This window comes from Staurois parvus, unplaced genomic scaffold, assembly GCF_062004578.1.
Source record: "Staurois parvus isolate SC_StPar_1 unplaced genomic scaffold, SC_StPar_1.0 ptg002406l, whole genome shotgun sequence".
NCBI lineage: Eukaryota > Metazoa > Chordata > Amphibia > Anura > Ranidae > Staurois > Staurois parvus.
In genome coordinates this window covers 214,620-447,500 of record NW_028320202.1, presented here as the reverse complement: position 1 = coordinate 447,500, position 232,881 = coordinate 214,620, and the positions used below count along the sequence as shown (strand labels likewise).

At 48.2% G+C, this 232,881-nt stretch overlaps 5 protein-coding genes, 1 long non-coding RNA gene and 1 pseudogene across 11 annotated transcripts; 5 read left to right on the top strand and 2 right to left on the bottom strand.

The window, feature by feature from the left end:
- The first annotated feature begins 32,245 nt into the window (after positions 1-32,245).
- Positions 32,246-68,452, top strand: LOC149430930 (protein SSUH2 homolog). Of its 2 annotated transcripts, none has more exons than XM_089665905.1 (13): positions 32,246-32,394; positions 43,805-43,863; positions 43,997-44,167; positions 46,953-47,031; positions 49,824-49,953; positions 50,048-50,111; positions 57,672-57,796; positions 60,929-60,991; positions 62,190-62,269; positions 63,578-63,670; positions 63,879-63,984; positions 65,971-66,078; positions 67,569-68,452. In XM_089665905.1, the coding sequence occupies exons 2-13, from the start codon at positions 43,809-43,811 to the stop codon at positions 67,707-67,709; spliced, it is 1,215 nt and encodes a 404-aa protein (XP_089522031.1). In that variant the 5' UTR covers positions 32,246-32,394; positions 43,805-43,808; the 3' UTR covers positions 67,710-68,452. The 2 variants fall into 2 exon arrangements, with proteins under 2 accessions (XP_089522031.1, XP_089522032.1); XM_089665906.1 differs by lacking the exon at positions 32,246-32,394 and adding an exon at positions 42,716-42,738.
- Positions 68,453-73,175: 4,723 nt separating this feature from the next.
- LOC149430927 (protein SSUH2 homolog) lies at positions 73,176-132,188 on the top strand. The gene is made up of 13 exons (XM_089665914.1): positions 73,176-73,319; positions 83,331-83,395; positions 84,905-85,075; positions 91,575-91,650; positions 95,273-95,399; positions 95,591-95,651; positions 98,815-98,939; positions 102,312-102,374; positions 116,287-116,366; positions 120,735-120,812; positions 126,369-126,474; positions 130,481-130,588; positions 131,340-132,188. The coding sequence occupies exons 1-13, from the start codon at positions 73,297-73,299 to the stop codon at positions 131,484-131,486; spliced, it is 1,230 nt and encodes a 409-aa protein (XP_089522040.1). The 5' UTR covers positions 73,176-73,296; the 3' UTR covers positions 131,487-132,188.
- On the bottom strand, positions 76,931-79,808 carry LOC149430929 (uncharacterized). Its single transcript, XM_089665912.1, has 2 exons — positions 78,305-79,808; positions 76,931-78,218 (listed from the first exon to the last, which is right to left on the bottom strand). The coding sequence occupies exons 1-2, from the start codon at positions 79,806-79,808 to the stop codon at positions 77,242-77,244; spliced, it is 2,481 nt and encodes an 826-aa protein (XP_089522038.1). The 3' UTR covers positions 76,931-77,241.
- On the bottom strand, positions 98,295-120,736 carry LOC149430928 (uncharacterized). 2 transcript variants are annotated; one of them, XR_016309375.1, is made up of 3 exons: positions 120,596-120,736; positions 116,183-116,342; positions 98,295-99,229 (listed from the first exon to the last, which is right to left on the bottom strand). It is a non-coding gene; the product is annotated as an uncharacterized LOC149430928 (long non-coding RNA). The 2 variants fall into 2 exon arrangements; XR_016309374.1 differs by lacking the exon at positions 116,183-116,342.
- An 11,431-nt stretch (positions 132,189-143,619) lies between the features above and the next one.
- Positions 143,620-143,734, top strand: LOC149430926 (U2 spliceosomal RNA; annotated as a pseudogene).
- Positions 143,735-154,238: 10,504 nt separating this feature from the next.
- LOC149430925 (protein SSUH2 homolog) lies at positions 154,239-173,607 on the top strand. The gene is made up of 12 exons (XM_089665913.1): positions 154,239-154,278; positions 155,935-156,468; positions 157,901-157,970; positions 160,268-160,397; positions 163,441-163,501; positions 164,287-164,411; positions 167,080-167,142; positions 169,594-169,676; positions 170,005-170,094; positions 170,380-170,485; positions 171,591-171,698; positions 172,911-173,607. Exons 1-12 carry the CDS (start codon positions 154,239-154,241, stop codon positions 173,049-173,051), a joined length of 1,551 nt encoding a protein of 516 aa, XP_089522039.1. The 3' UTR covers positions 173,052-173,607.
- A 10,175-nt stretch (positions 173,608-183,782) lies between these two features.
- On the top strand, positions 183,783-209,101 carry LOC149430924 (protein SSUH2 homolog). 4 transcript variants are annotated; one of them, XM_089665911.1, is made up of 11 exons: positions 183,783-184,130; positions 186,964-187,015; positions 187,870-187,999; positions 190,459-190,519; positions 191,962-192,086; positions 193,348-193,410; positions 193,480-193,562; positions 193,793-193,885; positions 195,534-195,648; positions 203,799-203,905; positions 208,312-208,465. In XM_089665911.1, the coding sequence occupies exons 1-11, from the start codon at positions 184,121-184,123 to the stop codon at positions 208,328-208,330; spliced, it is 858 nt and encodes a 285-aa protein (XP_089522037.1). In that variant the 5' UTR covers positions 183,783-184,120; the 3' UTR covers positions 208,331-208,465. The 4 variants fall into 4 exon arrangements, with proteins under 4 accessions (XP_089522037.1, XP_089522034.1, XP_089522035.1 ...); XM_089665908.1 differs by having other exon boundaries at positions 183,787-184,130; positions 203,799-203,909; positions 208,312-209,101; XM_089665909.1 differs by lacking the exon at positions 186,964-187,015 and having other exon boundaries at positions 183,787-184,130; positions 203,799-203,909; positions 208,312-209,101.
- Positions 209,102-232,881: the final 23,780 nt, after the last annotated feature.

Genomic DNA, 232,881 nt, shown 5'->3' with positions numbered 1-232,881 from the left:
AACGTCACAGCATGAGGAGTCGGTATAGGGGCCCATGGCAGATTAGGGGCCTGGCAGCAGCATGAGGAGGCGGTATATAGGGGCCTATGGCAGATTAGGGGCCTGGCAGCAGCTATAGGAGGCCCGTAATCTGCCAGCACCCTATGTCAAAAAATTCAACACACCAGCAGTGTGTGAGGAGACCTGAAAGTGGCACATGGCAGAGTGTGGCGATGGAGACAGCAGCAATGGGAGGCCGTACAGGGACCCATGAGAGACTCTGGACCTGGCAGCAGCATGAGGAGGCGGTATATAGGGGCCTATGGCAGATTAGGGGCCTGGCAGCAGCTATAGGAGGCCCGTAATCTGCCAGCACCCTATGTCAAAAAATTCAACACACCAGCAGTGTGAGGAGACCTGAAAGTGGCACATGGCAGAGTGTGGCGATGGAGACAGCAGCAATGGGAGGCCGTACAGGGACCCATGACAGACTCTGGACTTGGCAGCAGCATGAGGAGGCGGTATAGGGGCCCATGGCAGATTAGGGGCCTGGCAGCAGCTATGGGAGGCCCATAATCTGCCAGCACCCTATGACAAAAAATGGAACACACCAGCAGTGTGAGGAGACCTGAAAGTGGCACATGTTTGGGGCATGATTCATGGCGGATTTAGTCAGTTGTGTCAGGAACTGGTGGTTTGAAATCCAGACTAATCCACGCCCGATTCATTTTCACAAACGTGAGTCTCTCCACACTTTGGGTGGACAGTCGTGTCCTCCGCGGAGTTGCAATACCTCCTGCCGCACTAAACACGCGCTCCGATGCCACGCTACTGGCCGGGCATGACAGCCTTTCAAGGGCAAATTCAGCTAGTTGGGGCCAAAGGTCAAGTTTCGTTGCCCAGTAGTCAAGGGGATTGTCTACCTCGGTTGGCAGGGTGCTGTCCAAGTAGGCCTAAGCCTGTTGTTTGAGGTCCTGCTCCAGGTCCATCTGATGCTGCTGCTGCTGCGGCTGGTTAGTAGTTTCCTCACTGCGCTGGTGAAGAAAGCTACTCATCATCGACTGCAGACTGAGGCAGCCGCTGCTGGTGGAGCTGCCACTGCTCCTACCACCCCACCCCTCCCCTGCTGCCATGGCAGCGGAACGCGAGCGCACAGGGCCCACAGTGTCTGAGGATGGACGTTGGCGCAGAAAGGCAGAGACCAACTGACTACATAGGTGGTTTTTATAGTACGTTATTTTGGCCTCCCTCTCAGCAGGTGTGAAAAAGGCCACCATTTTTAAACGGTAGCGAGGGTCCAACAAGGTGGACAGCCAAAAGTCATCCCTCTGTCTGATGGTTATTATTCGGCTGTCGCTACGCAAGCAACCGAGCATGCTATGGGCCATTTGTGCCAAGGAATGCGAGGGACTCCCTGCCTCCATCTCCACAGCATACTGCCACGGTGCGTCTGGGTCCTCTGTCTCCTCCTCCTCCTCCTCTACCAGATGCTCCTGCTCCTCCACTCCTGTCCGCTGAGTGGAAAAACCACCCATTTCACTCAATAATTCCTGAGCACAAATGTCCTCCTCTACCTCCTCCTCTTCTTCCTGTCCTGCCCCCACAGGGGTCATGTGGCGTTGAGATCTGTGCGCCACGTCTACCGCACCCTGACCAGCCATTGTTAACAGCATTTGTTCCAGGACGTGCAACAGAGGAATGACGTCGTTCATCCCATAGTCCTGCCGACTCACGAATAGCGTGGCCTCCTCAAAGGGCCTGAGCAAGCGCAGGTGTCACGCATGAGCTGCCAATGGCTGACATCGAAGTTACACAGGGAGTACCTTTATCCGCTTGTAACATCAGGAAATCTGTGATGGCCTTTCGCTGTTCGTAAAGGCGGTCTAACATGTGTAGGGTTGAATTCCACCTTGTTGCAACGTCGCAGATCAGGCGATGCTGTGCAATTCCGTTCTGCCGCTGCAGCTCAAGGAGGGTGTGCTTTGCGGTGTAGGAATGGCTGAAATGCATGCAAAGTTTACGTGACATTTTAAGGATGTCTTGCAGTGGGATGGTGGATTTTAGGAACCGCTTGACAACCAGATTGAACACGTGAGCCATGCATGGCGCATGGCACAACCTTACTTGACGCAGAGCAGACACCATGTTCTTTCCGTTGTCGGTCAACATGGTTCCGATTTTCAGTTTGCGCGGAGACAGCCATCTGTCGATTTCTCTGTTCATTACACTCAGAAGTTCCTCCCCTGTGTGACTACGTTCGCCTGGACCTGGCAGCAGCATGAGGAGGCGGTATATAGGGGCCTATGGCAGATTAGGGGCCTGGCAGCAGCTATGGGAGGCCCGTAATCTGCCAGCACCCTATGTCAAAAAACTGAACACACCAGCAGTGTGTGAGGAGACCTGAAAGTGGCACATGGCAGAGTGTGGCGATGGAGACAGCAGCAATGGGAGGCCGTACAGGGACCCATGACAGACTCTGGACCTGGCAGCAGCATGAGGAGGCGGTATATAGGGGCCTATGGCAGATTAGGGGCCTGGCAGCAGCTATGGGAGGCCCGTAATCTGCCAGCACCCTATGTCAAAAAATTCAACACACCAGCAGTGTGTGAGGAGACCTGAAAGTGGCACATGGCAGAGTGTGGCGATGGAGACAGCAGCAATGGGAGGCCGTACAGGGACCCATGAGAGACTCTGGACTTGGCAGCAGCATGAGGAGGCGGTATATAGGGGCCCATGGCAGATTAGGGGCCTGGCAGCAGCTACGGGAGGCCCGTAATCTGCCAGCACCCTATGTCAAAAAATTCAACACACCAGCAGTGTGTGAGGAGACCTGAAAGTGGCACATGGCAGAGTGTGGCGATGGAGACAACCCACCGACTGTTTTGCTCGCTGCCAAGCTGCCACCCTCTTCTCCTGATGATGCGGAAGCAATAGCCTGATGACGACGAGGCTGCCAAGTGCGATCAGCCTCATCATCATCAATTAGGGTCTCCGCCTCACTACTAGCCCCCTCGGCTGCGTGTGGGTCAGGAGACAGACCTGTCTCTAGACCGGCTACCGAGCCACTCTCCTCGCCACTACTTCTTCGCCTGGCTGCTGAAGAGGCGGATGTCTCCCCCCGTTCCTGACCGCCCTCTGTTAGCTCTTCCTCACTGTACTGGATGACACCGGGAGCACTAGCCTCTGGCTGCGAATAGTGCTGCCTCGACCCCTTCCTCTGCTGCCACGTCTGCTCGCTCCTAAAACATTGCCTCCTCTGCCACTCCTCTGCATGTTGTCTGACATACTCTTTAATTAAACGATTCTGTGGCCCTGAGTAACAATTCTGTGGCCCTGAGTAACAATTCTGTGGCCCTCAGTAACAATTCTGTGGCCCTCAGTAACAATTCTGTGGCCCTCAGTAACAATTCTGTGGCCCTCATTAACGCTTCTCTGTCCCCGAGTAACGCTTCTCTGTCCCCGAGTAACGCTTCTCTGTCCCCGAGTAACGTTTCTCTGTCCCCGAGTAACGTTTCTCTGTCCCCAAGTAACGTTTCTGTGGCCCTAACTCTGTCCCTAATACAGCCAGGTCTGCCTCTCTTGAATGACTGGAGGCAAATGAAGAATTCTAAAATGGCCGCTATTTATAGCTCGACCATTACACAGTGCTGGCTGGCTGGCTGCTGATTGGCTAATGCGATCACATGTCATTAAGGAATGCATTATGGGTCAGCGCGCCTTGTCTGCACGCCTTCCCAGACATCCCCGCTCCGTCGCCGCACATGTCCGCCGCCATTTTAGGAAAATTTTCGTCCGAAGTAGGCTATTTTTCGGATTCGGCGCGAATCGAAAATTTTCCAATATTCGACTCGAATTCCACTTCGCCTACTTCGATTCGCTCATCTCTAATTCTTACATTAAACCTAACACTACACCCAAACACTAACCCTACCCTACTCCTAAACCCAACCCTAACCTTATAACCCCACCCTCTAACCCTTCCTAACATTCCACTGCCTCCTTGTGGATGATCGTGTTATGACTCCCCTGTGTTACTAAACACATAGTATTACCTAAACTCTGCTGCCTCCTTGTGGATAACCCTGGTATGACTGTCCTGTGTTACTATACACATTACCATCACTGTGACGGAGATGTGCGTGCAACAGAACACACACACAGAGCAGTGGGACACACAAGACTTTTATTGAGTGATTTGGAGGGCACACGATGAGTACAGAAAGGTTCTGACAAAACAAAAGCTTGATCCATACAACAGGGTGGGACACATGACTAGAATCATTGAGTTCTGGCAGGCAACACACGGGGGGGAATAGTCTGTAGCACTGTCTAGGTTCAAATCAGGGTGGCAGACTGGCAGGCAAAGGGTTAAGTCCAAGTGGAACACAACAGGGCAGCAGGACACTGGTGGGCAAGGATTAAACCCAGGTTGGGTCCTCAGCACAGGGGATGAAACCCAGCAAGCAGAGCAAAGATTAAGTCCTTGGCACAGGGCAGCAATTTAGGGACTCACCAGCCAGCAGTGGCCCCAGCAGAAGAAGTCTAGGCAGACAGACACCAACTCCTCACAGATTTTCAGGGGCCTGTGTGTCTTGGCCGCAGTTTCAAGACCACACAGGCAATGTAGAACCACAAGTCCCAGCAGTGCACAAAGCAAGGCCTGCAGCCATTTGCTGCTCTATCCATCCTGACAAAAGCTCTGCCCTCTCCCCCCAAGCTTTTCACAGCCACAGGACACCATGCTGTCTGCACTCCCTGCTGAGATCAATCTCATCTCCCACCCCCTGGGAAGCTGGTATTTAGATGTGTGCATGTGGCTAAGGCCAGGACATTGTCTAATCTGCAGCACAGTCTTGTCGCTTGTTCAGATATAGCAGCAAATACTTTAGTACATCCATCCTCAGACACATGCACACAATGAAATATCGGACTCTTAGTAGCTTCACAATCCTGTTTGTTCAGAGACAGCAGCACAGAGGCTGGTATACATTGTGTGTATGTGGCTGAGGAAGGCCGGGATAAAGTCTTTGCTGCTCTATATGAACAAACAACAGGACTGCGCAGCAACAAAGAAGCAGCCGTTCTGATGTGTGCATGTGGCAGAGTAACACTGAGCCAATGTCTCTGAACACACAACCAGGACTTTGCAGCAGTAAAGAGGCTGGTATTCCATTGTACACATGTGGCTGAGTAAAGCCGGACCAACATCTAAGCTGCTGCACAGTCCTGTTTTTGTTCAGATAAAGCAGCAAAGACTTTATCCCGGCTTTCCTCAGCCACATGCACACAACAGAATACCGGCCTCTTTGATGCTGCGCCTGAATACACAGGATTGTGCAGCAGATCAGACATTGGCGAAGGCTTCAGGTGGTTCTAAAGGCTGAACATTTTATACCTTTATGTATTCTCTGCATTGAGGTCAAATATATTCTAGTAATCGTTCTGCCTCCTCACCGCCCTCCCCCTTTATACCTACCCGAGTCCTGTCATGATCCAGGGCTGTGCACATTTACAGCAGCTTTCTTCTCTCTGCTCACAGAGACAGGAGTGTGAGCCATTGGCTCCTGCTGCAAATCAAATTCTGCAAACAAAGCGGGGTCAAGCTACACTGTATGTGTCAATAGGATCAGGAAGGAGCCGCAGTTGTTCCTCATAGTAAGTGGCTTGCTACTGGGGTCAAACAAAGAAGAGGAAGAGCCTAGAATGCTGACTGGGGACTCCAGAAGAGGAGATTTGGGGTTGCTCTGTGCAATACCATTGCACAGAGCAGGTAACTATAATATATTTGTTACTTTTTTTCAGCCTGATATTAAAGTGTCTTAGCTGCTGCAATCTTTGCCTGTTCAGACTGAGCGATAGTGAAGAGGCTGGTATCTGGTGTGAATGTGTGCGAGTCTAAATCCTAGCAGCTGCACAGTCCCACTTTCTAGTTCAGAAAGATCAGCAGCGAGGAGGTTGGTATCTGATATGTGGTTGTAAAGTCATCCTACCTTAAGTCACAGGGTGTCCTTGCTGCTCCATCACTTCTTCCCATAGACCAACCCAGGAGAAGTGCTCTGTAGATGACGGGACGTCTCTGACATCTGGCAAGAAAATCACAGCTTCTCTCTACTCTGTCCTCAGAAGACTCTTCACTCCACGGACCAGCTGAAAGGTGACAGTATTCTGGGTCAGAGAAATCCATCATAAGACACGGAGTAACCCTGAGATGACAGAGATAGGCTGAACACAATGTCTGGAATTGCTGCCTCCTGGCTATCATCCCCAAGGACCGCCTCCATATCTCCAGACCATCCAACCCAAAGAATGCAGATTGTGAGCTATAACTTTACTTCCTGAAAACACCCATAGTACCAGCGGGCCAGTGTCGGGGCCCACAGCACCAGCGGGCCAGTGTCGGGGCCCACAGCACCAGCGGGCCAGTGTCGGGGCCCACAGCACCAGCGGGCCAGTGTCGGGGCCCACAGCACCAGCGGGCCAGTGTCGGGGCCCCAGTACAACTTCTTATTCAATCTCTGTACATAATCCAATCCTTTGCATCTATCTCACTGTCCCCCATCTCTCCATACATGTCTGGAGACACCATACACCCCCATCCCTCTATCTCACTGTTCCCCGATCTGTCCATCTATGACTGGAGACACCATACACCCCCATCCCATCTAGTTCCCCCAGTAAAATCTATTACCAGGCACATTAGAGAGAGGTGAGGGGGATACAATATAGAGGGGGGGTACAATATAGAGGGGGGCGAGGGGGGGTACAATATAGAGGGGGGCGAGGGGGGATACAATATAGAGGGGGGGCGAGGGGGGATACAATATAGAGGGGGGGCGAGGGGGGTACAATATAGAGGGGGGGCGAGGGGGGTACAATAAAGAGAAGTGAGGGGGGTACAATACAGAGGGGGGCGAGGGGGTGCAACACAGAGGGGGGAACAATATAGAGGGAGGCGAGGGGGGGAACAATATAGAGGGAGGCGAGGGGGGGAACAATATAGAGGGGGGCGAGGGGGGATACAATATAGAGGGGGGCGAGGGGGGATACAATATAGAGGGGGGCGAGGGGGATACAATATAGAGGGGGGCGAGGGGGATACAATATAGAGGGGGGGTGAGGGGGGGTACAATATAGAGGAAGGTACAATATAGAGGGGGTGAGGGGGGTACAATATAGAGGGGGGGTACAATATAGAGGGGGGCTACAATATAGAGGGGGGCGAGGGGGGCACAATATAGAGGGGGGCGAGGGGGGGTACAATATAGAGGGGGTACAATAAAGAGAGCGGCGAGGGGGATGCAACACAGAGGGGGGCGAGGGGGATGCAACACAGAGGGGGGCGAGGGGGATGCAACACAGAGGGGGGCGAGGGGGATGCAACACAGAGGGGGGAACAATATAGAGGGAGGCGAGGGGGGGGGGAACAATATAGAGGGAGGCGAGGGGGGGGGGAACAATATAGAGGGGGGCGAGGGGGGGAACAATATAGAGGGGGGCGAACAATATAGAGGGGGGCGAGGGGGGGAACAATATAGAGGGAGGCGAGGGGGGGAACAATATAGAGGGAGGCGAGGGGGGGAACAATATAGAGGGAGGCGAGGGGGGGAACAATATAGAGGGGGGCGAGGGGGGGGACAATATAGAGGGAGGCGAGGGGGGAACAATATAGAGGGAGGCGAGGGGGGGAACAATATAGAGGGAGGCGAGGGGGGGAACAATATAGAGGGGGGCGAGGGGGGGAACAATATAGAGGGGGGGAACAATATAGAGGGGGGGAACAATATAGAGGGGGGTGAGGGGGGAACAATATAGAGGGGGGTGAGGGGGGAACAATATAGAGGGGGGTACAATATAGAGGGGGTACAATATAGAGGGGGGGTACAATATAGAGGGGGGGTACAATATAGAGGGGGGCGAGGGGGGGTACAATATAGAGGGGGGGTACAATATAGAGGGGGGCGAGGGGGGGTACAATATAGAGGGGGGCGAGGGGGGGTACAATATAGAGGGGGGCGAGGGGGATACAATATAGAGGGGAGGTGAAGGGGGTACAATACAGAGGGGGGGTGAGGGGGGTACAATACAGAGGGGGGGTGAGGGGGATACAATATAGAGGGAGGTGAGGGGGATACACTATAGAGGGGGGTGAGGGGGGTACAATATAGAGGGGGGTGAGGGGGGATACAATACAGAGGGGGGTGAGGAGTGAAAAGAGCGGACATAAAATACATTTTTACCTCAGGCGCCATCCTCCTCAGCCACACCCAGAGAACACGCCAGTCCCGCCATGATCACTTCCCCGCCCACTTCACAGAGCGACTTCCGGGGTGGGGCACAAGGAGATGACGTCAACCTGCATGGTATCTGGTTTCACAGCAAGTCCACGTTGTTTTTGCGGCTCCGCCCCCTACTTTCTGATTTGCTGCTGTCTAATTAGGGCCCTCTATCCCCGCCCCCATCTATAACCATCCATCATTCAATCGTTACCTATATAACTAACGATAAATCATACACTAGTGATGATCCAATCAGAAGATAGGGGGCGGAGCCGTACAACCCCGGCGGACATGAAGGCAATGATGGAATTCTCTGTATTATCTTCAGTACAATGGCGGCCTGATAGACGTGTGTGACCAGAGATACAAATAAAGATATAGTATACAAACGAATACATGTCCCACCATACATACTACTGCGCATGTCCGGGCCGCCATCCTTGACAGGTACATAGCTTCCATGGCCTTCAAGAAGATGGCGGCCACTGAAAACAGATCGAGGTGAACAACCTCCTCCACATATATGTTCTGTTTGCACTGTAGAAAATTAGGAAACTGCAGAGAATTTCTCCTTCCCGGCCGATTGTATCGGGACGAATAATATTCTGTCAGAACTCTGGTAGTCATACCAGGCTCAGCCAGCAGATGGCAGCGCAGTCCTGACATGTAGAGTGCTTAGAAATACAAAGTACTACCACATCCATCCACAAGGCGGCAGAAGAGTACCGGTTATATTCTGTTTATAGAAAAATCAATGTGAGCGCTTCCAGGATCAGCCAGCAGATGGCAGTGTAATAATGTCATATCATGTGCTAACAGATCAATCCACAAGGCGGCGACAAAGTACCTGTAATATTCTGGTATAGAATATCATGCTGAGCGCTTCCAGGAACGGCCAGCAGATGGCAACCTAGTAACTGTATGACGTACGGCGCATGCCCAGTCTGGCGCCATTATATAGTGGAACTCTGTTTAGAACTTCGAGAAAATGGCGATCATGGCAGACGGAAATGTTTTGTGTCTTGTGAGAGCCATTTTGCCATTTTGTACAGTCTTCAAAAATATGGCCGCCTTCACAGACATTCTTCTCTTACAGTTTCTCTTCGGGTTTCGGCATTATTTTGGATAAGACAAACTACAGAGTGATTGGATACAGATGAAGTGCTGAGCAAACTGCTAGAAACTGCATTTAGATTTCAAGCGCGCAAAAATGTTACTAGGCTCTGCCCCCTCACCATAACTGTAAGATAATTAACGTATTTTGCTTTGGGGAAAGAGATGCGATCCTTCACACCACGACCCCGGAGATAGAAATATTGGGATCTGCAGAACAACATGATCGACTTTTGTCGACGATCTCCTTGTTCTATATTTTATATAAGGAAATAAAATCGTGGAGAAACTTTGAAAGCTGAGACATGTCCGCTGTAGCCGCCATCTTATTGAGGACCAGAATGGCGGCTTGGGCATGCGCAGTAGCATTAAGGAAATCAGTGCTGCCGCCCTGTGGCCAGAATTAGTATGACTCCTAAGACGTATTAACATAATAAAACCACGTTGCCGCCTTGTGGATGATCCTGGTATGACACCCATAATATTACTGACACTCTTCTGCCGCCTTGTGGATGATCCTGGTATGACACCCATAATATTACCAACACTGCTGCCTCTTTGTGGATGATCCTGGTATGACACCCATAATATTACCGACACTCTTCTGCCTCCTTGTGGATGATCCTGGTATGACACCCATAATATTACCGACACTCTTCTGCCGCCTTGTGGATGATCCTGGTATGACACCCATAATATTACTGACACTCTTCTGTCTCCTTGTGGATGATCCTGGTATGACACCCATAATATTACCGACACTTCTGCCGCCTTGTGGATGATCCTGGTATGACACCCATAATATTACCAACACTGCTGCCTCTTTGTGGATGATCCTGGTATGACACCCATAATATTACCGACACTCTTCTGCCTCCTTGTGGATGATCCTGGTATGACACCCATAATATTACCAACACTCTTCTGCCGCCTTGTGGATGATTCTGGTATGACACCCATAATATTACCAACACTGCTGCCTCTTTGTGGATGATTCTGGTATGACACCCATAATATTACCAACACTGCTGCCTCTTTGTGGATGATCCTGGTATGACACCCATAATATTACCGACACTCTTCTGCCTCTTTGTGGATGATCCTGGTATGACACCCATAATATTACCGACACTCTTCTGCCTCCTTGTGGATGATCCTGGTATGACACCCATAATATTACCGACACTCTTCTGCCTCCTTGTGGATGATCCTGGTATGACTCCCCTGTGTTACTACACACATAATATTACTGACACTCTTCTGCCTCCTTGTGGATGATCCTGGTATGACACCCATAATATTACTGACACTCTGCTGCCTCCTTGTGGATGATCCCGGTATGACACCCATAATATTACCAACACTCTGCTGCCACCTTGTGCATGATCCTGGTATGACTCCCATAATATTACCGACACTCTGCTGCCACCTTGTGCATGATCCTGGTATGACTCCCCCTGTGTTACTATACACGTAATATTACCAACACTCTGCTGTCTCCTTGTGGATGATCCCGCTATGATCTCCCTGGGTTACTATACACAAAATATTACCGACGCTCTGATGCCTCCTTGTGGATGTTCCTGGTATGACCCCCTGTGTTACTGTACACATAATATTATTAACACTCTTCTGCCTCCTTGTGGATGATCCTGGTATGACCCCCTGTGTTACTGTACACATAATATTACCAACACTCTTCTGCCTCCTTGTGGATGATCCTGGTATGATCTCCCTGTGTTACTATACACAAAATATTACCGACGCTCTGATGCCTCCTTGTGGATGATCCTGGTATGACCCCCTGTGTTACTGTACACATAATATTATTAACACTCTTCTGCCTCCTTGTGGATGATCCTGGTATGACCCCCTGTGTTACTGTACACATAATATTACCAACACTCTTCTGCCTCCTTGTGGATGATCCTGGTATGATCTCCCTGTGTTACTATACACATAATATTACCAACACTCTTCTGCCTCCTTGTAAATGATTCCGCTATGATCCTCCTGTGTTACTGTACACATAATATTACTGACACTCTGCTGTCTCCTTGTGGATGATCCTGGTATGACTCCCCCTGTGTTACTATACACATAATATTACCAACACTCTGCTGTCACCTTATGGACGATCCTGGTATAACTCTTTTTGTGTTACTATACAATGATATACATTATATAATTCTCTGTAGTTACCTCAACACAATGGCAGTCTGAAATACATGTCTGAATGGACATTCAAGTAAAGAGGATACAAATATACTATACATACTAGTGCACATGTCCTGCCATCTTTGTAAGGAGAAACCATGAAGTGGTCTTCAACAAGATGGCAGCCGCTGTACACATATCCTGAAGAATAGCTTTCTTCACATATCCATTTCTGATTCACCTTTAAAAAATTAGGAATCTGTGTAGCCTCTGCCTCTTTCTCGACCCAATTGTATTGGGCGCAATAATATTCTGTGTCAGACATTCGGTGGAAGTCATACCAGGCTCAGCCAACAGATGGCAGCGCAGTTCTCATATTGTGTGCTTAGAAATACAATGTATTACCACATCCATCCACAAGGTGGCGGGAAAGTACCAGTAATAGTCTGTGCATAGAAAAATCAACATGGGCGATTCAAAGGTTCAGCCATTAGATGTCAACACATTTCAGGATATATGGAGCATGCCCAGTCTGCCGCCATTGTTTATGGGAAATAATTACCAAATCTTCGAGAAAACGGTCATTGCGGCGTACATTTCTTTTCTATATACGGCACGTGCCCAGATCAGCTGCCATTATGGGGAAGAGAAAATGGCCTGGTCTTCAATATTATGTCTGCCATCAAAGATATTATTCTCTTACAATTCTGTTAAAAGGAGTGTGGTTCTGAGGATCCACCCCCTACCTTCTGATTGGCTGGCATATAATCATGTATCCCCTCTCCTGATTTGGCAATCTATATCAATCTATTATTTATTAGGTAACTATAACCGAACGATAAATCAAAGACTAGAGACCAGCCAACCAGAAGGGAGCGACGGGACCAAACAACTCAGCAAGGGGATCCTGAGTATATCATTTTCTGTAATATCCTCAGCACAATGGCTGCCTGATATGTGTGACTGAACATACTCCCAAGGGTAATACTATGCATACTGCTGCACATTCCCGAGGCGCCATCCATGAAAGGAAAAAACAGTCAGTGGTCGTAAAAAAGATGGCGGCGGCAATAGACAGATCCTGAGAATCAACCTCCTCCACATATCAGTTCTGTTTCCACTGCAGAGAATAAGGAAACTGTACAGATAACTCCTCCCGGCCTGATTATATCAAGAGGAATAATATTGTCAGAACTCTGGTAGTCATACCAGGCTCAGCCAGCAGATGGCAGCGCAGTCCTGACATGTTCTGGGCTTAGAAATACAAAGTACTACCACATCCATCCACAAGGCGGCAGAAGAGTACCGGTTATATTCTGTTTATAGAAAAATGAATGTGAGTGCTTCCAGGATCAGCCAGCAGATGGCAGTGCAATAATGTCATATCATGTGCTAACAGATCAATCCACAAGGTGGCGACAAAGTACCTGTAATATTCTGGTGTAGAATATCATGCTGAGCGCTTCCAGGAACGGCCAGCAGATGGCAACCTAGTAATGACATACAGCGCATGCTCAGTCTTGCGCCATTATGTAGTGGAAATTGTTCCGAACTTCGAGAAAATGGCGATCACGGCAGACGGAAATGTTCTGTGTCCTGTGAGAGCAGCTGCCATTTTGTAGTCTTCAAAAATATGGCCGCCATTACAGACATTCTTCTCTTACATTCTTTCTCCAGGTTCCGGAGCTGTATTGGATAATATAAACTATAGAGGTTATCGGAGAGACGGAGCGCTAAGAGAAATACATAGAAAACTGTATTTACAATTACAGGGCGGGAAAATGTTACTAGGCTCCGCCCCTCACCATTGTTATTAGATAACGTGCTTTGTACTTGGACTCCATTTTAAACTTTGGAGAAACAGATGCGATCCTTCACACCGCGACCCCGGAGATGGAAATAGTGAGCTCTATGGACGTGTCGTGTCGTCCGCTTATTGTTGAGGAACTCATCGTTCTATATTTTAAATATGGAAATAAAATCATGAAGATTTGTGCGGTGAGACATGTCCGCTTTAGCCGCCATCTTACTGAGGATCAGAATGGCGGCATGGGCATGCGCAGTAGTATTTACAATAAACAATGCTGCCGCCCTGTGGCCAGAATAAGTATGACTCAAGAGGAATTAACATAATAAAACCGCTTTGCCTCCTTGTGGATGATCCTGGTATGACACCCCTAATATTACAGACACTCTGCTGCCTCCTTGTGGATGATCCTGGTATGACACCCATAATATTACAGACACTCTGCTGCCTCCTTGTGGATGATCCTGGTATGACACCCATAATATTACAGACACTCTGCTGCCTCCTTGTGGATGATCCTGGTATGACACCCCTAATATTACAGACACTCTGCTGCCTCCTTGTGGATGATCCTGGTATGACACCCATAATATTACAGACACTCTGCTGCCTCCTTGTGGATGATCCTGGTATGACACCCATAATATTACCGACACTCTTCTGCCTCCTTGTGGATGATCCTGGTATGACCCCCCTGTGTATCTTTACACATACATATTACCGACACTCTCCTGCCTCCTTGTGGATGACCCCTTATGACCCCCCATGTGTTACTACACTCATAATATACTGGTATGAAACCCATAATATTACAGACACTCTTCTGCCTCCTTGTGGATGATCCTGGTATGACCCCCCTGTGTATCTTTACACATAATATTACCGACACTCTCCTGCCTCCTTGTGGATGATACTGGTATGACTCCCATAATATTACCGACACTCTGCTGCCTCCTTGTGGATGATACTGGTATGACACTCATAATATTACCGACACTCTGCTGCCTCCTTGTGGATGATACTGGTATGACTCCCATAATATTACCGACACTCTGCTGCCTCTTTGTGGATGATCCTGGTATGACACTCATAATATTACTGACACTCTGCTGCCTCCTTGTGGATGATACTGGTATGACTCCCATAAAATTACTGACACTCTGCTGCCTCTTTTTGGATGATCCTGGTATGACACTCATAATATTACTGACACTCTGCTGCCTCCTTGTGGATAATCCTGGTATGACTCCCCCTGTGTTACTATACACATATTACAGACACTCTGCTGTCTCCTTGTGGATGATCCCGGTATGACCCCCCCTGTGCTACTATACACATAATATCATACACAAGGAGGCGTGTCGGTAATATTATGTGTATAGTAACACAGAGTGTCATACCAGGAACATTCACAAGGAGGCAGCAGAGTGTCAGTAATAATGTCAGTATTGGCGGACAAATCTCATCATTCAAGTCTATTCCACGGTACATAAAATTTTGAGCGAGCACCTCCTCTGCAAAAAGGCGATCATGTTGTTCTATTGTTAAATAACAATGGTGAGGGGCGGAGCCTAGTAACATTTTCCTGCTCTTTCTGTTCTATCTGCTCTATCTGTTAGGCATCCATTGTGTTGAGGATGATACAGAAAATTTAATAATCATAATCCCCTTGCTGGGTTGTTCGGCCCCGCCCCTCCCTTCTTGTTGACTGGTCTCTAGTCTTTGATTTATCGTTCGGTTTATAGTTACCTAATAAATAATACATAGAAATAGATCACCAAATACATGATCGCAATTATATGCCATCAAATCAGAAGGTAGGGGGCGGAGCCTCAGAACCACACTCCTTTGAATGGAATTGTAGAGAATAATGTCTTTGATGGCAGGCATTTTATTGAAGACCAGGTAGTACCTTGAATTTGTAAGCACAGAGCATGACAGAACTGCGCTGTCACCTGCTGGCTGATCCTGGAAGTGATCACATTGATATCTGAATAAATAGAATATTACCGGTACTCTTCTGCCGCCTTGTGGATGGATGTCGGTAATATTATGTGTACAGTAACACAGGGGAGTCATACAAGGATCATCCACGAGGAGGCAGCAGAGTGTCGGTATTGTTATGTGCATAGTACACAGGGGAGTCATATCAGGATCATCCAGAAGGAGGCAGCAGAGTGTTGGAAATATTAAATGTATAGTAACACAGGGTGTGATACCAGGATCATCCACAGGGTGGTAGCAGAGTGTCGGTAATATTATGTGTATAGTAACACAGGGGAAATCATACCAAGATCATCCACAAGGAGGCAGCAGAGTGTCGGAAATATTATGTGTATAGTAACACACAATGTCATACCAGGATCATCCACAGGGTGGTAGCAGAGTGTCGGTAATATTATGTGTATGGTAACATGGGGGGGTCATACCAGGATCATCCACAAGGAGGCAGCAGACTGTCAGTAATATTATGCATGTAGTAACACAGGGGGAGTCATACCAGGATCATCCAGAAGGAGGCAGCAGAGTGTCGGTAATATGTGTGTAGTAACACAGGGGGAGTCATACCAGGATCATCCACAGGGTGGCAGCAGAGTGTCGGTAATATGTGTGTAGTAACACAGGGGAGTCATACCAGTATCATCCACAAGGAGGCAGCAGAGTGTCAGTAATATGTGTGTAGTAACACAGGGGAGTCATACCAGGATCATCCACAAGGAGGCAGCAGAGTTTTGGTAATATTATGTGTGTAGTAACACAGGGGGAGTCATACCAGGATCATCCACAAGGTGGCAGCAGAGTTTTGGTAATATTATGTGTGTAGTAACACAGGGGAGTCATACCAGGATCATCCACGAGGAGGCAGCAGAGTGTCAGTATTGTTATGTGCATAGTACACAGGGGAGTCATGTCAGGATCAACCAGAAGGAGGCAGCAGAGTGTCGGTAATATTATGTGTATATTAACACAGGGGGGTCATACCAGGATCATCCACAAGGAGGCAGCAGAGTGTCGGTAATATGTGTATAGTAAACAGTCCTGGCTGAAGAACAGTAATCCCATAGAAGGCTATGACTTAGGCAGGCCGGGAGGATCCACATTTTGAAAGTGCAATGGAGTGGAGATGGGAAGACATTCAAGCTAGAGAGTTGGAATTTCCAAGTGAGCTCAGATTGAACCCTGACTTGGACTTTGTAGTTACACAAGAATGGGAGCTAGAGCAAGCATATAAAAGACTGTTCGATAATGCTCAACAGTGTGCCCTAGCACCCATGGATGTTATGGATTATGAGTCACCCACTGAAGCACAGGCACTGGGCCAGGGGCGGATTGACCATTTGGAAACTCGGGCACTGCCCGAGGGCCTGGAGCCATGAAATGCGCCTGGTACCTTTTTCATAGGCTTTTTTGAATTTGGGCAAGGACACAGGGGACCCATGATCCCCTATTGTCAGTCCGCCCCTGCACTGGGCCCAAGTGCTGCCAGCCCGTTCCCTGGATTTTCAGCAATCCCAGAGACTGGGGATTGAACAGACTTTTCTACTGAGGAGGAACAACCCAGTGTGCCTTCAGCAGAGGAGCTGGCATAGAAGCAGAGCACAGCTGACCACTGCCTACAACAATCAGTGGCCCTTAAGGATTTGTGCAAGGCCATCAAATTTAAATTTTACTTCCCAGTGGAAGAGCTGGCAACAGAACAGAGTGTCCAAAATCTGTGCCTATCACCAATAGCTCTTTCAGAGCTCCAGGGTGGGCAACCCTTCTCCCCAGCAGCAGCCCAATACAGTGGAACATCTAACCCCAGATGAAGAGCTGGCAACAGGACAGAAGGTCAAAGACCTCTGCCCCACACCCACAGGAGTTCTGGAGGACCAGAGAGGGGAGGAAGTTATCCTCCCTCCCCAGTGACAGTTCCACAGTCAGAGAGAGGAGGTGGTTGCCCTCCCTCCCCAGCAGCAGATCCACGGTCTGGGAGGGGAGATGGTCGTCCTCCCTCCCCAGCAGCAGATCCACGGTGTGGGAGGGGAGGTGGTTGTCCTCCCTACCCAGTGGCAGTTCAGGGACTCAGGAGCAAAGGAGGTCGTCCTTGCTCCACAGCAGGAGTCCTTGAGTGCAGGGGATGGAGCAACTGACTCATCTCCCCAGCAGCAGTTCTACAGTCCCACCCCAACAGTCAGCCAGAGTGGAGAATGTGGGGTACATAGCTGAAGAGCTGGCAATTGCACCTACCATGTATTCACAGTTCCAGGGAGTTGGAGCAGTCGGCACCTCTCCCCAGCAGCAGGCCAAGCCCCAGAACAGTAAAGACCTCCCAGCTGAAGAGCTGGCACCCAGACCAAAACCTCTGCTCCTCATCTGCCAATGACAACTTTTCCCTGCGACCAAGAATGGTGATTGTGTGGACCGACTATGTGGGATCTGCCCAACTAATGCATGCCCAGACCAAGAGGAGGTCTGGGACCTGGCTAGTTGACTTTTGAGGGGGGAGAAATGTGATAGACCCAACCGGGACAGGGGCTTTTTTAGAGGCCTAGGGACTAGCCTTCAGTCCACTGATTAAGGCGATGGAGAGAGCAGATCATTCTCTAATGATGGACAACAATGTAATGAATGCTGTGAGTGAGGCTTGGAGGAATTCTCTGCATACAAACAATAAATCTTCCCTTCTGGAGTGGATGGAAAGATGTAATATTAATCTTCTACAGGTTAATAGTCAGAGGAGATATTGTGGCCCTTCTGTGGACTGGGAAGGAGAAGCTCCTCTACTTGGGACAGAAATATTTATCCACAATTTCCTTCAAGAAATCTATGAAGATAAATTAATTCCACTTTTCAGACTGTTTATTGTATGAGTTTTGTCTTCTGATGGACAGATTATACAAGTGAAAGCAAACAGCTGAAAGACTGCATGTGTCCTGGACTTTGTGTATTCAGAGTCGGGTTTGTTGCTGGTAATTAGATCACTGTTAGTTGTTGGCTGTATTGTTTAACGTTTGCACTGTTTAGGATAATGTGATCAATCTCCTACCTGATCAGTGCGGGATATTTATCAGTGCGGGATATTTATCAGTGCGGGATATTTATCAGCGTGGGATATTTATCAGCGTGGGATATTTATCAGCGTGGGATATTTATCAGTGCGGGATATTTATCAGTGCGGGATATTTATCAGCGTGGGATATTTATCAGTGCGGGATATTTATCAGCGTGGGATATTTATCAGCGTGGGATATTTATCAGCGTGGGATATTTATCAGTGCGGGATATTTATCAGCGTGGGGTATTTATCAGCGTGGGATATTTATCAGCGTGGGATATTTATCAGCGTGGGATATTTATCAGCGTGGGATATTTATCAGTGCGGGATATTTATCAGCGTGGGATATTTATCAGCGTGGGGTATTTATCAGCGTGGGATATTTATCAGCGTGGGATATTTATCAGCGTGGGATATTTATCAGCGTGGGATATTTATCAGCGTGGGGTATTTATCAGCGTGGGATATTTATCAGCGTGGGATATTTATCAGTGCGGGATATTTATCAGCGCGGGACATTTATCAGCGTGGGATATTTATCAGCGTGGGGTATTTATCAGCGTGGGGTATTTATCAGCGTGGGGTATTTATCAGCGTGGGATATTTATCAGCGTGGGATATTTATCAGCGTGGGGTATTTATCAGCGTGGGGTATTTATCAGCGTGGGGTATTTATCAGTGCGGGATATTTATCAGTGCGGGGTATTTATCAGCGTGGGGTATTTATCAACGTGGGGTATTTATCAGCGTGGGATATTTATCAGCGTGGGATATTTATCTCAATGTGTAATATTTGTATTATTGTCCATGTGGGGGCACTGCCTTATTTCTGGTGTATAAAAACTGTATTTCTGTTCAATAAAGAGTTGCGGTTTGGCATCTAAGCTAGTCTTGGCCAGTCTTGGGTGCAATGCCCAGCTATAATACTTTGGTCCTGTGTCCCAGTGGTGAGGAAACGGTTCTCTGAGGGAATCACACAATCTGGGTGACAGGCGTTCCGTCACTCCTCATTTCTACCTGCTGTTGGACCTGTGACCATTCCTGATTGGGTTACCTTCCCTCCGGGTTTATTATGAACTGTTTTGTTTTAATACAAGTTCTTACATCACACCAGGACTTTGTATTTTTGCCTCCACTCCATGTTGCACCCCCAACAAACTTATAGATTGTATTTAACAATGTTTCAGAGGCATTCCCAGTTGTGTAACTCCTGACCAATAGGAGCACCAGAATCCAATCACAAGCACAAAGCTTGTCTGTGGAGGTGTCCTGGAGGGGCATTACTAAATATAGTTTTTGAATCTATTTATAAGAGATGAGAAGGATATTTTGCAGCCACTTGTCATATCCATCTGTCTGAATAGTCTAAAAATAGCCCTGGATCCTATAACCTCCTCATTTGCACAATATACAATGATGTTTTTTAGGGTTTTTTACTATCATTTAATGAAATGTTTTTGTAGCTTTATTCCATTCTTGTGTATTTATAAGAAAAAAGGATGCAGAGCTGTTTGATCTGTGGAACTAAATGTACATTTGTTCTGTGTGACTGGGGGCAGAAATAAATGTTATTACCACTAGCCTACAGGGCACTTCTACCCCCTTCCTGCCTACAGGGCACTTCTACCCCCTTCCTGCCTACAGGGCACTTCTACCCCCTTCCTGCCTACAGGGCACTTCTACCCCCTTCCTGCCTACAGGGCACTGTCACCCCCTTCCTGCCTACAGGGCACTTCTACCCCCTTCCTGCCTACCGGGCACTTCTACCCCCTTCCTGCCTACCGGGCACTTCTACCCCCTTCCTGCCTACAGGACACTTCTACCCCCTTCCTGCCTACAGGACACTTCTACCCCCTTCCTGCCTACAGGGCACTTCTACCCCCTTCCTGCCTACAGGGCACTGTCACCCCCTTCCTGCCTACAGAACACTTCTACCCCCTTCCTGCCTACAGGGCACTTCTACCCCCTTCCTGCCTACAGGGCACTTCTACCCCCTTCCCGCCTACAGGGCACTTCTACCCCCTTCCCGCCTACAGAACACTTCTACCCCCTTCCCGCCTACAGGACACTTCTACCCCCTTCCTGCCTACAGGACACTTCTACCCCCTTCCTGCCTACCGGACACTTCTACCCCCTTCCTGCCTACAGAACACTTCTACCCCCTTCCCGCCTACAGGACACTTCTACCCCCTTCCTGCCTACAGGGCACTTCTACCCCCTTCCTGCCTACCGGACACTTCTACCCCCTTCCTGCCTACAGGGCGCTTCTACCCCCTTCCCGCCTACAGGGCGCTTCTACCCCCTTCCCGCCTACAGGGCACTTCTACCCCCTTCCTGCCTACAGGGCACTGTCACCCCCTTCCTGCCCACTGGGCACTTCTACCCCCTTCCTGCCTACAGGGCACTTCTACCCCCTTCCCGCCTACAGGACACTTCTACCCCCTTCCCGCCTACAGGACACTTCTACCCCCTTCCTGCCTACAGGGCACTGTCACCCCCTTCCTGCCTACAGGGCACTTCTACCCCCTTCCTGCCTACAGGGCACTGTCACCCCCTTCCTGCCCACTGGGCACTTCTACCCCCTTCCTGCCTACAGGGCACTTCTACCCCCTTCCCGCCTACAGGACACTTCTACCCCCTTCCTGCCTACAGGGCACTGTCACCCCCTTCCTGCCTACAGGGCACTTCTACCCCCTTCCTGCCTACAGGGCACTGTCACCCCCTTCCTGCCCACTGGGCACTTCTACCCCCTTCCTGCCTACAGGGCACTTCTACCCCCTTCCCGCCTACAGGACACTTCTACCCCCTTCCTGCCTACAGGACACTTCTACCCCCTTCCTGCCTACAGGGCACTTCTACCCCCTTCCTGCCTACAGGGCACTGTCACCCCCTTCCTGCCTACAGGACACTTCTACCCCCTTCCCGCCTACAGGGCACTTCTACCCCCTTCCTGCCTACAGGGCACTGTCACCCCCTTCCTGCCTACAGGACACTTCTACCCCCTTCCTGCCTACAGGACACTTCTACCCCCTTCCTGTCTACAGGGCACTGTCACCCCCTTCCTGCCTACAGGACACTTCTACCCCCTTCCTGCCTACAGGACACTTCTACCCCCTTCCTGCCTACAGGGCACTGTCACCCCCTTCCTGCCTACAGGGCACTTCTACCCCCTTCCTGCCTACAGGGCACTTCTACCCCCTTCCTGCCTACTGGGCACTTCTACCCCCTTCCTGCCTACAGGGCACTGTCACCCTCTTCCTGCCTACCGGGAACTTCTACCCCCTTCCTGCCTACAGGACACTTCTACCCCCTTCCTGCCTACAGGACACTTCTACCCCCTTCCTGCCTACAGAACACTTCTACCCCCTTCCCGCCTACAGGACACTTCTACCCCCTTCCTGCCTACAGGGCACTTCTACCCCCTTCCTGCCTACCGGACACTTCTACCCCCTTCCTGCCTACAGGGCGCTTCTACCCCCTTCCCGCCTACAGGGCACTTCTACCCCCTTCCCGCCTACAGGGCACTTCTACCCCCTTCCTGCCTACAGGGCACTGTCACCCCCTTCCTGCCCACTGGGCACTTCTACCCCCTTCCTGCCTACAGGGCACTTCTACCCCCTTCCCGCCTACAGGACACTTCTACCCCCTTCCTGCCTACAGGGCACTTCTACCCCCTTCCTGCCTACAGGGCACTTCTACCCCCTTCCTGCCTACAGGGCACTGTCACCCCCTTCCTGCCTACAGGGCACTTCTACCCCCTTCCTGCCTACAGGGCACTGTCACCCCCTTCCTGCCCACTGGGCACTTCTACCCCCTTCCTGCCTACAGGGCACTTCTACCCCCTTCCCGCCTACAGGACACTTCTACCCCCTTCCTGCCTACAGGACACTTCTACCCCCTTCCTGCCTACAGGGCACTTCTACCCCCTTCCTGCCTACAGGGCACTGTCACCCCCTTCCTGCCTACAGGACACTTCTACCCCCTTCCCGCCTACAGGGCACTTCTACCCCCTTCCTGCCTACAGGGCACTGTCACCCCCTTCCTGCCTACAGGACACTTCTACCCCCTTCCTGCCTACAGGACACTTCTACCCCCCTCCCTGCCTACAGGACACTTCTACCCCCTTCCTGCCTACAGGGCACTGTCACCCCCTTCCTGCCTACCGGACACTTCTACCCCCTTCCTGCCTACAGGACACTTCTACCCCCTTCCTGCCTACAGGGCACTGTCACCCCCTTCCTGCCTACAGGGCACTTCTACCCCCTTCCTGCCTACAGGGCACTTCTACCCCCTTCCTGCCTACAGGGCACTGTCACCCTCTTCCTGCCTACCGGGAACTTCTACCCCCTTCCTGCCTACAGGACACTTCTACCCCCTTCCTGCCTACAGGGCACTTCTACCCCCTTCCTGCCTACAGGGCACTGTCACCCCCTTCCTGCCTACAGGGCACTTCTACCCCCTTCCTGCCTACAGGGCACTGTCACCCCCTTCCTGCCCACTGGGCACTTCTACCCCCTTCCTGCCTACAGGGCACTTCTACCCCCTTCCCGCCTACAGGACACTTCTACCCCCTTCCTGCCTACAGGACACTTCTACCCCCTTCCTGCCTACAGGGCACTTCTACCCCCTTCCTGCCTACAGGGCACTGTCACCCCCTTCCTGCCTACAGGACACTTCTACCCCCTTCCCGCCTACAGGGCACTTCTACCCCCTTCCTGCCTACAGGGCACTGTCACCCCCTTCCTGCCTACAGGACACTTCTACCCCCTTCCTGCCTACAGGACACTTCTACCCCCCTCCCTGCCTACAGGACACTTCTACCCCCTTCCTGCCTACAGGGCACTGTCACCCCCTTCCTGCCTACAGGACACTTCTACCCCCTTCCTGCCTACAGGACACTTCTACCCCCTTCCTGCCTACAGTGCACTGTCACCCCCTTCCTGCCTACAGGGCACTTCTACCCCCTTCCTGCCTACAGGGCACTTCTACCCCCTTCCTGCCTACAGGGCACTTCTACCCCCTTCCTGCCTACAGGGCACTGTCACCCTCTTCCTGCCTACCGGGAACTTCTACCCCCTTCCTGCCTACAGGACACTTCTACCCCCTTCCTGCCTACAGGGCACTTCTACCCCCTTCCTGCCTACAGGGCACTTCTACCCCCTTCCTACCTACAGGGCACTTCTACCCCCTTCCTGCCTACAGGGCACTTCTACCCCCTTCCTGCCTACAGGGCACTTCTACCCCCTTCCTGCCTACCGGACACTTCTACCCCCTTCCTGCCTACAGGGCACTTCTACCCCCTTCCTGCCTAAAGGGCACTTCTACCCCCTTCCTGCCTACAGGGCACTTCTACCCCCTTCCTGCCTACAGGGCACTGTCACCCCCTTCCTGCCTACAGGACACTTCTACCCTCTTCCTGCCTACAGGACACTTCTACCCCCTTCCTGCCTACAGGGCACTGTCACCCCCTTCCTGCCTACCGGGAACTTCTACCCCCTTCCTGCCTACCGGGCACTCCCACTCCCTTCCTGCCTACCGGGCACTTCTACCCCCTTCCTGCCTACCGGGCACTCCCACCCCCTTCCTGCCTACCGGGCACTTCTACCCCCTTCCTGCCTACCGGGAACTTCTACCCCCTTCCTGCCTACAGGGCACTTCTACCCCTTTCCTGCCTACCGGGCACTTCTACCCCCTTCCTGCCTACCGGGCACTCCCACCCCCTTCCTGCCTACCGGGCACTTCTACCCCCTTCCTGCCTACCGGGCACTGTCACCCCCTTCCTGCCCAGGCCAATTTCCAGCTTTCAGCGCTGTCACACTTTGAGTGACAATTGCGCAGTCATGCAACACTGTACCCATATGAAATTTTTATCTTTTTTTTTGTGACAGATAGAGCTTTCTTTTGGTGGTATTTAATCACCTCAGGGTTTTTTATTTTTTCTTAAACAAACCAAAAACCACTGAAAATTTTTTTTTAAAAATGTTTTTTCTTAGTTTTTGTTATAAAATTTTGTAAATAAGTGATTTTTCTCCTTCACTGATGTGCGCTAATGAGACTGCAGTGATGGGCACTGATAGGCTGCACTGATGGACACTGATAGGTGGCACATGATGGGGACTGATGAGGAGACACTAGTAGGTGGCACTGATGGGCATTGACAGGCATCACTGATGGGCACTGATAGGTGGCACATGATGGGGACTGATGAGGAGACACTGGTAGGTGGCACTGATGGGCATTGACAGGCATCACTGATGGGCACTGAAAGGCAGCACTGACACATGACACTGATATATGGCACTGATAGGCTGCACTGATGGACACTGATAGGTGGCACATGATGGGGACTGATGAGGAGACACTGGTAGGTGGCACTGATGGGCATTGACAGGCATCACTGATGGGCACTGAAAGGCAGCACTGATACATGACACTGATATATGGCACTGATATTCAGCACTGATACATGACATTGATATATGGCACTGATAGGCGGCACTGACTGGCACTGATAGGCGGCACTGACTTGCACTGTTAGGCGGCATTGACTGGCACTGTTAGGCGGCACTGACTGGCACTGATAGGTGGCACTGATTCACACTGATAGGCGGCACTGATGCACACTGATAGGCGGCATTGATAGGTGGCACTGACTGGCACTGATGGATGACACTGAAAGGCAGCTCAGATGGGCACTGATATGTGGCATTGATGTGCACTGGTATGCACTGGCACGTGACACTGATCGGCACTGACAGCTGGCACTGATGGACTTTGACAGGTGGCACTGCTGGGGCTACACTGATCATCAGTGCCCTGATGATCAGTGTACATGTCCCCTCCGCGGAATGCCGATTACCGGCTCTCCTCTCCTCTGTCAGCATGACGGCTCGAGAGGAGAGAAATGCCGATAACCGGCATTTCCATGTTTACATGTGATCAGCTGTGATTGGAGACAGCTGATCACATGACCGAGCCAACATCTTTGGCTCTTTCCGAGATCGGTGATCCGCTGTGTCCGAGGGACACAGCGCACCGCTGATCGCGGCGCTGCGAGCTCCTTGAGCCGCGCATGCATAGTGAGAATGGGAGGACGTCATATGACGTCCTCTCAGAACGAGAGAACCACCTTGCGCCCATCATTGGACTATATGGCGGGCGGGAGGTGGTTAAGCCAGCTTATTTCCAGGTTGAATGTTATCTATTCATACTGATTAGAGTGAAACAGGAAAATACCACATTATGGCCACTAGAAGGAGCTGATGATTGTACCAGTGAAGTACTTATTTCCTGCATATGACCATTAGCTCCATCCATGGGCCATCATTTTCCTGATTTATGCTATTCTGTATGAATGAATAATAATCAACGTAGAAAGAAGTAGCCTAATAACATTTGACTTTGCCCAGTTCACACAGAATGCAGCTTCAAGAGACAAATAGATCTACATTTTCATAAATACACCCCAATGTGTTCTCACAGGTATATTGTTGTTTGTGTTTCTATTTGTTGTTTGGATGAATGCAGTGAATGGTGTGTAGCGCACTCCTCCAGTTAGGCGGTCAGGTTAAATTTAGTTCTTGGCTTCACTGGAGCTGTGATTGATTGTGTTGGTCTGTTTGGGGTTTCCTGAGCTGAGAGTTTGATCTCTCCCACCTGCCTCTGAAAGACATTTCCAAGGCTGGGAGATTTCAATTAGCAGCATGAATATTTGTCCTGATGCCCTGGACAATCCCTAGAAGGAGGTGTTCAAAGGGTGGCTGGGGAGGTGATAAATGGGATGCATTTCTTTTCCCTCAGGTAAGGGTTCCGGTTCTCTTGGGGCTGCTGCTCCTGGAGGCAACTCTACTGAGACAAGAAATTGCAGGAGCTGGGCTGAGGGTCTGGAAAAGATTGGCAGTGGATGTTTGCTGGAGGGTACTGCATTGAAGTCCTTTTCTGGAGAAGGGTTCTGTTATCTCCCTTGGTGAGGATCTACCTGTGGATGGTGGGTGGCAGACAGCTCCTGGGACACTGAGAGTAAAGACCTGATCAGGGACTATTAGTTGTGCAAAGTGCCAAAAGGGGACTAACTTTAAGACGGTCACGTGACGAACAAGGTGCCCAACCCCTGCCCTTCTCATCAACTCCTGAAAAAGGACCAGCCAATCTCCCACCACGCTGTCACTTGCATAACAATGCCACTCTCAGTTGAACCCTGCACAGAGATTTTCAGCTCTATGTGCCAGCAGCCTGAGAGTGATTGTCACTGGGTTACTTAATTAAGCAATTAACTCTTTAAACTGCACCACCACCTTGTTACTGAGAAGAAGGAAACTCACAATCTTAGCAATAACACTAAGATTTTAGTATAAACATCTGCAACACACACTGTCACCACAGACAGGGATATTCAGAGGATTATTATCAGTAGCACGCTTCCATAGACAGGGATTCTTTAGTTTTCATTAAAAGTCTTATATATATAGAGATATAGAGAGTTTTAACACTTTTCAAAATTGTGTTTATTAATGAAAAGGTCAAATGGTGCAAAAAATAAAATATTTACAGAAAGGGATGTTACAAAGACATAAAGAGAACAATAATGCAAGAGAGAAATAAAAGAAAGGAGTTAAGAAGGCAGAATACTTGCAAAGTCCTTGGTTTTAGCAGAATCCAGTTGTTCAAGCAAAAACGTTGCCTTGGCTCTCAAGTCCATTAAGATGTTCCTTGGTTGATGTTAAACGAGAGCTCACTTACTAGATCCGGTCAGTCCATTTTCTGTGATATCAAAGAGATGTTGCCAGAGAACAACTAACCAATAATTCGGTTTAAGGGATGGGTGCTGGAAGGCCGCCATGTTTATGACCAATTTCCAAATACAGTTTTACACTAATATTAATAACTTCCAATACGTGCAGGTAGTATTCTAGGAAATGGCAGAATATTATTCAGAATTATATTTTGAACCCAGGGATACCAAACACAGTGTACCTTTGTCACCCAGGAGGGAAGAGACTGCTTTCTTCCCTTTCCTATGTGCTAACATAGTCATGTATGATCTTGATTTGTCTGGTATGATATTGCCTAATATTAATATGTCCTGTTCATGTTGAATTCTATGAATTGTATGTGGAATTGTTACATTGTGGAATAGTTTTATGGCACTCACTGCTTTCCTAGAGCCTTAATGGCCTTACAGGTCATGTGTGCCGGCTTGACTGACTTATTATTTTTTATGATGGGCAGAAGAAAGTGTTTTTCGTGGTTCATGGAATCAGACATTCTACCAAGACTAATTAGCTGTTTACAGCTCTGGCCAGGTCTGGACATTGCTGTCTATTTGTGTTTTAATTAAGATAAGAGGTTCTTTTGAAGTTGGTTAAAAAGATACAGCTACAAATTGCATAGTTTTCACGGAGGGAGGAGTAGGAACACTGCTCACAAGACCTTAACAAGATGGCTGTCGTGTACAGCTTCCATGTCTCTATTGCGCACAATCGTTACAGGTCGTATATTGATCGAACATGAGCTGGTTCAGCAGGGATGATCTGAGATTTGATCCATGCATGCGCAGGCTGATTGTTCAGTCTCACATCCTGTACAATTTCTTGCACTCAATTACTGCTGGTGGCTGATTGGGAATTTGCAAGTTACATATTTCCTTATTAATGTTGGCCTCACAAATGTCTATGAATGCCTCCAAGCTTTGGTTAAAGGGCTATACGAGGACAAGGTCTGATTACCTTAAATAACAAAGGAATGTGACAACTTGGACAAGCCAAGACAGACCACTGCTCTCCTTTTTGTTTGCCTGGGGGGTGGGTTGTCCATTGCTTACACTTAGGTCCAGTATATAACACACAGCTAGACTGCAGATATTTGTCTTGAACTAGATCATGTGATAAGCACCAGATTGTGACTGCACCATTTTTAGTAAGTCTCCCCCTATGTGTCCAATCACACATAGGCATCTACAGATGTTCTGAGGGAGAACAAAATCCAGGACCAGCATATTCAGGAGAGAAGTGTTTCAGTGTAAAAAAAGCCTGATGCACCTGAACATATGTAAACGCATGTCAACACTGAGTGCATTTAGAACTCCAGAGCACTCATTCATTTTAATGGAGAAAATAAATTAATATTTTGGGCAATGAAATGATTGATCACCAAAATGCTTGACGCACCTAAAGGCATTTGAAAAATTGCAGCTTTAGATGTGTTTTTATGCTGCTTTGTCCTGCTAGGAGGAAGCCGTTTAGAAGAGTTACAGCGTACATGAGGCCTAATAGCGAGGTCGATCGTTTCTTCTGGAATGTGAACTTGATGAAAGAAGTTCCCCCAACCCTCATAAGCCATTCAAAGATCCTCACCAAAACCAATTCTGTAAAGTTGCTGGTTTTTCGGGATTAAAGAGTGAACAGAAAATGCAGCAGTAACCCAGACACTATCTCTTTAAGAGTTTGCTGACCCCATATCTTGGTTTTGTCAGCAGACTCGCCCACAGCAAAGGACCAGAAATCAAACTGCAAACATGTAAATTCTTCTAAATCTCTTCTATTGTCCAGTATATTCTACAGTGTGTGTACTCAGGAACTCATTGGGTTGCATTGTACTGAGGTTGTTTGCTTTTCAGCCCTTGGCGTGGGTGAGTAAAGGAGGGTGTAATATACATAGGTGGGTATAGGAGGGTGTAATATACATGGGTGGGTATAGGAGGGTGTATCATACATGGGTGTGTGTAGAAGGGCGTATTATACATGGGTGGGTATAGGATGGCATATTATACATGAGTGGGCATAGAAGGGCATATTATACATGGGTGGGTATAGGAGGGTGTAATATACATAGGTGGGTATAGGAGGGTGTAATATACATAGGTGGGTATAGGAGGGTGTAATATACATGGGTGGGTATAGGAGAACGTATTATGCATGGGTGGGTATAGGAGGACCTATTATACATGAGTGGGTATAGGAGGATGTAATATACATGAGTGGGTATAGGAGGATGTAATATACATGGGTGGGTATAGGAGGGTGTAATATACATGGGTGGGTATAGGAGGGTGTAATATACATGGGTGGGTATAGGAGGGTGTAATATACATGGGTGGGTATAGGAGGGTGTAATATACATGGGTGGGTATAGGAGGGTGTAATATACATGGGTGGGTATAGGAGGGCATATTATACATGGGTAGGTAAAGGAGGGAGTATTATACATGGGTGTGTGTAGAAGGGCGTATTATACATGGGTGGGCATAGAAGGGCATATTATACATGAGTGGGTATAGGAGAACGTATTATGCATGGGTGGGTATAGGAGGTTGTAATATACATGGGTGGGTATAGGAGGGTGTAATTTAATGGGTGAGTATAGGAGGGTGAAAAATACATGGGTGGGTATAGGAGGGTGTAATATACATGGGTTGGTATAGGAGGGTGTAATATACATGGGTGGGTATGGGAGGGTGTATTATACATGGGTGGATATGGGAGGGTGTATTATACATGGATGGGTATAGGAGGGTGTATTATACATGGGTGGGTATAGGAGGGTGTATTATACATGGGTGGGTATAGGGGGGTGTATTATACATGGATGGGTATGGGAGGGTTTATTATACATGGGTGGGTATAGGGGGGTGTATTATACATGGATGGGTATGGGAGGGTAGATTATACATGGGTGGGTATGGGAGGGTGTATTATACATGAGTGGGTATAGGAGGGCGTATTATAAATGGGTGGGTACGGGAGGGTGTATTATACATGGGTGGGTACGGGAGGGTGTAGTATACATGGGTGGGTACGGGAGGGTGTATTATACATGGATGGGTATAGGAGGGTGTATTATACATGGGTGGGTATGGGAGGGTTTATTATACATGGGTGGGTATAGGGGGGTGTATTATACATGGATGGGTATGGGAGGGTAGATTATACATGGGTGGGTATGGGAGGGTGTATTATACATGGGTGGGTATAGGAGGGCGTATTATAAATGGGTGGGTACGGGTGGGTGTAGTATACATGGGTGGGTATGGGAGGGTTTATTATACATGGGTGGGTACGGGAAGGTGTATTATACATGGGTGGGTACGGGAGGGTGTAGTATACATGGGTGGGTATGGGAGGGTTTATTATACATGGGTGGGTACGGGAGGGTGTATTATACATGGGTGGGTACGGGAGGGTGTATTATACATAGGTGGGTATAGGAGGGTGTATTATACTTGGATGGGTATAGGAGGTTGTATTATACATGGGTGGGTATAGGAGGGTGTATTATACATGGATGGGTATGGGAGGGTGTATTATACATGGATGGGTATAGGGGGGTGTATTATACATGGGTGGGTATAGGAGGGTGTATTATACATGGGTGGGTATAGGAGGGTGTATTATGCATGGGTGGGTATAGGAGGGTGTATTATACATGGGTGGGTATAGGAGGGTGTATTATACATGGGTTTATATAGGAGGGTGTAGTATACATGGGTTTATATAGGAGGGTGTATTATACATGGGTGGGTATAGGGGGGGGTATTATACATGGGTGGGTATAGGGGGGTGTATTATACATGGATGGGTATAGGGGGGTGTATTATACATGGGTTTATATAGGAGGGTGTATTATACATGGGTGGGTATAGGGGGGTGTATTATACATGGGTGGGTATAGGGGGGTGTATTATACATGGGTGGGTATAGGAGGATGTATTATACATGGATGGGTATAGGGGGGTGTATTATACATGGGTGGGTATAGGGGGGTGTATTATACATGGATGGGTATAGGGGGGTGTATTATACATGGATGGGTATAGGGGGGTGTATTATACATGGGTTTATATAGGAGGGTGTATTATACATGGGTGGGTATAGGGGGGTGTATTATACATGGGTGGATATAGGGGGGTGTATTATACATGGGTTTATATAGGAGGGTGTATTATACATGGATGGGTATAGGGGGGTGTATTATACATGGATGGGTATAGGGGGGTGTATTATACATGGATGGGTATAGGGGGGTGTATTATACATGGGTGGGTATAGGGGGGTGTATTATACATGGGTGGGTATAGGAGGGTGTATTATACATGGGTTTATATAGGAGGGTGTATTATACATGGGTGGGTATAGGGGGGTGTATTATACATGGGTGGGTATAGGGGGGTGTATTATACATGGGTGGGTATAGGAGGATGTATTATACATGGATGGGTATAGGGGGGTGTATTATACATGGGTGGGTATAGGGGGGGTGTATTATACATGGGTGGGTATAGGGGGGTGTATTATACATGGGTGGGTATAGGAGGATGTATTATACATGGATGGGTATAGGGGGGTGTATTATACATGGGTGGGTATAGGGGGGGTGTATTATACATGGATGGGTATAGGGGGGTGTATTATACATGGATGGGTATAGGGGGGTGTATTATACATGGGTTTATATAGGAGGGTGTATTATACATGGGTGGGTATAGGGGGGTGTATTATACATGGGTGGGTATAGGGGGATGTATTATACATGGGTGGATATGGGGGGGTGTATTGGGGGAGATTTACTGAAACTGGAGCACTCAGAATCTGGCACAGCTGTGTATGGCAGCCAATCAGCTTCTACCTTCAGTTTGTTCCGTGAAGCTTTGACCATAAAACCTGGAAGCTGATTGGCTCCCTTGTACAGCTGCAGCAGATTTTGCGCTCTCCAGTTTCAGTATATTGCCTGCATATTGCGCACCAGGCACCGCTTCGCTCTATAGTTTGTGCTGGAAGTCAGTGCGGATATCCTCATTGGGATGTGAAGTTTGTGGTGAAATATTCGATCCTGCACTGACTTGTATGTATTTATCTCCTTTAAATGCAGCTGACCCCCACCCCCTCAGACAACAGATACCACACCCGGCCCCAGGCTCAGATTGCAGAAGTGAAGTCACATTCCCACCCGGCCCCCGCCTCCTGATAGAGGATTGCAGAGGAAATTCTGAAATCCTGCACACAGCGGACCCCCCACTGAACACTTACAAGGTATGTTACACTTCTCTTATGATATAACTTATGTTTGATCTGTGCAACGCGGGATGGGGTTCCAGTTGTAGATCTGTGGATTTCTGGGGCCCCTGAGACTAGATGTCCCAGTAAGACCATTAACATTTCAAGGGATGTTTTATCACCATAGAGAGATCCAGTCCTGGAGGCTTTTCTATACATTGACTTTCCAGGGACAATGACCTGTCAGCTCAGAGATGGTGGCTTTATGAATCTATACGCCATATAGAAGCTTACAAAGCCAATCGTCCCATTTGTCTGGCTTCAGGCAGTCTGTGTTGCTGCATAGAGGCCCCAAGGAAGGTATAGTGGGCCCCCAAGGAAGGTATAGTGGGGCCTCATTAGGAAGTGTTCTGGAGGAAAGGTGTGCACAAAGGTGGAGATTGCTGTGGACACCAGAAGATGGTCAGATGTGCGGCTCTGACTGCCCTCTGATATCTATGATGGAGTCCCTGACAGCTCAGGGCCCATTCACTTGTGGTCCCAAAAAAAAAGCATCTATGTGCTGGTTGTGTGGAGTAGGGTTTGTCTTGTTTAAAGGACCTCAAGCCATTGTTCTGCACAAGACACCCCCTTGGTCCATGTTCTAAGAAATCTGCTACTTCTACTTTCTGGCAAACCTGGAACTTTTTGGTTTGGGGGGGGGGGGTTGCAGTATCATCCCTTCTGGTTTCACCTGTTCTTTGTAAAGCACCTCAGTGAGTAGAAGGAAATGTTGCTACATCTACTCTACAAAGGCATTCCGCATGGACAACTGCCATTGATATCCAGGAAATAACGGGACTAGTCGATCCTCTGCCATTTCCTGAGTCTAGTCTGTTGCAGTCGTACTCCTCACACCTTCTCTGGGAAGGCAGCCAGTTGTTATTTCATTCATTCCCATTGATGCTCCAGTGAATGTAGGAGGGCTCAGGGCTGTGCTGGAACCCTGGAACACCACTAATCCTGGATCCCTGCAGATTATCCAGAGAGAAGGAGGCTTCCCCAGTGTAATCTCTGTAACTCGGCCCTGCGGTGTGTTTACTAGCAGCACCCAGAGTGCCTGATACAGAGTGGGTGGTTGTAATGACAGTGAGGTGAGTGCTGGGATCTCCCCGTGTAATCTGCAGGGCTGACAGATAGCCAGAGGATGGTGCAGGGCGTGGTAGGATGATGCAGGGACAGGAGGGGATCCAACAGACCAGCGTTCATGGTGGGTGCACCTTTCACCTTGGAAAGTCCTTAATGGGAACCCTTCAGCACAGTTCAATGTCTCTGATGCCTGCAGCAGTCTCTCCGAAGCTGCTCCTCGCCTTCCTTCATCCAATAGCAGCATGAAGACTGTACAGGGCTTGGCCACTAAACTGACATTTCTACACTTCACACACTTATTGTAGTAATGCAAAATGTGTGAAAGTCGGGTGAATCAGGAAACTGAGGAGGAAGTTACATGGCGTTAGGAAATGCTCACTGAGGGCTCAATTGACTGACATTTGCCACAGGAGTCCACAGTGAATTATGTGCAGTAAATATCTCCAAAAAATCCAATGATAAAACCAATTCACTGACAAAAAAAGTAATTGATTACCTTGTGGACTCCTCCAGTCGCTATTTGCTGAATGCATACAATGAGGTGACACATTCGCAGCATTCTTCCTTCCACTCAACATGATGGTTCAGTTTAGGAACACTCGTTGTTAGGGCGCTGCCACCCACCAGCATCCTAACAACCAGAGACTCCTCCCTCCCGCCTCAGTCAAATAGGATTCCCAGCGGATGGGTGAATGTGGACAAAGGAGTCCGGATCGCTTTCAAAAACCAAAACAAGCCTCAGCATGGAGGTTTAATGAATTGCCCACCTCTGAGATAAATACGGCCTGCGAGCTTCATGTGGTATTTAACCCTTAGCTGGCCCCTTGGGATGCTCTGCAGAATCTTCCACAACTTGGATGCAGGTGAATGAAGTCAATGTTCTGAATTGATCAGATTGACATTTTTACCAGATAACGTTCGCGGTTCATGGATAGATGACGTTTTATTAAGTGGTGGAGATTCCATTGACATCTTTATATTGTGATACAGAATTTTTCACCAGACTGGTCACTTCAATAACCGCCGTCCTCCTAGAGGAATCAATTTATTTTATTCTTCTTTATCGGTAGAATCCTCCTTAGTGCAACCATCTGAATGTCCTGAGACTGCTGCTAGGTGCCGCCATCTTGGATGTAATATCTGCAGTCCCAACAAAATCTGGACTGTTTCTCTGGGGCGTTTATAGGATTTCTATTCACTCTGAGAGGTGCAGTGGAGATGGGCCAGAACAGTCTGTAATTAGAAATTCCCCGAAAAGAAGATAGCTATGATATGTAAGAAGGAAGGAGCTGGGCCAGCATAGATTCCCACCCCCCCCAAGAAGAGGAGAGGGCTATGACCTGCAAAGGGGGAGGGGCTGTATTAGGGAGTTGACAATAATTGGTTAGCACATCCAAAGGTACATTGCAAGAGAATAAAAATCCTTTATGGAAAGCAAACGCTGCAAGTGATCCTTTTTAAAATAAAGCATTTTTTCTGTGGTAGGTTTTTTTTTTTTTTTTTTACCTGCAATTTAGGTTGGTGACAGGGACTCTTTAAACAATGAACCTGTGACAGAATTGCCCAGAATGTGGAATCATGTTTTTATGATTAGGATGGCAGAGGGGTGATCCCACCCTTAGTGGGGTTTTTGATCTAGAGTAGTGCCATCCTTGAAGGGTGATGTATACATTCTACACCTGGGAAGAGTCAAGGCGCGCAATGCGTAGACGTGGGAAGAGTCTGCGCACAATTTGTATACATTCATACATAGGCAGAGCCCAGACATGACGAGTACAGATTGTTGTATCTCCATAATCTGATAATATCGTTCTATATTTATATCTCTGACCTCAGATTGCGGTTTTCTTCTGGTGTGGGGATTGAATAGTAAAGAAAACCCCTCTCTGATTCCTAGAAGATCGTCTGATGGACTTATATTGGAATATAGACGCACATAACGATCTGTGGAGGACTCGCCTGCTATGTTGTTGAGATCCTGAGCAGTGTTGAGGAATGTGGTGGGGGAGGGGATGGAGTGGGGAAGTCAATGGAAGGGTCACTAATTGATCTGTGCCTGTGGTGGGATCATTGGCTGTGATTGGGGGGGGGGGGTAGTAAAGTCTCTGGACTGTTTGCTCTGCTCATTCCTCCTCCTCCTTATTCCCTATCATTTATAATTTTAGTACAAATGGGGCTCATTCAGCCCAAAGCAAAGGCAAGGCAAAATCCTGTTCATAAAAACACATACAACACATCACAACAGACTGGGGTGCATACAGATGAATGTGATGTAAGAATATAATGAATCCAGCGATATATTGTAACAATTCACACCGGACTGTTCTCATTATCTGCACCATAAACTGCGCAGATCCTGGTGTGATCGCCCTCCGTCCACAGAGAGGAATAGTGATGACTTATTTCAGATTTATGTGTAAAATGAGAACTAAAACTTCAGGTTGGTGATGATGGAAAACCCCAAATTTCTACTTCTCAAGAAAAGCTAGAAATATTCCCCTGGGACTTTGGCAAAAACCAGAATCAGTGTACAAAAATATAAAACAGTAATGTTTATTACAAAAGATGAACAGAATAAAATGAATCAAAGATTCAATATAGTCGCTTGTGGTACAAGGATTCATGGATCACATACAAAACACACAGTGTGCATAGAACCTGACAGTCTGCAGTACATCAACTGGCAAATGGGTTGGAGGCCCAAGAGAGCTCTTGCAGTGATCAGACAAATCCAATGCATTTCAGAACTCCTTCCTCGGAATAAAGCTTCATGTACACACAGGCTTTTAGCAGAGTTTAGGAGAGGTTAAACCTCCCTCTCCTGAATGCAGAAGAATCACATTCAGGATAGGAACATTTTGACCACCGACCGCGGGAAAACATGGCGAAAATGCGGTACTGCAGTTGCCACGTTTAACACGATTTGCGTTTTCCTATGGCCAGCGGTCACGGTAGGCTTGTGTACATGAAGTTTAAATATGTCGGTTCTAGAACAAAACATCATCAAATGAATGTAAACAATATAGTGCATGATATTTTAAAAAGTATGTAGGAAAAAGCTGGTTACTAAACACTTACAGATTGCACCACATATAATATCGGATAATATAATATATCGGATAATAAGGGACAGGGATTCATGGAAAAGAAGTTACATAGTTAGTTGGGCTGAAAAAAAGGATGGACAAAAGTCCATTCAGTTCAACCAAAAAAAAAAATTATAATCCTATACCCACAGTTGATCCAGAGGAAGGCAAAAAACCCAGCAAAGCACAAGCCAATTTGCTCCTGCAGAGAAAAAAAATTCCTTCCGGATTCCCCCCCCCCAACTCTCCCTATAAATGTTATATTCTGTGTATCCAGGACTTTCCTACAGCAATCCACTGAGCTGGCCACACCCAACTCTTGAGGGAGTCTATTCCACCCCCCCCCTTATGTATTATACATGGAGATCATATCCCCCCTTATGTATTATACATGGAGATCATATCCCCCCTTATGTATTATACATGGAGATCATATCCCCCCTTATGTATTATACATGGTGATCATATCCCCCCTTATGTATTACACATGGAGATCATATCCCCCCTTATGTATTATACATGGAGATCATATCCCCCCTTATGTATTATACATGGTGATCATATCCCCCCTTATGTATTATACATGGTGATCATATCCCCCCTTATGTATTATACATGGAGATCATATCCCCCCCTTATGTATTATACATGGTGATCATATCCCCCCTTATGTATTACACATGGAGATCATATCCCCCCTTATGTATTATACATGGAGATCATATCCCCCCTTATGTATTATACATGGAGATCATATCCCCCCTTATGTATTACACATGGAGATCATATCACCCCCCCTTATGTATTATACATGGAGATCATATCCCCCCTCATGTATTATACATGGAGATCATATCCCCCCTTATGTATTATACATGGAGATCACATCCCCCTTATGTATTATACATGGAGATCATATCCCCCCTTATGTATTACACATGGAGATCATATCCCCCCTTATGTATTACACATGGAGATCATATCCCCCCTTATGTATTATACATGGAGATCATATCCCCCCTTATGTATTATACATGGAGATCATATCCCCCTTATGTATTATACATGGAGATCATATCCCCCTTATGTATTATACACGGAGATCATACCCCCCCTTATGTATTATACATGGAGATCATATCCCCCTTATGTATTATACATGGAGATCATATCCCCCCTTATGTATTATACATGGTGATCATATCCCCCCTTATGTATTATACATGGAGATCATATCCCCCCTTATGTATTATACATGGAGATCATATCCCCCCTTATGTATTATACATGGAGATCATATCCCCCTTATGTATTATACATGGAGATCATATCCCCCTTATGTATTATACATGGAGATCATATCCCCCCTTATGTATTATACATGGAGATCATATCCCCCCTTATGTATTATACATGGAGATCATATCCCCCCTTATGTATTATACATGGAGATCATATCTCCCCTTATGTATTATACATGGAGATCATATCCCCCTTATGTATTATACATGGAGATCATATCCCCCCTTATGTATTATACATGGAGATCATATACCCCCCCTTATGTATTATACATGGAGATCATATCCCCCCTTATGTATTATACATGGAGATCATATCCCCCCTTATGTATTATACATGGAGATCATATCCCCCCTTATGTATTATACATGGAGATCATATCCCCCTTATGTATTATACATGGAGATCATATCCCCCCTTATGTATTATACATGGAGATCATATCCCCCCTTATGTATTATACATGGAGATCATATCCCCCCTTATGTATTATACATGGTGATCATATCCCCCCTTATGTATTATACATGGAGAGCATATCCCCCCCTTATGTATTATACATGGAGAGCATATCCCCCCCTTATGTATTATACATGGAGATCATATCCCCCCTTATGTATTATACATGGTGATCATATCCCCCTTATGTATTATACATGGAGATCATATCCCCCTTATGTATTATACATGGAGATCATATCCCCCCTTATGTATTATACATGGAGATCATATCCCCCCTTATGTATTATACATGGAGATCATATCCCCCCTTATGTTTTATACATGGAGATCATATCCCCCCTTATGTATTATACATGGAGATCATATCCCCCTTATGTATTATACATAGTGATCATATCCCCCCTTATGTATTATACATGGAGATCATATCCCCCCTTATGTATTATACATGGAGATCATATCTCCCCTTATGTATTATACATGGAGATCATATCCCCCTTATGTATTATACATGGAGATCATATCCCCCTTTATGTATTATACATGGAGATCATATCCCCCCCCTTATGTATTATACATGGAGATCATATCCCCCCTTATGTATTATACATGGAGATCATATCCCCCCTTATGTATTATACATGGAGATCATATCCCCCCTTATGTATTATACATGGAGATCATATCCCCCTTATGTATTATACATGGTGATCATATCCCCCCTTATGTATTATACATGGAGATCATATCCCCCCTTATGTATTATACATGGAGATCATATCTCCCCTTATGTATTATACATGGAGATCATATCCCCCCTTATGTATTATACATGGAGATCATATCCCCCCTTATGTATTATACATGGAGATCATATCCCCCTTTATGTATTATACATGGAGATCATATCCCCCCCCTTATGTATTATACATGGAGATCATATCCCCCCTTATGTATTATACATGGAGATCATATCCCCCTTATGTATTATACATGGAGATCATATCCCCCTTATGTATTATACATGGAGATCATATCCCCCCTTATATATTATACATGGAGATCATATCCCCCCTTATGTATTATACATGGAGATCATATCCCCCCCCTTATGTATTATACATGGAGATCATATCCCCCCTTATGTATTATACATGGAGATCATATCCCCCTTATGTATTATACATGGAGATCATATCTCCCCTTATGTATTATACATGGAGATCATATCCCCCCTTATGTATTATACATGGAGATCATATCCCCCCTTATGTATTATACATGGTGATCATATCCCCCCTTATGTATTATACATGGAGAGCATATCCCCCCCTTATGTATTATACATGGAGAGCATATCCCCCCCTTATGTATTATACATGGAGATCATATCCCCCTTATGTATTATACATGGAGATCATATCCCCCCTTATGTATTATACATGGAGATCATATCCCCCCTTATGTATTATACATGGAGATCATATCCCCCCTTATGTATTATACATGGAGATCATATCCCCCTCTTATGTATTATACACGGAGATCATATCCCCCCTTATGTATTATACACGGAGATCATATCCCCCTTATGTATTATACACGGAGATCATATCCCCCCTTATGTATTATACATGGAGATCATATCCCCCCTTATGTATTATACATGGAGATCATATCCCCCCCCCCCTTATGTATTATACATGGAGATCATATCCCCCCTTATGTATTATACATGGAGATCATATCCCCCCTTATGTATTATACATGGAGATCATATCCCCCCTTATGTATTATACATGGAGATCATATCCCCCCTTATGTATTATACATGGAGATCATATCCCCCCTTATGTATTATACATGGAGATCATATCCCCCCTTATGTATTATACATGGAGATCATATCCCCCCTTATGTATTATACATGGAGATCATATCCCCCCTTATGTATTATACATGGAGATCATAGCCCCCTTATGTATTATACATGGAGATCATATCCCCCCCTTATGTATTATACATGGAGATCATATCCCCCCTTATGTATTATACATGGAGATCATATCCCCCCTTAATCTCCTCAGTAGAGAATACATTCAGTTCCTCCAATCTCTCCTCATAGCTGATCTCCTCCATGCCTCGTATCAGTTTGGTTGCCCTTCTCTGTACTTTCTCCAGTTCCCCAATGTTCTTTTTGTGAGTTGGAACCCAAAACTGAATTGCATATTCCAGATGAGGTCTTACTAATGATTTGTACCGGGGGAGGGGGGGGGAGTGTAATATGATCTCCCCCCCTTGAGTCTATACCTCTCCTAATACAAGAGAGAATTTTGCTCGCTTTAGAACCCGCAGCTTGGCATGGCTGCCATTATTAAGCTTGTGATCTACCAGAACCCCCAGATCCTTCTCCACCATTGACCCCCCCCCCCAGATCATTCTCCACCGTTGACCAACCCCCCCTAGTATGTATGATACATTCATATTCTTAGCCCCCAAGTGCAGAGCCTTACATTTATTACCATTAGCCCTCATTGGCCCCATAGTCCCCCAATTACACAGAGCATTGAGGTCGGCTTGGAAGTTGGAGACATCCTGTAAGGACGTTATTCCCCGGCACAGCTTGGTGTCATCTGCAAAGACTGAAATGGGATTTATAATCTCACACCCCATATTTATAAATATATTAAAAAGTAAGGGTCCCAACACTGAACCTTGGGGCTCCCCAACTATAACATTGAACCTTGGGGCTCCCCACCTATAACACTGAACCTTGGGGCTCCCCACCTATAACACTGAACCTTGGGGCACCCCACCTATAACACTGAACCTTGGGGCTCCCCACCTATAACACTGAACCTTGGGGCTCCCCACCTATAACACTGAACCTTGGGGCACCCCACCTATAACACTGAACCTTGGGGCACCCCACCTATAACACTGAACCTTGGGGCACCCCACCTATAACACTGAACCTTGGGGCACCCCACCTATAACACTGAACCTTGGGGCTCCCCACCTATAACACTGAACCTTGGGGCTCCCCACCTATAACACTGAACCTTGGGGCTCCCCACCTATAACACTGAACCTTGGGGCTCCCCACCTATAACACTGAACCTTGGGGCACCCCACCTATAACACTGAACCTTGGGGCACCCCACCTATAACACTGAACCTTGGGGCACCCCACCTATAACACTGAACCTTGGGGCTCCCCACCTATAACACTGAACCTTGGGGCTCCCCACCTATAACACTGAACCTTGGGGCACCCCACCTATAACACTGAACCTTGGGGTACCCCACTAACGCCTCTAGACCATGCAGAGTATGAATCATTAACCACTACTCTCTGAATACAATCCTTTTAGTTTTCTATTCATTTACATACACATTTTTCCAGCCCGCAGACTTTAGTTGCATGTGGGGAACACTTTTGCAAAATCCAAGTATACCACGTCCACCGCCAGCCCTCTGTCCAAGTATACCACGTCCACCGCCAGCCCTCTGTCCAAGTATACCACGTCCACCGCCACCCCTCTGTCCAAGTATACCACGTCCACTGCCAGCCCTCTGTCCAAGTATACCACGTCCACCGCCAGCCCTCTGTCCAAGTATACCACGTCCACCGCCAGCCCTCTGTCCAAGTATACCACGTCCACCGCCAGCCCTCTGTCCAAGTATACCACGTCCACCGCCAGCCCTCTGTCCAAGTATACCACGTCCACCGCCACCCCTCTGTCCAAGTATACCACGTCCACTGCCAGCCCTCTGTCCAAGTATACCACGTCCACCGCCAGCCCTCTGTCCAAGTATACCACGTCCACCGCCAGCCCTCTGTCCAAGTATACCACGTCCACCGCCAGCCCTCTGTCCAAGTATACCACGTCCACCGCCAGTCCTCTGTCCAAGTATACCACGTCCTTAACCCCCCCCCCGTCCAAGTATAACACGTCCACCGCCCCCCCTGTCCAAGTATAACACGTCCACAGCCCCCCCCCCTCTGTCCAAATATACCACGTCCACCCCCCCGTCCAAGTATGACACTTCCACAGCCCCCCCCCCCTCTGTCCAAGTATACCACGTCCACAGCCCCCCCGTTATGTCCACAGCCAGCTCTCTTTTCAAGTATACCTTGTCCACAGCCACCCGTCTGCCCAAGGTTTTGCTGCTTGTGCGTCCGGGGAATGCAAATGGCTGTCATGTTGATGTTTGTGCAGCAAGATGGGGGGAGAATTTATATACTTTAGGTATTTACAACATTTGGCACCAAATAGGGACAGCTGCTCATTGGCGCTTGAGTATTGGATCAGTACTATTTATACTAGATCTCTGGCACTTCTATTTCTCTGGGACAATCCTGAGGTGGCTACATATGAGATACATAGAGGTACTATTGGTGAGCATCTTACAATGTTTTAGCATTTTTATATGCTCCCTTATGGAGGAGTGAGCCTGTTTGTGTATGGGCCCATATATGTATTCTTTGTTACCTCTATTTGGGTCGGATTATTTCTGCCATTTTAACACAATTACATATTTTTATTTAGCCCCTATGCTGACAATCTTTTCGCTTGAATCACACCATTTTTATGTGCCAAATTACAAATATTATATTTTATTATTTATGGCTCGCATTATACTTAGATTCCCTCATTGGCTGCTGCTATGTGGTCCTTGCTGGTGGATGGGCAGCTGGGGCGTCTCTGCCTGCCCTTTCCCTGATGTGTCATTTGGAGAGCATCTTCCATCAATTTTCCATGAATACTTGTCACTTATTATCCGATTGTAGTGCACTCTGTGTTTTTTTTTTTTTGTACATTTTTAAAATATTATGTACTATACAGTATTGTTTACATTCATTTGATGTGTTATGTTCTAGACCTGACATATTTAGTTAATCTTTTGTAATAAACATTACTATTTTTTATATTTTTGTATACTCATTCTGATTTTTGCCATACAAAGTCCCAGGGGAATATTCCTAGCTTTTTGTGTGTGTGTGATGTTGGCAAAAACAGTTTAAATGGTGGGCCATTTGAGCATATTGTCTATTTCTGTATTTAAATTTCTACTTCTCCATCACAAACCAGCCCCCCACCCACACCATTGTACAATACATTAGGGATCAGAGAGGGCCACCAGCCATAATCCAATAATTGGGGATCTAATGAACACTTAGATTGTCAGAAGAAAGCAGATCTCCCCACAAATAACTGTGAAAACTAACCATGCACCATGTTCCCTGGTATGTCCCTCAATATGCCCCCTCGCCTACCATCCACCCCTTCTGACTTTTAAAAAAATTGTCCAATTATAGACCAGAACCCAACTTTCACCTTATGGTAAGAGAATATCTGAAGGCGTCCCCTACATGCTGCTGATTGGCTGGGCAAGGGTTGAGGAAATGACTTATTAGATTCTTGTTTCATTGTATTCATATTTATTTTTATTTTTCGTTCCAGAACCATGGAGGTGCCAAATTACGGAATGATGGTTCAGCCAGGATATCCAATAAATACAGGTATGCCTCGGTTTCAGTCATGGTAATGGCATCTGCAATCTATGACCTCTGTAAACTTGCTCCTCCATGAACAGACTACATCTGATTGTTGCCTTTATTTTATCACCATCTAAGATTTATTCTTCTTCCTCAGTTGGTGCAAATCCCATGATGCCTTCAGGACCAAACTACCCCCCCGCTATGAATCCTGCCATGGCTCCAGGGTTCTATCCATCGGTGAACACAAACCCCCTCGTACCTCAGACTGCCCCCTATCCCCAGTTCTCTGGCATACCTGGCTACGAAGGAATGGAGGGGGAAGGAGGTAAGTTGGCCAGATTTTTGTCTTTGGTGTGCAGTTTAGTCTGTAAAATACTTTTATGTTGGAAACTGTGTGGGTTTGCTAAAGAGTCCACTGAATAATTGTATGTAGACCACATTGATGGGCCCCATCTGTTTCCTGAATGACATGTCTATTGTCATGAATCTAAATTTCCCTATTTTATTATGAAGTATCCTTTCTAGCCGCATTATCTGAGGCACAATATCCTATAGATTGAAAAGCAAGGACTTACCTGATGTATCCAAACCTGAATATTGAGTGCATTGTAGGTGTATTTAGGGGGGTCCTCATTGGGTGGTTCCCTGTGGTCAATTGAGAAATTTGTAGTGGTTGTAAAAATGTGTGTGACCACATGTACCGCTCCACCTAAAAGAGGAAGGTCCACTTTTAATGCCTCGCCCCCGCTCCCCATTGAGGATTGGCACCTTTGGAGGGGTGGATATCCTATTTTTGACAGGTTCCCACTTTTACTGTGATCAGAAGCTGAAGTTCTTCTCTCCACCCCCCCCCCCTTGCAATTTTCTGGGAAACATGACCATATCCAGAAGACAGCGGGACCATTCACAGTGCGCAGTGCAGCGTGCGCATGTGCAGTGGGCAGTTGCCTGTGACAGCTTGCAGGTTTCCACACTTAAGGTGTCGGGAAATTAGGACAGCTGGTGAACCTGGCTGTGGTGAGGACACGTTGGATCGTAGGACTGGTGAGCGGCTATATTTTTTTTTTTTTTTTTGCTTTTTCTTTTTTTAAAAGTCGGCAGCTACAGTCTTTTCCCCAGGGAATGGAGCTCTGCCTTTAAGTTCATTTGGGTATTTTTATTTTTTCTCACCAGTTAATTTGACTGCTGAAAATTATATTCAACATAAGTCTCACTGTTTAAACCAGATCTGTAGATCAAAAGTCTGAAACTTTTTTTTTTTTTAACCATCCCTCACTTTCAGCAATGTTGGATGCCTGTCCCCCCCCACACTGTGCTTTGTGGTTCCTTCCTCTGTCCACCCCCCACAGAGTCCTGTGCTGACATGGGGTAGGATAGATATATGGTGCACACAGTTCTCCAATGCTCCCAGAAGGTCAAAAAACAGTGAGCCTTGTGGAATGGAGGAAAGGTAGTTGACATGGGGGAGAGATATAATATCTCTTCTATTACAACCGATTATATTTTTTGTACTAACTAGTGTATATTTATGAATCTGAGAAACCATGATGGTGACTGGTGAGGAGGGGTGGTGATGCTGACAATGGTCTAATTTTTAAAAAAGAATAGAATAAACCAGAATAGAAAAAAACAATACAAAGGAACAGTGGCTAAATGGTTAGTACTTTCACCTGGCAGTACCAGGGTCATTGGTTCGAATCCCAGCCACAGCACCACCTGCCTGGAGTTTGCATGTTCTCCCTGTGCCTGCGTGGGTTTCCTCCGGGTACTCCGGTTTCCTCGCACACTCCAAAGACATGCTGGGAGGTTAATTGGTTCCTGTCTAATTTGGCCCTAGTATGGGTATACATGAATATAAGTTAGGGACCTTTGTACACCCCTTGAGGGTTAGGGACTGATGTGAATGTACATTATATATGTAAAGTGCTGCGTAAATTGATGGTGCTATAGAAGTACCTGCAATAAAGAATTTCTGAAATTCAAATTTTGAATAGAATAGAACCAGCTATCCTTTACAATGAATTTGGATTGATTCTAATTTGATTTGAATACTTTGAATCTAGTGGAAAAATGTTAATCTGGTTGAAAACGAATAAACAAAATTAAACCTAACAAATTCAACAAAACAAAATTAGTAACTTAACAAGTCGATCCAAAATGAAACAAATGTTTGTGCTCTGCACATGTCTAATACTGAGAGAAGAGGGAGGTGAGCGCCATGTGAGGAGGAACCTTGGGGAAGTGGGGTTGGTTGGGATGATGTTGTAGAACAGGGTATAGATATTGATGTGTGAGAAGAACATTCATGAATAATTGAAGTAATTGTGTTTTTATTGATATTACGTTCCTGTGGCACCTTTCTGGCTCTATAAATCCATTCTGTTACACATGTCACATGTCCTGATGTAAATAAAACACAAATCTTCCTGAATGTTCCCTCTCACGTTGGTCTTCATTTTCGTTGTTATCTTTTATATATTTCATTCAGGAGCTCATGGACACAAATCTCACTTCTACACATGGCGGCCATTGACTGCGTATTTTTTTCACTTCTCTTCTCAGAGGTACAATTGTTAAAAATCGGGATCTTCTGAGAGCTCTATACACAGTGAAGGGCCGCGATGTGTAAAGTGTTGCACTTTAATGTCCACTTCGGTCTCTGGAGTCTTTGAGGATAACACATTTTTCCTTGTTGCCAAGATTAACAAAGTGAAATTAAAGAAAACCTCCTGAGGAGGGAGTATGGCACTGGTCTGTCTCTCTGTCGCGGTTTGCATGGCGCTGGTCATTGTCCCCCCACTTCTGGGAATTGAGAGAGTGTAGAAGAGAACGACATTTAACAACAGAACACAAAATGATGGGCAATAGCACAGCTGGATGAGTTCCTCTTTTGGAGGTTTTTTGGATGTCATTCTGTATTTGATGTTCCGTTCAGTAGGCCTTTCCTCATCTCCTGTAGATCAGCAGTTGCTGGTCTATATACGGACCCCAGGAGAAGACCTCTCAGATATCCAGCTGTAGGCTGGGAGAACATCTTAAAGCTGAATAAGCAGAAATGATGAGAACCGTCTGCCAGGACTACATATCAAACTTTTTACTTTTCTTTACAGGTGGGAAATTTCTTCCTCCCCCACCAGTGGTAGGACCTGGACCCGATTCCCTCCCCACCCCTTCAAACAAAGACTGGACGTAAGAGACTTTCATTGTATTGTAGTCTGTCAGGGTAAAAAATAGAATTTGATCTCTGCAATACATGACCTTTCCTCACGTTATTCTCCCTTTTACAGAAAATACTAATCTGTCAGGAAGGCACTGACAGGAATATTGAGGGCTAAGTGGTGTAAGCCCTGCCGCTTTTCTTTCTGGGCTCCCAAGATGAGCAATTAAAGGAGTAGGCAGGACACTGTGCCGAATTTGACAAATGCTCTGGGGTTTTTTTTTTTTTTTTAATTTATCAAGTAGATATTATAATGTTCTCATTGGTGTATTTGACAGATTTAAAGGGCGCAAAATAAGAGAAGCTGTTGTTCACATACACCGAAATGAAAATGGCAGGCTTTTCGTAGGGAGCAGGGGCCTACCGGCAGCCATACTGTTTGCTTTGGTAACACATCTGTTTCAAGAACAAGTGTCATCTGGGCCAGCAACCATGTGGAAACCTTATTTAAAGTGACATCCAGTCAGGGTGAGCACCAGGGGTGGACTGACAGCTTATGAGGCCCCCGGGCAATAGGGGATCATGGGGCCCCTTTGTCCTCGCCTACACTCAAACCACACCCAAAAAAGCCTATGAAAGGTACCAGGGGCATCTCATGGGGCCCCCTATTGGCCCCGTGCTCGAATGGTCAGTCCGCCCCTGGTGAGCACACATCTGGGAATCCTTTTTGCTGATCTCATTGTAAGTGGCAATGTGGATTAATAGACCCGTCCATTGACTCTGACCCACCCATTGATGACTCCTTGCTGCCTCAGACAGATTGTCTACAGGATTACACTATGATGCCTTTTTTTTTCTTCTTTTTTTTTTTTTGTCAACCAGTGGGTTTAATGGAAAAAAAAAAAGACTTGATTCCTCATCCACACATTTGATGTGGATAGAGGAATCCCTCCCGCTGAGGTACTCTGGCAGTGAAAAGGGTTCCCCACTATCAGAGTACACAGATCACCACTGTTGGCTATAGCCTGTGACACTGATTGTGTGAAAATTTTCCAATAGGTTGGCAGCACATAAATTGATCAGTAGATGGACTTCTGAACATCCTGCTTGCCCATACATGGATCAAAATTTGTCTGGTCCTTGCTGAACTGGATGAATTTTAATCCTATGGCTGGAATTAGTACAAAATGCTTATTACTGTCACATCTATGAATTGGATTTTGGAACAAAATATTGATATCTGGGAGCACTAAAGGTTTAGAAATGGCTGTTTTACAACCTTTGAAGCCCTGAAGAAGGGAGCACAAGTCCCTGAAACATGGTGTTTCAGGGATTCCCAAAGTGGAACAAGATCAAAAATCAAATGACAGCTGCAAATAAACAGTATGTACTTGTTTGTTCCAGCAGTTTAATGTTTACAAAAGCAATATAGATTATTTGAACCCCCCCTGGAACCTGATGGCTCATAGTACAGGCATCAGGAGAGTGATTGGTGGAGTGAATGGTGTCACCCAGAACAATGAACACCAGATTTCGGGATCTCTGCCAGATGCCAGGACCACGCCAGTAGATGTGTATTTGAGAAGTAATTTTAGTCTGCAATGAACGTTCCTCCTATATGGTTCATTGATCACTTTCTAAAGTTCCAGTTCAAGGAACTGCACTTGGACCAACAGCACCTGCTTTATCTTCTGGAGTCCACACATCAATAGATGTCCTCCACCCTGGTATTCCTCCTCCATGCTCTGGACACATTGTTGTCTTATATACAATCACAGTAAAGATAATCCAGCTCCAGGCAACAATCAGACCCAGAGATTGGAGATCCGGGAGGAGAGGGGGATTCCCACTCCCAGCAACTCTGAGGATGTGTGCTAAGCTGCCTACATAAATCTTCATCCTGAAAGCAGTTTAAGGTGCAGAAACGCGTCGATGTCTGTAAGTCTTGTTGGGTTTGTACTTCATAATCAGTGCAGCTCCATCTGTGTTCTTCTTATCTTTTCCCATCTTAAAGGTATTAATGAGTATATTGGAGCGTCCTATATGACAACAGGAGTGACACACCCCAAAGAGTAAAGGCCTCAGCTTCATGTTCCTTATGCCTTTTGTGGGCTTATGACTTTTTCCGCTGTGTCCAATGAAAAGCCAGGATTTGTAGACGCAATCGGTAGTGAAAGGCTTGCATAGACACAGCATCCAAGGGCCTGGAGTTTCTTTGTGAAGGGAAATCAAATTGGGGTGAAAACATTTTTGAGCTACTATTATTTTGGGATAGTCGGTTAGAAAAACAAAAACAAATTAATTCGCTTCAGATGGCATCACATTTTCTAATTCATACAATATATAACACATTCATTGCAACTAGCTGGTTATGGAGTGGGCGCCACCACTGCATGGATTCCCTGCCAACAACGCAATGCAAACAAGTGCCGGCATTTAAAAAAAAAATGTGGTATGGATTTGAGGTGGGTGGGGGATGGGGTATGGCCTACGCTGTGTGTGTGTGTGTGGGGGGGGGTTTATGCCAGCGCTTTTTGGTTTGCCAGCATTGTCAGCGGGAAATCATGGTTGGTAAGGAGGTGGCAGCCACCACTGCTTAACAACCAGCTATTCTTCACAATGAATTCGGATTGGATGCGTAAATATTAAATCCTTCTGATACCATCTAATATGTGAATTGAATTCTGAAGATAAATCTGTTCCATTTACAGAATATGATACAAAATTCTTCAATTAACAAATGCATCCGAAATGAAAATTTTCCAGTGTGTACGTCTTACTTAAACATCATTTGAAATCATCCAATTATTTTCCCCCTCGACAGGATTCCCTCCATTAGCCAGGAGACTGCCAAAAAGGCCCTTCTGGACTATGTCAATGGCCATTGCTGCTATGGTACCTCCCCTGTGGAACAGATGGAAATCCAGCAAATGAAGCCATTTAATACATACCGGGTGAGTATACTGCTGAAGGGCTCTGACAAACGAGGACCCCAAATGAACGTCTCCTTCCTATGGATTGATAACTCTTGTTTTCATTTATCGGTAGTATCGCTTGGAAACCTTCACAGAGTCACGGTCCTGCGAATGGACGACCAAACCGCTAACAACAAGTGAGTGTTGTATTTCAGGGTCTATGGACCCCATTCATAGGTGTAATTTTGGTTTGCAAGCAAATTGTTGACTTTGGCCATCAGCTGACCTTATTTCGATGGCTGTGTGTGGCCACTATGGGGGTAATTCAAGTGCAGTCTTCACTCACATCCCTAATCTCCAACATAATCCTCATATTGGGGGCATTCAGCCTTTCCTTGGCCCTGTGTAGCTCTGAAGGCTGTGCTGGGATTCTGGAAGGTTCTATCAGACCTGTCCTGCCTATTGCTAGGTCCTGCCTAGTGGTCATCTCTAGGCACAGGACTTCTGGTCACAAAACATGCTTTCTGTTGGCCATTCTAGATTTGTATCTAGAGAGGAACTGTAAAGGACAATTGCTAAGCAGGAAGATGAGACTTCACCTGTAAGTAAATATGACTACTGCTAAGTCCATAGTGATGATCTATACATGCAGACTGTGAAATGTTTGCATTATAACGCATGTTGCTGTAAAACCTCTCTATAGGTGTTTTGCAGGGGCACTCCTTATGAATGGAACTCTGAGGCCTCATGCACACAGGACTTATTTTTTACTCTCCTAGAAGCCAGCAGCGTGTTTGCAGAAACAAACGCCCCATGCTTGTTAAAAGCGTCTAATGCTTAGTTTAGGCATGTTTACAAGCGTTTTTGTGCCCAAACTGTGCTGCTCCTGGATGCACTGGCACAGGGCTTTCCTCCTGCCACTTAACGCTGCTAAAAGTCTGTGTGTGCATGGACACCTAGGATAACATGCAGGAGACTTTAGAGGCAAGAAAAAAAAAATGCCTGAGGCCCCTAGGAACTCCGAAAACACCCTGTGTGCATGGAGCGTTATTGTGCTGAAGAGTAGCTACCAACACTCTGCAATGCACCAGAACACGTATACTGTGCGTCATGGCGTGCTGTGTTGTGAAAGTCATGTGCATTTAGAAATATCTCGATTCTGATTGGTGTACAGCAGTTTGTGGGATGAGTATAAGATCAGCGAGCGCTTAAAAGTAGCTGCTATTGCACACTAAGGTAACCAGATAAAACCTCAACATATATAGGAACTAAAAGGTGCAGCGCTAAAATCTATAATCAAATATTGTCCGATATTCAAGATGCTGATATGTGAATCATAAAATAGGAATAAATAATATTCAATTATTAAATGTTCATAAAAGTGACAGTTCATGCAAAGGTGCCAATCAAAACTGATTACTCCAGTATTCAGTGATGTGCACAAAGGTATGGTAAAAATACGCACTCACCAGATGTGTATTTTAAAAACGCATGTAATATGTATAGCCAGAGGTCCCCTTTAAGGATGGAATGGATGAGGTAAGCCGGGTATGGATACTCCTCCCTCTGGATGGTGTGCAGCCCTGCGGATGTTTCCTGGATGTACAAGGATCTATTCCTGCCAGAGGTCCCCTTTTTAAAGGATGGATGGGTGTTTACACCCTGAAGTGGAAACTCCTTACTCTGGATTCTGTGGGATACTGCAGCTAACTTCCAGGGTAGACTCTGCAAATTAATTTAGCTCAACGTGGAGCCAGAGAATTGCCCATAGTGCAGTATTGTAAACATAGGTTTATTGAGAATCCACGTGCTAAAAGTATCATTATACAAGTAATAGCATAGAATGCTGCAGAAAGGGACTGACCGTCCACCAAGCAAGATGGCCCCCGGACCTTCATGAGGCTCTGGCGGCATGACGTCACGGCGTATTGGCTCCTCTTTGCCGTGTTTCGTGTCAAGCACTTCCTCAGAAGGGGTTGCCAATACCGCCATGACGTTTGTTGTTCCCTTATATACAGTAGACGGCACATGCGCATTACGCACGCACCATATTGTTGTAGAGTGAAAACGTGTGCGGGTGCCATTTTGCCATGGATCAATCGCAGATCATGTAAACAAGTCACAAGATGGGGTTATAAAGCCCCGTGGAACAGACTATACTACGGAAAAAGATTTATAAAACTATAGAAATGATTGATTATGTTTGGGCCACTGACATATTGGCACTGATAGCCATAAACATAAGCTACAGGTAAATAGTATTCATGTTGCCATGGAGACATTATACCAACAGAGTGTCTATAAAACGGGAGCATAAAGACACTTAACTGATAGGAAATAGAATAGAATCATTATTAATCTGATTAATAATCATAATAAAAATATTAAAAATGTTAATTCAAAAGCTAAGATGAAATGAGATGAATCCATGGTAAAAAAAACATAATTAAAAGACAATAATAGCTTAAAGTTAACAAATCATAAACTTCTAATAAGATGCTAAGTAAAAATATATACCTAAAATACATAATAGGTAGAATTGCAACTAGTAATAAAATGTGGAATCAACTAGTATAGAATAGAACAACACAAATATGAAAATAAATAAAATTTATATTATAGAAAGTGTGTCCAAAAAAATGGAGAATATAAAATGGTTTAAGTCATATTCAATATATGACTATGTAAAAATTGGGATAAGGATATATGCTCTTAACGGAGTGTATATGAGTATAAAAACTTCCAAGATAAATAAAGCGGGTAAAAATGAGTAAAATGATGAAAAATAGAGTGAGGTAAGAGGGATGTGGATAAAAAGGGGGTATATACTACTGAAAGGAGATATAAACAAATGTCGATAAGGACTACCAATCATTAGCTATTGTTGATAAAGCAATTAATGTCAATATCTATATTGTGTCCTGCAGGATAAAGTGTAACCATCTCAAAAATCCACTTGGTTTCAATTTGTGAAATCACTCTCCTTTTTGTGTGTGCCTCTCCAGTGTGCTAGAATGGTGTCAATTCCCACAAAGTTCAGTGTGGAAGGGTCTTTGTTGTGGTATCTATAATGTATCGAGAGGGAATGTTCTCTGAAACCCCTTTTTAATAATATATACAAGTCTTTTTGTGCGTCCTATGTATTGCTTACGACAAGGACACTCAAGCATATATACTACAAAACACCTACATGATATAAAATTCTAAATGTTACATGATCTACCAGTGATAGAGGATGAAAGTCTCTATTTTCTTTTTTCTGTCATTATTATTATTATTATTGTCATTATTATTATAATACAGTGTTTAGCGCCAAAGGGTTTGCTCAGCGCTGTACATTAGCGAGGGGGACAGAACATGAGACAAAGTACAATACACGAGGGGTTCGAGGGCCCTGCTCTTTCGAGCTTACAATCTAGGAGGGAGGGGATAGTGGTACAGGAGGAAGTGGCTGTGGGGGATGGAGTGGCAGGAGGAGTGGAGGAGATCGGCTGTTAGGTGAGGGTGGGGTAGGCTTCCCTGAAGAGATGGGTTTTCAGGGTGCGCCTGAAGGTGAGGAGGGTAGGTGACAGTCTGATGGATTGGGGTAGGGAGTTCCAGAGGATGGGGGAAGTTCTGGAGAAGTCCTGCAGTCGGGCGTGGGAGGAGGAGACCAGGGAGCTGGAGAGTAGGAGGTCCTGTGAGGAGCGAAGGGCACGGGTAGGGTAGTATTTGGGTATCAGGTCAGTTAGGTAGTTTGGGGCAGCATTGTGAATGGCTTTGTATGTCAGAGTTAGTAATTTTGAATTTAATGCGTTGGGTAATCAGGAGCCAGTGAAGGGATTGGCAGAGGGGGGTGGCAGAAGTGGAGCGGTTGGTGAGGTGGATGAGTCTGGCCACTGAGTTCAGGATAGACTGGAGTGGGGATAGCGTTTGTTTGGGTAGGCCAGTGAGAAGGGAGTTGCAGTAGTCCAGGCGTGAGATGATGAGGGAGTGTACGAGTTCTTTAGTAGTGTCTGGGGTGAGGAATGTACATATCGATGCGGGCGGAGAGTGAGGGGATGAGGTGAGGGGTGGAGAGGTAAATTTGTGTGTCATCGGCGTAGAGAGGTGATAGTTGAAGCCGTGGGAGTGTATCAGTTGGCCAAGGGAGGAGGTGTAGATGGAGAAGAGAAGGGGCCCGAGGACAGAGCCTTGGGGGACTCCGACAGAGAGGGGGAGGTGGCAGCATTATAGGTAACGCTGAAGGAGCGTTGGGATAGGAAGGAGGAGAGCCAGGAGAGCAGCGTCCCTGATGCCAGAGGAGTGCCGTTTATTAAGGAGGAGGGGGTGGTCGACTCTTGTCGAAGGTCGAGGAGTAAGAGGACTGAGTAGTGGCCATTAGCTTTGGCGGTTAGCAGGTCATTAGTGATTTTGAGTAGGGCGGTTTCGGTGGAGTGCAGGGGTGAGAAGCTGGACTGTAGTGGATCGAGGAGGTTATCAGTGAGGTGGGCGCTTAGGCGTATGTAGGCTAAGCGATCAAGGAGCTTGGAAGTGAATGGCAGCAGGGAGATGGGTCTAAGGTTGTTTAGGTCAGTGGGGTCAAGGGAGGGTTTTTTTGAGTATGGGGGTGATGTGTGCGTGCTTTAGGGGGGAGGAGAATGCGCCAGTAGAGAGGGAGAGTTTGAAGATGTGGGTGAGGGAGCGAATGATGGAGGAGGGGGGTGACTGGAGGAGTTGTGAGGGGATAGGGTCCAGGGGGCAAGTGGTGAGGCGGGCTTCAGTGAAGACCTTTTAGTGACCTCAGTGGTAGCAGGGCTGAAGGAGCAGAGTGTTGGGGAGGTTATAGTATGCGGGGCGTTTGGTATGGTGAGGGGAGAGTTGAGGGGATGATGGAGGGCGGGGGGCTGGGTGGAGAGGTAGATTGTGAATTTACAATGTCCTTGCGGATTGTGTTGATCTTGTTATGGAAACGGTTGGCAATCTCGTGGGCGGTGAGTGAGGTACTGGGTGGAGGTGGGGGGAGAGAGCAGGGATTTGAAAGTGCAGAAGAGCCGGCGAGGACAGGTGGAGGCTTTGTAGAGGGAGAACGCATGAGGGGATCTGGTTTTGCGCCATAATTGCTCCAGCGCGCGACTGCGTCATTTGAGACATTTTGTATGGTCGTTCTGCCAGGGTTGAAGCTGTCGGGGTCTGATGTTACGCATGGTTAGGGGTGCCAGGGAGTTTCGGGCAGCTGACAGTGAGTCGTCGTATGCAGTAGTGGCTAGTTCAGGGCATGATAGTGGAAGGATACTGTCCTACAGAGGTCAGCTGCCGAGTGGCGATAGGCCGGGTTCAGGTTGTGGAGGTGACGGCTGGTGATTATTACATCGGCAAATTATACATTTGCTGCAAGGGAGAAACCCTTTAAGTTCAGAGAAAAAGGACGTAGTTGTTGGCGGGTCAACTACATTAGGTGCTATTTTATTCCTGGGCGCCGTTGTCTTGCGGAATATGATCTCAGGTTTTGCTGGTGGTATATGTGAAAGGACTGGATCTGTTTTTAAAATCCCCCAATTCTTATTGATAATCCTGCTGATGGCCTTCTGTTATATAGAGAATGTTGTTCTAAACGGGCAGAATTTAGTGTGTCCTTGTCTTTCAGTAACTTTGAGCATATCATCTCTATTCATATTGGCCACAGTATCCATTATATTGCTCAATGTAGGCTCATCATAACCTTTTTCCATGAACCTATGTTTGAGGATCAAGGCCTAGGAATAATAAGTGCTTGTATTCATGCAGTTCCTCCTGATCCTCATAAACTGCCCCTTAGGAATATTAGACAGCCATGAGGGGTGGTGACAGCTATCCACTGGGATATAACTGTTGTGATCTGTATTTTTGAAAAATGACTTGGTAAGGATCTTACCCTCTTGGTTAGTCAAGGTTGTAACGGAACCGGACCCCGACTACACTTAGGTAGACTCACGCTTTCCTGTCTGAACACCGACCACTGACCCCACCGCTGACCAAACACTAGAGACCACCAGACTTGAAGGAAACCAGGAAATAGACTGCTTTATTTTAACACACACAAGATATAAACATTTAAGGGAACAACCCCCCTCCCTGCATGTGGACACAGGGCGGGGCAAACCAAATCTAGCAACCAGAGACACATAGGCAGACACCCCCCCCCCCACCAAGCCAATACAAACACATACATCCCATAATAGATTGCTCCCAAGCAAGACACAATAGAACAATGGGATGCACCACATGGCAGTAAACAATGAACAACCCCCCCCCCACCTATACATGTCTACACAATATCAGGACATTCCACCCTGTAACCCTAACAGGCACAGGGTGACTTGCACATAGGAGGGATATGGGGAGCTGAGACAGGGGTCTGCAGGTGAGCTGTGTTCCATGGGTCCACCACCCAAAATGACTCCCGTCACAAAGGTTAAATTTAAAAAAAATAATTTCTCGTGTGCTGTATGTGTAGGTAAGGTTATTGTTGAGGTTATTATTTAGAGTCTCGAAAAAAATTGAGTGCTTGCTCATTGCCCTGCCATTGAAGAAAGGTGTCATCAATGTATCTTTTGTAGAGGACTAATTCGGGCCAATCTCTCACATATATCATTTCCTCTTCCCATCTTGCCATGAAGAGATTTGCAAGGCTGGGGGCAAACTTAGCCCCCATGGCTACTCCTGGTTTGATAAGCAATATTATTTACAAAGAAAAGTAGTTCCTGTCCATGTCAAATTGTAGTAATTCCAAGATGTAGTTCTTTTTGGATGATGGTAATTGTATTAGTGTTACTTAGGTAAAAATCAGCTGCTTGCATGGCATCTTCATGGTTCATATTGCTATAGAGTGATGCCACATCAGCAGTGACTAAAAAGGTGGTTGATGCTATTGTTAAATCCTTCACCTCATTAAGTACCTGCTTGGTATCTTTAAGATACGCAGGTGTTTGTACCATCAGTGAATGTAGAAAGTGATCAATATATTCTCCAACCTTCGAACAGAGGGAACCTATCCCACTCACAATCGGCCTTCCTGGAGGTTTAGTGGGGTTCTTGTCTATTTTGGGCAGGTAGTATAGTACCGGAAGTCTGGGTGCTGTAGGGCACGAAAATTATTTTTCTTTTTTATTAATTACCTTTTTTTTCATACCCATATCCCATGTGTGGGATGAGGACCAGAGTCTGGGCCTGGAAGAGATTTGGGAAAATTTTTGAAGGAGTATCCTCTTAAAAAGATAAGTTCAGCTTTGGAACATGTTCCCATAGCCACAGCAGTGCCCACCGCCCTCTCCCTCTGACAGCACAGGGAGAAGTTTCTCCCTACTATATCAGATTTGAAAATGGCGTGGCCATGCGGGAGCGCATAGTGGAGCGCCTTGGTAGTTCATTGAAGCTTCCTGTCAGTAGATCTGCTTTCTCATACATCCCATACGGCAAGCAGATATTCTGACAGGTCTGCAGGAGACCTGCATGGCTTCAGCAATCTACTGATCGCTGGTGCAATGCTTTACAGATTCCTTTGGACAAAAATAAGAAATGTTTTTTTGTTTTTTTTTTACCTGCAAAAAAAATGTGCATTTATTATTTTTGTCCAAAAAGTGAACTTATCCTTTAAGGTGAAACTATATAATTGTGAGACTTTTAGCAGTTGCTGTTCTGCAGATACCAGTAAGCCAATCACAAGAGCAGTAGCTGAAATGTAATGTGGTTTGGTGAAAGATCTTCAAAATTATGAGAGTTGTCTGTAAACTGAAGAACATGTATTCATCTTCCTGCAGATGAGAAACTGGATGGTCCATCCAATGGTCCGGCTCCTCAGCCCTGGGAGATCATCATGGAACCTCCGGCCCTCTTCCACGATGAAATCAAAAAACAGCCGATACCTCACACCTCCTCCAAGAAGGTAAGGAGTCTTCCCTACAGAGGAAAGTACAGACACAAGGTGGTGGCGGAGGATGTGATCGATCTTCTATCTGATTCAAATAAAGAAAAACATAGGTCCAGGTGGTTATTCAGCCACCACATCCCCAATGTATGAAAAATCATGAAGAAAAAGAATTGGGATTTTAACAGTGCTGACCCCTTCTCTCAGAATTTACCAGACACATAAATATAAGATCATATAATTTTATTACAAAAAAACCCTTAAAATATTTTAGGGTAACAAAATTCCCCAGACAAAAAAAAAGTTAAAATGAAGCAAACCATCATTAACTGCACAGTACCTCCAGAAAGGCACTACCCAACCTCACATGTTTCATCATATGGTATGATATACAAGTTAATGCCAATAGCAACAAAGTATATGTATATATCTCAGGAAGGGGGTGCAGTGTGAAGATGGCTGCTGAAAGTAAAATGACAATATACAGAATAAACCATATTAAGAATAACAAACTTCTATTACAAACAAGAAAACAAAAAAAGAAAGCGCCAATCAATAGTATCAATCCTCTCCAGCAGCAAACCTTTAACCCAAAATATTGGTAAAATATAAAAAATCAGCAATTGGAATGCGCTAAAATATATCAAAATTAATATCACAAATATGTGTATAAAAGTCCCAACATTATAAATACAAAAAACTTTTCAGTGAAAATAATCCATAAGTTTCGTGCATATAAGTGTATAGAAGAAATGTCCAACACCCCAAAACAGAAAATTTTCTTCTTTAAACATGTAATTCCACCGTGCTTTATCCACCACCAAATGAATGGAATAAACTCACCAGAGCTCAATGCTGATTAGATTATAAATCAGCACAAGCGCGTTTGCTCTGGGAGCGATGAATAAGTAGATCATGAAGCAGCACTCTATAGTATAGACACTTCCAGATAGCAGGAACAATACTCTGCAGTGATATTGAGGTATAGCCAAGACTCCTTATAAAACGATCATCCTCCAAATGTATAGTAACATCACTCAAAAATAAAGAAAAGGCATGATGGTGCAGCAAGTAAGAACCATTAAAACTTTTATTTCAATCGCATCCTACTCACAAAATAAAGTGTCCACCTGACACTGGTATAGCAAACGATCAGATATACGGGATGGACGAGCCCCGTTCACCGCGGACACCTCGCCGACAGCTCCAGGGAACGTCCTGACGTCATCCAATAAGCTCCGTCAGAAAACAAAAAAAGAAAGCGCCAATCAATAGTATCAATCCTCTCCAGCGGCAAACCTTTAACCCAAAATATTGGTAAAATATAAAAAATCAGCAATTGGAATGCGCTAAAATATATCGGTTGCATTGACGTCTTGATCCATGCCGCTCCGTGAGGACGTCAGAGTGACGAAACGCATAGGGCGGAGCTTATTGGATGACGTCAGGACGTTCCCTGGAGCTGTCGGCGAGGTGTCCGCGGTGAACGGGGCTCGTCCATCCCGTATATCTGATCGTTTGCTATACCAGTGTCAGGTGGACACTTTATTTTGTGAGTAGGATGCGATTGAAATAAAAGTTTTAATGGTTCTTACTTGCTGCACCATCATGCCTTTTCTTTATTTTTGAGTGATGTTACTATACATTTGGAGGATGATCGTTTTATAAGGAGTCTTGGCTATACCTCAATATCACTGCAGAGTATTGTTCCTGCTATCTGGAAGTGTCTATACTATAGAGTGCTGCTTCATGATCTACTTATTCATCGCTCCCAGAGCAAACGCGCTTGTGCTGATTTATAATCTAATCAGCATTGAGCTCTGGTGAGTTTATTCCATTCATTTGGTGGTGGATAAAGCACGGTGGAATTACATGTTTAAAGAAGAAAATTTTCTGTTTTGGGGTGTTGGACATTTCTTCTATACACTTATATGCACGAAACTTATGGATTATTTTCACTGAAAAGTTTTTTGTATTTATAATGTTGGGACTTTTATACACATATTTGTGATATTAATTTTGATATATTTTAGCGCATTCCAATTGCTGATTTTCTATTACAAACAAGTCTTGCACAAAACAAAATCCAACAAAAATACCCAAATAAGGAGAACAAGGCTGATTCCGGTAAAACCACCTCACACAGTGGGGTTTATTTACTAAAGCTGGAGAGTGCAAAATCAGCTGCACCTCTGCATAGAAACCAATCCGCTTCAAGGGTTTGTTGACAAAGTTTCATCAAGCTGAGGTTAGAAGCTGATTGGCTACCATGCACAGCTACACCAGATTCTGAATGAACCGGTTTTAGTAAAATTCACCCCAGTGTGTCAATCAGCGTGGAGGGTCAAAGCTTGAACCAAGATGTAATTGGCACTAGGGATCCAGCCTAGGGTGACCAAGTATAACACACAGAGGGGAGGAGAAAGTAGTGCTCCTTATTTATACACCACCTACATGAAAAGGGGGATACTATAATATAATCATACAGGGAAGCTAAAATACCACATGTGTCTTTGAGCGCACAGACCGATTTATCCTAGTCAGATAAAGTCCATAATACTACCTGTATAAAAAGATAGCAGATAGCGTTGACTCCTAAATTAATCAAGGTCAACGGTTGTTTCACAATGAGCTACGTCTCCCACCTAAACGCCAAAAATGGAAGGAAGTCCCAATAAGATAGGGATGCTCAGCCAGCAAATGTACCTACAAAAGCAAATGGGCAACAGTGAACACCATGTTGGCCTATACCACAGCTTTAACCTTTTTTTTATATTCATTTTTTGCTCTGGAACATGTACAACATTCTCTAAGAGGGGTGACGTTGATAAACATCTTCTCCAATTGGAGACCAAATGGATTTTCCAATTAGAGGCAATTTTTCATAGATCTCATCTATCTATGGACTACTGGGAGACTGTATGTGTGCCTGTCTGCAGGGGGCGCCATTCTCGTCTAGGTGAGAAATAGATGCATGGAGCCGGGTCCCAGAAAAACATTTTGAGAAAAATTTAACAAATCTTTCTTTGTCCAGTTGTCACTTACCATGTCTAACTCTTTAATTCTGATACTTATTGCTGCTCATGAATTCAGATTTCTAAAGAATTGTTTTATTACATTGACCCGTCTATCTTCGTTCTTCTCCTCCAGGAATGTGAAGAGTGCCATGGAAAGGGGAAGATCATCTGTCAGAAGTGTAATGGAAATGGACGGGTAAATCCCATAGTTCTGGTGAAAACATTGTAACCGCAATTGTTGATGTAAATTGTATCGCTATACCATTATTGAGATAAAACAAATGGAATAGATGCAATACGTAAAGTGACACTCCACAAATGTGGAGAGGTTGGGACACCTAGCAAGTCTCTGCTACTATGAGTTTTTTTTTTTTTGTCACCTCTTACTGTCATGAGGACAGGAGTGAAGGAAATTGTCAAAAGCCTCCAAGGTTTTGAAGAACAGTAAAGCTGCACTCACAATGTGAAAAGGGGGCACTCCGATCACAAGCATGGAGCAGATGTCCTTTAACAGGTCTCCATGGACAGCGGCAAAGCTGTGGATGGAGGAACTCCTAGGTGGATCTCCATCGGATGCCATTAAAGAGAGGTGATGTTCTCGCAGCTCAGGGTGACCCTTTACTCCAGGGTTGAAGGTTGCTATGACATGCATTTCTGGGGCTTTTCTCCCTTTGCCAAGCCAACTAACATTTCCACTTAGATTCCATTGTGAGTTTAGTTTTCCTATTCTTCAACAAACTTTCAGATGTTTATAACCCATGGAGGTCCCTGTACCTTGTTCTCTACTTTTTTTGTTCTTGTTTAGCTTTTGAACCATCCCGGTCCTGTTTACAAAGTGCTGCATGATAATGATCAACATTCAAGGACCATTGAGGAATTGTACAATCACCTTTCTAATTCCCTTTTCTTGGATACAAAGTCAGGCTTTCTATGTAAAGAGAAATGCCACCAGCTTGGGCAGAACAGCAATATGGAATTTATTGGTAATCTTCAAGGTTCTTAACTCTCCTCACTTGAGTCCCAAAAAGAGGGTTGGAGTTTTGGCAGGTTGTTGGATTGTTTGAAGAGCATTTTCTGTCCCAGAACTGATAATGTGACAAAGATATGGGAGTCTAACCACATATGGGGGGGGGGGGGGAGAGTCTTGGTTTTGGCGTCCCTTTACGCCTTAGGTCTGGCAGACAACCAAATCTGAATACTCTGAGGAATTTGCATCTCATGGACAGTCTTAATTTTTTCTCCGTATATTCTTTGAACGCATGTGGGTCCATGGAGGAAAAGAAAATACTAGGCTGCTTTCATAAATTAATTACATATTCAATAAATGGAGCTTGTACCTGCAAGAAGTAAACCTCACCAATGATTCATTGTTGTGTATTTCGTCTTTCCTCCAGGTAAAGTGTGGGCACTGTAATGGGTCTGGACGCAGTTCTGGAGAACAATGTTCACACTGCAATGGATCTGGGTCAGAAGGGTAAGTGTTGGGACAGAAAGCATTGGGAGTGCATGTGTTCTGTGCTTCAAGGTGGCAATCCAATGTGACTTCCGTACAGCTGGTGAAGAGGGTCTGCGATGGGTGCTATGCCCCATCTGTATGTCCTAAAATAACTTTGTAATTGTCACTGTTACTGTGAGTTTTTTAATTTTTTTAATCTTTTCATAAAATGCAACATAATTTTGAAGAAATTCTAATGTAAAACATCACTCTGGCGGCCATGACTAACGTCCCTTGTTCAGCAATGTAGCCTCCATCCATGTCCCACACTTTGACACTTCAGGGGTATCCTATTCCCTTGCTGCTTGCTGTGGCTCTCCTATCCCCCACATTACTACAGAATCCTGTATTGATGTAGAAGGGTCGATGGTTGGAACGACAGCATGCGGCAGGGACACAGGCATTCCTCCCAGACAGCTTGTATGCTGAACAGTCTGGAGGCTACAAAGCTGAAGCCAGTAGGAGACGGGCTGCTAGATAGGTAGTTATACTTCGCAGGACATTTGCAATGGGCCACTTTTAGGGTAAACCTATTCTGAAGAAACATTGTTGAATTCCTTTTGAAAATACCTTTTTTGGCGGCTGCAGAAGTTTGCAGAAATCATTGACTCAGCTAGTATACAGACTTTGAGTTCTGACTTTATCCAACTTTCCCTCCTCCTCTCCTGCCCTGAAATGTGGTGAGAGCTCTGTAACCAGTAGCTGGGTGTGAGGGGCAGAAAGTGGCAGACTGACCCAAATCATGTGGTTTGTAGGTTGTAGAATGCCCAAAGAGTCAATGAAAAGGGACCATGGTAGACATCTAATTTAGTAAGGGTCTGTTTACTTTAGGGGGCCGTTCACATTATATAGGTGGGTTCTGCTTTCTGCTCACTGTGGTTGAGTTTTACGGTCATCCTTCCATTGCAAGCACGGTCCAGCAAACTAGAAACCCATGCACCCTCTGTGCAGCTGATATCTGAACCGTTGTGAAGAGAAATGCCAAATGACTTCAGAAAACAGATATTTGACTCTAGGGGCTAATCTGTAAATCTTTTATAATGAAAACAAAATTGAAAGCTTGTAAAAGTTCATTTTTTAAGTTAAACCTACAATAAATAATAAAATTAATACCCAAAACTTCCTTCCAGGCAGGAGCAAAATATAAAACCACATGGTCTCTAACCCTTTCCTACTCAACTCTAAACACATTGCTGTATATAGACTCCTCTACTAAATTGCCTGGTAAAAATTCCAAAAACATCTGTTCAGCCTTAATTCTTTCACCATATTTTGTTCTGGGAACAGATGCAACGGCTGCAACCAGACAAACGTGCAGACCTGCCCTGGCTGTACTGGGAAGGGGCAAGTGATCTCCTACATCGAGCTGACTGTCACATGGTGAGTATACAACACTCTGTGTAGCAATATGTAGACCCATGGGGGTCTGTGGAATCCCAACTGTTAAAATCTCTCTGCTTCTGTTCCTTGGAGGCTAGAAGAGGGGTGTGGGTTGACACGTGTGGGTGTAGTATAGAACTGAAGATTGTACATGGAACTTTCCTTTTACTTTCACAACAGGATAAGGATTTGATATTTTATTTTGCAGGAAGAACAACCTGTATGAGTTCATACCTGACCACCACTCCGAATTCCCCACTGACCTGTTCAAGAAGGTGACTGGCGACAAAATCTTTGTGGATGAGCAGCTATTGGTAAGATATTTTCTTTTTCCAGCTATATCTGATGTTGAATAACTAACTTTTTTCTTTTTTCTAAGATGCCCCCCCCCCCAACCAACTGTCCCCTAGATGCTGTTCCCTCACGAATACTACGGTTACCCTCCTCTTCTGTCCTATGATCTCACTCATATCTCCAGTCTCTCCCTATCTACTGGCACCTTCCCCCTCCCCAGATCACTCCCTATACTTGAAAAGCCCTCACTAGATCCCACCAACATGAGCAACTTAAGACCCATCTCATTGCTCCCATTCACCTATGAAAAAATTGCTTAATCTACAATAGTCCAAGCTCACTGACATCAACCTTCTTGACCCCTTACAATCTGGCTTTTGCCCACAGTACTCCAGAGAAACTGTCCTACTAATCTCACTAATGTTTTACTAACTGATAAAACCAATGGCCCCTACACCAAACTCTTACTACCAGGGGCGGACTGACCATTTGGAAACACAGGCACTGCCCGAGGGCCCAGGATCAGTAGGGGGCCCCATGAGATGCCCCTGGTACCTTTTTTTTTTTTTTTCTCTCTACTCCTCACCTCACTCCTTCAGCCTCCTCTCGCACTACTAACTGACATATCAGCATGGATGTCGCACCACTTCCTCAAACTCAATCTCTCTAAAACCGAGCTGATAATTTTCCACTCATGTTTCCTGCATGACTTTTCCATCAAGATCAATAATGCAGTGATCAGTTCTTCACACCAGTGTACTATGTGTAATCCTGGACTCTGACCCTTCAGCACCAAATCCAATCGCTGTCAAAAGCTTGTAGACCTCGCCTCCGTAACAATTCTAAAATTCGCCTCTTTTTAACTTATGAAACCACCAAGCTACTCATTTACTCCCTTGTTATTTATTTCCTTGACTATTGCAACTCCTTTCTCATGCTGCCAGAAATATCTACCTAACCAACCGATCCATGTCCTCCACCCTTCCCTGCCAATCCCTCCACTGGCCTCCATTCAGCGTCCTCCACCCTTCCCTGCCAATCCCTCCACTGGCCTCCATTCAGCATCCTCCACCCATCTCTGCCAATCCTTCCACTGGCCTCCATTCAGCATCCTCCACCCATCTCTGCCAATCCTTCCACAAGCCTCCATTCAGGGTCCTCCACCCCTCTCTGCCAATCCCTCCACTGGCCTCCATTCAGCATCCTCCACCCATCTCTGCCAATCCTTCCACAAGCCTCCATTCAGAGTCCTCCACCCCTCTCTGCCAATCCCTCCATTGGCTTCCGATTGCCCAGCAAATTAAATTCAAAATACTTGTGTCCAAATATCACATTCCGCTCCTCTCATGGTCTCCTGCTCTCTAGCTCCATTGTCCCCTCCTCCCATGCTTGTCTCCTGGACTTCTCCAGTGCCTCTCCCATCCTCTGGAACGCTCTACCTCAAACTGTCTGGCTATCTCCGACTCTGGCAGCTTCTCTTCAGGGAAGCCTATCCCTCCTCCAACTAACAGAACTTGTATCCATTTAATTAGCTCCTCCCCCACAGTTATAACCTTTTGTGCCACTTGCCCCACCCTATTTGATTGCAAGCTCCTATGAGCACGGCCCTCCTAACACTCTTGTGTTTTGTTGTATTGTAAGGTCTCCCTTCATATTTTGTAAAGCTCTGTGCAGACTGTTGGCACGACATAAATCCCCAATAATAATAATAGATTCTTCCTGTCAGTGCTGATCGCTGGTGCAATGCTTTCTAGGCTCCCAAAACAAAAAATAGTAAATGCACTTTTTGCAGGTAAAAAAAAAAAAAAAAGTGTGATTTTTGTTATTTTTGGTTAAAAGGTGAACTTCTCCTTTTATCCCTCCATTGGGGCCGTTGTACTGCAATGTCTGTATGGCCGGCTTTTAGTAGATGTGTATAGGAGGGCGCCATCGCTCTCATTCCATCCTGTGAAGGTTTTCCTCCATTTGTGTTCTGGGAATGATTTTGGATTTTTCTGTTGATGTAGGTGCCGCCTCTGGTGAATTTCCCTGAAGCGTCCATCAATCAGGCGTCTCAGACGGCCGTCCAGCAGCATTACTCCCAGTTCATCTCCAGCTGCCGGATACTGAAGCAGGTAAGTACAGAGATACCACTTACCTGTTATTTCTGGATCCTGAGGGGTGCAATGATTCATTCACATGTACAGAGCACTTGAAATCAGAACTCCATGATAATAAAATCATCGGTCATGTGACTTCTTCCGGAATCTTCTTCTAGATCTGTGTAGTCATCCAGGATGAGACTTCCTGGAATAAAGACCGCTCACTGCTGCTCTCTCCTTGTGCAGGGGGACTGGTCTTGTCTCCACCCCCTTCTGTAGTGGGTGGAGCCTGCTGGACACCTCCACAGCTCAGGCTATGTACAGCAGAGTGATTGTAAACTATTTTTACAATGTAATATCTGGGGTTGTAAAAGCATTCAGAGCTCACAAAGTGGATTGATGGCCTTTCGTGGCTGTTCATTGTGGCCGGAGTTCAGCTGAGGTGTGAAGGTTTTACCATTACAAGTATTTTTAATGTTGAAATAAAATGGAGAAGTGAATTCGGATGGCAGTGCAGGCGATCGCCATTGTTAAAGTGGTAGTAAATTCCTCATCTACAATAAGACTTAGCTGTAGGTGCAATCTCCTGATCATGAATGGAGACATTGACTTGAGCAGTGCCGGTGGTGTCACCAGTGCATGCGCACTGCACTCTCAATGGACGGTGTGCTGTGTCTGACTCCCTGTACATGTGTGGGTGTGATGTCATCGCGGCTCGGCCATTCAGACAGTTGCAGCCCAGGAACCTGGAAGGAAGACCAGGTGAAGGTGGAAGGCCCTGTCAGCGGCTTCATTTTCAGGCAGGTCTCTCATAAGTGCAGACTATGTGCAGACAGCACATTCTACCCTTTACTTGCTGTTTATTTTGTTTTTATTATTCTATTAGTCTAAAGCTGTTTTTAAACACAAAATCAAATGTCATATATTGCAGCTTACCAGTTCCTAGCTGTGGTGGCTGCATTTGTTTTCTGTATCTTTGCTTAGCTTTTTTTGTTTATCAGGCGATCCTGCCAGTAAGTCGTGTGTCTCGAATCTGGCCAGACGCTGCTCAGCCATTCACAGGAGGCTTTATATGGATGAATACAAGGCTTCCTCTAAATGGCAGAGGTGTTGGCGATTGTGAGGTTATTTGCCCATCTCTCAGTGAAAATAAAGATTTGTTTGGATCATGTTGTACAGACCAAGCTGACCAGCAGAAGTGGCAGTTAGAGGGTTAAGATCACTCCCTGTATTCTGTGTAATAGGTGTATTTGCTATGATCATCGGCTCCATCTAGTGGCCATAATGTAGTATTTTCTTGGCTGAGGTTTTTCAGGAAAGTACTGCAATGTGGCCTCCAAATGGAGGCGACGTCACAGGAAATAGACTCCTCAGGCACATTGGTCAGGATGGCTGGAGGAATACTGAGGCATTCACAGCAATATTTCTATAAGCAGACCCCGCAGTGATGAGCTTTGACAGTGTAAAGCATTGTGGTGACCGATGGGATTGTCACTCCTAACATCTCCTCTCTGTGTCCCCAGAAACAGTCCATAGAGTGGCTGCCCCTCACCAAGGTGGAGTACAACTGGAAGGAGAAGAGCTGCAGCTACTTTGTCTACGGACGGGAGAATCTGGTGGAGACGAAGGATTATCCCTCCACTTGCTGCTGCGTCATCCTCTGAGCGCTGACTGGATCCACCCAGCTGAACGCACCCTGTAGAGGGTGACACCATCCAAAACTTGATATTTCAGTTCATTCATCTCTCTAGGACTCGGATCTCCTCCTAATGTTCAGATTAGCCAATAGAGATCATTGCAGACTTGGAAATGGCTGAAGTGGCGGCAGAGTCTGCAGGTGATCCACTCAGAACTGAAACATCAGCTTTGGCTGGAAGTGGCCATTATGGGAATTTCACATTTTTATAGCCTCCTAGTTCTATGAAGATTTTATACTTTTATGTTCATGTATGACTGAGCACCACCTATAAACGATTCTACCTATTTGAAATTTGTCATGATCTCACTCTGGGGTCACACCCCCACACCGCCCTCACTAATAATCACCAAAATGTATACTTTAATTCCTTTCATTGCTCCTTTCATCTAGTGGGATTTCCGGAAATATCGCCACCAGAAAAATACCACATTTCAGCCACTAGATGGAGCTGACTATCATAGGAAATAAACATTAGTCACATTACAGCAATTATTTCTGATGACTTAATGTTTATGGCATTTGCATAGCAATATTTTTATAATCGCCCCCCCCCCCCCGTCTTCAGTGTCTGGGAATATTGGTGCTACAAATCTGCTACATGCAACAAACTGGAGTTTTCTGTTTTAGGAGGAGAACTCCTCTTTTTATTTTGTGTACAATTTCTTTTTAATGGAAATTACTGATACATTAAACATTTTATTACAAAAAGAGTCCTTTTTTTATTTTCCCAAGAAAAACTGATTTATAATTTGATATGTAGCATACATTGAGCTTAATCCTCCCTCTATCCCCCCTCCAGTCTTGCGCAGGTGTACCGGCTCCTCCCCTCCAGTCTTGCGCAGGTGTACCGGCTCCTCCCCTCCAGTCTTGCGCAGGTGTACCGGCTCCTCCCCTCCAGTCTTGCGCAGGTGTACCGGCTCCTCCCCTCCAGTCTTGCGCAGGTGTACCGGCTCCTCCCCTCCAGTCTTGCGCATGTGTACTGGCTCCTCCCGTCTTGCGCAGGTGTACCGGCTCCTCCGTTGGTTACTCTGATGTCACCGCACACTGGGAGCTTCTCACAATGTGCATTAGAAGCTGCAGCCAGTCAGAGCTGCGCCCCATTTCCATAATAGATGTGGCTTCATTGTGGGGGTGCACCACTTAAAGTAGGGATGCACTATACCAATGTAAGACAAAAAGTACGAGCGCCGATACCTATTTTTCGGGACATGTAACAGAACTGCCAGAAGTGCAGCGAGGCCCGGGACTCCCCAGCAGACATGCACCAGTCAGCGAGGGACATGTAGGCACTCACCGGTGCCATGTGGGGGAATGTAACCCTCTCCACCTCTATGCTGACATCACTTCAGGTATCAGTCCATCCCTAATTTAAAGGGTAAAACAGGTGCTGAGGTCCAGTTGTGGGTGGAGCCTGGTCAGTGTACCTGAGAATGGAGTAAATGCACACAGATACTTAAGCTTTATTTATATTGTAGAAATTGATCAGAAATGAGGCGTTTACAGATATAGCACCACCTATGTTGCAGGTCACACACGTCTTCAAGCAGAAGAGGGCGCTGTTTATCCAATAGTAAGGTGTTCAGCACATACAGACCACAGGATGCCGGAGGAGCCCCTTCCTAGGAGGGACTGTGATACAGCCGGCCACAGTGTGATCCTCAAATGTCCCTGCAGACATCAGTTCCAGGAAGCTGACAGAGGAGACACACTGAAAGGGAACAACTTTCCCTCCTCAACAGAAACGTCTCCCTAAAGCCACTGCAGGGAAGGACTCTGCCTGTGCCATGAAAATGGTGCGATTTATCCAATAAAAGCGCTGAAAGCTCCAGCGCTCACATACTGTATGTGGTCTTGTACTGTTGCAGCGGGATACCCCCACAACACCAGATACTAACCACTATGTCTGCCATGTTGTCAGGGTTGTCGCAGAGCATTGGTGAAGATCTCTGATTTGGGGAAGATGCCATTTCTATATTGTTGGCACTTTTGGGGGGTTCTGCACATTAATCATTAAAGTTGTCTTCTCTGTATTTATATTTCCTGTTGGTTCAGCAGAATACACCGGAGTGACATTGAGGCCATGTCTGAATTCTGAATTCCAGTAAAAAAAATGATAGACCCATAACATAGACATATGGGAGTTGAAAAAGGATTTATGTCCATCCAGTTCCAGAGTCACACAGCACCGCCATGTCTGCCAGGGCAGGAAACCTGATCTTTCTCTTCTGCAGCATCACTTGTGCAGGGAGGTTTCCCACACCGCTCCTCTGTGAATTCGGCTATGACAAGCAGGACACCACGTGTGGTCTGGACAGGAATCGCGGTCCCATTCCACTCTCATGCTATTCTTTGTGGTGCAATTTGCGTCCATTAACGCAAATCGCACCGCAAAGTATCAGTACTCAGTATTGGTGAGAACTCAACCAAATGTACCAGTACTCGGTATCGGTGAATACTCAACCACAAGTATCAGTACTCGGTATCGGTGAGCACTCATCCACAAGTATCAGTACTCGGTATCGGTGAGCACTCAACCAAAGGTATCAGTACTCGGTATCGGTAAGCACTCAACCAAAGGTATCCGTACTCGGTATCGGTGAGCACTCAACCAAAGGTATCCGTACTCGGTATCGGTGAGCACTCAACCAAAGGTATCAGTACTCGGTATCGGTGAGTAGTCAACCACAAGTATCAGTACTCGGTATCGGTGAGTACTCAACCACAAGTATCAGTACTCGGTATCGGTAAGTACTCAACCAAAGGTATCAGTACTCGGTATCGGTGAGTACTCAACCAAAGGTATCAGTACTCGGTATCGGTGAGCACTCAACCAAAGGTATCCGTACTCGGTATCGGTGAGTACTCAACCAAAGGTATCAGTACTCAGTATCGGTGAGTAGTCAACCACAAGTATCAGTACTCGGTATCGGTGAGTACTCAACCACAAGTATCAGTACTCGGTATCGGTAAGTACTCAACCAAAGGTATCAGTACTCGGTATCGGTGAGTACTCAACCAAAGGTATCAGTACACGGTATCGGTGAGTACTCAACCAAAGGTATCAGTACTCGGTATCGGTGAGTACTCAACCAAAGGTATCAGTACTCGGTATCGGTGAGTACTCAACCAAAGGTATCAGTACTTGGTATCGGTGACTACTCAACCAAAGGTATCAGTACTCGGTATCAGTGAGTACTCACCGAGTACTGGTACATTTGGTTATCAGTGAGTACTCAACCAAAGATATCAGTACTCGGTATCGGTGAGTACTCAACCAAATGTACCAGTACTCGGTATCAGTGAGCACTCAACCAAAGATATCAGTACTTGGTATCGGTGAGCACTCAACCACAAGTATCAGTACTCGGTATCAGTGAGTACTCAACCACAAGTATCAGTACTCGGTATCGGTGAGCACTCAACCACAAGTATCAGTACTCGGTATCAGTGAGCACTGAACCAAAGATATCAGTACTTGGTATCGGTGAGCACTCAACCACAAGTATCAGTACTCGGTATCAGTGAGTACTCAACCACAAGTATCAGTACTCGGTATCAGTGAGTACTCAACCACAAGTATCAGTACTCGGTATCGGTGAGTACTCAACCAAAGGTATCAGTACTCGGTATCAGTGAGTACTCAACCACAAGTATCAGTACTCGTTATCGGTGAGCACTCAACCACAAGTATCAGTACTCGGTATCGGTGAGTACTCAACCACAAGTATAGGTACTCGGTATCGGTAAGCACTCAACCAAAGGTATCAGTACTCGGTATCGGTGAGCACTCAACCAAAGATATCAGTACTCGGTATCGGTGAGCACTCAACCAAAGGTATCAGTACTCGGTATCGGTGAGTACTCAACCACAAGTATCAGTACTCGGTATCGGTGAGCACTCAACCACAAGTATCAGTACTCGGTATCGGTGAGCACTCAACCAAAGGTATCAGTACTCGGTATCGGTGAGTACTCAACCACAAGTATCAGTACTCGGTATCGGTAAGCACTCAACCACAAGTATCAGTACTCGGTATCGGTGAGCACTCAACCAAAGGTATCAGTACTCGGTATCGGTGAGCACTCAACCAAAGATATCAGTACTTGGTATCGGTGAGCACTCAACCAAAGGTATCAGTACTCGGTATCGGTGAGTACTCAACCACAAGTATCAGTACTCGGTATCGGTGAGCACTCAACCAAAGATATCAGTACTCGGTATCGGTGAGCACTCAACCAAAGATATCAGTACTCGGTATCGGTGAGCACTCAACCACAAGTATCAGTACTCTGTATCGGTGAGCACTCAACCAAAGGTATCAGTACTCGGTATCGGTGAGTACTCAACCACAAGTATCAGTACTCGGTATCGGTGAGCACTCAACCACAAGTATCAGTACTCGGTATCGGTGAGCACTCAACCACAAGTATCAGTACTCGGTATTGGTGAGTACTCAACCACAAGTATCAGTACTCGGTATCGGTGAGCACCCAACCAAAGGTATCAGTACTCGGTATCGGTGAGCACTCAACCACAAGTATCAGTACTCGGTATCGGTGAGTACTCAACCACAAGTATCAGTACTCGGTATTGGTGAGTACTCAACCACAAGTATCAGTACTCGGTATCGGTGAGTACTCAACCACAAGTATCAGTACTCGGTATCGGTGAGCACTCAACCACAAGTATCAGTACTCGGTATCGGTGAGTACTCAACCACAAGTATCAGTACTCGGTATCGGTGAGCACTCAACCACAAGTATCAGTACTTGGTATCGGTGAGTACTCAAGCACAAGTATCAGTACTCGGCAGAAAGACACGTTCTGGGTGCGTCCCTACGTTGGATACATAGTTTACATTGTATCTGTGAAGATGCTGATGTAGAATCCTTGGTTAGGTTGCTGTTGTTTTCTTGTATTCTCAGCTTGCTCCTTACATTTCACGCTCATGTGATGGCTGATCTACGTATGCTTACATGGACAGCCTTCACACTGGCCTTTGATATCTGTAATTCTTGCAAACTTTCAATAAACGACTTCAAATATTTCAAATATAAAAATTTAGTAATGTTGGTGAGGGGGAGGGGAACCAGGGAAGGGGAAATATAATCAGAATATACTTCAGCATTAAGTTTTGTGGGGGAAGGGGGGTTGATTGTAGGGTGTCGTTCATATTCCCCATAGAGATTTCTTGCCTCTTGCTGTTCTGTCTGACCCCCGTCAGCTGGACAGGAAGATGGAGGAAATCTCCCTCATGGGGACACAAGCAGGAATATTCTGTACATTTCACAGCCTTTTGAGGAAATGTTCATGATAAGCAGGAAGTTATCTCTAGAAAATGTTTGCTGTGAGTCGTCTCTTGTCGGGTTCATTGCTGCCATTCTGAGGACAGAGATTTCCTTCTTACACCAGAGAAAGACAACCTGAGTGCTGGCGGAGTCATGTGACGGGACAGACAGGTTTCCTGAATGATTAACATGTCACCAGACCGCCCGGACCAGGAAAGACAGAAAACGTACCTTTACCTGTTCTCGTTCACTGCAGACCAGCCATGGATGAGCATGCAGGGCTCAGGTAGGTGAAAAGGGGGGTTCAGGTAGGTGGTCTGGAGTTAGGTAGGTGGATTGGGGTGATTGCCATTGTTTTGTATATTATTCAAAATGTGCAGCACATCTATAGATATTATGACAGACAAAACAACATTTTATAAATCAAAGTGCAGTGCATAAAAATCGATTATCTTATATATATATATATACGGCTCCAGAAAATGAAGGCAGACTTTGTAATCCAAGTCCAGCATCAAGTCCATGACACTCCTGGGATATGGATCTGGTCAGGGAAGTCGCAGAGGGGGTTGTTCATCAGTTTCAGCTGCTTTGGTGGTAATAAAATTAACAACAGGTGCACTAGATGGGCAACAATGAGATGACCCCCAAAACAGGAATGGTTTTACAGGTGGAGGACGCTGACATTTTTTCCAATCTTATCTTTGCTGACTGTTTTGCACAAGTTTAGCAGCACAGCTTGCGCAGCACCTCATTGGCTGGATACCTCACAGATTGGCTTCTCAGATTGGCTAACGTTTGCAGGAGACGGCTTCATCTCTAACTAGCATCATCCAGTCCTGTCTGTGGACAGTGACACCAGGACTTAGAAGTCATTAACAGGAAGGGGAGATGAGGTGTATTGGCAGCGAGAGGTTTTACACAACACCCCACCACTACTGGCAACGCCTTTGCAGCATAATGGGGAGTGGTTGGGGGAGCAAAAGTGTGGCTCAGCCGCACATTTTTAATGTCCCTCAAATAGAAGTGTAAATAAAAACTAACAGGAAGCATCTGACTGTTCTTATGTGATTGTCATCGGGATCACCCAGTACAGAAGGGGCTGTATGTCTGTGTGCATGGGTTGTACCCCTGTCTGTGCCTCAGAAAACAGAAATTGTGACCTTGCCTGCCCCGGGTTCCCATTGCTGCCTGTGCCCTCCGCCACCTCTCTGTTGAATCTCCTCCCGCTGCCGGGCTACAGCCTCGCCTTCTGCCCTTCTCAGTGGAAGAAGGATAATTACTCCACCGGTGAAAGAATCATTCCACCATGAAAGGCTGTGAGCAGCCGGCTGCCATTGCTCAGCATCCCTTTAGCCACCTGCACCCGAAATTAAAAGAGTCCCTCTCTGCTCCTTGCCTCCTGGGCCCCTCTGGTGAACTAATGAGGCCCATGGAAAATATCATTAATGGTACAGCTGTACGGCCCTACTGGTGGCCCTGGATGAAGTCAATCTCCCCGACGTGTCGTACTGGACGTGGCTGCACCCAAGTGACTGTGTGCCCTAGGCAGCTGCCTATCTTGACTAATGGTAGCTCCCACCCTGCTCACCTGAAAACATTGACCCTCACATTATAGAAGGTCATTGCAGCTTTATAAGGACTATCCTCGTCTGCAGTTCCATCCAAGCATACCCCAGCAAGCAACAGCTAGGTCTTCAATCCTAATCAGCTTCCCCGATCCTCCTCAGCAATTACTCATCCGAGGTACTCATGCAAACGATAAGCATGCTCTGGGTGTACAGAATGGACGGCGGGTCTGTTTGTTCTTTTCCATCTTTTTGTATAGCGAGTTCATGTGATTTGGTGTTGGGACACATTGGACACCTTCAGCCACCACTGTGCTCTTGCTGGGCATCTAATGTGTCTCTGCACCTTTAGGGAGGATTGGGATCCCTCCAGGCACACTTTCCATTGGTTCAGCCTCAGAGGGGCGCTGCGGCTTCCACATATATTTGCAAATGTGTGCAACTAAACCTTCTTGTCTTTAACATGAATTGTTAAATGGTCAGCTTTCTAATATTAAGGCATTTCCCCAACTTAGAGATGAGCCGTGTCACTGTGTACAGTAATAAGAGTACAGAGTTCCTGTCCCGTGTCACTACACACTGTACCTTCATGTATGTTGTATTAGGAGGGACACGCCAAGCCTGCGCCCCCTCCACCAGTCCAACATACAGTAACAGATTGGGGTCCCACTGTGCACATAGCACGGACCTCATGCGCACACTTGTTAACTCTTTCCTTCCTGTAGCATGTTGCCAGGTTAAGGGCCTGCATATTGCGGGTTCAGTCCTGCTTGCTACAGGAGACCAACTGCTGGGATCACTGACCCCCTCGATGACCAGAGGACCCATCACCTGCACCAGGTACCACGCTTTGTGACCGGCTGCATGTAACTTGCACTCGTTCTTGGTTACCCAAAGTAACTACATTACTCTTCTTGCTTGTAACCCACATGTGCTTTACAGACCCAGGTCCTTTAGATACGCCAGAAACCAAAATGCACCGCTTTGAGGAACTTCAGACCAGGCGTAGAACCAGGGGTGGACTGACAACTCATGGGGCCCCCGGGCAATAGGGGATCATGGGGCCCCTGTGTCCTTGCCCAAACTCAAAAAAGCCTATGAAAAAGGTACCAGGGGCATCTCATGGGGCCCCCTACTGACCCCGGGCCCTCGGGCAGTGCCGAGTTTCCAAATGGTCAGTCTGCCCCTGTGCAGAACAGTTGATACTTTGTAGCACAGTCCAATTTGAACAGTAACATCATAATGTCCATAACTACCTCTAGCTGTCTTCCCAGGTATACCTCTACAAGGTGGTGGTCCATATTTGGCCTTTTCCAGGTCTTGGTAGTTCTCCAGAACCTCGGTGCCTCAGACAGATTGCAAGGTGCAGCAGCTACAGCATGTCCCTTCCAATGTGGCCCATCTGAACCACTGAGAGAGAGGGAACCCACAAACCCAGCCTTCTCCCAAATTGAATATCACTGGTGGGTAGGCAGGATCCATAAGATCCAGGAAACGCAGCTCTCAAGTGAACTCTTGACTAGAGCACCAGAGATAGGTCATCCAAATTCCCCCCTTACTATACTTAAATAAAAACCATGACACCAATTTTGGAGTAAATGGCCAACATGGCCTTTTATTAACAAACATTTTTTAACACCAACCATTCCTTATAACAGAAACATACAGAGTTGTTGTTGTTGGTCTTCGAAGGCACCCCACCAAAATGATATGAAATGCACCTGCGGACAACCATATTACACAAAGGCCTCCAGCCGCAACCAACCAGCTCGGAGACAACCATACCGTCCGCAGTGCAGCACCACCACCTTCCAGTTAAACCTTGGTTAACTGGAATGTCCCCGGGCACACCATACCACCGATGGGTCCCACACCATTATCTGTACCTCCAAGATAAGAACCGCCTCCAAGACCAACAACCGCCACAGCACGCTGGGTAAGCCCTTACCCATGCGTGCCCCACCACAAACGAACAGCTCTCTGAACTCCGTCCTGCAAACCCAGAGCCCATAAATCCGTGCCAACGGCATTGAGATGAACCCCATCACTCCGCAGATACCGCCAAGTATCAACCTCCAACTCAAAGAGCCGGACCACCAACCCCCCATTCCGAACAAAGAAGCGCCCCACCTCCTTGTTGACCTTGATCCGAGCCTTATTGAGCCGCTCCACCGACCGCGCCAAACGCCAAGAGGTGCGGGCTACCATGTCCGACCACACCAACACCATTTCGGGATAATCCCGACGCAATTGAAGAAAAGCCAGCTTAACATCCCGCACCAGCTCCCGCATGGACCGAACCCCCAGATCGTTACCACCCGCATGAAGCACCAAAACATCCGGCGGTCTATCCAGGCATGCAAAACGCCGCACCTCAGGCACCACACGACCCCACAACATCCCCGGCACACCTATCCATCGGACACAAGCCGCTTGCCTAGCCAACCCCAGCTGCCGGCCATTAGGCCGCACATCCGCCCGCCGAGCCCCCCAAAAAACGTAGGAGTGCCCCAGGATCCAGACCAGGCAAACTGCTCCATCTGAAATAAAAGAACAAAAACTACCACAAGAACCAACAACATCACAGAGACAGGACAAACTCCCCCAGCCCCATCAACCAAAAGAACCCGGAAACCACCCTTAGTCCCCCAGCAGATGCGGGCGAACGTACAGGCGAAATCTCTGCGAATCCCACCTACCAATCCGTTTTACCGCCTCATCCGACAAACCCCACCGGGCGGCCTCAGTAGCAGCCCCAATCCGAAACGAGTGCGAAGCATACAAAGACGCATCCAAACCAACATCCCGTAAACATTTCCGAAAAACCGACACAAATTGAAAACGAGTTAACGGGGACCCATCAGCATGCATCAAAAAGGACCCCTGCCCCACCGGACGCCGGGACAAAAATTCTCGAACCGCATGCACCGGGCACACTAGTGATCCTGGAAGGGCAAGAAACCGAACCCGCGCACCACGACCCCAGCGGTCCGTCTTAGACCGACGGATGAACACCTCCACCCAGTCGCCCGAGCACACAACATCATCCACCAACAACCCCCCAAGCACCGACTTGGATGGACTAACAAGCTCCCCAATACGCAACGCCCCAAAGAAGGCCACCGCAAAAGCCGCCCTAAACAAGCCCACTTCAAAGTCCGAAGAACAAACAAACCGCAAATGTGTAAATAAAGATCCTAACAACTCGAAGGACACCGGGCGACGAGAATCCCTACTGCGATGAGCCCTACGGTAACCCCGAATAGCCTGACGCACCCAGAAATCTTTGGTAAAATCCCGACACCCTTGTAACTTAAAAATGAAGGCCAAACCAGCCAACCGCCGATCCACCGCCGCAGCAGACACCCCCCGCTCCAAATTCCTCGCCAAATAGTACAGCAATGCCACACGCACCTCCGGCCCCCAGGGATCAATATCGACCTGTTGTAACAGGTCCAGCCACTCCCGCCAAACCGACGAGTACGCAGACCATGTCGCCTCACTCACCGACCGCCGGATCCAGCCGGATACGACCCCAAGGCAATCTCCCACAGCCAGTCGGGACAAGGAACCCCACGGTGCTCCGCAGCCGGCGCCAACTCCCGGAATTTGTCCCACTGAAAACGAGACAAAGCGTCAGCCAAAGTGTTGTCCACCCCAGGGAGATGCACCGCATGGATAAAAACATTCAGCTGCAGGCAACGCAACACTAAATGGCGAAGCAGGCCAACCACCGGCCGCGAGGCAGCCGACACCCGGTTGATGACCTGAACCACCCCCAAATTGTCGCAATGAAAACGAACCTTCTGATTCCGAAAATCTGCACCCCAAACCTCAACCGCCAAGACCACCGGAAAAAGTTCCAACAGAACCAGGTTACGAAGGAAAGCCGCCGCCACCCAGGAAGGAGGCCACGGAGCCGCACTCCACCGTCCCTGAAAAAATGCCCCATAACCCCCGGAAGCCGCCGCATCCGTGAACAAGTCCAAGTCAAAATTGCTGACCGGGCCAGACATCCACAAAGCCCGTCCGTTAAACGAAGTCAAAAAAGTGTGCCAAATCCGCAATTCCTCCCGATGCTCCCTAGTCAAACGAATAAAATGTAAAGGGGAAGTAATCCCTGCCGTCGCCGCCGCCAACCGGCGGCAAAACACCCGACCCATTGGCAGGATGCGACAAGCGAAGTTCAGTTTACCCAACAACGACTGTAAGGCCCGCAGTTGAATTTTTCGCTTGCCGAGCACCCCACCAATTTCCCCTTGCAGGGCCAAAAGCTTGTCCTCAGGCAGCCGGCACTCCATTGCATCAGAGTCCAAAACGATACCCAGGAAAGTCATGACCGAAGCCGGGCCCTCCGTCTTGTCCAAAGCCAGCGGAATCCCAAAACGTTCAGCAACGTGCTGCAAAGTGGCCAGCAAAACGGCGCACACTCTGGAAGCTGGCGGACCCACGCAAAGAAAATCATCCAAATAGTGGATGACAGAATTGACCCCGGAAACATCCCGCACCACCCACTCCACGAACGAACTGAACTGCTCAAACAAAGCGCAAGATATAGAGCACCCCATGGGAAGGCACCTATCAACGTAAAACGAGCCCTCCCAATGACAACCCAAGAAACGAAAACTGTCCGGATGTACCGGCAACAATCGAAACGCGGACTCAACATCCGATTTCGCCATAAGCGAACCACGCCCATAACGACGAACCCAGAAAACCGCCGCGTCAAACGACGTGTAAGACACTGAACATGACTGCGGATCGATAGCGTCATTCACCGACCCCCCTTTAGGAAAAGACAGGTGATGAATTAACCGAAACGAATTCGGCTCTTTCTTGGGCACCACCCCCAAGGGGGAAACCACCAGATCCGAAAACGGGGCGCAAGAAAATGGGCCGCCCATACGACCTAACCCCACTTCTTTTCGCAACTTAACCGAAACAACCTCCGCATGCCGCAAGGCCGACCGCAAGTTCCGAGCCAAGGGGGGAACGGAAGTCAAAGTGCACGGGATGTGGAAACCCTCCGAAAAACCCGCCGCCAGCAGCACAGCGGCTGCCCGATCAGGATATCTATCTAGGAAAGGCTGCATCCTTTCCACCCTCACCGGTGTCGTCCCTCTTACCCGCATGCTCGCCGGAAGGGCCTCTACCCCGCTTAAAACAGAGCGATAACGGATGGGAGCCGCCGCAACCGGAACACTCATGCTTAAAACGGCAGGACCCTCCGAAACGACAAGCGCTTTCCTGGAACTGCCAACAGAAGCCCCTACGCTTTGAGGCCGATTGTCCGGGGGAGAATGAACCACCGGCCCCCCCCTGAAAAAACGGACCAGGAGGCCTCGCTGGAGTCATGAGGCGCATCCAAAGGCCAATGTCCTTATGGTCCCAACGCAAGGAAGGGCGAACAGCCCGCCGCTGCCGAAACTGCTCATCATACCGAAGCCACGCAGTCCCACCGTAAACCCTGTGAGCCTCGCTAATGGAGTCAAGGTAACAAAAAAGCGCCGAGCAATGCTCAGGAGCCTTCTCCCCAATAACACTGGCCATGATCGCAAACGCCTGCATCCAATTTGCAAAAGTACGCGGGATAAACCGAAAACGCCGCTTCTCCGTTTCTTCCCGCCTGCCCTCGTCAACCCGCAACCCCTCCAAAGGAAAACGCTCCAACGGCAAGAGCGTGAAGATCTCCACATACTCCCCGCTCCAAATCCGCTCCCGAACCTCCAACGGCAAGTGCGCACCTAAAGGGCCCTCGAAGCACACGTATACCTCGCACTTGGCCGAGTCCGCCAAGCCGACCGCTCCGGACACCCCCGCACCCCCATCCAAAGCCGTGGAACCCAAAGCATCAGATTCCGCCGCAACCACCGCAGGCCCAGAACCAGAGGGAGGAGAAACCCCCGATCTCCGCACGGCCCCCCCGTCCTGCACTCGGACTTGTAAACCGTCCCCACCAGCCGGCGGGAGCCACGCCGCAGCAGGCCCAGGGACCCCACTACCGCCCCGCTCAAGGCGCTGCAACAAGGTACGCAAACCGGAAAGCAAATCGCAGAGCCCCCCCCCGCGACCCGAATCGGGAACGCCGACCTCCCGCACCGCCGAGGCCCCGCCCCCCAACAGGTCCCCTAGCGCTGAAGAAAAAGAAAAAGGTAACTCACCAGGCTGCCCAGGAGACGTCCCATCAGCCGCGCGACCCACGTCCAGCGATGCCGAGCGGCCAGCTGTCGCCCCCGCATCGGGTTCCGACAGCTCGCCCTCCGATCTCACGTCCTCCCCTCGACGGCTGGATGGCCTCCCAGTCCCAGGAGCCACGGATCCTCGAGCACTGTGCCTCTGCTGGCTCCGCCTCCCGGCACCAGCCACGCCCATCGACGTCCCTGGGGTCCGACCAGACACGCCCCCGGCAGCACGTCCATCCAGCCTGTGGCTCTTCGGAGCCGCCGCTCCACGCTTCCCATGGGGCCTGCCGGCCGCAGCAGGGGACAGCCCGGCAGCCGCAGCGCTGCGTCTCCCTCGTTGGGCTCCCTCCCTGACAGGTACCTGGTCAGTGGAGGAGCCGGCGACATCCTGCTTCCTCAGCCGTGCGGGCGGGGGGGAGGGGCTTCCTCCCCGCGAGACCCCGCCCGCCGAGCTCCGCCGTTGTCGGGGATTCCTCCCGGCCTCCCCGCGAGCAGAGGCAATGGAGCGCCCTGCCAGCGGGGCCGGAGGGTCCCGAACGGGGCTCCCTGTGTGGCCCTGAACTCTGGGGGAGGGGGAGCCCGGACTAAAGCGCTCCGGAGGCCGAGACCTCCGAGCACGTGGGCGCACCCGCCCCTCTCCCGCTGGTGATGAGGCCGGGTCCTGTGAAAGACCCGGGTCCTGGGACAAGCCCGGGTCCTGCATGAAGGCAGACACCCGGCGCTGAGCTCTGGGGGAGGGGGAGCCCGGACTACAGCGCTCCGGAGGCCGAGACCCCCGAGCACGTGGGCGCACCCGCCCCTCTCCCTCTGGTGATGAGCCCGGGCCCAGCGATAAGCCCGGGTCCAGGGACACGCCCGGGTCCTGCAGGAAAGCAGAGACCCGGCTCTGCAGCCAGTCCATCCCATGAGAGGCTGCCGCCTCACGCAGCTGGGCCACCAAGCCATCCATGACAGCCCCCCAAAGACCGCAACGAGACCCCCAGGGAAAAAGGCCCTAACAATATGCTGGCGTTGGGAGGGAATGAATCTCACTCACCAACGTCCAGGTCCGAAATGATGCCTCCCCCCCCTGGGACACCCCACCCTAAGGTGCGGCAGAGCCCACCCACGCTCTCTCTCCACCAACCAGCACACCCATCTATCCTTTTCCACACCCCCCTGGCACATCATTAACCCTTTCCTATTCTCCTTCCCACTCTAGGCCTAGTCATGCCTGCCCTGCGCTAATTTTCCTTTCCTTTTTTCGCTACGGGCATTACTTTCCCCCAGCCTGGGTCAGCCACTAGCTAAACAAACTATAAGTCCTACATAAACCTGAAAAGATTTTCCTTTAATAACGGAGGCAAGTGAACTAGAGGAAGAGTGGGTGGAGTCTGACAGAAATCAGATTGTTGAAGCTGCGTCTTATACGCCCATCAGATTCTGAATCCTGTGGTCGCAGCCCTCCTATTGGATGAATTAGTCTCACTTACAGAGAAACAGATCATTTCAATGTGTTCATTCTAGCAAAGGGTTGTCCTGTAGGAGGTCAGGGGGAGGAGCTGACCTCCTGTGTGCGGCCGTGAGGCAGTAGATATTAGAAGCGCAGTTTTCGTTTGTTGGGAACAGATGTGGTGATGGAAGGTCTTGCATGTTGAATATTTGTGTTTATAACCCCATTGGCACAATCATTTCCAGCTGGGAGAGATTCCTTTGGGGCCGATTCACACCGTACAGAGGGGGCAGCACTGAGCAGTCTTGTCCAACGCCCAACCAACGCACAGACAAAGCCACTTAGGCGCGGCATATTGTGCTGTAATACGACGCATTGCTACACACAGAACTACACAGAGATGAATGGAAGCCATTTTGTTACATGTAAAATACAGGTAAAGCCGTATTAAACCCAATCAAACATTCCTTATATCGCAGCTTACCAATAATTAGATTTGTTTTCTTTACTTATTTTCACCTGGTGATCTGGTCACCAAGTCTGTTAATTTTCAAAAGAACAAGCTGTCCTGCAGATGTATCAGTTAGAGAGATGAGACAAACCAATTACCACTGACAAGGGGGGCTTACAATGATCAGCTTTTATTTATTGATGGAAATCTTTTATCCCAAAAGGAAGAAAACTGTTCCTGTAACGGATCATAAAGTGTGATCTGGAGTGCACCTAACATTCCCCTCCCCCGAAACTCACAGTGCTGCTGTCCAAAAGATGGCCCCTGTGCTCCTTCCTCCAGAGTGGGGGGGGGTGGGGTGCTCTAATACAGGAGGTGTGTTACTGGCTAGATCACCAGGTGACAACAGAGGGGAAAAGCATAAAAAAAGAAAACAAATGCAGCCGCCACATCTATTAATAGGTAAGATGCAATATGGGACATTTCTAGTTTTGGCTTTAATACCGCTTTAAATAAAAATGTAAACATTGCGATGGGATCTAACAACACTTTGCACCGCTCTCACAACGCACAGCAGCCACTTGTGGGGTGAATGGTCTCCTATACATTCAAATGATAACGGGTTGATGTCTTCTCAGGTTAACACAATTTTCATCTTTTCTAGAACAAATTCTGCGACTTATGGAGCAATGGGACGGTCGTTCGAGCCGAATTATCTCCTAAGCCCAGGTAGAGTGACTGATCCTACAGAGTACTCATCAGGGGGTCGTTCACTAGCGTTTATCACAATATTAGTGTCATGTGACCGATTTCCATTGTGATCATTTAACAGGTAATTGATGAAAAATAGCAAAGGTCAGAGGAATATCGACAAAGATTCATCAAAGTCGATTCACTAAGAAAAAGTGTTATTTATCTTACGGAACGAGCATTTCGGTATTTTAGGAATGCAGCAAAATGACAATCAGGGGAACTCCGCACTCTCCAGGAAGCGTGAAGAAAACAAATCCGTGTGAGAGTTCAATGTTGTCAGCTCAGGAATAGAAATGATTTGTAACATTGACCGGAGAGCGAGGAAAGAGCTTTGTTCAGCCAGACTTGTGATCCAAACAGCCAAACACAGACTGAATGGCCAAAAGTTTGTAGATATCTGACTACCCCACTTATAGGAACTTGTTCGACCCCCTATGCCAAAACCATGGCCAATAGTGTGGAGTTGCCCCTATGTGTCTATAACATCCTCCACTCATCTGCAAAGACTATCCTCAAGATTTTGGATGGAGTCTGTGGGAATGTGTGCCAATTTTTGAGGTCAGGTACTGATGTTGGATAAAACCTGGCTCACCATTGGCATTCCAATTCATCCCAAAGGTGTTCAGTAGGGTTGAGGTTAGGGCTCTGCGCAGGACACTCGAGGTCCTACACACCAAACTGGTCATCCATGTCTTTATGGAGCTGGCTTTGTACACGGGGGACAGTCATGGGGGGACAGAAAAGGGTCTTCACCAAACTGGTCATCCATGTCTTTATGGAGCCGGCTTTGTACACGGGGGACAGTCATGGGGGGACAGAAAAGGGTCTTCACCAAACTGGTCATCCATGTCTTTATGGAGCCGGCTTTGTACACAGGGGACAGTCATGGGGAACAGAAAAGGGTCTTCACCAAACTGTTACCACAAGGCTGGAAGAGGCTTACAGATAGTCCAGCTCCAACAGCCATCCTTCAGGTATAGAATCTATACATTCCTGGCACTATGCAATTCCAACCTTACCTGCATTCCGCCTAATCATTGCCTGCTTTTTAGTTTGTGGTAGATGTGGCCAGTCTGTATATAGTGTAGGGTAGGCATGGCATGTATATAATGTACTGTAAGTGTGTCTGTATATAGTGTAGGGTAGTTGTGGCCTGTCTGTATATAGTGTAGGGTAGGTGTGGCCTGTCTGTATATAATGTAGTGTAAGTTTGTCTGTATATTGTGTAGGGTAGGCATGGCCTCTCTGTATATAATGTAGTGTAAGTGTGTCTGTATATAGTGTAGGGTAGTTGTGACCTGTCTGTATATTGTGTAGGGTAGGTGTGGCCTGTCTGTATATAGTGTAGGGTAGGTGTGGCCTGTCTGTATATCGTGTAGGGTAGGTGTGGCCTGTCTGTATATAGTGTAGGGTAGGTGTGGCCTGTCTGTATATTGTGTAGGGTAGGTGTGGCCTGTCTTGATTTGTGTCTTTCTCCCTCCGCAGACTTGGAGCGGGCTCCTCTGCTTTGTGACTCGGCTTACATGAGCCCAGCTATAGCGCCAACATCAGACAGTGCAATATCCGCTCCTCTCACCACACCAGCCATTGGCCCTGATGGCCCAACAGAGTGGGCGGCCATTCCTGCACACAAGGGTGTGGCCTCCACTGATGACGGTAAGAATGGCTCTCTATGTGATCCAAGTCTACCAGAAGAATTGTCCTCCTGATTTCTGATGTTATATGGAAGGCTGGAAGACTCAAAACACCTCCAATGTATACATTTTCCCTCAACCACAATGATTCTGAATCTCACAAACCAATATCTATGACTGTAGAATGTTTCCTGTGCAGCTTTGCCTTCTATCATCCCCTGTCCTTCCATCAACCCCTGTCCTTCCATCATCCACTATCCTTCCATCAGCCCCTGTCCTTCCATCATCCACTATCCTTCCATCAGCCCCTGTCCTTCCATCATCCACTATCCTTCCATCAGCCCCTGTCCTTCCATCATCCACTATCCTTTCATCATCTTCTGTCCTTCTACCATCTCCTGTAATTCTATCATCTACTATCCTTCCATCATCCACTATCCTTCCATCCACTTTTGTTCTTCCATCATCAACTACCCTTCCATCATCCCTGTCCTTCTATCTTCAACTATCCTTCCACCATCCTCTACAATTCCATCATCCTCTGTCCTGCCATCATCCCCCGTCCTTCCATCATCCACTATCCTTCCATCACCTTCTGTCCTTCCACCATCCTCTGTCCTTCCATCATCCACTATCCTTCCATCATTCACTAATCTTCCATCATCCCCTGTCCTTCCATCATTCACTATCCTTCCACCATCCCCTGTCCTTCCATCATTCACTATCCTTCCACCATCCCCTGTCCTTCCATCATCCACTATCCTTCCATCATCCACTATCCTTCCATCATCCCCTGTCCTTCCACCATCCCCTGTCCTTCCACCATCCACTGTCCTTTCTTCATCCACTATCCTTCCACCATCCCTTGTAATTCTATCATCCACTATCATTCCATCATCCACTATCCTTCCATCAACTTTTGTCTTTCCATCATCCCATGTTTTTTTATCATCCACTACCCTTCCATCGTCCATTTCCTTCCATCATCCCCTGTCCTTCCACCATCCCCTGTCCTTTCATCATCTCCTGTCCTTTCATTATCCACTAATCTTCCATCATCCACTATCCTTCCATCATCCCCTGTCCTTTCATCATCCACTATCCTTCCATCAACCCCTATCATTTCAATCATCTTCTGTCATTCCATCTTCCACTATCCTGCCATCATCCTCTGTCCTGCCATCATCCACTGTCCTTCCACCATCCCCTGTAATTCCATCATCTTCTGTCCTTTCATCATCCCCTATTCTTCCATCATCCCCTATCCTTCCATTATCCACTATCCTTCCATCATCCCCTGTCCTTCCATCATCTCCTGTCCTTCCATCATCCACTATCCTTCCATCATCTTCTGTCCTTCCATCATAACCTGTCCTTCCAAAATCCCCTGTCCTTTCACCATCCACTATCCTTCCACCATCCCCTGTCCTTCCATCATCTACTATCCTTCCATCATCCACTAACCTTCCATCATCTTCTGTCCTTCCATAATAACCTGTCCTTCCAAAATCCCCTGTCCTTCTACCATCCCCTGTGCTTCCATCATATTCTTCCATCATCTTCTGTCCTTCCATTATCCACCGTCTTTCCACCATCCCCTGTAATTCCATCATCCCCTGTCCTTCCATCATCGCCTGTCCTTCCATTATCCACTATCCTTCCATCATCTCCTGTCTTTCCATCATCCACTATACTTCCATCATACTCTTTCCTTCCCTCATCCACTATCCTTCCCTCATCCACTACCCTTCCATCATCCATTATCCTTCCATCATCCCCTGTCCTTGCATCATCCACTATCTTTCCATCACCCTCTGTCCTTCCATCATCCTCCATCCATCCATCATCCCCTGTCCTTCCAACATCCCCTGTCCTTCCACCATCCACTATCCTTTCATCATCCTCTGTCCTTCCATCATCAACTATCCTTCCATCATCCCTTGTCCTTCCATCATCCTCCATCCTTTCATCATCTACAATCCTTCCATCATCCCCTGTCCTACCACAATCCCCTGTCTTTCCATCTTCCCCTGTCTTTCCATCTTCCCCTGTCCTTCCATCATCCACTATCCTTCCATCATCCCTTGTCCTTCCATCATCCCTTGTCCTTCCATCATCCCCTGTCCTTCCATCATCCACTATCCTTCCATCATCCCCTGTCCTTCCAATCATCCACTATCCTTCTATCACCTGCTGTCCTTCCACCATCCTTTTGCCTTCCATCATCCGCTATCCTTCCATCATCCCCTGTCCTTTCATCATCCATAATCCTTCCATCATCCCGTGTCCTTCCATCATCCACTATCTTTTTATCATCTGCTGTCCTTGCATCATCCCCTGTCCTTCCATCATCCACTATCCTTCCATCAATCACTGTCCTTCCATCATCCACTTTTCTTCCATCGTCTTCTGTCCTTCCACCATCCCCTGTCCTTCCATCATCCCTTGTCCTTCCATCATATTCTTCCAATAAATCTTCTGTCCTTCCATCATCCCTTTTCTTTCCATCATCCACTATCCTTACACCATCCCCTATCCTTCCATCATCCTCCATCCTTCCATCACTCCCTGTCCTTCCATAATTCTTTGCCTTTCCATCATTCACTATCCTTCCATCATCCTCGGTCCTTCCATCATCTACTCCCCTTCCATCATCCTCTGTTCTTCCATCATCCACTATCCTTACACCATTCCTTGTCCTTCCATCATCCACTATCCTTCCACCATCCCCTGTCCTTCCATCATCCACTATCCTTCCATCATCCACTATCCTTCCATCATCCACTATCCTTCCATCATCCACTATCCTTCCATCATCCGCTGTCCTTCCATCATCCTCTGTTCTTCCATCATCCACTATCCTTACACCATTCCTTGTCCTTCCATCATTCACTATCCTTCCATCATCCACTATCCTTCCATCATCCGCTGTCCTTCCATCATCCCCTGTCCTTCCACCATCCCCTGTCCTTTCACCTTCCCTTCTCCTTCCATCATCCACTATCCTTCCACCATCCCCTGTTTTTCCACCATCCCCTGCCCTTCCATCATCCCTTGTCCTTCCATCATATTCTTCCAATAAATCTTCTGTCCTTCCATCATCCCTTTTCTTTCCATCATCCACTATCCTTACACCATCCCCTATCCTTCCATCATCCTCCATCCTTCCATCACTCCCTGTCCTTCCATAATTCTTTGCCTTTCCATCATTCACTATCCTTCCATCATCCTCGGTCCTTCCATCATCTACTCCCCTTCCATCATCCTCTGTTCTTCCATCATCCACTATCCTTACACCATTCCTTGTCCTTCCATCATCCACTATCCTTCCACCATCCCCTGTCCTTCCATCATCCACTATCCTTCCATCATCCACTATCCTTCCACCATCCCCTGCCCTTCCATCATCCCTTGTCCTTCCATCATATTCTTCCAATAAATCTTCTGTCCTTCCATCATCCCTTTTCTTTCCATCATCCACTATCCTTACACCATCCCCTATCCTTCCATCATCCTCCATCCTTCCATCACTCCCTGTCCTTCCATAATTCTTTGCCTTTCCATCATTCACTATCCTTCCATCATCCTCGGTCCTTCCATCATCTACTCCCCTTCCATCATCCTCTGTTCTTCCATCATCCACTATCCTTACACCATTCCTTGTCCTTCCATCATCCACTATCCTTCCATCATCCCTTGTCCTTCCATCATATTCTTCCAATAAATCTTCTGTCCTTCCATCATCCCTTTTCTTTCCATCATCCACTATCCTTACACCATCCCCTATCCTTCCATCATCCTCCATCCTTCCATCACTCCCTGTCCTTCCATAATTCTTTGCCTTTCCATCATTCACTATCCTTCCATCATCCTCGGTCCTTCCATCATCTACTCCCCTTCCATCATCCTCTGTTCTTCCATCATCCACTATCCTTACACCATTCCTTGTCCTTCCATCATCCACTATCCTTCCACCATCCCCTGTCCTTCCATCATCCACTATCCTTCCATCATCCACTATCCTTCCATCATCCACTATCCTTCCATCATCCGCTGTCCTTCCATCATCCTCTGTTCTTCCATCATCCACTATCCTTACACCATTCCTTGTCCTTCCATCATTCACTATCCTTCCATCATCCACTATCCTTCCATCATCCGCTGTCCTTCCATCATCCCCTGTCCTTCCATCATCCCCTGTCCTTTCACCTTCCCTTCTCCTTCCATCATCCACTATCCTTCCACCATCCCCTGTTTTTCCACCATCCCCTGCCCTTCCATCATCCACTATCCTTCCACAATCCCCTGTCCTTCCATTATCCACTATCCTTCCATTATCCTCTGTCCTTGCATCATCCACTATGCTTCCATAATCCACTATACTTCCATTATACTCTCTCCTTCTATCATCCACTATCCTTCCATCATCCCCTGTCCTTCCATCATCCTCAATCCTTCCATCATCCCCTGTCCTTCCATCATCCTCAATCCTTCCATCATCCCCTGTCCTTCCATCATCCTCAATCCTTCCATCATCCCCTGTCCTTCCATCATCCTCAATCCTTCCATCATCCCCTGTCCTTCCACAATCCCCTGTCTTTCCATCTTCCCCTGTCTTTCCATCTTCCCCTGTCCTTCCATCATCCACTATCCTTCCATCATCCCTTGTCCTTCCATCATCCCTTGTCCTTCCATCATCCCCTGTCCTTCCATCATCCACTATCCTTCCATCATCCCCTGTCCTTCCATCATCCACTATCCTTCCATCATCTGCTGTCCTTCCACCATCCTTTTGCCTTCCATCATTCGCTATCCTTCCATCATCCCCTGTCCTTTCATCATCCATAATCCTTCCATCATCCCGTGTCCTTCCATCATCCACTATCTTTTTATCATCTGCTGTCCTTGCATCATCCCCTGTCCTTCCATCATCCCCTGTCCTTCCATCATCTTCTGTCCTTCCATCATCCACTTTTCTTCCATTGTCTTCTGTCCTTCCACCATCCCCTGTCCTTCCATCATCCCTTGTCCTTCCATCATATTCTTCCAATAAATCTTCTGTCCTTCCATCATCCCTTTTCTTTCCATCATCCACTATCCTTACACCATCCCCTATTCTTCCATCAGCCTCCATCCTTCCATCATTCCCTGTCCTTCCATAATTCTTTGCCTTTCCATCATTCACTATCCTTCCATCATCCTCGGTCCTTCCATCATCTACTCCCCTTCCATCATCCTCTGTTCTTCCATCATCCACTATCCTTACACCATTCTTTGTCCTTCCATCATCCACTGTCCTTCCATCATCCACTATCCTTCCATCATCCGCTGTCCTTCCATCATCCCCTGTCCTTCCATCATCCCCTGTCCTTCCATCATCCCCTGTCCTTCCATCATCCACTATCCTTCCATCATCCGCTGTCCTTCCATCATCCCCTGTCCTTCCATCATCCCCTGTCCTTCCATCATCCCCTGTCCTTCCATCATCCACTATCCTTCCATCATCCACTATCCTTCCACCATCCCCTGTCTTTTCACCTTCCTTTCTCCTTCCACCATCCACTATTCTTCCACCATACCCTGTCCTTCCATCATCCCTTGTCCTTTCACCTTCCTTTCTCCTTCCACCATCCACTATTCTTCCATCATCCACTATCCTTCCACCATGCCCTGTTTTTCCACCATCCCCTGCCCTTCCATCATCCACTATCCTTCCACAATCCCCTGTCCTTCCATTATCCACTATCATTCCATTATCCTCTGTCCTTGCATCATCCACTATACTTCCATCATACGCTGTCCTTTCATCATCCACTATACTTCCATTATACTCTCTCCTTCCATCATCCACTATCATTCCATCATCCCCCTGTCCTTCCATCATCCTCAATCCTTCCATCATCCACTATCCTTCCATCATCCACTATTCTTCCATCATCACTATCCTTCCACCATCCCCTGTCCTTCCAACATCCACTATCCTTCCATCAATCCTCTGTCCTTCCATCATCATCTGTCCTTCCATCATCCACTATCCTTCCATCATCCCCTGTCCTTCCATCTGCTGCTTTTCTTCCAAGTCTATAGAAGGAACTTTGATCGTATTTAAACCCCAACACTGAAACTCTTTTTTTTGCATCAATTTGTCTGCTATTACAAGATTGTATATTATGGTTAAGGAAGGGGAGGTGTTCTGTAGTCCAAGCATACATTACCTTGGGTGACAACACTCTATACAGTACAGTGAGTGTTGTCACCCTAGAACAGGAATTGTATTATTGGCAGGATCTCCAGGTGAAATCAATGGGAAAAAGTAGAAAATGAATGCAGCTGCCACATCTGAGGACGGGTCTTCTGCATTGTATGATATTCTTTTTGAATTTGGATACATTGTAATTGATCCAGCTGTGTTCTGGGATATCTGAGGATGCAAATTGAATATCCAGGAAAAGATAAATTGTAGATTGCCACAAATGATGATTGTTCTGATCAGCTGACCGATTGATTCCTCCTCTGTGCAGGTAGTAGGTTCCTTCCTCCTCCAGAACCGGCTCCGATTCCTGGAATTCTGCCAATGCCAGTGGATACCAACTGGATGTAAGTTTCTGAGATTTCCCGTATTACAGATAAACAATGAAAAATATGTTGGAAAGGGGAAGTACAGAGTATCTGCTGGTGACGTCCCTCTAAAAATACCACTTAGCTGGCTGTTGCTGGTTTACGGGCCATTTGGTCTTCTGCATAAAACATGTGTTACCTCAATATACTGCGCTGTACAGGAGCAGCCAATCCACACATACTGTATATTGTACATCGCCACGGACTGTGTTTGAATAAAATGTTCGGGTACGTCTATATGGTCCTCTGTGGTGCATTGGCAGCATTAAAGTGGATGTAAACCTCAGACATGAAATATGAAGAAAGCATAGCGCTCTATAGTGTGTACTCATCTCGGTCCGGAGCCATTTCTCTCTCTGCTGCCTCCTTCCACTGCTATCAGCATGAATCACTGCTGACAAGTTTTCCTGACACCAGGAGTTAAAAAGGTGACAGGGGAGGAGCTCCAGCACACATCCTGTGATTGACAGCCTCAGCTTTATTCCTATGTGCTGTGTGAAGGGGGGGGGTCCCTTCCCTCCAATCAGCTCTCAGAGCTCTCCTCACTGAGCTCTGCAGAGTGAGAATTCAGCTCCCTGTCCCCTGTTTTCTGACAGCTCTGACAACCTTTATAAATTCCGAACTTTGGATACAGAGAATGTTGCAGATAAATATGTACAACTTATGTAGGAGGATTTGTTTCATCTCTGTGTATCACCTGAAGCCAGTCACTTCACTGGATATCTGGAGGGGTTATAATCATATGATGACCTACATAGAAAACATAACAGTCTGCTAAAGTGTTCCCGATCCACTGACCTGGCATGAGAATGCAGAAAAAAGTCAGAATTCTTTCTCTCCATCTTTTCTCTGGTCACAGATTTATAGAGTATTGAAGACGAAGCAATAAATCAGGTAACCAGTATATTCAGAGGTGGAGGTAGCAATGGCAGCCTCCATAGTTGTCTTATGAAAGGTTTCATTTCATGCAGCGCTGTGATTGGCAGAGAAATGGCGAACCTTAGCAAGCTGTCACACTCCGGGCCATAGGCCCTAATATTTCGGGATAAAGAACACAAAATGTATTTTCTGCACTTTACTGGAACTTTGTAGGATTTCCATGACATCTGACATCACAATGACATACGAGCAGAATTCTTCAGCATGGAACGCCCCAGACAGGAGCACTCTTCCCTGTATACCAAGTCCACAGCATTCAGCTTCCATCACCGAGTCCATCTGTCAGGGCTCCAGGTATGATCAGAGGTGTGTGGACTGACACAGGGAAACGCAGGCTTCAAGTATAGTATAAAACAATACAATTTATTAAAGGCTAAACAATACATAAACACAGTGCAAACAAACCAAACCTCCAACAGATAAAAATATGTACAACACCAAACGTAGTCAGGCGGGCCGGGTCGGTAGCAAATGGGCAGACAAGGTACAAGGAGCAAGCGGAAGAGTGGTCAGGAATACCCGAGGTCGGTGCAGGCAGAGTTTATGCAGAGTCAGGATCAAAGCAAAGTCAGGATCAGGCAGAAAGCAGACAGGATGCAGGTACAGGGGCTCATGGGAACAATACACCAAGGCCCTGACTGCAGGCCTGGCCACTCCTTAAATACACCTCCTGCAATCATCCTCAGGTGATGGCTTGATTGCAGGAGTGATCTTCTGGCTGCTGAGAGCACCCACTGGCCAGCCCTAGTACTGCAGCCCACAAGGCAGGTGAGTCCCACCACCATTGGCGAGTCCATTCCTGACACCATCCAAGGTGCCATCATTAGTATACCTGTCTCTCTCTTCCAATGTCTCTCTCTATGGCTCTGCCCAGCCGGGGGCGCTCCCACACGACACACCCATTCCCATTCCCAGGGGTACTAATACTTACTGCAGAGGACTCTGGCCTAGCCTAAAAGGTCTTTTCCATCCCACTCGCAGCCCACAGAACACCATCCAACTGAGCGCTGAAATACCTCGCCCCGGGTTCAGCTCTATAGATGGCCTCTGGACGGGAGCTGACTACATCTCAATAGCTCTGGGGTGTTTAGCTCTCATGCCCCAAGGCACTAAGTCCCTCCCATCCTGGCACTTATATGGGCACTAATTCTATGAGCACTTTTGAATCACTAGAGGAAGGCTTTCTCTAAAAGGGACCTAACACTCAATTACCAGTTTGGCTGCTTTCACGCTGCTTCGTTGGTGAAACATGGTAAAAACTCACATGTATTTTTGCCGTGTTATTGCCATGTACTTGGTGTATTTTTAACCTGTGAAAAAAGCACACATGATGGGTGCATTTTAGTGCATTTTTTTCACAATTTTTATGCATTTTTCCATTTATTACAATGCGCCAAACATGCAGCATGCAGGACTTTTAAAAGCACAACTGACCCGCAACTGACTGGTGTGAAGAGGTCTATAGGATTCAATGGGCATGCATTTTTCTTCCACTTTTTGTTAGACAAAACCAGAAGAAAACCTCATCAGTATTAATAAGGCCTTTCCCTTTAGTATATCACAGGGGTGTCCAACCTGTGGCCCACGAACCGCAAGCAGCCCAAACAATCTATGAATGCGACCCAATACAAAATCTTAAACATAAATGTAAAAATGTTGATATTTTGGGAACTTTTTTGTAAAAATGCGAACAAATGCAGCCGAAGAAAAATTTTAAATTGTGAATTTGAATATCTTCCCAAAGAAAGATCTCCCACTCTTCACGATCACGCCTTCTTCATGTCATCAGTTTTTGGCAGAATCTATATTTCTGAGGATGAAGAATACGAAGATCAAAATTAGAACCAAAATTTCTGATGAGCACCTTGAAAATTCATTAAGAATTGTTATCCCATCCAATCCAACCAGATAGTTTAGTGTACTTTGTGTGTGGTGCGGTTGAGGATGACTCTGATCTCCTTCCTCTCCTCGCTCCTCCCTGGGACCTCTATCAACCGGCACGCCGTACAATGGAACTCCTCCAACTACCAGTGAGCCCGGGGGAAAAGGGGGGTTATAGGGAGTTGGAGTGCATACAAATGGGGTAGAGGAACTAAGGGTGCACAATGGAGGGGATGTATGGGATTGGGAGGCTCAATGAGAAGGTGGGGGTATAGAGTTGAGGAGCACAATGAGGGGATAGGGGTATAGAGTAGGGGTGCACAATGGAGGGGGTGGGGGTGCACAATGAGGAGCTGGGGGAATGGAGTTTGGGGTGCACAATGAGGGGGTGGGGGTGTAGAGTAGGGGTGCACAATGGAGGGGGTGGGGGTGCACAATGAGGAGCTGGGGGAATGGAGTTTGGGGTGCACAATGAGAGGGTGGGGGTGTAGAGTAGGGATGCACAATGGAGGGGGTGGGGGTGCACAATGAGGAGCTGGGGGAATAGAGTTTGGGGTGCACAATGAGGGGGTGGGGGTGTAGAGTAGGGATGCACAATGGAGGGGGTACACAATGAGGAACTGGGGGAAAAGAGTTTGGGGTGCACAATGAGGGGGTGGGGGTGTAGAGTAGGGGTGCACAATAATTTTACACCTTCAGTTTTATTGAATTGCAATGATGAAATACTGATAAGACGGTGATGACGTGTCGTAGTGATTGTCTTGTCCTCTTCTCCATATAGAATCCCTATCTCTGAAGACGCAGCGAGGAAAGCTCTCCTGGATTATGCTGAAAGTAAATGCTGTTATGGCACCACCTTCGTGGAGGATATGGAATTCCGGGAACTCCGAACCTACAATACATACAGAGTGAGTAATCAGTCCGACCTGTGGGACCTCTACAGTCTACATGTTCCTTCCCTTACTGAACCACAGAGCTAGCACTCAGACACCACAATCTCAGCGCCAGAGGATGAAGGTGGCAGTTTATGGTGACAGCTGGAAGCAATCTGATTGGCTGGTAACATTGTGTAACAATTTGTCCAATTGTTCATTTGTAGTATCGGCTGGAGACCTTCACCGAATCCCGGACCTGTGAATGGGTGACCAAGCCTCATACCGGTCAGTAAACGTCTGTATAGATATAGGTGACAGAGCCTCATACCGGTCAGTACATTTCTGTATATAAATGGGGGACACGGCCTCATACCGGTCAGTAAACGTCTGTATAGATATAGGTGACAGAGCCTCATACCGGTCAGTACATTTCTGTATATAAATGGGGGACACGGCCTCATACCGGTCAGTACATTTCTGTATATATGGGGGACACGGCCTCATACCGGTCAGTACATTTCTGTATATAAATGGCTAACACAGCCTCATACCGGTCAGTACATTTCTGTATATAAATGGGGGACACGGCCTCATACCGGTCAGTACATTTCTGTATATAAATGGGTGACACGGCCTCATACCGGTCAGTACATTTCTGTATATAAATGGGGGACATGGCCTCATACCGGTCAGTACATTTCTGTATATAAATGGGTGACACGGCCTCATACCGGTCAGTACATTTCTGTATATAAATGGGTGACACGGCCTCATACCGGTCAGTACATTTCTGTATATATGGGGGACACGGCCTCATACCGGTCAGTACATTTCTGTATATAAATGGGGGACATGGCCTCATACCAGTCAGTACATTTCTGTATATAAATGGGGGACACGGCCTCATACCGGTCAGTACATTTCTGTATATAAATGAGTAACACAGCCTCATACCGGTCAGTACATTTCTGTATATAAATGGGTAAGACAGCCTCATACCGGTCAGTACATTTCTGTATATAAATGGGTGACACGGCCTCATACCGGTCAGTACATTTCTGTATATAAATGGGGGACATGGCCTCATACCAGTCAGTACATTTCTGTATATAAATGGGGGACACGGCCTCATACCGGTCAGTACATTTCTGTATATATGGGGGACACGGCCTCATACCGGTCAGTACATTTCTGTATATAAATGGGGGACATGGCCTCATACCAGTCAGTACATTTCTGTATATAAATGGGGGACACGGCCTCATACCGGTCAGTACATTTCTGTATATAAATGGGTAACACAGCCTCATACCAGTCAGTACATTTCTGTATATAAATGGGGGACACGGCCTCATACCGGTCAGTACATTTCTGTATATAAATGGGTGACACGGCCTCATACCGGTCAGTACATTTCTGTATATATGGGGGACACGGCCTCATACCGGTCAGTACATTTCTGTATATAAATGGGGGACACGGCCTCATACCGGTCAGTACATTTCTGTATATAAATGGGGGACACGGCCTCATACCGGTCAGTACATTTCTGTATATATATGGGGGACATGGCCTCATACCGGTCAGTACATTTCTGTATATAAATGGGGGACACGGCCTCATACCGGTCAGTACATTTCTGTATATAAATGGGGGACACGGCCTCATACCGGTCAGTACATTTCTGTATATAAATGGGTAACACAGCCTCATACCGGTCAGTACATTTCGTATATAAATGGGTGACAGAGCCTCATACCGGTCAGTACATTTCTGTATATAAATGGGGGACACGGCCTCATACCGGTCAGTACATTTCTGTATATAAATGGGGGACACGGCCCCATACCGGTCAGTACATTTCTGTATATAAATGGGTGACACAGCCTCATACCGGTCAGTACATTTCTGTATATAAATGGGGGACACGGCCTCATACAGGTCAGTACATTTCTGTATATAAATGGGGGACATGGCCTCATACCGGTCAGTACATTTCTGTATATAAATGGGTGACAGAGCCTCATACCGGTCAGTACATTTCTGTATATAAATGGGGGACACGGCCTCATACCGGTCAGTACATTTCTGTATATAAATGGGGGACACGGCCTCATTCCGGTCAGTACATTTCTGTATATAAATGGGTGACACGGCCTCATACCGGTCAGTACATTTCTGTATATAAATGGGTGACACGGCCTCATACCAGTCAGTACATTTCTGTATATAAATGGGGGACACGGCCTCATTCCGGTCAGTACATTTCTGTATATAAATGGGTGACACGGCCTCATACCGGTCAGTACATTTCTGTATATAAATGGGGGACACGGCCTCATTCCGGTCAGTACATTTCTGTATATAAATGGGTGACACGGCCTCATACCGGTCAGTACATTTCTGTATATAAATGGGGGACACGGCCTCATACCGGTCAGTACATTTCTGTATATAAATGGGTGACACGGCCTCATGGAAAGGAATGCTGGGAGTTTTGGCTTAAGAGAAAAGACAATCAATAGATTCTTCCTCCTACTTTCCTTCCTTTTTTGAACTCCATAAAGATACATCTAAGAGTCGCTGAGACCCCAAAATGTATTTGTTTATCAAAGTACAATCTCTTCAGACCAGCTCCCTGGTTCTGATGGGGCAGCTCCAGGGGAGGACTGACAACTCATAGGGCCCCTGGGCAATAGGGGATCATGGGCCCCCTGTGTCCTTGCTCAAACCCAAAAAAGCCTATGAAAAAGGTACCAGGGACATCTCATGGGACCCCCTACTGACCCCGGGCCCTCGGGCAGTGCCCGAGTTTCCAAATGGTCAGTCCACCCCTGGGCAGCTCACATACAATAAGGTGGGTCAGTAGGTAGGTACCCAGAAGACACTCAGATTATAGAAAACAGAAACGAGTACAAAACCAAATGATGAGAGTCCAAGTTGTTTTTACTTTATTTAATCTGTGCACAGAACATTTTCAATGCATTTCAGGGGCCAATACATGTGTTTTGGGGGCCAATACACTCTCCCTTCATCAGGGATTTGGAAGAAATTGAAGGCTTGAGTGGATTTAAAGACACAGGCAGCCAAACTGGTCCATATTACATCTGCTGAACTCTCCTCTTCGGATACGAACGCACCAATTATTACCAGCAGCAGTTGGAACTGCCGACACGTTTCGGGGCCAATACACTCCTTCTTCATTTAAATCCCCGATGATGGCGATGATGGAGGAGTGTGGTGGCCCCTGAAAACACGATGGATATTTTTCTGTGATCATATTATCACCACTAACACAACCTGGACTCTGATGGTTTGGGTCGGCACTCATTCTGTTCTTTTATTCCTGGTTTGAACATTTTCCGGATCTTCTTTGTGAACACAACAGTCTCCCCGAATGTCTGCCTATGTGGAATGATGCCGAGTGTTACATTGTCATTACTGATAGGTGAGGCTGTGGACTCTCCAGTCTTCGGATCTTCTTCTATGCCATGGGACATACCCATCCCGGTGCCCACCATGTTCAAAGATGACGCAATGATAATGACCGTCCCACACACATCCTCTGTGAAGGTAACAATAATCTGCAATGTCCCTGTGGTCAGACGGGCCCTCTGCCTGGAGGGGCTTTACATGCCAACTGACATTCCGATCAGGTCCTGCAGACATACCGAGCCCCTGGAACTGTCTCCTGCAGTGACACCATTTCCTGCCCTGTGCCCACATGTTCCCACAGCTTTCCCTTCAATATTCCCGCTCAGTAGTATTATTACTCATTATTATAACTCTGACATATTCTGTAGTGCCGTACAGAGATGACCGATGTGTAGGACCTTATCATACAATGATACTCTTGAAGTCACCTAGGAATGAATGGAACATAGCTCAATTATTCATTTATTACATGGGGAGCTTGGGTACATTCATTCATTACACGGTGAGCATGGCTCCATTCATTCATTACAAAGTGAGTATGGCCCCATTCATTCATTATACGGTGAGCATGGCTCCATTCATTCATTACACGGTGAGCATAGCTCCAGTAATTCATTACACAGTGAGCATGGCCCCATTCATTCATTACACAGTGAGCATGGCTCCATTCATTCATTACACGGTGAGTATGGCCCCATTCATTCATTACATGGTGAGCATAGCTCCAGTAATTCATTACACGGTGAGCATGGCCCCATTCATTCATTACACAGTGAGTATCGCCCCATTCATTCATTATACAGTGAGCATAGCTCCATTCATTCATTACACAGTGAGTATGGCCCCATTCATTCATTACATGGTGAGCATAGCTCCATTCATTCATTACACAGTGAGCATGGCTCCATTCATTCATTACACGGGGAGCTTGGCTCCATTCATTCATTATACGGTGAGCATAGCTCCATTCATTCATTACACAGTGAGCATGGCTCCATTCATTCATTACACGGTGAGTATAGCTCCATTCATTCATTACACAGTGAGTATGGCCCCATTCATTCATTACACGGTGAGCATAGCTCCAATAATTCATTACATGGGGAGCTTGGCTCCATTCATTTATTATACAACCATGTCCTTGCACACATAACCTATTATAATAAATTAGTTTTATTAACCCCTTGGCTCCTTCCAGCCCTTTAAGGGTTTTGTGATGCAGGGAGGTGTAAGTTGACCGCCATGATTGGTTGTCAGAGTGGTCACATGATTGTAAAGCACCTCTCCATGAGGTGCTAGTAAATGTGCTTGCAGCACGCAGGGCACGCGCTCTCAGCACGTTTGTTTACATTGGGTACACAAATATGTGGCCCCATCGGCACCAAGGAGTTCATCTTGGAACTATAGGAGGGACCTTCCTGATGGGAGTTTATTCCAGAACCTCGGGCTCCAAGGAAACTACAAATAGGTATCAGAAATTTCCAGGCTTATGTACCAATATAACCGGCGCACACTGTGACGATGAGAGCAGCATTGCCTTCCGGCAGCCCAGGATATAATAGACTTCCATCTATTACAAACAAAACATTTCCCAGCTAACTGACCAGCCAGCCTGCAAAAAACTAATTGGCCTTCTAACAATTCCCATTAAAACAGGTTTTAGTTGCTCACCTTTGCATATCCATGTGGTAGACACAGCGCCCCGCCAAGGCTCCTCTGTATACTGCACTCCTATCACTTATACACGGCTCAAAAAAATTACAGGAAGACTTTGAAAACCCATCAGATCTCAATGGGGACGAATCTCCTGCTGGATCTCTATACTGACATGGACGGGGGGATGGGTGAGGAACGTAAGGACGCCCCATCAATTGATGGAAATGAAAATGATCGACCTACATAGGACTGAATTCAAAGATTCCCCGAAAATCAAAGTGAAAAAATGATGCAGCAGGCGAGTCCATTTGGCTGAAATGTCATTGCAGCAACTCAGAATGGTCCTCAGTAGTCTGTGTGGCCCCCACGTGCTTGTATGCATGCCTGACAACGTCGGGGGAGGCTCCTAATGAGATGATGGATGGTGTCCTGGGGGATTTCCTCCCAGATCTGGACCAGGGCATCACTTAGCTCCTGGACAGTCTGAGGTGCAAACTGGCGGCTTTGGATGGACCCCATGACATCCCAGAGGTGTTCTATTGGATTTAGGTCAGGCAAGCGTGGGGGCCATTCAATGGTATCAATTCCTTCATTCTCCTGGAACTGCCTGCATACTCTCCCCACATGAGACCAGGCATTGTCCTGCACCAGAAGGAACCCAGAACCCTCTGCACCAGAAGGAACCCAGGACCCTCTGCACCAGGAGGAACCCAGGACCCACTGCATCAGCGTAGGGTCTGACAATGAGTCCAAGGATTTCATCCCGATACCTAATGGCAGCCAGGGGGCCATTGTCTAGCCTGTAGAGGTCTGTGTGTCCCTCCATGGAGATGCCTCCCCAGACCATCACTGACCCACCACCAATACAGTCATGATGAACCATGTTACAGGCAGAACGTTCTCCACGGCTTCTCCAGACTCTTTCACGTCTGTCACATGTGCTCAGGGGGAACCTGCTCTCATCTGTGAAAAGCACAGGGTGCCAGTGGTGGACCTGCCAATTCTGGTATTCAATGGCAAATGCCAATCGAGCTCTATGGTGCCGGGCAGTGAGCACAGGGCCCACTAGAGGACGTCGGGCCCTCAGGCCACCCTCATGAAGTCTGTTTCTGATTGTTTGGTCAGAGACATTCACACCAGTGGCCTGCTGGAGGTCATTTTGTAGGGCTCTGGCAGGGCTCATCCTGTTCCTCCTTGTACAAAGGAGCAGATACCGGTCCTGCTGATGGGTTAAGGACCTTCTACGGCCCTGTCCAGCTCTCCTAGAGGAACTGCCTGTCTCCTGGAATCTCCTCCATGCTCTTGAGACTGTGCTGGGAGACACAGCAAACCTTCTGGTAATGGCAGGTATTGATGTGCCATCCTGGAGGAGTTGGACTGCCTGTACAACCTCTGTAGGGTCCAGGTATGGCCTCATGCTACCAGTAGTGACACTGACCCGAGCCAAATGCAGAACTAGTGAAAAACAGTCAGAAAAGATGAGTAGGAAAAAAATGTCAGTGTCCTCCACCTGTAAAACCATTCCTGTTTTTGGGGTCATCTCACTGTTGCCCATCTAGTGCACCTGTTGTTAATTTCATTGACACCAAAGCAGCTGAAACTGATGAACAACCCCCTCTGCGACTTACCTGACCAGATCCATATCCCAGGAGTGTCATTGACTTGATGCTGGACTCTGATTGCAGAGTCTTCCTTTCATTTTTTGGAGCTGTGTATTTGAGAGCCCCCAAGTTGCAGTACATATATTTGTGCTTGTGATGTGTGTTACCCTTCCATTCCTGCAAAGGCCAGGTATACATTGGGGTGGCTGCCATTGTTTTGTAACACTGCCATCTATATTTGTTTATTTTCAAGACTTGCCCACAGTGTTTGGGAATTTGCAGAACGGTGTGCAAGCGATGTCATGGAAGCGGTCGGGTAAGAATTGCTTATAATTTACGATACAATTTTATGTTCATCATGCATTGGTTACATTTATTTGCTAATTCCCTCTAGCGTTCTCTAGAATTGTTACATTGTATCTATTGTTACATTGATTTACTACGTATGCTCCTCAGCTCCTTCTAGTGGCCATAATGCAGTATTCTACCACTGCCCATAATAAAAGAACATTCGTCCAGATGGGAGAATACCCTAAGGAACACACATTCACACAGAACGAATGTACATGCAGATTAGCTGGATGAATGGCTATGCAGATTTTAATAAAGAGACCCCCAAGTGCTGCTTTATTTGTAATATTTCATATTTGATGACTCCTTGTGACTTCACCATTCTTTGGGACTATTACCATTTATATAACATATATGACATCTGCAGGGTTATGTTTTCATGGTATATACTGTATCTCATATTTACATTACATGTCAGGACATCTAACAGAAGTCTTTTACATTATTGTTTTTAATTTTATTTCTTAGCCCTGATGAAGGAGGAGTAATGAGCCCCCAAAATGCGTTGGATTCTCTCTGACTTCTTGTCATGTTACTGGACTCACATAGTTTTGTGGCGCTCTCTTACTATTCTGTATTCTGCAGACTACTCCGGGGGCCCCCAGGCACCCTGGTTGTCAGAGACCTGCCTTCTGAATATGAATCTCATGCCTGACCTTTTCCTACTTTTGGGTTCAACGCTCTTCCAACACATTTACTATCAAACTGATCATACGTGGGACATTCGATCTGAACCCGCCCTTAACATGGAGCTTCACTCTCTCAATCGACATGGACTATTTTTAATCCTTATGCTGCTGGCATCAGTAAATGGATAGGAAAGTATATCATATTTACTTGTAAACTTTGTTTTATACTTTTCTTCAGTTACTTCCTTGTTTCCATGCCTATGCAAATGATGTCATACATCTCAGCAGTCTTCAGGAAGGGAGGAAGGGTTCTCAGTAGAGATGAGCGAAGAAATGAAAAATTCGATTCGACTGATTCGGCGAATTCGTGGACAATATTCGATTCGAGTCGAATAAATTCGCTGTGAATTTAACTTAAAAAAGGGTGTTTCTAGGCTTCAGAGAGACTTAATATTAGTGCAGAACACTGTACCTTTAATTTAAATGCCCTTGGAGTCTGCTGGGGAAGAGAAATAATACTGTCTGTCAGTATGACATGCAGATGAGTGCCGTCGATCTTAGAATCACCGCACACTTCACTCCTTTGGCCAGTCACGGGGCCAAAACCAGTGTTTGGAGCCACAGTGTGGCGGTGGAGGCAGCAGCAATGGGAGGCCATACAGCAACCTATGACAAAATGGAAACCAGCAGGAGCGTGAGGAGACCTGAAAGTGGCACATGGCAGAGTGGGAGCAATGGGAGGCGGTACAGGGACCCAGGTCACACTGTGGGCCCAGCAGCAGCGTGACCAGGCGGTACGGGGGCCCATGGCCGATATGGGGCTTGGTGGCACCTATGGAAGGCCTGTAATCTGCCAGCAACCTATGACAAAATGGACAACCGCAGGAGTGTGAGGAGATTTCAAAGTGGCACATGGCAGAGTGGAAGCAATGGGAGGCCGTACAGGGACCCAGGTCACACTGTGGGACCAGCATCAGCGTGAACAGGCGGTACGGGGGCCCATGGCCGATTTGACCTCATTCATCCCATAGTCCTGCCGACTCACGAATAGCGTGGCCTCCTCAAAGGGCCTGAGCAAGCGCAGGTGTCACACATGAGCTGACAATGGCTGACATCTAAGTTACACAGGGAGTACCTTTATCCGCTTTTAACATCAGGAAATCTGTGATGGCCTTTAGCTGTTCGTAAAGGCGGTCTAACATATGTAGGGTTGAATTACACCTTGTTGCAACGTCACAGCATGAGGAGTCGGTACGGGGGCCCATGGCAGATTACATGTCTGGCAGCAGCAATGGGAGGCCCGTAATCTGCCAGCACCCTATGTCAAAAAATTTAACACACCAGCAGTGTGAAGAGACCTGAAAGTGGCACATGGCAGCAGAGTGTGGCGATGGAGACAGCAGCAATGGGAGGCCGTACAGGGACCCATGAGAGACTCTGGACTTGGCAGCAGCATGAGGAGGCGGTATATAGGGGCCCATGGCAGATTAGGGGCCTGGCAGCAGCTATGTGAGGCCCGTAATCTGCCTGCACCCTATGTCAAAAAATTTAACACACCAGCAGTGTGAAGAGACCTGAAAGTGGCACATGGCAGCAGAGTGTGGCGATGGAGACAGCAGCAATGGGAGGCCGTACAGGGACCCATGAGAGACTCTGGACTTGGCAGCAGCATGAGGAGGCGGTATATAGGGGCCCATGGCAGATTAGGGGCCTGGCAGCAGCTATGTGAGGCCCGTAATCTGCCTGCACCCTATGTCAAAAAATTAAACACACCAGCAGTGTGAAGAGACCTGAAAGTGGCACATGGCAGCAGAGTGTGGCGATGGAGACAGCAGCAATGGGAGGCCGTACAGGGACCCATGACAGACTCTGGACTTGGCAGCAGCATGAGGAGGCGGTATATAGGGGCCCATGGCAGATTAGGGGCCTGGCAGCAGCTATGGGAGGCCCGTAATCTGCCTGCACCCTATGTCAAAAAATTTAACACACCAGCAGTGTGAAGAGACCTGAAAGTGGCACATGGCAGCAGAGTGTGGCGATGGAGACAGCAGCAATGGGAGGCCGTACAGGGACCCATGAGAGACTCTGGACTTGGCAGCAGCATGAGGAGGCGGTATATAGGGGCCCATGGCAGATTAGGGGCCTGGCAGCAGCTATGTGAGGCCCGTAATCTGCCTGCACCCTATGTCAAAAAATTTAACACACCAGCAGTGTGAAGAGACCTGAAAGTGGCACATGGCAGCAGAGTGTGGCGATGGAGACAGCAGCAATGGGAGGCCGTACAGGGACCCATGAGAGACTCTGGACTTGGCAGCAGCATGAGGAGGCGGTATATAGGGGCCCATGGCAGATTAGGGGCCTGGCAGCAGCTATGTGAGGCCCGTAATCTGCCTGCACCCTATGTCAAAAAATTAAACACACCAGCAGTGTGAAGAGACCTGAAAGTGGCACATGGCAGCAGAGTGTGGCGATGGAGACAGCAGCAATGGGAGGCCGTACAGGGACCCATGACAGACTCTGGACTTGGCAGCAGCATGAGGAGGCGGTATATAGGGGCCCATGGCAGATTAGGGGCCTGGCAGCAGCTATGTGAGGCCCGTAATCTGCCTGCACCCTATGTCAAAAAATTAAACACACCAGCAGTGTGAAGAGACCTGAAAGTGGCACATGGCAGCAGAGTGTGGCGATGGAGACAGCAGCAATGGGAGGCCGTACAGGGACCCATGAGAGACTCTGGACTTGGCAGCAGCATGAGGAGGCGGTATATAGGGGCCCATGGCAGATTAGGGGCCTGGCAGCAGCTATGTGAGGCCCGTAATCTGCCTGCACCCTATGTCAAAAAATTTAACACACCAGCAGTGTGAAGAGACTTGAAAGTGGCACATGGCAGAGTGTGGCGATGGAGACAGCAGCAATGGGAGGCCGTACAGGGACCCATGACAGACTCTAGACTTGGCAGCAGCATGAGGAGGCGGTATATAGGGGCCCATGGCAGATTAGGGGCCTGGCAGCAGCTATGTGAGGCCCGTAATCTGCCTGCACCCTATGTCAAAAAATTAAACACACCAGCAGTGTGAAGAGACCTGAAAGTGGCACATGGCAGCAGAGTGTGGCGATGGAGACAGCAGCAATGGGAGGCCGTACAGGGACCCATGAGAGACTCTGGACTTGGCAGCAGCATGAGGAGGCGGTATATAGGGGCCCATGGCAGATTAGGGGCCTGGCAGCAGCTATGTGAGGCCCGTAATCTGCCTGCACCCTATGTCAAAAAATTTAACACACCAGCAGTGTGAAGAGACCTGAAAGTGGCACATGGCAGCAGAGTGTGGCGATGGAGACAGCAGCAATGGGAGGCCGTACAGGGACCCATGAGAGACTCTGGACTTGGCAGCAGCATGAGGAGGCGGTATATAGGGGCCCATGGCAGATTAGGGGCCTGGCAGCAGCTATGTGAGGCCCGTAATCTGCCTGCACCCTATGTCAAAAAATTAAACACACCAGCAGTGTGAAGAGACCTGAAAGTGGCACATGGCAGCAGAGTGTGGCGATGGAGACAGCAGCAATGGGAGGCCGTACAGGGACCCTTGAGAGACTCTGGACTTGGCAGCAGCATGAGGAGGCGGTATATAGGGGCCCATGGCAGATTAGGGGCCTGGCAGCAGCTATGTGAGGCCCGTAATCTGCCTGCACCCTATGTCAAAAAATTTAACACACCAGCAGTGTGAAGAGACCTGAAAGTGGCACATGGCAGCAGAGTGTGGCGATGGAGACAGCAGCAATGGGAGGCCGTACAGGGACCCATGAGAGACTCTAGACTTGGCAGCAGCATGAGGAGGCGGTATATAGGGGCCCATGGCAGATTAGGGGCCTGGCAGCAGCTATGTGAGGCCCGTAATCTGCCTGCACCCTATGTCAAAAAATTAAACACACCAGCAGTGTGAAGAGACCTGAAAGTGGCACATGGCAGAGTGTGGCGATGGAGACAGCAGCAATGGGAGGCCGTACAGGGACCCATGACAGACTCTAGACTTGGCAGCAGCATGAGGAGGCGGTATATAGGGGCCCATGGCAGATTAGGGGCCTGGCAGCAGCTATGTGAGGCCCGTAATCTGCCTGCACCCTATGTCAAAAAATTTAACACACCAGCAGTGTGAAGAGACCTGAAAGTGGCACATGGCAGCAGAGTGTGGCGATGGAGACAGCAGCAATGGGAGGCCGTACAGGGACCCATGAGAGACTCTGGACTTGGCAGCAGCATGAGGAGGCGGTATATAGGGGCCCATGGCAGATTAGGGGCCTGACAGCAGCTATGTGAGGCCCGTAATCTGCCTGCACCCTATGTCAAAAAATTTAACACACCAGCAGTGTGAAGAGACCTGAAAGTGGCACATGGCAGCAGAGTGTGGCGATGGAGACAGCAGCAATGGGAGGCCGTACAGGGACCCATGACAGACTCTAGACTTGGCAGCAGCATGAGGAGGCGGTATATAGGGGCCCATGGCAGATTAGGGGCCTGGCAGCAGCTATGTGAGGCCCGTAATCTGCCTGCACCCTATGTCAAAAAATTAAACACACCAGCAGTGTGAAGAGACCTGAAAGTGGCACATGGCAGAGTGTGGCGATGGAGACAGCAGCAATGGGAGGCCGTACAGGGACCCATGACAGACTCTAGACTTGGCAGCAGCATGAGGAGGCGGTATATAGGGGCCCATGGCAGATTAGGGGCCTGGCAGCAGCTATGTGAGGCCCGTAATCTGCCTGCACCCTATGTCAAAAAATTTAACACACCAGCAGTGTGAAGAGACCTGAAAGTGGCACATGGCAGCAGAGTGTGGCGATGGAGACAGCAGCAATGGGAGGCCGTACAGGGACCCATGAGAGACTCTGGACCTAGCAGCAGCATGAGGAGGCGGTATATAGGGGCCTATGGCAGATTAGGGGCCTGGCAGCAGCTATAGGAGGCCCGTAATCTGCCAGCACCCTATGTCAAAAATTAAACACACCAGCAGTGTGAGGAGACCTGAAAGTGGCACATGTTTGAGGCATGATTCATGGCGGATTTAGTCAGTTGTGTCAGGAACTGGTGGTTTGAAATCCAGACTAATCCACGCCTGATTCATTTTCACAAACGTGAGTCTCTCCACACTTTGGGTGGACAGTCGTGTCCTCCGCGGAGTTACAATACCTCCTGCCGCACTAAACACGCGCTCCGATGCCACGCTACTGGCCGGGCATGACAGCCTTTCAAGGGCAAATTCAGCTAGTTGGGGCCAAAGGTCAAGTTTCGTTGCCCAGTAGTCAAGGGGATTGTCTACCTCGGTTGGCAGGGTGCTGTCCAAGTAGGCCTAAGCCTGTTGTTTGAGGTCCTGCTCCAGGTCCACCTGATGCTGCTGCTGCTGCGGCTGGTTAGTAGTTTCCTCACTGCGCTGGTGAAGAAAGCTACTCATCATCGACTGCAGACTGAGGCAGCCACTGCTGGTGGAGCTGCCACTGCTCCTACCACCCCACCCCTCCCCTGCTGCCATGCCAGCGGAACGCGAGCGCACAGGGCCCACAGTGTCTGAGGATGGACGTTGGCGCACAAAGGCAGAGACCAACTGACTACATAGGTGGTTTTTATAGTACGTAATTTTGGCCTCCCTCTCAGCAGGTGTGAAAAAGGCCACCATTTTGGACCGGTAGCGAGGGTCCAACAAGGTGGACAGCCAAAAGTCATCCCTCTGTCTGATGGTTATTATTCGGCTGTCGCTACGCAAGCAACCGAGCATGCTATGGGCCATTTGTGCCAAGGAATGCGAGGGACTCCCTGCCTCCATCTCCACAGCATACTGCCACGGTGCGTCTGGGTCCTCTGTCTCCTCCTCCTCCTCCTCTACCAGATGCTCCTGCTCCTCCACTCCTGTCCGCTGAGTGGAAAAACCACCCATTTCACTCAATAATTCCTGAGCACAAATGTCCTCCTCTACCTCCTCCTCTTCTTCCTGTCCTGCCCCCACAGGGGTCATGTGGCGTTGAGATCTGTGCGCCACGTCTACCGCACCCTGACCAGCCATTGTTAACAGCATTTGTTCCAGGACGTGCAACAGAGGAATGACGTCGTTCATCCCATAGTCCTGCCGACTCACGAATAGCGTGGCCTCCTCAAAGGGCCTGAGCAAGCGGCAGGTGTCACGCATGAGCTGCCAATGGCTGACATCTAAGTTACACAGGGGAGTACCTTTATCCGCTTGTAACATCAGGAAATCGGTGATGGCCTTTCGCTGCTCGTAAAGGCGGTCTAACATGTGTAGTGTTGAATTCCACCTTGTTGCAACGTCGCAGATCAGGCGATGCTGTGGAATTCCGTTCTGCCGCTGCAGCTCAATGAGGGTGTTCTTTGCGGTGTAGGAATGGCTGAAATGCATGCACAGTTTACGTGACATTTTAAGGATGTCTTGCAGTGGGATGGTGGATTTTAGGAACCGCTTGACAACCAGATTGAACACGTGAGCCATGCATGGCGCATGGCACAACCTTCCTTGACGCAGAGCAGACACCATGTTCTTTCCGTTGTCAGTCAACATGGTTCCGATTTTTAGTTTGCGCGGAGACAGCCATCTGTCGATTTCTCTGTTCATTACACTCAGCAGTTCCTCCCCTGTGTGACTACGTTCGCCAAGGCATACCAGGTGCAGCACAGCGTGACACCGTTGCGCCCTGCACATGTGATATGCCGGTCGGGTAATGGGACTTGGCACGGGGGTGGCGGCTGAGGACACGGCGGAAAAAGAGGTGGTAGAGGCGGACATGCTTGCTGGACCAAGGACGTGCAAACGTGGAGGCAAAAGCGTCGTGACCTGTCCAAGTTGCTGGTGCGGCTGTGCCGGCACCACGTTCACCCAGTGGGCCGTAAATGACATGTACTGTCCCTGACCGTAGTTACAGCTCCACACGTCGGCGCTGCCGTGCACTTTGGCAGAGACCGACATGCTCAAAGACTGGCCCACCATCTCTTCTACATGTGAATGCAGGGCTGGCACTGCCTTTTGGGCAAAGAAATGACGGCTTGGCACTCTCCACCGCGGCGCGGCACAAGCCATCATTTCTCGGAAAGGTGCTGAGTCCACCAGTTGGAAAGGGAGGGACTGCAGCACCAGCAACTTGGACAGGAGGACGTTCAGCTTTTGCACCGTCGGGTGCGTGCTCGCAAACTGTTGTCTCTTGGATACGGATTCCAAGAAAGACTGTTGACGGAATCCGAGAAGAGGAGTAGCAGGAGAAGGAGCATCTGAACGAGCGGAAGATGCCAATGAGCGACAACTCCCCTCAGCAGAGGTGTTGGAGCCTTGACTGGCTGATAGAGGGCGATTGACGACGTCGGGTGACGGAGCAAGTAACGGAGCGGGTGATGGAGCGGGGGCTGGGGCAGGCAGAACCGCCGTATGTTTATCACGGTTTTCCCAGGCCACCGAATGGTGACGCTGCATATGCTGATGCAACGCTGTAGTCCCAACATGGGCCCCCTGGCCACGCTTGCATTTCTGGCCACATAGTCGACATACGGCTACGTTTACTTCCTCGGGCGGCTTGAGGAAAAATTGCCACACCACCGAGTAGGAAACTTTGCCCCCGCTACTCTTCACTGGCTGACTGCTACTTCCTCCGTGCGCACCGGCACCACTACTGGCCGTGGTGGTAGGCTGCAGTGGAGCTGGTGCTCTACTCCGTGGACGTTTGGCTCCACTGACACTGATGCGACCCTGCTGCTGTCTCCTGGGCAACCCACCGACTGTTTTGCTCGCTGCCAAGCTGCCACCCTCTTCTCCTGATGATGCGGAAGAAATTGCCTGATGACGACGAGGCTGCCAAGTGCGATCAACCTCCTCATCATCAAGTAGGGTCTCCGCCTCACTACTAGCCCCCTCGGCTGCGTGTGGGTCAGGAGACAGACCTGTCTCTAGACCGGCTACCGAGCCACTCTCCTCGCCAGTACTTGTTCGCTTGGCTGCTGAAAAGGCCGATGTCTCCCCCCGTTCCTGACCGCCCTCTGTTAGCTCTTCCTCACTGTACAGTGGGGCTGAGCCCACAGCATGCGATACTTCGCTTGGTGAGGGAACAGCAAAGGACAGGGGCAGGTAGAGGACACGTGATTTCAGTGGGCTTGGTCCCGGGCCATGCCAACTAACGGTTGTGTCTGACGTACCCACCGACCGTTGGCTGTAGGTGTCAGAGGTGACCTGGGAAGAGGAAGACGACCGAGCCAACCAATCAATGACGGCAGGGTTGTCGGTGGAGACACGACCGCTGGATGACACCGGGAGCACTGGCCTCTGGCTGCGAATACTGCTGCCTCGACCCCTTCCTCTGCTGCCACGTCTGCTCGCTCCTAAAACATTGCCTCCTCTGCCACTCCTCTGCATGTTGTCTGACATACTATTTAATTCAACGATTAGGTGTCCCTGAGTAACAATTCTCTGGCACTCAGTAACAATTCTGTCTGTCCCTGAGTATGAATTCTGTGGCCCTGAGTAACAATTCTGTGTCTGTGCGAGTAACAATTCTGTGTCTGTGCGAGTAACAATTCTGTGTCTGTGCAAGTAACAATTTTGTGTCTGTGCGAGTAACAATTCTCTGGCACTCAGTAACAATTCTGTCTGTCCCTGAGTAACAATTCTCTGGCACTCAGTAACAATTCTGTCTGTCCCTGAGTAACAATTCTCTGGCACTCAGTAACAATTCTGTCTGTCCCTGAGTATGAATTCTGTGGCCCTGAGTAACAATTCTGTGTCTGTGCGAGTAACAATTCTGTGTCTGTGCAAGTAACAATTTTGTGTCTGTGCGAGTAACAATTCTCTGGCACTCAGTAACAATTCTGTCTGTCCCTGAGTAACAATTCTCTGGCACTCAGTAACAATTCTGTCTGTCCCTGAGTAACAATTCTCTGGCACTCAGTAACAATTCTGTCTGTCCCTGAGTAACAATTCTGTCTGTCCCTGAGAATGAATTCTGTGGCCCTGAGTAAGAATTCTCTGGCACTCAGTAACAATTCTGTCTGTCCCTGAGTAACAATTCTCTGGCACTCAGTAACAATTCTGTCTGTCCCTGAGTAACAATTCTCTGGCACTCAGTAACAATTCTGTCTGTCCCTGAGTAACAATTCTCTGGCACTCAGTAACAATTCTGTCTGTCCCTGAGTATGAATTCTGTGGCCCTGAGTAACAATTCTGTGTCTGTGCGAGTAACAATTCTGTGTCTGTGCAAGTAACAATTTTGTGTCTGTGCGAGTAACAATTCTCTGGCACTCAGTAACAATTCTGTCTGTCCCTGAGTAACAATTCTCTGGCACTCAGTAACTATTCTGTCTGTCCCTGAGTATGAATTCTGTGGCCCTGAGTAACAATTCTGTGTCTGTGCGAGTAACAATTCTGTGTCTGTGCAAGTAACAATTTTGTGTCTGTGCGAGTAACAATTCTCTGGCACTCAGTAACAATTCTGTCTGTCCCTGAGTAACAATTCTCTGGCACTCAGTAACAATTCTGTCTGTCCCTGAGTAACAATTCTCTGGCACTCAGTAACAATTCTGTCTGTCCCTGAGTAACAATTCTCTGGCACTCAGTAACAATTCTGTCTGTCCCTGAGTAACAATTCTGTGTCTGTGCGAGTAACAATTCTGTGTCTGTGCAAGTAACAATTTTGTGTCTGTGCGAGTAACAATTCTCTGGCACTCAGTAACAATTCTGTCTGTCCCTGAGTAACAATTCTCTGGCACTCAGTAACAATTCTGTCTGTCCCTGAGTAACAATTCTCTGGCACTCAGTAACAATTCTGTCTGTCCCTGAGTATGAATTCTGTGGCCCTGAGTAACAATTCTGTGTCTGTGCGAGTAACAATTCTGTGTCTGTGCAAGTAACAATTTTGTGTCTGTGCGAGTAACAATTCTCTGGCACTCAGTAACAATTCTGTCTGTCCCTGAGTAACAATTCTCTGGCACTCAGTAACAATTCTGTCTGTCCCTGAGTAACAATTCTCTGGCACTCAGTAACAATTCTGTCTGTCCCTGAGTATGAATTCTGTGGCCCTGAGTAACAATTCTGTGTCTGTGCGAGTAACAATTCTGTGTCTGTGCAAGTAACAATTTTGTGTCTGTGCGAGTAACAATTCTCTGGCACTCAGTAACAATTCTGTCTGTCCCTGAGTAACAATTCTCTGGCACTCAGTAACAATTCTGTCTGTCCCTGAGTATGAATTCTGTGGCCCTGAGTAACAATTCTGTGTCTGTGCGAGTAACAATTCTGTGTCTGTGCAAGTAACAATTTTGTGTCTGTGCGAGTAACAATTCTCTGGCACTCAGTAACAATTCTGTCTGTCCCCGAGTAACAATTCTCTGGCACTCAGTAACAATTCTGTCTGTCCCTGAGTAACAATTCTCTGGCACTCAGTAACAATTCTGTCTGTCCCTGAGTAACAATTCTCTGGCACTCAGTAACAATTCTGTCTGTCCCTGAGTAACAATTCTGTGTCTGTGCGAGTAACAATTCTGTGTCTGTGCAAGTAACAATTTTGTGTCTGTGCGAGTAACAATTCTCTGGCACTCAGTAACAATTCTGTCTGTCCCTGAGTAACAATTCTCTGGCACTCAGTAACAATTCTGTCTGTCCCTGAGTAACAATTCTCTGGCACTCAGTAACAATTCTGTCTGTCCCTGAGTAACAATTCTCTGGCACTCAGTAACAATTCTGTGTCTGTGCGAGTAACAATTCTGTGTCTGTGCAAGTAACAATTTTGTGTCTGTGCGAGTAACAATTCTCTGGCACTCAGTAACAATTCTGTCTGTCCCTGAGTAACAATTCTCTGGCACTCAGTAACAATTCTGTCTGTCCCTGAGTAACAATTCTCTGGCACTCAGTAACAATTCTGTCTGTCCCTGAGTATGAATTCTGTGGCCCTGAGTAACAATTCTGTGTCTGTGCGAGTAACAATTCTGTGTCTGTGCAAGTAACAATTTTGTGTCTGTGCGAGTAACAATTCTCTGGCACTCAGTAACAATTCTGTCTGTCCCTGAGTAACAATTCTCTGGCACTCAGTAACAATTCTGTCTGTCCCTGAGTAACAATTCTCTGGCACTCAGTAACAATTCTGTCTGTCCCTGAGTATGAATTCTGTGGCCCTGAGTAACAATTCTGTGTCTGTGCGAGTAACAATTCTGTGTCTGTGCAAGTAACAATTTTGTGTCTGTGCGAGTAACAATTCTCTGGCACTCAGTAACAATTCTGTCTGTCCCTGAGTAACAATTCTCTGGCACTCAGTAACAATTCTGTCTGTCCCTGAGTAACAATTCTCTGGCACTCAGTAACAATTCTGTCTGTCCCTGAGTAACAATTCTCTGGCACTCAGTAACAATTCTGTCTGTCCCTGAGTAACAATTCTCTGGCACTCAGTAACAATTCTGTCTGTCCCTGAGTATGAATTCTGTGGCCCTGAGTAACAATTCTGTGTCTGTGCGAGTAACAATTCTGTGTCTGTGCAAGTAACAATTTTGTGTCTGTGCGAGTAACAATTCTCTGGCACTCAGTAACAATTCTGTCTGTCCCTGAGTAACAATTCTCTGGCACTCAGTAACAATTCTGTCTGTCCCTGAGTAACAATTCTCTGGCACTCAGTAACAATTCTGTCTGTCCCTGAGTATGAATTCTGTGGCCCTGAGTAACAATTCTGTGTCTGTGCGAGTAACAATTCTGTGTCTGTGCAAGTAACAATTTTGTGTCTGTGCGAGTAACAATTCTCTGGCACTCAGTAACAATTCTGTCTGTCCCTGAGTAACAATTCTCTGGCACTCAGTAACAATTCTGTCTGTCCCTGAGTAACAATTCTCTGGCACTCAGTAACAATTCTGTCTGTCCCTGAGTAACAATTCTCTGGCACTCAGTAACAATTCTGTCTGTCCCTGAGTAACAATTCTGTCTGTCCCTGAGAATGAATTCTGTGGCCCTGAGTAAGAATTCTCTGGCACTCAGTAACAATTCTGTCTGTCCCTGAGTAACAATTCTCTGGCACTCAGTAACAATTCTGTCTGTCCCTGAGTAACAATTCTCTGGCACTCAGTAACAATTCTGTCTGTCCCTGAGTAACAATTCTGTCTGTCCCTGAGAATGAATTCTGTGGCCCTGAGTAAGAATTCTCTGGCACTCAGTAACAATTCTGTCTGTGCCTGAGTAACAATTCTCTGGCACTCAGTAACAATTCTGTCTGTCCCTGAGTAAAAATTCTGTGGCCCTAATAACGTTTCTGTGGCCCTAAGTAACAATTCTCTGGCACTGAGTGAAAATTCTGTCTGTCCCTGAGTATGAATTCTGTGGCCCTAACTAGCGTTTCTTTGTCCCTAAATAACGATTCTGTGGCCCTCATTAACAAGTCTGTGTCCCTGAGTAATGGTTCTCTGTCCCTAAGTAACTTCTCTCTGTCCCCAATTCTCGTTTCTGTGGCCCTAACTCTGTCCCTGTCCCTAGTACAGAGCGGTCTGCCTCTGTTCAATGACTGCAGGCAAATGAAGATTTCCAAAATGGCCGCTATATATACCTCGACCATTACACAGTGCTGGCTGGCTGGCTGCTGATTGGCTGATGCGATCACATGTCGTTGAGGAATGCATTATGGGGCAGCGCGCCTTGTCTGCGCGCCTTCCCCGACATCCCCGCTCCGTCGCCGCACATGTCAGCCGCCATTTTCGGAAAAATTTCGATTCGCGCGTCCGAATTAGGCTGTTTTTCGGATTCGGCACGAATCGAAATTTTTCCGATATTCGACTCGAATTCCACTTCGGATACTTCGATTCGCTCATCTCTAGTTCTCAGCTCAGTTAATGCCTGAGCTAAAGGCAGATGGATTTCAGGAAGTAAAGACTACATGCATCATCTGCCCTTACTCAAGATGGCCACTGCAAGAAATGCTAGTCAGTGTTTTTCAAAGAGATTTCTGAGCAAAATAAAGCATGGAGTCATGGAGGGACGGGTGGGTTTGATCTCTCTATTTTTGGTTTGTGGTGTTCAGATGCAGTGCAGTTCCACTTTTAATGATTTTTCACTTTTTTCACCAAGCGCTTGACTTTCCGAGGGATCAGATTGATTGCATCCCTTGTCCCAGAAATCCCATTTATTGTAATGATCACCTTGAACGGTGGATCCCTCATGTTTTGTGAGATTCGGATGATGTAGATGGGTCGGCACCAGACACCACTTAGTCATTTGTATCTTTATTTCTGTCTGCTCACAGGCACATTGCTGGGCGTGTAACGGGACTGGATGTCGCTTTCGGGATTCCTGCCACCACTGCAGAGGACATGGAACAGAAAGGTAGGTGCTGAGATTAGTAATAATGGCCCTATGGTCAGTGCAGCCTCAGGTGCAAACCATATCCCCTGCCATTGAAGGCAGCAGATGGTAAAGCTGGTCTCAGGGCAAAGAGTTCTCACATTACCCCTATGACTTCATTCTAGGACCACCCCAACCTGTAGAGCCTCCTCGAACCAATGAAAATAAGAAATAATTGTTTTTGGTCCCTTCATGTCATATGTTAATATTAACCACTTCTAAACTTCTCTAACCTCCTCCTTTGACCTGAATCAATGGATACACAATTAATGGGTACACAATGGATACACAATGGATACACAACGGATACACAATGGATACACAACGGATACACAATGGATACACAATGGATACACAATGGATACACAATGGATACACAACGGATACACAATGGATACAGGCTTCTACTCACTCTGATGGCTACACCCTTCACATTGTCTTCTCCTACCTCTGCACTCCATGCAACGTCTCCATTAATCCTTCTCCTCTCTCTAATCACCACCATATTAGCTTCACTGTCTCCTTCTCTTCCACTTCCTCTCCCTCCAACCACCTAACAATTACCAAAGGAACCTTCCGTCACCTTAACCGTTATCTTCTCTGCAACAGACTGCCTCTATGACAAAATCTCACCCCTGTTCTGCCCCAACGTGGCCACTTCTGTCTACGACTGTTCACTGTCATCCCCCCTGGACACAGTCACCCCCATCACTACACATAGAATCAGGCCCCGACCCCTACAACCTTGGAAAAGATACCAGATACCTCAAAAAACAGCCGTGCTCTTGAGCAGGGGCAGACTGACAACTCATGGGGCCCCTGGGCAATAGGGGATCATGGGGCCCCTGTGGCCTTGCCCAAACTCAAAAAAGCCTATGAAAAAGGTACCAGGGGCATCACGTGGGGACCCCTACTGACCCCGGGCCCTTGGGCAGTGCCAGAGCTTCCAAATGGCCAGTCCGTCCCTGCTCTTGAGCACCTGTGGCATAAGACTAAGTCTACGAAAGTCTTCAACCAATATAAATCTACCCTCCAAAAATACAATTCCTGCCTCCTCTTTGCCAAGCAGACCTATATAATCACTCTCATTAACACCTTCCCATCCAGCCCCTGACAACTCTTTTCTACCTTCATCCTCCACTGCCTCCACCCACTAACTCACTCACTGCCCAGGGGATCGCCAATCACTCCAAAAATAAGATTCATACAATTCATGGTGAAATCTCAACCCTACAGATATCCCTCCCACTTAATACCCCTATCCACAGGTACACTCAACACTTCCCTTATTCAACCTTGTTACTAAATACAACGTTCTAAACATTTTTCTAATGCCTACGGAGACGGACCACCTGGAACCCCACCTGGGTGCTTCCGTCAGAGAACTGCTTCCTCACAGCTGGGACACAGGACCAAGGCATTATAGCTGGGCATCGTGCCCAAGGACTAGGCAGCACTATCTTAGGTACAAAAATGGAACTATTTATTGAACAGAAATACATGTTTTTATACACTCAGAAATAGGGGCAGTCCCCACATGAGCAATAAAAACAAATATTACACATTGGGATAAACATCCCACACTTGATTAGATAAAGAGGTAAAGATGACACAAGACTAATCCCATCATGTAGGAACCTCCAGGAGGACTAGCCAACAGACAGAAACAATAGGTGGCTCAATTAATTCAGTTATCAATGAGACAAATACACAACGGTAATAGAATCACACCTTAATAAACAGATTACAGCAAGAGACCTCACATCAGGTTGTTTTGAGCTGTTTATATTAACATCTACTCTGAGTCTCTGAGTCTAGGGAAGGGGGGTGGGAGTTGAAGCAGTCAATGCTGGTTTGGGCACAGAGACCCTAAATCTGTATCCTGGTCCTCCAGTTCTCAGTTTGTGTGTTTTGGGAAGACATGGACTTGAATTCAAGGTAAAACTACATCACAAAGGTTTCCCCAGGCACATACCTCCCAAAGAATAGTGACCCCTCAAACTCCAGGGCTCATAGTCAGTAGGCAAGATGCTAGCCTACAGTCCCCTCCGGAAGCCTCTGTCCCGGTTGGGTCTGTCACACCCACCTAACCACCTACCCCCTGGACCCTATTCCCTCCCAAAAACTGCGGTCACCCTATGGCTCTAACCTACACTCTCTAACTCACATCTTCAATCTCTCCCTCTCTTCTGGCATCTTCCCCAACTCTCTAAAACAAGCACTAGTCACCCCTATTCTCAAAACGCCCTGACTGGACCCCACAAATCTTAACAACCTACACCCCATCTCCTTGTTCCCTTTACCTTTAAACCCCTTGAACTCCTGGTCTACAACCAACTGAGCGACAATCTCACTGAGAACAACCCCCCCAACATCCCCTTCAGTCTGGATTTCACCCTCAACACTCCACAGAAGCTGCTCTCCTAAAACTCACCAGGAATCTCCTAACGGCTAAAACCAATGGAAAATATTCCAAATCCTGGACCTCTTTGCTGCATTTGACACAGTGGACCACCCCCTCCTCCCCAAAAAACTCCACTCTTTGGGTCTCTGTGCCTCTAGTCTTTGCTGGTTCTCATCCTACCTCTGTCACTGCACCTTTAGCATTACAATTCTACCTCTTCTCTTCCATTCTATTCTAGGAGGACACCCAAATCTATCTCTCTACACCTCAGCTCACCTCCTCTTCACTTATCACTGATTTACTGTCAGTCACACCATTTCATCGAACCCAATCTATCCAAACTGAGCTCATGATATTTATTTCCCTTGACGTCTCAATCAACGGCACAACTATCAACCCGTCTCCGAGGTTCTACGTGTAATCCTGGACTCCAAACTATCTTTTCGGCCCCACATCCAATCATTTTCCAAAGCTTGCTGACTCAACCTCCGCAACGTCTCCAAAATACACCCCTTCCTGACCAATGGCACCACTAAGCTTCCAATCCACTCCCTGGTCATCTCTCACCTCGAATACTGCAACTCCCTCCTCATTGGTTTACCTTTAAATAGGTTATTCCCCCCCATCATGAATGCTGCTGCCAGACTCATCCACCTTACCAACCGTAAGGTGCTACCCCTCTATACAAATCCCTCCACTGGCCTCCATTCCAGGTCTTCCACCCCTCTCTACCAATCCCTCCACTGGCCTCCATTCCAGGTCTTCCACCCCTCTCTACCAATCCCTCCACTGGCCTCCATTCCAGGTCTTCCACCCCTCTCTACCAATTCCTCCACTGGCCTCCACTCAGTGTCCTCCACCCCTCTCTGCCAATCCCTCCACTGGCCTCCATTCAGTGTCCTCCACCCCTCTCTGCCAATCCCTCCACTGGCCTTCACTCAGTGTCCTCCACCCATTTCTGCCAATCCCTCCACTGGCCTCCATTCAGTGTCCTCCACCCCTCTCTACCAATCCCTCCACTGGCCTCCATTCCAGGTCTTCCACCCCTCTCTACCAATTCCTCCACTGGCCTCCATTCAGTGTTCTCCACCCCTCTCTACCAATCCCTCCACTGGCCTCCATTCAGTGTCCTCCACCCCTCTCTGCCAATCCCTTCATTGGCCTCCATTCAGTGTCCTCCACCCCTCTCTGCTAATCCCTCCACTGGCCGCCATTCAGTGTCCTCCACCCCTCTATGCCAATCCCTCCACTGGCCTCCATTCAGTGTCCTCCACCCCTCTATGCCAATCCCTCCACTGGCTGCCACTCACCCAATAAATTAAATTCAAAATACTAATGACAAAGACAAAGCCATCTACAACTCGGCTCCCAGCTACTAACGTAGCCTTAAAATACCAACCCAACCATATTCTTTGTTCCTCTCAAGACCTCCTCCTCCCATGCTTGCCTCCAGGACTTCTCCTAAGTCACTCCCATCCTCTGGAACTCTCTACCACCCTGATCTGTACAACCGGCCCCTACTCTGTCCACTTTTAGGTTAACCCTGAAAACCATCTCTTCAGAGAAGCCTATCCTGGCCCCACCTAACAACTGAATCTTTTATTTTCTCCATCCGCTTGTCTCTCACAGTTATTACCTTTTGTATCACTTGATCCTCCCTTTAGATTGTAAGCTCTGAGGATCAGGGCCCTCTGAATCCTCTTGTTCTGAATTATATTGTATGTGAACTATCTGCCCTCATGTTGTAAAGCTCTGTGGAAACTGTTGGCGCTATATAAATCCAGAATGATATAATAATGACAATGACCTGAGTTGCCTGGACCCGGCCCGGCGCTGACTTCCAGGAGAAGTCCATTGATTTTCATGGAGAGAAATGACTTCTGTTGATCAGTTTACAGTTCCGTCTGTTCTGCTTTCTGGTAAATAAATGTCCTTGTCCCCCACAGCTGCATCAGATACGTGACGTGTGAGGGCTGCATGGGGCGTGGGCAGATTCTGAATTACATACAGATGACAGTCAGCTGGTAAGAGTGGCGTTGTTTACAAGGGTGTCATCAGTTCAGACTGGAGGGCAGATTATCTGCTACACTCCTTCTTCTCCGGGGAATTCCCCCATAGACAATTCATTGTTCCGATACCAGATCCACCGTACAATGCAGATCTCCCGGGGGGAATGGAAGTCCACAAACCAGATTCTCCAACTATTTCCATCAGTAAGAGGGACATGTTGTCTTCTCATGATGTCTGATATTTCAGCTTGTCGGCACCGTGAATTGGTTATGTTGTGCGTTAATGTGCATTGCGGATAGGAGCCTCTTCATGTTACCAATGCACCGCAATAGACCTTCATACCTGTTCATGTCACCAATCCACTGCACCCGTGTTACATACTACTGACCCCTGCACTGTGTGTGTGTTACATTCTACTGACCCCTGCACTGTGTGTTACATACTACTGACCCCTGCACTGTGTGTTACATTCTACTGACCCCTGCACTGTGTGTGTGTTACAGTTGTGTCCAAAATTATTCAACCCCCAATGCTGTAAAGGGGTTTAGGGACTATAGTGTACATTTGGAATTGTATTCAGAATCAAATCCTACAAGGACGTTGTAACTACCCAAATGCAACTAAAATGACATCAATTGTTTATGTAATACAGTAGTAAATGGTTCTTATGTGGTTTCTTCATTGCCACAATTATTCAACCCCTTAAAGACTACCACTCTGAAGAACAGAGGTTCATACAGGTGCTTTCCATCAGGTATTGAAAACACCTGTGGATGTCACCGAGCAGCAATCAAGCATAATAAGCACCAATTAGGCAGCTTTAAAATGACTGTGATACTCAGCTCCTTCTAGACATTTACTGGTGTGGTTACAAACATGGTGAAGGCAAGAGAATGGTCCAGGAAGACAAGAGAAGAGGTGATTTCTCTTCACAGGAAGGGCAATGGCTATAAGAAGATTGCAAAGATGTTAAACATACCAAGAGACACCTTAGGAAGCATCATTCGCAAATTCAAGGCAAAGGGCACTGTTGAAACGCTACCTGGTCGTGGCAGAAAGAAGATGCTGACTTCGACTGCTGTGCGCTACCTGAAGCGTAGAGTGGAGAGAAGTCCCCGTGTGACTGCTGAGGAACTGAGAAAAGATTTGTCAGATGTGGGTACAGAAGTTTCAGCCCAGACAATAAGACGCACACTGCGTAATGAAGGCCTCCGTGCCAGAACTCCCAGGCGTACCCCCTTGCTGTCTCCAAAGAATAAGAAGAGTCGACTGCAGTATGCCAAAAGCCATGTGGACAAACCACAAAAGTTGTGGGATAGTGTTCTGTGGACTGATGAAACAAAATTAGAACTGTTTGGGCCCATGGATCAACGCTATGTTTGGAGGAGGAAGAACAAGGCCTATGATGAAAAGAACACCTTGCCTACTGTGAAGCATGGTGGAGGGTCAATCATGCTTTGGGGCTGTTTTGCTTCTGCAGGTACAGGGAAGCTTCAGCGTGTGCAAGGTACCATGAATTCTCTTCAGTACCAGGAGATATTGGATGGAAACGTGATGCAGTCCGTCACACACCTGAGGCTTGGGAGACGTTGGACCTTTCAACAGGACAATGATCCCAAGCATACCTCCAAGTCCACTAGAGCATGGTTGCAGAGGAAAGGCTGGAACATTTTGGAGTGGCCATCGCAGTCACCAGACTTAAATCCGATTGAGAACCTCTGGTGGGACTTAAAGAAAGCAGTTGCAGTGCGCAAGCCTAAGAATGTGACTGAACTGGAGGCCTTTGCCCATGAAGAATGGGCGAAGATACCCGTAGATCGCTGCAAGACACTTGTGTCAAGCTATGCTTCACGTTTAAAAGCTGTTATAACTGTAAAAGGATGCTGTACTAAGTACTAAGATTGAATGTCACTTGGGGGTTGAATAAAACTGATAATGCTGTGAGCACAGAAAAGACATTTGTGGTTATTTCATTATAACTGTTATGTTATATTTGTCTGACCTACAAGTGCCTCTTTAATGTAAATGTAAGCAAGATGACTGAATGATCAAAAGCAATGTCAAACTGGCCAAAACACTCAATTTCAGTGGGGGTTGAATAATTTTGGACACAACTGTACATTCTACTGACCCCTGCACTGTGTGTGTGTTACATTCTACTGACCCCTGCACTGTGTGTTACATACTACTGACCCCTGCTCTGTGTTACATACTCCTGACTCCTGCACTGTGTGTTACATACTACTGACCCCTGCACTGTGTTACATACTACTGACCCCTGCACTGTGTGTTACATACTACTGATCCCTGCACTGTGTGTGTGTTACATACTACTGACCCCTGCACTGTGTGTGTGTTACATTCTACTGATGCCTGCACTGTGTGTTACATACTACTGACCCCTACTCTGTGTGTTACATACTCCTGACTCCTGCACTGTGTGTTACATACTACTGACCCCTACTCTGTGTGTTACATACTCCTGACTCCTGCACTGTGTGTTACATACTACTGACCCCTGCTCTGTGTTACATACTACTGACCCCTGCTCTGTTTTACATACTCCTGACTCCTGCACTGTGTTACATACTCCTGACCCCTGCACTGTGTGTTACATACTACTGACCCCTGCACTGTGTGTGTGTTACATTCTACTGACCCCTACTCTGTGTGTTACATACTACTGACCCCTACTCTGTGTGTTACATACTCCTGACTCCTGCACTGTGTGTTACATACTACTGACCCCTACTCTGTGTTACATACTCCTGACTCCTGCACTGTGTTACATACTACTGACCCCTGCATTGTGTTATATACTACTGACCCCTGCACTGTGTGTTACATACTACTGACCCCTGCACTGTGTGTTACATACTACTGACCCCTGCTCTGTATGTTACATACTACTGACTCCTGCACTGTGTTACATACTCCTGACCCCTGCACTGTGTGTTAGTAGTATGTAACACAGAGCAGGGGTCAGTAGTATGACCCCTGCTCTGTGTTACATACTCCTGACTCCTGCACTGTGTGTTACATACTACGGACCCCTGCACTGTGTGTTACATACTCCTGACTCCTGCTCTGTGTGTTACATACTACTGACCCCTGCTCTGTGTTACATACTCCTGCCCCTCCACTGTGTGTTACATACTACTGACCCCTGCACTGTGTTACATACTCCTGACTCCTGCACTGTGTGTTACATACTACTGACCCCTGCACTGTGTTACATACTCCTGACCCCTCCACTGTGTGTTACATACTACTGACCCCTGCACTGTGTTACATACTCCTGACCCCTCCACTGTGTGTTACATACTACTGACCCCTGCACTGTGTTACATACTCCTGACTCCTGCACTGTGTGTTACATACTACTGACCCCTGCTCTGTGTGTTACATACTACGGACCCCTGCACTGTGTGTTTCATACTACTGACCCCTGCTCTGTGTTACATATTCCTGACTCCTGCACTGTATGTTACATACTACTGACCCCTGCACTGTGTGTTACATACTACTGACCCCTGCTCTGTGTTACATGCTCCTGACTCCTACACTGTGTGTTACATACTACGGATCCCTGCACTGTGTGCTACATACTACTGACCCCTGCACTGTGTGTTACATACTACTGACCCCTGCTCTGTGTTACATATTCCTGACTCCTGCACTGTATGTTACATACTACTGACCCCTGCACTGTGTGTTACATACTACTGACCCCTGCTCTGTGTTACATGCTCCTGACTCCTACACTGTGTGTTACATACTACGGATCCCTGCACTGTGTGCTACATACTACTGACTCCTGCACTGTGTCTTACATACTACTGACCCCTGCTCTGTGTGCTACATACTACTGACTCCTGCACTGTGTCTTACATACTACTGACCCCTGCACTGTGTTGCATACTCCTGACCCCTGCTCTGTATGTTACATACTCCTGACCCCTGCTCTGTATGTTACATACTACTGACCCCTGCTCTGTGTGTTAAATACTACTGACCCCTGCTCTGTGTGTTAAATACTACTGACCCCTGCTCTGTATATTACATACTACTGACCCCTGCTCTGTATGTTAAATACTACTGACCCCTGCTCTGTATGTTAAATACTACTGACTCCTCCTCTGTGTGTTACATACTACTGACCCCTGCTCTGTGTATTACATACTACTGACTCCTACACTCGAATCCCCTGGTGATCAGACTGTACAAAGTAACACACAGTACAAGGTGAGAGGCTGCAGCAGGGGCTGATATGTGTCAGACATTTGTGAACAAAACCAAGAACTGCACAGGCACCAGGATGTACATGATTGTGTCATCTCTGAGCCGCCATCTCAGTCCAGGAAGTAGATGGTGACCCTGGATGATGCCGGAACAAAGATGGCGCCGCCCTTCTGGAGAGAAAAGCAGGTGAGGACATTTTCACGGGGGAGTCCTGTGATCTCTGTGGAAGGTGAACTGATGGAGGCAGGAGAGGGAGTAGTAAAGCACAATCACCGTGTAGTTTCTCCAAGCGGGAAGCAGAACCTGCATCTGTTACTAAGCATTATGGGGGGGGGGTATTATGACATTATGGGGGGTGTTATGACATTATGGGGGGGTATTATGACATTATGGGGGGGTATTATGACATTATGGGGGGTGTTAGGACACTATGGGGGGTGTTATGACATTATGGGGGGGTATTATGATGTTATGGGGGTATTATGATGTTATGGGGGGTATTATTGCATTATGGGGGGTATTATGAAATTATGGGGGGGTATTATGACATTATGGGGGGGTATTATGAAATTATGGGGGGGTATTATGACATTATGGGGGGTATTATGACATTATGGGGGGTATTATGGAATTATGGGGGGGTATTATGACACTATGGGGGTATTATGACATTATGGGGGGGTATTATGACATTATGGGGGTATTATGACATTATGGGGGGGTATTATGACATTATGGGGGGTATTATGACATTATGGGGGGGTATTATTACATTATGGGGGGTATTATGACATTATGGGGGGGTATTATGACACTATGGGGGGTGTTATGACATTATGGGGGAGTATTATGATGTTATGGGGGTATTATGATGTTATGGGGGGTATTATGCCATTATGGGGGGTTTTATTGCATTATGGGGGGTATTATGACATTATGGGGGGGTATTATGACATTATGGGGGGTATTATGACATTATGGGGGGGTATTATGACATTATGGGGGGGTATTATGACATTATGGGGGGTATTATGACATTATGGGGGGGTATTATGACACTATGGGGGGTATTATTACATTATGGGGGGGTATTATGACACTATGGGGGGTATTATGACATTATGGGGGGGTATTATGACACTATGGGGGGTATTATGACATTATGGGGGGGTATTATGACACTATGGGGGGTATTATTACATTATGGGGGGGTATTATGACACTATGGGGGGTATTATGACACTATGGGGGGTATTATGACATTATGGGGGGGTATTATGACATTAAGCGGGGAGGTTTATTTCTGGTGATTTTCTCTCGGATTCCAGGAAGAACAACATTTATGAGTTTATAATGGAGCACAACTCAGAATTCCCGACAGATCTCTTCCGGAAGGTGAACGGGGAGAAGGTGTTCACAGACGAGCAGATCCTGGTAATAGAAATCTGTTTCATAGTAGAGGAGTCTCCACCCCTTTCTGTGTTCAGTAGTTCAGGGGAGACTGGTCTGAGGAGGGTCTTGTAGATCCATGCAGCCTATCTGGGGACTGGTCTGAGGAGGGTCTTGTAGATCCATGCAGCCTATCTGGGGACTGGTCTGAGGAGGGTCTTGTAGATCCATGCAGCCTATCTAGGGACTGGTCTGAGGAGGGTCTTGTAGATCCATGCAGCCTATCTGGGGACTGGTCTGAGGAGGGTCTTGTAGATCCATGCAGCCTATCTGGGGACTGGTCTGAGGAGGGTCTTGTAGATCCATGCAGCCTATCCGGAGACTGGTCCGAGGAGGGTCTTGTAGATCCATGCAGCCAGAACAGGACTGGAGCTCCTTTTTGCTGAGCAATATACAAACCTATAAGGAAAGAAGAATCCAGTTTTAGGTGGATGCTGATTGGTTGAATGTTTCTACTGGAGTATCTGTCAGGAAAGGAGTGAGATGTTCCCAGCTGCAGCAAGTGAAAGCCCAGAAGGGGAGTCTCACTCCCCCGGCCCCATTCTTTATACTATAGTGAGTGATAACTGGAAGTCTGCATAGTGGGTGCAGGGCCGTGGACGAGGGGGAACCACCAGTCCTCCTGTATGGGACTCAGGCAGCTGGGCGATTTTGATGTGGTCAGGGAGGGTGATTGGCATGGAGGGGGGGGTATTTACCGGAACCGATCCCCTGGATGACTCTCTCTGCAGCAGATGATAGCCGGCTTCCTCTCCTCTCCCTCACGCTGGCTTTCAGCTGCTGCAGAGGGAACCATACAGGGGATCGGTTCCCAATCACCGTCAACAGGCCTGCTTTTCAGAAGGGAACCCAATACCTCCAATCTGAGGGGTTTCCAGTTCCCAGTGAGCAAGGAAAGTACCACAGACTGAACTGGCTCACTTTGGGCCCTCAGGATCTGATGGCAAGGTTTACATCCAAGATAGAAAAGAGCTCTTTGACCAGGGTAGTTAATGTCCCTTTAAGTGCAGTGAGGAATCGTCTGCACGCTTGTTGGGGCCCAGTTGGTGCACAAGTAGGAAGAGATGAAGGTGACAGTCCCTCCAAAAAAGGAAGAAAGGAAGAAAGAAGGACAAGTACTATCCCTCTAGGTGGCACTTGACTTGGGTGGTGCCCCTTAAATGCACTGAGCAGGTTACAAATTTTGGGCAGAAAAGTGCGAGACGTTGGCAGAAGTGCTTGCTAGCAAAGGGCAACTCCACCCTGGGCTGCAGGAGCCAATGGCAATGGTGGTAGAGGTTCCTTTAAGAAGGTAGGCCAATGGTTAAAGGAGCACTGATGTGATTTGGCGTGCAGAAGGCGTGCACTGCGGTCAGCTCGGATGATTGGAGCGTGCTGCAACTGTAGGGGCCGGGGATCTCGGCTGCATTGTATGCAATGTCTGGAGCTGTGTGCAGGAAAGTGGCAGATATGAGGAGAATGTTGCTGCTCACTTGGCTGGTGTATGGGACTCTCTCACCTGATCGGTGGCTTCCAGCAGGTCCTGGCGTTTTCTCTCTCTCTGTCAGCACATGGGGGGCCCCAACAGGTTCTCCACCATCACTTGCAGTGTCCCATCCGGTCATTGTGCTCCGGGTCACCTGCTGGATTCTCTATATATCTGCCCCCACCCACACGCCAGCTCCTCTGGGAAATGTAGTCCTCCGGGACACTTTTCAGGACACTGCCATCTTGTGTCTCTATTAATATCCTGCAACTCGCAATATAGCAGGGTGTTACACCAACAACAATGTTCATTACATACAAAAGCCAAAACAAACTCGTTCCGAGCGATTCAAAAACCACAAGTCCAGCTTTAGGCGGAGCCATATTCGCTGCGGTTGGAAGGGTGATGCGTTTTGGGGAGTTCAAGTTTGAATTGCTTGTTTGCTTCTCATGTTTGTTTTTGGCTTTTATATGTAATAAAGGTTGTTGGTGTAACACCCTGCTATACTGCTTTGTTTTGTCTGGAGTTCCCCTGCATGAGGACAACATGGGGTCTGACACCATTGAATGTGTTAGAACGTTTCTATGTTCTGTTCTGGATCCACAGAGGTCTCTCTGTTTATGAGGGGACTGGGAAGCTGTTTGTCATCATTACCCCCATCTGTACTGTGCAGGCAGAACTTCATTATCAATCGTAACTAGTCTGTCCTAACGAAGGGTTAAAGGTTTAGGGGCATTGCTTTTCCCATTTCATTGCCGGTTAATGAGGACAGACTTGGGACAGGCTCACTCTACCATTGTTCATTAAACTTTCAAGTCAGTCATGACACCTCCTCCTCACAAACACCTAAAGGCGAGAAATATTTCAAAAAACAGTTTTTCTGCCATGCTGTGTGAAGGGGAACACATAGCAGACATATGGGGGGAGGGGGGTTCTCAAATTTGACTGAAAAGTGGAGATACACTAAAGAAATGCAAACATGGGCTTCCTCCTGGTGATCTTAACTTGCAATCATTTATTTTATTTGTTTTCTATGTAATATAAACAAAGACATGAAATCTGTTTTTTGATCAGCGCTAAAAAAAATGATTTACTGTAAATCAAAACCGGAAAAATAGAATGACAGATACTTACCGTAATTTTCCTTTCCTGACGAGCTCCATGTCAGCACAGCTGGGTAAGGGCCCCTGGGTAAGTATCTGTCATTCAATTTTCCATTTTAATAAGAGCTCCATGTCAGCACAGCTGGGAACTAACTAGACACACCGGAGGGATAATGCTTCTCACTCCTCAATTGTGACTAAAAAGCCGAATCCAGGATGCCTCAGCCAAACTCAACTGTCATGAAGACGTCTTCTATCCAGTAATGAGCCATGAATATAGATATTGCCCCCCATGCAGCTGCCTTGCAGATTGTGTCTGGGAACACTCAGCCTGCTGCCGCTCACAAAATCGAGACCCTTTGGGTGGACAGTGAAGTGATCCCCCCTGGTACAGCCAACTCTTTCAACTTGTAGGCCAAGGAGATGAACTTCACCAACCAGGAGGCAATAATCTTGTTGGAAGCCATGAAATCATTACACGCTCCACCTGGAGTGACAATTAAGTGCTCCGTGTGCCTGATACCAGATGTCGCCTTGACGTTACATTTAAAACTTGACCCACATCTGATGGGCTTACTTCTAGGGTTCTCCCCAAGAGGGATGTAGGAAGGACAACTTTACATGTGATGTGGACTCTGAAGGCCACTTAGGCACGGTCTTGAGCATCAGCATAAGTACCACCCAATCCGGGATGAACCTAAGAAAGGGTTCTTTAAAGCCCAGGGCCACCAATACGGACACTCTTCTGGTTGATGTAAATGCCACCAGGAAAGCAGTTTTCAGCGAGAGGTATCACAAGGGTTCAACTTTGATTGAAGGCATCTGATGCAAACAAGTCCAACACCAATGGGAGATCCCACTTCACAAACAATCCCTTAGGTAAGTTGCAACCAAGTCACAGCTTGAAGGACGGTATAATTGAGTGTTGGATGCCCACTGCATGCCCACTGCATGCCGGAGAAGGTAGCTGAAATGTCGGCCCATAAACCTAAATCAAGCCCCACCGACAGAAACTTCAGAATGTGACAGGCTTGTGGAGAGCCCAGTGTAAACCCCGATCAGCAGCAATCCTGTGAAAGGATGTCATATTTTACTATAGGCACTTTGCTGTCATAAGAGTACTCACAACCTTTACAGAGCCCCCCCCGAGATCTATTAGCCTCTCAACACCCAAGCCATCAGCCTGAGCCTGTCAGGTTACGTAGTTCCATAGTTAGTCTGGCTGAAAAAAGACAAAAGTCCATCCAGTTCAACCATAGAAATAAATAAATAATCCTCCACCCACAGATGATCCAGGTGTTGGACAAATGGGACTTTGGAGAATCCAATCTTACTGGCAGAGGGAGTGGATCTTCTCAATCTCTCATTTTATGAATTCTAATATTTGATCAGAAAGTAATTTGCTTCACTCCTTTCATTGTAGCTTCCTCCTTTAGTCAACTTCCCGGCTCCAACCATTAATCAAGCGTCCCAGAATGCCTTGCAGCAGCATCACTCCCAGTTCTCCTCATCCAGTAGGATCATCCGGCAGGTACGTCACATTGGTACAAAGTATTTCCAGAAATCAATAAAATGCCATTGGGTGGCTGGTCACTAATGACCCCGGGGGATGGGGGGGGGGTAGGTGTGTCTCATGGCTGAGCAGAACCTTCTTCGTGTGTCCAGTACCAGAGGATTCTGGGAAATATTGCAAAGAGGGCAGCCATGACAGTCCAGCTTCATCCTCCTGCAGGATAATCAGGCTGTGACTGAGGGGAATCCTTGAATGAACCAATGGTGAGGTGAAATCGATAGACTAGTTGTATACATACGGTGTATATACAATGATGACCTGCTGGGAGGACTGATGTGCAGCTCTGAATCAGGTTCCTCCGTCCTCCCAGGAATCGGGGTGTATGACAGCCAAACGGCCTCTAGGGGGCACTAAAGATGTAAGAGAAAGAGAGCGCTGGGCCAATGACGTCGAGTCCAAGTACAACCATTTCATTAGAAGAATCTGCAGGAACAGCAGCAACGCATTTGGGGGGTTCTGACCCTCTTCATCAGGGCTCTAATCCCCAACTAGGAGATATATACCCTGACTCAGGAATATACCGAATCCTCTCCAGCCCTGGTTTTTGTAGCTCTCACTGTTTCCATCCAATAATTGACATCTGGAAACTGATTGGTTGATATAGTAATGACTTCATTACGTTCTGAATCAACCTTTGATACAATGAGCGCCGCCCTAGTGGGGTAATTAGGGATCACTGCGATAACATAATTATTTTCTTCTCTCTCAGCGTCATACGGTGGAGCGGCTTCCTCTCACCAAAGTGGACTACGTCTGGGATGGAGATCCACACGATTACTTTGTATACGGAAAAGAGAAGAAAGTCTACACAGACAACTATCCACAGAAGTGCTGCTGCTGCTGTGTGGTCATGTGACCTGCCACCGCCACAAATCGAATTTCATTATAATACATACAGACCATGGACTGCTTCCAAATCCCCTGCATACCATATGAAATTTCAAATGAGACTGACAGTGTGGGGAAAAGGGTGCTGTAGTAGTGTCCTATGGAGAGGCAAAGGAAAGACTGATGGTGACCGATGGAGCGGAATGACATTTCATTCTATGAAGGGGGGGGGGGGGGGGATCAGAGCTCAGGGAGCAGATCAGAGACTTCATTGGGAAATAATTGTAGTCTCAGAAGATGGTATGAAAATGGCGCCCGGCCACACACAGGATGAGAAACTGTAACACTACGATAATCAAAGATGATGAGAATTGGACTCGGCTCAGTTCTCCCCCATAGAGGACCCCACCCCCTGCCTGAGCATTCCCCCCATGTGGGGCCCAATCCCAGAGCCTCTATTAATAACCCCACATATGGGAAATGCATGGTGGGTCCTCTGTGGGTGGAGAACTCTGTGCGGCCGGGCGCCATGTTCCTGTAGTCCTCGCTGAGCCGATGAGCCTTACACCCCAACATTGGCACCACGACCAACACTGGGGGGGGGTTATTTACTAAACTTGGAGAGTGCAAAATGTGGGTCAGTTCTGCAAAGAAACCAATCAGCTTTTAATCTCAGCTTGTTTCGTGAAGCTTTGGCATTTATTAAATAAACCCCCATGGTGTCACCAGCCACACGACTCTTCCTCAGAAAATTATAGTCACTCTTCAGAGGAAATATTGGGAGACACGAGAAAAGGTCTGAGCAGAATTTATAAGTGAGCGCAGCTTTTACAACTTCCTACTCGACCCGGAGTGCCTCTTTAATGTCTATTCACAATGGATCTGTTCTGGTGTTGCTGAACCCATATCTGAAATATGGGTACATATGGTCTATGGGTACATATGGGCTAGGGGTACATATGGGCTAGGGGTACATATGGGCTAGGGGTACGTATGGGCTATGGGTACGTATGGTCTATGGGTAGATATGGCCTATGGGTACATATGGGCTATGGGTAGATATGGCCTATGGGTACATATGGGCTAGGGGTACGTATGGGCTATGGGTACGTATGGGCTATGGGTAGATATGGTCTATGGGTAGATATTGCCTATGGGTACATATGGGCTATGGGTACATATGGGCTATGGGTACATATGGGCTAGGGGTACATATGGTCTATGGGTACATATGGGCTAGGGGTACATATGGGCTAGGGGTACGTATGGGCTATGGGTACGTATGGTCTATGGGTAGATATGGCCTATGGGTACATATGGGCTATGGGTACATATGGGCTATGGGTAGATATGGGCTATGGGTACATATGGGCTATGGGTAGATATGGCCTATGGGTACATATGGGCTAGGGGTACGTATGGGCTATGGGTACGTATGGGCTATGGGTAGATATGGTCTATGGGTAGATATTGCCTATGGGTACATATGGGCTATGGGTACATATGGTCTATGGGTACATATGGTCTATGGGTAGATATGGTCTATGGGTAGATATGGCCTATGGGTAGATATGGCTTATGGGTACATATGGGCTATGGGTACATATGGGCTATGGGTAGATATGGGCTATGGGTACATATGGTCTATGGGTAGATATGGGCTATGGGTAGATATGGTCTATGGGTAGATATGGTCTATGGGTACATATGGTCTATGGGTACATATGGGCTATGGGTAGATATGGCCTATGGGTAGATATGGTCTATGGGTACATATGGTCTATGGGTACATATGGGCTATGGGTAGATATGGTCTATGGGTACATATGGGCTAGGGGTACATATGGGCTAGGGGTACATATGGGCTAGGGGTAGATTTCCTTCTAGAATTTGTCTAGAAAGAGTCTGTCGCACATGATTGGTGTAACACGTGATATGAATAAAGAAACGTGAAATCCTTCATTCATGGTGATCCCGTTCCAGAGATTTTCAGCCAATAATACATTTCTACCAATGACACCATACAATCCGGACATATGACACCATACAAGCCGTACATATGACACCATACAAGCCGGACATATGACACCATACAAGCCGGACATATAACACCATACAAGCCGGACATATGACACCATACAAGCCGGACATATGACACCATACAAGCCGGACATATGACACTATACAAGCCGGACATATGGCACCATACAAGCCGGACATATGACACCATACAAGCCGGACATATGGCACCATACAAGCCGGACATATGGCACCATACAAGCCGGACATATGGCACCATACAAGCCGGACATATGGCACCATACAAGCCGGACATGGCACCATACAAGCCGGACATGACACCATACAAGCCGGACATGACACCATACAAGCCGGACATATGGCACCATACAAGCCGGACATATGACACCATACAAGCCGGACATGACACCATACAAGCCGGACATATGGCACCATACACGCTCCACCAGTACATTGTTTTCTCTTTTCAGGATCTCAGTTCAGGATATGAATACTGAGTTCCAGAAAAGTGACAGTTATTTTCAGCTAATTTGAAAAAAAAAATTAGAATGACGATCACATGACTTAAATAAAGATCTTTGTCTTTTTTAGTTTGAAAAATGAGCCTGAGAACCAGCAGTATCTGCAATTCAAAAATGAGTTGCCTGCAGCTGAGGGTGAACGGTCCAATCAAAGCTGCTGATGAAGGATGGGTGGACATGGTCTATGGGTACATATGGGCTATGGGTAGATGTGGTCTATGGGTACATATGGTCTATGGGTACATATGGTCTATGGGTACATATGATCTATGGGTAGATATGGTCTATGGGTAGATATGGTCTATGGGTAGATATGGGCTATGGGTAGATATGGGCTATGGGTAGATATGGTCTATGGGTAGATATGGTCTATGGGTACATATGGGCTATGGGTACATATGATCTATGGGTACATATGATCTATGGGTAGATATGGGCTATGGGTAGATATGGTCTATGGGTAGATATGGGCTATGGGTAGATATGGTCTATGGGTAGATATGGTCTATGGGTAGATATGGGCTATAGGTACATATGATCTATGGGTAGATATGGGCTATGAGTAGATATGGGCTATGGGTACATATGGGCTATGGGTACATATGATCTATGGGTACATATGGGCTATGGGTACATATGATCTATGGGTAGATATGGTCTATGGGTAGATATGGTCTATGGGTACATATGGGCTATGGGTAGATATGGGCTATGGGTAGATATGGGCTATGGGTACATATGGTCTATGGGTACATATGGCCTATGGGTACATATGGTCTATGGGTAGATATGGCCTATGGGTAGATATGGTCTATGGGTAGATATGGGCTATGGGTACATATGGGCTATGGGTACATATGGGCTATGGGTAGATATGGGCTATGGGTACATATGGGCTATGGGTAGATATGGGCTATGGGTACATATGGGCTATGGGTAGATATGGCCTATGGGTACATATGGGCTAGGGGTACGTATGGGCTATGGGTACGTATGGGCTATGGGTAGATATGGTCTATGGGTAGATATTGCCTATGGGTACATATGGGCTATGGGTACATATGGGCTATGGGTACATATGGGCTATGGGTACATATGGTCTATGGGTAGATATGGTCTATGGGTAGATATGGTCTATGGGTAGATATGGCCTATGGGTAGATATGGCTTATGGGTACATATGGGCTATGGGTACATATGGGCTATGGGTAGATATGGGCTATGGGTACATATGGTCTATGGGTAGATATGGGCTATGGGTAGATATGGTCTATGGGTAGATATGGTCTATGGGTACATATGGTCTATGGGTACATATGGGCTAGGGGTACATATGGGCTATGGGTAGATATGGGCTATGGGTAGATATGGTCTATGGGTAGATATGGTCTATGGGTACATATGGTCTATGGGTACATATGGGCTAGGGGTACATATGGGCTAGGGGTAGATTTCCTTCTAGAATTTGTCTAGAAAGAGTCTGTCGCACATGATTGGTGTAACACGTGATATGAATAAAGAAACGTGAAATCCTTCATTCATGGTGATCCCGTTCCAGAGATTTTCAGCCAATAATACATTTCTACCAATGACACCATACAATCCGGACATATGACACCATACAAGCCGGACATATAACACCATACAAGCCGGACATATGACACCATACAAGCCGGACATATGACACTATACAAGCCGGACATATGGCACCATACAAGCCGGACATATGACACCATACAAGCCGGACATATGGCACCATACAAGCCGGACATATGGCACCATACAAGCCAGACATGGCACCATACAAGCCGGACATGGCACCATACAAGCCGGACATGACACCATACAAGCCGGACATGACACCATACAAGCCGGACATATGGCACCATACAAGCCGGACATATGACACCATACAAGCCGGACATGACACCATACAAGCCGGACATGACACCATACAAGCCGGACATATGGCACCATACACGCTCCACCAGTACATTGTTTTCTCTTTTCAGGATCTCAGTTCAGGATATGAATACTGAGTTCCAGAAAAGTGACAGTTATTTTCAGCTAATTTGAAAAAAAAAATTAGAATGACGATCACATGACTTAAATAAAGATCTTTGTCTTTTTTAGTTTGAAAAATGAGCATGAGAACCAGCAGTATCTGCAATTCAAAAATGAGTTGCCTGCAGCTGAGGGTGAACGGTCCAATCAAAGCTGCTGATGAAGGATGGGTGGACATGGTCTATGGGTACATATGGGCTATGGGTAGATATGGTCTATGGGTACATATGATCTATGGGTAGATATGGTCTATGGGTAGATATGGTCTATGGGTAGATATGGGCTATGGGTAGATATGGTCTATGGGTAGATATGGTCTATGGGTATATATGGGCTATGGGTACATATGATCTATGGGTACATATGATCTATGGGTAGATATGGGCTATGAGTAGATATGGGCTATGGGTAGATATGGTCTATGGGTAGATATGGGCTATGGGTAGATATGGTCTATGGGTAGATATGGTCTATGGGTAGATATGGGCTATAGGTACATATGATCTATGGGTAGATATGGGCTATGAGTAGATATGGGCTATGGGTACATATGGGCTATGGGTACATATGATCTATGGGTACATATGGGCTATGGGTACATATGATCTATGGGTAGATATGGTCTATGGGTAGATATGGTCTATGGGTACATATGGGCTATGGGTAGATATGGGCTATGGGTAGATATGGGCTATGGGTACATATGGTCTATGGGTACATATGGGCTATGGGTAGATATGGCCTATGGGTAGATATGGTCTATGGGTAGATATGGGCTATGGGTACATATGGGCTATGGGTACATATGGGCTATGGGTAGATATGGGCTATGGGTACATATGGGCTATGGGTAGATATGGGCTATGGGTACATATGATCTATGGGTAGATATGGTCTATGGGTAGATATGGGCTATGGGTACATATGGGCTATGGGTACATATGGGCTATGGGTAGATATGGGCTATGGGTACATATGATCTATGGGTAGATATGGGCTATGGGTACATATGATCTATGGGTACATATGGGCTATGGGTACATATGGGCTATGGGTACATATGATCTATGGGTACATATGGTCTATGGGTACATATGGGCTATGGGTAGATATGGGCTATGGGTACATATGATCTATGGGTAGATATGGGCTATGGGTAGATGTGGGCTATGGGTACATAAGATCTATGGGTAGATATGGGCTATGGGAACATATGATCTATGGGTAGATATGGGCTATGGGTACATATGGGCTATGGGTACATATGATCTATGGGCACATATGGGCTATGGGTACATATGATCTATGAGTAGATATGGGCTATGGGCACATATGGGCTATGGGTAGATATGGGCTATGGATAAATATGGGCTATGGGTACATATGGGCTATGGGCAGATATTGGCTATGGATAAATATGGGCTATGGGTAGATATGGTCTATGGGTACATATGATCTATGAGTAGATATGGGCTATGGGTACATATGGGCTATGGGCACATATGGGCTATGGGTAGATATGGGCTATGGGCACATATGGGCTATGGGTAGATATGGTCTATGGGTACATATGATCTATGGGTACATATGGTCTATGGGTAGATATGGGCTATGGGCACATATGGGCTATGGGTAGATATGGTCTATGGGTACATATGATCTATGGGTAGATATGGGCTATGGGTAGATATGGGCTATGGGTACATATGGGCTATGGGTACATATGATCTATGGGTACATATGGGCTATGGGTACATATGATCTATGGGTAGATATGGTCTATGGGTAGATATGGTCTATGGGTACATATGGGCTATGGGTAGATATGGGCTATGGGTACATATGGTCTATGGGTACATATGGCCTATGGGTACATATGGTCTATGGGTAGATATGGCCTATGGGTAGATATGGTCTATGGGTAGATATGGGCTATGGGTACATATGGGCTATGGGTAGATATGGGCTATGGGTACATATGGGCTATGGGTAGATATGGGCTATGGGTACATATGATCTATGGGTAGATATGGTCTATGGGTAGATATGGGCTATGGGTACATATGGGCTATGGGTACATATGGGCTATGGGTAGATATGGGCTATGGGTACATATGATCTATGGGTAGATATGGGCTATGGGTACATATGATCTATGGGTACATATGGGCTATGGGTACATATGGGCTATGGGTACATATGGTCTATGGGTACATATGGGCTATGGGTAGATATGGGCTTTGGGTACATATGATCTATGGGTAGATATGGGCTATGGGTACATATGGGCTATGGGTAGATGTGGGCTATGGGTACATATGATCTATGGGTAGATATGGGCTATGGGAACATATGATCTATGGGTAGATATGGGCTATGGGTACATATGGGCTATGGGTACATATGATCTATGGGCACATATGGGCTATGGGTACATATGATCTATGAGTAGATATGGGCTATGGGCACATATGGGCTATGGGTAGATATGGGCTATGGATAAATATGGGCTATGGATAAATATGGGCTATGGGTAGATATGGTCTATGGGTACATATGATCTATGAGTAGATATGGGCTATGGGTACATATGGGCTATGGGCACATATGGGCTATGGGTAGATATGGGCTATGGGCACATATGGGCTATGGGTAGATATGGTCTATGGGTACATATGATCTATGGGTACATATGGTCTATGGGTAGATATGGGCTATGGGCACATATGGGCTATGGGTAGATATGGTCTATGGGTACATATGATCTATGAGTAGATATGGGCTATGGGTAAATATGGGCTATGGGTAGATATGGGCTATGGGTAGATATGGGCTATGGGTAAATATGGGCTATGGGTAGATATGGGCTATGGGTACATATGATTTATGAGTAGATATGGGCTATGGGTAAATATGATCTATGGGTAAATATGGGCTATGGGCAGATATGGGCTATGGGTACATATGATCTATGAGTAGATATGGGCTATGGGTAAATATGATCTATGGGTAAATATGGGCTATGGGCAGATATGCGCTATGGGTACATATGATCTATGGGTAGATATGGGCTATGGGTACATATGATCTATGGGTAGATATGGGCTATGGGTACATATGATCTATGGGTAGATATGGGCTATGGGTACATATGGGCTATGGGTACATATGGGCTATGGGCAGATATGGGCTATGGGTACATATGATCTATGGGTAGATATGGGCTATGGGTACATATGATCTATGGGTAGATATGGGCTATGGGTACATATGGGCTATGGGTAAATATGGGCTATGGGCAGATATGCGCTATGGGTACATATGATCTATGGGTAGATATGGGCTATGGGTACATATGGGCTATGGGTACATATGGGCTATGGGTACATATGGGCTATGGGCAGATATGGGCTATGGGTACATATGGGCTATGGGTACATATGGGCTATGGGTAGATATGGGCTATGGGATGATATCGTGTAGGAATATCCAACGTTAGTATTTATATATTGATTTTATCCCGGGGACTCAAAGCACTGTTTATCTGCTATTAGGGCAGATTTCTTTTTGAGAGCGCAGTGCACAAAAAAACAAAAAATCAAAGTGAATACATAAAGGTGCACTTAGGATGTATGATATGGTCCCCTCTTGAAGAGGAAGGACCCCTCCCTGACCCCCTTCCTGGGGTACAAGGCTCCTGATGGGGGTAAGACACACTCAGGACCTCCCAGCCAAAAGGCCATTTGAACCTCTTAATGATCACCACCCATCAAGTGCTAGGTGAGGAGTTTTCCAGAAGAGAGACCCTCCAAGGTGGGGGAGGAAGGAAGCTGAGGGTCACCCCCCCCCCCCCACATACACATCAGGGAAAAAGACCCCACATCCTCCATCCTGAATGGGAAAACACATATAGAAGTGCAATGAGACATGATCGAGGAGAAATAAATAGAAAATAAAAAAGTGCCAGTGTGTATATATACAATGGATGGGCCTTGCAGTCTGGTAATAAAAACTGCCCCATACTGGCCAAAATGCCCAGCCAATGAGGCGAAGGACCACAAAATCAAGAGGTCTTGTAGTCCAGTGCCTATGATCACAGTGAGGTCCTAAACACATATCAATACCAAGGACACCCCCAGGTCACCACTCCCAGGGGCACTTACCACTGGAGGCACTCTGCCCCCGAATCCTGGCCAGACAATGCAACATCATTCAGACCAGGAGGCCCTGGACCCCTCTGAACCCTCCATACCAGGAAAATTCCCCCAACACCCTGTGAGCGCTCAATTTGGTTTCTTTCCCACAATTCCTTGGAAACCCCATCATATCAGCTGAGACACCATACAGCTGGAAGGCCAGACTGATGGCAGAGCGCCCCTACTGGACACTGACAGGAACAGCTACTACACATGATTATAGCCAAGAGGCCTGAGAAGCGATATTGGGGCAGATGGAGAGGCAGCCACTTTTGGGTGTGCTCAGTAGGATATCACACTTGGGCCAATTGTAAGGAAAGGAATCCAGGAAAGCCACACAAGGACAGGGAGAACATGCAAACTCCATGCAGATAGTGTCCTGATGATGACCTGAACTGAGGACTCCAGTGCTGTAAGGCAGAAATGCTGAACTCTGACTGCTGTGCTGTGTAGTGTTTACAGTGACCCTGACAGATGCCCGAAAAATTCCTAATGCTGGGAATGTGGGTAGTAGTGCTGGAGCCATGAACTTATCATTTGATAGTATGGTGGTATAAATATGGAGAATCGGAATATTGGGATGATGCTTCTACACAGAGCCCCCAATACAACCTGGGCCCCATCAGTCCGGAGGGGCCTGGAAACCTGACAGGAGAGGGGTGATCAGAGCAGCAGGGGCAATCCCTGAAACTGCTCCCCTTGTGGCTGCCCCCCAAGACAGCCGTCTTCTCATCCTCTCCTTCCCCCAAGACAGCCGTCTTCTCATCCTCTCCTTCCCACTGGCTTTCAGCTGCTGCAGGAGGCAAATATGGCCATATCTGGTCAATGACTCTCCACCCCTTTCCATATATATAATGTATATATACATAGACTGGCTCTGAAGGCATGCTGGGTAATTGTATATATTTACAGGGCGCACGGCTCTTTGGGTCTTTTCCTGTCCAGGATTGGTCCAGCCTGGGAGATGGCATACCGCCCTCCCAAGCATCTGTCATACGGCCTCAGGTGGGCGACCTGTGGGCCTGAATTCTGAGACCCGGGTTCTGCTTTGCTGACTGAGGGGCCGTTTACTGGAGATGTGGTCCAGTATCATGGAGGGAGGTGTCCAGCTGTCCAGGATTGGTCCAGCCTGGGAGATGGCATACCGCCCTCCCAAGCATCTGTCATACGGCCTCAGGTGGGCGACCTGTGGGCCTGAATTCTGAGACCCGGGTTCTGCTTTGCTTACTGAGGGGCCGTCTACTGGAGATCTGGTCCAGTATCATGGAGGGAGGTGTCCAGCTGTCCTTGGGCCTTGTGAGTACTGACACTTCTGCAGCATCTTAGAGACATTGTGCTGCTTAACTCCCCCGGGTGCTTGGAGTCAGCTGCTGGTCTGGGCTAGAGGGGCCCAAGAGCTTGGTCCACCAGACCTACCTCTTAAAGGGACATTGCTCTGGGGCTCCAAAGACGTTACTGAAGGGAAATGTATGTCTTTTAGGTCTGTCATTTTGTTTTCCCCCACTCCATTTTATATTTTGTACTAACATGTTGATTAATTGTTTTGTATTATACCCAGAATGAGTTAATGAAAATTTCTTATGTTAGGTTAGCCTTGGTAGAGGAGATAGTATCCAATTATTTCTTTATACTAACAGCTCCTGTTTCTGTTATGATATAATTAAAAGTCAAATACTTCTGTCCCATGGGAAAATAATTGTTGGATACTCGTAACTGATTTCAAGGCCTGAGAAAGTCATGTTCATAGCCTTGACAAGTATCTAGCGAGATTCTATTGTATGTAGTAGATAAGTGTTTTAAAACAATTTAGAAACTTTTTTTATTGTTGGGAAAATGAAACTCCGCTTCTCATCACTTTTCAGAATTGACGTCAATGTTGTCTTTTTGTATTCAGCCAATCAATTACTGACAACTCAGCTTTTTGATACTCTGTGCCCCCCCCCACCTTTCTTTTTTCTGTTATATTAATTTTCTTCCCGCTAATAAACTTGAGAGATTAATTTCACCTATCACTGAGTGTATGTCTTTCTCTTCTGAGGTGAAGTCAATCTTCCCAACGCGTCAGTACCTGAAACAGGACTAAAAAGACTAAATAGCCAGGGGCTATCGACAACCTTTCAATTGGAGGTCCCACCGAGATCGGGAGGTCAACCCGTTTGTGGTCACCCGGTAAGATAAACAAAGTCTGTCTGTCTGTCCGGCTGTCCGTGGGCTCTGACTAAACTCTCGATCTCTGAACTGTGACAGGAGTATTCTGGGAATACTCCATTGAGTCTCCAGGAGACTCAGATAAGGAAAGGTGATTTATGTAGACGGGGTCTACATTTGAAATACCTAGACAGGGTCTAGGTATAATTACAGAGTCTTAACTAGTCTGTTGAGGGTAACCAACTTTCTTTTCTTTGCTTCTATTAACAAATGCATATAGTAGAAGATAATTTGTTTATGAAAATAAGTGAACCCGGTTGGTAAGTGAACGGGTTGAAGTCATTGAAATAGAGTCAATATTTAAGTTCTTATTGTCTATCTTTTGTTGAGAGTGATAAGTGTTTGTGTCACTAGACCCGCTCCGTACTGTCAGCTCCGTACTGTCAGAATATATCTTTCCTTCTCCAAAGAGGACGTGAATTTTTCCTTGCAGCACAGCAGCAAATCCAACCCACAGCCCCATCCCCTGTCCCAGTCCAGGACGCGGTGGAAGACCAACCTGAACCCCCACCCAAGGAATTCCTGATTCCACACAGAATGAGGAAACCTTTTCTGCTGAAGGATTAAAAGAGATATCAGGGTCCCTATTAGTAGACTTGGCAAATAAAGCAGGAATAGATAAAATTTTCAGTCCCGGGCGGCAGGTAGAACCAGATACAAACCAAGCAATATCCATTTCTCACTGTAGGAGACACATTATTAATAATTAAATGTTTAGAAATAGAGGACATTGACTGTGTTACAAAATATTGTTCTGTTGGTGTTTGACATTCCGTTTTTTTTACAGCCATACCGTCTGATGCTGAATGTTTTTCAGTAATTGATTTAGCAAATGCATTTTTTAGCGTCCTTGTTGATGCAGAGACACAGCCCATTTTTGTTTTCTGTTTAATGCCTCGGGGTTTTTTGTAGATTTTTCTGTAGTCTACACAACTGTTCTCCAGGTCACTCTGAGGGGGTGGACACCGGACTATGGGTCAGTCCTGCTGCAGTACGCAGATGTCATCTCTCTCTGCAGTCTCACTAAGGGGGCCGGCCTGAGGGATGGGGAGAGTTTGTGGAAATGTTTTTTTGAAAGTGGATACAAAGTGTCAAAGAAAAAAACTACAATGGTGTAAAACAAGTGTTAAATATCGCTTCTCGGCCTTTTGGCTAAGATCAAGTGTAGTATCTGTTCTTATCAGTGTCCAGTGGGGGTGCTACCGACCATTCTAGTTTACGGGGATGGTTGTTGTACAGTACCCTCACTGGTATGATGGGGGTCCGGAAGGCTAGTACCGGAGGGACAGAAACCAGGGAGCGCCATGATTCGTTCTGGGGCCTTGGGAGTAATCCCTCTGGGGAGACCGGAAAGACCCAGTTCCTCCTGGTTTGAGCAGGCTACCTTGGTCTGGCCTGGGGCTGAGGAGGCAAAAAGTCCGCAAACTCAGTGCCCCCTGAGGAGACGCGCTCAGGGGTGTCACTAGTAACACTTGGGTGTGGGACCCCACGGTGTGAAGATGACACATGGCCACTGTTTTTACACTCTTTTTTGCACAGCGCCCTAAGGACCAGGTCTTTTGGCTAAGTCCAGGGCCTGGTCTGTGCACTATTAGGCACGGTACCACTTTTTTATTTTATTCTATTTATTTATATCACTCCCACGTTTTGTCACTTTTTGCTTTCTTATGTGTGTGTTTTTCACGGATGGAGGGTGTGGGTCCTCGGGCCTTACCTGAAGTCTAGGGGGAGGATGTGTGGCCATACGGTTCCTTCCTCCCCTGATCCCTAGGGGGTTTTCTCTTCGGGAGAACCCCCTTGCCTAGTACTGGATGTCCGGCTTCGGCTGGGCATAAGGAACGGTGGTCCACCAGGCCTTTTGGCCAGGAGGACCAAATGGGAACCTTGTCCCTGTCAGGAGCTTCGTGCCCCGGGGGATCGGGTGAACGGTCCAACCCTTTCGGGGGTAGGACAAACACACCCCTAAGTGCACGTTTTTCGTGTGTGTGTTTCTGCACTTGCACTTTTTTGCGGACACTTACGGGTTTTTTCGTTACAGTTCCACGTTTGCGGACTTAAAAAAAAAAAAAAAAAAAAAAAAAAAAAGTGTTAAATATCTGGGTTTTGTGTTTACAAAAGGAGGAAAGGAAAGTCAGTCCAAAGAGAGCTGTGGCTCTCCTGAAACTTGCCCGCCCACAAACCAAGAAAGACATGCTCTCCTTTCTTGGAGCCATTGGTTACTGCCGCCAGTGGATACCTGACTGTTCCTATTATGACAAGTCACAACCCAGAAAATGTCAGAAATTGTTAAGTGGTCAGATGACATGGTTGATGCATATGTGTATTTGAAAAATGCAATGATAACTGCCCCAGGCCTTAGCCTTCCTGATTATGTAAAAATGTTTCATGTGTATGCAAGGGACAATTGTAAGACCATGGCTGGTGTACTCGCCCAAGAGCATGGAGGCAGATTTCACCCTGTAGCTTTTTTCTCAAAAATGGTGCCAGTTCAGGTCCAAGGCATGCCTGCGTGTCTCAAAGTGTTGGCATTTTACGTTATGGCTGTGGAGATGTCTATGTCATTCACCTTAGGACACCCTATGATATTGCACACTACACATAATGTAGCTATTTTACTAAGAAATATACACACTCAGCACATGTTCTCCCAACGACTCAGCGGATATGAGGTTATTTTGATGAGCAACCCCATGTTGCATATCAAGTATAGCACAAACAACTCAGGTCCAGCAATGATCCTAAACGCACTGTTGGGTCTCAAATCATCAAACGATCTCGGACCCGAGGCTCATGACTGCCTCAAATCCATTAAGGCTAATATTTCACCCAGACTAGATTTATCAAAGATTCCAATCCCAAATGCTGATGTTGTTTTCACAGATGGCTCCTGCACTAGGCCAAAAACAAATCCCTTTTCAATCAGCCCAGGCTGCTGAATTGATTGTTTTCACTAGAGCATGTGAACTGTACAAAGATCAGTCTGTCACTATTTACATGGATTCTAATATGCCTATGGAACAGTGTATGACCATGGTGTATTATGGTCTCTCAGAGGCTACATAGGAGCTGATGGGAAAAGGATTGCCCATTCCCAACTATTAGCCAATTTGTTCAAGGTTCTCACACTTCCCAAGGAACTTGCTGTCATACACTGCAGAGCACATACCAAAGGGGACGATGATATAACAAAAGGTAACGCTCTAGCAGATTATGAAGCAAAGAAGGTAGCTCAACAACAACTTGCTTTACTGCAGATGCCCATTCCATTCCCCATCCTCCCAGATGATTTTCAATTGATCACAACTTTGTAGCAGTCAGCTTCCACAAAGGAGCTCGAAGACTGGTGCTACCCTATTTTACAGAAGAATCAAAGGACTGGATTAATCTGCAAAGAGGGGAAACCATGCATCCCACGGTGTAGCACCCCGATATACATTGCACAATACCATAGGATAGGACATATAGGATGGAAGGCAACTCTAAAACAACTCCAAAAGATTTTTATATCACAGGAATGGAGGAGTTAGTACAAGATTATGTGAAAAGATACATCACATGTATCAGGAGTAACCCAAACAACCCAAATAAAGCCATGTATCAACACCTGCCTTACCCCACAACACCTTTTACATATTTTCAAATTGACTTTACACACATACCCCAACAAAAGGGAAGACAACAACCAGCTTGTGTGGTCACAGATGTGTGTTTTCCCGATGGCTAGAAATGTATCCCACAAAAAGAGAACGATGTTATCCGCAAGTTTCCGTTTTTTTTACAGGAAAATACCTACCCGTTCCAGGCCGGAGATCGTATTGTGGTGAAACAGCTGACAAGAAACAAGAAACAGCAGGATTTCGCCTATGGACCGGAAACTACGGTCGTAGCAGTAACCAGAACAGCAGTTCTCACTGAACATAGTTCCATCTGGATCCATGCTTCCAGAGCGAAGCTGGTCGAGAAAGGCCCAGACCCAAGGAAACAGGAAAGGAGGTACTAACGGGGGCAGAAAGCCCTGACCTCGAACAGGACAATCAAGGAAAGGGGGTATTAACGGGGGTAGAAAACCCTGTCCCTGAAGAAGATGAACTGCTTCCCCAATTTTGGACCATGGTTCTGCCACTTTTTCCTGATCATACTGATTTTGTTGGCATCTAGCCATGGTGAAGTGATAATACAGGACTCAGGCCACACCATATTGTGGTATAATTCATCAAATACTGAGGTTGTCACCTTCATTATTGATTACTGCCAAAGTGTACAATGTCCCCATAACTCCCATTTACTCTGGTTGTGTAATATATATCATGCTGCACATGATGTTAGTATGTATATATAGATACCATAGGGGTACCAAGAGGGGTTCCAGACGAATTCAAGGCCAAAAACCAAGCAGCAGCAGGATTTGAGTCTATATTTCTCATTGTCACCGTATATAAGAACATTGATGGATAAATTATATTTATTATAATCAACAAAGATTTGTTAATAATACTAGGGATGCCCTAAAGGGAACTGCTGAACAATTAGAAGCCACTCCACAGATGACACTCCAGAATAGGATAGCCCTAGATATGATTCTAGCTGAGAAGAGTGGTACATGCAAAATACATAGACATGCTAGACATTTGTTGCATTTACATTCTAGACAACACAGGCCCAAATGGCAAAGTCACATTAGCCATAAAAAAACTTGAAGACTTGTCTATAGAGTTTAAGAAGAACTCCGGTTTAGACAACTTTTGGGAGCAGTATTTTGGGTGGTTCACTAGCTGGACACACAATAGTGCAGCTTGCTATTATTATTCTGATTATATTAGTTACCATAGGTTTTGTGGTTTGATGCATTCTCCCGTGTATAAAGAAGCTTATGAACAAAGGAATAGGTATGACTATGTATGCAGAAGAAATCTAAGAACAAACTGCCCCACTGAACCCAAAACCTAAAGAGTACCACAATTATCTAGCAAATACAAAAAGAAGCAGAAAAAGAACTATGTTGTATAAGGGGGAATAAAAATCATATATGTAAATAATGATTTTAAGAGGGGATTGAAGGGAAATGTATGTCTTTTAGGTCTGTCATTTTGTTTTCCCCCACTCCATTTTACATTTTGTACTAACATGTTGATTAATTGTTTTGTATTATACCCAGAATGAGTTAATGAAAATTTCTTATGTTAGGTTAGCCTTGGTAGAGGAGATAGTATCCAATTATTTCTTTGTACTAACAGCTCCTGTTTCTGTTATGATATAATTAAAAGTCAAATACTTCTGTCCCATGGGAAAATAACTGTTGGATACTTGTAACTGATTTCAAGGCCTGAGAAAGTCATGTTCATAGCCTTGACAAGTATCTAGCGAGATTCTATTGTATGTAGTAGATAAGTGTTTTAAAACAATTTAGAAACTTTTTTTATTGTTGGGAAAATGAAACTCCGCTTCTCATCACTTTTCAGAATTGACGTCAATGTTGTCTTTTTGTATTCAGCCAATCAATTACTGACAACTCAGCTTTTTGATACTCTGTGCCCCCCCCACCTTTCTTTTTTCTGTTATATTAATTTTCTTCCCGCTAATAAACTTGAGAGATTAATTTCACCTATCACTGAGTGTATGTCTTTCTCTTCTGAGGTGAAGTCAATCTTCCCAACGCGTCGGTACCTGAAACAGGACTAAAAAGACTAAATAGCCAGGGGCTATGGACAACCTTTCAGTTACAACGACTACCACTGTTACTACTACTTCTGTGTACTGCTGCCTTAAAGGTGAAGTCACTGTTTGATTCAAGATTTGACTCGGACATAGCTTGCCCTGAAGATCAGATAAAGTCCTCAGTGTACATAATTCCTAGTCTGGAGTATCTCCCACATCCAAGTTCTCCAGAAATAACCCCCCCAGACTGGTCATTGAAGAAACATATGATTGAGCCTGTGGTCCTGGCTGCGGGGGGGGGGGACCAGGACAGTATTCCAGCGGTTCCCACAGGAGTAGCGCTACACAAACAATCATTGCTCCTGGCCAAATGGAATTTTTCAAACATTTTTTTACATTGGTCCCCAGGGCAGTGTGCACCACCCCCTCTCCCCCAATGTATTTTTTTACACCTCCTTGCCTATTAGCCCATAAAATGGGCATTCTTGATTTGAAATATTTGGCTGCATTGATTCCAATGGGCAGTGCCAGGACAAAGATGACAAACTATGCCCCCCCCCCCCCCCCCAGTTCAAATCACTTCCACTACACCTGTCAGCCTTGTAATAGAAGTAAGGCTTCCCCATCCCTACTGCAAACCATTGTGCCCAGGGCAGCCGTCCCTTTCGCCCTCCCCTTGTCTCAGCCATGTCAGTGGGGTTCGGCTTTGGGATCCAAACTTCTTTCAAAAACAAACCAGAAGGTCATTTTTTTCTGCCTATAAACGTCCAAATCTGTAAAACACTGAGTGTACACGGACACCTAGGAGAACATTGGATGTACACGGACACCTAGGAGAACATTGGATGTACACGGACACATAGGGGAACATTGGATGTACATAGACACCTAGGAGAACATTGGATGTACACGGACACCTAGGAGAACATCGGATGTACATAGACACATAGGGGAACATTGGAAGTACACGGACACCTAGGAGAACATCGGATGTACACGGACACCTAGGAGAACATCGGATGTACATAGACACATAGGGGAACATTGGAAGTACACGGACACCTAGGAGAACATCGGATGTACACGGACACCTAGGAGAACATCGGATGTACACGGACACCTAGGAGAACATCGGATGTACACGGACACCTTGGAGAACATCGGATGTACATAGACACCTAGGAGAACATCGGATGTACACAGACACCTAGGAGAACATCGGATGTACATAGACACCTAGGAGAACATTGGATGTACACGGACACCTAGGAGAACATCGGATGTACACAGACACCTAGGAGAACATCGGATGTACACGGACACCTAGGAGAACATCGGATGTACACGGACACCTAGGAGAACATCGGATGTACATAGACACCTAGGAGAACATCGGATGTACACAGACACCTAGGAGAACATCGGATGTACATAGACACCTAGGAGAACATTGGATGTACACGGACACCTAGGAGAACATCGGATGTACACGGACACCTAGGAGAACATCGGATGTACACGGACACCTAGGAGAACATCGGATGTACACGGACACCTAGGAGAACATCGGATGTACACGGACACCTAGGAGAACATCGGATGTACACGGACACCTAGGAGAACATTGGATGTACGCGGACACCTAGGAGAACATTGGATGTACACGGACACATAGGGGAACATTGGATGTACACGGACACCTAGGAGAACATTGGATGTACACGGACACCTAGGAGAACATTGGATGTACACGGACACCGAGGAGAACATTGGATGTACATAGACACCTAGGAGAACATTGGATGTACACGGACACCTAGGAGAACATTGGATGTACACGGACACCTAGGAGAACATTGGATGTACATGGACACCTAGGAGAACATTGGATGTACATGGACACCTAGGAGAACATTGGATGTACACGGACACCTAGGAGAACATTGGATGTACACGGACACATAGGAGAACATTGGATGTACACGGACACCTAGGAGAACATTAGATGTACACGGACACATAGGGGAACATTGGATGTACACGGACACCTAGGAGAACATCGGATGTACACGGACACCTAGGAGAACATTGGATGTACACGGACACCTAGGAGAACACTGGATATACACGGACACGCGGGAGAACACTGGATATACACGGACACGCGGGAGAACACTGGATGTACACGGACACGCAGGAGAACATTGGATGTACACGGACACGCGGGAGAATATTGGAAGTACACGGACACACGGGAGAACATTGGATGTACACGGACACACGGGAGAACATTGGATGTGCACGAACACACGGGAGAACATTGGATGTACATGGATACATAGGAGAACATTGAGTCTACATGGACACACGGGAGAACATTGGATGTACACGGACACACGGGAGAACATTGGATGTGCACGGACACACGGGAGAACATTGGATGTGCACGGACACACGGGAGAACATTGGATGTGCACGGACACACGGGAGAACACTGGATGTGCACGGACACCTAGGAGAACATTGGATGTGCATGGACACATGGGAGAACATTGGATGTGCATGGACACATGGGAGAACATTGGATGTGCACGGACACACGGGAGAACATTGGATGTGCACAGACACACGGAAGAACATTGGATGTACACGGACACATAGGAGAACATTGAGTCTACACGGATACACAGGAGAACATTGGATGTACACGGACTCGCGGGAGAACATTGGATGTACACGGGAGAACATTGGATGTACATGGGAGAACATTGGATGCACACGGACACACGGGAGAACATTGGATGTACACGGACACACGGGAGAACATTGGATGTACATGGACACAAGGGAGAACATTGGATGTACACGGACACAAGGGAGAACATTGGATGTACACGGACACACGGGAGAACATTGGATGTACAAGGACACACGGGAGAACATTGGATGTACACGGACACCTAGGAGAACATTGGATGTACACGGACACACGGGAGAACATTGGATGTACACGGACACACGGGAGAACATTGGATGTACACGGACACACGGGAGAACATTGGATGTACACGGACTCACGGGAGAACATTGGATGTACATGGGAGAACATTGGATGTACACGGACACACGGGAGAACATTGGATGTACACGGACACACGGGAGAACATTGGATGTACACGGGAGAACATTGGATGTACACGGACACACGGGAGAACATTGGATGTACACGGACACACGGGAGAACATTGAGGAAGAAAATGATTTTCTCCAGAGGAGGAAATGATAATCCAAGGTGGGGATTTGGTGTATATTACAGCCCAGTGATTGGTCGCCTTCAGATCATCATCCTGGACTAATCACTCCTTGGCTTCAGGTGTTTCATGAATGATTCTGGCATGTAAGGGGTTACCTGTCCAATGAGAGGCTCCCCCAGAGTCATGTGATGAGGATCACTTGCAGGTCTGAGCAATGGCTGCCATGGTTTCCTGTTACAGATCATTTCTTGTTGTTATCTGCAGCCTTGTGTCTGCCGGGTGTTTGTATTCTGAGGAGGAGAAGCTCCGGCCATCACAGGTCTGGATTCCCCCTGATTGGAGGAGATCTGTCCTCTGTGTATGGTGGGGTGCTGGAGATCTGATTGGTGCAATGGAGTCGGTTTTCCTTCCTTGCTGAAACCCTATTGGTGGAAATCCTGCAGGTTTTTGTGCTATTTTTTTATTTTCTGACTTGAGTGTCCAGCCTGTGGCCCTTCATGTGGGGTCCTCAGGGCCCCTGCAGACCAGTCTGTGTTTTGCTGCCTCTCATACAAATGAAGGAAAAATATTCAGACTTCTTGTAGATAAATGGTTCAGTTTTCTGTTTTATCTCTTATAATGCTGAGAGAAATATTAGATGTGGTTCAAGTCATTGTCTATGGGCTGTGAGATCCGGAGACGGTCTCTGACCGCCTCCTGCGGCGTGTCTGCGGTCCCTGACCGCCTCCTGCGGCGTGTCTGCGGTCTCTGACCGCCTCCTGCGGCGTGTCTGCGGTCTCTGACCCTCTCCTGCGGCGTGTCTGCGGTCTCTGACCCTCTCCTGCGGCGTGTCTGCGGTCTCTGACCGCCTCCTGCGGCGTGTCTGCGGTCTCTGACCGCCTCCTGCGGCGTGTCTGCGGTCTCTGACCGCCTCCTGTACCGTGTCTGCGGTCTCTGACCGCCTCCTGCGGCGTGTCCGCGGTCCCTGACCCTCTCCTGCGGCGTGTCCGCCTGCATTCCCTGACCCTCTCCTGCGGCGTGTCTGCCTGCATTCCCTGACCCTCTCCTGCGGAGTGTCTGCCTGCATTCCCTGACCCTCTCCTGCGGAGTGTCTGCCTGCATTCCCTGACCCTCTCCTGCGGAGTGTCTGCCTGCATTCCCTGACCCTCTCCTGCGGAGTGTCTGCCTGCATTCCCTGACCCTCTCCTGCGGAGTGTCTGCCTGCATTCCCTGACCCTCTCCTGCGGCGTGTCTGCCGTCCCTGACCCTCTCCTGCGGCGTGTCTGCCATCCCTGACCCTCTCCTGCGGAGTGTCTGCCTGCATTCCCTGACCCTCTCCTGCGGCGTGTCTGCCTGCATTCCCTGACCCTCTCCTGCGGCGTGTCTGCCGTCCCTGACCCTCTCCTGCGGCGTGTCTGCCTGCATTCCCTGACCCTCTCCTGCGGCGTGTCCGCCTGCATTCCCTGACCCTCTCCTGCGGCGTGTCTGCCTGCATTCCCTGACCCTCTCCTGCGGCGTGTCTGCCGTCCCTGACCCTCTCCTGCGGCGTGTCTGCCTGCATTCCCTGACCCTCTCCTGCGGCGTGTCTGCCGTCCCTGACCCTCTCCTGCGGCGTGGTTGCAGCCCTTCGGTGGTGTCAGAGGCTCCCTCAGCTGCATGGGGTGTTCCTGGTGTGAAGTTACAATGTAACATTCCTCTGCACACTGTGAGAAGTTGTTGTTTTATCTTCCATGTCATGCCATCAATCTGCCTGGTTCTGTGACCGGTGCTCTGATCCCGTGTTGGGTGGGCTGATGGTGTTCTCATAGAAGATGATAGAACTTTTCTCTGACTCCTCTGACATTCCCGTCTCCATCGTTGGCTCCAGTATCAGCTGCACATCATTGCTCTGGATCTGCTCACTGATGGTGACAATGATGGACCATAACTGCACAATGTGTGTCAGCACAGCTGTCTGGAGTCTCCACTGGGGGGTGACAACACAGGAGCAGAATTAGAAGACCGTTGTCACTCTAACAGGAGGTGCCTGAACAAGGACCTCCGTGGCAGGATCAGCAGAAATTTTAACCACCTGCTGACCGCTCACAGTAAATATACTGAGCAGGTACAGTCCCAATCATGTAAAAGCGGCACACATGACACATAGGCACACCCTTAACCCCTTGATTGCCCTAGGTGTTAACCCCTTCCCAGCCAGTGTCATTACTGTATCAGCGTACAGTATTATCACTGTATTAGTGTCAGTCACTGTTCCTCCCAGTCAATGTCTGTTAGCGTCAGATTGCCCACTACACTATCACAGTCCCACTATAAGTCGCTGCGTCATAGCTGTGTAAATTTCAGTATGTATCCCACACAAACCAATCAATATACACTTATTGGAATTTTTTTTTTACCAAAGACATGGAGCAGAATACATTTTGGCCTAAATTTATGAAGATATTTGATTTTATTGGATATGTTTTATAATAAAGTAGAGGAAAACATTTTTTTTCTCAAAGTTTTCGGTCTTTTTTTCATTTGAATTGCAAAAAAAAACACCACCAAAAGAAAGATCTATTTGTGTGAAAAAAAATGATATAAATGTAATTTTGGGTACAGTGTTGCATGACTGCGCAATTATTAAAGTAGTGCAGTGCTGAATAGCAAAAAAAAAAAAATGGCCATAAAGGGGAGGAAACCTTCTGGAACTGAAATGGTTAAAGAGATGGAGATTTAAAAAAAAAAAAAAAAAAAAAACAACTTCTGAAATGACCTGTAAAACCTTCTCTGATAATTCGGTAACGAATCCTCTACTTGTATATTTCCAGATTCTATGCATAGTCCTCTCCATCTCCCCCCCCATTTTAAGGTCCGAAGCAAGATGGAGCAGACCAGCCGACATGTGCCTGCCGACTCTCCAGGTATGACATTCAGATCTCCTCCATCAACAGAATTCCGCTTAGTATATTAATAACAATAATACACGGCTCCAAAAAATGAAGGTAGACTTTGTAATCCGAGTCGCATGAAATCCATGACACTCCTGGGATATGGATCTGGTCAGGGAAGTCACAGAGGGGGTTGTTCATCAGTTTCAGCTGCTTTGGTGTTCATGAAATTAACAGGTGCACTAGATGGGCAATAATGAGATGACCCCCAAAACAGGAATGGTTTTACAGGTGGAGTCCACTGACATTTTTTTCCCTCATTCTCTTTTCTGACTGTTTTTCACTAGTTCTGCATTTGGCCGGGGTCAGTGTCACTACTGGTAGCATGAGGCCATACCTGGACCCTACAGAGGTTGCACAGGCAGTCCAACTCCTCCCGGATGGTACATCAATGCCTGCCATTACCAGAAGGTTTGCTGTATCTCCCAGCACAGTCTCAAGAGCATGGAGGAGATTCCAGGAGACAGGCAGTTCCTCTAGGAGAGCTGGACAGGGCCGTAGAAGGTCCTTAACCCATCAGCAGGACCGGTATCTGCTCCTTTGTGCAAGGAGGAACAGGATGAGCCCTGCCAGAGCCCTACAAAATGACCTCCAGCAGGCCACTGGTATGAATGTCTCTGACCAAACAATCAGAAACAGACTTCATGAGGGTGGCCTGACATCCTCCAGTGGCCCCTGTGCTCACTGCCCGGCACTATAGAGCTGCATTGGCCATTGAACCCCAGAATTGGCAGGTCCACCACTGGTGCCCTGTACTTTTCACAGATGAGAGCAGGTTCCCCCTGAGCACATGTGACAGACGTGAAAGGATCTGGAGAAGCTGTGGAGAACATTCTGCCTGTAACATGGTTCAGCATGACCGTATTGGTGGTGGGTCAGTGATGGTCTGGGGAGGCATATCCATAGAGGGACACACAGACCCTCCCTAAGGATCTGCCTGTGGTGGGTGGCAGACCATTCCTGGGACCTGATCTGGAACTGTAGTGTGTGCTGCTTCTATAAGTATTTTCTGCTAAGAAGTCTGTCCTCCCATTGATTGCTATTGATGGGTTTGGAGTATCTGGTGACCCTAAACTCCTCCCCTGTTCAAGTCCTCCAGCAATTAAAATTAAATGACACCCCCCCTAGATGGAGCCATTATTGTTGGTGTGTGTGGGACTGGCGGCATGTGTGGCACTGGCAGCCAGGGGGACCCGGACATGTTCTCAATGGCCCCTTGGCGGTGAACGCTACAAATAATAATAATTTCCTTGAATTTCATGGCTGGACCCCTTTAAGGAGAGATGCACTTTACAGCCAAGTACATTTGTCTGTTTTGCATAGTCTATCCCATCCAGTTGCCAGCTCCCTTGCCTAGAACATGCATGTCTAAAGGGTGCCTGGGTCTGTGTTCTTTCATTTTGCAATCTGTGGAAAGCTGATGTATCACTCCTCTGCAGGCTGTCATGAAGAGCCAAAAAACTGCAGCTGCATGGCTGAACCAAAGATGTGCTAACATTTTCAAAGTACGAAAACAACATTTCATCAAACTAAGACAATGTTTTGTGTCATGGATTAATAATGTAGTTAATGTGACTTTAAGATGTTACATGGGAACTGTATGTTTATCTTGTCATTTTCATCCTGCAGCCAAGCCACAGGCAGCCGTGTGTCCATTACCCATTCACTCAGACTTTGTGGAGGTTGACTTGAACTCTCCTCAGCCCCCATCGAAGGTTGTGGATCTGGAGATGGTTCCTCCTGCAGTGGCTGGAGATCTTCTTCTGCCTCCTCAGAACCTTTACCCCTCCAGAAGCCACACTGGTGCTACAGTTGCCAAGCTTTCAGCAGATGCCAAGGTGGCCACAAATCCCAAACTTTTCAAACCAGTGATTGAAAAACCATCAGCACCCAGCAGAAGATCCCCTAAGATGGAAGCCTCCAACCCATTAGTGGTTCCTTCAGTCTTTCCTCTGAGCACCTTCATATCTGCAACACCATCTCAGCCCGGAGTAGATTCACCAAGTGGTCAAGGACAAGATCAGATAAATGTATGTGCATCCAACCCAGCAGTGGTTCCTTCAGTCTTTCCTCTGAGCACCTCCATATCTACAACACCATCTCAGCCACGAGTAGGACCACCAAGTAGTCAAGGACAAGATCAGATGAAAGCATGGACTGACAGTAAGTTGATCCTAAACATTTGTGCTACTGAATTATCAATGAACTCAGAATATTACAGCAAACCTCACAGACACCCCACTGATTTCCTCAATCCTACATTTTTAGAGTTGTCCCCATGCCTAGAGGTGGGGACACCTGTCTGAAGAAGGGAATTTCCCTTACTTTGGGAGATTTCCTCAAATTATGGCTGGTGAAGGGCCCCTAGGTGCTGCTGTTAGTTTGAAGAGTGCCGTTCTGTGACCGGTCAGGATTGGTAACCTCATAATACGAGCTCGGGGGCATCTCAGATTTGTCCTCTATTGATGGACGCACACAGATGTATTTCTATTGTTGGGTAATTTTAAAGTTTCCACAGAACAGAAAAAAAAAATTGCTAGTCCTTAGAACGAAAGCGAACATTTAGTTTCACGATTGTTTTCATCTTCCAAGGATTAAAAGGCTTTTTGTGTGTGAATGTTGTTGATCTCGTCCTTTAGACAGAAGCAGCTCATTAGACAACGACATACGATATACGTCTCGGATTGTTCACCGACCTCCAATGTCTGTAGATGAGGCTGATTGTGTAGCAGAGACTTTGAGAAGATTGGGAAGGAGGTCGGGGTGATTGTCCTATCAATCATTAGATGGTTAATCAATATCTGTACAGACACATTACCAGTCATTAGATGTGTTGGCTGCATTCGTTTGTTTTTGTTTTTTTCCTAGGGTGGCAATGCAAACATTATACTGTATCTACAGAGGGCAGTATTGTTACCCTAGAAGAGGACTACACAACACATCCTCCCTCTTCTCCATAAGATATTGGGGAGGTGTTCTGTGTACTCAGAGATCACTAGACAGAGCACAGGAAGCTACCCTTGAGCTTTATCTTTGCTCCTGAGGTTGTATCCTAGCCTGACAACTCATGGGGCCCCTGTGTCCTTGCCCAAACTCAAAAAAGCCTATGTAAAAGGTACCAGGGGCATCTCATGGTGCCCCCTACTGACCCCGGGCCCTCGGGCAGTACCCTAGTTTCAGTCCGCCCCTGATCCTAGCGTGTTGTACTTTGTGATTGGTGAGCGATCAGTACATGATCGGTGACCAGCAGACTTCCAAAGAGGTCCGATCTTCACACAGACGCCGGCTGTCCCGGTTTTGTTGGGACGGTCACAGTTTTTCGGTCTCCGCTCCAACAATGCCGGGTCCCGGGCTGTGTCCCGGCATCACACTGTCACTCTTACTTGGGATCCTGCTCATGCAGAGTAGTCAGGGCTGTCTGTGGGCACTTCCTGCACAATTAGAGGCGTAGTCTGGATTGGCCACTCTGGTAAGTGGGTGAAGTCTGAGCAGAGTGGGTGCGGCTACCTGTTTCACAAGGGGGGGCTGAAATGTTGGGAAGTGTGGATTTCTGTGGACTTCTCTGTATTTCTGAATGATCCATTCACTTTTTCAGGTGTTCAATCACTCAGCCACCCACCTATGAGGAGCAGCGTTGTGTCCTGTCCTGCTGACCCCGACGTTCGGTGCGTACATTGTGCCTCGTATATTATTTGGGTGTATTGTATTCATTTCATTGACCTGAGAGGAGGAGAGAGATGAGGCCAGCGAGTTATTGTGCTCCGTGGAGGGTAATGAATCTCAATGAGCTCAGATTACATGCAACCTGCTCATTCTGATGCGGGCTCTTATTTGGGACATCTATGAAAATTGTGCGATGAATTGTGAATTGAAGTCCGATAAGAGAAATGTGTGGGCGGCCATCACTGACCACACCAATTCCAATTACCTGGCTGTCCTCCTGATCTGCCTACCTCGAGTCCCTGACCAAAACATTGGTGTAGATATGGAGTTTTAACTCTAGGGGTTCACCAAAGAAGCCAATAACTGGCCTATCGGAAGAGTTGGTGTAACGTAGATGTGGGATTCAAGTGATTGGACTGAGATGTGATCAGTAGCAATATGTAATTTGTAAATTTCGTTTAATTCCTTGTTCAAGAAATATTTAGTCATAGGTATTCAGAGACATGTGCTCACCCCAGGGGCGGACTGACCATTCGAGCACTCGGGCACTGCCCGAGGGCCCGGGTTAGTAGGGGGCCCCATGAAATGCCCGTTACCCTTCTTTTTTTCTTCTTTTTTTTTTTTTTTTTTTTCTTTTATAAATAGGCTTTTTTGGGTGTGCTTTGAGTGTGGGCAAGGACACGGGCCCCATGATCCCTATTGCCCGGGGGCCCCATAAGTTGTCAGTCTGCCCCTGGCTCACCCATTAGCATCTGAAAAGACAGAGCAGCTTCCAGGCTGGAAGTGACACCTGGGTGCCAATAAGATTTGTCTATATATATAATCCGACTCTGCCACCTTCCTGAAGTTTAAAAGAGGAACGCAGACATTTCAGCTGCAGGAGACCAGGGGGGCTCTGATCTGTCTGGGGAACTTTAAAGTACATACACAGATCAAAGGAATAGATGTAATCTCTCATAAAAGCTAAAATATTAGTTGCAGAGAGATGAAAATACTTCCTTCTGATTGGACACTCTGTGGGCTACATCTGCATGTAAAACTGTATTTGTGGACCATGTAGAATGCAGGAAATGGTTATGGGGTGCCGGATTTGTGACAGCTGAACAGTGATTGGTACTGTTGCGATTGAATTGATGCGCTGGTGTAGGAAATTCAATCCCTGACCTGGTGATTCAAACCGTTCCTGGTCCAATCGACTTTGGGCATTTCAGCACCCAGAACGACCTGTGGGCGGGTACAGGAACACCCCCCAGGGTTGATTGGCCAAGGACTAATGTCCAGCGCATGTCCATATTCCCATAAATTGAGGACTTGAGGTATGGACGTGGTGATTCGTATGGAGCCGGTTCTATTTGACGGATCGCGGACTTTCTCTGACTTGCTCCAGTCGCAGGGTAAATCCTGGTAAGTTTTATTTCTGTCTTTTATTCCCTTTTATAGTCAATAGCCAATTGTGTCTTCTTGTATTTTTTTGTATTTCTGTAACCTTTTATACTTTGTACATATTTTATGCTCCGCTCACGTTCGGGACATTAAATCTTAAAATTAATTAGTGACTTCTGTGTACTTAGGCTTGGACTCATCTCTCCGGAGAGATTAGATTGTATCGAATTTTAGTGTCTTAATACGCTCGGTCAGCTCATTGCCAATCTGTACGCAATTGCACTGTGTGTTGGCAGATTGTGTGCAGATTGTAAGGGTGACAGGTCTGCCAGACGGAGATCTGTGTGTGTGGTATCCCAGCAGACTGTTCTGTGGATAAACTGTTGGGTGGTGGCAGGCTACCATTTGTGGTGTGTCTGGTGTGGGGGTGTGTGGACAGTGGAAGAGTGATTAACACCGGGGTGCTAGCTGTAGGATAGCTGGAGGGATCCTAGAAGGGTGTGTGATTGCTAAGGTGGTCCTCAACCCTAATTAGTGCACCAGATTGTATATAAGATTTGTGTCTGCCAGTGTGTGGTCGACCAGCTGGATTGGAGTGGAGTCTCCCTCTAGTGGTGGCCAAGAGGTAGTGCAGGCTGTGAAAGTATATCACGGCTGGTCTTCTATACTTTGATATATTCAGATTAAGTCCCCCTTATTCCCTCTTACCCCAAGTCATGGCCGCACGTGCGTGCCTCGGTTAGCTAGTCGCTGTGGGCGTGGCGTGTGGGTGAACTGTGACAGATGGCTAATAGTGGCCCCCTGTATGTCACCTGTGGCCCTTTGTATACTTTCTATTGACATTTGCTTTCCATTGACACAAACTGTGAGAATAAGTTGTGTTCAGCTGGTGACCCCATTGCGTTTTCTGCTGCAGATTGGCTGATATCACAGAAGCTGCAGCAAAAGAAGCGTTCCTGGATTTTGGTAGAAGGAAATGTTGTTACAGTACGGCTCCGGCTAAAGAGATGACCATCCAGGACCTGAGACACTTCCAGACCTACAGGGTGCGTATCTACCATCCGTCTGTTGCCGAATATTTCTCTTTTCTGTGTCGTCTGCCATGGAGGGAAATCTTCCAACTCCACCCAAAACTGAGATCTGGTCGCTGTGAAGCCGAATCACATGAGAGGATTTCTTATTTATTGCAGCTAAAAGTATCTATAGGGCTGGAGATCTCAAGCAGATATGATCACTTCCTAAAGTTTTTGTATTGGTGGAGATCACTTTCTGATACTTTACCCTGAAGAAGGGGAGTTGTGGCCCCTGGAATGTGTTGGCGGCTCTTCCTGTTATAAAGGACTGTGAGCTCTTGAGATGAGTGTTTGGTGCTCTTCCTTGGCTTCTCTAAACTGGATTTCTTTCTTTGGGTGATCCGTATTCCCCAGGAGGTCTCTGGTGTTGTGGAGAGCTGACATTGGGTCCAACCGATAGTTCTGGGGAGTCCAGTGTCTCCCCTCCTCCACCTCTTCATTGTTGGGTCGTATTGAGTCTTTTAGGTCAATTCATTAAGGTTACTGCATGCGATGTGAAGGTCATGTGACTCATTTTTATTTATTATTTTTTTAAATATCGCACAAGATAAGTCAATTTAACTTAAAATATCGAATGTGTGATAAATATTGGAAAACAATTAGATCGATCATTAAAGTCAGATCTCTAAAAATTATCCACATTGGTTATCATCTGGTGTTTGCCGGCTGAATTCTAGAAATGTACAAAATAACAGTTAGAGGAACTCTGCATTGGGCAGGAAGTAAAAAGTATACAATGTATCACTGTGTCGGAGGATGCAGGGTGGGGGTGCGTCGAGGAGGATATGGCGCGTGCGGGTGCGTCGAGAAGGATACGGCGAGCGCGGGGTGGGGGTGCGTCGAGGAGGATACGGCGAGCGCGGGGTGGGGGTGCGTCGAGGAGGATACGGCGAGCGCGGGGTGGGGGTGCGTCGAGGAGGATACGGCGAGCGCGGGGTGGGGGTGCGTCGAGGAGGATACGGCGAGCGCGGGGTGGGGGTGCGTCGAGGAGGATACGGTGCGCGGGGTGGGGGTGCGTCGAGGAGGATACGGTGCGCGGGGTGGGGGTGCGTCGAGGAGGATACGGTGCGCGGGGTGGGGGTGCGTCGAGGAGGATACAGCACGCGCAGGGGGTGTGTCGTGGATACGGCGCGCGGGGTGGAAATGTTCTCCTCGGAGCTCAGGAATGGAGATAAATGGTAACGTTTCATCAGAGGAGATTGTTCTGTGAATGGACACCGGAATGTTTTCACAATATTGTTTTGTGCCTTCTGGTGCGATGTTGGATTGCATGGGGAAAAAAGGGGAAAAAACACCAAAAATAACTAAATATCACAAAACATAAATATTTAATGTGTTATTTTTAGTGAATGGTCAATCTGCTGTATAATAAATATCACCAAAAACCCCCATAAATCATCTTTCCTGTGGTCACCTGAACTCTCCAGAGGCCGGGGCAGACACAATAACCGCACATGTGCACTAGAGGGAGCCCTACACAGGCCGGGGCAGACACAATAACCGCACATGTGCACTAGAGGGAGCCCTACACAGGCCGGGGCAGACACAATAACCGCACATGTGCACTAGAGGGAGCCCTACACAGGCCAGGGCAGACACAATAACCGCACATGTGCACTAGAGGGAGCCCTACACAGGCCGGGGCAGACACAATAACCACACATGTGCACTAGAGGGAGCCCTACGCAGGCCGGGGCAGACACAACCACACGTGCACTAGATGGAGCCCTACGCAGGCCGGGGCAGACACAATAACCGCACATGTGCACTAGAGGGAGCCCTACGCAGGCCGGGGCAGACACAATAACCGCACATGTGCACTAGAGGGAGCCCTACACAGGCCGGGGCAGACACAATAACCACACGTGCACTAGATGGAGCCGTACACAGGCCGGGGCAGACACAATAACCACGCATGTGCACTAGAGGGAGCACGACACAGGCCGGGGCAGACACAATAACCGCACATGTGCACTAGAGGGAGCCCTACACAGGCCGGGGCAGACACAACCACTCATGTGCACTAGATGGAGCCCTATACAGGCCGGGGCAGACACAATAACCGCACACGTGCACTAGATGGAGCCCTACACAGGCCGGGGCAGACACAATAACCGCACACGTGCACTAGAGGGAGCCCTACACAGGCCGGGGCAGACACAATAACCGCACACGTGCACTAGAGGGAGCCCTACAGAGGCCGGGGCAGACACAATAACCGCACACGTGCACTAGAGGGAGCCCTACACAGGCCGGGGCAGACACAATAACCGCACATGTGCACTAGATGGAGCCCTACACAGGCCGGGGCAGACACAATAACCGCACATGTGCTCTAGATGGAGCCCTACGCAGGCCGGGGCAGACACAATAACCGCACATGTGCACTAGAGGGAGCCCTACACAGGCCGGGGCAGACACAATAACCGCACATGTGCACTAGAGGGAGCCGTACAGAGGCCGGGGCAGACACAATAACCGCACACGTGCACTAGAGGGAGCCCTACACAGGCCGGGGCAGACACAATAACCGCACACGTGCACTAGAGGGAGCCCTACAGAGGCCGGGGCAGACACAATAACCGCACATGTGCACTAGATGGAGCCCTACACAGGCCGGGGCAGACACAATAACCGCACATGTGCACTAGATGGAGCCCTACGCAGGCCGGGGCAGACACAATAACCGCACACGTGCACTAGAGGGAGCCCTACAGAGGCCGGGGCAGACACAATAACTGCACACGTGCACTAGAGGGAGCCCTACAGAGGCCGGGGCAGACACAATAACCGCACATGTGCACTAGAGGGAGCCCTACACAGGCCGGGGCAGACACAATAACCGCACATGTGCACTAGAGGGAGCCCTACACAGGCCGGGGCAGATACAATGGGGGAGAAAACTGGAGCACAGAGAATCTGGTGCAGCTCTGCATGGCAGCCAATTGGCTTCCAGGATTTTTATGAATCTTCATTGCAGAACCTTTTGGATGATTTCTGTTTTTGCTGCTTTCAGTATCGCCTGGAAACCTTCGTGGAACATCGCTCCTGTGATTGGGTGACGGAGCCGTATGCAGGTGGGTCTTCTATGGGATGCCCCCTTGTGGACGATTTTCTTGCTGTGTTCTATGGTGTGGATTCGATCACTCGATCGGCTTTATCGTTTGGGGGACATTGTGTTTCTGAAAGGCGAGCGGTCAGATGTCCTGGGGAATCCCACAGATGTGATTACAGAATAAAATCTGAGCATTTAAAAACGCAACTTGACGTAATTGACGCTGAAACTGAACTCCTGGAAGACAGAAGATGGCTCTCAGTTTATCAGAATGTATTTTAAATACAAACCATGTCCCTTCCTGAGCCGGGAGCAGCCTTTTGCATTCTGTACAGCAGAGCTCCGACTGGGAGAGTAAGAAGCAGCACAAGCAGTCAATCAGGTGTGTTGCAGTGCAAGTGGCATGCTGATAGAGAGCAAAGTGACGAAAGAGAGCTCATCGCTGTGCTGCTTTCCTTTCACTGTCCAATCGCTGGCTGGGAGATTTTTCAATGTTGCCTAACTGCAGCAGAGAAAAATCTGAACTCCTCCCTGCCAGTCAGGGCTGTGCTGCATGACCGAGCTGTGTAGACTGGATGGACAGAAATAGAAGTAGTTTGGAAGGTAAAACTGCTCTTCTCTCTTTTTGTATTTCATTTGTGGTTCTGGAGTGCAGCCCTGAGTGATCACATCCACATTTGTTGCCCAACCCCCCCCATCCCATCCCACTTTAAGACCAAATACTATTTATGGATCGCTCATATCTGTGATATTCCCCCCCCCCCCACGTCTCATATCTATGGATGCCGATCTCTGCTTTTTTTGCAGGTCAGACCTCGGACACGTCGGCCGGCCGATCGGTGCCACAAGCCTGGGATGTCCCTGTGACCGCACCACCAATGTTCCAGGATAGAGAACAGACGATGGTGATGCCTCTCACCTCCTCCGTGCAGGTAACGTGGAGACCTGTCCCGGGGACCCTCGTGGGTGACACGGGGGATGCAGACCCGTCCCGGGGACCCTCGTGGGTGACACGGGGGATGCAGACCCGTCCCGGTGACACGGGGATGCAGGGGGACACCCACGGGTGACATTGCCATGGTCAGCCTTCTGGTTTGTGGTGTTGTCACGGTTCTCCCCCACACGCCACGCCCACAGCGACTAGCTAACCAAGACGTGCACGTGCGGCCATGACAGGGGGTACGAAGGAATAAAGGGGACTTAACTTTGAATATATAAAACCGTATATAAGACCAGCCGTGATGTACTTTCACACTACCTTTGGCCACCACCAGATGGAGTCTCCACTCCAATCCAGCTGGTCGACCACACATTGGCAGATACAAATCTTGCATACAATCTGCTGCACTGATTAGAGTTGAGGACCAGCTTAGTAATTACACCCTTCTAGGATCCCTCCAGCTACCCTCCAACTTGGATAGAGGCGTGGAGGAACATCAGGCCTATGGCTGCAATCTGTTGATCTCTCGGTGAGGTTGCTTTCCTGTTTTTCCTCTTCATTCACTCCCCTAGATTTTGCTAAGAAGTCTTTTTGAAGAAAGGCTCTGTGTACCTGAAGGTCCGGGTTCCTTAGCTTTGGTTGAGTAGACAAGTAGTGTTTTTTTTAAAGCCATAAAGGCTGTTGTTGTTTAGAGGAAGTTGCTTCCCCTACAAGTGGAGGATGAATTTAATGCTTGATAAGTGGGCCATAAAGGTCTTGGTGATGTTTTTTTACTTTTTTTTTCTGCTTCTTACCGGCCCAGTTAGTAAAGCCATACGGGCTGTTATTATTCAGTAGAAAGTATATATCTGATTTAGGGAGATGTGTCCTGTTCTTGTTTTTGTTTATGTTTCCAGTTTATTGAATACTGTATGTATTTATTTATTTTTTGTATTTTTGTATAAAATGAAAGCTGGTTGCAAGATTTTATTTCAATAAAATATTTCCAGCTACCCTCCAGCTTGAACCCCAGGGTTAATCACCCTTCCACTGTCCACACACCAGACACACCACAAACGGTAGCCTTCACCACCCAACAGTTTATCCGCAGAACGGTCAGCTGGGACACCCCCAACACACAGATCTCTGTCTGGCCGATCTATTACCTTTTACAATTTGCACGCAATCTGCCCACACACAGTGCAATTGCATACAGATTGGCAATGAGCTTGACTGAGCGTTTAAAGACACTACAATACAATCTAGTCTCTCCAGAGATATGAGCCTGAGCTTAAATACACAGAAGTCACTAATTAATTTTAAGATTTAATATCCCGAAAGTGGGCGGGGCATAAAATATGTACAAAATATAAAAGTTACAGAAATACAAGAAGACTATTCACTATAAAATAAAAAGGGAATAAAACTTTTACCGAGATCTATCCTGCGACTGGAGCAAGTCAGCAAGTCCGTAATCCGTTAATCAATCAAACCAGCTCCATACGGATCACAATGTCCCAATGTCCAAATCCTCAATTTATGGGAATATGGACGCAGGCTGGGCATTAGTCCTTGGCCAATCAACCCTGGGGGGTGTTCCTGTACCCGCCCACAGGATGTTCTGGGTGCTGAAATTCCCAATCGATTGGACCAGGAACGGTTTGAATCACTAAGTCAGGGATTAAATTTCTGACACCAGCGCATCAGTTTGATCACGACAGTACCAATCACTGTTCAGCTGTCGCCATCCAGTGCCACATAACCATTTCCTGCGTTTTCTGGCATTCTACATAGGCCACAAATATGGTTTTTATATGTCGGTGTGACCCACAGAGTGTCCAATCAGAGGGAAGTATTTTCATCTCTCTGCAACTAATATTTTAGCTTTTATGAGGGATGAAACATACTCCTTTGATCTGTGTATATACTTTAGAGCCCCCCAGACAGATTGGGCCCCCTGGTGTCATGAAACCAAAATGTCTGTGTTCCTCTTTTAAACTTCAAGAAGATGGCAAAGTCTGATTACATATAGGTGACAACATCTTATTAGCTCCCGGGTGTCACTTCCAGCCTGAGGAAGCTGCTCTGTCTCTTTTCAGATGCTAATGGGTGACCATATGTCTTAATTCTGATCACATCTTTAATGACAAGGAATGAACTAAATTTACGATTACATATTGCTACAGGTCACATCTTATCTGTACATTTATGTCACAGGTGTACATCAATATTTGGCTTTTGTTGGTTTCTTGTCGGGATTATCGTTGAGTAGAGGGCGGAGTGCAGACAGATAGGGATCATTTAGACTTCACTGGAGGGTAAAGTAGATCAGGAGACGAGGACAAAGCGATGTCACCCTATAGCAGGAAGTGCCTGAACCAGGACCTCCATGGCAGGATCACCGAGGATTGCTATAGTGAAGGAAGGTTGACAATAACTGCTGCCAAAGCTTCTAGAAGTCTCCGGAGGTCCCCTTTCCATCTACAGAATCCCTCATTTCCCTCATTTTCTTATTTTTCTGTCAAATGTTTGTGTCGTAAATTGGAATTGATGATCACATGATCTGCAAAGGCCCGCCCAAAATGGTGGAGTGATCACGTGTGTAGAGCCCCCCCCATATACTGATCATTTCACCCGTGATGTAACCGGCTTCTCTGCCTCCTGATATCTGTGTTCCTCAGGCTTGTTCCAAGTGCAACGGACTGGGGAGAGAGATGTGCCTGAAGTGCCACGGGACCGGAAGAGTGAGTGTCTCCCTCATTATTTCCTAATCCCCCCCCCCCTCAGTCTTTTATCTCTCCCCCCCCCCTTTCAGTCTTGTATCCTCCCCCTTCAGTCTTTTATCCTACCCCCCCCTCCATCCCCCCCCCTTCAATCTTCTATCCTCCCTCCATCCCCCCCCCCCTTCAATCTTGTATCCTCGATCCATTCCCCCCTTCAATTTTCTATCCTCCCTCCATCCTCCCCCTTCAGTCTTTTATCCCCCCCCCTTTCAGTTTTGTATCCTTCCTCCATCCCCCCCTTCAATATCCTATTCTCCCTCCATCCTCCCCCTTCAGTCTTGTATCCTCCCTCCATTCCCCCCCCCCTTCAGTCTTGTATCCTCCCTCCATTCCCCCCCCTCCTTCAGTCTTGTATCCTCCCTCCATTCCCCCCCCTCCTTCAGTCTTGTATCCTCCCTCCATCTCCCCCCCCTCCTTCGGTCTTGTCTCCTCCCTCCATCTCCCCCCCCCTCCTTCGGTCTTGTCTCCTCCCTCCATCTCCCCCCCCTCCTTCGGTCTTGTCTCCTCCCTCCATCTCCCCCCCCCTCCTTCGGTCTTGTCTCCTCCCTCCATCTCCCCCCCCCTCCTTCGGTCTTGTCTCCTCCCTCCATCTCCCCCCCCCCTCCTTCGGTCTTGTCTCCTCCCTCCATCTCCCCCCCCCCTCCTTCGGTCTTGTCTCCTCCCTCCATCTCCCCCCCCCTCCTTCGGTCTTGTCTCCTCCCTCCATCTCCCCCCCCCTCCTTCGGTCTTGTCTCCTCCCTCCATCTCCCCCCCCCCTCCTTCGGTCTTGTCTCCTCCCTCCATCTCCCCCCCCTCCTTCGGTCTTGTCTCCTCCCTCCATTTTCCCCCCCCCTCCTTCGGTCTTGTCTCCTCCCTCCATTTTCCCCCCCCCCTCCTTCGGTCTTGTCTCCTCCCTCCATCTCCCCCCCCCCCTCCTTCGGTCTTGTCTCCTCCCTCCATCTCCCCCCCCCTCCTTCGGTCTTGTCTCCTCCCTCCATCTCCCCCCCCCCCCTCCTTCGGTCTTGTCTCCTCCCTCCATCTCCCCCCCCCCCCTCCTTCGGTCTTGTCTCCTCCCTCCATCTCCCCCCCCCCCCTCCTTCGGTCTTGTCTCCTCCCTCCATCTCCCCCCCCCCCCTCCTTCGGTCTTGTCTCCTCCCTCCATCTCCCCCCCCCCTCCTTCGGTCTTGTCTCCTCCCTCCATCTCCCCCCCCCCTCCTTCGGTCTTGTCTCCTCCCTCCATCTCCCCCCCCCCTCCTTCGGTCTTGTCCCCCCCCCCTCCTTCGGTCTTGTCCCCCCCCCCTCCTTCGGTCTTGTCCCCCCCCCTCCTTCGGTCTTGTCCCCCCCCCTCCTTCGGTCTTGTCCCCCCCCTCCTTCGGTCTTGTCTCCTCCCTCCATCTCCCCCCCCCTCCTTCGGTCTTGTCCCCCCCCCCTCCTTCGGTCTTGTCCCCCCCCCCTCCTTCGGTCTTGTCCCCCCCCTCCTTCGGTCTTGTCTCCTCCCTCCATCTCCCCCCCCCCTCCTTCGGTCTTGTCTCCTCCCTCCATCTCCCCCCCCCCCCTCCTTCGGTCTTGTCTCCTCCCTCCATCCCCCCCCCCCCTCCTTCGGTCTTGTCCCCCCCTCCTTCGGTCTTGTCTCCTCCCTCCATCTCCCCCCCCCCTCCTTCGGTCTTGTCTCCTCCCTCCATCTCCCCCCCCCCCCTCCTTCGGTCTTGTCTCCTCCCTCCATCCCCCCCCCCCCTCCTTCGGTCTTGTCTCCTCCCTCCATCCCCCCCCCCCTCCTTCGGTCTTGTCTCCTCCCTCCATCCCCCCCCCCCTCCTTCGGTCTTGTCTCCTCCCTCCATCTCCCCCCCCTCCTTCGGTCTTGTCTCCTCCCTCCATCTCCCCCCCCCCTCCTTCGGTCTTGTCTCCTCCCTCCATCTCCCCCCCCCCTCCTTCGGTCTTGTCTCCTCCCTCCATCTCCCCCCCCCTCCTTCGGTCTTGTCTCCTCCCTCCATCTCCCCCCCCCTCCTTCGGTCTTGTCTCCTCCCTCCATCTCCCCCCCCCTCCTTCGGTCTTGTCTCCTCCCTCCATCTCCCCCCCCCTCCTTCGGTCTTGTCTCCTCCCTCCATCTCCCCCCCCCTCCTTCGGTCTTGTCTCCTCCCTCCATCTCCCCCCCCCTCCTTCGGTCTTGTCTCCTCCCTCCACCCCCCTCCCCCCCTTCAGTCTTGTCTCCTCCCTCCACCCCCCTCCCCCCCTTCAGTCTTCTCTCCTCCCTCCACCCCCCCTCCCCCCCCTTCAGTCTTCTCTCCTCCCTCCACTCCCCTCCCCTTCTTAGAAGCTACAATGTGACGTCCAACATTTGGGATGAATGATTTCTCCTGACAATGATCGGGTTTCCTGATTGGTCCTTTTTTTATACAAATCTTTTTAATAATTTTTTACAATTCTCTCCTGCAGGAGCAGTGCATGTGGTGCAACGGGAGGGGGCGCCGCATGCAGATGGAGATGTGCCAGCACTGCTATGGGAACGGCACAGAAAGGTGCTCCAGGAAAAGAGCTAAGTATCATTGTTGGGGAGTCTCACTCTTACTGCTGCACTTCATCCTTCATTGCTCTTTTGAGAAAGCGGAAGGAGTGAGACTCCTGTTAGATTTATTGAACCATTTCATTTTGGCAAAACTTAGATTTTAAAATATAATGTAGCCAATGCATTGCAGTCAGTGGGGGAGGGGTGATCGGGGCAGTATTTGGTGGGGTGGCTCCTGAGGGTTCCGGAGATTTCTACCCGGACCGGTTCCTGCGCCGGACACTCATCACCCTCCAGGTATATTCCTCCTTGTGATATGGACTCTGTATTCCTCCCTCCAGCTGCCGAATGTGCCAGAACTCCAACCAGCAGTGTGACGGCTGCTCCGGGAAGGGGCGGGTCCTGACCTACATGCGCCTCACAGTCACATGGTACGTAAGGGTGTCCTCAGGGGCGGGGATTGATATTTCCTTCATTTCTGTATATTATTGGCACATCGCTTTCATTGATTTCTTCTAGAGGCTGCCTTGTGTATAATGGGGAGGCCGCATTAGAGGCTGCCTTGTGTATAATGGGAAGGAGGCCGCATAGTGTCTCTGTATTGGTGTGTGCTGGGTACATAGTACATGTCACAAAATCCAGATTCCTGCGCTGTGATTGGCTGGAGGGATCTTCTGGTCGGTGGAGATGTTTTAGGAAATCTTTTTGTATTTCAGGAAGAATAATGTTTTTGAGTTCATCTCAGATCATAAGTTGGAATTTCCTTTGGATCTCTTTCGGAATGTGAAGGGAGAGAACCTGGTGATGGATGAGCAGTCCGAGGTGAGTGGAGGCCGGTGCCATTTACAGACTTCATCGTTCCTTCTGGGTGGCGTCTTCTTCCATCTAAGGGAGAAGCAGCTGTACATTGTATGAGGCATTGCAGAAGATTGCCAAGGAGGTCATATTAGAGGCTGCCATTGTGTATAAAAGGGAGGAGGACGTATCAGAGGCTGCCTTGTGTATAATGGGGAGGAGGCCATATCAGAGGCTGCCTTGTGTATGATGGGAGGAGGCCATATCAGAGGCTGCCTTGTGTATAATGGGGAGGAGGCCGTATCAGAGGCTGCCTTGTGTATGATGGGGAGGAGGCCGTATCAGAGGCTGCCTTGTGTATAATGGGAGGAGGCCGTATCAGAGGCTGCCTTGTGTATAATGGGGAGGAGGCCGTATCAGAGGCTGCCTTGTGTATGATGGGGAGGAGGCCGTATCAGAGGCTGCCTTGTGTATGATTGGGAGGAGGCCGTATCAGAGGCTGCCTTGTGTATGATGGGGAGGAGCCCGTATCAGAGGCTGCCTTGTGTATGATTGGGAGGAGGCCGTATCAGAGGCTGCCTTCTGTATAATGGGGAGGAGGACGTATCAGAGGCTGCCTTGTGTATGATGGGGAGGAGGCCGTATCAGAGGCTGCCTTGTGTATGATGGGGAGGAGGCCGTATCAGAGGCTGCCTTGTGTATGATGGGGAGGAGCCCGTATCAGAGGCTGCCTTGTGTATGATGGGGAGGAGGCCGTATCAGAGGCTGCCTTGTGTATGATGGGGAGGAGGCCGTATCAGAGGCTGCCTTGTGTATGATGGGGAGGAGGCCGTATCAGAGGCTGCCTTGTGTATGATGGGGAGGAGGACGTATCAGAGGCTGCCTTGTGTATGATGGGGAGGAGGCCGTATCAGAGGCTGCCTTGTGTATGATGGGGAGGAGGCCGTATCAGAGGCTGCCTTGTGTATGATGGGGAGGAGGCCGTATCAGAGGCTGCCTTGTGTATGATGGGGAGGAAGTCGTATTAGAGGCTGCCTTGTGTATAATGGGGAGGAGGCCGTATCAGAGGCTGCCTTGTGTATGATGGAGAGGCCGCCTTATTCTGTATATGTGATTCTATTTTCCCTTCAAGGTTCCTGGAATTACAGATTTTCCTGATCCAGCTATTATTGGGGCTTCCCAGAATGCTTTGGAGCAGCACCGGACTCAGTTGTCATCGCCGTGCCGCATCCTCAGACAGGTGCGTATTTCAGGGACACGCTGTGTACACATCAGATTTAAAGGCAAAGTCCTCTGAGAAATGACATCGCACCAACAATGAATGAAGAATATTTTGGCATTGATGACGGCTCTGTATTAGTCTGCAGAGCGTTGCACCTGTGACCAGAGTGCGGTGGGTGCGCTGGCTCTTGTAGTGTCCCCCAGGTCTGAATGGAGGTTGGAGGAAGGATCAGACATCACCGGCCTGTTGATGGCGTGATGGGCGGAGTGCCTCTGTGGTAGTGGAACTCCTCCCACATCGAGCAGTGGGGGGTTTTTCACCTGAATGCAGAGGCTGGATGGAGGGAAACCCTCTTTTAATGTTCTCTGAGCTACACGAATCCAACTATTTCCAATGACTTGTGGAGACTCGCTGCTCTTCAGGTGACCATACACCTCACAATCTGATTGGATGATCTGTTGTTGCCAACAACTATAAAGCATAGAGCCCAACTCTAAAAGATCCCAAAAATGTTTTTTCTTTTTTCTTTAAATCAATTTCCTGGAAAGTGTAGAAAGAGATTTTGATTCCAAACGGGACAATGAAAGCATTGAGTTGTCAATTCTCAAACTGGAAAAGTCCGTCTGGGAAATAAAACCTTTTTATTGTTGGTGGGAGGTGAGTGGAGCGGATCGGCCGGGGCTGAGGATCTGCAGCAAATCGTTTTTTAGATAAATAATGAATCCATTGAAATTAGAATGAATCGTAATTCTGGTGGTTCCTTCATCTCTCCGAAGATAAAACGCGTCGGATGTTTCTCACGGAAAGTCGAGATTTGTACAATGAAATGTCAGCGCCGTATCCGCCGTGTTTCCGGGGCTGATTGGTTCTCCTTCCTCAGGGCTTGTGGTGATAAATGACTGAAGGTTGTGTTGGTTTCCATAGAGAGGCTCACAGGGGGCGTGGTCTGACGTGGCGGAATATTCCAAATACACGAATCATTGAGGAATAAAATGACATCCAAGATTGCTGATCCGGGGAATATCCAATCCCTTAGAGATGGGGAGGGAATCGTTCCCCCGATGGGGCAGATTGGACCCCCTGAGCTGTAGAAAGTTTATCCATCTCTTCTCTCTGTATTGGGTTCAGTGTATGAAGGTCGTCTTTGTATTTTCTCTATCGGTTGAGCTCGATGGACGTGTCTGTTCTGTATGTAGATCTGTGAAAAGTTCGTTCTCTCTTCTCCTGCAGAGGCAGAGCGTGGAGCAGATCCCGCTGGCCGAAGTCCAATATTGCTGGCAGGAGAAGCAACTCAGCTACTTTGTGTACGGAAAAGAGAACAAAGTCTTCGTTCAGAATTACCCCAAAAAGTGCTGCTGTGTTGTCACCTGACCTCACCGGACGTTCGATCCTTCTGCATGTCCGATCGATCCTTCTTCGATCCTTCTTCCAATGTCCTCCTCATTCACGGAGAGTCGATCAGAAGATTGGAGATTCCTCACGGCTGCCGGAACCTTTAGCAGCACAGATCTGGATCTCCATGTCCTTGGATCAAGCCTGCAGGACTCGGTCTCTCTGACATTCGAAGAATCTTTGAAGTAATTTATTATAATAAAGCATTAAATTCTCTTTCTGGAACATTCTCTGCACGTTGTCACGTCCAGAGGCAGACTGACCATTTGGAATCTCTGGCACTGCCCGAGGGCCCGGGGTCAGTAGGGGGCCGCATGAGATGCCCTTGGTACCTTTTTTCATAGGCTTTTTTTGAGTTTGGGCAAGGACACAGGGGCCCCATGATCCCCTATTGCTTGGGGGCCCCATGAGTTGTCAGTCCGCCCCTGGTCACGTCTCTGTAATCTGAGGTTTCCATTTCTCTGCACTTGTCTTCCATTTTTAGCTCAAATGTTGTGAAAATTGAATTTGGTGATTAAAGTGCAAAGTAAGTAAATGTTTCCGAGTTGTTTATTATAGATCCATTGACTGCGAGTTCACTCCGCCCGCCATTACCTGCCAGAAGCCCAGCGGGGGTTCCTGCGACTAGTATACAGCCCCATTGAAAGCAATAGGAGGCTTCCGGCAATAGGAGACCGCACACACTCACTTGTAATTGCTCATCCTGCGACCACATGTAAGTGATCGGCCTGGGACTGCCTGCAGCCGTCCACGTCAGACCCCTCTGGTGGTGGGGGGGGGGGGGGGCCTGGTCCATACAGCTTGATGGAATGGCACTTCTTTTATTGACTCATGAGCAATATGCAATAAGTAATACTCTGAGCCCAGAGGAGTGAGGATGCTGTCGCTGCCTGGCTGTCAGAACTCTCCCCTTTCTCAACTTAGTCAAACATTAATCTGCAGTCTGCAAAATGTCCACTAGATGGTGACACATCACTTCTGTTTCCTCTATAGATAATCTGACTTCTAACCAATTCGAACAAAAGTGTCCAAAAATGTCGAAGAAATGTAAACTAGAATAGAATTTGTAATTAGGAAATGGATAAAAACACTTTATTTCAAACTTTGATATATTGCACTAGCCCTATTGATGTGTAGCCATCTATGGATAGGGATGGGAAGGGGGGGAGGGGACTTCTCCTCCTCCCTGCTGCAGCATTTTATTTTTGAAAAAATGCACTAAAATGCTCCATCTCACCATTTACAGGACAGAAGCGGGTAAGAGTCTGGCATTGTGACTTCAGTGCCGCTCTTGGCCTCCTTGTATGTGACTCAAGACTGAGGCCATCTAGTGGTGGAAATAAATTCCTGAGGGGAGGATTGGAGCCAGAATGTGCTTCAGAATCCCTAAAAAATAGAACCCCACAAACCCCCCCCCCCCCCCCTCTCCAGAGCCGGACTTTAACAGACTCCGTGAAGCTAAGTGATGCAGGACGGCAGATCCTAGGATTGTAGCCGCTCACGGCAGGCCAATCAGAATGTCGCAGTTGTTGTGGTTTTTTTCTTCCTAAAATTCTTATATTCCCAGACCCCCCCCCCCCCCCTTATCTTTAGCCACTTTGAGTCTTTTTGGTACAATAAAAAGATTGGCTGAGTGTAATAGGAAACTCTGATGGAAGTGGTTGGGATCTGATCTGCCCGACTGTCCTGCTGATCCCTGAATCCAGTGTGCAGATAAGCGTTCTTCTTCCCCTCTGCCTTCACTCGCCACATGCTTGATTTTGGGGAGTCCCTCAGAGTTATCGATGTTATAGAGTCAGGTAAATAACTTTTTAAATGTATTTTTCCAAGTGGAGGTCGGCAGTGTTGGCCCCATATTTTCCTGTGACAGGTCCCCCCTAGAACACACCGGCACACCCTCTATTATTTCCAGTTTAAGCAGCGCCCCTCCCTGTATAGCCTATGAATAGAGCTGAGCTGGCAGTGGTCCATGTCTCTATATTCAGCCCTCTCCGGGGACCGATTGTTCCAAATAATCTTCCCCAACAGATTGCAGCCCAGAATAATGGAGAGCGAAGTCAATACTGAACTGTTCCTGAAGGTTCCCATCCAATACAGATCCCAGACCAGCCCCTGAAATTGTACAAATGGCGGCACTGCTGCATCTCAGACTCCACTGATGAAGTTTGGTGGACACGGGACGAAGACTCAGAACCAAATAAAACCTTCAAATCATTTAAAAAATCAGATTGAAGGATGATCTCTGCAGTCCAGATACCTCACCCACCTACCATGCCATGTCCACCACTATCAATTATTTCCTCTTCTGACCCAAGTACTACAGAGTAGGCTGCCAAATTATTTCTGCTGCCTACACAACCGCGTGGACATTGTTCCCTTACAACTACACCGCTCACCCTCCTCTCCCTCTAATCTATATTCTCCACATTCTCCATCTCTCCTGGCATCTTCCCCAACCCTCTACAACATGCACTGGTCACCCTGAAATGAACCCCACCAGTATAGGTGACCTAGGACTCCTCTCCTTCTTTTAACCTCCAAACTTCTAGAAAGCCCGGTCTACAACCACCTGAGCTCCAACCTTCTTATCACATTAGTCTGGTTTTCACCCACAAAAACTGCCTAAAATTTAGTGATAAATCCAATGGCCATCACTCCGTACTCCTTCAATTAGACTTTTGCCTTTGACATAGTTACTCAGCTGCTTCTCCTCAAGAAACTCCACTCCTTGGCCTCCAGGACTCTTCCATGGTTCTCGTCTTCTCACTGAATCTTCAGAGTCACCTACAACTGGTGTCAATCTAGACTTTGACCTCTCCTTCTAGCCCTGCATTCATTCACTGTCCAAATCTTGTCACCTCCACTTCTGTAACATCTCCAAAATTTGCCCCTTCCTAACCAATAATGCCCAAAGCACCTAAATCACTCCCTGGTCATCTCTCATCATGGCTATTGAAGCTGCCTCTTGTTAGTCTCTTCCTACACAGACTATTCCCCCCTTCTGTCTATTGTGAATGCTGCCAGACTCCTCCACTTTACCAACCATTCAGTGTCCTCCATCCCTCTCTGCCATTCCCTTCACTGGCCTCCATTTGGTGTCCTCCATCCCTCTCTGCTGATCCCTCCACTGGCCTCCATTCACTGTCCTCCACGCCTCCCTACCAATCCATCCACTGGCCTCCATTCACTGTCTTCCACCCTTCCCTACCAATCCTTCCACTGGCATACAATTGTCCAACAAAATCCAAAATACTAACAACATCCAACGTCATCCACAACTCTAACCAATCTTGTCTCCACTATCACCCGAACTGTTCTTAGCAATGTTCTGGGAGTTTTCCAGTCAGGCTTCATGAGGTATGCCATGGTATAACAAGCTTTCTTCAATATTCTTTCGAGCTTCTCCGGGTTTGGCTACAGCCTCGCCTTACCTGAAGAGGCAAAGATGAAATAACCCTTTAATGCTCCTTTTTTAGATTGTCACCTCTTGTGGGCAGGGCCCTCCTAACCCTCTTGTATTGAAACTGTTCTGTCTGCCTCTTGGAAAGTGCTGAGCAAACTGTTGGTGAAATCTACATCCTGTATGATAATAAAATGTATTGAGGGCCCATACAGGTGTAGCCAGGTCCTTGTCTAAGAATGGAGAGAACCAATGGCTGCAGCTGCCACCCTACGGAGCTGAACTGGTCAACAGTTATTTTAGCCAGAGGAGGGCACTGCAGAGCAGGAAGAGTTCAATATTTGGAGTCAGTCAGCACTGCACTGTGGGAACTGTAGTCCGAAGAGAGAGACTCTACTGTGATCAGGAGTACATTTCCCAGAGAGAAGATTGGAGGGAGGAGGGGAAAGAGTTAGTTTCTCAGGCTGTATGGGACATGTGAGGGAGACCAGAGAGTGCACATTGCTGTCCAGTGTGCGCCATCACTGCTGATCGGGAGAGTCCAAATGTACGACAACCTCCTGTGTGAACCTACCCTCCTGTGTGAGCATACCCTCTGCAGGAACCTACCTCCTGTGTGAACCTACCCTCCTGTGTGTTCATTTATGCTCAAACCACCATTTATTCTAACCCATCCCAATACATGGAGTCCCTTTACCACTAAACAGTCTTGTGTCCATTTCCTGGTGATAATTCACAGCTGAGGTAAATCTCTATACACTCGTGTTTGCAGTGACTTCCCCTCCGCCGGGTGTATCAGGGGGTCTGGGAGTGTTCTCGGAGTCGAGGCGCAGAACAGAGAATCCCCAAGCACCTCCTGTGGGGGGAGCACTAGACACACTTCTGCCTTGTGGTAATGTTTGCTAGTACAAATGTCCCCATGCTCCAAGAGATGGGCCACCCCTCCTGCCGCCAAGGCCACCCTCCCTGCCGCCACGGCCATCCCTCCTGCCACGGCCACCCCTCCTGCCGCCACGGCCATCCCTCCTGCCGCCACGGCCACCCCTCCTGCCGCCAAGGCCATCCCTCCTGCTGCCAGGGCCATCCCTCCTGCCACAGCCACCCCTCCTGCCGCCAAGGCCATCCCTCCTGCTGCCACGGCCACCCCTCCTGCCGCCAAGGCCATCCTCCCTGCCACCACGGCCACCCCTCCTGCCACCACGGCCACCCTTCTTTCCTCCACGGCCATCCCTCCTGCCGCCACGGCCACCCTTCCTGCCACCACAGCCACCCCTCCTGCCGCCACAGCCACCCTTCTTTCCTCCACGGCCACCCCTCCTGCCGCCACGGCCACCCTTCCTGCCGCCACGGCCACCCTTCCTTTTTCCACGGCTACCCCTCCTGCCGCCAAGGCCACCCTCCCTGCCACCACGGCCACCCCTCCTGCCGCCACGGCCACCCTTCCTGCCGCCACGGCCACCCTTCCTTCCTCCACGGCCATCCCTCCTGCCACCACGGCCATCCCAACAAGCTGCTAGCAAGGAGATGGGGGATTCAAAGGCACCAGCTTTCCAGCTCTAAGCATCTCCCGCTTGTCTGGAGCATTTTAACTGACAAGTCCCCCTCCCCCGGCATTCTGGGTGAGTCTCCTGTCCTGGGTGGGTGCTCAGAGACAGAGCAAAAAAGCACCATTTGTCACAGAGGCCATCTCCTTCCTGGCTGCGTTATTGGATGGCTATGGAGGAAGGGGCGGCTCCCTGTATGATGTCACAGCTACCCATAGACAACACCTAGGAAAATATACTACATGTGAAAAGTACCCTTAACTCCCCCTCTCTCCCCCCCCCCCCCCCCCCCCCGGGAGAAAGAACACAGGAATGAAAACTGGAGTGAGACGTCTTTCATCTGAGCTGCATGTAAAACCTTCTAGTTAGCAGGACTTCTCAATGGCTTTTATTTTGTCTGCAGCCTCCTGTTACATGATTCTTAATTGTCTATATCGGCATATCCGGCAATTATCGAACTGTGCTGTCAGTCTATTCTTCTTATAACTTGAAGATTTAGATGTATATATGGCAATAATCGTCTAATATACAGAGATCCCTCCTCTCCTAATAACCCTTCAGGTTCCCACGGCCCATAAAAAAACATTATTATCCTGTACCCTGTATACCACCATCCTGTACTCTGTATATTCTCTGTATATTATCCTGTACTCTGTATACCACCATCCTGTACTCTGTATATTCTCTGTATATTATCCTATACTCTGTATATTGTCCTATACTCTGTATACCACCATCCTGTACTCTGTATATTCTCTGTATATTATCCTGTACTCTGTATACCACCATCCTGTACTCTGTATATTCTCTGTATATTATCCTATACTCTGTATATTGTCCTATACTCTGTATACCACCATCCTGTACTCTGTATATTCTCTGTATATTATCCTGTACTCTGTATACCACCATCCTATACTCTGTATACTGTCCTGTTCTCTGTATACCACCATCCTATAGTCTGTATATTATCCTATACTCTGTATACCACCATCCTATAGTCTGTATACTGTCCTGTCCTCTGTATTATGTCCTGTTCTCTGTATATTGTCCTGTTCTCTGTATATTGTCCTGTCCTCTGTATTATGTCCTGTTCTCTGTATTATGTCCTGTCCTCTGTATACTGTCCTGTTCTCTGTATACTGTCCTGTTCTCTGTATACTGTCCTGTTCTCTGTATACTGTCCTGTTCTCTGTATATTGTCCTGTTCTCTGTATACTGTCCTGTTCTCTGTATATTGTCCTGTTCTCTGTATACTGTCCTGTTCTCTGTATACCACCATCCTATACTCTGTATATTGTCCTGTTCTCTGTATACTGTCCTGTTCTCTGTATATTATCCTATACTCTGTATACCACCATCCTATACTCTGTATACTGTCCTGTCCTCTGTATTATGTCCTGTTCTCTGTATACTGTCCTGTCCTCTGTATTATGTCCTGTTCTCTGTATTATGTCCTGTTCTCTGTATTATGTCCTGTCCTCTGTATTATGTCCTGTTCTCTGTATTATGTCCTGTCCTCTGTATTATGTCCTGTTCTCTGTATACTGTCCTGTTCTCTGTATATTGTCCTGTCCTCTGTATTATGTCCTGTTCTCTGTATACTGTCCTGTTCTCTGTATATTGTCCTGTTCTCTGTATATTGTCCTGTTCTCTGTATATTGTCCTGTCCTCTGTATTATGTCCTGTTCTCTGTATTATGTCCTGTTCTCTGTATACTGTCCTGTTCTCTGTATATTGTCCTGTTCTCTGTATACTGTCCTGTTCTCTGTATATTGTCCTGTTCTCTGTATACTGTCCTGTTCTCTGTATTATGTCCTGTTCTCTGTATACTGTCCTGTTCTCTGTATTATGTCCTGTTCTCTGTATACTGTCCTGTCCTCTGTATATTGTCCTGTTCTCTGTATTATGTCCTGTTCTCTGTATTATGTCCTGTTCTCTGTATTATGTCCTGTTCTCTGTATACTGTCCTGTTCTCTGTATATTGTCCTGTTTTCTGTATACTGTCCTGTTCTCTGTATACTGTCCTGTTCTCTGTATATTGTCCTGTTCTCTGTATACTGTCCTGTTCTCTGTATACTGTCCTGTTCTCTGTATACTGTCCTGTTCTCTGTATATTGTCCTGTTCTCTGTATACTGTCCTGTTCTCTGTATACTGTCCTGTTCTCTGTATTATGTCCTGTTCTCTGTATTATGTCCTGTTCTCTGTATACTGTCCTGTTCTCTGTATATTGTCCTGTTCTCTGTATACTGTCCTGTTCTCTGTATACTGTCCTGTTCTCTGTATATTGTCCTGTTCTCTGTATACTGTCCTGTTCTCTGTATATTGTCCTGTTCTCTGTATACTGTCCTGTTCTCTGTATATTGTCCTGTTCTCTGTATACTGTCCTGTTCTCTGTATACTGTCCTGTTCTCTGTATTATGTCCTGTTCTCTGTATATTGTCCTGTCCTCTGTATACTGTCCTGTTCTCTGTATACTGTCCTGTTCTCTGTATACTGTCCTGTTCTCTGTATACTGTCCTGTTCTCTGTATATTGTCCTGTTCTCTGTATACTGTCCTGTTCTCTGTATTATGTCCTGTTCTCTGTATACTGTCCTGTTCTCTGTATACTGTCCTGTTCTCTGTATTATGTCCTGTTCTCTGTATACTGTCCTGTTCTCTGTATATTGTCCTGTTCTCTGTATTATGTCCTGTTCTCTGTATACTGTCCTGTTCTCTGTATTATGTCCTGTCCTCTGTATTATGTCCTGTCCTCTGTATTATGTCCTGTTCTCTGTATACTGTCCTGTTCTCTGTATATTGTCCTGTTCTCTGTATACTGTCCTGTCCTCTGTATTATGTCCTGTTCTCTGTATACTGTCCTGTTCTCTGTATTATGTCCTGTTCTCTGTATACTGTCCTGTTCTCTGTATACTGTCCTGTTCTCTGTATACTGTCCTGTTCTCTGTATACTGTCCTGTTCTCTGTATTATGTCCTGTTCTCTGTATACTGTCCTGTCCTCTGTATTATGTCCTGTCCTCTGTATACTGTCCTGTCCTCTGTATTATGTCCTGTTCTCTGTATACTGTCCTGTTCTCTGTATTATGTCCTGTCCTCTGTATTATGTCCTGTTCTCTGTATACTGTCCTGTTCTCTGTATTATGTCCTGTTCTCTGTATACTGTCCTGTTCTCTGTATATTGTCCTGTTCTCTGTATATTGTCCTGTTCTCTGTATTATGTCCTGTTCTCTGTATACTGTCCTGTTCTCTGTATACTGTCCTGTTCTCTGTATATTGTCCTGTTCTCTGTATACTGTCCTGTTCTCTGTATTATGTCCTGTTCTCTGTATACTGTCCTGTTCTCTGTATACTGTCCTGTTCTCTGTATACTGTCCTGTTCTCTGTATACTGTCCTGTTCTCTGTATACTGTCCTGTTCTCTGTATATTGTCCTGTTCTCTGTATACTGTCCTGTTCTCTGTATACTGTCCTGTTCTCTGTATACTGTCCTGTTCTCTGTATACTGTCCTGTTCTCTGTATATTGTCCTGTTCTCTGTATACTGTCCTGTTCTCTGTATATTGTCCTGTTCTCTGTATACTGTCCTGTTCTCTGTATATTGTCCTGTTCTCTGTATACTGTCCTGTTCTCTGTATATTGTCCTGTTCTCTGTATACTGTCCTGTTCTCTGTATATTGTCCTGTTCTCTGTATACTGTCCTGTTCTCTGTATACTGTCCTGTTCTCTGTATATTGTCCTGTTCTCTGTATACTGTCCTGTTCTCTGTATATTGTCCTGTTCTCTGTATACTGTCCTGTTCTCTGTATATTGTCCTGTTCTCTGTATACTGTCCTGTTCTCTGTATACTGTCCTGTTCTCTGTATACTGTCCTGTTCTCTGTATTATGTCCTGTTCTCTGTATTATGTCCTGTTCTCTGTATACTGTCCTGTTCTCTGTATACTGTCCTGTTCTCTGTATACTGTCCTGTTCTCTGTATATTGTCCTGTTCTCTGTATACTGTCCTGTTCTCTGTATTATGTCCTGTTCTCTGTATACTGTCCTGTTCTCTGTATACTGTCCTGTTCTCTGTATTATGTCCTGTTCTCTGTATACTGTCCTGTTCTCTGTATACTGTCCTGTTCTCTGTATTATGTCCTGTTCTCTGTATACTGTCCTGTTCTCTGTATTATGTCCTGTTCTCTGTATTATGTCCTGTTCTCTGTATACTGTCCTGTTCTCTGTATACTGTCCTGTTCTCTGTATACTGTCCTGTTCTCTGTATACTGTCCTGTTCTCTGTATTATGTCCTGTTCTCTGTATACTGTCCTGTCCTCTGTATTATGTCCTGTTCTCTGTATTATGTCCTGTCCTCTGTATTATGTCCTGTTCTCTGTATACTGTCCTGTTCTCTGTATATTGTCCTGTTCTCTGTATATTGTCCTGTTCTCTGTATATTGTCCTGTTCTCTGTATTATGTCCTGTTCTCTGTATTATGTCCTGTTCTCTGTATACTGTCCTGTTCTCTGTATATTGTCCTGTTCTCTGTATATTGTCCTGTTCTCTGTATTATGTCCTGTTCTCTGTATTATGTCCTGTTCTCTGTATTATGTCCTGTTCTCTGTATACTGTCCTGTTCTCTGTATACTGTCCTGTTCTCTGTATACTGTCCTGTCCTCTGTATACTGTCCTGTCCTCTGTATACTGTCCTGTCCTCTGTATACTGTCCTGTTCTCTGTATACTGTCCTGTTCTCTGTATACTGTCCTGTTCTCTGTATTATGTCCTGTTCTCTGTATTATGTCCTGTTCTCTGTATACTGTCCTGTTCTCTGTATTATGTCCTGTTCTCTGTATTATGTCCTGTCCTCTGTATACTGTCCTGTTCTCTGTATATTGTCCTGTTCTCTGTATACTGTCCTATACTCTGTATATTGTCCTGTCCTCTGTATACTGTCCTATACTCTGTATATTGTCCTGTTCTCTGTATTATGTCCTGTCCTCTGTATACTGTCCTGTTCTCTGTATATTGTCCTGTTCTCTGTATTATGTCCTGTTCTCTGTATTATGTCCTGTCCTCTGTATACTGTCCTGTCCTCTGTATACTGTCCTGTTCTCTGTATACTGTCCTGTCCTCTGTATACTGTCCTGTTCTCTGTATACTGTCCTGTTCTCTGTATACTGTCCTGTTCTCTGTATTATGTCCTGTCCTCTGTATTATGTCCTGTCCTCTGTATTATGTCCTGTCCTCTGTATACTGTCCTGTCCTCTGTATACTGTCCTGTTCTCTGTATATTGTCCTGTTCTCTGTATACTGTCCTGTTCTCTGTATTATGTCCTGTCCTCTGTATTATGTCCTGTCCTCTGTATTATGTCCTGTCCTCTGTATACTGTCCTGTTCTCTGTATACTGTCCTATACTCTGTATATTGTCCTGTTCTCTGTATACTGTCCTGTTCTCTGTATATTGTCCTGTTCTCTGTATACTGTCCTGTTCTCTGTATTATGTCCTGTCCTCTGTATTATGTCCTGTCCTCTGTATACTGTCCTGTCCTCTGTATACTGTCCTGTCCTCTGTATATTGTCCTGTCCTCTGTATACTGTCCTGTTCTCTGTATATTGTCCCGTCTTCTTTCTCGTGTTAGCTGCTTGCCCCAAGGAAAGTCCCTTCTGCTGATGTCTCTGCGTCTTTATATCTATGGAAATCTCTTCCCCGTCACAATAGACAGAGTTAGAAGTTCTATTTTTGCACCAATTGAACAGCCGGCACACAATCCCTTCAATGGGCCGTATTCTGAGTGTTCCTTATCACCGGCCGGCCAAACCTTCCCAATGAAGTCAGTCTAGGTTGGTCCATTGTCTATCTGCTCCCGGGAGACCCCATTCATGGCATGAAATCTGCTGCAATCTCCAGACACCCTTTAGAGTTTGGAGTTTAGAAGAGTTTGTCGGTTCTCTTCATTTTCCACATTCAGAACAAGTTTCCTCCAACCTGCAGAGTTCCTTCAGCCAGCACGTCCTTCATTATGTCTGCAAGCCTTGGATGTCCTGGTCCAATATCTTCAGAACATGTTCCAGCCATGGACGTGTCTCAGCTGAGCTCCTGAAAGTGACCCCAGAACTACACGCATGGAGCAAGGTAGATACTGAAAATAATGCATGAATAATACTTCCATATCCATACTTAGAGGTATGGCTGCACTGCAGTAGGAGGGGTCCTTCAGACCAAGGAGGGCAAGACTGACCAATGGGAGCAGAAAATGCCTCAATGTCAGTAGTCATTAGAGGGTAACAATCCCCCTGGCTCAGTGGTGATTAGAAAATGACCTGTGGTCAGTAGGAGATAAAATACCCCTTCATTGGTGTCAGTTGAATAGTGCCCCATCATTGGTATCAGTGGGAGGAATAGTGCCCCATCATTGGTATCAGTGGGAGGAATAGTGCCCCATCATTGGTATCAGTGGGAGGAATAGTGCCCCATCATTGGTGTCAGTGGGAGGAATAGTGCCCCATCATTGGTGTCAGTGGGAGGAATAGTGCCCCATCATTGGTATCAGTGGGAGGAATAGTGCCCCATCATTGGTGTCAGTGGGAGGAATAGTGCCCCATCATTGGTATCAGTGGGAGGAATAGTGCCCCATCATTGGTGTCAGTGGGAGGAATAGTGCCCCATCATTGGTATCAGTGGGAGGAATAGTGCCCCATCATTGGTGTCAGTGGCAGTAATGGTGCCCCATCATTGGTGTCAGTGGGAGGAATCGTGTCCCATCATTGCTATCAGAGGGAGGAATGGTCTCCTATCATTGGTGTCATTGAGAGGAATTGTGCCCCATCATTGGTGTAAGTGGGAAGAATGGTGTCCCATCATTGGTGTCATTGAGAGGAATTGTGCCCCATCATTGGTGTCAGTGGGAGGAATGGTGCCCCATCATTGGTGTAAGTGGGAAGAATGGTGTCCCATCATTGGTGTTAGTGGAATTGTGCCCCATTGTTGGTGTCAGTGGGAGGAATAGTGCCCCATCGTTGGTGTCAGTGGGGGGAATAGTGCCCCATCATTGGTGTCAGTGGGAGGAATGGTGTCCCATCATTGGGGTTAGTGGAATTGTGCCCCATCGTTGGTGTCAGTAGGAGGAATAGTGCCCCATCATTGGTGTCAGTGGGAGGAATAGTGCCCCATCATTGGTGTCAGTGCAGTTTGGGGACCACTTTAGTGGTGTATAGCTATATAGAAGGTGTAACAGGCTGCCAGGCCCATGAGGTTAAAAAAGTGCAACCGCTCCTTCCCCGTACTGTCCAGCTGTATGACTGAATTACATGAAAAGTATGATTTTTTTAGTGAAAATGCATAGATTTCATGCTTTTGGAAAATATTGCAAAAAATCTTCTAAAGTTGTATAAAAGGGACCATAATGTGACATATCGTACCGATACAATACCATGAATCCTACTCAGCACTGAAGCCCATAAAGTATCTGCACATGATTAGGCCCTCCCCCATGTCCCAGTGCTCGTTGTGATAGGTTTCTCATGTGCAGGGGGTGTTCCTAACCCCCCCCCCCCCATACCCCGAAAGCCATGTTTAGGGAACCTCAGGCCATCCTCTGAGGATTATCACTATGGATACCGTCTGTTTTTTTTAAAAATATATTTGAATATGTAATTTTCTGTGTTTTCTACAAATGAAGATAGTGAGAATGTTCTATAAAATATAAGGAAAGGTTCTTGTCCTCTGTATGTGAGGAGAGAGAGAAAAGGGGAGACGTGACTAAAACCCTGAAATACATTCAGAGGTCTATTTATTTAAAAAAAGAAACCTCGAATGTTATTTCCTATAACCCTTAGCTCCATCTAGTGACCGCAATGCGGTACTGATGCTTGGAACAGACTTCCAGTAGAGGCAGTGAGTCAGTCAACAGTAAGTGGATTCAAACAAGCTTGGGACAAACATAAATCTATACTCAGACAAAATGGTAAAAAAACTAACAGACAAAAAGGGGCAGACTCGACGGACCACTTGGTCTGTTTTCTGCCTTCACTATTCTATGTTTCTGTCGCAGTCCTACATCTACCATGGACTTCCATCTATCATGGGTCTACACCTACCCTGGTCCTACATCCACTGTGGACCTACATCTACCCTGGCCCTGCATCCACCATGGTCCTACATCCACTGTGGACCTACATCTACCCTGGCCCTGCATCCACCATGGTCCTACATCCACTGTGGACCTACATCTACCCTGGCCCTGCATCCACCATGGTCCTACATCCACTGTGGACCTACATCTACCCTGGCCCTACATCCACTGTGGACCTACATCTACCAATGACCTACATTCATCATGGTCCTACATCCACTGTGGACCTACATCTACCCTGGCCCTACATCCACCATGGTCCTACATCCACTGGGGACCTACATCTACCCTGGCCCTACATCCACCATGGCCCTACATCCACTGTGGACCTACATCTACCAATGACCTACATTCATCATGGTCCTACATCCACTGGGGACCTACATCTACCCTGGCCCTACATCCACCATGGCCCTACATCCACTGTGGACCTACATCTACCAATGATCTACATTCATCATGGTCCTACATCCACTGTGGACCTACATCTACCCTGGCCCTATATCCACCATGGACCTATATCTACTGTGGACCTACATCTACCCTGGCCCTACATCCACCATGGTCCTACATCCACTGTGGACCTACATCTACCCTGGTCCTACATCCACCATGGACCTATATCCACTGTGGACATACATCTACCAATGACCTACATCCACCATGGTCCTACATCCTCTGTGGACCTACATCTACCCTGGCCCTACATCTTTTAGTAACACTATACTATTCTGTAAACACTATTTTGGAAATCTTTATTTAGGATAAGAAGGACAATGCTCATAGAAGGGAAGCAGATTAATGCATTCCTTGCCTTTACTTTGTGTCTACCAGGGACCCCAGAGAGCCTCCATGAGCTGGGTGAGGGAAGTCCTCCTTTTTCCAGGTACGTCACGTCTGTATTTGCTGCCTGCAGCCACTCTTTAGTGCTCTTAATAATTATAATTACAGGGAGCAGAGATAGGCTGTACAATGAACATTTACTACACTTTATCAAATATATCCCAGCAAGAGAAATCAGTAGGCATCTAAAGCCATCCCAGAAACATTTCTGCTACATCACAGAATCCCCTCAGATTAGTTTTGGGTTTTTGTGATTCTAAGCTGTCATAGCGGAGTTTTCAGTATTCCTTTGTGAGGACCAGAATCATGTCATGGACTTCTCTTTTGTACAACATTCTTTCCATGTTCAATATGTGAGGCTGCACTGCGCTCTGGGAGAGGCTGATGCCTGGAACCAGGAAACTGGTTGTGTTTTACCAGCTCCAGTTCAAACCATGAGGTAGGGCCAGGCCAAGGGGTAGGCAGATGGGATAGCTGCCTTACATGTTCAGTAGGAAGGAGGCAGAAAAATGACAGGAGCTGCAACCTATGCCGCTGAAGTAGTTCACAGCACGTGTGTGTGTGTGTGTGTGTGTGGGGGGGGGGGGGGGTTTGGGGGTGAAGAATGTGTGAAGAGCACAGGTTGAACTTTTGCCATGGGTGCCATGAGGATGCCCAATACTATAAAGAATTAGTGGGGCAGCCAGAAGGAAGTCAGAGACACATGGGTGAGTTCAAGGTGTTTCCATGTTTGGCCTTACTGTACTTTTTATTTCAGGAAGACTCCAATGATACATCTTGTTTGCGGTAGAAGATGCTGGGGCTGACCAAAGTATATAATTCTGCTGCATCAGAGTCTACATATTGAACCAGTCAAGTAGATATAACATTAAGAGAACCTGTCTTCTCTTTTTTTAGGAATGTGGACATCACTGAGGACATGGCTAGAGAGGCAATACTCCGGTATCTGTCTACAAAATGCTGCTGCCATCAAGCCAGAGCTGAGGAATTGGTCATTAACAGGTTAACCCAGATGCCCCTGTACCGAGTAAGTGAGATTGTTCACATAGAATGGAAAATCTGCTGAATGCCTCTAAAGTGTAAGTGGGAGCACCAGAAAACAGCAATGGAAACATACAGTATATGAATGACTCACTATAAGTATGAATTGAAAATGTATGGAGCAATATTCAGGAAATATTCCTGAGAAAAATTATAAAATATACCCAGACCCTCCAAAATGAGTCTTCCATAAAGAACATAACTTCCATGTCTCACCCTCCAAAATGAGTCTTCCATAATGAACATAACTTCCATGTCTCACCCTCCAAAATGAGTCTTCCATAATGAACATAACTCCAATATCTCACCCTCAAAATGAGTCTTCCATAATGAACATAACTCCAATATCTCACCCTCAAAATGTGTCCTCCATAAACAACATAACTCCAATATCTCACCCTCCAAAATATGTCCTCCATAAAGAACATAACTCCGATATCTCACCCTCCAAAATGAGTCTTCCATAAAGAACATAACTCCAATATCTCACCCTCCAAAATGAGTCTTCCATAAAGAACATAACTCCAATATCTCACCCTCCAAAATATGTCCTCCATAAAGAACATAACTCTGATATCTCACCCTCCAAAATGTGTCCTCCATAAAGAACATAACTCCAATATCTCACCCTCCAAAATATGTCCTCCATAAAGAACATAACTCCGATATCTCACCCTCCAAATTGTGTCCTCTATAAAGAACATAACTCCGATATCTCACCCTCCAAAATGTGTCTTCCATAAAGAACATAACTCCAATATCTCACCCTCCAAAATATGTCCTCCATAAAGAACATAACTCTGATATCTCACCCTCAAAATGTGTCCTCCATAAACAACATAACTCCAATATCTCACCCTCCAAAATGTGTCCTCCATAAAGAACATAACTCCAATATCTCAACCTCCAAAATGTGTCTTCCATAAAGAACATAACTCTGATATCTCATCTTCAAAATGTGTCCTCCATAAAGAACATAACTCCAATATCTCACCCTCAAAATGTGTCCTCCATAATGAACATAACTCCAATATCTCACCCTCAAAATGTGTCCTCCATAATGAACATAACTCCAATATCTCACCCTCAAAATGTGTCCTCCATAATGAACATAACTCCAATATCTCACCCTCCAAAATGTGTCCTCCATAAACAACATAACTCCAATATCTCACCTTCCAAAATGTGTCCTCCATAAACAACATAACTCCAATATCTCACCCTCCAAAATGTGTCCTCCATAATGAACATAGCTCCGATATCTCATCTTCAAAATGTGTCCTCCATAATGAACATAACTCCAATATCTCATCTTCAAAATGTGTCCTCCATAATGAACATAACTCCGATATCTCACCCTCCAAAATGTAACTTCCATAAAGAACATAACTCCCATATCTCGCCCTCCAAAATGAGTCTTCCATAAAGAACATAACTCCAATATCTCACCCTCCAAAATATGTCCTCCATAAAGAACTTAACTCTGATATCTCACCCTCCAAAATGTGTCCTCCATAAAGAACATAACGTCGATATCTCATCTCCAAAATGTGTCCTCTTTAATGAACATAATTCTAATATCTCACCCTCCAAAATGTGTCCTCTTTAATGAACATAACTCCCATATCTCATCTTCAAAATATGTCCTCCATAATGAACATAACTCCGATATCTCACCCTCCAAAATGTGTCCTCCATAATGAACATAACTCCGATATCTCACCCTCCAAAATGTGTCCTCCATAATGAACATAACTCCGATATCTCATCTTCAAAATGTGTCCTCCATAAAGAACATAACGTCGATATCTCATCTCCAAAATGTGTCCTTTTTAATGAACATAATTCTAATATCTCACCCTCCAAAATGTGTCCTCTTTAATGAACATAACTCCCATATCTCATCTTCAAAATATGTCCTCCATAATGAACATAACTCCGATATCTCACCCTCCAAAATGTGTCCTCCATAATGAACATAACTCCGATATCTCACCCACCAAAATGTGTCCTTCATAAAGAACATCACACCAAGCAGCGGGGGTTTTCTATATCTTCCTAATTACTTGTGCAATCAGGACATCAAACCCCTCAACATGACCTTCCATAGGGTAGAAAATATTCTGCTCCTGGCCTCACTCTACCTTTCTGGCCATGATATTACATTTCTGGATATTTAAGTCCATAAATCAGGTGAGGGAAGCAGTGGATATAGAATCAAGTAAAAGATTTATGAGACTCTTTGAAAATCAGGAAAATTTCAGTCACTTGTTCTTCAATCTTCCAGTGGGTTGAGTATTGAGTACAGGATGTGCTGGAGTGGAGCCTTCCAAGAGTGTCATGTGATGTATATTATATAGCTCTGGGAAGCAATGCAATGTATCCAAAGCAGAAGACAAGAATTCAGAACTCTATGATATGTCAAATGGATCTGTATATCCCCAGTACAGGCTGGAGAGCTTCACAGAGAGCAGACAGCATGAGAAGACCAGCAAGCCATATACTGGTGAGTAGAATACATGATAATTATCACTTAGGATTTTTTGACCAATGCCACCTGAAATAGTTCTGGAATGGATTGATAATGGAAAAAAATCTGCAAAGCATTCAGGTGAAATAAGTTTTGTTGAAAAAAAACCCCCAAAAATAAATAAAAACTCCTTTATAGATCAACCTGCTTCTGCTCCGTAAATCTGGAGAAAGGCTATTAGAGTGCATTTCCTAAATGTGTGCTATGTGGAACATTGTCCCTCTACCATAACCTCCAGATTCGTCCCGGAGACCCTCGAATAAGGAACGCCACCCACAGAATACCTTTCGATATGCAAATCTACAGCCAACGCTCTCAGTACCATTGTGGTGTCGACGGATCAGAACCTCTGTCAGGTTTGTAGTGCTGTCTGGGTCCCTTCTGTGGATATTCTCCATCTCTTTTATATCCCGGTGCCCATTGTCAGGAGAAGAAAAGGAAGTGATGGGAACTCCAGAATGTTACACTTGTCTCTGGAAGAGGAGATCAGGGAAAATCTCCCTAAAGGGTCTTCTGTTCTGGTGATGGTTGTCTACAAGGGGGGTCCCTCTCCATTTGTAGACATTTATTCTGCCTTCCTGGTGTGGCTCTGGGACAAGAAATGGAGGGAAATTCCCACAATGTGACCCAGACAGCAAGGACAAAAAAATGACAGAAGCTTCATATGTCCTCTTCACTATACAAAATTTAAACTTCAGACACCCCCCTCCCCCCCGTACACCCCCCTCCTCCCCTTCCATACACCCCCCTCCGTACACCCCTCATGGAGTAGCACAAAGTGTACACTTCTGCCATTTCAGCAACACATTTATTTATAACAAAGTGATACACATATTCCGCGGTATATTGTTTAGGAAAAAAACCTTTTATTTTGTATGTAATTCACATTTACAAAAAAGTAACAAAACTAAATAACTTTTTTTTTCTTTTTTGGTCAGATGAGTTCAAAGCACAACGTTACTGTAGATAGAAAGTATACATTTTATTTGAGAATGTTTTCCTCTAAAAATGAGAATAAGTCACTGGTCACACTGCTGCGATTTCTGTGCGATTTCAGCGCCATTTCTGAAGACTTTATTGCTGCTTGTGAAGAGTTTCAACGATTTTCTTGCAATTTGCAGTGCAATTTCCATTATATTATATGGATGTGAAATCGCAACAAAACTGCAGAAAAAGTCATGCAAGAACTACTGTAGAAATTGCGCTGCAGAAAATCGCATGTGTTAGGACATTTCTCATTCATAGATGCGATTTCAGTTTGCAAATCGCACCTAAAATTGCACCAGAATGAGGATTCTGCTACAAACCGCTGGAAATTATTTACATATAAAGATCTTTCTCTCCCCTCAATATATCATGAATAGGAAATGAAGATATTCCAGCTTCTCCTATGACTCTTCCTGTGTTGGTGTGTTTAGGTCAGAGACTTGACAAAGCGAACAGAGGAGCCGCACCCCAACTGTGGAACATCAGAGTCCAGACCCCCAAAATGTTCCAGGACGGCTCAGAGAGAATTCCTCTTCCACATTCTTCAGAGCTGAAGGTGAGCCGAGATCCATATTACCCGTCTGGTCAGTGAATACGGGCGAGAAACACTGAAATAACTGCACACTTCTCCATCCATCCATCCATCCAACTAATCTATCCATCCAACTAATCTATCTATCTATCTATCTATCTATCTATCTATCTATCTATCTATCTATTATCTATCTATCTATCTATCTATCTATCTATCTATTATCTATTATCTATCTATCTATTATCTATCTATTATCTATCTATCTATCTATTATCTATCTATTATCTATCTATCTATCTATTATCTATCTATTATCTATCTATCTATCTATCTATCTATCTATCTATCTATCTATCTATCTATCTATCTATCTATCTATTAACTATCTATCTATTATCTATCTATCTATCTATCTATCTATCTATCTATTATCTATTATCTATCTATCTATTATCTATCTATCTATCTATCTATCTATTATCTATTATCTATCTATTATCTATCATCTATCTATCTATCTATTATCTATCTATCTATCTATCTATCTATCTATCTATCTATTATCTATCTATCTATTATCTATCTATCTATCTATCTATCTATCTATCTATCTATCTATCTATCTATCTATCTATCTATCTATCTATCTATTATCTATCTATCTATCTATCTATTATCTATTATCTATCTATTATCTATCTATCTATCTATTATCTATCTATCTATCTATCTATCTATCTATCTATCTATCTATCAAATCCATCCTCACCGGCCACTTTATTAGGTCCACCTTGCTAGTCCCAGGTTGGACCCCTTTTGCTTTCATTCTTCGTGATGTAGATTCAGCAAGGTGTAGGAAACTTTTCTCAGTGATTTTGCCTTTCTGTCACCTGGAACCAGTCTGCCCATTCTCCTCTAACCTCTGACTTCAACAAGGCATTTTCCTCCACACAACTGCCTCTCACTGGATATTTTCTCTTTTTCGGACCATTCTCTGTAAAATCCCAGTAGATCAGCAGTTTTTGAAATACACAGACCAGCCCGTCTGGCACCAACAGCCATGCCACGTTCAAAATCACTTAAATCCCCTTTTTTCCCCATTCTGATGTTTGGTTTGAACTTCAGCAAGTTGTCTTCACCACGTCTAGATGCCTAAATGCTTTGAGTTACTTCCTTGTGATTGGCTGATTAGCAATTTGTGTTACCAAGCAGCTGAACAGATGGACCTTTAAAGAGGCGTGTGAGTGTAGATGTCCTTTAATTGTCCCTTACTCTTGCTCAGGTGTGCCACAAGTGTCAGGGACGTGGACGCTGTAAGTGTTCCAGGTGTGGCGGCTCGGGGCAGGTAAGTTGGACCTCTTCTATTTGTACAGATCTCTGGTACGCTCATTGAAGCCTCCCCATGTCTGCGCAGTTTCGGTGCGGGTGTTCTGGTGGAAGCCGTCAGCGGTCCAGGAACAAGAGGTGCCATGGCTGTTCTGGAAATGGCAGGAGGAGGTGAGTGCGAATGAACACCATCAGATAGTTGTCTGTCCTGATACCTGCAATCGTGTGCATTATCCAGAGCAAGCAGCCAGATTTCAGCTTTTATCACCAATCAGGGCAATGCACACTTTACACATCGACTTATTACATGAAATACGAGTCGTTCTGAATAAATCACTTTTCCTGAATACAAAGTTTGGTTTGATGTTGGCTTTAAATTGAAAGTTTGATGTGTGTTTCAGATGCAGCAAATGTTCAGGTCGCGGCAGAAAAGTCTGTCCTGTATGCAAAGGTGAAGGAAGACTCATCCACTACCAGCAGCTCTCCGTCACATGGTAAGAAGACCGCAATCTGCACCAAAATATTTCAGTGTGGTGATACGGTGACCATTCTGTCCGGTGTGGTGATACGGTGACCATTCTGCCCGGTGTGATGATACGGTGACCATTCCGTCCGGTGTGATGATACAGTGACCATTCCGTCCGGTGTGGTGATACGGTGACCATTCTGTCCGGTGTGGTGATACGGTGACCATTCCGCCCGGTGTGATGATACGGTGACCATTCTGTCCGGTGTGGTGATACGGTGACCATTCCGCCCGGTGTGATGATACGGTGACCATTCTGTCCGGTGTGGTGATACGGTGACCATTCTGCCCGGTGTGATGATACGGTGACCATTCTGTCCGGTGTGGTGATACGGTGACCATTCTGTCCGGTGTGATGATACGGTGACCATTCTGTCCGGTTTGGTGATACGGTGACCATTCTGTCCGGTGTGGTGATACGGTGACCATTCTGTCCGGTGTGATGATACGGTGACCATTCTGTCCGGTGTGGTGATACGGTGACCATTCTGTCCGGTGTGGTGATACGGTGACCATTCTGTCCGGTGTGGTGATACGGTGACCAATCTGTCCGGTGTGGTGATACGGTGACCAATCTGTCCGGTGTGGTGATACGGTGACCATTCTGTCCGGTGTGGTGATACGGTGACCATTCCGTCCGGTGTGGTGATACGGTGACCATTCTGTCCGGTGATACGGTGACCATTCCGTCCGGTGTGGTGATACGGTGACCATTCTGTCCAGTGTGGTGATATGGTGACCATTCTGTCCGGTGTGGTGATACGGTGACCATTCTGCCCGGTGTGGTGATATGGTGACCATTCTGTCCGGTGATACAGTGACCATTCTGTCCGGTGTGGTGATACGATGACCATTCTGTCCGGTGTGGTGATACAGTGACCATTCTGTCCGGTGTGGTGATACGTTGACCAATCTGTCCGGTGTGGTGATACAGTCACCATTCTTTCCGGTGTGGTGATACCGTGACCATTCTGTCCGGTGTGGTGATACGGTGACCATTCTGTCCGGTGTGGTGATACGGTGACCATTCTGTCCGGTGTGGTGATACGGTGACCATTCTGTCCGGTGTGGTGATACGGTGACCATTCTGTCCGGTGTGGTGATACGTTGACCAATCTGTCCGGTGTGGTGATACAGTCACCATTCTTTCCGGTGTGGTGATACGGTGACCATTCTGTCCGGTGTGGTGATACGGTGACCATTCTGTCCGGTGTGGTGATACGGTGACCATTCTGTCCGGTGTGGTGATACGGTGACCATTCTGTCCGGTGTGGTGATACGATGATCATTCTGTCCGGTGTGGTGATACGGTGACCATTCTGTCCGGTGTGGTGATACGGTGACCATTCTGTCCGGTGTGGTGATACGGTGACCATTCTGTCCGGTGTGGTGATACAGTGACCATGCTGTCCAGTGTGGTGATACGGTGACCATGCTGTCCAGTGTGGTGATACGGTGACCATGCTGTCCAGTCTGGTGAAATGTTTCCTTACCCTTTAAAGTATATCTAAACAAACATTAAATATCCATTATGGGTGGACTAACCCTTTATTATGGACACAGAACAGTGACTGCCTAGACTGTTGGACAGATTTTTATCCTCATTGTTCTTTCAGGAGAACTCTGCATTCAGAATATATCTGTGATCCTCCAGTTCCGGAGAATGACTTCCCCACAAGTCTCCTATGGAAGGTGACTGGGGAGGTGATTGTAATGGACAGTGATGTGACGGTAGGTGGACATTTGTTATCATGGATCGGGATTGCTGACCATGAATGGGGGTTTCTGCAACTTTCTGGGAATATTCACCAAGAGTAACATAGGGCAGTCTACAAAACTCATCAACCAATCAGAAAAACTCCTTCACTGACCTGACTGAAGGACACCATGTAGGGTCCAAGAGACTTCCCATACGTATATGACATCATGGTAGGGGTTGAGGAACACCTGGCTGTAAATAATCCTGAGGGTTCTAAAACCTCTTTCCAGTCATTCTGGAACTGTTCTGTTCTGGGCCTCTAATTAGATGGGAACATGTGATCCTAGTCCTACCCCTAACATTGACCCTAATGCTAACAAGAATGCTTTTTTTTCACGGTTGTGCGCCAGAACTAAAACACTGAAGTTCTTGTGAAAATACACCTAAGGGTGTGTCTCTAGTCCACCGCCTGAAGGACTTAGACTCCCTGGAGGACTCAGACCCCCTGGAGGACTCAGACCCCCTGGAGGACTCAGACCCCCTGGAGGACTCAGACCCCCTGGAGAACTCAGACCCCCTGAAGGACTCAGACCCCCTGGACACAAGGCTCCTGACAGGGCTAAAGCTCAACTTGTTCCACCTAGCCAAAAGGCATGGTGTACCCCTCTCTTCAAGGTCAGCTGAAGCCAAATACTAGGAGAGGGGCTCTCCCAAAGATAGACACCCCCCCCCCCCAGTTCAGGGCTTGAATAGAAATTGCATGACATTTCCTATAAACAAAGGATTAGCATCAGAGTTAGTGTTGGGTATAGGGACAGCATCAAGGTTAGTGTTGGGTATAGGAACAGCATCAGGGTTAGTGTTGGGTATAGGAATAGCATCAGGGTTAGTGTTGGGTATAGGGACAGCATCAGGGTTAGTGTTGGGTATAGGGACAGCGTCAGGGTTAGTGTTGGGTATAGGGACAGCGTCAGGGTTAGTGTTGGGTATGGGGACAGCGTCAGGGTTAGTGTTGGGTATGGGGACAGCGTCAGGGTTAGTGTTGGGTATGGGGACAGCGTCAGGGTTAGTGTTGGGTATGGGGACAGCGTCAGGGTTAGTGTTGGGTATAGGGACAGCATCAGGTTTAGTGTTGGGTATGGGGACAGCATCAAGTTTAGTGTTGGGTATAGGGACAGCATCAGGTTTAGTGTTGGGTATGGGGACAGCATCAGGGTTAGTGTTGGGTATAGGGACAGCATCAGGTTTAGTGTTGGGTATAGGGACAGCATCAGGTTTAGTGCTGGGTATAGGGATAGCATCAGGGTTAGTGTTGGGTATAGGGATTGCCTCAGGGTTAGTGTTGGGTATAGGGACAGCATCAGGGTTAGTGTTGGGTATAGGGACAGCATCAGGGTTAGTGTTGGGTATAGGGACTGCATCAGGGTTAGTGTTTGGTATAGGGACTGCATCAGGGTTAGTGTTGGGTATAGGGACAGCATCAGGGTTAGTGTTGGGTATAGGGACAGCATCAGGGTTAGTGTTGGGTATGGGGACTGCATCAGGGTTAGTGTTGGGTATGGGGACTGCATCAGGGTTAGTGTTGGGTATGGGGATAGCATCAGGGTTAGTGTTGGGTATGGGGACAGCATCAGGGTTAGTGTTGGGTATGGGGACAGCATCAGGGTTAGTGTTGGGTATAGGGACAGCATCAGGGTTAGTGTTGGGTATGGGGACAGCATCAGGGTTAGTGTTGGGTATGGGGACAGCATCAGGGTTAGTGTTGGGTATGGGGACAGCATCAGGGTTAGTGTTGGGTATGGGGACAGCATCAGGGTTAGTGTTGGGTATGGGGACTGCATCAGGGTTAGTGTTGGGTATGGGGATAGCATCAGGGTTAGTGTTGGGTATGGGGACAGCATCAGGGTTAGTGTTGGGTATGGGGACAGCATCAGGGTTAGTGTTGGGTATAGGGACAGCATCAGGGTTAGTGTTGGGTATAGGGACAGCATCAGGGTTAGTGTTGGGTATAGGGACTGCATCAGGGTTAGTGTTGGGTATAGGGACAGCATCAGGGTTAGTGTTGGGTATAGGGACAGCATCAGGGTTAGTGTTGGGTATGGGGACAGCATCAGGGTTAGTGTTGGGTATGGGGACTGCATCAGGGTTAGTGTTGGGTATGGGGACAGCATCAGGCTTAGTGTTGGGTATAGGGACTGCATCAGGGTTAGTGTTGGGTATAGGGATTGCATCAGGGTTAGTGTTGGGTATGGGGACAGCATCAGGGTTAGTGTTGGGTATGGGGACAGCATCAGGGTTAGTGTTGGGTATAGGGACTGCATCAGGGTTAGTGTTGGGTATGGGGACAGCATCAGGGTTAGTGTTGGGTATGGGGACAGCATCAGGGTTAGTGTTGGGTATGGGAACAGCATCAGGGTTAGTGTTGGGTATGGGGACAGCATCAGGGTTAGTGTTGGGTATGGGGACAGCATCAGGCTTAGTGTTGGGTATGGGGACAGCATCAGGGTTAGTGTTGGGTATGGGGACAGCATCAGGCTTAGTGTTGGGTATGGGGACAGCATCAGGGTTAGTGTTGGGTATGGGGACAACATCAGGGTTAGTGTTGGGTATAGGGACAGCATCAGGGTTAGTGTTGGGTATGGGGACAGCATCAGGGTTAGTGTTGGGTATGGGGACAGCATCAGGGTTAGTGTGAAGGGTTCTTTGGGGTAAAGGGTTAAGAATGGCTGATTTCAGCACTTTATGTGATAATCTGACATCCTGTCACAAATCTGCTGGGAGACATTCAGGCCGATCACATGTATGGGTGCGTCCCTGCGCCCTGCGTTAGGGCAATACATTGACATGATGGAAATGTACCTGGACTTTTCATGCTCACCATATTGCAGAGATCGGTCACCTTGATGTTTGGCTTCTATATGTGGGGCTCCTTCCAGAAGGAATGGTGGCGCACATATACGGAACATTTTGTGGCGAGCAATGCTGCGCGCTCATAAATTTAGGTTCATCATTAAAAGATAACTCCAACCAGACAGATGAACATTTTACAAATCGAATAGAAACTTGCTGAATGTATTTGTCACACAAAGCTCAGAGTCCCGTATGCCACGTTCTGCCAATCGGAGATTCAGGACATTTCCAGGATAATGTGACCAGCTGGGACGTTTCTTGGAGATCCGACATTCCTGGCAGTCGTAAACATTCACCTGTCTGTAACCACCGCAGAGATCTCAGCGATACATGATGTATTATCGCCATTAAACAAGAGATCCTTGAAGGGCATTGTCAATAATTCCAGAATCCCCCGGACGTCCCGTCATTAGATGATCCAACAAACACATCGATCGCCCATCGGAGCAAAACAACCCGCGTGATTGCTTTGTGATATGAAGCTATTTGACGATGGCTGAGAAACCATCACCTCAGTGCGTCAATGTACGCCGAAATCTCACATTCTGATTGGACGCTGAGAGGAGTCATCTCACCATTCTATGAGAAACCTTGAACAGCCATTCTTAACCCTTTACCCCAAAGAACCCTTCACATTATGTTCAGGTCTTGGGGACCCCCGTTCTAAAATCTGTACTATGGGGGTCAGTGGGAATAATGTTCCTTACATTGGGGATCAGTGGGAAGAATGTCCCTTACATTGGGGGTCAGTGGGAAGAATGTTCCTTACATTGGGGGTCAGTGGGAAGAATGTCCCTTACATTGGGGGTCAGTGGGAAGAATGTTCCTTACATTGGGGGTCAGTGGGAAGAATGTTCCTTACATTGGGGGTCAGTGAGAAGAATGTCCCTTACATTGGGGGTCAGTGGGAAGAATGTCCCTTACATTGGGGGGGTCAGTGGGAAGAATGCTCCTTACAGTGGGGGGTCAGTGGGAAGAAGGTCCCTTACAGTGGGGATCAGTGGGAAGAACGTCCCTTACATTGGGGGTCAGTGGGAAGAATGTCCCTTACATTGGGGGTCAGTGGGAAGAATGTCCCTTACATTGGGGGTCAGTGGGAAGAATGTTCCTTACATTGGGGGTCAGTGGGAAGAATGTCCCTTACATTGGGGGTCAGTGGGAAGAATGTTCCTTACATTGGGGGTCAGTGGGAAGAATGTTCCTTACATTGGGGGTCAGTGAGAAGAATGTCCCTTACATTGGGGGTCAGTGGGAAGAATGTCCCTTACATTGGGGGGGTCAGTGGGAAGAATGCTCCTTACAGTGGGGGGTCAGTGGGAAGAAGGTCCCTTACAGTGGGGATCAGTGGGAAGAACGTCCCTTACATTGGGGGTCAGTGGGAAGAATGTCCCTTACATTGGGGGTCAGTGGGAAGAATGTCCCTTACATTGGGGGTCAGTGGGAAGAATGTCCCTTACATTGGGGGTCAGTGGGAAGAATGTCCCTTACATTGGGGGTCAGTGGGAAGAATGTCCCTTACATTGGGGGTCAGTGGGAAGAATGTCCCTTACATTGGTGATCAGTGGGAAGAATGTCCCTTACATTGGGGGTCAGTGGGAAGAACGTCCCTTGCATTGGGGGTCAGTGGGAAGACAGTCCCTTACATTGGGGGTCAGTGGGAAGACAGTCCCTTACATTGGTGGTCAGTGGGACGAACGTCCCTTACATTGGTGGTCAGTGGGAAGAACGTCCTTTACATTGGGGGTCAGTGGGAAGACTGTCCCTTACATTTAGGTCAGTGGGAAGAATGTCCCTTACATTGGTGGTCAGTGGGAAGAACGTCCCTTACATTGGGGGTCAGTGGGAAGACTGTCCCTTACATTGGGGGTCAGTGGGAAGAATGTCCCTTACATTGGGGGGTCAGTGGGAAGAATGTCCCTTACAATGGGGGTCAGTGGGAAGACTGCCCCTTACATTGGGGGTCAGTGGAAAGAATGTCCCTTACATTGGGGGTCAGTGGGAAGACTGTCCCTTACATTGGTGGTCAGTGGGAAGAATGTCCCTTACATTGGGGGTCAGGTGGAAGAATGTCCCTTACAGTGGGGGCAGGGGCCGACTGACAACTCATGGGGCACCCAGGCAATAGGGGATCATGGGTCCCCTGTGTCCTTGCCCAAACTCAAAAAAGCCTATGAAAATGGTACCAGGGGCATCTCCTGAGGCCCCCTACTGACCCCGGGCCTTCTGGCAGTGCCTGAGTTTCCAAATGGTCAGTCCGCCTCTGATTGGGGGTCAGTGGGAAGAATGTCCCTTACATTGGGGGTCAGTGGGAAGAATGTCCCTTACATTGGGGGTCAGTGGGAAGAATGTCCCTTACATTGGGGGTCAGTGGGAAGAATGTCCCTTACATTGGGGGTCAGTGGGAAGAATGTCCCTTACATTGAGGGTCAGTGGGAAGAATGTCCCTTACATTGGGGGTCAGTGGGAAGAATGTCCCTTACATTGGGGATCAGTGGGAAGAATGTCCCTTACATTGGGGGTCAGTGGGAAGAATGTTCCTTACATTGGGGGTCAGTGGGAAGAATGTCCCTTACATTGGGGGTCAGTGGGAAGAATGTTCCTTACATTGGGGGTCAGTGGGAAGAATGTTCCTTACATTGGGGGTCAGTGAGAAGAATGTCCCTTACATTGGGGGTCAGTGGGAAGAATGTCCCTTACATTGGGGGGGTCAGTGGGAAGAATGCTCCTTACAGTGGGGGGTCAGTGGGAAGAAGGTCCCTTACAGTGGGGATCAGTGGGAAGAACGTCCTTTACATTGGGGGTCAGTGGGAAGAATGTCCCTTACATTGGGGGTCAGTGGGAAGAATGTCCCTTACATTGGGGGTCAGTGGGAAGAATGTCCCTTACATTGGGGGTCAGTGGGAAGAATGTCCCTTACATTGGGGGTCAGTGGGAAGAATGTCCCTTACATTGGGGGTCAGTGGGAAGAATGTCCCTTACATTGGGGGTCAGTGGGAAGAATGTCCCTTACATTGGGGGTCAGTGGGAAGAATGTCCCTTACATTGGGGGTCAGTGGGAAGAATGTCCCTTACATTGGGGGTCAGTGGGAAGAATGTCCCTTACATTGGGGGTCAGTGGGAAGAATGTCCCTTACATTGGGGGTCAGTGGGAAGAATGTCCCTTACATTGGTGATCAGTGGGAAGAATGTCCCTTACATTGGGGGTCAGTGGGAAGAACGTCCCTTACATTGGGGGTCAGTGGGAAGACAGTCCCTTACATTGGGGGTCAGTGGGAAGACAGTCCCTTACATTGGTGGTCAGTGGGACGAACGTCCCTTACATTGGGGGTCAGTGGGAAGAACGTCCTTTACATTGGGGGTCAGTGGGAAGCTTGTCCCTTACATTGGGGGTCAGTGGGAAGACTGTCCCTTACATTTAGGTCAGTGGGAAGAATGTCCCTTACATTGGTGGTCAGTGGGAAGAACGTCCCTTACATTGGGGGTCAGTGGGAAGACTGTCCCTTACATTGGGGGTCAGTGGGAAGAATGTCCCTTACATTGGGGGGTCAGTGGGAAGAATGTCCCTTACAATGGGGGTCAGTGGGAAGACTGCCCCTTACATTGGGGGTCAGTGGAAAGAATGTCCCTTACATTGGGGGTCAGTGGGAAGACTGTCCCTTACATTGGTGGTCAGTGGGAAGAATGTCCCTTACATTGGGGGTCAGGTGGAAGAATGTCCCTTACAGTGGGGGCAGGGGCCGACTGACAACTCATGGGGCACCCAGGCAATAGGGGATCATGGGTCCCCTGTGTCCTTGCCCAAACTCAAAAAAGCCTATGAAAATGGTACCAGGGGCATCTCCTGAGGCCCCCTACTGACCCCGGGCCTTCTGGCAGTGCCTGAGTTTCCAAATGGTCAGTCCGCCTCTGATTGGGGGTCAGTGGGAAGAATGTCCCTTACATTGGGGGTCAGTGGGAAGAATGTCCCTTACATTGGGGGTCAGTGGGAAGAATGCTCCTTACATTGGGGGTCAGTGGGAAGAATGTCCCTTACATTGGGGGTCAGTGGGAAGAATGTCCCTTACATTGAGGGTCAGTGGGAAGAATGTCCCTTACATTGGGGGTCAGTGGGAAGAATGTCCCTTACATTGGGGGTCAGTGGGAAGAATGTCCCTTACATTGGGGGTCAGTGGGAAGAATGTCCCTTACATTGGGGGTCAGTGGGAAGAATGTCCCTTACATTGGGGGTCAGTGGGAAGAATGTCCCTTACATTGGGGGTCAGTGGGAAGAATTTTCCTTACATTGGTGGTCAGTGGTAAGAATGCCCATTACATTGGGGGTCCATCAATGAGCCTTCCCCCATCTCCATCTATGAGCCTTCTCTCCCCACCTCTATCAATGAGCCTTCCCTCCCCACCTCCATCAATAAGCCTCTTTTCCCCCATCTCCATCTATGAGCCTCCCTCCCACTTCCAACAATTAGCCCTACCCCCACCTCCATCAATGAGCTGCCCCCCAAACCTACTACAATGAGCCCCCCTCACCTCCATCAACGAGTCTCCCCCCACCTCCAACAATGAGCCTTTCCTCTCCATCTCCATCAATGAGCCTTCCCTCCCCACCTCTATCAATGAGCCTTTCCTCCCCACCTCCATCAATGAGTCTCCCCCCATCTCCATCAATGCACCTTCCCTACCCACCTCCATCAATGAGTCTCCGCCTCACCACCTCCATCAATGAGCCTTCCCTCCCCTGTCCCCCCACCATCAGTGCATGTTTTCTTGTGTTTTGTTTATGCACCTTTTTGTGTGTTTAATATGTATTTTTAATGAGCTTCCATAGACTTTAATATGGTCATAAAATCAGGAAAATGCATAAAATATCGGAGATGTGAACGGGCTCATTGGAAACAATGCATTTTTTACGACACTTGCATTCTTGTGGGTTGCAAAATGCACATGAAAGCCCAGAGGTATGAAGCCGGCCTTAGTGAGTACTATGCGTGGGTCCAACATCCATATCATTGGGGGTCCCATTGGCACTAGGAGGCCTGGCTGAGTGCAGATACTGCCATAAACCACATGGCCCCACCATGAGGAAGCTCAGCCTTCGGTTTACCATTCAGGTGGATTGTGTTTTCCTGAAGAGGAAGATCTAGAAGTGCTTACAGTCAGGTCAGCTCGGGATTGGTTGGGATGATCAGCACAGACACTCTGCCACCATGTCTTATCATTCACTGTGGATCAGCGCTCCTTCCTGCATTACTATTCATGTGATTGGATGTTTTGTTAGGTGAGCCCCGTCCCGGGATTTCCAGAATCATCCGAAGTTCTGATGGTGTCCCAGAGGCTGATCCGGGAACACGGCCAGATCTGTGGCCCCTCCTGCCACATCCTCAGGCAGGTACTACAGACGCCTTATTGTGAACCGTACTATACGGTGGTTTATGAAGGTTTTCTTTGCTATAGTCGGGACTCAGAATGAAAAAATACATTTTATAAAATTCTTTTTCTGGTCAGGAGGAGTCAAGTATTATGAAATGTGAAAGTCATTGAATGATGGATCCCAGTCAGCCGCTTTGGAATCAGAGATGAAGGTTTTGGTTGGTTCACATTAGTCAGAAGGTAGTTGTAGATTCCTTCACACCTCCCGTCCTGTTCTTGGACAAATCTCATGGTGATTGGATGAAGGTGCTCCCTGTGTTGGTATAAATGTTGGGGGGTCTTCCTGACACCCCTTAGAACTGAAGACATTGGATGAACTGTGATGCCATGCTCAGGATTCAGGGCTGGGACAAGGGGGGGGGGGGGGGGGCGGCTGCCCTGGGTGCAATGGACTACTGTAGGGATGGGGGGGCCTTCCTTCTGTTACAAGGTAATGACAGCGGCAGAGATTTCGACAAGCGAGTGACTGCTGGGTGTAGGATCCCCTCATTTGCACATCATGAATGGGGGAGGGGGGTGCAGTTTGGCATCTTTGCCATGGGATGACCTTGTCCTGGCACTGCTATGATTGGAGATCTAAGCAAAGGACTGCACTTGCACCAGCCCGGCACAGCACCAGATCCCAACAAGACAGCAGCCCCCGCTACCAATGTGCCGCCAGACAACGCCAGTGGCCCCTACGCTGGCCAGGAATGACACCAGGGGCCCGTCATTTGTGCTCGGGGAAAAAAAAGCATCAAAATATAAAGACCGGCCATACTTTGTCATAGAAATGTATCTAAAACAAGAAACACAATAAGAATATATAGAGGAGCAAAAACAGAGAAAAGTCTGAAGAATGAAATCTCACCACCAGGAATCCCCTCCCCCCACTCCATCCATTGCATCCTCTACAGATCCCATGACAGCACATTTGGTTGTCTTCATGGTTCTCTCTATGGTCTTCTCTATGGTCCTGCAGATCGGTCTGGAGCGGTGAATCGCATGATAATCCCAATTTCCATAATTCTCTGCAGAGAACACAAATCTCAAACTGTATATTCAGAGGCATAAAAAAAATCAATCAGGAAAACCCAAAATTCAGATGGTTTTTATAAATGCTGCAAATTTTCTGAGAATTGTTCGGTTCTCTGAAAGATCATCAAATCCAATGATTTGCAGCTAACCGAATATTCTGAGCGTTTAATCTGCAATAATTATTTATTACCACAAGATGGCGACAAGGAATTATTTGGATGCTTCAGGAGTTCTATATAAAGTAGATCTACAGACAATAATATATATAAAATTGTGACGGGAGAGACTTTGGGTGGGGGGCCCATGGAACACGGCTCACTCTGGGTGGGGGGCCCATGGAACACGGCTCACTCTGGGTGAGGGGCCCATGGAACACGGCTCACTCTGGGTGGGGGGCCCATGGAACACGGCTCACTCTGGGTGAGGGGCCCATGGAACACGGCTCACTCTGGGTGGGGGGCCCATGGAACACGGCTCACTTTGGGTGGGGGGCCCATGGAACACGGCTCACTCTGGGTGGGGGGCCCATGGAACACGGCTCACTCTGGGTGGGGGGCCCATGGAACACGGCTCACTCTGGGTGAGGGGCCCATGGAACACGGCTCACTCTGGGTGGGGGGCCCATGGAACACGGCTCACTCTGGGTGGGGGGCCCATGGAACACGGCTCACTCTGGGTGTGGGGCCCATGGAACACGGCTCACTTTGGGTGGGGGGCCCATGGAACACGGCTCACTCTGGGTGGGGGGCCCATGGAACACGGCTCACTCTGGGTGGGGGGCCCATGGAACACGGCTCACTCTGGGTGGGGGGCCCATGGAACACGGCTCACTTTGGGTGGGGGGCCCATGGAACACGGCTCACTTTGGGTGGGGGGCCCATGGAACACGGCTCACTTTGGGTGGGGGGGCCCATGGAACACGGCTCACTTTGGGTGGGGGGGCCCATGGAACACGGCTCACTTTGGGTGGGGGGCCCATGGAACACGGCTCACTTTGGGTGGGGGGCATGGAACACGGCTCACTTTGGGTGGGGGGGCCCATGGAACACGGCTCACTTTGGGTGGGGGCCCAATGGAACACGGCTCACTCTGGGTGGGGGGCCCATGGAACACGGCTCACTTTGGGTGGGGGGCCCATGGAACACAGCTCACTTTGGGTGGGGGGCCCATGGAACACAGCTCACTTTGGGTGGGGGGCCCATGGAACACAGCTCACTTTGGAGAGGTGGGGAGACCCCTGTCTCAGCTCCCCATATCCCTCTTATGTGTAAGTCACCTTGTGCCTGTTAGGGGTACAGGGTGATCTGTCCTAATATTGGGGGGGGTTGTGGATTGTTTGGTGTCATGTGACTGCATCCCATTGTTCTATTGTGTGTCTTGCTTGAGAGCAATCTATTATGGGATGTATGTGTTTTTGTATTGGCTTGGTGGGGGTGTCTCCAGCAGCCCTCCCTCCTGATGGGACTATCTGCTGGTGTGAAGTTTGAATACCTGTGTGTCTCTTGTTACTAAATGTAGATTGCCCCGCCCTGTGTCATTATGCAGGGAGGGGGGGTTGTCCCGCCCTGTGTCATTATGCAGGGAGGGGGGGTTGTCCCGCCCTGTGTCATTATGCAGGGAGGGGGGGTTGTCCCCTGAGTGTATATATCTTGTATCTGTGTTCAAATAAACTAGACTACCTCCTGCTTTACTTCAAGACTGGTGTCGTCTAGTCCTGTATGGTCTCTGTGGTGTCAGTGGTCGGTGTTCGGACAGATTGGTGTCGTCTAGTCTTGTATGGTCAGCGGTGGTGTCAGTGGTCAGTGTTCGGACAGATTGGTGTCGTCTAGTCCTGTATGGTCTCTGTGGTGTCAGTGGTCGGTGTTCGGACAGATTGGTGTCGTCTAGTCTTGTATGGTCAGTGGTCGGTGTTCGGACAGATTGGTGTCGTCTAGTCTTGTATGGTCAGCGGTGGTGTCAGTGGTCAGTGTTTGGACAGATTGGTGTCGTCTAGTCCTGTATGGTCTCTGTGGTGTCAGTGGTCGGTGTTCGGACAGATTGGTGTTGTCTAGTCTTGTATGGTCAGCGGTGGTGTCAGTGGTCGGTGTTCGGATGGAGAAGCGGGAGTCTAATGGAAGTACCCGAGTGCAGTTTGGGGTCGGTCCCGTTATAATATGATTAAATATAATATATTGCTGCCTAGCAGTCTTTGGATGCAGGGGCTGCGTTTGTTTTCTTTTTTTTTTTTTATTTTCACCTGGTGATTCTGTCACATCCTGGCCACTCACTGTACTGTGTCTATGGGGTAGCAGTGTTCTTACTATAGGCTTCTCTCCTGATTTGGACTATAAACACCTTCCCCACTCCTCACCTACTTTTCATAGGGAGGAGGGGTTTGCAGATCCCAGCGGATAGTTGGGGAAGCGCCAACATTGTTTGATATTTGAGTTCAGTAGACAGGAAGTTAGAAGGGCACTGGGTTTCTGGCAGGATCAGCAGGTTATGCTTTGGGAAATGTTCTTAGCCTGAGGACAATGACGTCTCATGTTTTTAGATCGATGATCTGCATGATATGACGCGGGGTGTTCTGGGGTGTTCTGGGGGGTGCAGATCCTTTAAGGGCCGCAGGCAGCAGTTTTACCTGAAGATCCAATATTTAGCTTTTCAGTTTCCTGGGAACTGGGGTGATAATTGCTGCAAAGGGCCTCCTTGATGTCAATTGTTCCTTGTGAACTGTGACTGCCCCCTATCTCTGCCTGGCTGCTCTGTGACTGCCCCCTATCTCTGCCTGGCTGCTCGGCGACTGCCCTCTATCTCTGCCTGGCTGCTCGGCGACTGCCCCCTATCTCTGCTTGGCTGCTCGGCGACTGCCCCCTATCTCTGCCTGGCTGCTCGGCGACTGCCCCCTATCTCTGCCTGGCTGCTCGGCGACTGCCCCCTATCTCTGCCTGGCTGCTCGGTGACTGCCCCCTATCTCTGCCTGGCTGCTCGGCGACTGCCCCCTATCTCTGCCTGGCTGCTTGGTGACTGCCCCCTATCTCTGCTTGGCTGCTCGGCGACTGCCCCCTATCTCTGCCTGGCTGCTCGGCGACTGCCCCCTATCTCTGCCTGGCTGCTTGGTGACTGCCCCCTATCTCTGCTTGGCTGCTCGGCGACTGCCCCCTATCTCTGCTTGGCTGCTCGGCGACTGCCCCCTATCTCTGCCTGGCTGCTCGGCGACTGCCCCCTATCTCTGCCTGGCTGCTTGGTGACTGCCCCCTATCTCTGCTTGGCTGCTCGGCGACTGCCCCCTATCTCTGCTTGGTTGCTCGGCGACTGCCCCCTATAGGCCGCCATATTAATATCTCATGTGTTTGATCACACAGCAGCAGACGGTGGAGCTGATCCCGGTCACACATGTGCAGTACGAATACAGAGGGAGGAGCCTGTCATCCCACGTGTACGGTCGGGAACGCAGAGTATACGCCAAGCGTCACCCCCCCAGCCTCTCCTGTGGCTGCACAGTCATGTGATGCTTCGAATCTGACCCGAGGACTGACCACTGACATATGACCCGAGGACTGACCACTGGCATATCAGTCGGAGACTGCTGTAAAACACAGAGAGGAAACCTACCTACAAGTGGGACTTACAGCACATTGTCCTGGAAAATCCCTGATGTGGACACCCCATAACCCCGATGTGGACACCCCATAATCCTGATGTGGACATTTCATAATCCCGATGTGGACACCCCATAATCCCGATGTGGACACCCCATAATCCCGATGTGGACACCCCATAATGCCAATGTGGACAACCCAAAAAATTCCTGATGTGGACACCCCATAACCCCGATGTGGACATTTCATAATCTCCGATGTGGACACCCCATAATCCCTGATGTGGACACCCCATAATCCCCAATGTGGACACCCCATAATCCCCGATGTGGACACCCCATAATCCCCAATGTGGACACCCCATAATCCCCGATGTGGACACCCCATAATCCCCGATGTGGACACCCCATAATCCCGATGTGGACACCCCATAACCCCGATGTGGACACCCCTCTGCAGAACCACATTTTATTCCTTCATTATAAAGATGATATGTAAGAAGATGCTTCACATCGCAGTATGACCGCAAAGAGTAATAAACGCTGAGGCCCCATTCACACTGTGGCGGTACGGTGACACATACACACTGTGGCGGTAGGGTGACACGTTCACACTGTGGCGGTAGGGTGGCACGTTCACACTGTGGCGGTAGGGTGGCACGTTCACACTGTGGCGGTACGGTGACACATACACACTGTGGCGGTACGGTGGCACGTTCACACTGTGGCGGTACGGTGACACATACACACTGTGGCGGTACGGTGACACATACACACTGTGGCGGTACGGTGACACATACACACTGTGGCGGTAGGGTGACATGTTCACACTGTGGCGGTAGGGTGACACGTTCACACTGTGGCGGTAGGGTGGCACGTTCACACTGTGGCGGTACGGTGACACGTTCACACTGTGGCGGTACGGTGACACGTTCACACTGTGGCGGTACGGTGACACGTTCACACTGTGGCGGTACGGTGGCACGTTCACACTGTGGCGGTACGGTGACACGTTCACACTGTGGCGGTACGGTGACACGTTCACACTGTGGCGGTAGGGTGGCACGTTCACACTGTGGCGGTACGGTGACACGTTCACACTGTGGCGGTACGGTGACACGTTCACACTGTGGCGGTACGGTGACACGTTCACACTGTGGCGGTACGGTGACACGTTCACACTGTGGCGGTACGGTGACACGTTCACACTGTGGCGGTACGGTGGCACGTTCACACTGTGGCGGTACGGTGACACGTTCACACTGTGGCGGTAGGGTGACACGTTCACACTGTGGCGGTAGGGTGACACGTTCACACTGTGGCGGTAGGGTGGCACGTACACACTGTGGCGGTACGGTGACACGCTCACACTGTGGCGGTAGGGTGGCACGTTCACACTGTGGCGGTAGGGTGGCACGTTCACACTGTGGCGGTAGGGTGGCACGTTCACACTGTGGCGGTACGGTGGCACGTTCACACTGTGGCGGTACGGTGGCACAATCACACTGTGGCGGTACGGTGACACGTTCACACTGTGGCGGTACGGTGGCACAATCACACTGTGGCGGTACGGTGACACGTTCACACTGTGGCGGCACGGTGACACGTTCACACTGTGGCGGCACGGTGACACGTTCACACTGTGGCGGCACGGTGACACGTTCACACTATGGCCGCACAGTGGCTGAGTGGTTAGCACTTCTTTATTGATTCAAATCCCAACCACGGCGCCACCTGCCTGGAGTTTGCATGTTCTCCCTGTGCCTGTGTGGGATTCCTCCGGGTACTCCAGTTTTCTCCCACACTCCAAAGACATGCTGGGATGATAAGTGGATCTTGTCTGCATTGTCCCTAGTATGTGTATGTATGAATGTGAGTTAGGGACCTGAGATTGTACGCTCCTCGGGGGCGGGGCCTGATGTGAATGCACTATATATATTGTGGGAACTCGCTTCAAGTGGTAGAGCTCTTCTTTAACACACAGCAACTTGCTTTCTTTTCATGGCTTTTTTGCCCACTTTTATTTAAGAAAGTTCAAACAACAAAAATGCTTCCCACGCAGGGGTATCCACCATCAAGCAAAACAATATTCAGCCTCCTGGCTTGTACGCAGTTTTAAGTCTGCCTCCTGCAGACTCTTCCCAAAATATGTCACTAGCACACCGCTAGTCTGGCTTCCACCTGACTCCAAGGCAGAGACCTCCCGTCTGCCGGGGTGGAACCCTCCTAACTGCTGGGGTGGAGCCCAGAACTATGGTTAGGGCCCTATAAAAAGGCCTGTACACACCTGTGCACTCAGTGTGCTGGGGGTTCTCAAAACACGGACCCCGGATTGGAGATTTCATCCCTCCCAGATCTCTTTGAAATCTCCAGGCTCCAGATCCCAAAACAGACTTAATGAGTAAATGAGGAAACTGAAAAGCCAGTTTCCTCTGCAATCCATCAACTCTCTGGAGCCCCTCAACCTGCCTGGTTGAGAATCCAGGGTTTTCAACTTTATTTTGGCCGTGGCAGGACACCGCACTGCCACAATATATGTAAAGTGATGCGTAAATTGATGGTGTTATCAGGCACTGACTGAGAACTCATGGGGCCCCCGGGCAATAGGGGATCATGGGGCCCCTGTATCCTTGCCCACTCTCAAACCACACCCAAAAAAGCCTATGAAAGGTACCAGGGGCATCTCATGGGGCCCCTTACTGGGTTAGAGTTTTGAGGGAACCTCATGACATTATTTTTTCAATTCTTTCTGGTATACTTTCAGGAGGGACCCCATACTGCTAATACTTTCATCTGATTATATGACCAGAGAATCCCAGCTATGGCCGGTGACGTCCCTGCACACACCGAGGGTGACGTCACTGTCCCCGCACACACCGAGGGTGACGTCACTGTCCCCGCACACACCGAGGGTGACGTCACTGTCCCCGCACACACCGAGGGTGACGTCACTGTCCCCGCACACACCGAGGGTGACGTCACTGTCCCCGCACACACCGAGGGTGACGTCACTGTACCCGCACACACCGAGGGTGACGTCACTGTCCCCGCACACACCGAGGGTGACGTCACTGTCCCCGCACACACCGAGGGTGACGTCACTGTACCCGCACACACCGACGGTGACGTCACTGTCCCCGCACACACCGAGGGTGACATCACTGTCCCCGCACACACCGAGGGTGACGTCACTGTCCCCGCACACACCGAGGGTGACGTCACTGTCCCCGCAGACACCGAGGGTGACGTCACTGTCCCCGCACACACCGAGGGTGACGTCACTGTCCCCGCACACACCGAGGGTGACGTCACTGTCCCCGCAGACACCGAGGGTGACGTCACTGTCCCCGCAGACACCGAGGGTGACGTCACTGTCCCCGCAGACACCGAGGGTGACGTCACTGTCCCCGCAGACACCGAGGGTGACGTCACTGTACCCGCGCACACCGAGGGTGACGTCACTGTCCCCGCGCACACCGACGGTGACGTCACTGTCCCCGCGCACACCGACGGTGACGTCACTGTCCCCGCAGACACCGAGGGTGACGTCACTGTCCCCGCAGACACCGAGGGTGACGTCACTGTCCCCGCAGACACCGAGGGTGACGTCACTGTACCCGCACACACCGAGGGTGACGTCACTGTCCCCGCAGACACCGAGGGTGACGTCACTGTCCCCGCACACACCGAGGGTGACGTCACTGTCCCCGCACACACCGAGGGTGACGTCACTGTCCCCGCACACACCGAGGGTGACGTCACTGTCCCCGCACACACCGAGGGTGACGTCACTGTCCCCGCACACACCGAGGGTGACGTCACTGTCCCCGCACACACCGAGGGTGACGTCACTGTCCCCGCACACACCGAGGGTGACGTCACTGTCCCCGCAGACACCGAGGGTGACGTCACTGTCCCCGCGCACACCGAGGGTGACGTCACTGTCCCCGCGCACACCGACGGTGACGTCACTGTCCCCGCAGACACCGAGGGTGACGTCACTGTCCCCGCAGACACCGAGGGTGACGTCACTGTACCCGCACACACCGAGGGTGACGTCACTGTACCCGCACACACCGAGGGTGACGTCACTGTCCCCGCGCACACCGAGGGTGACGTCACTGTCCCCGCAGACACCGAGGGTGACGTCACTGTCCCCGCGCACACCGACGGTGACGTCACTGTCCCCGCACACAACGAGGGTGACGTCACTGTCCCCGCACACACCTAGGGTGAAGTCACTGTACCCGCACACACCGAGGGTGACGTCACTGTCCCCGCACACACCGAGGGTGACGTCACTGTCCCCGCACACACCGAGGGTGACGTCACTGTCCCCGCACACACCGAGGGTGACGTCACTGTCCCCGCACACACCGAGGGTGACGTCACTGTACCCGCACCCACCGAGGGTGACGTCACTGTCCCCGCAGACACCGAGGGTGACGTCACTGTCCCGCACACACCGAGGGTGACGTCACTGTCCCCGCAGACACCGAGGGTGACGTCACTGTCCCCGCAGACACCGAGGGTGACGTCACTGTCCCGCACCCACCGAGGGTGACGTCACTGTCCCTGCACACACCGAGGTCCCTAACAACCACTGACACCAGGAAGCTTCCAAACAAAGTGGGGAGAATAAACCTCAACTACACACAATGTTCTACTTCCACCGAATGTTCGGGCATTCGTCTGCAGCCAAGGATTGTACTGAATCTTACCATTCTTCCCACTGACCCCCAATGTAAGGGACATTCTTCCCACTGACCCCCAATGTAAGGGACATTCTTCCCACTGACCCCCAATGTAAGGGACATTCTTCCCACTGACCCCCAATGTAAGGGACGTTCTTCCCACTGACCCCCCGATGTAAGGGACGTTCTTCCCTCTGACCCCCCGATGTAAGGGACGTTCTTCCCACTAACCTCCAATGTAAGGGACGTTCTTCCCACTGACCCCCAATGTAAGGGACATTCTTCCCACTGACCCCCAATGTAAGGGACATTCTTCCCACTGATCCCCAATGTAAGGGACATTCTTCCCACTGACCCCCAATGTAAGGGACATTCTTCCCACTGACCCCCAATGTAAGGGACGTTCTTCCCACTGACCCCCCAATGTAAGGGACGTTCTTCCCACTGACCCCCCAATGTAAGGGACGTTCTTCCCACCGACCCCCAATGTAAGGGACGTTCTTCCCACCGACCCCCAATGTAAGGGACGTTCTTCCCACCGACCCCCAATGTAAGGGACGTTCTTCCCACCGACCCCCAATGTAAGGGACATTCTTCCCACCGACCCCCAATGTAAGGGATGAGTGTACGTGTTTAGTGTCCCTGGTGGGGTGTAGAACGCTGTGGGGGCGACTTATTACTCACTGAAATTCAGATATAAATAAGAAGAGAACTCGGCTCAGTCTGGTGGTCGTTCCCCTGATCGGTGGAGATTCAGATTCCTCTCATAGCTGTTCAGGCCTATCCTGAGGGGAGCAGAATTCTTTGCTGTGCTATTCTATCATCACCAATGTCTATGACGACCTAAACTCTGCTTTTACAAAGTAATATCTGGGGTTGCAGTCATTAGGTTCACACAACCTGAATTTATCTTCTCTATGGCTGCTGAGGAATGAAAGTTTGTGTCCCGGAGATCAGCTTTAATAAAACATTCCGAAAGTACTGAGAACTGGAGAGGGAGAGGAGAGGGAGAAGAGAGGGAGAGGGAGAGGAGAAGGAGAGGAAGAGAAGAGGAGAGGGAGAAGAGATGAGGAGAGGAGAGGGAGAGGGAGAGGGGGATAGGAGAGGGAGAGGAGAGCAGAGGGAGAGAAGAAGAGAGGAGAGAAGAAGAGAGGGAGAAGAGAGGAGAAGAGAATAGAGGGAGAGGAGAGGAAGAGGGGAGAGTAGGGGGAGAAGAGGAGAAGAGAGGAGAGGGAGAAGAGGAGGAGAGAGGAGAAGGAGAGGAGAGGGAGAGAGAAGAGGAGAGGGAGAGGAGAGAAGTGGGAGAGGAGAGGAAGAGAAGAGGGGAGAGCAGGGGGAGAAGAGGAGGAGAGAGGAGAGGGAGAGGGGAGGGAGAGGGGAAGAGAGTAGAGGGAGAGGAGAGGAAGAGGGGAGAGCAGGGGGAGAAGAGGAGGAGAGAGGAGAGGGAGAGGGGAGGGAGAGGGGAAGAGAGTAGAGGGAGAGGGGAGGGAGAGGGGAAGAGAGTAGAGGGAGAGGGGAGGGAGAGGGGAAGAGAGTAGAGGGAGAGGGGAAGAGAGGAGAGGGAGAGGGGAGGGAGAGGGGAAGAGAGGAGAGGGAGAGGGGATGGAGAGGGGAAGAGAGGAGAGGGAGAGGGGATGGAGAGGGGAAGAGAGGAGGGAGAGGGGAGAGTAGGGGGAGAAGAGGGGAAGAGAGGAGGGAGAGGGGAGGAGAGGGGAAGAGAGGAGAGGGAGAGGGGAGAGTAGGGGGAGAAGAGGAGGAGAGAGGAGAGGGAGAGGGGAAGAGAGTAGAGGGAGAGGGGAGAGTAGGGGGAGAAGAGGAGGAGAGGGAGAGGAGAGGAAGAGGGGAGAGCAGGGGCAGAAGAGAGAGAGGGAGGAGAATAGAGATGAGGACAATTTAAATGAAGTAACTCGTCTCCCCTCACTATCTATATACTAATGGCGGCAGGATACGGATGACACGGAGATCTTGGGGGTGGAAAGACTTTAGTTCCAGTTTAATGTAAAGCACTTTGACGCCATGATGAGCGTTACCGCACACGCATTTATGTACCGCACACGCATGTATGTACCGCACACGCATTTATGTACCGCAATGGACCACTTTAGTGTGAATTGGCCTCACATATACAGTATACATGGAGTATATGGACGTGGAGAAGGCGGAGAAGGCGAGGAGCACAGGAGGCCACCATGTTGATGGATGCTTTTAAGCTGAAAATGATGTGACATCACAATATGAATGACATCACAGTCTGAATTATGAATGAAGTACGATGTTCAGCTCACCCAGGAGGAAGGCTAAGAGATCATTTGGAGGTTTTTCCAAATTCCAATCCTGTAACGGTGAATTAACACCTTATCTCAGCTCCAGACAATTAAAGATGGCGGCGCCGACGTCTCCCATGACGACAGATGGAAATGAAATCTACCACCGATGGAATATTTACAGCGATGACTCTTATGTCATATGAGCAGTGAGATCTCCACACCTTCATCCCTCCAACAACAATATATCATGTCTCCACTTCATCCACACCCTATAGAGTCTCCACTCCATCCGTACCCTATAGAGTCTCCACTCCATTCACACCCTATAGAGTCTCCACTCCATCCGTACCCTATAGAGTCTCCACTCCATCCGTACCCTATAGAGTCTCCACTCCATTCACACCCTATAGAGTCTCCACTCCATCCATACCCTATAGAGTCTCCACTCCATCCGTACCCTATAGAGTCTCCACTCCATCCATACCCTATAGAGTCTCCACTCCATTCACACCCTATAGAGTCTCCACTCCATCCGTACCCTATAGAGTCTCCACTTCACACCCTATAGAGTCTCCACTTCATCCACACCCTATAGAATCTCCACTCCATCCACACCCTATAGAGTCTCCACTCCATCCACACCCTATAGAGTCTCCACTCCATCCACACCCTATAGAGTGACCACTTCATTCGTACGCCATAGAGTCTCTACTTCATCCATACCCCATAGAGTGTCCACGTCATCCATACTCCATAGTTTCCACTTCATCCATACCCTATAGAGTTTCCACTTTATCCGTACCCCATAGAGTCTCTACTTCTTCCATAACCTATAGAGTGACCACTTTATCCGTACCCTATAGAGTCTCCACTTCATCTGTACCCTATAGAGTCTCCAATTCGCACATACCCTATAGAGTTACCACTTCATCCGTACCCTATAGAGTGACCACTTTATCCGTACCCTATAGAGTCTACACATCATCCGTACCCTATAGAGTCTCCAATTCGCACATACCCTATAGAGTTACCACTTCTTCCATAACCTATAGGGTGACCACTTCATCCGTACCCTATAGAGTGACCACTTCATCCACACCCTATAGATTGAATACTTCCTCCGTACCCCATAGAGTCTCCACTTCATCCACACCCTATAGAGTGACCACTTCATCCGTACCCTATAGAGTGTCAACTTCATCCTTACCCTTTAGATTGACCACTTCATCTGTACCCCATAGAGTCTCCACTTCATCCGTACCCCATAGAGTCTCCACTTCATCCGCACCCCATAGAGTCTCCACTTCATCCGTACCCTTTAGAGTCTCCACTTCATCCGCACCCCATAAAGTCTCCACTTCATCCGTACCCTTTAGAGTCACCACTTCATCCGCACCCCATAGAGTCTCCACTTCATCCGCACCCCATAGAGTCTCCACTTCATCCGCACCCCATAGAGTCTCCACTTCATCCGTACCCCATAGAGTCACCACTTCATCCACACCCCATAGAGTCTCCACTTCATCCGCACCCCATAGAGTCACCACTTCATCCACACCCCATAGAGTCTCCACTTCATCCGCACCCCATAGAGTCTCCACTTCATCCGCACCCCATAGAGTCTCCGCTTCATCCGCACCCCATAGAGTCACCACTTCATCCGCACCCCATAGAGTCTCCACTTCATCCGCACCCCATAGAGTCTCCACTTCATCCGTACCCTTTAGAGTCACCACTTCATCCGCACCCCATAGAGTCTCCACTTCATCCGCACCCCATAGAGTCACCACTTCATCCGCACCCCATAGAGTCTCCACTTCATCCGCACCCCATAGAGTCTCCACTTCATCCGCACCCCATAGAGTCACCACTTCATCCGCACCCCATAGAGTCACCACTTCATCCGCACCCCATAGAGTCTCCACTTCATCCGCACCCCATAGAGTCTCCACTTCATCCGTACCCCATAGAGTCTCCACTTCATCCGTACCCTGTACAGTGACCACTTCATCCGTACCCTGTAGAGTCTCCATGTCATTCCTTACCCTATAGAGTCTCCATGTCATCTGTACCCTATAGAGTCTCCATGTCATCTGTACCCTATAGAGTCTCCACTTCATCCGCACCCCGTAGAGTCTCCACTTCATCCGCACCCCGTAGAGTCTCCACTTCATCCGCACCCCGTAGAGTCTCCACTTCATCCGTACCCCGTAGAGTCTCCATGTCATCTGTACCCTATAGAGTCTCCATGTCATCTTCACCCCATAGAGTCTCCATGTCATCTTCACCCCATAGAGTCTCCATGTCATCTTCACCCCATAGAGTCTCCATGTCATCTTCACCCCATAGAGTCTCCATGTCATCTGCACCCTATACTCCCATCATCCAGGGGACCAAGCAATTGATATAATTGAAGAATATTGGTAGATCGGTACCGTGCCATTATACCCCCCCCCCAGGGGTGCTCTGCGCTCCCCTCCCCCTCATACACATTGGTTTGGTTCTTCTTTTGTGTTTTCTGATATTAAAGTCGCGATCGTTTCACAACACAGAAGGGACGTCTTTATGACGCGAGTTTCCCCGCCGTGTTTATTGTACAGGAAGGACGCACACATGTTCATTATTTCCTCCTTCCTGGGGGCAGCGAATACAAACCAGGAACAGATGAGTTGCTGTTTATTTCTACCGACTGAAGATTGGGCGCCGGCGGTCTCTGTGACGCCAAGAGACAAAACGCACAACAAAGGTCGGGGGCTTCGCCTCGCACCTTCCATGGATTGCAGGAAGAGAAGACGTCAGACGGTCGATGGAGGAAATCTTCTCTACAGGTCACATTAAAGTGGAACTCTGACCTCCATGACAGTCTGTCTCCATCATTGGCAGATTTCCCCCTTGACATTATTATATCTCTGTTGATCCTGCCAGAAATCTGTTGTTTTTTCACTTCCTTTACCAGGGTGACTACGCTACTTGTTCTGCAGTGACATTTCACAGTGGTGTGTCACCCTGTGGATGGGTATCCTTTGAGGCTGAAATGAACCTTACAGGATACATTTATAAAAAGTTTACAGAGCTATTCGTCCCAAGAATCTGCATGAACTTTCATTGTGTGCTAATGAGGGGAAGTCAAAAGGTATTAGGTGATCCTCTCTCCCAGCAGAATGTAATTCATTCCTAAATATAGAGTGGCTCAGGAAAATACCGCATTATGGCCACTAGATGGCGCTGATGATCATAATAAAGTATTTATTTCCTGTAATTATCATCCCCATCTGGTGGCCAGAGTGCAGTATTTTCCTGATTCACTTTATTTTGTATGAATGTATACCATGTGACTAACATTCGACCTTGCCCCATTCTCACAGCACGAATGTCCATGCAGAGTCACAGCAAAATGTTATAAATCCGACCCTCCGAGACGAAGAGCTGAAATCCCAACATTTGCCGATACTGAAGGGACGTGCAGAGGATCCTCCGAAAACATTCCCTCCTTCCTCCAGCAATGTTCTCTCATGTACACTGTAGGGGGCGCAAGTGGTCTGCAATGCACACTCTCCACTCATTGGCCATGTAAGGTGCCAGGACCAGGATGTACCTCCAAGATGGCATGGGGGGGGGGGGGTGACAGCAGTGATAGGTTTCTGGACCTGTCATCACTGGAGGCAGCACAGAAGCAGGTAGGTGGTATGTCGGTAGGTAGGCCGCATGTTGGTAGGTAGGTTGTATGTTGGTAGGTAGGTTGTATGTCGGTAGGTAGTTGGTATGTCGGTAGGTAGGTTGTATGTCAGTAGGTAGTTGGTATGTTGGTAGGTAGGTAGTTGGTATGTCGGTAGGTAGGTTGTATGTCGGTAGGTAGTTGGTATGTTGGTAGGTAGGTGGTATGTCGGTAGGTAGGTTGTATGTCGGTAGGTAGGTTGTATGTCGGTAGGTAGTTGGTATGTCGGTAGGTAGGTTGTATGTTGGTAGGTAGTTGGTATGTCGGTAGGTAGGTTGTATGTCGGTAGGTAGGTGGTATGTCGGTAGGTAGGCCGCATATCGGTAGGTAGGTTGCATGTCGGTAGGTAGTTGGTATGTCGGTAGGTAGGCGGTATGTCGATAGGTAGGTGGTATGTTGGTAGGTAGGTGGTATGTTGGTAGGTAGGTTGTATGTTGGTAGGTAGTTGGTATGTCGGAAGGTAGGTCGCATGTCGGTAGGTAGGTCGCATGTCGGTAGGTAGGTGGTATGTCGGTAGGTAGGTCGCATGTCGGTAGGTAGGCTGCATGTCGGTAGGTAGGTGGTATGTCAGTAGGTAGGTTGTATGTCGGTAGGTAGTTGGTATGTCGGTAGGTAGTTGGTATGTCGGTAGGTAGGTCGCATGTCGGGAGGTAGGCCGCATGTCGGGAGGTAGGTGGTATGTCGGTAGGTAGGTTGTATGTCGGTAGGTAGTTGGTATGTCGGTAGGTAGGTCGCATGTCGGGAGGTAGGCCGCATGTCGGGAGGTAGGTGGTATGTCGGTAGGTAGGTGGTATGTCGGTAGGTAGGTCGTATGTCGGTAGGTAGGTGGTATGTCGGTAGGTAGGCTGTATGTCGGTAGGTAGTTGGTATGTCGGTAGGTAGGTGGTATGTCGGTAGGTAGTTGGTATGTCGGTAGGTAGGTGGTATGTCGGTAGGTAGGTGGTATGTCGGTAGGTAGTTGGTATGTCGGTAGGTAGCTGGTATGTCGGTAGGTAGGTGGTATGTCGGTAGGTAGGTTGTATGTCGGTAGGTAGGTTGTATGTCGGTAGGTAGTTGTTATTTCGGTAGGTAGGTGGTATGTCGGTAGGTAGGTTGTATGTCGGTAGGTAGGTGGTATGTCGGTAGGTAGGCGGTATGCCGGTAGGTAGTTGGTATGTCGGTAGGTAGTTGGTATGTCGGTAGGTAGGTTGTATGTAGGTAGGTTGTATGTCGGTAGGTAGGTGGTATGTCAGTAGGTAGGCGGTATGCCGGTAGGTAGGTTGTATGTAGGTAGGTAGGTGGTATGTCGGTAGGTAGGTTGTATGTAGGTAGGTGGTATGTCGGTAGGTAGGTTGTATGTAGGTAGGTTGTATGTAGGTAGGTAGGTGGTATGTCGGTAGGTAGTTGGTATGTCGGTAGGTAGGCGATGTCGGTAGGTAGGCGGTATGTCGGTAGGTAGGTGGTATGTTGGTAGGTAGGTGGTATGTTGGTAGGTGGGTTGTATGTCGGTAGGTAGGTGGTATGTCGGTAGGTAGGTCGCATGTCGGTAGGTAGGCTGCATGTCGGTAGGTAGTTGGTATGTCGGTAGGTAGGTTGTATGTCGGTAGGTAGGTTGTATGTAGGTAGGTTGTATGTAGGTAGGTTGTATGTCGGTAGGTAGGTTGTATGTAGGTAGGTTGTATGTAGGTAGGTTGTATGTCGGTAGGTAGGTTGTATGTAGGTAGGTTGTATGTCGGTAGGTAGGTTGTATGTAGGTAGGTTGTATGTCGGTAGGTAGGTTGTATGTCGGTAGGTAGGTTGTATGTAGGTAGGTTGTATGTCGGTAGGTAGGTTGTATGTAGGTAGGTTGTATGTCGGTAGGTAGGTGGTATGTCGGTAGGTAGGCGGTATGTAGGTAGGTTGTATGTCGGTAGGTAGGTTGTATGTAGGTAGGCGGTATGCCGGTAGGTAGGCGGTATGTCGGTAGGTAGGTTGTATGTAGGTAGGCGGTATGCCGGTAGGTAGGTGGTATGTAGGTAGGTTGTATGTCGGTAGGTAGGTTGTATGTAGGTAGGCGGTATGCCGGTAGGTAGGTTGTATGTCGGTAGGTAGGTTGTATGTAGGTAGGCGGTATGCCGGTAGGTAGGTGGTATGTAGGTAGGTTGTATGTCGGTAGGTAGGTGGTATGTTGGTAGACGAGAGAAGGGAAGACAAACTATACGAAGATGCAATGGCATGTTCCCTGAATATCCTGTATGGGGCTCCAGCTGGGAGAGTATGGGCCCCTAATGTGTGGGCAGAGTGGGGCCCCCCCAGGCAGGCCTGTTTCTGGCTCCTCCAGGAGCCGCAGGGGTTAATGGTGTGCTGAGGAGGAGGGGCCAGGCTCACATGACCTCATCTGCCCTCCAGTGCAGGATGATTAGGCCAGGTTGGCTCATTGTTGATGACATTCTGTAGCCGCGCCCAAATCTTCGCAGACAGATGTGCAGATCATCCGCTCTGGTGCCTTAAAGGAGACCTGTCCATGTAGCCTAGGCTCCGGTCTGGGGGCGACTGTCACCTGTCAAAGCCTAGGCTCCGGTCTGGGGGCGACTGTCACCTGTCATAGCCTAGGCTCCGGTCTGGGGGCGGCTGTCACCTGTCATAGCCTAGGCCCCGGTCTGGGGGCGGCTGTCACCTGTCATAGCCTAGGCTCCGGTCTGAGGGCGGCTGTCACCTGTCATAGCCTAGGCTCCGGTATGGGGGCAGCTGTCACCTGTCATAGCCTAGGCTCCGGTCTGGGGGCGGCTGTCACCTGTCATAGCCTAGGCTCCGGTCTGGGGGTGGCTGTCACCTGTCATAGCCTAGGCTCCGGTCTGGGGGCGACTGTCACCTGTCATAGCATAGGCTCCAGGTCTGGGGGCGGCTGTCACCTGTCATAGCCTAGGCTCCAGGTCTGGGGGCGGCTGTCACCTGTCATAGCCTAGGCTCCGGTCTGGGGGCGGCTGTCACCTGTCATAGCCTAGGCTCCGGTCTGGGGGCGGCTGTCACCTGTCATAGCCTAGGCTCTGGTCTGGGGGCGGCTGTCACCTGTCATAGCCTAGGCTCCGGTCTGGGGGCGGCTGTCACCTGTCATAGCCTAGGCTCCGGTCGGGGGGCGGCTGTCACCTGTCATAGCATAGGCTCCAGGTCTGGGGGCGGCTGTCACCTGTCATAGCCTAGGCTCCAGGTCTGGGGGCGGCTGTCACCTGTCATAGCCTAGGCTCCGGTCTGGGGGCGGCTGTCACCTGTCATAGCCTAGGCTCCGGTCTGGGGGCGGCTGTCACCTGTCATAGCCTAGGCTCCAGGTCTGGGGGCGGCTGTCACCTGTCATAGCCTAGGCTCCGGTCTGGGGGCGGCTGTCACCTGTCATAGCCTAGGCTCTGGTCCGGGGCTGGAGGCAGTAGTCTATAATATGTGTAATTCCCAATGATCGGCGGCTCCCTCTAGTGTCCATAACGTGGTATTTTACTATATGTGGTGTTTCAGGAAAATTCCACTTTGTGGCCACTAGAGGGGGCTGATGATCATAGGAAATACACATACTGGACATACTAAGGGGAGGATTTGGGTGCCGTATGCGGAGGCATTCACGCCGCACTGTCATTGGGTGGATCCTAAATGGGCAATAAATGGCTCCTGCCCTTCAGGCAGCCTTCTGCTTGGTTGATGAAAAGGTTGGTTTTCCACTGCTGATAGCCCAGCGATGGCAGCACAGGAGCCAATAAGTGAAAGAATATGTACCGTGTTTCAGCCTTTCCTACAAGTCGGAGATTGTACTTCCTGTGTGGGGGATTCCCCTCGTGTCTGAAGGTTTCTACAGAGAGAATGGATGAGGATTAACGGCCGACAAATATTTATAGAAGGGATTGAGGGGATGAGGAAGAAGATGAAGTCATTCTCACAGCTGTGACAGAGCAGACTCCGAGGGAGCGTCTGAGGTCAGGAAAATGAATGGGAACCTCTGCTGACCGACGGAGGGGAACCTCTGCCGACCGACGGAGGGGAACCCCTACCGACCGAGGAACGGGAACCTCTACCGACCAATGGAGGGGAACTTCTGCCGACCAACGGAGGGGAACTTCTGCCGACCGACGGAGGGGAACCTCTGCTGACCGATGGACGGGAACCCCTACCGACCAATGGAGGGGAACCTCTGCCGACCGACGGAGGGGAAACTCTGCCGACCGACGGAGGGGAACCTCTGCCGACCGACGGAGGGGATCCTCTGCCGACCGACGGAGGGGAACCTCTGCCGACCGACGGAGGGGAACCTCTGCCGACCAAGGAATGGGAACCTCTGCCGACCGATGGATGGGAATCCCTACCGACCAAGGAACGGGAACCTCTACTGATCGATGGAGGGGATCCTCTGCCGACCGACGGACGGGAACCTCTGCCGACTAACGGACGGGAACCTCTGCCGACCGACAGAGGGGAACCTCTGCCAACTAATGGATGGGAACCTCTGCCGACCGACAGACGGGAACCTCTGCCGACCGATGGACGGGAATCCCTACCGACCAAGGAACGGGAACCTCTACTGACCGATGGAGGGGATCCTCTGCCGACCGACGGAGGGGAACCTCTGCTGACCAACAGACGGGAACCTCTGCCGACCAATGGGCGGGAACCTCTGCCGACTAACGGACGGGAACCTCTGCCGACCGACAGAGGGGAACCTCTGCCAACTAATGGATGGGAACCTCTGCCGACCGACAGATGGGAACCTCTACTGACCGAGGAACTGGAACCTCTACTGATCGAGGAACGGAAACCTCTACCGATTGAGGAACTGGAACCTCTACCGAGCGATGGAGGGGAACATCTGCCGACCAATGGAGGGGAACCTCTGCCAACTAATGGATGGGAACCTCTGCCGACCGACAGACGGGAACCTCTACTGACCGAGGAACGGGAACCTCTACTGATTGAGGAACTGGAACCTCCACCGACCAAGGAACGGGAACCTCTGCCGACCGACGGAGGGGATCCTCTGCCGACCGACGGAGGGGAACCTCTGCCGACCGAAGGAGGGGAACCTCTGCCGACCGACGGAGGGGAACCTCTGCCGACCGACGGACGGGAACCTCTGCCGACCGACGGACGAGAACCTCTGCCGACCGACGGACGGGAACCTCTGCCGAATGACGGACGGGAACCTCTGCCAACCGACAGAGGGGAACCTCTGCCAACCGACAGAGGGGAACCTCTGCCAACTAATGGATGGGAACCTCTGCCGACCGACAGACGGGAACCTCTACTGACCGAGGAACTGGAACCTCTACTGACCGAGGAACGGGAACCTCTACTGACCGAGGAACGGGAACCTCTACTGATTGAGGAACTGGAACCTCTACCGACCGATGGACGGGAACCTCTGCCGACCGACGGAGGGGAACCTCTGCCGACCGACGGAGGGGAACCTCTGCCGACCGACGGACGGGAACCTCTGCCGACCAATGGAGGGGAACCTCTGCCGACCGACAGAGGGGAACGTCTGCCAACTAATGGATGGGAACCTCTGCCGACCGACAGACGGTAACCTCTACTGACCGAGGAACTGGAACCTCTACTGACCGAGGAACGGGAACCTCTACAGACCGAGGAACGGGAACCTCTACTGATTGAGGAACTGGAACCTCTACCGACTGATGGACAGGAACCTCTGCCGACCGATGGAGGGGAACCTCTGCCGACCGATGGAGGGGAACCTCTCCCGACCGATGGACAGGAACCCCTACCGACCAAGGAACGGGAACCTCTACCGACCAATGGAGGGGATCCTCTGCCGACTGATGGAGGGGAACCTCTGCCGACCGACGGAGGGGAACCTCTGCTGACCGACAGATGGGAACCTCTGCCGATCGATGGACGGGAACCTCTGCCGACTAACGGACGGGAACCTCTGCCGACCAATGGAGGGGAACCTCTGCCTACCGACAGAGGGGAACCTCTGCCAACTAATGTATGGGAACCTCTGCCGACCGACAGACGGTAACCTCTACTGACCGAGGAACGGGAACCTCTACTGACCGAGGAACGGGAACCTCTACAGACCGAGGAACGGGAACCTCTACTGATTGAGGAACTGGAACCTCTACCGACTGATGGACAGGAACCTCTGCCGACCGACGGAGGGGAACCTCTGCCGACCGATGGAGGGGAACCTCTCCCGACCGATGGACAGGAACCCCTACCGACCAAGGAACGGGAACCTCTACCGACCAATGGAGGGGATCCTCTGCCGACTGATGGAGGGGAACCTCTGCCGACCGACGGAGGGGAACCTCTGCTGACCGACAGATGGGAACCTCTGCCGATCGATGGACGGGAACCTCTGCCGACCAATGGAGGGGAACCTCTGCCGACCGACAGAGGGGAACCTCTGCCAACTAATGGATGGGAACCTCTGCCGACCGACAGACGGGAACCTCTACTGACCGAGGAATTGGAACCTCTACTGACCGAGGAACTGGAACCTCTACTGACCGAGGAACGGGAACCTCTACTTACTGAGGAACTGGAACCTCTACTGATTGAGGAACTGGAACCTCTACCGACTGATGGACAGGAACCTCTGCCGACCGAAAATGCATGTGAGTTGAAGAGAACAGACAGAACGGGAAACTCTACTGACCGAGGAACGGGATCCTCTACTGACCAAGGAACGGGAACCTCTAATGACAGAGGAACGGGAACCTCTACTGACCGAGGAACGGGATCCTCTACTGACCGAGGAACGGGATCCTCTACTGACCGAGGAACGGGAACCTCTACTGACCGAGGAACGGGATCCTCTACTGATCGAGGAACGGGAACCTCTACTGACCGAGGAACGGGAACCTCTACTGACCGAGGAACGGGATCCTCTACTGTCCAACAGACAGAAACCTCTACTGACCAAGGAATGGGAACCTCTACTGACCGAGGAACGGGATCCTCTACTGACCGAGGAACGGGATCCTCTACTGACCGAGGAACGGGAACCTCTACTGACCGAGGAACGGGATCCTCTACTGACCGAGGAACGGGAACCTCTACTGACCGAGGAACGGGATTCTCTACTGACCGAGGAACGGGAACCTCTACCGACCGAGGAACGGGAACCTCTACCGACCGAGGAACGGGAACCTCTACCGACCGAGGAACGGGATCCTCTACCGACCGAGGAACGGGATCCTCTACCGACCGAGGAACGGGAACCTCTACCGACCGAGGAACGGGATCCTCTACCGACCGAGGAACGGGATTCTCTACCGACCGAGGAACGGGAACCTCTACCGACCGAGGAACGGGAACCTCTACCGACCGAGGAACGGGATCCTCTACCGACCGAGGAACGGGATCCTCTACCGACCGAGGAACGGGAACCTCTACCGACCGAGGAACGGGATCCTCTACCGACCGAGGAACGGGATCCTCTACCGACCGAGGAACGGGAACCTCTACCGACCGAGGAACGGGAACCTCTACCGACCGAGGAACGGGAACCTCTACCGACCGAGGAACGGGATCCTCTACTGCAGCACAACTGATTGGATTCTAGTGCTGCTTCTCCCTCTCCCAGTCTGAGCTCTGCTGTACAGAGGCTGGAATGGGGACTGACAAATAAAACCACGTGGAATGGTATACGGAGAATCTGTATATCTGTCTGGAGATCAGCGTCTCTGCCCCTCCCCCCTCGGGAAATGAAGGAAGCAGAGGGCTGCGCAGCGCCCCGTATCGCGTGTCTTTTGTCGGGGGTTCGTCCGTCAGTCCGCTGCTTAAAGTTTGCATTTTTAGGACGCATTTTTCCCGAGAAATCTCCTTATAAGGGATGTGTGTCTGTGTTGTTGTTGATTTTACTTCACCAAATCCTAATGACATCATCCTGCAAGCAGCTGAGCCGGTGCCAAGCGTCCCTGCGCCGCGCCAACGCCCGCTCGCCCCGCCGACAGGCACCTGGGTAACCCCACCCTCTGTAGGAAGACTGGGGGCACTACTACTCCCAGCATTGCATGCTAGAAGGCAGGAAGTCCTGAGGACTGAGGCTCACTGTCTGCTGAGCGACAACTACTGAACCTGACAACCTCACAAATGATTCATCTCATATATTGGGATGAATAGAAATCGAAATGTCAAATATTGCAGCTCCGCCGTCCCGAGATCAGGCGTCTGCATTCGTTTTCCTATTTCTGGCTCTTCTCATTATCTCCACCTGGAGGTCCTGCCAGTACCACACCTCCTGTCTTCAGTGACAACGCTGACTTACTGTACTGTATCTATGGAGTGTTGTCACCATAAGGCAGGACACCTCCTCCGCTCCACAAAACACAGTGTGGAGGTGTTTTGTAGTGCTTGGTCATGCTGGGATGTGTAGTACCCAGTCATGCTGAGATTTGTAGTGCCTGGTCATGCTGGGATGTGTAGCGCCAGGTCATGCTGGGATGTATAGTCCCCGGTCATGCTGGGATGTGTGAGCGGATATAGTGGATGCGGGGTCCGGGGAGAGCGGATATAGTGGATGCGGGGTCCGGGGAGAGCGGATATAGTGAATGCGGGGTCCGGGGAGAGCGGATATAGGGAATGTGGGGTCCGGGGAGAGCGGATATAGTGAATGCGGGGTCCGGGGAGAGCGGATATAGTGAATGCGGGGTCCGGGGAGAGCGGATATAGTGAATGCGGGGTCCGGGGAGAGCGGATATAGTGGATGCGGGGTCCGGGGAGAGCGGATATAGTGGATGCGGGGTCCGGGGAGAGCGGATATAGTGGATGCGGGGTCCGGGGAGAGCGGATATAGTGAATGCGGGGTCCGGGGAGAGCGGATATAGTGAATGCGGGGTCCGGGGAGAGCGGATATAGTGAATGCGGGGTCCGGGGAGAGCGGATATAGTGAATGCGGGGTCCGGGGAGAGCGGATATAGTGAATGCGGGGTCCGGGGGGAGCGGATATAGGGAATGCGGGGTCCGGGGAGAGCGGATACAAGGAATGCGGGGTCCGGGGGGAGCGGATACAGTGAATGCGGGGTCCGGGGAGAGCGGATACAGTGAATGCGGGGTCCGGGGGGAGCGGATACAGTGAATGCGGGGTCCGGGGAGAGCGGATACAGTGAATGCGTGGTCCGGGGAGAGCGGATACAGTGAATGCGGGGTCCGGGGGGAGCGGGTACAGTGAATGCGGGGTCCGGGGAGAGCGGGTACAGTGAATGCGGGGTCCGGGGAGAGCGGGTACAGTGAATGCGGGGTCCGGGGAGAGCGGATAGAGTGAATGCGGGGTCCGGGGAGAGCGGATACAGGGAATGCGGGGTCCGGGGGGAGCGGATACAGGGAATGCGGGGTCCGGGGGGAGCGGATACAGGGAATGCGGGGTCCGGGGAGAGCGGATATAGTGAATGCGGGGTCCGGGGAGAGCGGATATAGGGAATGCGGGGTCCGGGGAGAGCGGATATAGTGAATGCGGGGTCCTGGGAGAGCGGATATAGTGAATGCGGGGTCCGGGGAGAGCGGGTATAGGGAATGCGGGGTCCGGGGGGAGCGGGTACAGTGAATGCGGGGTCCGGGGAGAGCGGATACAGTGAATGCGGGGTCCGGGGAGAGCGGGTACAGTGAATGCGGGGTCCGGGGAGAGCGGACAGAGTGAATGCGGGGTGCGGGGAGAGCGGATACAGGGAATGCGGGGTCCGGGGGGAGCGGATACAGGGAATGCGGGGTCCGGGGAGAGCGGATACAGTGAATGCGGGGTCCGGGGAGAGCGGATATAGTGAATGCGGGGTCCTGGGAGAGCGGATACAGTGAATGCGGGGTCCGGGGAGAGCGGATATAGTGAATGCGGGGTCCGGGGAGAGCGGATATAGTGAATGCGGGGTTCGGGGAGGGCGGATAGAGTGAATGCGGGGTCCGGGGAGAGCGGATATAGTGAATGCGGGGTTCGGGGAGGGCGGATACAGTGAATGCGGGGTCCGGGGAGAGCGGATATAGTGAATGCGGGGTCCGGGGAGAGGATACAGTGAATGCGGGGTCCGGGGAGAGCGGATGTAGGAAATGCGGGGTCCGGGGAGAGCGGATATAGTGAATGAAGGGGTCCGGGGAGAGCGGATATAGTGAATGAAGGGGTCCGGGGAGAGCGGATACAGTGAATGCGGGGTCCGGGGAGAGCGGGTACAGTGAATGCGGGGTCCGGGGAGAGCGGATACAGTGAATGCGGGGTCCGGGGAGAGCGGATACAGTGAATGCGGGGTCCGGGGAGAGCGGATATAGTGAATGCGGGGTCCGGGGAGAGGATACGGTGAATGCGGGGTCCGGGGAGAGGATACGGTGAATGCGGAGTCCGGGGAGAGGATACGGTGAATGCGGGGTCCGGGGAGAGGATACGGTGAATGCGGAGTCCGGGGAGAGGATACGGTGAATGCGGAGTCCGGGGAGAACGGATACAGTGAATGCGGGGTCCGGGGAGAGGATACGGTGAATACGGGGTCCGGGGAGAGGATACAGGGAATGCGGGGTCTGGGGAGAGCGGATATGGTGAATGCGGGGTCCGGGGAGAGCGGATACGGTGAATGCGGGGTCCGGGGAGAGGATACGGTGAATGCGGGGTCTGGGGAGAGCGGATATGGTGAATGCGGGGTCCGGGGAGAGCGGATACGGTGAATGCGGGGTCCGGGGAGAGGATACGGTGAATGCGGAGTCCGGGGAGAGCGGATACAGTGAATGCGGGGTCCGGGGAGAGGATACGGTGAATGCGGGGTCCGGGGAGAGCGGATACGGTGAATGCGGAGTCCGGGGAGAGAGGTGGAAATACGAGTGACAACGCTGCGAAGGCGATCCCGTACGCCAATCCTCATGTATGGTGCGGTGGTTTTGTTCTGGGATTGGCAGCGAGGGAAATAAAACAGGAAGAAAATCTAACTTCGTGAAGAACGTCTTTTCTTCGTATTTCTCGGATCCGGATTTGCTTTTCATCTTTCTGGGAAAATTCAATCAAACGACTCAAAATCTGAATGTGTAATAAATCTGCATAGAAACCGGCGGACGGGGAGGCGGCTCTGCTGCTATGGGCGGAGACGGCAGTTTGTAAGTTTCTATAGACGACCATGAAAGTCGATGTGTTCCTCATATTCCAAATATGCAGCAGACAGAATCTACACGACAGCCAATCAGCTTCTAGCTTCAAGCTCGTTCAGGTAAGCTTTGAAAATGAAAGCTGGAAGCTGATTGGATGCCATGCACAGCCGCCTCAGGTGCTGCCTGCTCCAGTCTTACTTGTTGTCAGTCTTTGAGATCAGATCTCCTGCCGCCTTCACTAATCATGCGCGGTCACAGCCAATCGACCAGCTGAGCTCTCCGTGTAAATCAGCCAAATACTCCTCCTCCTTCTACAAAGTTACAATGTACAGTCTGATCACTGGGGGAGGAGAGACTGAGGAAATGCCTCCTCCCCCTTCTACAAAGTTAGTAGTGGATTGAACACGGTGGTTGCTGGAGGGAAGTCAAACTGCAGAGAGATATGTGCAAGACTGAAGGGGAGGAGCTGTACACCTGGAGGATGAAGGGGAGCAGTCAGTACACCTGTGCAAGACTGAAGGGGAGGAGCTTTACACCTGGAGGATGAAGGGGAGCAGTCAGTACACCTGTGCAAGACTGAAGGGGAGGAGCCGGTACACCTGTGCAAGACTGAAGGGGAGGAGCTGGTACACCTGGAGGATGAAGGGGAGGAGTCAGTACACCTGTGCAAGACTGAAGGGGAGGAGCCGGTACACCTGTGCAAGACTGAAGGGGAGGAGCCAGTACACCTGGAAGATGAAGGGGAGGAGTCAGTACACCTGTGCAAGAGTGAAGGGGAGGAGTCGGTACATCTGTGCAAGATTGAAGGGGAGGAGTCAGTACACCTGGGTGATGAAGGGGAGGAGTCGGTACACCTATGCAAGACTGGAGGGGAGGAGCCGATACACCTGTGCAAGACTGGAGGGGAGGAGCTGGTACACCTGTGAAAGATTGGAGGGGAGGAGCTGGTACACCTGTGCAAGACTGGAGGGGAGGAGGCGGTACACTTGTGCAAGACTGAAGGGGAGGAGCCGGGACACCTGGAGGATGAAGGGGAGGAGTCGGTACACCTGTGCAAAACTATAGTGGGGAGGATGGAGGGAGTATTTAAAAATTACTCAATGTCCCTTGATCCCGTGGTCCCCATATTACACTCGATGTCCCTTGATCCTAGGGTCCCCATATTACACTCGATGTCCCTTGATCCTAGGGTCCCCATATTACACTCGATGTCCCTTGATCCCAGGATCCCCATATTACACTCGATGTCCCTTGATCCCGGGGTCCCCATATTACACTTGGGGTCCCCATTTTACATTCAGTGTCCCTTTATCCCCGGGTCCCCATATTACACTTGGTGCCCCTTTATCCCGGGGCCCCCATATTACTGTGTCCCTTTATTCCGGGGCCCCCATATTACTGTGTCCCTTTATCCTGGGGTCCCCATATTACACTCGATACCCCTTTATCCCAGGGCCCCCATATTACTCTGTGTCTCTTTATCCAGGGGTCCCCATATTATTTTGTCCCTTTATCCCGGGTTCCCCATATTACACTCGGTGCCTCTTTATCTTGGGGCCCCATATTACACGGTGTCCCTTTATCCCGGGGCCCCCATATTACACTCGGTGTCCCTTTATCCCAGGCCCCCATATTACACTCGGTGTCCCTTTATCCCGGGGCCCCCATATTACACTCGGTGTCCCTTTATCCCAGGCCCCCATATTACACTCGGCGTCCCTTTATCCCGGGGTCCCCATATTACACTCGGTCTGCCTTTATCCCGGGGCCCCCATATTACACTCGGTGTGCCTTTATCCCGGGGCCCCCATATTACACTTGGTGTTCTTTTTTCTTGGGGGTCCCTACGTTTCTCCTGGGGCCCCTAAGCGGGTGCACAGTTCCGGTGATTCCCATTGTACAATGTGATGCTCTCAGCTGTCACCTCCTCCTATCAGCAGCTGAACGTTCTCATCAAATAAAGAACCCGATCCATTGACAACATCGCTCTCCACAAAAACGTTATTAGAAGCATCATCTGATCGATCGCCTTATCAATAAACATTTCAATACAAAAATAATAATTTCATTTAAAGGGCCGGTGACCCCTTAGGCAGTTCATGAGATGTTCAGATTCATGTCAGCAGACGTTCTCCGGAAATACGAGGACAGCATGGTGGGAAGACATTTTCCGGCACACGGCTGACTTCCTGTCTATTCATCTCCCTGGAGAATGCTGACCGTCCATCCATAGCTCATAAATCTATTTCAGACAAAGATGGCGGCAGACTTTGTCATCAGATCTTTTTTTTGTTAGTTTTGGGTGGAGTGGTTAGGATCCCTTTTCTGGTCTTTTTTACTGTGTCCCCATTAGGAAGATTTAATCTATATATGTCCTGGTGGTCCAAAATTTGGAGTTGTCACCGGAAGACGAATAGAGGAAACATTACCAATGGTGCAGGGGCGGACTGACCATTTGGAAACTCGGGCGCTGCCTGAGGGTCCGGGGTCAGTAGGGGGCCCCATGAGATGCCCCTGGTACCTTTTTCATAAGCTTTTTTGAGTTTGGGCAAGGACACAGGGGCCCCACAATCACCTATTGCCCGGGGGCCCCATGAGTTGTCAGTCCGCCCCTGCAATGGTGACACTAGTTTTGGTGA

Bases quoted from the DNA above. Each gene is read 5' to 3' on its own strand.
- LOC149430930 (XM_089665905.1), top strand. From the start codon at position 43,809: ATGGAGGTGCCAAATTACGGAATGATGGTTCAGCCAGGATATCCAATA. The intron at 63,985-65,970 runs GTAAGATATTTT...CTGTTGATGTAG, and splicing joins TTGTGGATGAGCAGCTATTG to GTGCCGCCTCTGGTGAATTT. The intron at 66,079-67,568 runs GTAAGTACAGAG...CTGTGTCCCCAG, and splicing joins GCTGCCGGATACTGAAGCAG to AAACAGTCCATAGAGTGGCT.
- LOC149430927 (XM_089665914.1), top strand. From the start codon at position 73,297: ATGGATGAGCATGCAGGGCTCAG. The intron at 98,940-102,311 runs GTAACAATAATC...TTTATTTTCAAG, and splicing joins CACACACATCCTCTGTGAAG to ACTTGCCCACAGTGTTTGGG. The intron at 130,589-131,339 runs GTACGTCACATT...CTTCTCTCTCAG, and splicing joins CCAGTAGGATCATCCGGCAG to CGTCATACGGTGGAGCGGCT.
- LOC149430929 (XM_089665912.1), bottom strand. From the start codon at position 79,808: ATGAGTGTTCCGGTTGCGGCGGCTCCCATCCGTTATCGCTCTGTTTTA. The intron at 78,219-78,304 runs GTTGCCTGCAGC...TCTCGTTTTCAG, and splicing joins GCTTCGCCATTTAGTGTTGC to TGGGACAAATTCCGGGAGTT.
- LOC149430925 (XM_089665913.1), top strand. From the start codon at position 154,239: ATGGAGCAGACCAGCCGACATGTGCCTGCCGACTCTCCAG. The intron at 154,279-155,934 runs GTATGACATTCA...TTCATCCTGCAG, and splicing joins TGTGCCTGCCGACTCTCCAG to CCAAGCCACAGGCAGCCGTG. The intron at 167,143-169,593 runs GTGAGTGTCTCC...TCTCTCCTGCAG, and splicing joins AGTGCCACGGGACCGGAAGA to GAGCAGTGCATGTGGTGCAA.
- LOC149430924 (XM_089665908.1), top strand. The intron at 188,000-190,458 runs GTAAGTGAGATT...GTATATCCCCAG, and splicing joins CCCAGATGCCCCTGTACCGA to TACAGGCTGGAGAGCTTCAC. The intron at 190,520-191,961 runs GTGAGTAGAATA...TGGTGTGTTTAG, and splicing joins GACCAGCAAGCCATATACTG to GTCAGAGACTTGACAAAGCG.